At 42.4% G+C, this 236,726-nt stretch overlaps 8 protein-coding genes and 1 long non-coding RNA gene across 16 annotated transcripts in view; 5 read left to right on the top strand and 4 right to left on the bottom strand.

The window, feature by feature from the left end:
• Positions 1-3,000: 3,000 nt before the first annotated feature.
• adcy9 (adenylate cyclase 9) lies at positions 3,001-38,434 on the top strand. Its single transcript, XM_079644015.1, has 9 exons — positions 3,001-6,458; positions 25,981-26,153; positions 29,222-29,329; positions 29,675-29,931; positions 30,068-30,170; positions 30,759-30,967; positions 32,166-32,325; positions 32,617-32,759; positions 34,301-38,434. The coding sequence occupies exons 1-9, from the start codon at positions 4,646-4,648 to the stop codon at positions 35,595-35,597; spliced, it is 4,263 nt and encodes a 1,420-aa protein (XP_079500141.1). The 5' UTR covers positions 3,001-4,645; the 3' UTR covers positions 35,598-38,434.
• On the bottom strand, positions 15,662-19,880 carry LOC307015423. The gene is made up of 2 exons (XR_013801522.1): positions 19,000-19,880; positions 15,662-18,565 (listed from the first exon to the last, which is right to left on the bottom strand). It is a non-coding gene; the product is annotated as an uncharacterized lncRNA (long non-coding RNA).
• A 1,587-nt stretch (positions 38,435-40,021) lies between the features above and the next one.
• crebbpb (CREB binding lysine acetyltransferase b) lies at positions 40,022-92,101 on the top strand. Of its 3 annotated transcripts, XM_079645899.1 has the most exons (32): positions 40,022-40,903; positions 47,569-48,176; positions 61,843-62,010; positions 69,567-69,813; positions 71,951-72,064; positions 73,188-73,433; positions 73,552-73,651; positions 74,163-74,300; positions 74,428-74,545; positions 74,712-74,871; positions 75,036-75,098; positions 75,317-75,438; positions 77,236-77,424; positions 77,730-78,098; positions 78,636-78,809; positions 79,006-79,183; positions 79,351-79,469; positions 79,581-79,820; positions 82,037-82,125; positions 83,192-83,272; positions 83,416-83,472; positions 83,590-83,667; positions 83,843-83,912; positions 84,027-84,187; positions 84,713-84,859; positions 84,962-85,075; positions 85,163-85,328; positions 87,287-87,454; positions 87,556-87,612; positions 87,695-87,856; positions 88,233-88,514; positions 88,621-92,101. In XM_079645899.1, exons 1-32 carry the CDS (start codon positions 40,819-40,821, stop codon positions 91,114-91,116), a joined length of 7,566 nt encoding a protein of 2,521 aa, XP_079502025.1. In that variant the 5' UTR covers positions 40,022-40,818; the 3' UTR covers positions 91,117-92,101. The 3 variants fall into 3 exon arrangements, with proteins under 3 accessions (XP_079502025.1, XP_079502026.1, XP_079502027.1); XM_079645900.1 differs by lacking the exon at positions 87,556-87,612; XM_079645901.1 differs by lacking the exons at positions 40,022-40,903; positions 47,569-48,176 and adding an exon at positions 50,226-50,451.
• A 631-nt stretch (positions 92,102-92,732) lies between these two features.
• trap1 (TNF receptor-associated protein 1) lies at positions 92,733-107,295 on the top strand. The gene is made up of 18 exons (XM_079644541.1): positions 92,733-92,932; positions 95,460-95,714; positions 95,824-95,906; positions 96,184-96,324; positions 97,897-97,968; positions 98,076-98,236; positions 98,466-98,575; positions 98,658-98,731; positions 99,250-99,405; positions 99,583-99,703; positions 99,806-99,875; positions 100,619-100,766; positions 100,868-101,053; positions 105,132-105,270; positions 105,387-105,472; positions 105,593-105,738; positions 105,844-105,916; positions 106,645-107,295. The coding sequence occupies exons 1-18, from the start codon at positions 92,815-92,817 to the stop codon at positions 106,744-106,746; spliced, it is 2,241 nt and encodes a 746-aa protein (XP_079500667.1). The 5' UTR covers positions 92,733-92,814; the 3' UTR covers positions 106,747-107,295.
• Positions 107,296-107,497: 202 nt separating this feature from the next.
• LOC307015742 (MAPK regulated corepressor interacting protein 2-like) lies at positions 107,498-112,511 on the bottom strand. The gene is made up of 5 exons (XM_079644542.1): positions 111,968-112,511; positions 111,811-111,880; positions 111,134-111,273; positions 109,459-109,545; positions 107,498-107,902 (listed from the first exon to the last, which is right to left on the bottom strand). Exons 1-5 carry the CDS (start codon positions 112,017-112,019, stop codon positions 107,832-107,834), a joined length of 420 nt encoding a protein of 139 aa, XP_079500668.1. The 5' UTR covers positions 112,020-112,511; the 3' UTR covers positions 107,498-107,831.
• Positions 112,512-113,338: 827 nt separating this feature from the next.
• On the bottom strand, positions 113,339-117,958 carry LOC307017157 (glycerophosphodiester phosphodiesterase 1-like). Its single transcript, XM_079646701.1, has 6 exons — positions 117,474-117,958; positions 116,293-116,468; positions 115,893-115,998; positions 115,556-115,648; positions 115,042-115,253; positions 113,339-114,479 (listed from the first exon to the last, which is right to left on the bottom strand). Exons 1-6 carry the CDS (start codon positions 117,732-117,734, stop codon positions 114,332-114,334), a joined length of 996 nt encoding a protein of 331 aa, XP_079502827.1. The 5' UTR covers positions 117,735-117,958; the 3' UTR covers positions 113,339-114,331.
• A 191-nt stretch (positions 117,959-118,149) lies between these two features.
• dnaaf5 (dynein axonemal assembly factor 5) lies at positions 118,150-143,182 on the bottom strand. The gene is made up of 13 exons (XM_079642917.1): positions 142,008-143,182; positions 140,799-140,983; positions 140,573-140,697; positions 140,219-140,337; positions 138,371-138,603; positions 136,577-136,801; positions 131,909-132,052; positions 130,195-130,363; positions 127,088-127,235; positions 124,232-124,382; positions 122,495-122,651; positions 121,851-122,051; positions 118,150-118,711 (listed from the first exon to the last, which is right to left on the bottom strand). Exons 1-13 carry the CDS (start codon positions 142,543-142,545, stop codon positions 118,566-118,568), a joined length of 2,541 nt encoding a protein of 846 aa, XP_079499043.1. The 5' UTR covers positions 142,546-143,182; the 3' UTR covers positions 118,150-118,565.
• A 355-nt stretch (positions 143,183-143,537) lies between these two features.
• prkar1b (protein kinase, cAMP-dependent, regulatory, type I, beta) lies at positions 143,538-208,560 on the top strand. 4 transcript variants are annotated; one of them, XM_079642919.1, is made up of 11 exons: positions 143,538-143,680; positions 144,952-145,139; positions 157,056-157,226; positions 160,502-160,593; positions 183,163-183,224; positions 186,572-186,618; positions 191,683-191,841; positions 196,279-196,339; positions 199,711-199,832; positions 206,366-206,447; positions 207,170-208,560. In XM_079642919.1, exons 2-11 carry the CDS (start codon positions 144,966-144,968, stop codon positions 207,340-207,342), a joined length of 1,143 nt encoding a protein of 380 aa, XP_079499045.1. In that variant the 5' UTR covers positions 143,538-143,680; positions 144,952-144,965; the 3' UTR covers positions 207,343-208,560. The 4 variants fall into 4 exon arrangements, with proteins under 4 accessions (XP_079499045.1, XP_079499047.1, XP_079499044.1 ...); XM_079642921.1 differs by lacking the exons at positions 143,538-143,680; positions 144,952-145,139 and adding an exon at positions 152,440-152,544; XM_079642918.1 differs by lacking the exons at positions 143,538-143,680; positions 144,952-145,139 and adding an exon at positions 153,659-154,051.
• An 11,357-nt stretch (positions 208,561-219,917) lies between these two features.
• pdgfab (platelet-derived growth factor alpha polypeptide b) overlaps positions 219,918-236,726 on the top strand; it is an 18,879-nt gene continuing 2,070 nt past the window's right edge. Inside the window, exons 1-5 of one of the 3 annotated variants that reach the window (XR_013801675.1) lie at positions 219,918-220,601; positions 221,829-221,925; positions 226,205-226,339; positions 227,567-227,754; positions 236,185-236,311. Coding sequence is in view for 1 of the 3 variants with exons in the window: in XM_079644843.1 (XP_079500969.1) it covers positions 220,539-220,601; positions 221,829-221,925; positions 226,205-226,339; positions 227,564-227,754; positions 236,185-236,311 (613 nt within the window). In the remaining 2 variants the exon portion in view is untranslated. Of the gene's footprint in view, positions 220,602-221,828; positions 221,926-226,204; positions 226,340-227,563; positions 227,755-236,184; positions 236,312-236,726 lie in introns of all 3 variants that reach the window. The other 2 variants (XR_013801676.1, XM_079644843.1) reach the window with 2 other exon arrangements.

Raw genomic sequence — 236,726 nt, 5'->3', positions numbered from 1 at the left:
CTGTCGAAAGAAGTAAGCTGACAGTAGGCCTACTGACATTTACATCCACAATATTTTACAATGACGCATGTAGTAGATGCAAATTCTTATGTAAGCCTACCTCAAACAACTTTCCATGAGTATGGCATGGTAAATCTGCTAAAAATAGTTTGACATTTTGGGTACAAGTGTTTGGCCAGTCGCAGTAACTTCGAGAAAATGGGTTGCTAGGCAGATAGCAGAGACTCAAGGAACTTACTGCTGCCAGCCCAGAAATAGTTTTGCACATCATTTGAACTCTGCCTAAACTGAATTTAACATAGGCCTAGGCTACTATACATGTCGCCTGCGGGGTTCTGGAGGTACAGGTAGGGGGACTTTGTTTTTCCTAACCTAGCTATATGTTTCCAGACTAAGCTAATCTACGCTAACTGGCTAGCTACACAGACATAAACGTGGAATCATTCTACTAAAACGTCAAAACTATTGCCTTAATTAACCGATTCTCAAATAATCAAAGTATAGGTAAAGAGTAATCGGCCAACCCATTGTAATACATAGATTTCCGAAATGTTAACTCATGGACAATAGCTAGTCCAGTTCCCTCTCCCTCACTAACCCAATTTGTTTACCTTACTAAACACTGAAACATAATGAAAAAGATAAGAAACCAACAAACGTTTTTTAGTTTCCCTTGTTTATTTGATTGTGTGTGCTCCACTGAATGTGTTAGTATGTTTACACTGCAGATACAGAAGATGCCCACCAGAGAGCGCTGTGTAAAAGTGTAAAAAGATACACAGACCTTTGTTACTCATGGCAGTCGTTTAGTGTTAGAGTGATAGTTTGGGATGATCACATGTGTGATAATGCTTTTGCTATATTTCTGCATCAACTTTTTCTAATGTAATCGTGAATAAGATCTGGAACGAATGTGTGCCCCATTAAAGTAGTTATTCATTAACCTTTTATTTTGTTTGGTAAAATAACATCTTCATTAATCTTGGCCCAATTTTGGAAGCTTGGTCATCAAGAATAAAGATTTGTGAAGGAAGTGAAATGTTGTGGTTATTGTGATGAAACTGACTTAAACAACTCGTTTTTTCTGTATCTCTCCTTCTTGCTTACACATAGGTCTTTATCAAAACTATGCCTAGGGTTCATGCTGTTAACAGGATATTTAGTATATGTGTTTTTATTCTGTAGCTGCAATGCACCAGCAGTTTGTCGTGACAGTAAGTGGGGAGGGGTGTGTGTGTGGTGGATACTATGTTTTGGAGTAAGTGTAGTTTTGATAGTTGTGCACCAAGGCTCCCTCATGCACACCTATAAGATTATTTAAACTCTTCCCCAAAAATCACTTTCCATAGATTCAGTATAAATAAAGTCCAGAAATACTCAAATACTAAAGCAGTCTTTTATGCACAAATGAAAGCCCATTACCCTTTTTTTATACAATGACCACACATTCTTATATACTTTTTTCTTCCTTTATTACATAATTTGTATTATAAAGTATATTTATGAATTTTAGGGCACACACAGAACATACTATTTGCATCACCAAACACAAAGATCACAATAAACATGTAGCATAAACATGTGCAATGCTCTACCTCATACAGGCAGACAAACATACTACTGTTTTTTCAGTTTAAATGATCCCTCTTTTAGACTGTTGTGCTTGCAGACAGAGTAAATGTTGCGTTTTGAAAATGTCCAGTTCTATGCAAACAAATTTGATTCCAATGCTGGCTGACCCCAACATTTAGCATTGTAAAAAATGACACTGTAATTTAAATGCAGAGGAAATGTTTTCATTCATTTTATAAGGAACATGTTTCCCCAACATGCTGGTCGATTGCAGGAAGGTGTCCACTTTCCCTTCTCCTCTCAATACGGTTCAGCTATAAAAGCCAAAATGCTGACTAAAGGGCTGCTATTTATTTATTTTGTGTAGGCTACTGGACTGTTGTGTCACTGAGTGATTATATTGTCACGTCCCTTAAAAATCACAACCATTTAATTAAATATCTCCATCACATTTGAGCCTCTAGAGCAGTTTACTGACATTGTATTTTTTTGGTAGGCTACTTTCTCTCCTCTAGCCTCAATACAATATAATGTTATTCAATTTCAATCCAATGACACCTCTTAATTTTCCTCTGATATCATTCCAGGACAGATGTTTACATTGATATACTATTAAAAAAGAGTATATTATAATTGTAAAGTGTGAAGGGGAATACAATAAGGTGGAGGGGCTTCGTCGTTGAACCGAAAAGGGCTCGTGTCGATCATTCGTCCCCACCCTTCTCTAAAGAACGTGCTCGTTACTTCAGTCTTTTTCTTGCTATCAAGCGCGTGCTCGCCAAAGAGAAAGCTGTGTCAAGCCAACGGTAGCTACCAAACCGGAAACATGGCTACACATTTTTCAAAAATAAAGCACCTTCATTTTGTTTTTAATCGCTTTTTTGGGTTGAAATTCATATTTTAGAGCCTTTGAAAGCATGTGCCCTACATGATAGAAGCAACTATTTGAATATATTCTGGCACTATAAAGTCTGGCTTTATATTGAGTTTGGCCTCCAAAGAAGGGAATAGCTGGAGCATTGAGACATTGGAGAGGTGCTCCTGTTTCTGTGTAGCAGTGTGAAGTTGCATTTGTATACAAATAAATGCACTCAACTGTGTAATCATCCAAAAAAGCGTTTGATCGAGTAGAATTTTGTTTTTGTTTCTTATAATGGACATAATTATTCTTTATTTGAGAGGATAATTATAACAATAGCCTACCTTGCTCTTCATGCCAACTAATTTACATTTTAAGTCATGTGAGTTGCTCTATTGGTGAAAACAGGTGACATGTCAATGTCACAAAAGTAGTAGACCACCTATCAATGAATCGTTTTCTTATGCCATTAAATGTAAACGGTTTTATTTTGAAAGAAAAAAGCGGTCATCTCTATTTAGTTTCGGCGTACTTTACACACTGGCACACGTATTCACAGTCACACTCTCAAGCACACACATTACTCGCTGCTGGACGGCTGTCAGCGCACAGAAGATGGTGGCGGCTGCGGTCTCAGCGTTGCCCACCGCGCCTGGATAGAAAGCAACCACTCTGCTGCAGCGCACAGATAATGGTCAGATAACGGGGATAAAACAATCTATTATTGCACTTAACGAGCCTGGGAATGGACAGGCTTGACTCAGCAGCCCTGAGCCTTCAGCCCATATTTCTCCTGGAAAATAAGAGGAATTCGTTCGAGGTATGAAGACATTCTCTTGTGTATCCCTTGCAATTCAATTAAAGTGTCTGGATCAAGGCGGCACTCAGCTCTGACCTGTGGGACTCCTGGTGTGGGGGGTGCATTGGAGCGGAGGTACCTTGTAATTAGCCCCACTCTCTCCGGGCTTTCGTTGTCTGCCTTTTAGGGAGATCGAGCAACGGTGGGCAAAGTTCACTTGAGAGAAAAAGGAGAGACTGGACGATACTTCATGTCTGCTCAAGGCTGATCTCAGGAACCTGCATGGTCACAATATCTGGACATTCCGTGGGGCGCACAGTGACGATGAATTGGCTACATTGATTTTATTGTGGGATCCAAGGCATACTAACGCAGACCCAACACTGTTTCGTGAAAAGCCCTTTACACACGAGTTACTGACAGCTAAGGTCAATTGTAATAAAACAATTTATCGGGATTGTCTGCGCCTCAGGTCTCATGAATGTGTCCTCTGCTCACGATCCCCTTGTTTTTGGAGATGCAGCAGTGACGGAGACTTGCGAGGAGAAAGTCAGGAAAGGACGGGGCTCCGTCCGCGGAAATAGTAGCTATTAGGCCCTGCAGCAAGGAGAGTGTGTATAAATAAAAACGCTGATTGCAGTTATTGCGCTCACGTGCCCTGTACCTGGAGTTTCTCTGCGTCTTTAAATTAAAAGCTATTTTTTCCATCGAGACCACAAATCACAGATGTAGAGTCCAATCAAACATTGCGGAGTGTGTTTTTTTGGATGAAGTTTTGCTCAGACCAATTAACAAAACGGGGTTAATTCCAGGAGGTAGCCTATTAGTGTGTATCCTCAGTGGAGCTGAGCTGAACGGAAAACGGAGTGGAGAACTGGGATTTAATGGGATGCACTGATAATTAAAAAAGGATATTGATTGCATCAGGCTATTCGAAAATGTAACTGGATTTGATTTCACACACTCACGATTTCACAAGAACTATTTAAGCACATTTTCAAGTGGTTGTTTATTTTTTCCTCCTTACGTAGATTATTTTTGTAATTGTCGAGTTTTCCAAAATATTGTTCCAGTAGGTGCAGCTATGTGTGGCAGCTGAGTGAATTTGGAAAAATAACAGAGCAAGCAGCGAGTTAACTGTGCAGACAAGTGCGTCCAACACACGGGAATTTAGAGGAATGCAGGGATTGACGTCATGAGGGGCAATAATGAACAAGCCAAAACTTGTGGAAGGTCTGCTGGTGTTTCTATAGCCATTACACTGCTTACTGAGTGTAGTTTTGTCTGAGAAACAATCATTGCCCTAGTTGTTATACTGCAGCCGCATACTAAGCTTTACTTCTTTATCAACTCGATCTGTGAAATAAGTGTCCCTTCTACATAGTCTCTGATTTTTGGATAGATTAAAAAGCAACATGGCATCCCCCCAACATCAACAACTGCTGCCTCGCAACACAGAAGTGAGCTGTGACTCAAGTGGAGATGGAGGCGTCTCCGTTAGGATTGGCAGTAGTGTCAAACACAAGCATGGAGGCGGGCCGCTGGGTTCAATTGGAGGAGGCTTCATGGGGGGATCCAAGCATTGCAAGTACAGCATTTCATCCAGCTGCAGTTCTGGAGAGTCTGGAGTCAAGAGGACAGTGGTTAAGAACTTTCGCTCACAGAAAAAGATGCCTCAGCTTTTTGAGCGATCTGCTGGTCATTTCTGGGACCCTAAATTTGACTCTTCAATCCTGGAAGAAGCCTGTAGAGAACGATGTTTCCCTCAGACCCGGCGGCGCTTCCGCTATGTGCTGTTTTACCTGGTTGTCGCTGCCCTCCTCTGGGGATTGTATTTTGCTGCAAACCCTTCCCGCTGTGACAGGCTTGCCTTTCTTATTCCCACTGCGTCTTTCCTCCTCTTCTGCCTCATTCTCTTTCTCTTAACTTTTACTAAGCTTTACTCTCGCTGCTACAACCAAGCTTCGCTGCTGCTCATCATTGTAACCTTCACCCTAACCCTGGCCCCCCAGATCCAGACATCAAGTTTCAGGGATACAGAGACTCCAACAGCTGCACTTGATATGGAAGAATTCAGTGGCATGGGGCCCAATTACAACCTGTCCTATGATAAGCCTCTAGGAAGTAGCTCCTGGTCCCCTTGTATTTCTCCTGTAGGCACCTTCTCCCTCTGTATTGAGGTTCTTCTGTTGCTATACAGTGTTCTCCATGTTCGCCTCTATGCTTCTATCATGCTCGGGTTTCTCTACTCTTTCTTTTTTGAGAGTCTGAGCTGGTTGCATCTGACGCAGGCAGGGGATAACTGGAGCCTAGCCTCTCTGTCAGACTGGGATACATTATGTTGGCTTGGCCCAGCCAAAGCTCTGCTCCACCTCTGTGCCCACGCCATCGGCATCCACCTGTTCATTATGTCCGAGGTACGTTCGCGAAGCACCTTCCTTAAGGTGGGACAAGCTATCATGCATGGCAAAGATCTGGAGGTGGAGAAAGCCTTGAAAGAGCGAATGATCCACTCTGTCATGCCCAGAATCGTTGCTGATGAACTCATGAAGCAGGGTGACGAGGAGATAGGTGACAATTCTGTTAAACGATACTCCACGAGCGGTGCAGCAGCTGTCATCTCTAGCCCTAAAAACAATAAACGCAAGAAAACCTCCATCCCTCGTGGCCAGATCATATTCAGACCCTTTAACATGAAACGGATGGAGCCTGTCAGCATCCTCTTTGCAGACATTGTGGGCTTCACCAAGATGTCGGCCAATAAATCTGCTCATGCCCTTGTTGGGCTTCTAAATGACTTATTTGGACGTTTTGACCGACTTTGTGAGCTCACTGGCTGTGAAAAAATCAGTACTTTAGGAGACTGTTACTACTGCGTGGCTGGTTGTCCTGAACCCAGACCAGACCATGCTTATTGCTGCGTAGAGATGGGCCTGGGCATGATTCAGGCTATTGAACAGTTCTGCCAGGAGAAGAGGGAGATGGTCAACATGAGAGTGGGTGTCCACACTGGTACTGTGCTCTGTGGTATCCTGGGCATGAAACGCTTCAAGTTTGATGTTTGGTCAAATGACGTCAACCTGGCCAACCTAATGGAGCAGTTGGGAGTGGCTGGGAAGGTCCACCTATCAGAGGCCACTGCCAACTTCCTGGACGACCGCTACCAGCATCAAGATGGACAAGTCATTGAGAGAATAGGACACAGTGTTGTGGCTGACCAGCTCAAAGGTAGGTGCTCTTGTGAAAAATATTGCATTAAATTACCCTGCATATTAGAGATGTACTAAGTTCAGTACATTTAGCTGTTTTGCTTTTATCTTTTATCTTTATTTTAGCTAACAGTATGAAAAGACCAAACTTTCTTTTTTGAATTCCTATCAAGGATAATACAACTCAAAGGTCAGCAGCAGTTGCTACAAATTGGCTAAAACAGTGAGACTTAAGGCTGCATGTATTCCCCCATCAGCTCACAAACCTTTCCCTGCATTTTAGGGAGCTAACAGTTAATACCCTGTAGTGCCTCTTTAGCACCCCTGGAGATAATGTGTCTACCTATGCCAGCATATCTGCAGTTCACCCCCCAAGTGGATCAGAACAGTGGCAAGGGAGCTTTTGCATGGATAGTCAAGGTCGACACTTGGTAATAGCATCATGTACCCCAGCACAGATGGTCTGGCAAGGATTTGAGTCGAACAAAAGTGCCCTCTGTGGTGTGAGTATTATGTGACTGTATCATCGACAGACTCCATCTTCCTTCCACACCACCCTGTCTCTGTTCTGTTCTCCTGTTCAATTACATTGCCTTCCAGACATCCTCAATGTGTCCTGTTGTCCTAACCTCGCTCTGAACTCCAGGAAATGCTTTACAACTTAATGTAACTGTTGCCTCCTGTAATAGAGATTTTCCTGCAGCTGTATTTTCAGCTCTAACATCTAACCTTTTCCTTGTCTCTAAACTGCTTGACTGCAGCTTTTATTTGATACATTTATGCAAACCGCCCCAAAGTAACTGAATGTTGGCCTAATGGCTCTTTTCATCATGCAATGCTTGCCGATCCATTATCAGCTATAGTAGAAGTAAAAGTGACTGTTTCTGAATATGGACGCGCAAATGGTGTGCATCTGCTGTTTTGAATTAGCATTTCAGTTCATATATCACATTTGTTCCTTGGAGGTTGGAGGCTGCATGTCGTATTTTGCCCAGTGCAAATCAGGCTCAAGTAATTATGAACTGAAATTCACTCAAGATACCAATTTAGATGTACATATTTATACGTTATGCACGTAAACTCGCTTTTTTTATACATGCGGATTCTGTACAGATTTCCTTTATATTTTCCCTGAAAACCTGTGCTATGAACTGTCAAGGAAAAATCTGGAGCGGAGTGGCCTTTTGTTTACTAGCCAGCAGGAGTGATTAATGGGCCTGCATTTCCCCCTCATCTGTTAGATTAATGAGAGACTAGCACTCTTGCTCTTGTCTACTTTTTTTATGCGTGAAGATAAATGTGTTACTCACATTGTTATCACCTCACCTTGCCTCCCCCTTCTTCTACTCTTTCTCCTACACTCTTTTCTTGCTTCAATCATGTATTGAGTTCCCTCCTAAGATTGATCCTTTCCCTCTAGATCTGCTCTACCAGTGAGAGTGTTGGCTGTCAGGAGAGAGCTGTGCTCCAGTGTTGTAAAAATCCCTGTCTGGCGCAGTCTGTGTTAATCACTTGGTACCATTGAAGCCAGGCGTGGACCCTGGCTGGAGCTGGTCCCTGTTGCCTCACTCAAATTGCTTTGACCCAGGCACTGATTGTTGTGCGGCTGTCTTGTATTTTGTATGCTCTTTTAGAGTAATTGTGATAATTTACCTTTTACAGTTCAACTATAACCTCAGATTGAGGCTACAGCATATACTCTTTTTTGTGTAACAAACCCTGTTGGCGCATATGTTTAAAAGTGTATAATTCCTTATTTCTTATTTACAGCCTTCCAGTGTAAATATATGCTATTAGTGGCTGACTGTAGCAGGGGTTTACTTGTGGTTCAGCCACGTCTGGTCAGTAAGATGTTGCAGCTGCATCCTGTTCGCTCCTGAGGACTGATCCGGGGTCTGTGGTCTTAGTAGCAAATGGAGATGTTGTGGCTTGTTTTACATCCAGCTGAGTGATAGCTGGTGTTTTAGGTTAAGTAAATCCCTTTGTCGACATGTCAGATTATTTTGAGGGCTCTAACTAATGTTTATTTTCATCAACAATGAATTTGAATTGGTTATTTCTGTATTCATATATTAATTGCTTAGTCTATATAATGTCAGATAACAGTGGCTAGTAGTTTCTCAAAGACAAAGCTGATGTTGTTAATGGTATAGGAAAACAACAAAACAATGCTTTTTGTAAGCTATAACCAAAGGAATATTTGGCGTTTTTGCTTGATAGATCATTTTAAAGATGGCATACAAAATATACGCAACTGTTTATTTCCTTGACGGTAAATCTGCTGAATAAAATAAATGGTTGGTTGGAGCCCCTCCTAAACTACAACACAGCTGGTTTAAAGGATACACTGGGATTATCTGAATAAACCCTTCTGTGCACAGCTCTTTAAGTGTGTCTATAAGGTGCTGCACATGCTGTTTTTGTAAGTATTTCCTTACTGGAAATGGGAGCTATATTTGGATCCATTTCCCTGGAAAGTTCCTGTTTATGTCCTTCCTTTTGTGCGTAATTCAGAATGATAGCACATTCGGAGGAGACTGTGAGTGTGGCCCTATTATCTGTCTGCTGCTGACAGTATCACCACAGAGCCAGAGATGGTTCAATCTGCATCTGTTTCCAGGGGAAATTAAATTGTTTGTATGCTCATGTTGCCTAAGGGATGTGTGTGTTACAATTACATGAGAGAAAATTGTATTATAAGAGTCATTAGCAATTATTGTTTTAATTTGTTACATTACAGTGGAAGCACAGTCTTACAACAGCTGCTTCGGTATCTCGACTTCCATGCTAATACTGCTTCAGTGACTTAGTGGCACTTTGTATCGGCTTTATTTTATATAATAACAACAGTGTACTGTATTGAATGAAAATATGAAAGAAAATCTTGTAGTGACTGCAGAGAATTTTATCCGCCATCCCCAACATTACTGTTTTGGTTCACTTTCACATCTCTCACGTCTAGTTTTTGGCCGCTACAGGCAGCTGCCTTCAGGGAAAAAACAAAAACAAAAACACTGTACACTACTTACTCACCAGACAGCAGGCCCTGTTAGTTGGTGGCTGGTAAACACAGTGGAACAAAGGGCAGTTTAAAAGTCAGATATTTCCCTCTGGTGTTACAGATCTAAAAGAGAGAGAATATTTAATCCACATCTCCACATGAATGCAAATGCTTCTCCGTCATTGCGGAGGGAAAATATGTCATCGTCACATCACTGCCATGAGTATGCAAACAAAATCAGTTATGCAGGTTTAAAAAAGTATCTTCATGATTTTTAAGTCTTCCTGTTTATGCATCTTCCTCTTCTATCCTGCTGTGAATCTTCCAGGCTGTTGCTGTAAAGGTCCTTACACACCAAGCCGATTTTCGGCGTGGATAGATGTCGGCCCGTCAATGAGCGTCGTGTCGCCCTACTCAGATTGGTGTGTACTGCACCGTTGTGTCTTTTCGACCGTGCCGACACCTTCTCCCGCCGATTAGACATGTTGAATCGGGACGCAGTCGGCCAAAGGCCGTCGGTCAAAGAAATCACTGATTGGCTGTTCAGCTTAGCGAATCAGTGCATGAGAAGCGAAACGGAAGTGAGGGACCCAAACAAACTATTAGGCAAATCTGAGATTTTATTTAACTCCAGCTCTCGACACAGGTTCGGGGAAGCCCCATGAGCTTCTCGTTGTAGAGTGAAAATGGAACGCACACGCTATTTGTTGTTTGTTTATGTCACGCAGTCTGTTCTTCTTCTCTCGGTGTACCTGGTGATGAATATGGCCGTAATATTTCACGGTTTTGGTTAGGAGAGCCATTTGTGATTTTGGGAGACTCGCATGCACACTAAAACATCCCTTCCTTTACCACGGGAATGCTAATTCAACAGTATTGGCCTGAGTATTGGAGTATTGGCCTGATGCATCTATAATAGAGGCTATCTATGACCTTCAAAAACTATAAATTAGGCATTTTGTTGTAACAGTTAAAGATGTAGGGATGAAGAAATTAAACCACGACAGAACTAGACAGAGGAAGTAGATGAACTGCCCTTAACTGTGGTCCTATTCTGTCGTCTGAGACTCGGTTTATGTCCAATGGGTGGTGTCACTAAAAAGTAGCACTGCAGCATCTTTCCTAAACCACCATTACATTAAGTCTCCATGTAACTGGACCTCATCGTTGAGCTCAAGTGTGGACCCCATGCAGAAAAAAGGAGGTGGTGTACATTTAAGCCTCAGGATTTCACACCAAAATTGCTGTGAGTGAGTGTGTGTTGGCATTCTGTCAGTCTACATACTGCTGTACTTGACAAAAGTTAAACGGTTTGGCTTTTTCACCCTAATATATACACAGCTGTCTTCTCACTCTGCCAAAAAAATCCAAAACCTGGCATAATTTTTTGTCCAGACTCTTGAGTCCAAATCAGTATGCACACGCAGCATTTAGCTCTATTGTAGAGAGACAGAGGGAGTCGATGGTGAAGTGGAGTGGCTTACAAGGAGGGGGTAAGGAGGGGCAGACATAGAGCAAGAGTATGCTTAGGCTGTGGAGGCAGCTGTTGGGATGATTTATGAAACCAATGGTAAATAGATCATGGGATTACTATTACACAACATACTGCGTTCTCTAGGTGCCCTTTCAACTGAAGTATGAGAGGGGAACGTTGCTCTTCAGAGGCCACAAGGGGCAAAGACTGCCAGGGGGACTCTAAACTGCTATATTATATTACAGTCACCGGGTCCTGCCTAAAACACCTTGTCTCTGCATGGTAAAGTACAGCTCTGTTGGGAGGCTAATGGCACAATATATCACACTATTGTCCTGTACTGCACATTTTTGTTCAACACAGCAAGGCATTGTAGCCTGCAGTAATGCAGTCTCATCATTTATCATCTTTGGCCTTATCACACTGAGCAAGTCTGCAGAGCTTCAGGATCCCCTGTCATGCTCTGCAAACATGCAGCCATTGTGGCAAGGTTAGTGAAGGTCTACGCTGTTGTGATTAAATGGATTTTATAGCTGCAGTCATTTAAGGTTATCTGCTGTGTCACACTGTTACTCAGCAGGATTGGGCTACCTGCACTTGTTCAGGAAGACTGTGCAGCAACGGCATGCTGCTTTAACCCAGCAGCAAAAATAGCTTTTTACTCAGGTGGTGTAGTTGTCTGGATCAAGAGCAGTAAAAGCAATACAAATATTTATTCTGCAAATAATCTTCCACCTTGCTCAGAGAGCTATTTCTCTGAACAGTTATGTTTGCTGTTGTGCTTCTCTAACTCCTGTCAGGAGACCTTGCACCTCTCAGTACCCCCAGTACACAGCTATCCGATTGCCTCAATGGTAGTGTGTCTTGTCTCTATCTATTCTGACATGCTGAGCCTGCAGAACATACTCACTTCAAAAATGTAAACAACAAATAAATTGCTAACTTGTTTGATAATTACTTAGTTTCAGTCATTTATCAGGCAAAAAACACAAAAACATGTAAGATTTATTTTTTGTTTAACTGGCTTCATTAACATAATTCTAACTCTGACTACTCTGTAAGTCACATACTCTATTATAAATTGTTATCAAGAAAACATGTATTAGTCTGTTGTGTGGAAGTGGTTATGTGGCAGATATTGACTTTTTTGTATATTTAGCTCATATTTCAGACGGATCATAAGTAGCTGATCATGGATGTTGATCCAATACATAATGTTTTAGTTCTGGGTTTCTTTTTATAATCACATTTCAACGTTTTTAGTTAGTTTCACTGTTTTTCTTATTATATAGTATTTGGATTTAAAATGTTTATCCTGCTCCAGAATAGAAGAGGCATACAAACGTAAATACCAATAGAATTGGACTATTTTCATTGCCTTAAAACCCAATTTACAGTATCAGAGATGTCATATCTTGATATGCTTTAATCTGAGTTTGTAAAATAATCTTCTTGCTGCTCTCTCCTAGCACACTGCAAACCAATCTGGAATACATTGTAGTAGTTTTCACATATTCAAATTAGCTGAACATATCTGCTTGTGGATTTTATTCAAACGTAACATACTCTCCTGCAGACAAAAAAAAAGAGAAAAGAAACAAAAATTGTAAGAGAAAAATAAACAGAGTGGGAGAGAAAGATTTATATAGTTGCACCTCATGGTTCATCTTATCACCATTGCGTAGTTCCACCTGGCTCAGAGTCTCAACACTAGCCACAACAAAACACACGGGAAAAAACGTTCCACCTTGGCAGCATCACACACACACACACACACACACACACACACACACACACACACACACACACACACACACACACACACACACACACACACACACACACACACACACACACACACACACACACACACACACACACACACTTACCCCAGCTCTGCACCCTGGGCCTGCTAAGGCTAATTGCCATGGCAACAAGCTTTCGAAAGGGCCGTGGGTCAGCTGGTAACTGGAGGCTTTTTAGATGGAAGGCATGGTGCTATGACTGGAAGAAGAGGGGCTACATTTACTTTATTCAGCTGGAGCTTTCATACTGAGGTAAAAGAAAAGGCTTACTTCTTTGTGAGCCTCGTGAGAATAGGCCCGACACGTAAAAACACTCTGCTGCAGCTCTAAAGGACACCTACACAGCTACACATTGCTCACATTGTGTCTCTCAAAGATGTGTTAACCTTGATCAAGTGAAAGAAACGTTTGTGAAGACATTTCACTGTGTGTTTTTTTTCATGATGTTGCCATCTTTCTGTACTGCACGTGGTGCTAAGATTGCTCTGCTCATGGCCGTGCAGAAGCTGAGGTGATAAATTGCTATCATGAGTCATTGATGCATCCTAAGCTTTTTCTACTTTGATAAAAAGGGTACAGAAAATGCCAGCACTCCTAATAGACACATACTAGCCTTTACTGACATTGAAAGATGAAGCGCAGGCTTACGGTGACACACACACACACACACACACACACACACACACACACACACACACACACACACACACACACACACACACACACACACACACACACACACACACACACACACACACACACACACACACACACAATTACAGCACTTTGCATTCAAGTACACTAAATGCTAACACCTTAACATTCACTCAATTGTCTGTGTGGGTGTGTGTGTGTGTGTGATAAATGGCTGTGTGAAATATGAATGAGGGAAGTTGACAGGTACTGCTACTGCACTCAGTGTGCACGGATTGACTAAGCTTGTTTGTGCGTGTTATTTTGTGCACTGTACAGTAAAAGTGTGGACTCCTCTATTCTTTTAGTGGCCTATATTTGTGTCTTTTAAAGCTGCATGCCTAAGTATTTTATTAATGTGAGTGCAGGCTGGGAACTGTATTTTAGGGTGTCTTAGACCAGCTGTGAGAATGAGGAAGTATTTCAGAATTTCCTGCACACCCTCTCTCTCTTTCTCAGTTTTGTATTCAGTATAGCAAGACACTCTTAAGTTACGTAATTTTATTTGGCTCACTTCTGACTTTTTATTCTCTATATCTCCTATTCACTCTTCTATTATCTTTTCTTAAGCTGTACCTGTACCCGTACAGCTATAGCTTGACTGAAAGCTGATGGCAATATTATATTGGATTAAAACATATATTTATTTTTTGATTAAATCATTTTAAGCTATAAACACAACACAAACAAACATTTATTAAGGATCGTTTACTTTTGGTTGATTACTTTAGGACATTCTTTGAGTTGTAAAATATAATGGGCTGTACTGGTGAAACCATTTCCACATTACTACAAAAATATCTTGCCTAATCTGGCATTTCTCTACTGAAATGTCATGTTACTTATTGGCTGACATCACTACTGATATATCTGCTATGAGGTAATATCAGTAGGTATGGTTGGCTCCTAGTTGTGTGAACCACCTTATCTGCCTTAGGCTAAGCTCCAGCAGCTTCTCCATCCACTTTATAACCCAAGGAATCCCCATGCTGTCACTCCTAAAAGCCACTGCTGACATGCTATGTGTGTGTGCTAAGTGATATATTCCCAGCAGGGGTCATCCCCCATCCTTTTATCACTTTCAATCTCTTTTTGTGTCACTTCTCCTTACTGCCTCCCTGTCCCCTGATGGGCAGTCCTATAAACGAGTGAGTGGATGCACTCAGAGAGGAGAAATTAGCAGTACAATTGTCTGGGAATAGTAGTTGAAGCTGCAGCAGGAAAGTTATCTTGCTCTGTTTTGCGTGACACCAACCTATGAGGCTGTAGGCATTTCATAATTGTCATGGGATGTAACCTAGGTCTGGTCCGTTTAGCAAAGTAACATCATTTACACAATAACATTTAATATAAGTGAATAGAATAGAATCACTTTTGAAAATTGCATGATGACAATCAATTAAAAACATTATTTGTATTAATCAAGTTTAAAATGATAGGAAGTATTTTTATTTTCTGGGTGGATAAAACAAGAGAGAAATCAGGGTGTTTTACTTTTCTATAGAATGATTTCTGAATTATCCAACCAAGTTAATCATAAGCCTTATCGTATTTGCGTTTAAAGCCCTAAAGATCTTATGTCATGGCAGGGCCGGCCCTGACCAATTTGCTGCCCTAGGCAAGATTTTAGCTGGTGGCTATTCTTTGCAGAGAGGAGCCCTTAACGACAATGTGGTGATGAGAACAACAAGTATCGTCGTGGAATCAAAAGAACAGGGATGGCAAGAGAAAATAGACAGTGAGTTACAGTGAGATTGACAAAACGGGGAGAAGATACAGGCTACTGAGCAAAGGGTCGAGGAGGGGGGGTGGGGGTAACAGATTTTGGAGGGGTGTTAACTGTGAGCCTGTCTATTGTTCTTCCAACAGACCATAGCAGCCTGGAACTGTCAGGGATGGAAAGATCGAAGACTCAGAATTCAAAATGAGTGCAGAGTATATGCAAGACAGACGGAGCCAGGCCAGAGTTTAAGACTTTGGAGAGATGTCAAGTGTTTCTATTCTCGTTTGGAGTGAGCCCAAATGGGGCCGGATTGCAGCCAGGAAAAAAAACAGCAGCCAAATATGTAACTTTAGTTTTGGTGCCACCCTTGTTTACAGCCCTGAGGGGAAGGATATTGACAGATTTCGTTGATTGCAACGGAAAGAGAGGCTTGTGTGGCCGGTTGTTCCGGTACAGTGTGCCTTTGTGTAAGTAGAGAAGTGCTCTAATGAAGTTCACAGTCAAGAAAAGTGTTTTTGTCCCAAACTGAGAGAGCCCAGGTGGTGAGCAAGACTTGCAGTTTATTTACAGCTTATGTAACTCTTGCTGAGAGCTCACTGTGAGTTATCTGGGATATTTGTGAAAAAAACTGTATTGGTTTAGCTGCGCTTCAGTGAGTTTGACGTGTTCATAGCCACGACTTCGGTTTGGTCCAGTTTGATACCTTACACAACAGTTTTGTCTTCCATGCAGAGAATAGCTTTACTGCAGTGCTTCCCAACCAACATATTTTAAAACCCCTTGAAAAAGCCCATAGGATAATAATATATATTAAAAAGTATTAACATTTTTACTCATAGCACTTGTTATTGTCTGTAGTAAATGGAGCAAAGTGTAAAATCTTGTCTCAATATTTTTCATGAGACAGTCAGACATCTTTGCTTGACATTGAGAGGAGCCACTGCCCTAATTTAACACTGTGAATATGTCTGCTCATTTTTTTTACATGCTCTTCAATGCCTTACAAGTAACATGGGCTCAGCATAAGGGAGTAGCTGTTGAAAAGTAAAGAAAAGAAAAATAGAAGGTCAACTGCTGCCTCCCCCCCTCCCACCTGTCCACGGCTCAGGAGACACAAAAACTCTGCTTCTCCTTCAGAATCCGAAAGGACAGTGTGAGTCCCTTAGCAGTTCCCTATGAAAAATGTATGTGTCTTTCATGATTTCTGACTGAATGGGTTCACTGTTAGACAGCACAAAGACATTCACCACCTCTACCAAACAACTCACAGACTCATTCTAACCTCCACTTCTCTCGCTCGAATATTTACCGATATCTCTGCAATCCCTACTATCTTTTTGCGAACCATGCCATAATAAAGTCTTCCTAAACAGCCTTTCGTTCAGGACAGGTTTCCTTCTGTTCCTCCTGCCCTCTTCAACCCCCCTGACAGGGACAGGATGTAGAGTGTATCCCAGGAAGGAGACGCAGTGGAGAGAGACGGCGGTGGCTCCTGGCCGGCGGTGCCAGCTGGCATACAGAGATGCCCTGCCTAGCATGCTAGTTTCTCTGCACCATCTGCTCCACTGCCCTCCTGCTCCCATACCTGGCCGTGGAAGGCAAACCTGTCATTATCAGAAGATAAGGCACACGATATGTTTTTGTTTGTTTGTGTGCTGATCCAAGCATATCTGCCAACTTCCCTCTCTGTTGCCCTCTGTGCTTCGCTGCTTGCTGCTTTTAGTAAACCTCCCTGGGACAGCAGCATTATCTGCTAAGTCCCACTTTGGTTGTAAATGGAATTTGAAAGCGAAGGAGAAACTTTGAGATAAATGACCAAACGATTAAATATTTATAGCTACTGTACTTGTTGCATCCATGTGCTTTCTTAAACAGAGTATCTTGCCAATGTATCTTTTTCTGTTGTGTATCTCAAGTTAAAATTAGATTATGGTAATGCCTCCACACTAGCAATAGCTGAGGAGTGGTTATGTTTTCAGGTTGTCCAGTACATCTGTCCTACTCATTTTCGTAAGCGTGATATGAGTTATATAGGACTGCATTGAGGGGATTTCTTTAGAATTTGGTGGTCAAAGGAAAAAGTCACTGTTACCTTCCAGCTAATTGTCTGTCCCTTTTTGAAGGCTGATGAAGGATTATGCTGGCAGTTTTTGAAATGACCACTGCAGTCACAAATTATTACATCCAACATTGGGTATAGCCTCTGCAATGAGCCCCTCTTAGCATCGTTCAGAGAGGTGTTCAGGGACAGCTATTGTCCCACAAGAGAGTGGACATGTTATGGAGTGGAGAGAAAGGGAAACGCAGAGGTGATGGTGTTATTTAGTTGCAAAGTGCTTTTTCTCATGTCACTTTCCTCTGTCCTGAACAAAAGGGCTTGGAGAGGGAGATAATTCGACTGGGCTCTCGTGGGGAAAGGTTACCTATACTGTTCCCCGTCAGCTGATCGCACGAGACAGTATGCTGCAAGTTCCATAATGTCTATAGGCTTCCACTTGTTATGCTACTGAATTAGCCAAGGGTCATCAGCGATGAGAAGAGGCAAACACACAACCTGTATCCAAGATCATCAAGCAGACGTGCACAGACTGAAATGGATAGTCAGAAACACACTCACTCAGCTGAAGATTCCTAACCCACTTGCTTTTAGAGCACATCTGTATTCTGATGATACTGGACATAAGTTGACAGTGGAAACAGCTGCTGGCCCTCACACTTTATCACAGCCACAAATTACTGCGAGACAACATTGCACTTTCATCTGCCACTAGGTTGAATCACGGACACGAGAGATTCTTCCAGAATCATGACGAACAGGCGCAAACATCTGCAGACACTTGAACTCACGTTACCCCTCATACAAACAAACACAGATACATTGCTGTCAACCTTTCCAAACCCTGTGGTCGATTTATTATGCTCTTCTCTGGCTGTCAGGATTCTGTCAGTCTGACCAAAAGAGGTGATCAATCTCTAAAATACTATCTCATTAACCTTTTAAAGGGATCACTATGGATTATTTCTGTACATATTAACCATGTTGCTCTTGTCTGAAATCAACCCAGCACCATTTGTATAGGTCAAAGCCCATAAGAGGATGAAGAGGGGTGAAGCTGATTTCCTGTCACCTTCCTTTTGTGTGTTTTTTTTAAGGTTCCGACCCCTTTCTCATATTTAGTGTTGTGTTCCACCTTTTTTCTAGTTTGTATTTATGTCTGGCAACCTGTTTGTAATTATATTTTATTGTTGTGTTTTTTTGGGTAATTATTGTTTCATCCAATACCAATTGTTATTTGCTCTTACTGCCTTTCAACATTTCTCCCTAGTAATGGCTTGCTGCGCACATTATTTAGCTTGAAATACCTCATTATCTTTTCATTACACGAAAATAAAAGCCGGTTCAGTGATTTTTGTTAAGGTGGATATGGTTCTCTCCCCCGACTATTGCAGATTTGTTATGACTCAGCTGACACTATTGCTTTTATAGAATATATAGGATTTGCATTAAGTAAAACTCTAAATGTAAAAAGTAATACAGTGTGACTCACATACTTTGGTAGTTGTGTGTGTTTCAGCCCTGAAATGGACATGACTTTCGCTGACTCGGATGTAAGAACCCAGTATTGAAAATAGAAAAATATATATATAAAACATGCGGTAAAGGGAAAACACTGTATTGAGGTAAAGGGATCAGAAGAAAAGAGAAAGCAGAAGAGAGAGTTAAAAGCCATTGACCTGCAAGAAGAACGATAGTTACGGCTGCGGTTCTATGAGTCCCGGATGACCGCCAGAGGCGGTGCTTTCAGCACTTGATATGTCCATCGCACGCATGCGCAGTTCGAGTACCAATAACAACAAAGTCACCTGTGACCCACGTGACTACGGCTACACAGGCCGGCGTCATTAGTGGATCGGTTCCCAGAATCTTCTCTCGAGCACACAAGAATTCTGAGTGACCAGAAACTCTGGCGGTCATCCGGGACTCATAGAACCGTAGTTACAGCCGTAACTATCATTCTATTTCGTCCCTACTGACCGCTAGAGGCGGTGCTTTCAGCACTGGATGACTATACCAACCATGTCATGAAGAATCCGAACCCTTGCTTACCTAGCTGGAAGCAGCGGAGCTCGGCAACAGGAGCACGCCCAAAGGATGGGGAGTGGCGACATTGACCCGGTAGTACTTGGAGAATGTGCTAGACGATGCCCACGACGCCGCAGCGCAGATGGTCTCCAGGGACACCCCTCTCAGGGCAGCCCAAGACGTTGAGATGCTCCTTGTAGAGTGACATCTCACCCCTGATGGCGGGGGGCGGCCACTGGCCCCATAGGCATGTGAGATTCTATCCACAACCCAGTGGGACAGCCGCAACTGTCGTATATGGGCCGTAGCACCAATATACGCCTCTAGGGCACGCACAGGGCACAGCAACTTAGGCGTGCCGTTCTCCTGTGGGACATTAAAAAGCGCCAGCTGGATAGGCCGATTGGAGTGGGCTAGTGGAAGCACTTTGGGCAGGAACGCCACGTTCGGCCAGAGGGCAACACCGAGCCATCGGAGTTCCACCTCAGGCATGTATCGCTCACGGAGAGGGCATGTAGCTCTCCAACTCGTTTCCCTGAGGTCATGGCAAGCAGAAATGCTGCCTTCAGGGACAGCCACTTAAGCTCCACCTGGGCTAGAGGCTCGAAGGGAAGAGATGACAGGGCATCCAGCACTAGGGGCAAGTCCCAAGCCGGAGCCCTCGGGGCTGCGCCGTGGCGCCGTCGACCCGAATATTTACGGCAGAAATAGCAGCCACATAAATTCAGAGTGGAGTGAGAACGCCCACTATCTAGAAGGGACTGCTGTCTGGGCAACGGCGTACATGCTGTCCCAAGGAACACGCACATTCTTGCCCCCCAGTTGGGGTAGAAAGTGCGTGAGTGCAAGCTGCACAGCCCAAAGCTCTAGCACGTTGACATGAGAGCACCCTCCTGGGCAGACCACTGACCCTGAACGGTCCTGCCCTGCCGTACTACACCCCACCCTGAGAGACCTGCACCTATGTTGACGGTCTCCTGGCGGGATGGAATGGCGCCCATGGTCAAGCCCATCAGGAGATGGGCCCTGCCCCTCCAGTGTGACAGAGAGTGGAGGCAGCGCTGCGACGCCCTGACTTTCCTGTGCCTGTGCCACTTGGCGTCCAAGTGAAGGCTGTTCAGCCACATCTGCATGGGGCGCAATGACAGCGGGCCTAAGGGCCCAGCGGCCGAGGCAGCCGTCAGTCTGCCCAAGGGCTGGAGGAACTGAATATAAGGCACCATTTTGCCCGGCCCACGTGGAAGTAGGCATCCCTCAAGTCCACGGTTGAGAACCACTCCGCCTGTGCATGTGCTGTGGTCAGCATATAGAATGGCAGCACCTTCAGGAATCTGTTGATTCCTCTGGAGGTCCAAGATCAGGCGAAATCCGCCGACTTTCTTGCTCACGAGAAGGTACGCCGAGTAGAACCCCCTGGGCTAAGCAGAGGGTCTACTGGCTTGATAGCGTCCTTGGACAAAAGGACGGACAACTCTTGGTCCAGAGCTAGGGCCTCTGCCGGATCGCTGACGACTGTCATTTTGGCCCGGCCGAAGGCTAGTGGCCGGAACTGCGGTTCGTACCCCTGGGTTAAGGTGAAAACCACCCAAGGGCCGGAAGTACAGACAGCCCAGTAACTGAGCTGCTGCCGAGAGTCTCGGGGCCTAACCCCCAGCCTCCGGAGCCCCCTGGGGGGCGCCGGCAAGGCTCTAAAAAGGCATGAGGCCGCCTAGAAGGCCGGCGGCACAAAAGCCCCCGGGAGGTGGATGAGTGGGCCGCTGGGACCTGCGCAGACCACCACTGTAAACTGGTGGCTGAGAGCGGCTGCTTGAGGGGCCCCCTGGGCCTGCTGGGAGTGGGCTGCCTAGCTACAGGGCAGCTGCCCCAACAGCTCCCCTGGCTCGACTGGCACACTACGGGGGACATGTCTCCGACAGTGGTGACTGAGCAGGTCTGCACCAATAAGAACATAACTCATCCCCATTCCCTAGGCATTAGGGCAAAGGCTTACAGTGATGCCTCACTGAGGCCCAGCAAAGAAGGCTCGGCCGGAACCTGCTGCAGAGAGGTAGAGACAGCCAGTATCAGCATGGAGCTCCCTCAGGTACTCCTCTAAAGGAGGAACAGTGGGAGTGAAAAGAGGGCAGGGTTATGCCTGAAGAAGGCGCTAGCCTGAGCCGAGTCGGCCTGCGGAACCTGAAGCTGCAAGCGTACCAGGGCCGCACGAATAATGGCCGCCATGGAGGCATCCTCCGTGCCCTGCAGAGAGCTCTGAGCAGAGGAGTGGGAAGCCTCCTCGGCGGTGAGCGGCCCATAGCCATCCCTTCATCAAGTCGCCGGGAACGGCCAGACTGAGCTGGAGGAAGTTGTGACGAGGAGAGGTACCACCTCTGAGACTCTAGCCACTCTGAGCGCCCGAGGCATGAATCTACAGCTCATGCAGGCGCCTTGCGTGAGACCCTCCGTCAAATGCTCGAGGCCAAGGCAGAGGGGAGCAGCGGTCATGGCCGTCCTCGGGTTCAAGAGAAGCCATACAGGCGCTACATGAATGAGCCAGTCTGTAGGTAGGCAGATGCAGCGTAGCCACACATGGCCACACATGCAAAGCACACAGCACACACAGTGAAGATTGTTCTCTGCATATCATCCTAGTGCTAGTCTAGTACTAGGAGCAGTAAATACAACGATATAGCGCTACTGCAATCAAAACCATACGTTACCGGGAGCGGGAGCGAGAGCACTGCCCTCACTGGCTGAGTTAAATAATGAAGCTTAACAGTACATGCAAGGTGTTAGCCAAGCGGCTGCTGCTAACAATCAAGCAACCAAGTCAAAACACAAATGTTAAGACCAGATAATTAGCCTCTATGGAATAGAACAGCCCGCATAAAACCTGTTGAGGCAGAACCTCTGCTCCGCGCGTTCCTCTATGAGTTTGTTTTAAAAGAAGGAAAAATCAAAGCACCAGGATAAGGGTTAAACAATAATCTGCTTTAATGGTAAAAACATACAATACATCACCCAATCACCTAATCACGAAGCACTCTGCAGAGTACTCCGGGCTCAGGTTCTACTACCGCGTGAGACACCTCTCACGAACGGCCAGTCAAAAACAAGAGCGCCAATCTTCAAAATGATCACAACATTTATACACAGGTGGGGAGGAGTTTTGTCGCTTTATCTTCCCTAGCTATTTGTTTATTGGTGAGTTCACTTCGGAGCGAGCTAGCCAGTGAGTTGGCAGTGTTCCATTGGTCGGTTTCACTTCTGGGCGGGACCCCAGGTAGTGAGTCCGCAGTTGTTGATTCCATCTGTTGCTTCACTGTGTGTGTGTGTGTGTGTGTGTGTGTGTGTGTGTGTGTGTGTGTGTGTGTGTGTGTGTGTGTGTGTGTGTGTGTGTGTGTGTGTGTGTGTGTGTGTGTGTGTGTGTGTGTGTGTGTGTGTGTGTGTGTGTGTGTGTGTGTGTGTGTGTGTGTGTGTGTGTGTGTGTGTGTGTGTGTGTGTGTGTGTGTGTGTGTGTGTGTGTTTGTCCCTCTGCCCTTAGGCAGATCCCCCAATCAATGATTTGGAGTCATGACAGAGGACTCTTTGACAGGACACATACTCATTCCCCCTAAACATCTTCAACACACACACACACACACACACACACACACACACACACACACACACACACACACACACACACACACACACACACACACATCCTATCATGTATCTTATCACACAACAGTCACATGTTTTTCTTTATGAAAGCCATATTTGTAAATATCCAAACGTCATCGTCTCATGACATCTTTAGGATTAGGTAAATAACAAAGCTTAACTGTTCTCATGGCCTAAGGCCTTCCCTGAACTCCCCTTCACCCCAAAGTCAGCTTACTTTAGAATCAGAAGGACCATTGTCTCTCTAACTTGTGTGTGACCCAATCATCTCCTGATCTGATAAGAGTCTTGCAGGAAACGCACATTTCAACACCCCAACATCCTTATCGTTTCTTAACTAATGCATGCTGGACATGAATCACTAATTAACAGGACTTTAACTGCATTATATTTGAGGAAAATGTCCTTTGGCTTAATCAATATTAGTTTTAGCACTTAACAGAGGAAGCCAGAGACTCAGGGCCTCTTCAGAGGTCTGGGAACTGCAAAGCAGATGTCAAAGGTCATTTGTATTATGCCTAACCACAGATAGCCAAAAAACCACCCTTTTGATTACACATAAAAGTGGAAGAAAAGACTATTGCGCTATATTTAAAAGAGGAAAAATTTACTTTGTCCCTTCAAATTTAACACACACGAATATATGAGGTGACATTAAAATGAATATACCAGATTGAACTTTCCTGCCATAACACGTTACTTTAATCCTTCAAATAATTCAAATAATACTTCAAACCGTAGGCTATGGTCACAGTAGTAACCATGGCCAGTGCTTACATGGCCTAGGACCGTAGTTACAGTTTCCTTACTCTCTGCATCTAAACAAAAAACGGGCAAAATAATGGCACACTGGGCTTTCCATACTAAATTGAATGAGAGAAGCAGCTAAAGCTGGGACTCAAAGCTAATGATAGCTCGGGCACAACGCCACAAGCAGAACTTTCAAAAAGAGCATAATAAGGGCAACTTTATGGGAGAGGAAGCGGGAACACTGTCATCACCAGAAAGTATAAGCCAAACAATAAATAAGACAGCAATCAGGACAACTTAGCTGGGAGAGGGTGCGGGGACACAGCCATCACCAGCAACAAGTTGAAACAAACCTGTCCGTCGAGGCTCTGCACAGCGCACAGCAGGTGTTATGCCATAGATTGAAGCCGTAGTCACATGGGTCACAGGTGACTTTGTTGTTATTGGTGCTCGAACTGCGTGCGATGGAGATATCCAATGCTGAAAGCACCGCCTCTGGCGGTCAGTAGGGACGAAATAGAACTCAATGTGGGAGAAAGGGAAGGATTTTATTAGCAAACTAATGAAATCAGTCAAAGCCATGTGTGTGCATCCATTGTGTGTCCGTGGATCTGTCTTTGATACACACTCACACATTCTCATCTTTACTGGCAGTCAACCCCCCCCCCCCCCCCACCCCCCACAGTTTCCTGGTGCCTCTTCTCACTGCTGTGTCATTCTGCATCACTGGTGCAGGGAATTAGTTCTTGGTTGCCACCTTAATTTCCCTTCCCCTGAATCCCCATCCACCTGGCTATTGATCCAGCAGCAGCAAAGCCGTCCATCTATACCTCGGCTCACTGTGTGTAGGTTCAGGGGGTGTTTTGGCTTCTGCTTCTTGAGCTACTTATATCATTGTTTGTATATATTTGAGTGCATGTGTATCATTGAAAATAAGATTGTGTGATTGTGTTACTCATGTGTGGTCTCAGAGTGTGTCACAGTGCAGCCCCAGGGTGGTTCAGCAGAGGGGGGGGGGGGGGGGGGGGCAGTGGCAGGCCTGTCTAGAGTACTTAAGACAGACAATGCTCAGAGCCAGAGGCTGAAACTCCACTGACAGTTAGATTATGTGGCTAAGCACTTGATCACAGGTACTTATATACACACACACACACACACACACACACACACACACACACACACACACACACACACACACACACACACACACACACACACACACACACACACCTTGTAGGACTCATAGAAATGATAACATGATGATAGAAGTGGGAGGACGCAGGTGTTCAAATATTTGACCCTGGCCTGTTATGTCTCCAACTGTTACTCTCTCATGGTCATTGGGACCTCACAACATGCAGGAACTCTGCAAATAGATGCATGTGTACATGCAGCTGAAGGAAACATATGTGAAAAAGTCATTATTTAATTTCTTAGAAAGATTAAGAACTTTATATGGGAGACTTCCTAGGAAACTCTTCGTCCGGCTATGGTGTCGTGGTGATTGTCTCTTAAGCACTCCCAGTTCTTTTTTCTTTTTTAACAATATTTGTATTGAAGTTTTCAAATATAATGAACATTACACATACATAAAACGGTCAGTCTAGGTGGCAGATACAGTGTACAATCACATGAATAGGCATGTAAATAAACACAGGTCAGTATACAGATGATACATGGATAACAAAGTACAGAAATCCGAAAGGTTTTATTGATCATTACCAACATTCTTTTTCAAAATCTCCATGAAGCTCCCGGAGATATTTTCAAAAACTGCCAGCTTTCCTTAGTAATGTATATTAGTTTTTCTAAAGCAGCACCTGCTGACAGATCCTTAATATATTATACTTGGTTTGTTCACATTTTTCCATTCTATAGCTATTGCCCTCTTCGCTTGTAAAAGACACAAATCTATAGTGCACGCTCACTCTTCTTAGAGACAAAGTCTTTTGGATAAATACCCAGGATGCACAACTTTGGCTGACAAGGGATTTTCAGTTTCGTTTAAGCACTCCCACTTCTTCTCTGGCTCACCTGTCTAATTCTAGAGAGAGAAAAACATTTGAAACCCTTCACAAATGCATCACACATTTTTTATGTATATGCTTATGTAAGCAAATATGACTCATGTAAGGGTCCTTGGCTTTTTCAACTCGTAGATATGTTCTGCTTCTCCATCTCTTTATTCTACTTTTATGTGAATACTTGTTAATGGTATTCACTGAGGGAATTCATCCTGTATTGAATCTGTGGAATCCTAAAACAACACCATGGGATGACTTATCCAAAAAAAGGCCAGTTTGATCTGAGAGTAAGAACAAATGCAAGTAACATCCTTCTCTTTCTCTCTGTTTCTGTCTTTTCAGGCCTGAAGACCTACCTGATCTCTGCCAGGAAGGTGGAGCCTCACTCTCTCTGTGGCTGTTCTCAGTCAGGGGTGGTGGGGCCTGAGCATGCAGACCCTCAGTGCCCCAACCCCGGGGTACAAACACCTGATGCAGACCCTCCAGCCGGCCCCTTGCCACCAGATAGTGCTAAGGTGAGCGCACAGTATCTCTGAGAAAATGAAACACCATGTTGTTGAGAATACTCTTCTGGGATCCTTTTCCATTGCACATCAATATAGCCTGGGGAAGAACACTGAGCTGTATGTTCTGCTCTAACCTTTTAGATTTTCGCTCTCTCTCTGTACTTTTGTTTGTGTGGGTGTATCAGTGTTTTTATCTTTGCATTCAAGTAACTTCCTTTTGCATTGAGTGGATGAAATGAAAAAGTAAGCGTCTTTAAACCATGTGAAAATAATGCAACTGAATTGTTTAATGTAATTACATGGCATGGTAGCACCTCAGTCCTCATTAAATCCTTATTAATATAAATATGAGAACAAATGAGTAAGATCTTATTAATTATGAAATTCAAAGTGCTGTGCTGCCCTGCAGGTAGTCTGCATAAAGACTGACCCAGTATGATGCTCTGCTCATCAATCCAGAACATTTCCATCCACTGTGTCCTCCTTGGATTTCTCATTTGCCTTCAAATTGTACCACTAGGTCACCGACACCTAAACGTTGTAGCACAATATTCCCTTATAATTACCCTCAAACCCTGCATGTGCCTTCCAAATTACCCTCAATGTTCTGTACACATGCTGGTATTAAACCAGCATGGATCGTTTTAGACCTTTGCAGGCCAGGTATAGGGGGCATGGGCGTAATTTGTCCCCCCCACTTTTAAAATTCCCATTTGTGTCCCCCCCACTTTTTAAATGTGTTTATTTTATTTTTTTACGCAAGCAGTCATCGTCACGGAGGAGCGTCTGTGTGTGTGCGGCACGAGCGCATCTTGTGAGAGAGAGAGAGAGAGAGAGACAGAGAGAGAGAGAGAGAGAGAGAGAGAGAGAGAGAGAGAGAGAGAGAGAGAGAGAGAGATTTACGGGGGTTGTTGTTAGCATTTGGTGCTAGCTCGGAGCTAACGATGATTAGTAGCTGTATCAACAATAAGGAGAGGGAGAGCTCTTTCCTGTCAGACTTTGAGAGACTGAGAGAGAGAGAGAGAGAGAGAGAGAAAGAGAGACAGAGAGAGAGACTGAGAGAGTTACGGGGGTTGTTGTTAGCATCTGGTGCTAGCTCGGAGCTAACGGAGATTAGAAGCTGTTTCAACAATAAGGAGAGGGAGAGTCCTCTCCTGTCGGACTGAGAGAGATAACGTCAGCTCAGGGAGGTAAAGGACTCTGAGTGATTAGATTGTAAACTTTAGTCTAAGTTATCTCAGTGGGTCTCAAACGGTTTGGTCATCTACTGTATGTAAACAAATATTTCCATCTATGTAATATTAGTATATAAAATAAGTGCAGAAATCCTTCCAATGTGGGGTTTGAAAGGGGAGTGATTAGTCAAATATGCATAAATAAAAAGAAAGAATGCAGACTTGGTAAGATAAAGATAGGAGAGAGGAGTATATCAAATATTTGCTATTGGTTGTGAGCATATTCTAATGGTTTTTTGTTTATTGAAATATATACAGTTCTGTTTCATATGAGTGTTGAGAGCTTTATCCATAAATCTCTTAATGTTGCCCTCAAAATGCACCAGATTGATGCATTAAACTTCAATTTTAAGAAAAAAATATTCCTGGGGTGCATGCCCCCGGACCCCCCTAGAGGATGTGAGGTCATCACAAATAAAACAGGTTCACATGGATAGGATACTAGATAAGTGTGCACACTCATTATATACACTACACATTTGTCTTGGATTTGTTAACACTATAGTCCCTAATATATTTGTAGAAAGGCAGGAAATGGAATTAAATTGAGAACATTTTTCATTGCGGAGGACCCCCTGTTTTGTGTCCCCCCCACTTCTCAAACCAAAGTTACACCCTTGATAGGGGGGATGTATAGATGTGAGGGACGAGTAGGAAGAGGATGATGGTAGGCAGGAGAATCAGCAGGGGTCCATCGTATGGTAATACGCTCAGGCAGGGAGGTAGGATGTCCTTCGCCCTTCTTTCTTCTTCAACGAATGACTCACTTAAAGGTTTTCATCATCTAGTGTGGCTTTTGCACAAATACCGCAATGGCTAACGCTGAAGGGCTACAATGGCACACATCTTAAGAAAAGTCTGCTGACATTTCAACATTTGAAAGTAGAAATGAGCCAGGTCTGGTGATAAATATCTGCTCGTTTAATGTTGCATGTAGGTACACAGTGTGCTTTCTTTGTGTGTGTGTGTGTGTGTGTGTGTGTGTGTGTGTGTGTGTGTGTGTGTGTGTGTGTGTGTGTGTGTGTGTGTGTGTGTGTGTGTGTGTGTGTGTGTTTTGGCTTGGCACTGTCAGTGTCATGGTCATTCATAGCACAGCAGAACTTTCATACAAAGCTCATACTGTCACGTTTCTAGTTTTTTATGTTTGGGTTTATTTAGCTGTTCGGTTCTCCCTGTCTCCCTTGTGTATTGTCTGGTCCCTCTCTCTGTGTTTTTCCTCCATGTCGTTAGTTTCCCTGGTGTGTCTAATTGTCTGATTGTGTTCACCTGTGGCCCTTGTGTTTCTCCTCCCCTGCCCGGCTGTTTCTCGTCTTGTGATTACCCCTCCCTGTATTTAGTCTCTTCCTGTGTTCAGTTTTGGTTCGTCTTTTGTTGGTGAATTAAGTTCTCCGGTGAGTGTTCTGTCGAAATTAGTATTATATCCTTGAAATAAAGGTGTTTCCAGTTTAAATCTGCATTTCGGTCCTGCCTGCTTCACACATTGTAACACATACTCTTACACACACACACACACACACACACACACACACACACACACACACACACACACACACACACACACACACACACACACACACACACACACACACACACACTCCATTCAGTTCGAAGAGGATGATGGGATAAAGATAAAAACCTTGTTCTAGTAGTGTGTTTGCCTTCTTTGCCTCTTGTTTACACTCCCTCTCCTTTACTGTTTCTCTTGCAACCTTTGCCATCTTTTTACCCTTTGTTATACCCACCACATGCTAATTGTTCAATGTATTAATCTTTCTTCCTTCTTGCCTCCATATGCTGCAACTCCCTCCATAATGCCCCCCTCCAACCTCTACACCCCTGCAGTCCCCTTGTATATCATGCAGTGTGGTTCTGATACCAGTGGAAGATCCGGTTCTCAAGGAAGGAGCAGCGCACAATGGCTGCCATGACGACCACAAGATCAACACCAAGGTGAGCCTTGGATAGATTTTATATGTATGCTTTTTTTTTTAATGTCCAATCTGTTAGATTTCATTATATGTAGTACATTACCAGCCTGGTTACATTTTCTCATGCCCAGCAGCAAAAAAGATTAATAGAAAATCTTTAAAAAGAAATAGGACTTAATGAGTACCAGATAAAGTGTGCCAAAGACACATTTTAATTGGTGTCACTACAACACACTCTTTAGCTTTATAATTTATATTTAGACTACTTTGTTTAATTGCTGCTCTTTTTCCAAATAAAAGATCCATTATCACAGCTTCTGCTATTTTGTAAAGTCAGATGTTGCCTCCCCCCCTCTTCTCATTTTAGGACATTACAAATCTGAAGTGCTCCCCAGCGGTTTCTGCAGGACGCAGCCCCAAAGTTCTGAACGGCCTGCTCAGTCCTCAGCTGGAGGCCTTGACCAACAGCCAGACGTCGCTGTGTGAGATGCTGCAGGAGAAGGAGAAGAAGACGTGGAGTGGAGGAACCATGGGCATGGACCACTCAGCGCTCATCCCCCTACGCTCAAAGAACTTCAGGGAGAGGAGCGATGCTCACTTTGTGGACGTTATTAAAGAGGACAGGTAAGAATGATCCAATGATGAATACATTAAAAACATTAAACATGATGTAGAGTTGATCAGAATGTCAATCTCAGCTATTGACGTTCATTTTCGCTTTGGGGAATTTTAATTTCGACTTACCTTTTTTCTTTGACAGCCTTATGAAGGACTATTTCTATAGACCCCCAATAAACAAGCTCAGCCTCACCTTCCTTGAGAGCAGCCTGGAGTCTGCCTACCGGATAAGCTACCAGGAAGAGGTGTGTGAGCTGTTTTTGTGCATGACATAACAGTGCCTGTATGCATGCATGTTTAATGAGCCAGCATATTTTACTAGCTGTCTCTACCTGGGTGTGTTACCTGTGTTCCTCTTGAGTTTATCTGTTGTCTGGGAAGCCTATTAGCACTGTGTTACGGCCAGACTGCTCAAGACTGCGACAAATAGAAATCACTGCAGGACCTTAAAAGTCGTTTTGTATTAGTTTGTGATGTCCTCTGCTGGTGTAACCTCAGAAGTGCATCCCTGCTGTCATGGCTGCAACTGTTGCTACAGTCTCTAGAATCTGGGTCATTGACATGGAAATAGATTTCAGTAGAGGCTTACTTAAGTCATTAAATTATTTTTGATTGTTGGATGATGAAATTCCAAGGCATCATGAATTATTGATCATGCATTTATGATGCAGATCCTTGGTTAGGCTACTTTTCAGTAATGCATTACTCTAATTTTGCAACTTAATCCCTATTCTCTTAACTAATTACGTGTTTCTTGCTATTTTCGTATATGTTTTTAGATTTTTTAATTCTGTTTTTTGTCTGTTTTTTCCTCCCTCTATTTCTACCCTCAGGTGGAAACCCAGGCACCGGTGCAGACTTTTGCCAGTCCAACATTCAGCTCTTTTCTGGACATGCTGCTCTGCTGTTTAGTGTTTCTGGCTCTCTCACTGGCCTGTTTCCTCCGACCGCTTGTCACCCAGCAGAGCGTGTCCACACCAGCACTCATTCTGACAGCTGGAGCCAACCTGCTGGAGACTGTGGCCCTTCTGTTTGCTATACGGTGAGATACTCAATATAGACTGTGGGTTTTAAACTGTGGGCCCATTGCTAAATACAGTCTACTGGTCAATGTCACAATCCCCCACCACATATTTAAAATTAATAGTTAAATATAAACCGGCAAATATATTTTCCTGTTTTAATGTGTTAGTATTTTCTTCCCTTAATATAAAGGCATAATCCCAAAATAGCAATTGGCTCTTTACTCCACATTGGAGAGTTTGCTCCTAATTGTGCAACATGCAACATTAACACTAAAACCATGAAGAACTGCACCTTAATGGTGGGGTAGGTAAGTTTGAGAAACTGGCTCGAGATGCTCTTTTTGTTATTATTCCATGGAATGCTCTTAACATCCCGATAGCAATAAATATCTGAAGTGCTTTGACAAAAAATCCATGAAAAAAAATTAATCTGTGGAAGCCATAGTACTGTAAAAAGCAAGACCCCTCATTTTAGCCGGCCCGGCTAAAATAACTGGATGGCCTACCTGCCTGTCAGCCTTCCATCTGTGCACAAACTTATCTCATGCCCTCATTGGTCATGTGCGCGTTCGTGTGTGTTGGAGGAGGGGCTCTGTAAGTAAGTGGCAGATTTTTTTCCAGTTGTGTATTTTCTAATTCTAGCGCACTCGAGGTGGTTTCTCCAAAATTACCTACCCCACCTTTGATGCAGCAAATGTGACAGGAGGCTGCAAACTGTTATTCCTTAGACCCCTGATACAAAGGATAGATGTACTGAATATATCCAGATTGTAATTAATTTGCCAAAAAAAGAGTCAAAATGCAGAATAAACAAGGATTGTGTTTTGCAAAGAAATGTCATATAGAAATTGTGCTGACATCATCAATTATTTTTGCCTAGTTAATTGTGTAGTGAAAATCTGATTTGACTAATGTGACAGCACAGTTTTGACTATTTTGTTTTTGTATGTTACTGTTAATGCTCACAAGTAGCTCATCTGAAATTTGGTATTTTAAATATGTTTTAGAACGAATAGTAATTTATAAAGTGGTAAAGATTGTTTGCTTTCTTTGGAGTTTTTTGCAAGTTTTACTGGAAAAAGTGGAGGGAAGGGCCAGATGACACAGATTTTTTTTTTAGGATTAGTTTCCATGTAAATCAGGTTGCCATATTTTTGTCGGGCATCTGTTTTCTGCTTTATTATGGTAAAATGAGTTATTGTTTTTCTTCTTCAGTATGGCTTTCTACCTGGACAGTGTGCTTCACTGCACTCGGATGCTGATGAGAGTGGTTTCAGGATGGATAGCGCGTCACTTTATAGGAGCCGTCCTGGTGTCCCTGCCCACTGTGGCTGTTTTTTCCCATGTTACCTGTGACATGCATCTCTCAATTCAGGTGGATTTTCAAATTTTATATTTTCTCTTTGTTTACCTTTTCAAAACTACATTAATTTGATTGCTGTCATCATATCAGATGTATTCTCCTCCTCTCAAATCTTATAGTTGAGTTTTGCTTCTGACCAATAAAGAAGCTCCCTGTAAGGCTGCCATAAAAATGTTCATTCGACTTAATTATTATCAGCATATGTCTTTTAATGGTACAATATGGCTATATAGGCTACAGTCAGCAAATTGTATTTTCTAATCTTATGGGACCTTTTGACTAATGACTAATGATTTTCCCCAGTTCACCATGTTCATCTGCTGTGCTGTCATCATAGCCATCATTCAGTACTGTAACTTCTGCCAACTCAGCTATTGGATGCGCTCAGTTCTAGCAACTTTGGTGGGACTAGCAATGCTTGCCTTGATCTTCAGCTCCCCCTGCAGGTATGACATAATGAATAGAGAAAATGAAATGAAATAACATGTTGGAAAAATGTGATCTAATTGAATGATGTGGACAATATCAGTGACATAATGACACTGGGTTACCCATTGTATTTCAAGAAAAGATGGGTTGCTGGATTTCTACATGAACTTTATTTTAAAGCAGGGGTTCCCAAACCTTTTCTGTCAGGGCCCCCCCTTTTGGAGGAAAAAATATGTTGGGGCCCCCCCCAACACATAGTCAGGCTCAGTGGCGTCGCCAGATATTTATTTTGGGGTGGTGCGGGGTAGCTTGACGTTTCATAGAGGTTGCTCAAACATTTAGGGTTTCCCTTTAATGTACCAGGCGCTACAATGGAAATTTCTACTGCAACAATCCCTGCGCAAATACACATTGTGACGGTTACAATGAAGGCTCGAGGCATATAGGTGTAAGCAGGGGTAAAGTGCTATTTTTATAGGTGGTGTGTGGACCTCGCATAGGGGGGTCTGGGGGCAAGCCCCCTGGAAGATTTATTTTTAAATATTGAAGTTAAAAGCATCAATCTGGTGCACTTTGAGAGCAAAAAAAGAGATCTATGGATACATCTCTCAACACCCATATGAAACAGAACTGTAAACAGATTTACTTCTTCTCTATGGATATTTTACAAATCACCCTTTTTAATAGTATTTCATACCTGTTTTTCATTTATTCTCTTATTTTTTTATAACTATAATGATCATATAAACGTGTGCCTCGGAAATAATTGTTTACATTAATGGTGACCAAACGTTTGAGATCCACTGAGATAACTTAGACTCAAGTTAACTATCTAAACACTCGGAGTCCTTTAGTTCACTGAGCCTCTCAGTCTGACAGGAGAGGACTCTCCTCCACTTTGTTGTTGAAAAAACTCTTTATATCCGTTAGCGTAGCTTGCTAGCACCAGAAGCTAACAACTACGATCTCCGGTACCGGTGCTCTCTCGCTCGTGCACGCACACAAAATGGCTCATTCCACACACACAGAGCAGAGCTTTAATGAAACACAGAGACCCAGACGTAATGGTACTGTATCATATTATTTTCGAATCAATAATTTTACAAATTATGATTAATTTTATTTATTTTTTATAATAACCATTTTTCCTCCTGGTCTCTCGCGCACCCCCTGTCATGCCTCTGTGCCCCCCACACTTTGGGAACCACTGTTTTAAAGCATTAGTTAGAGCTTTTTGTTTGTTTTTATCTCTTCAAGCATTGCTAAGAGTCTGTTTTTGTGGTAAGTACACTTATTATTGTTAGCATTGTTGATGTCATAGTCAGTTTTATTGTTTTCTGTAGACACTTGCTGAAAATCAGGCTTGTGTGTGCATGATTAAGTGTTAAAAAGGTAGAAGGGTGCAAGAAGCGTATGCCAAAAGCCTTTGTAGTTATGGACTTGAAATAGATGCTGCAAATAAGACAAAGATTTGTTTTAACCTCAGGATTTTAATTTCCCTGCATTTCCCTCTGTGTTTCTCTCTCTCACTCTCTATTTCACTCTGTCTCTCCACCAGGTTGGATGTTAAAAGCAATACCAGCTTCAGTAACAGCTCCATCTTCATGTCTGAAAGTCCTCCAGACCCAACCCCAAAGGACCTGCTGGGCCCTGAGGCCTGCGTTGCCTTTTTCCTGGTCCTTCTCCTTATCTTGTTCCTTAACCGTGAATTTGAAGTTAGTCACCGCCTGCATTACCATGGCAACGTTGAGGCTGATCAACACCGCATCAAAATCCAGAACATGAGAGACCAGGCCGACTGGCTGCTACGCAACATCATCCCCATCCATGTGGCCGAACAGCTAAAGGTCACCCAGAGCTACTCCAAGAACCACGACAATGTGGGTGTCATATTTGCCAGTATTGTTAACTTCAGTGAGTTTTACGAGGAAAGCTACGAGGGAGGCAAGGAGTGCTATCGTGTCCTCAACGAGCTAATTGGAGACTTTGACGAGCTGCTACGAAAGCCTACGTTCTCGAATATGGAAAAGATCAAGACTATCGGTGCCACGTACATGGCAGCAGCAGGACTCAATGCGCAGCAGTGTGCTGACGCGGCACATCCTCACGCACATCTTCGCGCTCTTTTCGAATTCGCCCTGGAAATGATGCGTGTGGTGGACGACTTCAACAAGAACATGCTGGGTTTTGGCTTCAAGCTTCGCATTGGATTCAATCACGGGCCTCTGACAGCGGGAGTGATTGGCACTACTAAGCTTCTCTACGATATCTGGGGCGACACGGTTAACATCGCCAGTCGCATGGATACAACAGGGGTGGAGTGCCGTGTGCAGGTGAGTGAGGAGAGCTATTGTGTGCTTAGTGCTATGGATTATGAGTTTGATTATCGGGGCACAGTTAACGTCAAAGGCAAAGGTCAGATGAAGACCTTCCTTTACCCGAAGAGCAGTGATAGTGGCCCTGTGCCTCAGTACCAGCTCTCAGTGTCACCAGAGATTCGGGCACAGGTGGATGGTAGCATTGGACGCTCACCCACTGAGGAAATCGCCAGCATGGTTCCAGCAAACAGCCTAACTACGAGCAGCACACATACTACGGTACACAGTGCTGGTTCCTCAACCATCAAAGGGCTAAGCTTCGGGAAAGAGGCCGTCAGGCGTTCCTCTACCGAAACCTCCAATGCTAGAAGACCTTCATCTCACCTAGACGGACCAACTTCTTCAGCAAATAACCAACAGCTTCTCATCTCATCATCGGCCCAGCAAAATACGCCCATAACGTCCCAAAAATACATCAAGAAGGACAAATGCGACGAAGCGCCTGACAGTAATGTTGGAGAATTAACACGACTCTAATAATGTCATATTATGGCGCTTTTATCGTAAACTGTCTACCCTTTAAGCTCTTGTTCCTGCCATTTGGCATTTGTAGAATTACAATATATCTGGTCCTAGAATCAGAGAAAGACCTGCAGGCCTCTTCTCTGCAGAAAGCAGAGAGCAGGTTGTTTTTAGTGTAAATCTGATTGGCTGATATTATCAGTGGAAGGTGCTGCCTGGACCTCAAAGCGACTGTCAGGCAGGAACGCACAGAGGAAGTATGATGGGATGTCTCTCTCAGACCTTCTCTTGCCTGCTATAGATCTCATTTGTCTCCCATTACTTGATTATCTGTATACCTTTAATCTTCATTTATTTTGTGTCTTTTAAGTGCCTAGAATTATGTGTAGACTAAGCCTTTTTGAGTATAGAAGGATATCATAAAAAGGGAAAACTGTAAATAAGCAAACTTTTTGGGAAAACCAGCTTACATTTTGTTACAACTTTGTAAACTATGCTTTGCTATTATGCCTTTTATTAAAGAAGAGCTTACTATACATATGGAAAGTGCTACAACATGAAGATAATCACAATGTGTGTTAATTAAAGGGAATATATGTTATAGTAAAATCTGAACTACAATGCAACAGTCTATTTCCTTGTCCTTCAAGAGTACCAGAAAACTCTTCATGAGAAGCACAGCAGAAATGAATCAATACAGGCTAACTGCAAACAAGGCTGAGCTGTGCGTCGTATTTGCATGCAAACCGTGAGTGTGTTTGTGTGTTCGTTTTTATGGCTCTGTGTAGGAAGAATATCATGCTCAGTTTAATAAAGCGAGTTGCCTATGAGTTAATCAAAGTCTTGTAGGATGAGGACAAACATTTCAGGAACGCAGTCGGGGGCAAAACAGAATCTTATGTCAGCTTTTTCTCTGGCCCCTGTTAAGATCGTTGTCTTACCTCAGTACTGTGTCCTGTCCCAGCCACATTTAATCAGCATGCTTGCAACGATGGCAGCATTGTAGACAAGGTTAGATCTGTAGTTCTGTGCCCTCCCCCATGATTTGGGCTCCTATGGGTACCCAAGCTGTGTTAGATGTTGAGTATTTAGATGGATCCTACAAGGCACTGTTGTACCTGTAGATTACTTTGACCGTAGATCTATTACAGAAAACAACTGCCTAGGTTTTGCTATGGATTACACTGTGTGTTTAGGTGATATGGCTTTTTAGACATGGATAATCAAAGTGGAATGTCACTAATCTAAACTAAATGTGCACTATTGTATTTATTGTTACACAAAACTTGAACTTTCTATGTGAAGCTCCGGTCTTTAATTGTATTTGAAATATACTATTTGATGGAAACAGTTAGATGCATTAGCTGCTTCATACTTTCAATGGCATGAAACTTAATGTAAAAACGGCACTAACTGTAAAAGCAGTGCAACAAATGTATTTCGTTTTGTGTTTTTATTCCTTATAGACTTCTATTATGTCAGATGATGAAGGAAATCAAACTGATTAAACTGTACATCTCGGTTGCTGTTACATGTTCTCTCTTTTATTGTTTTCTTAGCAAAAAGGATTGTGTGCTCAGAGGCAAACGCGTTTTACCATGACGTCCACTTCAGTGTCTTTTGACTTTTGATATTTCAATATCTTTAACAACACTTAAACCAATCAGTATTTTAAAGTAATAATGCATACAACAAAAGGGACACATTTGCCTTTTATCATCAAAGTTAAGTTAATAATTGGTTGTTTTGTTCGTGCCTTTTAACTTTCTACTTTTTTTCACTGTCTGCTCTGTGTTGCTTTCATTTCTTAAGACACTAAATATTTATCTTTGCAGGATAATGTTAACTTTTGTGCTATAAACACCTTTAATTTAAAATATGTTTTGTAAGTTACACTTATGGGCACAAAACCCTTTTACCAGCCTAAAATAAAGGTAGTTTTGGAATAATATTTGTTATTATTTATGTGTTAATCTAGATCAAGATACTTCAGTGTCAAGTAAAGCGTATTAGCAACATTTGTTTTTTTCCTTCCTTGGTTATTTTAACATTTTTTTCTATTAGTATTGAATTTGGGATAAACAAGAATAATTACATAGCTGTGTTTTCTATTTTCTGCCCTTTTCTTTTTCTACCAACATGATCCTAAATGTTGCTTTGGGTTGATTTATCGAGATGTAAGTGACATTCTGACCCAGCAGAATGGCACACTGTGAAAATGTTGATGCCAAAGAGTGTTATTGCCATCACTTAGAGGTTTTTTGTATCTTATTTTCTCCTTAATTTGCAGGTTATCTTGTGCTTGTTCAATAACATTTATATATTCACTGTTAAGGGACATTTGCAAAGGAGCTCACTTTTTATGTATAGTATGGCTTTATATTGTATAGTTTCTGAGCATTTTCTATTATTTATATAGACGCATGTACTAGAGTATTAAATAGTCTAAAGAACTGGGTAATTTGACTATGTTGGAATAACACTTGTGTGTTCAGTTTGCCTGCATGTCCGTACAAAACTGTGTTTGTAAAACTGTGTGGTTGTGTATTTTTGTAAGCAATGCTTCCTTTGTATCATCTCAAAAAGTATGACATGCAAGACAATAAGGCTTCAGTCATACAGACATCCTTTATTTCTTTTTCTAAAAATAAAAAGTGGGCTAATAAAATGGGTGAGACACTGCTAGATGTCTGCACTTAGGCAGTATTACAGTAGCCTGCTACAGCCAAGTTTTAAGGCATTGTTGCTTTATTTAGAAATGTGTGTGTACATAGCACGTTAATGGGTAAATGCAAGTGAAGGTCACAATTGAATAAAATAAAATGATGGTACATTTTGTCTGGTTGAATTTACAGTGTACCCTGTCGCTACTTCTGATTCTGTATTTTGTACTTTACTTTAGTATTTGATGCTGTGTTATACTGTATGTATTTTACACTATACTTTGCATTGCCTTGTTGCTTTTGTAGATTGAGATTTCACAAACAAAACATTAGGCGCTGTTATACAATATTTAACATTGCCATTGATTCAATTACCCAACATAAAATAAAGTAGTTTAAAATTCAGTCTAACTCAAACTAGTGTCAATATTAATTTCAGTAATGGCAATCTTATGCAAAATAGAAGGGTAAGTTATGCTGCATTATAACTACTATTACTTTAAATGATGTAGGTAGGCTTCCATTTAGCTTATATTAGTTAGGTACTATTTAGCTTTTACATTCAACACATTGACTTCAAGTGGAAGTGTTTTATATATGTGAATATGGTAGATCTGAATAGAAAGTGGTTGTAATATAACGCTTTAATGTTATACTTTAATAAGACATTTCAGAAGACTTAATCAAATGGTTTACATAAGGAGACGAACGGTTTAACAAAGTGTGCATTAAAAAATATACTAAAGTTAAGTACAAAAGTATCATTAGGAAAATGTTAAGTAGGTAAAGGTGCTCATTATGCATAACAGCCACTTCACAGAATCTTACATTATTGGATGTTTTAGCAATGACGTATTTTCTTGTACGCAACATTTTAATGGTGTGTATTATTGTACATTTGTACAACAAGGAGACAATGTCAACACATTTGTTTATTTCAAGGTATAATGCGTGGCCGTGATTCTCATTTTACAAGCTTTGCATGAAAGAACATTGTCAAATATAGATAGCTGTCGGATAAACTGGAAGTAAAAGTATACCATTCTCCTCACCATGTTGTTACTTTCCTCCACCACTGATAATACGAGCTGTATTTTATATATTGGAGTATTGACTGCTGTGTGTTTGCAGAGGGGTGAGAAGTACTCAGATCTTGTACTTGAGTAAAACGAGAGTGTAGGAATACTCTCTTACAAGTCAAATGTCTGCATTCAAAGGTAACCCAAGTTAAAGTACAAAAGCATTAGTATCAAATTAGAAGTAAAAGTACTTATTATGCAAATTGTTCCATTTCAGAATCATATATATTATATGTTTGATTATAATTATTGATGCATTATTAAAGTGTTTATCAAAGCTGTTAAACGTGCAGCTAGTTTTAAATACTTTGTATACCGCAGCTCTTTTCTATACTTGTGGATTTACTCCATTTGTTGCTAAGGTCCTATTTAAGTGTTGATTATATTTCACATTATTTATCCAAATCTACAAAGTAACTAAAGATACAAAATAAATGCAGTGGATTAAAAGTACACCATTTACCTGTGAATTGTAGTGGAGTAGAAGTACAAAGTAGCATAAAATGGAAACACTCAAGTAATTTACAGTTAAAGCAAAGTAACAACATAGTACGAGTGTATTTGTTGGTTTATTGCACCCCTAGGGGCAGTTTAGCGTACGTCCACATGACGTACGGTGGGACACAGGTTTACGTCAGGGCGTCATAGCGCGACACCTCTCCCTCCTCCCCCCACAGTCTAGCTGGGAAGAAAAAAAGTTTTTTTTTGTATCGGAGGAATCAACAGCCGCCATCTTGACGCGGCTCAGAATCGGGATTTCGGGGGGAGCATTAATTTTAAAAACCGATCGGAGCTACTCAGACGGGGCTCAAACGGGTTTTTTCGTGCAGAAGATCGAAGTGTTAGTCCTTCCGATGAGAAATAATGCAAACATGTGAGGATTACACGGGTTTTTACCGTCTCGAAAGCCCACTGTATATTTGATTTCCCTTTTGGAGAGCGCCGTTTCTCGCCGTATCTCCGTCCCGAGACGCTGAATTTACCGGGAGACAGCGACCACAAAAATAATCCACTTCATAGAAAATATTTTTTGAATTTTGCTCTTTTTATTTAAGCCCAAAATTGATTTTATGGCTGCTCGTTTCGACTGCGAAAAAGATGATTCTGTACAGACGTGAAACCGGCGATCTGCGGAGAAAGGGATTTGCTTACGCCTTGTGTAATATTTTATGATTGATTTTTATTTATTTTTCTCGAACGGAAATAATTTTTGGACGTTATTATTGAGGATAATTATGTGGGTGTTGGGTGTTGGATTATCATGGGGTGATCTTCGGCGGCGAAGCGTGGCGCTGTTGCCTTTCTTTTGAAACCCTTTTCTCCAGGCAGCATTTAGCCAGTCTGCCAGTCAAGAAAAAAAAAACAGTTACATTGCTCCTTTACGCGAAACGATAGGAAAAGTTACATTTTTTACAAGCCAGAAGTGGACAACGTGGACTCGTCCTGTTGTTGTTTTCCTGCAACATAAGCCATTCACAAAATATCCCGACCAGGATGGCTGACAATCTGCTGGATGTCGGACCCCCCACTGCAAAGAGACCCAAGCTTAATTCACCTCTCCCAGTATCAGATGGCCCAGGTAAGACATGCTTTTAGACATTTAACTGACTGACAAGGAAGGTGTGCTACGGCAACAAGATATACATGTATTAAACCTGCACCCTTTATCGCGTTGATGCTTTCTGGTCAGGATGCATCCTCCTTAGGAAAAGTGCCATAGTAAAGTCAACCAATTCGCCTCTTCAGTTGTGCTGTGCTAATGTCACATGGCAACTACAGTACTAAAGTCCCAACAGGATGGTTTGAATACATTAACAGCAGATTCAGAAAATGCTATTAATTTTAAAAGTGCAAACTCACTACCTCTTCATCACTGAATTCCTCAACAGTAGTAGTGTCCCAACTTTTCACTCTTGTAGGGTTGAATAACACATAATCGTGTTCACCCATCATATCATCTGAGATATAGTTGAATAAAGTGTTGACAGTTCATTTGCATAGGTTGGTTTTCTCTTTACCTTTTGACACATTCTTGGTCTGATGCTGTCTTTATTAGTCTCATTGCACCTTTACATTCTATTAGCCATTAATGATTAAATCAAAAAGTCATGTGATCCTTTTTAGAAAACAATATTTAGCTTTTTGCTCACCATCACAAAGGAAAAGCTGCATCTGTATCCCTGGAGTTGGATTTGACTCCTGCTCATTGCCTCTTCAGCAATGCAGAGACTGAGCAGGCACTTGAACCTGGGTTGTCTGACCGAAAGATAATCTCTCTCCACTAGGTCAGTCTGCCACTGAATGCTCAACCCTTCTTTCATTCAACAAAATGCTTGAATGGCCAGGATTAAAATGTATCCAGAAAAATATACTGGACAACCCCACATTGGATGAAACGTATATCTGGGGAGAATGTGTTTAACACACATATCCCAAAAAGAGTGCTATATGGAAATGCAGAATACATTTGTTAGATTTGATATAATCTTGAACATCACTGGCCCTATACATTATGGGACATTTTCCAATGGTCATTATTTGTTGTAGTTATCATATCAACTATTACTGTCCAGAAGCAAGCTACCCCCCTGGCCATGTAACAGGTGCATTTTTGGAAGAACTGTTCTATAAACCCTTTTAACCCACATACATTTGCTTACTTTTTATATAGTTGCTGTGTTGACAGATGAGTCGGTTTTCATAGTAATATTACGTTTTCATAATAATTAGTAAAAGAGCGTAACATATGCATTCTCTCCAAGACTGTCCAATTCAAACTTCAACGCAACCTTTTGACATCAATTTGACCTACACAGATTTTACATGGACGTCATATGGATAGTGACTTTGAAGAGAGAAACCGGCTGATACTGTTTTTAAAGTTGGCCATGCAGTCACATGAGATATTTTTATATTTAACACGAGGAAGACGATTTAATGTGCCTCTCAGTAGAAAGTAGAATACAAATGAGTTGGACTAGTTGTCAGACCAATGACAGGATAGTGTCTTTAGAGTAGGTAGACCCTCCAGAAAAACGCGGGCAAAATTCCTTGATTATGCGGGCTAAAATCCTTGAATATGCGATTAAACATGCAGAGTTTTTATGGGATCTTATGCGGTGAAATTGCGGGAAGTTGCGAAATATGCGGAAAGTTGCTAAATATGCACACACACACACACTTCTCCGTCTTATTCTGTTTTCATTTACTCGTTCGTTATCTGACCAGCTTCAATCTTGTAGGCTACTCACTTCGTTTCTTGTAGCCCTCGAAAGCGTTTTGGACGTTGAAGCCTCGGTGGACGTGAGTTGTTTGGCTTTCTTGTCCGCAGCAGCAGAAAGCATTTTCGAATGTTTGAATGAATCAAAGTGGGTCGCCACCGTCGATTTTCTCTTATGCTCCAACACACAGTTGCACGGGGTGCAGAATAGTTTCCCCCCCACTTTTTGCCCGGTCTTTAGTAGAAATGTTCGTTGGTAAATGAGATGGATTAGATTTTTTCATCTTGGTGTTTTCTCTATCGTGTGAGCTCCACAAGTTCATTCTGTACAGTGTTGTTTACATTCTGTGATGCGCGAGCTGATGACGTCACGTCAAGACGAGTTAACTTTTTTTTTTCTCAACTTTGTGTGGAAAAATGCGGGGATTATGCGGCCTTTTGATAAATATGCGGCCTTTTAAAAATCTGCGCCATTTTGCTGATTATGCGGTAAATTCTGCGATCGCAGAATCGCGTTTTTCTGGAGGGTCTACTAAGTAGGGCTGCAACTAACTATAAATCAACCTTTTTTAGATGAATCGTGTATAAATGCGTAAATAAGTTGGTAACTTTTTACCCATTTCGTGGGCAAATCTTTAAATGTATGTTTTGTCCAACCGCTGAATTAAGATGAATAATAAAGAAGTAATTAGTCGTAGTTGATTTATATTTTGATCAGCTTATCCCTAATTGCAACTCTACTTAAGAACTAAAAACGTTTCCAATTTTACATGAAGTGCATTGTTTGGCTTAAATATTTTTTTCTTATAACAAAGTTTGGAAACATTGGGTTGACAATTCTTTTCACTTTCATCATGCTTATAATCTAGTAGTATAATACTTGTATCTTTATCGTCCATCCAGTCTTTGGTTGTTTAGCAACTTTACTCATTAACATAGCTTTGTTGGTATCCTTTAGGCAGACGCTACCGCCAAGCCTTGAAATAAACATGGATCCATACATTTCTGTGAAAACAGTCTTGGGTTGCACCACTGCAGCCACCTCTTAACTCTCTTTGACTGGTGCATTTGCTAAAATTAAATTGCAGTGAAGATCAAAAACATCTGTGTGCCATTTACAAACAATTTGAGAATGTGAAGTTTATTTTTTCTCTTGTCTTCTTCGGAAGTCTCCATTATCCAGTCTCATTGACAGTCCTAAGTTTTCCTCCGAGGTAGCTCATCTTCTCTGAGGGGTGACCGAAGATTTCTCTGGGCAATAAAGCAGTCTGACACCGAGACTGACTCCTCCCCCACTGCTGCTGCCAGAAGCTCTTTCTGTCTCAGTTTACACTAATACACACACGCTCACAAACACATGTATTCAGTAAGAAGTTGCACACGTCTCTTGTAGACCTGCTCTCTTTGAAGTTCTGGACGCAGCTCAGGGTCTTAAGTACACTGGGAAGATTTTAGGGGCCACCCCGCAGATGGAATGATAAGTACTTTTTTTTTCTTTAGTTGAAAAAGCCCTGATTCTTAGAAAAAAATGCAGAAAGATATTTGAGAACCTGTATCTTACAGCCTTGTTCCTATTCTCTTGTACTTGTTCAGTTACATTAGCTTAGTTTCTTTGAATTGGATTTTCAGTCAATGGATGCAATGTATCTGTGCATATTCATTTCAGGTACCAGATAGATGTGGTTCATAATAAAACAAAAATGGATCCCTTCTTACTTTGGATGTTGATGCAGGACAAGAAATAATATAAAAATGAACTTAAAAGGATGTGTTTAGTTGCTTTAAAGATTTAATTCATGATGGAAATTATTACTTGTGTTACAAATATACTATTATAACAGGATACCCTATGGATTTGACTTACTGAGTTACGTTGGTAATTGGTTAAGCCTTTCCATTATTGCTGGTCTGACAGATAGCAAAGACATCTCCCTTTGCCACATCCAGCCCACCGCACACTGAGCTGTCACTCACAGCTACAGATTAGCAGTCTGTGTTTGTTGTTTATATTAATGGGTGACAGTTTTTTATGGTTCTCTGGTCTCGTGTCGGTATATGCGTGTGCCCGTGGCCACCGGCAAGTGCCAGGTTTGTTTTCATTCGCATGGCTGAGTGGGCATGTCAGCGCCAGGGGTGAGAAAGGGGCAGCCACTTTCCAACCCTCCTGTTCACCTAGCGGGGTTTCCCCCTCCTTTGTCTGGCTAGTATGAATGGTCACCATCCCCTGGGTCTGCATTATTCAGCTACACAACCATTACCTGTTGCTTAAAACTGTCAAGCGTTAGTTCTGCTTTTCGCCAGCATGTCGTAGTAGTGGCAGACGTTACTCTGGATCTGCTGACTAAAGTGTCAGCAGAGGTGCCACTGATTGAGATGAGAAGAGTGGTGGGTGGCGCTGAAAGCCATCTAATCAGCCCCCTCCATCAGACCTGTCGCCCTCTTCTACCTTTTTCCTCCTTCTGCTTTTAACCTTCGTATCATATCTTTCAGAAAGAAACTGTAGGCTGTGTCATTCATTCAAATCAAGTCTGTCTGCTAGAAAATTGGCTGTGGTCTTCATACACACTGCAAATCACTACTGCATTCCAAGCTTTATAAGTGCCACACTAATTTTGCACATCTTGAAGTCATCAGAGCTCTTCATATAAAACACCTTATAACAAGTTTTACAAATCTACAGCCAATCCGATGTCTGGAAAATAGCCTGGCACGCTGCTTTTATCACTTTTTGAATTAGGCATGACATTTCAATTTTTTCATCTAATTCTTACTGCACAATAAAATCTAATACTTTAACTACGGTGGAAAAAAAATACGATATATCTAAATTATTAACTAAATGAGAATTCCCAACGTCGTCAAGCATTACTTATGGCTACTACTTTTCTGCAATATTCCGAAATTCAATAAAAAACATCCCAGTGCTTTTGGTCGAGGGAGCCCTTGCAATGAAACATTAAGGTTCCCCATGTTTAGCTTTCCACAATATGTCTATTATGTCCCTTTAGCGCTGTAATGATAATGTAACAACCTTGCTGCATCTATACTTTTGAGAGAGGAGGGGCATCTTAGCCGTTCCATCTCAATCTCATATCTCTCCGACTCTGTTGAAGCAGCCATCTGCAAAGTCTGTTATTATCAACCAGATTAGTCAATTGGAAATGTTCATGTGGCTTCTGTAAAGCTCTTGGTCAGATACAACCGGCAACATCAATGTACTCCTCAGGTGAGATAAGTGTGACTCAAGTGTTCGGATTCTTTGGTTAGTCATTGGTTCCGCTGTCACTACTTGGCATGTGATTGCGTGCTGGATATGGATATGAATATGCTCATCTTGTCCTTGTTGTGTAATAAGCAAGTTCAAATTGTACTCGCAGCCTATAGAAAATAGTTACCATGCTGGAGGCACTTTTTACATTTGTGTGGTTTAAATTCTGTTGCTGAATAGGCCTGGGGCAATGAACAGGTGCTTGCTCTCAGTCTCAACTATGCACCATTCATATCTCTTGCTGTACTCTGAGACAAGTTGCTGTGCTACAAGTTTGGGCACTCCATTTAAAGCATCTGGCTGTCATATTCAAGGTTCCCTTGATTAGCACTATATTTCATAAATTAACAGGTTGGATTTCTTTCCAACCTAAGTAATCCAGTGTGCCCAGACGTTGAGCTAGGCGTGTGTGGGGGTGTGGCTGTTAAGGCCTGTAAGATCTCTATTGGCTGACACACAAAGGCACTAACACACCTTGACGTGAAGGACGTTGGCATAAATGTGTGATTTGGGCTGACCCTCATTAATGTTCTATTAATGTTTTATGTTTGTTATATCAGGGTGTCCGCGGGGTCTTAAAAAGTATCAAAAGTTGATAAATCCATTTAGCGAAAAATTAAGGCTATTAAAAAGTATTAAATGGCATTTTCCAAGGTATTACATTTTGTAGCTTGTTTTCAATAAGTATATAAATGATCCAAAGAGGTTGTATTCTACAGTCTGCCTGAATGTAATCATTGCGTAGGTGTGTAGTGTGATTCTGTGTAGTTTATTTACGGCATCCCGTTGGATTTGACGTCATCTGAACAGGACATTGCACGCTCACTGCTTGATAGTGCGCGAAGGTCCGTTTACGCCGGTTGTTAAACAACATCGTTATGGGGAAATCCCTTTTAATGTCTTAAAAGGGATTACATTTGACTTCAGGATTCCTGCATATACCCTGTATATGTTATTGTTCACTTTTTTAACACAGCCACAAGAATGCTGTCAGTTGAAGAGCTAAAACTTTTCCTATATGCACCTTTCTTTCTTACCCGAGGTACTGGGCTCTTGTAGTGTACGCACGTTTGCCCATGTCTGCACAAGAGCATAAGTAATCCTCCAGTGATACAAATGTTGCACACTGCAAAGTTACATTGTGTTCATCTACATAGATTTGATTTTTAAATGTTTTACAGATAAACACCCTAATTTAAGGTGAAGCTTGGTTTCATAAACTATTTGAAGATAAATTGATAATGATCCGATATTTTTGATTTGTTGCCATAAACAACAACAAAGTTTCGGCCTAAACACGCAATCCTGATTTGTTAGCGTTAAATTTACCAGAAAAGATAATTTAATTGTTTACGGCAATTATTTGTAAGATAATGGAAGGACTTGAAAAAGTGGTCTTTAGTATGTGTTTTGTTATTCATGTATGATTTGTATCATGTGAGAAAAACCAACTGTACCAAGACACAGAGGTGCTTTGCTAGTTTATGTGAGTAGAGAGTTGCAAGGCATTACTCAATGCCATTGGCTTTTCCCATTTTTGACATTGTCTCCAAAATATAAACATAAGTAGTCATATTTCAAAGGTCGATTCCATGGAATTTGGTTATGAACGTATTGAACAACATAAAAATAACGTACATAATATCAAAATAACTAAGACGAAAGCAGTGGTGATCAAGTGGAAAGGCAGGGAAGTCGCACTATGTCAAGGTACAAATCAACAGCTAATTCTTATTTCCCTTTCTTTCTTTTTTAGATCTTGTGTCTCTGTTTGACCTGGAAAACGACCTTCCAGATGAGCTCATCCCCAATGGAGACTTGGGAATGTCTTCTAATGGCGGTCCAGGTGGAGGGGGTCCTGGTCTCAACTCCATCGTTCCTGATGCCGCAGCCAAACACAAGCAGCTGTCGGAGCTCCTACGACCGGGAAGCTCCTCCATATTGGGAAGTAGTGTCAACTCTGCCAGCGCCCAACAAGGAAGCATGGTGGGAAGCCAGCTAGGTGCTGTGCTCGGTAAAAGTCCACTGGGGCAGGGCTCTCCCAATCACCAGTCTCCCCAGGCCCAAAAGGGAGGTACAGCTGGACAAGGCAATGGAAGCACGGGCATGAGCTTTAACCAGGCCATGTTGAACAGTGGGCAGGGTCATGGGGTCATGGCAGGACAAGTGATGAATGGGGCTCTGGGACCGGCAGGCCGTGGTAGACCTGGTATGCAATATCAGGGCCAAGGCATGCAGGGGGCACAAGTGGGTGCTGGACCTGGTGTTGGAGGCAGTGTGCTGGCAGAAACACTCACCCAAGGAGGGCCCCAGATGGGTGCACACAACGTGATGAGTGCTCAGCAAGCTGGAAACATGAATAAGGTAAGGCTCAAAATTCGTATTTGACTAATTACCAGTTACTAGTTGTTTGTTCATCAAAGTACAAGTGAGGCATGGAGTATGGGAGTTCATGATAATCCGTTCAGTGTAACAAATTATTCCACCTGTACAACAGATGACAGCAAATTCACGTCACATTTGCAAATATATCAGATGGTCCCACATTTAGATGTATCTGTTTTGTCCAATTTTTACTTTGATTTGAATTCACAATAATAATACAAAAGAATAACCAAGCAGAAGATACACACATAACATTACGTTGTGCTTATTCTGACTTTTTGTTGTTGCGAACATAGAAATGTAAATGTTAATGTTAGCCGTTTTTGCTCCTCGAAAGAGTCATGCAAAGAAAAGTAATTTGCAACCTCTGTTAAAAAGCTAACTCCCGGCTAGGGCGGCACAATATATCAAAAATCTATCGTCATCCCGATATCAACATTTGCGATAGAAAACATTGCATTTACCAATCAGATGAAGCCTTACTGCTCAAGATGTCCCGCCCCCCCCATATAGAGGTCACGCTATTGGCCGAGGTGATAAAGCCAATGTTAGCGGAACATAGTGAGGGCTGAAGGGAGAGAGACGGGTGAGGAAAATATTGGGGTACAACATGCAGGAGAAGAACTCGTATGTAAATAAGACAGCACGTCTGTTATTTTTGAAGTATTTTAGTTTCAAGTAGGGATGTCCCGATCACCTTTTTTTGCTCCCGATCCGATTCCGATCATTTGATTTTGACAATTTGCCGATACCGATTTTTCCCGATCCGATCTTTATGCAATGCATTAAGAGAAAAAAAAGAAAAAAGCATTCAAGTTGTCCCTTAAGGTAATTTTTTTATTTAAATTGGATATTCTATCCAACATGGATATAGCTTCTTTTTTTCACAGCAGCATTGGATCAGTTCAGTTGTGCAGCATTGGATCAAAACAAAATAAAGCTTATCAGTACTCGTTAGCTTACTGCTACAATTAGACACTGCGCCCTGCCCACTCTGTTGCCAGATTTGAGAGAAATAAGCAACCAGGTCTATGAAAACAAGCCCCAAAGAAGCAACACATACATGATGTTGTGCAATTTGAAACCAAAACTAAGGCCTCAGGATGACTTTAAAGGTCCCATGTCATGCTTTTCCGGTTATTACCCATCCCCTTGTGTGTTATGAAAGTTTTTCTGCATGTAAACGGTGTGCAGAGTCAAAACCCTTAAAGTACACCCAGTAGCGAGTAAAACTCTAACACAGAAAATACCTCCCCAAAACGCCTCGTTGGTGAAACGTCATCATCCATTCAGGGGCGGATCTATGAGGGGGAAAAGGGGGGGCAGTTGCCCCCCCCCACTGTAGAGCCTTGCCCCCCCAGCTGCCCCCCTAACTTTTGTTTCCCTAAAACTGTACTAAAACAAACCTACACTATTTCCACAAGCTTCTCAAGCAACGAAACAAGCATTACATTAGTTAAAAGTGAATCATTTTAAATTAGGCCCATTAAAAACGCAGCTACGGCCCTGCATTAAACTGCGGAGCGGCGTTCACACAGACCGCGGCTCACAGAGCTGCAGAGAGGGAAAGAGCTGTCCCAGCTCCTATGGATCAGCTTCCCCTGGGAGCATTTCCCCTTCCACTAGTTTTTTTTTTTACTAAGGACGAGAGCTTGAAACTAAATATTAATAAAACGCTGCCGTTTGAATCGATAGCGTTTAACAGACGGGCGCTGTTTGGGGCTTTACGTTACAAAATGCTACGCAGACAGCGCTAGCTGGGAGATCGATCACTTTGCTAAAACTATGCGGTACTATTAAATCCATGTAAACTACACATCACAGCAAGATCAATGAAACCAGGATACATACTTTACCGTCAAACTGGATCTGAACACAGCTGCCTGTGTGCGTTTGAAAAATACTTTCTGATGTTATATTTATGATATGCTACTTATTAGCTACATGGCCCTAACGTGTAAAGTTATACAAGCATTTGTACCAGTGCTTTTCACAAGTAGACTCTTGCAGGCCAGAATAGCTGGAGTGATTCAACAACAACAAAAAGACATATCTGAGAAGAGATCAGGACGAACAGAAAGAGGAAAAGGAAAAGAGAGATGAAGAGACCAGGAGGGTCAGAGCAGGAGGAAGCCAGGAGGAGATGAAGACATTAGTGAAGAAGAAGACATGTATGAGGAATAAAGATGAAGTGTCAGAAAGAGGGCCAGAGGCAGGGATCAGGAGGCAGATGAAACTCCAGCTGGACCACATGGTATGTTCTTATTCTCCATATTCCATCACAGTAGCACAATCTAGCTCTTAGTATTGACAAATATTGATTGAAATGTATGTATGTATTTACATGTTTGAAAAATGAAACCAAAATGTTTGATCATAACATCTGGTAGTGGACTACTTACTGTACATGCTCCCACCTCAGGCACAACATATAAATAATTACTAGGAATTTCTTTGAAAAAATGTAACAGGGTTGAAGTTTTTGACAAAAAGTAGCCATGAGACCTTGTTTAGCTAAGATATGGCACCACATGGAAGTTAAGGACATTACAAAATTGTAATATTTTGCAAAAATATTGTTTATTTTGTAATAAACAATTATTTACTATTATTAATTCATATAACAGAGTTGAAATGTTGAGCTTGTCAATCTTAATCTGAAAATACAAAAACTGAAATATAGGTAAGAGAAGAAACTGACACTTGCCTTTCTTTGCCATCTTTCCTTCAAAAGACTTCTGTGATGTAATTCCCTCAATGCAGATCACACATGAACTGATCCATTATTTTAATAGGAGGGTAAATGGTATGACGTGACGGGGTTGAAACAAACTGAGGGAAGTGTGTCAATATTGCAATTTCATAGATAATTCAAGTATTTTTTCAGAATTTCTTTTGATCAGTTAAAGTTGACAAGCATATGATTATATTAGCAGCAACATTTTGGGATAATTGGCCATTTTGATTTGTTTAATATTAAATGAATATGTAATAATGCTTAGGGAGGATATGCAAATATGTCTGTCTAATACTAAGACAACCATTTGACAACCAACATTGTGATGCAAAACAACCTGTTCCATTAATTAATTGCTTTAAAATACATTTTGTAGTTTCCTTTCATTTAAAATTATTGAAGTAAGCTTGGGGGACTCAAAGGGCACCTGATTGTTTGTCTGAACACCTTGTTTCTCTTGTGCATTAAGAACACTTGTGTTCAGGAATGGCATGAATTAACAATAAATAGGTTATATACAGTATAAAATACCACGTACTGTCCGCCCTCCCATGCCACCCTGGCATGACCTCTTGCCCCCCCTTTGCCAACCCATATAAAATGTTCTAGAACCGCCACTGCATCCATTTGATTCTTCCGGGTAGGTGCTTACGAAAGCATGTACCCGGAACTAAATGGGCCAATCCGTGGAGCCGTTACGTTACATCCGTGGAGCCGTTACGTTACGTCCGCGGAGCCGTTACGTTAAGCCCCCGCTGATTGGTCCAAATTGACCAATCCACACACACTCAGTGCATGCAGCTCTGCTGATCTCTCCTCCCTGGCTGAAGGCTGATAACAGACAGTTGGGATCGCGGCGAAATTCTCTCTGCAGACCCATTCTCACAGCGTTTATCAACCTATAAACCTTTTTCTTACTCAATATCAAGCCACACTTATTGTTTTTATTTCGGCTGTGACTTTGTGTGTGTTCAGGTTGAGTTTGGCTGTGTTTGGCTGTGTATCGCTAAAGAAGGAAATCACACCTCCACGGAGCTCAGCACGATTCGTACCGACCAATCAGAGCACACTGGGCTCACAGGGAGGGGGGGGAGCTGAAGCGAGCCGTTTAGTGGAGAAAGTGAATACTGCTGAATACACATACTTACAGAGATGCTGTATGCGAAACCAATGTGAGTTTGGAAAATTGCACAGTATTTTTCTATTTTAGTATACCTCAACAATGGAATTATAATCATTGGAAATGGCCATGACATGGGACCTTTAAGACTTGAACATGGACATTTTTGTTTCGTAACATTGAATAAAAAAAATCACGATTCCCGATTTTTTGAAAATCACGTGATCGGCTCCAATCCCCGATCACGTGATCGGATCGGGACATCTCTAGTTTCAAGTCAGTTTCAGTTTTATTAGCGGGTTTTTCACAAGACATGACACACAACAGGAGTCCTTCTGAGATGTGCCACGGCAGCGCAGTTACTTGCGGACGGCTGGCTAGTGTTTACATTCATAATATCTGCTAAAAACGACAGATGCTACTACAGTACACAGGGCTCGACATTAAGGACTGCCCGATGGCCCGGCACCATCTAGTATTTAGCTCGGGCAATGAAGCCTCACCTGCTGGTTGCCCGATCGGGCAATCTATTATGCCAGTATCATGCAGCTCGCGGATCCAGTAATGAGTGACCCGACAGTAAAACTAAACATATCGATAACTAGTTACGGTAGTTTGAGAGGTAATTAAAATAGCTACGTGTGATATTCTAACCTGAAGTGTGTGTTTTGTCCGCTCACCGCTGCATGTGATCATGCAGAGCTGCGTGTCGACTCGTCAGCAGCAGCTGATCTCTCTCTCCCGTCAGATTAGACTTCACTTGCGTTTATGTCCATATCGATCAGATCCAGCTAGTTCTAGCTAATGATATGACTACCTGCTTATTAAAAGAAACCTAAACAATAAGTGTCGCTATGCAACTGGGTGAGGCTAGGCCTGTCACGATAATTAATTTTGTTGGACGATAAATTTTTCTGGAAATTATTGCGATAAACGATAATATTGTCGGCACCGTTTTAAGACATAATGATAATATATAATAATAATTCAAGTACATCCTTTCAAACATAACTTTTTATTGAACATTCAACATTGCAAATGAAATGTGAAATAATATTAAAATATATAAATTATATATAATAAATAAAACAAATTAATTAAATTATAATAGATTAATTAAATCACACAACCAAAACAATAAATTAAATAGTCAGGCTGGAAAACAGAGCTCTCTCTCTCTCATATATAAATAAATAAATATGAGCACACATTATCTCACAAGCAAAGAAAACCTCCTTAAAACAACAGTCAAGTGTACAGTCCACTGTCAAAGACCCAGATGCCTCAACAGGCCATATCCAAATCTGTTTTTCTAAGTTTTCGAGCAAGGAACACCAACATGTTTGCATTGTCGGGCGGGGCCTCTCCATCTCCAGCTGCCGTGTTTGCTCCCAGCTGGAAAAACGGAATGGGGTGGTTGTGTTTTAGGTGGTTTAAAATGCGTGGTATTGCCTGCTTTTGTCGCTACCTTTTTTAAACCAATGCGACACACCGCCCGGCTCATTCAAGTCCGTAGGTTCGCCTCGTTGATTTGGTTTGAATCCAAAATACTGCCACACCGGAGAATCGAGAGTTAGGTTTTGTAACCAATTCCATTTCACTTTAAATTCCCCGCGAGTAAGTCACACGTTGTCTCCCGCTTGTCGCTATATTATGAATGTGGCTGCTACGCTGCTGCACGTGCACGCGGAGTGTCCTGACCTGGCTGTGTGTCAGCCCCGCCCCTCACAGCGCGCCTGGCAGCCACAGCGCTCCAGGCTAAAATGCTGGTCACATCTTTATGTAAACGGCAATTTATCGAGCTCAGAAAAGTTATCGAGTCCATTTTTATTTATCGTACGATAAGTCAATTTATCGATTATCGCGACAGGCCTAGGTGAGGCCACAAAGTATAGCGCAGCATTTGTTTACATGCCCACCGGAACCCCGAGGCATTACCAACAGATCAACGCACAATCAACCCATACAGGACATCTCTTTCTCCACATTAAGTGTTAGACATTAGAATAGACTATTCTTGTCTGTCACATACTCTTCTTGTCTGTCACATACTCTTCTTTTCTGTCACATAAGTGGCGCAACTGAAGCGGTATTGCGCTAAAGGGAAATTATTTTGACCGAAGAGATTTAGATTTGCCGGCTAACGGGAACTCTGACGTTGCCATTTTGTGTGCTTCGCGGATGCGCTCGGCTCCTCTTGACTGCTGCTCGGTTAGCTTCCGGATGAGGAGGCATTCGTTCGACCAACTTACAGTAGATAACATTACAAACATGTTTAACAGGCGCCATAATAGTGTAAATAATGTTTGTTTTGGCAGTTACAACTGAATGTAATGTTTTCTACTTTTTTACATCTGGGAAGGCATTTGCCTTCATCAGATGGAAAGTGTCTTGACCAACAACTTAAGTATTTCTTATAGCTATGCAGGGCATGCAAGCGAGCAAACACAAACAAGAACAAACAAACAAGTGAAATGAAGAATGAAATTGTACAATATAATATTGTAGTGGTTCATCTTATAATTCAGTCGAGAGACCTGCAAAAATCTAAATGTTCTAAGGGGAGGCCCCCCAAACTCCTCGTGCCATTTCGTCCGCGTGCATTTTTCAGGCCAATGTCTATTGGGCTCAGGGCCATCTGTAAATAATCGATTAATATTTTCCAGGGCTGTCCGATTTTCGAATTTGATCATGGTCAGTTTCTGGCATCCCTAATAGAAACCAAGTCGAATTTGTCAAATGTATTGAACTGGTGATCACAGTTTGACAGCTATACAGTAGGCCTACAGCAGGGGTCGGCAACCCTTTTGATATGAAGTGCCATTTAAAAAAAAAAAATTGTTATCAGCGTGCCAACTATAGAGAATTATCAACGGGGGGTGGGGTTGAGGAGCTTGACGCTCATCAACTATCAGCAGGAGGGCGGGGGAGCCTCGCTGCGGGGAAGCAGTGTTGCAACTTACACGATGCCGAATTTAACAAACAAATTTAAATAATTGGTTTTAAACGGCATAATAATAAGGACAATCGTCCGTTCTGTGATTCTCCAGAGCACACATGCTATGATATTAGGCTCATGCAGAGTGAGATGAGATTGCTGTCCCTTTTTAAGAGAGAGAGATAAAGAGAGAGGTGTGTGGCTTGTGCATGTGTTTTTGTGGATGGTAGAGCGACAATACGCGAGCGTGTGTATGTTTCTGGAAGTGAAACGGGAAAGCAGAAAAACAGAAGTCTGTGATGTATTTTGCGAAACAGAAGAACCGCTAAATAAATGCAACGGCCTCCCAAGAAGAGCTCGCCTCTCTCCAGTCATTTAAGCTAAAGTGGGTTATTGAACCTGAACCTTGTTGCTTCTGCCCTCCTCGACTACGGTCTGGGAGCCGACAGGAAAGTTCAACACACAGATGGCCAGTCCTCCCCTTTGTAGCATATTATTTCGATGAGAGATGAGCAGATCGCCACTGGGCTTTCAACTAAATACACAGCCACGCAAAAACTGCGGCATTTGTACAGCTCCTTATGAGTACTGCCATTTGTGAAGTGCTTTCCTCCGTGGTGAAACGATCAGCACTGCACCACGGAGGAAAGCGGCAGAAAGTCACCTGGAGTCAAGGAGAGTGGGGCTGCGTTGCGTGCATGGCTTCCTTCTGCAGGTAACGGGGAGATGCGCTCTGGCGGCGGTCTCGTTCAGGATCCGAAAATACAATTTAAATATTTTGCACACTTATTCCACTTATTCCTAGTGTGCCACTGGTTACGGTGCCGCCTGCCAATGGGGGTTGCCGACCGCTGGCCTACAGCTTTCATGCTTAAAACATCAAAAACCTATAACAGGGCCTATGCACAGAATGCAGCTATTCAATAGGCTACTCATTCTTGTTTAAAAATATGAGCATGTCTACATGCTCAGGGGAGCGGGTGCGGAGGCGATTCACAATCAGGCCAGCTGTAGAGAAGACCCTCTCAGCTGGAACGGAGGTTGCGGGTATAGCAAGGTATAGTATGTATATATAAGTTTAATTTGGCATAGTTTTCACTCTACACCGCACTCACTAACCTGTTCGAAATATTTCCACACATTACTCCTTTTTGACGCTATGTCTGTTGTGTAGGACTCTCCGTTAGAGTGTAAATAATTACCGGACTATGACTGATAAAATATGTTGAATACCGGAAAAAATAAATCTCTCCTGTCAAAATGTCTATGTACTTTTCCGCCACACACGGTTTCCAAGCAGCGCTTATTGTTGTTTAGGCTGGCCACTCATCTGTCGCGACTGTTGACAGGGGGCGCTCATGAACTGTTTGCGCCGGAAACCTCGCAACGGCTGCGGAGCGCATCTGGATATAAGATCAGGTTTGAGTCTGCGTAATCTGCGTGTAGGGAGGGGCAGCAGCCATATCATTAGCTCGAACTAGCTAGATCTGATGGATTTGGACATAAACGCGAGTGAAGTATAACCGGACGTGAGAGAGAGATAGAGATCAGCACCTGCAGCTCTGCCTGCTGTGAGGGACCGGTGAGCGGAGCAAAACACACCTTTAGACCTAACAAATTTAGCTATACATTGAATTATTCAATTTGATAATATGTAATCAACTTCGGCATCTCTCCCAACAAAAAAAATATTCATAAAAATATTCATAACTCATATTCGAATACCTGAATAATTTCTAATATTCGATTAATCGTTCCCATCCCTAGTACGTACCTCGGTTTTTAGGTCACGGTTCGGTACGTTTTCGGTACAGCAGAGCAAATTATCACCAAACATATATATATATATATTTTTATTATTATTATTAAACTGTGAATAAAGTATTCACTCAAATAAATACAAAATATAATAAAAGAAACATTAAGGTGCAGCATTTCGATGAACTGAAATTATCTGTACTTGAACTGTACTAGTACTCACCTAAGCCGCCAGCTTGACTTTAGGCTTGTCATTGTATTTTCATGTTTTTTTAAAGAAAAATGAAGTTGTCCACATTGCTTGCCGAAAGGGCAGATCTGCTGGCACTAACAATGTCTCCTGCTGTGGAGAACACCCTCTCACTAGGGACATAGGTAGGTAGCAGATACAGCCTGGTAGCGCTTTGCTAACATGGCAACATAAAGATATTTGGCAATTGTAATAGCTTTGGCTCGGTCTGAACTTTTTGCGAGCGTTGGAGGCAGCGTTTCCGCCAGGGTGGCATCTTTCCGCCATTTGACGCCCTGAACGCGAGCCGAGGGCGTCCAAAAATATTAATAATTCGAGAGAAGATCGAGAGTTTTTATCGTTTGAAATGACGAAAAAGGACAAGGACATCTGGTGGGATTCTTTTCAGAGTATTGAAGATCGTTTCCCCGAAATCAAAGGTGCCTGATACAGGACAACACAGAACATGCGCGATTTGGATGCGATGAGCGGGGGGATTTTAGTGGCGCGTGAGCTGCGAGCGCCAGAGCCTCGCAGCGGCGAAACTGAGGCTCCGTGGTAAACTGTGGTAACATGAAGAGCCGCTTGGGAGCCGAAACAGCCGGCGCTTTAAGAGAGCCAAGCCAAATGATCCGGCTCACTAACGTAAAAAGACAGTATCTATAAGGGACGGCTCAAGTCAAAATTCAAAACCTCCCCCCCCACTCTCGGGGTGGACGCCCTCTCAGCCCTGGTCTGGCGAAAACACTGGTTTAAGGCTTAAATGCTAGTGGGAGTTGGGTTTGCACTTCAGTCATTTTTCTTTTGGTACCGGTGATATTCACGTTGGGGAGATGCCTTTTCAAATGAATGTGCAAGTTTGATGTATTGCCAGCCGCGTAACCGATTTTAGTTGAACAATGCAGAGAAACAGCTTTGGTTCGGTCCACCTGTCTTTGTCCGTCATCCTTGTACGTAACTGCGAAACCAAAATGTTCCCAAACTGGAGACTTCAATGATGCTGGAGGATTTTCGAGCTCAACTTTATCTGCGTTCGCCATTTCGACAGTTCCTCAAGTTACTGACTACATTTGAACGTTTCCCTGTGACCAGCTCTCATATTATGCTTCTCGTCCAATGAAATGACTTGCTCGCTCTATGACGCGTTGAACCCAATGTGAGCAAATTACTCTGAATGCTGCGACGCAGCACCTGAGACACACGTGTACCAAACCGAAGGGCCCATACCGAATATTTTCGATACGTATACCGTTACATCCTTAGTTTCTGCATACTCTCTGTCTGTGGTTATGTTGGCAGTGTATGTTTAAATATCGCAAGTGATATCGTCATCACAATATTTAAAAGCCTATCGCATATCGCAAGTTTTCTTTATATCGTGAAGCCCTACTCCCTGCTATTCAATACAGGGATATTAACAAAGCCTACACTTTTTTTTTAGGAAATGTTTTCAGCAATGATATGGGCTGTTGTTGTTGAAATATTTATGAGCGACTAAAAGGCCTTAGGCCTATTACAGCCGTATCCTATTGATTGACTGATTGAAGCAATGTACCTTTTTATAGCCAATATTTTGTATGTTTTTTTATCTAGATAAATATCCAAATGACTTCCTCATGAGTCTACTGGAGAAGCAGTTACCCAATTGGGGAGGTTGAATCTGTAGCCAATGCATCATTCTGAGGGTTTGAATCAGCCCATTGGAGAGTTTTATAGCAGTTATGATGTGTTTTATTATTGCATTCCCATGCCTCGCTAGTTTGCACAAACAATGCAAATGCATCAAGAACTGCAGTTGTGTCATGGTACTACTACATAGTGAAGCTTTTTTATTTTCATTTGTGGATGAAAAATGTTAAACATGTTTGGCTGCTGGTTTTTCGTTCCATGTAAATATATTTACTTTGAAGTGCTCAATGTGAGATACAGTTTTCCTGTGTCTACGAGTCCTTGGTCTTTGTGGTTTGAAAGGAAACCAAAGTTAAACCAGAGCCCCCCCTCTAAGATTATTTCAACATTGCCACATAAAAACAAGCCCCTCCTTTCCAATACAGATGTAAACAGTATATGTCTGCCTATATCTCTTTACATTATAGTACAAAATCAAATTGCTTGGTGTGTGACGTAAATCATGTATCTTTATTCCGCAATACTAAAACCAAATACCTAGATTATGTTTTAGAGGATGAAGTTAGCAAAGAGAAGGACACAGATTTGAACCTAGTTGTGAGAAGTGTATGTTCTCATGATAAAACGACACAATCTGGCACATGTCACATTTACCTTGCCAAGCTGCCATCCGAAAGACTTTATGATGAAACGTGAGATAGTGATGTGTTGAAAAGACTCTGAGCCTCGTCAAGTTACTTTGGTTTGTAGCATAGCATAAATATGTGGCATTCCATTGGCAAATAATTAAATACAAACATCCAAAAGTCGATAGTATGCACTTTTAGAGAAACTTCCCCTAAATGTTAGGACTAAGGCTTTTTCGGTAGTTACAGCACACATTCGCTTACTTATCATAGTTTCGCTTTGCTCACATAATTGACAGCAGTATTGTTAGTGTTAGCTAGCTTCTTCCAAATAAATAACAACGGCATTGCAAAAAGATAAAGAAAGCCAGAGCTTACATGCATCATAATTGCAACAAAAAGCTCAATGAATCTTCCAGTTACAGTTGCTGTTAGTTGTTACTTTGCCAAACAGAACTGTGCTGCCCAATTGCAGCTTACAGCTAACGTTACTGGCTCTCCTATTGCTGATTTCAACATGGATTTGTTTTTCAAAATTCACCAATAACACAAGATAAAAGGGCTGCAAAGGGTCAATACTGAGTTTACTGTTCCTCTCGGATTTTACCATGGCAGCTCTTGGTTCAATTTGTCACTTGCTGAGCGATAGTTATCATAGAAATGCCGTCCAAAAAGATCTCACAGCAAAGATCTCTGTTTTTCCCAAACCCATTTGCTTTTGTCCCTATGCAAGTCTAGACTCGTGATCCATATTATTATGGTACCTGCAGGACTGTAGAAAAACAAATACCGTTACAATACAGAATAATGGCATCAACTTTGTATCAAAGCATTGGTTCTCTTGGACATCTCCGATTGGTTGTATAGAAATTAATGGTGGGACAGCAAAACATTCACATGAAGTACAGTAAACCAGAAGGGATCAATGTTTCAAGACGGTTCCAGTGGGTTGCCAATATCGCTACAGACCCCTGACACACTGAGGACAGTCCATCCTGTTTGAAAGTCATGCCGAGAACCTCTTCCCTCCCCTAAACAGAAATACAATTATATTATGGAATGCTTGAGTTAATTAGCAGGCTTTGCGGTTTCAGATGTTTGTTTGTTTTCCACCATTTAGGTATTTGCTAGACTTTTTGCTGCTAACTCCTTTTTCTTCTCTCTCTTTTGGCCTTTGATAATATGGCTGGCTGTAAATCATGTTTAGAGGAGCGGGTTTGTGTGTTGTTGTTGATGGGGTGAGGGATGAATGGAAAAGGACATGCCAAGAAGAAGATAAACACTGCAGGTCTTCCTGTGCAACAGAGCTGTCATTTGGCCTGGTGACATGTAGTAAACTGCGGATCATTAAGTGAGAGAACCTCAGTGTGAGATGAGGATGAGACCGTGCGTGCGCATGTATAATTGGGAGTGAGGAAGCAGGCAAGCATCTGTATGTTTCTGTGCAGCAGAGGGGGGAGGGGCAGGCAGCAGTGCAGTGCTCTACTCAGCTGTTGAGCAAGCTGATCTTTCTCTCTGTGTCTCCTCCCGTTTCGCTCTCTCCTGTGGGCTGGGCTTGCTCTGTCTGAGCACCGCTGGCAGTCGGGAACCTCCGCGAAGCAGAGCAGGCTGCTGCTTTGGCCACCATGGAAGAAAGGCAGACCGATGCATGCTGAGGGCCATCGGAATAAATGACTTCTCAAGGCAATACAAGAAATCTAACTGTCGTTTTCAAGGCTAATTAAAAAATACGATTTCTAGCATATTTCTGTAGAAAATACGAGTTATTTTACTTTGTATTCAATTCAGGTTGAGAAGATTGACTTTCAAGCTCTTCTTTTAAACAGAAGTCCATCATTTGTTGCTTATGGTGTGAAGACAGGTACAACATCATTCGCACAGAGGCATAATGGAGCAGACATTTGGGGTACAACCATAGTTGGTGGATGCTTGGATCATGGTTTTTTATAACCTGCACAAAATTGACCCCTTACGAGAATCAAACTGCCGTTGACCAGCGCAACTGCCAACTTTATTCATGAGAGTACAGTATATTTGTGGTTTGAGCAGATCTGATGAGTTTTGAAATTTGAGGGTGGCGTCATAGGTGCTCCGTCATAAAATGTAATTCACAACTCTGACTGCCGCTCTGAAACTTTTTGCCATGTGGTGTTAGCAACAGGTTATGAAGTTAGCACAACAAGCGTCTTCTCATGTAATTCACACTATGGTGAGCGCACATTAAACACAGCTAAAACAATAAAGGAGAGAGAGTTGTGTATAAGACTAGGACACTATGTTGGTGTTGCCACAATGGCATCAGCAAATGTGCTGTTCTTTGGGACGAGGAAAAATCTAACTGGAGGCAAATTCCTACCTGATGCTTTCAAGCAGCCTTTAAATGCAAAGGCAGAATAAGATAAACGATTTACATGGGTTATTTGCATTTACATAGAGGTGACATAGAGTTTGCAATGTTAACTATATGTTTACTTTTGACTGATGTGTACTGGACCATATGCCTTGTTACAAAGACTCTTCGCTCATGCAAAAGATTGATCTAATGTGATGTTATGCTACAATATGTGCAACATTTCTGACCTCCCTCTGTCCTGATTGTCTATTATAGATGGGTATGTCAGGAGCTCCATTTGGCCAGCAGTATGGTCAGTCTGGGGTGCAGCAGATGGGGGCAGTCGGGGTCAATGCCCAACAACTCCAGAACAAGACGGCGCTTTCCAACAACCTGCCACAATTCCCTGCTGACTTGAAGGGAGCTGGGAGTTTGCCAAACCTGGTAAGTGTCTCTTCAATGTTATTTTATTTTGTGATTTATTAAGGGTAAATCATAGAAACAGAATATGATTAGAACCAACATTGAACTGTTCTGTGGTCATTTGACTAGTTAAAAAGTAAATGTCTATTGTTTTTATTTGTCATGATGACAAGAAAAGTCAGCGGGCCATAAAGTGTGATCGCAGCTTGCCGGGGAGAGAGTGGAGCAAGCTCAGCTAGTTAGCTTGTTCTTATTCAGAGCGTTGGGGGAGGGGCTGTTATCGCCAGACCCAGCTAGCTACTAGCATGCTGTTGGGCTCATTTTCTGTAACCAGTGAATAGGAAGCAATTGCAAAGCTAGCTAGGTCACTAACGGTGTACGTTTAGCTTGTTTGCTCATTTTGCCATGATTTAACACTAATTGTTCTTATTTGTATGAACCTGTGCTTGACTCCATATTGAATGTTAGACTACTCTTTTTATATTTGCCTTTTATCTGCAGTGTTTTGCTGTATATTCCCACGCTGTTGGACAAATAAAGGATTTATAATTTCGGACTTAAAGTGGTTACGAAAAATAAAGCCTGACAACGTTGTCGCTATTCTTGCTATGGCAATGTGTTTGACTAAGCTGTGAAAAGTGTGTTACATGTATTTCATTGTTTCTGGCTCTTTATGATTAGTAACATTACTACACCACTGCTCGTTTAGTCCACTGCAAAAAGGCGTGTCTTGTGGCAATTCAGTTTAGTTAATACGGTAATTAGCCTGCTACGAGAATTACAATAGCAACATTACACATCAAATATAAAAGCTAAACCTGCTGAGGGGGATTCTAAGTGTTAATATATTGCTGCTATACCAAACACACTTACATTGGGCATGTCCTGTTTCAACTAAAAGTGTTAAAGAGCATCTTGCAGGTTTTTATTTTTTCTACATTTATGCTTAAACTTGCTTGAAAATTACAATTAAAAAAAGTGAATGCAGGATTTGATATGTTTTACGAGACATAAGGGCAGGAATTCAGAGGGAAAGGAGCAATTTTGAGTTCTGCTCTTAAAAACGGCTTTTTTTTTAAGGTCATACGTCAAACGCGTCATATTACATCACACAGGGGACACATCTCCGCTCTCTGACCGTGGGTATAGTGGAGTTGCGTTGAGTTGAGCGGTTGTGTTTTAAGGAGCTGTTATTTTTTGGTAGTTTTACATTGTATTTCACCATTTGTAATCATGGTGCAGTATTGTGTTTGTGCAGGTTGCACAAATACCAGCCTGTCAGGACATCGAGTCCACAGTAAAAAGGACCGGAGCTAGCGTTCGTTCCTGGGTGCGTTGTGCATCCACCTCCCTGCAGCACATACTCTCCACAGCTTTATCAGGAAACCGTATTACTTCTCTCTCCCCCCCCCCCCCCCCTTCGCTGCTCTCTCTCTCTCCCTTCCGGTACACGGCACCGTAAGACATAGTGTCGAGTTGCATTAGGTAACGCTGTGGTTGCTGTACTGCTCCAGCCGTCTCCTTTGTGTTTGTTTGTTTCCCCCTGTCTGTGTTGTTTGTGTGGGCGTGGTGGCTGTCACTCCTGGCTCCCGGCTCAACCTCCACTCACCTGCTGCAATCAGCTGTGCACCCTCCCCGACTACACACCTGCTTTCCATCAAGCCATTTACAACGGCATATCAACGGAGGCTCCACAACCTTTCTCCGCCAGATCGTCAAGTATCAGCCGTATCTCGCGTCTCCACTTCGGTACACAGCACCGTAGTGTGAAGTTGCATTAGGTAACGCGAGATACGGCTGATACTTGCGCATTAGTTTCTGTTATGGATCAGTATCAACAGTCCTGCCAGTAACGTTACTATATTATCAATGCTAAGTTAGTTGTAGCCTGATATATGCTAGCTAACTTTACAATGTTGTGATGTGACGTTAGCTAACATTCTGTAGCTAACGCCGTTCACTCACCAAGATAGCTGCCCAGTTGTCCACTGGTTCTCCTCACACCACAGCTCAATTCCTCTCCGATGGCCGTTATATTTTCTAATCCTTGGCTGCTCCTGGTCTCTTGAACGCCTAGCAGGCTCATAATTATAAGGTTGTGGTCCTTCATATGCATTCGAATATTCATGTTCAACCTCTTCTGTGTCGAAACTAGCATTGGGATCCATGTTTATTAATACGTTACACCGGCCACTCTCCCCCTTGTGTCCCCCGTGTTACGTCACACGCGGGAGGTCACGTGCCGAGGCTTTTTTATGCGGAAGTGAACATTTCTTTAAAAAACGACGCCAGATGTCACTGTAGTGTATATTTTTGTATATTTTTTTGAAAATCTAGTGTATTCATAATTTTCCTACTCATTTATTCACAGGTGTCTTTAACCTGGGAGTTGCTCTTTAAATATTTATTAGGAATGGATTTGCTGTTCTTTAGATTAGTGTTGCACGGTGTACCGATACTTGAAAGGTACCGCGATACCCTGCCGTTAAAAACGTTACGATTCCTCCGTTTAATTAGTATCGGTACTTTAAGAATGACGGGGGAAAGTACTCGGGTGAGAAAGCGCTGAGGGACTGCAGCCGTGCCTGCAGTCCCTCCCCTCTCAAGCACGCTCAAGTGCCTCCCCTCTCTCGTGCACGCGCTAGCTGCCAGAGCATGGTTGCGTTCGGATAATCCAAAAATCAGCTCCTAACGTCTAACCCTATCGTCTATTCCTTGACCTCTGAGTGAAACGTCATGGGGTTAAGGGATAGTGGATAGGAGAATTCAAAAGGACTTAGGAGAAGAGACCGCGGTGCTTTAGAGAATCCGACTGCACTTTCACTATCCGTGTTTTTGATGCGCCAGCGGACGTCATAAATGTGCGTCTGCTGCTGTGGAGAAACTATGGAAACTACAGTTTTCTATACAGCGGACTACGTGATGTATAATAAGAACGAGGGACTACTGTAAACTCATCTAGAGACTGCACCGTGCTCTGATGCTGTTGCTTTATGCTTGATGAACGTGGACAACAGAGAAACATATTCTTCATGACCAAAGTTGGAATTGAAATAAAAAAGGAAATTGAAATTTATGCTTGTCACCCTCTCCCTCTGGTCCACATTAATACAAATGATCCCCATACGTATGATTGTATGAAAAGATCTTAAAATCAATACAAATGTATTTATTATAAATGTTAGTCCTTAACATCTATCACCATTCAAACATCTTTTAAAAGTTGAACAAACCCCACACAGCTCAGTGAAATGTTGACTTTATTTGATAATTTCAGTAAAAACTAACGTTCATATTTCTCTTTTTGATTATAATACTGATGAACGTTCAAAAAAAGCACTTTGGCAAGTTACCACATACGTTTTAAAATGCTTAATAAGCACCATAACTTTCATGATATAATTTTTCGGTCATAATCGGTTGTTTCCGTGAACGGCCGACTGTTGTGTGACGGCAAATGCTGCGGCTGCAATGCATTGTGGGGCAGCATTTTCTCCTCCTTTCGGTAAGGGAGGTCCAGTGGTTCCTAAGCTAAAGGAAGTTTGAGACCTCCTTTCCTATCATCTAGAGCAGGGGTGCTCACACTTTTTTGGCTGGTGAGCTACTTTTGAAATGACCAGCTCAACGAGGTCTTCCAACCAAAAATAAAATCCCAAATTGCAAGGGTTGCTGAATAACACGTTTTATTTATACATGGGATAACTACAATAGGGCTGCAACAAACGACTAATTTGATAATCGATTAATGAAACGATTAATCGACTATTCGGACTATTACTGTAGGCTATGCCTTGCACAATTTCTCAAGCGCTCTTATTTAGCCATCAACTTTTAGATTTATCTTGAGGTTGTTTTAGGCATGTGGAAACTAACAATGAAGACAATAAAGATGAATACTTGATTCAAAAATACGTATATTATTAAATTAACTTAACAAATTGTGAACAAAATTAACATTGCTTTTTATTTAAATTAAATAAATAATATTTCACATCAAAAGAAACAACAATGTTTTAACAAATCGTATTAAATCATCTGATGACAGAACTGTAAACAGAATAGCTGAAACTTTAACGAAATAAATAACTCGGTTACCTCTAATCATTAACCCATGTTTGTATAATTAAGTTAACTGCGTGTGTTGCTGCTAGCATACATAACACCTGACGTGGATGGGGCTACAGAGCTGCTAGAAAGACAGTCGAACCCGGTGCATTCCTCCGTCTGAATGTGGTGCACTTTTGCTAAATGTTTAGACAAATTGCTCGTGTTACCGCCCTTACATGCTAAACATTCTTGGCAAGGAGTATTGTCCACCTCAAGACGGGTAACATTTAACCACACCTTGGAGCACTTCTCTCCGCCATCCCCGCCGTGTGTTGCTTTATGTAGCAGCTGTGTATGTGTAAACTGCCCCGCCCCCCTCGCACACGGGGGAGAGAGATCTCGTCTGGATTGGAAAGGTCGAAAATACACAGACCATAGACGCATTTGTTTGTCTTTTTGCATGTTAGAAACGAGTTGGCGACACTAAGACTGCGAGATAAGGTTTTTGCAGCAATAATACATGACCTTTCTCAACTCGCTACTCGGAGGGAAGTCGCTGTCATATGCCTTGTAAACACTCCGATAATGCCTCTCCACGTTACCTTTCTTTGGCAGAGCGACACTTGCTTTACAAATAAGGCAAATAACCTTTGAATGTGACATCACAAAAAAATATTGTTCCTCCCATTCTGGGTGGAAGTGTTATGTCTTTAGCTTTTTGCTCGGTCCCGCACTCATTTTGTTGTTTGTCTCTTTAACTTAAGGTGACCAGATTTTCAAAATTAAAACCGGGGACATTTTGAGTTTTGCGGTCAATGTATGAATAACATATCCAATTTTCTTCACTGTTAAAGAAAAAAGGGGGAAAATTCTGGTTCAATGTAATTCGAACATTTTAACTGTTGGATACAAACAGAAGGACGATAGCCCATATATGAGACTTCAGAGGTCTTTTATTTTGAAACTGTACATCAGATTGTCCAGATTCTCTCTGAGTGACTAGATGGGGTGTCCTGCTATCACCCTGGAGTGAAATAAGTCTTTGATAATTTGACAGTTTTTTTATTTATTCTTGTAACAGAAGGACGATAGCCCATATATTAGATTTCAAAAGTATTTTATTTTGAAACTCTACATCAGATTGTCCTGATTTTCTCTGATTGACTAGATGGGGTCTCCTGCTATCACCCTGAAGTGAAATAAGTATTTGATTGACTTCGAATGACTCTTTGATTATGGACAGTTTCCATTAAATAATAATCAAAATATAGATGGACAATAGATCTAATTTGAGATTTTAAACGGCTTACATTTTAAATTGTGCTTCAGAAAGTAATGTTATTTTAGGAGTGTTGTGAGATGGTGTCAAATTAGTCACCCAGTGGAAATATCAGATATGTCTTCATAACTGTATCCTTACATTTTACATTCACTCAGTTATAATGTGGTAGTTATACGTAGTTTGTTTTAAATGATTATCGATCACATTATATAGTACATATTTCTTAATTTAAGCTCCAGTATATATGAATATGTTTGGTGTGTTTTGTAGGTATATTTGTTATTGACCGAGTAAACGCTTTTATTTTGACGGCAGTTTTTACAGGCCTCTACCGTAATGCATAGGATATTCGCGCACCGCAATACAACGTGCGGGCTTGACTGTGTTTTCCGAAGTGGGGGCTGGCATATGTGTGGATACATGTGACCGCAGTCTGTTTACCCAGTGTTTCCTGTCATTGAAACGTTTTATTTCAGCTTGCTATGTGTTTTTAACGTTTATTAAAAAAACTGGGACATTTCCGGGGACAGTTTCAACCGGGGACAGGCCAATAAAAACGGGGACTGTCGCCGGAAAATGGGGACGTCTGGTCACCCTACTTTAACTTAATTTAAGTTTTCCCGGCACTTGACTGATTTTGTATTGCTTTGCATTCTGGGTTAACAGACTGGAAAGCGATAGGTCGCTTTTTCTGTCAATCAAGTAAACTCCTGAATTAAGTGGCAGGGAGGCCAAGGGAGGAGGGATCAAAACCTGTTTTGTCTATTTTAACAGAGCTGGATTTTTTGTTTTATGAATGACTCGCGATCTACCAGCATTGCCCCCTCGGTCGACCGGTCTATTCGACTGCAGTCCTAGTGAGAAAACGAGAAGCATTGCTGCAAGTGGGAGTGCAACTGCCGCTGCGCCTCGACTTGTTGACAAAAAAGACACCAGAAGCGAAATTTGGATGTATTTTAGCTATATCTCTGACAGTGAGGGCAAGCCTACGGACACCACAAGGCCTGTCTGTAAGAAATGTATTAATTTTATTTAATACAAATTCTTGTCATTTATTTTATTTATTGTTCTCATTGTTTAAAAGTTTGTGTTATGGTTATGGTTCTGGTGTGAAATAAAGCACAATAATTCAATTTAAGACCGTTTCCCTTTTTTTTAAAGAAAAGTATCGAAAAAGAATCGGAATCGCAATTCTTGACTTGGTATCGAAACCAAAATGTTGGTATCGTGACAACACTACTTTAGACTGTCAGTGAGTTCAGACACTATCTCTTCTGTAGACATGAGCAAAAAGACTGCAACCATTGTAGCATGTATGTACAGTACATAAGTTCAAGGAGTATATAAGGAGAGTTGGCATAGATATTTTAAAGAAACCTTGACATGCTGCCATAAATGAGCCTATGTTTTTTTTATCTACAATGTTAAGCATTAGAAAGAAAGCGAACTCATTGGTCACAAAGTAAATACAGACTTCCTTCTAGTTTGGGTTCAGCCTTGATATGAAACATGCTGTTGTAAGAAGCTGAACAACATTCGAGAAGAAAGTATCATATCAATTTTATACTCACAGCCACGATTTTCATAACATTGATGCAAACTTTCGTAGTGGCCAAACAGTGGTACTACAACTCGTGACATCATTAGGCCCAAAAATACTTTTTCCCATTAAATCCCTGTAAATCTGGGGATAATCTTTTTTTTAACTACATCAACTACCCAGTATACACACTTTTTTTCCAACGTTGTATCCAGTTGACTTCAAACATCCATGGTCTGATATAACCGCCATATTTGTTGGTAATGTACCAGACAACGGCCTTCTGCTAAAATTGAAATATTTAATTGAAAATGTAATAAAGACTTATTTCACCAGGCAAATGTATAAAAGGCGGCCTAATTGCTGAAAGCTGTCTTATGTGATATTGATGGAACATTTACGCTGTTAAGTATGGACTCTTACAAGGCACAAAGTAACAAGAGACTGTAGCTGTGAAATTCTGTTGCAGGAACAAATAATTCACCTAACCTAAATGGCAGCCTCAATTTTTTGGCAATATAAAATGTAGGTTTTAATTGTAATCATCCCACATCTCTAAGACCCTGCTTCATGACAATAGATTTGATTCGTATCTGGATTTCTTTTTGGTTTTACTTAAAACCTTAAAATCTAAGATGAGTGGAGTCTGACATTATGATCTGTGCCTAACCGTTGTTTGTTTGTTTTGGTTCTCTTTTTCTGTCCCAGATGCAGCAGCAGGTATCGTCGGTGGGCATGGTTCCCGGGGCCGGTGGGGTGTCAACGGGACCTACGGCCGACCCGGAGAAGCGCAAACTCATTCAGCAGCAGCTGGTCCTGTTGCTTCACGCACACAAGTGCCAGCGGCGGGAACAGGCCAACGGGGAGGTGAGGGCCTGCACTCTGCCCCACTGCCGCACCATGAAGAACGTCCTCAACCACATGACCCACTGCCAGGCCGGCAAGTCCTGCCAGGGTGAGTGAAAATATGAGTGTAATATGATATATTTTACATTTCTAGCTGACCCATTTTTCAATGTGTGGATATATTTTGATCTTACTGAAAATTGCCACTAATTAGCATTTATGTGATTTTTATATTTTGTCATTTATTACTGTAAGATATACCTAATGAGACCTATGCTGGTTAAATAAAGTTAAATAAAATAAACCTAGTTAGAATTCAAAGCTGCTGTGCTCTGATTTAAATTAACAAGCAAGCACGAAAGCAGGCATTTGAGTATTGAAAACATTTCAATTCAGAATTGATGCGTCATCTGAACACCAGTGAAACTATTCAGAATGAAGAAAGGCTGCTACCAATTGCTGGTCGATTGATCTGCTCACAAGCCTGTTATGTGGCAGAATGCCAGTCGCTTTTCATACCACAGGGGCACAAGGTGCTGATGACTTGTTTGAGTTTTTAAGTCCCATAATTTGCCAAAAGTGCCTGTCGCCTTCAGCTCTTTGCATAACCGCTCGCCAATGTTGTCCTTAGCAAAATTGTTTATTGATCTATAGGTGGCTGATGGCTGGTTGAGGAAGTTTTGGGGAAATTTGCATCCGTTTTATACCAAAAAAACTACCAAATTGCATTGTTTTTGTTAGACAGATGGTGCAAGAGAAGATATTATGAATACTCTCGATGAAAGATTTATATTCTTGTCTTTTAATAAGAGCAGTATGACGATGAAGTGCTTTTGGATCGCTTAAAGGGGACCTATCATGCAAAATGCACTTTTTGATGTCTTTTATAAATAAATATGTGCCCCCGGTGTGTCAGGGAACTCATGCGGCGTCAGAAAATAAAACCCTCTCTTTTCCTCCGTACCCAAATCTCTAAAAACGGGGCTACAACGGAGCTGATCCAGATTTGCGGCCGATATGACGTCAAATCGGCGGCGGACCCACAGCACTATCAGAAAAATTGCTATCAGAAACAATGCCCGACTGTTTTGGACGTAATATGGTCGTTGTTCACATTAGCATCGCTAACACTCAGAGCTAACCTGTACTGGAGAGAATATGTGTGTGAAGAAGCAGGAATTAAAAAGGAACTCACCTTGTGGTATAACCGGTAAGAGAGAAAGCCTTTGAGCTCCATACTGTTTCAGAAAGAATCCTTGATCTAATAATCCTTGTTTCATCACCGCAGCATTCTAGACAGTATCTGCCAGGTTCTGGCCGCATGAGCCGGCATAAGCTCCGCCCCCTCTTGTTTTAGTTTTTTTCCGTTAAAAAGAAAAGCTTTATTTATATTTTTTTAATTTAGCCTTTATTTATACAAGTTAAAATCTCATTGAGACACAGGGTCTCATTCTCACGAGAGACCTGTTTATGCCCAGAATCAGCACTTTTGTAACAGGAAGTGAAATAGAGGGATATGAGGCATGGCTAGAATGGGTGATCTGTTTGGTTTTTTGACCAAAACACTTCATAGACATGTTTTTTTTTTTATATATATATATATCTGAGACCTATGCTATTGCCTAAAAATAGCATGATAGGTGACCTTTAAGTTGCATTGTTTTACACAATGTCAAATAGAAAGTATTAAGCTTTTGTGTTGTATTGGCTAAATAGAGCCACTCTTGAGTCACTCAGCCCCAAATGGCCCGGTGACTGACAAGATCAGCAAACTTGAATTTAATCTTTTTTTAAACGGCTGTAATGATGGTTTCACTCCATTTCCTTGAACATGCTGACGACAAGCAGCTTCTCTCTGCCAGCTGTGGTTAGTAAGGGGGTCTGCCAAGATTGATGAACTTTGAACTCTGATATTTATACTGTTTATACTCTTAAAGCAAATGCAACGACACTTTTATGGATTTACGATGCATAATTGCCTTTATAAAGCTATTTGCGCATTGCACTGTAGCAGTTGAAGCTTTTTTACTGCCCTGTATTTTAAGTTGACACGGTGCCTGGTTTAATTACTTTATCCAGCCATTTTAAAAGTGCCTACACTTATTTTACTCGTTGTATGCTTTACGTGTGTTTCCTTTATCAAACGTCTGTTTTTAAATCATTAACTTTTAAATGTCCGATACTGCTGAATTACTGAATATGCAAACCTCACTTAATGTCTCTGTTTCTGTTTCTATTCTCCGCAGTGGCTCACTGTGCATCATCCAGACAGATCATCTCCCACTGGAAGAACTGCACGCGGCACGACTGTCCGGTCTGCCTGCCTCTAAAGAACGCCAGTGACAAGAGGAACCAGCAACGTGAGTATCTCAACCAACTTCAATTTGTTATTATTAATTTACAAATCCATATACAAATGCATGTAGGTAAGTTAAAAGACAATGGAGAACAAATGGCATGCTTGAATAGCACCTTGTAAAAAAAAAAAAAAATAGAAATAAATCTTTGACACCTTGAACACTGCTCTACCAGGCAGTCTCCTCTCGAGGCTCCAGTCAGAGTGCTGTATGAAGTGCTGCCCCCTGCAGGTTGAGTTTTTCTGACAAAGCTCTGTACAGGCTCGCTCAAACATTGTGAGGATTCCTCTAGAAAGGCTGGACCTGTAATCTGACACCCGGGGGAGGGGCTCCGTGGCTCTGTTATCTGTGGGGGCAGGGTCTTGGGACAGCAGGCTCTCTGATTGGCTGAAAGGCCCTATGACAGATTTAAATCCCCCACAGAGGCAGCGTGCTCCCTGTCAGCAATCAACACAGCAGGGAGCGGAGCAGGGATTTTAGATGGAGGTCCGCTCAGAAAGATAATCTTTTCTGAGAGATTTTGTTTCTTTACACAGAAAATAAACTTTTAAAATATTTAATGTTATTTACTTTTACATTTGAGTAAATATATACTCAAATGTATCTTATTTCCATTTCATTTAGTTTTAGTATGCCTATTTTTTGTGTATTTACATATGGAAAAACTAAAAACAATTAGTAAAATTGTGTTATACAGTATGTCAGAATCAGAATACCTTTATTCGTCCCACAGAGGGGACATTTCCATTTGTTACAGCAGAAAAGAGCCAAAGACAGCTTAATGTTAATTAATAAGCATGCATAAAACATTTTTAAAGATAAGAAAATTCTAAATAATTACGCAATTTACAAAATAAACTCCTATTCTCAGTTATTAATGGCAATGTCCGGCTTTATATTTATTTAATAGTTTCATTATTGACAAATCAAATATTTATTTCCTCGTTGAATACATTTGATTATTTGGACTTTCGTTAATTATATTTCTTATATCCGGCTTTATTTTTTTAAACTAATGTTAATTATACGTGTTAAACAGTATGTCCGGCTTTATATTTAATTCCTCTTTTACTATTAGCTCATTATTGACAAACCACATATATATTTCCTCGTCTCCTCCCTCCAGCCATGCTCAGTTCTCCGGGGGCCAGCCTGCAGAGCGCCATCAGCTCCGTGGGCTCGGGCCAGCCCAGCGCCACCGCCATCAACAGCGCTGCCACACACATCGACCCCAGCTCCATGCAGAGGGCCTACGCTGCACTCGGCCTGCCGTACGGGAACCAGTCCCTGGCCCAGGTCCCGGGCCAGGGGCCCGCTCAGCAGAACGCCCAGGGCCCCCAGCACCAGCAGCTGCGAAGTCTTAACGCACTAGGTATGTGATGGATAGGACATCAGTGCCATCTTAGAGGATGACGTGCACATGTGAACAATACTCTAAATCTGTTGCTAAGCCATTTTCTTGCTAACACTAAATGCAATGTGTTTATCAGGCACTAATCAGATGAACCAGATGGCAGGAGGCATGGGGGTCTCCTCTTCAGACCAGGCTGGCATGCACTCCGACTCCTCTCTACCATCATCACTCAACAAGTGGGCATTCTCCTCCTTAATATAAGACAACAAATCTTAATTGATGTAGCTACCATTTAATTATATATACGCAGTAGGGCTTCAACTACCAAGGCCATCACAACTTTAAAGAACCAAGCGCCATCTTTAAATGTCATGTTTAGTTGGAAAAATCTAGAAAATAAAACATCTAAATAGCTTAAAATATTTAGTTTACAATAATGTGTGGCAAACCAAAAAGCCAAAAAGTTCTTCATTTGATCAGTGATGACAGAAAAATAAATAATCTATCATTGAAAGAGATGCTGATTATTTTTCTGTTGATCGAGTATTTCTGATTCTTTGGCTTCTTTTTTGGTTTAATCATCCATGATTTCATCTGTATTACGGCCTTTAGGTTCTTTTTAAATATAACTTGAAAATATACGGTAGGATAAAAGTATTTGACTATTTAGTAATTAGTAATCCATTTGTGGAATTATCAATAATTTGAATTCTCTAAGTCATTTTTTCCTCTGTCTCTGTTTTACAGTCAGCTGATGCCAGATGGGTCAGTAGCGGGAGGCATGGGAAACCTGCCCACTGCCACCCCTCTCTCTTCTTCGGGGGTAAGGAAGTCCTGGCATGAACACGTCACTCAGGACCTGCGCACCCACCTGGTGCACAAACTGTAAGTACAAAAATGATAAATAGATTTGAAAACTCTTTCTGTCATATGAAAACAGGATATCAACTTGGTGCTTTGGGCTTTTGCTGATTTTTTGTTTGCTTTATTTCTCTGTTTTTTTTCTCTCCAGTGTACAAGCCATATTCCCCACCCCAGACCCCGCAGCACTGAAGGACCGGCGGATGGAGAACCTGGTGGCGTACGCACGCAAGGTTGAGGGTGACATGTACGAGTCAGCTAACAGCAGGGTAACTACTATAACACACACTTGTTTTTAATATCACACTGCTACAACCTGAGCGATGGTGGATTTTACCTTAATGTTTTTTGATAACATGGCTTATCCTCTGTCATGAAACACATTTGTTATCGTTTTTTAATTTCTATCTGTTCTTTTTGTTTCTCCCTCACCAGGACGAGTATTACCACTTCCTGGCGGAGAAAATCTACAAAATACAGAAAGAATTGGAGGAAAAGAGGCGCTCGCGGCTGCAGAAACAGCCTGGCATGGTGGGCTCAGCCGGGCCTCAGCAGCCCAACTCCATGGTCCCGGGACAGGCCGTCCGATCTCCTAGTCAGTACCCGAACTCTCTACACTCTTTGTGATAAAAATATTATTAGGGAAAGACACTAAAGGGTTCAGAATTGGCCTCGTCTAACTATTCTGTTGTTCTCAGTTGATACATGTACCGAGCATTTCTGTAACGAAACCCTTCTTTATCCTGCCTTTTTGTTTAGATGGACCTGTGCCTATGCCCAACATGCCAAATCAGTTAATGAACCGTATTCAGGTGCCCCAAGGTATGCTCTTTCTTTTTGGATAATCTGTTTGCTAATATATTAATGTTTAAATGTAATCTAGAAAGCTGGTGAGCTTTCAACAGTAGAGTGCGTTTTTGTTTCCTGTGCACACGATTGGTTCAGTGTCTCTGCCAGCCCAGTAGGATATGAAATAAGAAATGACATACTATACATAGTATGACGAACAATTCTGAATATATATGTATCTGTTCCCACAGGAATCAATCAGTTTAACCCAATGGCAATGCAGAATGCGCAGATGTCTCAGGCAACCATGGGAGCACGAGCCCCCTCCCCCATGAACCATCCACAGCAGATGAACATGAGCTCCGTCCCAACGGTTAGATCTTTATTCCGTCTCTCTTTTCCCCCCCCTCCCTTTTTCTTTTCTTTTATTCATTTGTTACTCTGTCACTTACTATCTTTAACTTGCTTGTTTTGGAACCATTTTCAAGTTTTGTTCCCAATCCATCCATCCATCCATCTTCTCCTGCTTATCCGTGGTCGGGTTCCCAGTCCATTTTTCTAAATGATTCTTTGGCTCTCTACTACTCCTTGTTCCACTTAAACTTCAAACTGTTTGACTGATTGTTCATTTCTTAGTCTGTTGCCACTAAAGCATCAGTATGGAATTTTGCCTAATCCAATTATTAACCGGCTGCCTGGCTTTTAATTAATGATTTGTAATGAAACCAAGGCAGTGCGTGAGCTCAGGCGTACAGCTATTTAATGTTCCTCCCAGGTTTTGTATTGCCATGCTGTGTTTTGATTCAGCACATTGTTTACTTGCAATGACACCACATGTCATTTATAAGACAGTCGTAGCCGTAGCATGCATGATGCATTACATTCACTTTATTTTACTTGGCAGGCAGTGAGTACTACAGGGGTAGACATTAAGGGTAAAATGCCACTGTCCCTCCGGGCCGGTGGAATTGTATTATCACTGGCCCCACCATTGTAACCACTGGCCCGGAGCATTAGTCCAAAAGAAATCGACTTACAATGACAAATATTAACACATTTGTTGCAATAGTAATTTATGCACTAACTACATTACTACTTGCACTACAACATTTGAATCATCAGTTCTTCCTCATTTTCCTCAATTGTTCATATTTGGTTTATTAAAATAATGATATTGTGGTGATTGTTAAAAAATGTCTGCTATTATTATGAGTATTATAATTAGTATAATGCACTTTCTGCCTTCCTGTCATTAGGAGTTAGAAATGTAATGGCTATAGATTAGAGCCTTCATTCTCCTAAACTGCTGGGACATTTCCCTATAGCCAATACCTTTTATATTTTCTACTCTTCACTTACTTGTCAGCATAGGTCGGCATTGATGTACAGAGCCGACAGAAGACCTTGTTTATATTGGCATCATATTGAGAGGTGCAGTGACGCGTCATAAAACCAGGAAGTAAGCCGCTGGTTCCCTCCACAAAAAGCAATGGGATTTCTCCACAGGGTTTTGGAAAATAGCTGGAAATAAAGTCTGTGGAAAACAAACCTGTTTGATAAATGCATGTTTTGTTCAGCCGGATAATCTCCACATGTCTACCCTACTTTTATCATTTTCGAATCATAAATCTAATCGATAGATTATAAAAGGGTTTTAGAACGCGTCACTGCACCTCTTCTTCTCATACTTACTCTCCTTCTCACTCTCCTTTAACTCCTCCGGTGACTTTCTTTTATTTGAAGATTGTTTTTTGCCTGGTGCTTGGCCGGTTACCGCTGGTATTAAAAACATTTAGGTGAATGGTTAGGTGGCGCGATAGTCTGTAGTGAAGGAGCGCGCTCCCGCTCACGGGAGCCTGCTCGCGCTGCGCAGCAAACAGCTGTTTGCTTTTCACCAAACAACGACAACCGCCTCACGAAACGCTATGTTGTAGCGTTAATAAACGAAACAATTTAACTAAATTGCTTGTCAAAATACCAATACCACAGGACCATTTTTTTTTTTTTAAAGCGATATTTTTAGTGGCCCGAGCGGGCAAGTGGAAAATACGTTATGCTGGCCCGGGGTGTCTAAATAGTGCTTCCGGGCCAGCGGGCCATTTATAATGTCGAGCCCTGTACTAGCTGCCATAATGATTGTATCTGTTTCATCTCCCCTTCTCTTTTACAGATGGGTATGTCCCCTTCAAGAATCCCTCAGACTCAAGGAATGATGGGTAGTCATGCTAATAACATAGTTTCTCAGCCGGCCAATCAGGGCCAGTTCCTGCCGCAGGGCCAGTTCACTGCTGCTACAGGAGGAGCAATGAATGTGAATGTTAACCTCGGCCAGCCCATAACACAGTCTGCTGTCAAACAGGTGAGGAGACCAGAGCTGTGCTATATTCTCATTGCATTCTTCTAAGCGGGCCTCATGAGAAACGCCATGTTGGCTGCTGTATGAGTTAGAGCTGCCATTATATTCCACTTAACTATTTGTTGGATGAGAACAAAATGAATACAAAGTTGAATCTGTATTAAAGTTATTGTTCAGCCTTTCAAATATAAAACAGGACATTCAAGCCATCCTTTCTTTTACACTTTTTTTACATTTTACTGATGAAACGATTGATAACACATATTTGTTAATTGGTATTCTAACTTTGAACCTCTTTGATCCAGCAGCCACAGAACCCTAACCTCCCCCTGAACGCACTGGGACCCCTCGGCTCCAAGCTGCCCCGCAGCCCTGCAGCCCCGGCCTCGCTGGGCCCCACCCCCCCACCCAATGCCTCTGCTGGCCTGCAGCCCCATCAGCTGCAGCAGCACCATGCTTCATCACAGGCACAGGCCCCACCGCAGCCCACTACCCCTACATCCACCGGAGGACCCTCCTCCACCCCAACACACATGCCCAGTAGCCTCCCTGGCCCCCCCTCAGCCATGGGCACACCGGACCCCTCCCAGCCACTCACGCCCCTGCAACCACAGACAGACCCCCCCAGTCAGATGCAGCAGCCCACTTCAGTGCAGGCCCAGCACCCCAGCACACCGGTGAGATACTGGCTCTTACTGTTTTACTCTTAAATGATACCTGATATTTTATGGTCTAATATTACATAAACAAATTGCTTAAAGACAGAGCATGCTTACTAGAGTGCAGAACATGTTGTCTCCGGTGTAGGAGCTTTTCAGACGAGGACAACTATCCAGATAAACTTCACTCAAAATAAATATTTCAAGAGTCAGAACTGCTATAACATATTAATAATCCGTCCCTCCTCACTGCATTTTAGCCTTTCTTACCATCAGGTTTACATAATTATTATATAACCAAAATGATTGCTTATCATTTTGGTATTTGCTTTAAGAAGCAGACGATTTTCGGTTTCTTGTAAAAAAAAAAAAACGATTCCACTTCAAATGAACTTGTATCGTTTAAGTTTTTGCCAGTTTCTTTCCGAGCTGGCAGGTCTTTTGACTAATTATTTAATAATATATAATAGAGAAATTGTGTGAGAGGATCAGCTTGACTTGATATGTGAGTTATCAGCTGTGTGATCATAATCTTTCTTCCTCCTCTTCTCCCAGTTGTCCCAGGCAGCAGCGAGTATAGATAACAGGGTGCCTACCCCAGCCTCTGTGGCGGAGCTGAGCTCCCAGCAGGCTCTGCCAGACATGAACAGCACTGAAGCCAAACCTGAAGTCAAAGACGAAGAAGAGGACAGCGGGTCTGGAAAGAAGCAGCAAGATATAAAAATGGAGGTATGATATCGGGGACAATTTAGTACCTCCAAAGAAATAAAATCCCACATATGTCTGCTCTAGATCTCGAAGCACTTTCCTGTTGACCCCTGTTGTTACAAACTAAGTCCAAATAAGTCAATCTTGTGCATTAAATGATTTCTTCCTGGCTCTGAATGCTAGTATAAGGAGGTTAACCATGTTTCTGTTCATAAAGCCGGATGATGAAACCAAACCCTTAGTGAAGAAGGAGGAGCCCGATGCAACAGAGCCAAAGCAGGAACCGATGGAAACTGAGGACAAGAAGCCTGAGATAAAGACAGAACCCAAAGAAGAGGAGGAAGGCGGGGCCAACGGCACATCTGCCTCCTCCAGCCCTCAGAGCCGCAAGAAAAGTAAGAACCCAGATCTCATATATTTAGTTGCAACAATATATTGTGTTTTGATATGTTGTGCATTAAGATAGGGCACAGTTGGTTTGTATATCCCACTAAGGTAGAATCTTGTCTTAGTTTGCACACTCAAATATGTTGTTTGTGTAACATTATTATTGTCTGCGCAGTTTTCAAGCCAGAAGAGCTGAGGCAAGCCCTGATGCCAACACTTGAGGCCCTCTACAGGCAAGACCCAGAGTCACTGCCCTTCAGACAGCCTGTAGACCCCATGCAGCTAGGCATCCCTGTGAGTGGTCACAACTATACACACACACAACAAATATAATAAAAGACCTGCAGAAAACAATGTTAAGCATGGTCCGCTCATTGCTGCAAATATGTCTCCCCCGCTGCACAGGACTACTTTGACATTGTGAAGACTCCCATTGACTTATCCACCATCAAGCGCAAGTTGGACACGGGTCAGTACCAGGAGCCGTGGCAGTATGTGGACGATGTGTGGCTCATGTTCAACAACGCCTGGCTGTACAACCGCAAAACATCCCGTGTCTACAAATACTGCTCTAAACTGTCAGAGGTGTTTGAAGCAGAGATTGATCCCGTCATGCAGGGCCTGGGTTACTGCTGCGGCAGGAAGGTAAGACACAACAATTATTATATACTTATACTGTACTACAGGGTTATATGGTAAAAATCCATTTTTTTAAATGGGAAATCTACTTGAAGGTCACCTATTATGCAAAATCCACTTTTTCATGTCTTTTTATACATAAACATGTGTCCCTTCTGTGTAAAGAGATTCAGAAATGTTCAGGAAGAAAGATTCGCTCACTTTTTGTCTTGATCCATTTATATAAAAACCTGTCTGAAAATGAGCGGATCAGATTTTGGTCACATTATGATGTCATAATGATTTTTCGGCTTGTGTAACCATTAGCCAATCACCAACCAAGGTAACCCCCCCCCCACACGCACCTTATCACCTGAATTCCCTCCTAGAGCACCATTGTGTTCTTTTGAACCAAATATCTCTCAGAGGGCTGAAACAGAGAGGATTATGGGATGCTTCAATTTATGATCTGTTTTGTATTTCGAGCCAAACACTTCAGAGACATGTTTGTATATATCTGAGAACTATAATATATTGATTATAAACTGTATAATAGGGGACCTTTTAAGTTTGACATTTGTACTGGCTACACCTGCTTCGCATATAGGGCATTTGTGACTCACACGTTTTCTCCGAAATGCAATTAAGCCTTTTGTGTAATATGATTTAATTACAGTCTACAGCAATTTAAGGGATACAGATACAAAGAAACTGCCAGCTCGTACTGCCAATAAGTAATAATCTGTAGATTGGTAATGGAGCCCCGCGTCCCCCTCAAATTCAAGGTGTTTAATGATAAAAAAAAATATTATTATTATTTAATTACATTTTTTGGAGCCAAATTGCAACTACCGTAATTTTCGGACTATAAGGCGCACCTGAATATAAGCCGCAGCAGCTAAATTGAATGATGTGTACATATATAAGCTGCACTGGACTATAAGCCGCAGGTGTTTTAATGTTTAATTACCATATGTAAGGGTTCGTGCACAGAGGGGATTGTCGGGAAAGAGAGGGCTGTTTGAGGAAGCTCCCATTTATTAACATTTCAACAATCAAGTTGCATATTTGCATAACGTATTCAAGTGTTACCATTTAGTGCAATAGTAGCTACAGAACATGTACTGTGCTGTGTAAACTGTACTGTATCACATAGCGTTTCAGACACACACACTTTTCAACTTTCAAACTTAAACGGTGCGCTCCCAGCGCACGTACCGGCAGTGATCTACAGCAGTGGTTTTCAACCAGTGGTACGGGGACAAACTGTCTCGCTCTCGTAATGTCTGTCTGTCTTGCTCTCGTTCTGTCTCTCGTACCACTCTCGGTTCCACTTTTACTTTTGCGCGCTACCTGTCTCACTCTTTTCCGGCCTCCAGCTTTTCCTGCTGGAGCCCGCCGCTTAAAGGTGGGGGGCGCGGACCGGCCATAGAGCCCATAGAGTTAAAGACGGTGGACTGTAACCTGTAAAATCCATAGATTTAGGAGGTCCCCTAGTGGCCGTTAGCTGTAAAAATCCATAGATTAGCCGCACTGTTATATAAGCCGCAGCGTCGAAAAATGGGAAAAAAGGCGCGGCTTATAGTCCGAACATCTATATCTACTGTCACTTTTCACATTGAACATGTGCTCTTTTATTAAATAAACTAAACACTTTCATTTTAAGTTGTGAGTTTAGTGTTTTTGACCCTAAGAAGCACTAATCAATAACAATAATCAACAGCTCCTCTCTGCTCCAGAGGATTTAAAAAAAGATATCCCAATGCCCCCCCGCTTAGGCAGCACCCCCCCAAAGCAGTAAACATAGGGGAAACACTGGGTAGTAAATAATAATAATACAAAAAATTACACTTAATGACCCATTTCTGTGTAAACACACTGAATAAAAAAATAGAAATAGAAGCCTGGCCTGATTGTAGAGCGGATCTCTGTGGTGTACACACGCTACCCACACACTGCTCTCACACCTTTCATTGATTATAGTGTGTGGCAGAATCTGCTCCAAATGAAAACATTATAAATCTGAATACCTTAATGATGTCATTCTTCATGTAGCCTTTCTATTTCTTATTTCAATCAATTGCAAAAGTTAATATTTCACCAGATCTTTGGGCATTTGTTCCTGAATGTTTCAGGACACCCCTGGACCACCATTTAACTTCTCCGTTGTCTTCACCTGTATGTGGATGTTGATTTGAGCCAATGCCATGGATGCTAATGTGACTCTCTTCACTTTTCCACAGTATGAGTTCTCACCCCAGACGTTGTGTTGCTATGGCAAACAGTTGTGTACCATTTCCAGGGACGGCACCTACTACAGCTACCAGAACAGGTAAATGATATAGCGACTTTGCTGAGAGGTAGAGAGGTGAAGGGTGGTTTATAAAGAGAAAAAGGGCGGCTATATCCTCAAAGACTAAATATGGCCCAAGACAACACAAACAGCCATACAAGTCAACAAAGTTTTTATGATGTTATTCACATGACCTTTCCTTTTATAGGGGTGTCACCTCACTTAGAGTTGTATATTGTAGCCGAGCAGAATGGGCATTATCTGGCCCCACATTGTCCGTATGTCTGTTTTGTCAAAGAACCAGCACCAAAGCTCCCCCTGCTGGGCAGAAACTGCATCTGCACCTCCATCTCTCCAATTCAACACCATTCGGTTGTTGCAAGTACTCGCTACCAAATGGTGTTACTTTGAACAACTTAAGATTAAAAACATTTGAAAATATATATATTGTTAATGTTTATATTTTCAAAGAAGTGTACTTAGCAAGGTTTTATAATTTGACCAGATTTTGATCTAAATTCTTAAGAAAGAAATACCTGTGATAATATAAACCGTCCCTACAAAAGTTATCTGGCTTATTTGTTTTTGAGTATCACTCACACTGTTTCCCACAGCATGACCATACCTTTCCTTTATCCGCTAATAATGCATGTTGCTTTAGTTATACATGAATGTAGTGGAGAGTTTCTTTAAATGTATATTTCAGCATGCATTTAGATGGTATAGCACTCTCTGTTAATTAGTTTTTGACATAAAAATGTTTCTGTCAAATTACTGTTCCAGTTTGAAGGAAAGTGGCAGGCTCATGACCATTTCACACGTGTGTGTGTGTGTGTGTGTGTGTGTGTGTGTGTGTGTGTGTGTGTGTGTGTGTGTGTGTGTGTGTGTGTGTGTGTGTGTGTGTGTGTGTGTGTGTGTGTGTGTGTGTGTGTGTGTGTGTGTGTGTGTGTGTGTGTGTGTGTGTGTGTGTGTGTGTGTGTGTGTGTGTGTGTGTGTGTGTGTGTGTGTGTGTGTGTGTGTGCCGTTAACTGTAACGCCGGTTTGCCTGTTCTGCTACTGTGTGTGCTGGGTGCAGTTCACCCAAATATGGCCTTATTTCCGACAGGTATCACTTCTGCGAGAAGTGCTTCAACGAGATCCAGGGAAACAGCGTGACCCTGGGGGACGACCCCTCACAGCAACAGACGTAAGTTACCAGGCCGGGTGGCCAGACTCCACCCAATGATCCTATGCCGAGATTATCCGGCTGGTTTCTCTCTACTTTTAAAGAGGGGTTTTAATCACAAGGGCACAATTAACATGGTTGTTTTTTTTTTATCTCTTGTGCAGCATGATATCAAAAGAGCAGTTTGAAAAGAAGAAAAACGACATGTTGGACCCTGAACCGTGAGTACTGTCTGCACAGTTACTACAGTTTGACTCTCATTAATGTTGTGGCAGTGATATTTCTTTATTACGTCACGCAAGGAAAGCACAGAAACATCACTTTTTTGTCCTCATCAGGTTTGTTGAATGTAAAGACTGTGGGCGAAAGATGCATCAGATCTGTGTGCTGCACTACGATGTCATTTGGCCATCAGGGTAAGTCTCGCTACGGCTGTATGACTATCCAACCATTTAAGCATATGAAGTCTACGTTTAACTTTAATAGAATTCTTAACTTGCAGAGTACCAAACCCTTACTTCTTCTTACTAGAATTGTGTAATTGCCTGCGTTAAGTTGACTCTAACTCCAGTTTGATGTTTCGTCTTCTAGCTTTATCTGTGACAACTGTCTGAAGAAGTCGGGCAAAACAAGAAAGGAGAACAAATTTTCTGCCAGAAGTGAGTTTCATTGTACATTGTCCAGTTAAACAGCAGTAACATTGAATTCATATAGTTCTTCTTTGTTTCAAGTTGTCATGATATTAAAGGCGTTTTGTTGTTGTCTTTGCGCGGGTCTCTGTAAAGGACTGCAGACGACCCGGTTGGGGACGTACATTGAGGACAGAGTGAATAAGTACTTGAAAAGGCAGAACCACCCAGAGGCTGGTGAGGTGTTTGTGCGAGTCGTGGCCAGCTCTGACAAAAATGTGGAGATCAAGCCTGGCATGAAGTCTAGGTAAGTTACTCAACTACTGATAAAGTCTTGACTCTCTATTGGTTCAGTGTAGAAAACATGCTCGTTTTTATTTTATTGTTTGAGAAACAAACCAGGATAGAAGTGGAGGGTTTTTAAAAACCTTTTTAAGAAACATTGCTAAATTGATAATTGATGTATTATGTTATTGATAAATGTAAAGTCTTCCAAATCCCGTAAAGTGAATAAAGATGATTAAACTCACCTAGTGACAAATAATTAAATAAATAAGTAGTGAGTAGAGCTTGCCACATCACACCTTCTGTTAAAGCATTGATTTGGGGAATTTCTTCGAGAGAGACAGTTGCCTAGCATTTGTTCTTTTAATGAATTTCAAATACAAACCACATGTCTATCGCTCTCATCTTATACATATTTATATCCAATAAAACAAACAAACATGCATGACAGACCGGACCATGGAGATGATCTTTTCTCCTGTCTTCTTTAAAATGTTCAAGTTAAGTTCTAAAAACTGTAACTTACTTGCCGCCTCTATTTCCCCAGGTTTGTGGACTCGGGCGAGATGGTGGAGACCTTCCCTTACAGAACCAAAGCACTTTTTGCATTCGAGGAAATAGACGGCGTGGACGTTTGTTTCTTCGGCATGCACGTCCAGGAGTACGGCTCGGAGTGCCCCTTTCCAAATACTAGGTATAACTACAGAAACAAGTGGATTTATGCCGTTTTCTCAGTTGTTTTGGGGCATTTTGTGTGTATTTCCTCTTTCATTAATCCTCTATATTTGATTTTCAGACGGGTTTACATATCATACCTCGACAGTATTCACTTCTTCAGACCACGTGCACTAAGGACTGCAGTGTACCATGAGATATTAATAGGCTACCTGGAGTATGTGAAGAAACTGGGGTTCGTTGAACATAGTTTTCACAAAATCTCAGATAATACTTTAGGTATCATTCCTGCAATTGGCTAAACAACTCTTGTTGCCCTCAGGTATGTGATGGGTCACATCTGGGCTTGCCCCCCCAGTGAAGGAGATGACTACATCTTTCACTGCCACCCCTTCGACCAGAAGATCCCCAAACCCAAGAGGCTGCAAGAGTGGTACAGGAAAATGCTGGACAAGGCTTTCGCTGAGAGGATCCTGCACGACTACAAGGTCAGAAAATGAGCAAAAGTGCAATATTCAGTCTGAAGATTCTCATAATTATAGTTTAAAATGTTGCCACCATTTTCAACTGTACAGTGAGTAAGTCTGGGTGTCAGTTGTGATTAGCCGTCAGCCGTCAATGTATGAAGTAAAGAGTCTACTCTAAAGGAGGCTGAAGTACGAGAAGATAATTTAGTATATTTGTTTACTGTTCAAAAAACGATATTGTACCCTATTACGTTCCCTTCTGAGCTAGGGGAATCAAAGGGAAGCAACACAACCAGATTGGTATAATTATAAGTGGTTTCAATGCACAACAGGTGAACAAAATGGCAGGCAAACAGCCTGAAACAAACAAAAGAGCCAAAAACACCGGTTCAAATAACAAACAAATAGAGGCCACAAAGGCGCAAGTTTAAATGAGAAACCAAACTAAGGGAGGACTCTAAAAGGTGAGTCTAAAGACATACAGGGAAAATAAATACTAATATACGAAATAAGAACGAAACAAAACCTCACTTTAAAAGTGGTACAACTAACACAAAGAATCTATACAAGAACACAACTAAACTACAGGCAACCGTCACAGAATCCTAAGCTACTCTAAACACTAACTAAGCTACTCTACTCTACACTCTAACTAAGCTACTCTAGACACTACTAATCACACAAGTTTAACCCCACGGAACAAAGAGCAAGTAGCGAGAGGCATCTGTCCACATACAGAGCCTCCAGAATGATGATTGTCCCCAAGCTTTATAGTCATCTCCAGCAGGTGTGCTCCGGCTGTGCGCTGCGATTGGAGTGCGTCGGGCCCGGTGTGCTCCAATCGCAATCTTCAGGGGCGGACCAGGAGATGGCAGCCAATGCCGGGAGGGCAACCGCACAGCTCATTTACATAGAATACACACAGCTGAGAACACTCAGACGACCAGGAAGGCAGCAGCCGTAACATACCCAGTTTCTTTTATGGAGACATGGTGGTTCACAGCTACTCGTGTATGAATGATAGTTTAGATTTAACCAGATGATCTAATTTAATAATCCGTTTGATCGTATTTTTTTTTTTTTTACAGATAACAGCCTTCCACACCAAGAACAATAACTATATAATTATTAACTATTTAACTAGTTAGTAAATAATTAACTAATAATACAACGTTGGCATCCCCACTGATGGACCATAATGTTTAGTTAACAGTGCTGCTAAGCATGTGCTGCAGATGGATTTGATTGGCCGTCAGCTCTATGAAAGTATGCCACTGTCATTGGTGTGGTGTGTTTATCATCATCCACTTGTGGGATCGATCATTTAAAATAACATATTTATAGTTATTGGCATTTTTATCGGTTGAAATGAAGACAACCCTCTATACTAAAAAAGCATAATGGGATGAATTAGTCAAAGTAGTTAAGTCCCTGCTGACGAGACCAATAGTAGTTATCAGCATGTCACTGTGTCCAGAAGTGTGCAGTATAGAGGGGCTCCCCCTTGTGGCTGGTATTGATTATTTCCAAATAAATAATTGAAGGATTTTTGTACAGTATGCTCCATAGAGTGCCACAAGTGACGAGTCCTAAAACCCGGAAGTAAGTTAGCATTTTACCACTTCCGGTTCCTTCGACAAAAATCATAAATCTAATCAATAGATTTATAATTAGAAAATTATAAAAGTAGGGTAGACATGTGGATATTATCCGGCTGAACAAAACGTAATCTGTCTCTTCAATGTGTCTCAACCACAGACCTTATTTCCAGCTATTTTCCAAAATCCTATGGAAAATTGCATTGGTTTTTGTCGAAGGAACCGGAAGCAGTTTACTTCCGGGTTTTAGGACGCGTCACTGCGGCACTCAATTTGCCAGAAAGAAGCTTTTGAAAGTTTTATATTTGACCTGGTGTTGCTTGCAGGTAACTTGTCTTTTAGAGCTGTGTTGTGATGGACGTATTTTGTTTCTGTGTTCAGGACATATTCAAACAGGCAACTGAAGACCGAATCACCACTGCCAACGAGCTGCCGTACTTTGAGGGTGACTTTTGGCCTAATGTACTGGAGGAGAGCATCAAGGAGCTGGAGCAGGAGGAGGAAGAGAGGAAGAAGGAGGAGAACACGGCCTGCACTGAGACCACAGAGGTGAGTTAGACGGATAGCACGATCGAATGGGTTTTTAAAAAAAAAGAACGCTCTTATTCCGAAATCAACAGCCCCGTGCTTCGTACTCTTTTTCACCCCAGACGTTATCATCCTCAAGTCGTCATTATATGAAAGCTTTCAGCAGTCATTCGGGCATTGTATAACCACTCATCTTAATTTCATAACCTCATCTTGTCTTTTTTGCAATCGCTCTTAACGTTCATGTCTATCTATTTCAAGGGAGCCCCAGCTGACACCAAGAATGCCAAAAAGAAGAACAGTAAGAAAACCAACAAAAACAAGAGCAGCGTCAGCCGAGCCAATAAGAAAAAGCCTGGGATGCCGAATGTAGCCAATGACCTGTCTCAGAAACTCTACGCCTCGATGGAGAAACATAAGGAGGTAAAAAACCCTAAAGTGCTTTTAAATATTTAGGTAAATACCATTAAAGTAAAATTGACACCTTTAAACCAAGCAGTTGACCAAATAATTGCAAAGAACATGTTATTTTTTCCTAACTGTACATCTTATTGGTACTCTGCTCGTATGTACATACAACAGGACCCATTGGCTTTAGAGAGTAGTGCAGATACTTTCTATTAACATCTTTTTAAAGGTTTCCTGATTTTCTTTCAATTCTATAAACGGTGCGTGTTGTGTATCACACCCACAATTTTAACTCTTGCCGACTTATTGATTTCAGAGTTCTTATTTGTAAGAGTACATTTTAACCGTCCTAACAACTTACCTTTACATTTCTCTTCCCTTCTACTACCAGGTGTTTTTTGTTATCCACCTCCATGCCGGCCCGGTCGTTAACACCCTGCCTCCCATCATGGACCCCGATCCTCTGTTGACCTGTGACCTGATGGATGGCCGCGATGCCTTTCTGACTTTAGCCAGGGACAAGCACTGGGAGTTCAGCTCACTGAGGAGGTGCAAATGGAGCACCATGTGTATGTTGGTAGAACTACACAACCAGGGCCAGGACCGCTTTGTATACACCTGCAATGAGTGCAAGCACCATGTAGAGACTCGCTGGCACTGCACCGTCTGTGAGGTAGGGAACAAAAGCAAAAAACGGATAGTTTTGATCATCTATATCCGTTTTGAATGAAATGTAAATCTTAACATAACATTGATGTGTTCTCCTTACCTTCAATCAGGACTACGACCTATGCATCAACTGCTACAACATTAAGGGCCACGAGCACCAGATGGTGAAGTGGGGTCTTGGTCTGGACGATGACAGCAACGGTCCGGGTGGAGAGGCCTCCAAGAGCCCCCAGGAGAGCCGACGCCTCAGCATCCAGCGCTGCATCCAGTCCCTGGTCCACGCCTGCCAGTGCCGCAACGCCAACTGCTCACTCCCGTCATGCCAGAAGATGAAGAGGGTGGTTCAACACACCAAAGGCTGCAAGCGCAAGACCAACGGTGGCTGCCCTGTGTGCAAACAGCTCATTGCTTTATGTTGTTATCATGCCAAGCACTGTCAGGAGAACAAGTGTCCTGTTCCCTTCTGTCTTAACATCAAGCAAAAACTCCGTCAGCAGCAGCTGCAGCACCGGCTCCAGCAGGCTCAAATGATGCGCCGTCGAATGGCCACCATGGCTGGAAGGGGTATGCCAATGCCATCTCCACCTACCTCAGCAGCCCCCGACACCCCCAACTCTGTGCAGCAGCCTAACACGCCCCAGATGCCCCAGCCCATGCCCACACAGCCCCAGCAACAGCAGCCACCAAACCCTGCCAACATCGTCCAAGGCTTTCCCAACAATGGCCGCAGCAGCCAGCCCCCAACACCGGGGCCACAGGGGAAACCAGGACCTCAGTCCTCCCCTCTTCATCAGCAGCAGTCACCTCTGCATAACATGCCCCACCAGCAGCAGCCTCAGCCACCACCACCACAACAACAGCAGCAGCAACAGCAGCAGCAGCAGCAGCAACAGCAGCAGCAGCAGCAGCAGCAGCAGCAGCAACAGCAGCAGCAGCAGCAGCAGCAGCAGCAGCAGCAGCAGCAGCAGCAGCAGCAGCAACAACAGCCGCTCCTTGCAGCCCTGAAGGTGGCCAGACAGATTGAGATGGCAGCCAAAGCAAGGCAGGAGCAGCAGCAGCAGCAGCAGCAGCAAAATTATGCCATGAATGGGATACCCATGAACCACCCACGAATGATGGGGCCCACGCAGGGTCAGATGCAGATGATGCAGGGGCCTCGGGGCCCCCAGGTGATGCAGGCTATGCAGCAGGGCCAGTGGGGTCCGGGGATGCAGAATCCCATGCAGAATCAGCAGGTGCATCAGCCGCAGGTCCCTCCTCAACAGGTCGCAATGGCACCTCAGCAGGCTCAGGGAGCCCCCATGCCCCAGCAGGCCCAGCTCATGCAGAGACCCATGATGCCCCAACAACAGGGTCTCCAAATGCCTGGGGTCATGACTCCCCAGGGGCCCTCACAGCAGGGCATGACACCACAGCAGCTAGGTATGCCACGTGGGATACCTGGAAACATTGCTCCGAGTGCCCTGCAAGAATTACTGCGCACCCTTAAATCTCCCAGCTCCCCGCAGCAGCAACAGCAGGTCCTTAACATCCTCAAGTCCAACCCCCACCTCATGGCTGCCTTCATTAAACAGAGGACAGCGAAGTACCAGGCCACGCAGCCGCAGCAGCAGCAGGTGCAGCAGCAGGCGCAGCAGCAGCAGCAGCAGGCGCAGCAGCAGCAGCAGAATCAGGCCATGCTGGGGTCCCAGGCAGGAATGCAGGCCATGGCAGCCATGGCAAACCAGGTGCAGAGGCCAGTGATGGCACCTCTGCAGCAGCAGCAGCCTCCTCCGCAGGCAGGGCCCCAGGGTATGGCAACCATGGGCCCCCAAGGCCAGATGATGAATGCTGCCCAAAACGGCAATCCCCAAATGTACCGCAGACAGCAGCTGCTCCGGTTGCAGCAGATGCAGCAGCAGCAGGCGCAGCAGCAGCAGCAGCAGGCGCAGCAGCAGGCGCAGCAGGGAGGCATGCCTCAGGGCCACAGTCAGTTCCCCCAGCAGCAGCCGGGGCCAGCAACCTACTCCCAACTCCGTATGCAGCAGCAAATGGCTATGCAAGGAGGCGCGGGGCCCATGGGACAGCTCCCTCCCACGTCTCAAATGGGTCAGCCTGGCATGGGCATGGAGGTCCCGCAGAACATCCTCCAGCAGCGCCTGCTTCAGCAGCAGCAGCAGCAGCAGCAGATGCTAAAGCAGCAGATGGGCTCTCCAACACAGGCAAACTCAATGAGTCCACAATCTCACATGCTCCAAGGCCAGGCCCAGGGAGGAGCTCACTTACCTGGACAGACAATGGCTAACACCCTGGGAAACCAAGTTCGTTCCCCAGCCCCAGTGCAATCGCCCCGTCCGCCTTCGCAGCAGCCCCCGCATTCCAGTCCCTCCCCGCGGATACAGCCCCAGCCCTCACCTCAGCACGGCGCCCTACACTCCAGCTCTCCCCACCCCAGCCTTGGAGGCCCGATGTCGGGGTCCATGGACCAGGGACACATGGGTACACCTGAGCAGAGTGCCATGCTCCCACAACTTAACACGCCAAACAGAGGAGGGTTGAGTAATGACATGGGTATGGTTGGTGACCCGACAGGAGACACGCTGGAAAAATTTGTTGAAGGATTGTAGCATTTTTGGACAGAAGAAAGGCCTTGTTCTGTTTTCAGCGGAGACATTTTTGTACTTGCTGATGTAAAAAGCTAAAAGAAATACAAACAAATGAGTCATACGAGGCCTACAGACTGTGAACTTTCCTTAAACCAAGGGACTGCTTTTTCTTCCAACCCAGAGAGTGATTTAAAAGAAGACGACAAAGAATATATTTTTGGTTCAGACCAGCCATGCAATAATTTGCGATGGTCTTTGTGTTGTTTTCATTTGTTTTTCATTTTTTATGCTCTGGTATTGACTTTTTTTTAACAAAACTTCTCAAAACAAAAAATATTTCATTTTATTATTCAATTTTTTTTTATTTTGTACCTTTGCAAATTAATATCGCATTTGTGTTGAGAAGACTGTACAATTATTTGTCTGGGAATTTTTTGCCAGGTTTCACTTCTTGCTCAGTTCCTCTGTTCCTTCCTGGCTAATTTATTCTAAAATGCCATTTTTCAAAAAGGACTGCCTTTGGGAAAGCCTTAATTTCTTTCCGGTTTGCAGAGTCTATGAAATAAATGTAATTGTATAGATCTAAGAACTATTGCACACACCCAAACACAAAGCAAGTGTAAGACAAATCTGCAATGAAGCTTGTTAATGTTCACAGGTGCCGGAATGTTCTTTTTACTGGCCTGGGCCCAGTATCTGTCTTGCAAATGTTTAAAAAATGCTTTGTCTCTCGCTGAGTCAAAGGACATTCTCATTCGAGTCTCTTTTGCCTGTGGTGGGAAATTAACTTGTTTGACTGCTGATTTGTGTTCAGAGGGTTTTGTGCATCATTTTCTCTCTTGCATTAAACTTGAATTGATGGTGAACTGTTCTCTAATGTAAATCATGCGGCTAGACAGTACTGTAAATATGCAGAAAATAAGAAAGAAATCACTGTACAAACTGGTTCAAATGGCTCATTTCGTACTTATATACCATATTGTTAAATAAACCTGTGTGCCACAGACTCTGCTTTGAATATTTCTGTTTGGAAAGAGTGATGTTGTGTTCAGCATTAGGATCGGAATTATTTCATATTTTTATTAACATACATCCAAATGACTGATCAATCATTTAGTATGTGAAACACTCAAAAAAGTAGAACACCCCAAATCACCAAGATGATTTGCTTCACCTTACAGTTGAAAACGCCAAGCAACTCTATGTGCTTTAATGTAAGCCAAGGAAAAGCTCATTTAATATTGACTGCTTTGAAAAAACGATTCCCAAATAATAACGAAATATAAAAAAGGCAGAAAAATAAGCCAGAGTTCCCAACTTATTAAATAATCGTTTCAGGTCCAATCAGCATTAACTTGAAACATAATTATACATTTTTTCCTCAGATTTTATCAGATGACAACTGTTTGACCTTGAAGGTCAAATTAACTGAAATGTATCAATGATATAATAAAGGAGGGTACTACATTGATACATATAAAGTGCTAGTATGTTTTTTTACAATGCATATAAACTACATTTTAATTTAAACCTATATCCTTTTTTAAATTACATTTTAGTCTGTGTAAAATGTTTAACTTTACATCAGGCAGTGTGATGGACACCCTAATGACGTCATTACATGGCGCCCTCGCGGGTCCTTCTTTGCTAATATCGTCCGGCGTGTGTCCCTCGGTCAGTCGGTCAGTCGACTTGTCTTCTTGTCCCTTGTCTGTCAACATGTCCCGCTGCCTCGCGCTGGCCCGGTTCGCCCTCGGTTCCTCGAGGACCAACTCACGGCTGACGTCATGTGTGCGAGGACTCAGCAGCGGAGTTACCTCGCGCTCGTTCACTGGAGGTAAGCTGTGTTTATGAGCCGAGTTAGCTCCCATGCTAGTTGATGACAGCTGCAAGATCAAAGCATGGATGTATAAAGTGATGTGAACTCTGTCGGATGATGCCTTATTTACGTGCCTGCAGTCCAAGTCCACGAGCTACTTGTGTAGTCCGATTGCTCACTTAGGAGGTACAAAACTACAATATGAATTAAAACTAAGGAAGGGGTTGCTTATAGAATTCTGTTATTACATCATCACATCTGCACCTGCAACAGATTGGTGTTAAGGGATTTTGGCTGTCATAACAATTAAGACAGGCGAGATGCCGGTGCTGTGTCAATTTATGCACCCCCGTCGTGAAATGCACCCCCTGGCCTGCAGTAAAAAGCACCCCCCCAAAAAGATGCTTCTATTAATCCCACCCTCAAGCACTTTGGAGGGTATAGTTGTAAGACTTGTACCAATAAATGGAGCAAGTTTCATGTATGTGACACGTTTATTGTCAGAGATAGCAAGGGGTGCATATCGTGGAAATGCTTCTATTAATCCAACCCTCAAGCACTTGATGTAAAAATAAACAATACATTGTAAAGCACAAGTATACAGACAGGACGTCACAATTAAATAAGTGACGATTGAATGCAAAATCCAGGATTCGACGATCCAACCATCAAACAGACAACTGTGGTGACCACCTATTTATACACTGGGTTCATAATTCAACATAGAATAGCGGACTATACGTTCAAATGCACATTCCCGTGTCAAGGGGTGCATTTCACAACGGGGGTGCATAATTTGACACAACACCTGCATCAATATCCTACACTTTCTATCACCTAAGAGACGCAACATCAAATACAAATCTTAATATACATGGCAACGTTACAGGAAAACTCCTATTTAAGAAGGTAAAGCGAAAGGTTTCCGAAACCTTTGTAATAAGAAAGATGATAACCTGTACCCTAATGTCAATAAAGTAATTGATTGCTGTACTCATCTTTATTTCCTTGATGTGAAAAGATTCTTTGCAAACTGAAATAGCTGGCATCACTAAACAGCTGTCCTAAAAGGTTTCTCATATACTTTGCTGTAAGAAAGAGAGAGTAGTATCGTATCTATTCTTCTACTGGGTCTTAAGATTGTTCTCTAGTGTAGGTTAGGGCTGCACGATATTGAAAAAAACTCACATTGCGATATTATTTTCCCCTGCGATATATATTGCGTTTTTTTTTAACTATATTTAACCGGATGAAGGATTTTAGTCACGGACGTCTGGATCCTAACTGATTGACTCATCCTACCTTAAGTCATGATCTAACATGTCATGATAATGCATGTTTCTTACCCTCAAATAAGGGGGTTCATCTCTGAATGAAGAAGAGTGGTGTCTAGAAGGGATCCAAGAGATTAAACGTATTACATTCAACTATAGGAAGCTTCATTATCCCATTAGGGAATTAACATACTTGACCAAATAGGTAATTTAACTTTTTATTCCACAATTAAAACCTTTTGGTGCAAATAGCAGCAAAGTAGTGGACACCTTTTAAACAACATTATAAAAATAAAATTAAGAACAGCTATACACCAGCTCCTTTATGCCGTTTTGAACCTTTCTCATATGGTGTAACACCGGCAAAGTCATCTGAAATAGTTGTTTGCTGTACATGCAGACTCAGAGCCACTCAAGTACCCCTGACATGAGAGCCGTGCAAGTTTTCCTTTTGTAGCAAGCAGCAAAATAATTGTAACATGACGTGTTTGAGTTAATTTACCTATTTAATATCGAACCCCCCCCCAAAAAAAAAAAAAAAGATTGCACGTCCCTGCGATGTGAATATCGCGCATGCGCATATCGCGGTTATGGCCATGACACGGTATATCATTCAGCCCTAGTGTAGGTATCACATTTATGGTAGTGTTTTGTAAATACATTTAAGGCAGCGGTGTCAAAACTACGGCCCGGGGGCCATTTTGAATCGGCCCTGGCTCAGCAAATTCAAAAAGTATAATGAAATATGGCCCACAAATGAAACTTGTGCTTGTCTTATATTGTACCTCTTAAATATATATGTGAAAATATATGACACAGTAGTATTCATGTGTTAATAAGCCCACTTTTAAAATAAATTCAGTCAATTCATGTTGAAAACATCTTCGAACAAATCTTAGTTGATCAAAAAAAAGCCCAATGACTTATTTACATAACAAGCTTTAAATACACTCTTCATATTTCATCTTATTATACTCACTCTGAGGCTTCTGTTTTAAGGGATGAGTTGCCAACGAGATAAATGAAACCCTATAGAGAGCTGTGATGTAGGCTGTTTTTTCCTTAAAGCATATTCATGTATCAAGCCTAATTTACCTACATTTTGCTAACTTATAACTTAACTTACGAGGCAATATACCTCCTATAAGCGGCCCAGCCCTTCGTATATTTTTCTGTATGTGGCCCTCGGTGAAAAAGGTTTGGACAACCCTGATTTAAGGCATCCAAAAAGTTCAAATGTAAGTGTCAGCTGACTCCCCTCTTGCCATCAGACCTGCAGGCTGGACAGCAGCGGGGGTTGAGCAGTCGGCCCCCCTTGTGGAGCTCCCAGCGGCCCGGCCTGGGCTTCAGCCAGCAGTCCTACTACAGCACCCAGGAGGCGGAGAAGCAGCCTGAGAAGCAGCCTGAGAAAGAGCTGGAGAAGGACATGGAGAAGGAAATGGAGAAGGAGATGGAGAAGGAGATGGAGAAGGAGCCTGAAGAGGAGCCTCTGCACACCATCATCAGCGACACTGAGGCTGTTCAAGGTGCCGAAACAGCTGCAGACATGCATCTCCCTCAAAGACAATGGCAACTTCTGATTTGTTAGAGTTAAGATAATCTGAATGTTTTTTTTCTACCCCATGATTCATGCAGGTGACTTTTCCAAACATGAATTTCAGGCTGAGACGAAAAAACTGCTGGACATTGTTGCCAGGTCCTTGTACTCCGAGAAGGAGGTTAGTGGTATATTTTGTGTGTGTGTGTGTGTGTGTGTGTGTGTGTGTGTGTGTGTGTGTGTGTGTGTGTGTGTGTGTGTGTGTGTGTGTGTGTGTGTGTGTGTGTGTGTGTGTGTGTGTGTGTGTGTGTGTGTGTGTGTGTGTGTGTGTGTGTGTGTGTGTGTGTGTGTGTGTGTGTGTGTGTGTGTGTGTGTGTGTGTGTGTGTGTTAATATAATGCAGCTTGATTGACCTTTCAGATATAACCTATAACTGTTCTCCTCTTTCCGACCCACCAGGTGTTCATCAGGGAGCTGATCTCCAACGGCAGTGACGCTCTGGAGAAGCTGCGCCACAAACTGATGACGGCAGGCGGAGAAACGGCTCAGATGGAGATCCACCTGCAGACTGACAGTGCCAAGGGTACCTTAACCATTCAGGTATAACCATCGCTGTGTTAGATAGGTCTGCATCAATTGTGGTTGATACTTAATGCAAGTCATTTTCAAAGTTTTTATGTGATTGGTTAAGAAGATGTGTTATTACATAATACGCACGCCTTTAACAAATGCAATAATAGCAATCAAGATTTTACTATTGTCTGTTTTCACCAACTACTACGCAAAAAAGGAGAATAGAGAATAATTAAAAAAAAGTCCTAATCAGTATAGATGAGAGGACACGGTACAGAGGGAGCGAGAGGTAGAAGCTAGAAACCAAAGGGTGGCCCAGAAGATGTCTCAGCATCTGGCTGAAATCTTCTTGAAGACGGTTTGGGCTACCGAGTGGTTCCAACCGGTCCCAGCAGTCTCCTGGTTCCATCCCAGTCAATGTGGTAGAAAGATCTCAGTATCATGTTATTTCTTTTCATGAACGAAGCTTTATGAAACAACGTCAGGGACGCCATTTTGGAGGCTTGTAGTGTAATTGTCTCGCTTGTTTTTCGTCATCTTAGCACCACAATCAGCATCGATTCAGTCGATCAATGATTGTCCCACAGCAACTCCCTCTCCTGCACACAGAATATAACAATTACTCAATTCCGTCCTCTTTAAAATGTGGTTCATCCAAATGTTTGCACATTTCAGTGGATACTAAAGTGTGAAACATGTTCCTGCAGTGAAGAAAGGCTCAGGTAGACTGTGGCCATTTCTCAATGTCGAGTAAAGCTGCTCCAGAGCCACTATTTCAAGCATACTACGTCATCGAGTGGCGCCGAATCACTGTTTAAATGCCCAGCATACTTGTGCTACCAAGCAAGCCTCCTCCACATTGACGGCCCGTCCACAAACAGGCATGACAAAAATCTTGAAAAATCTTGATGCTGGGCGTGTCTGAAGCGTGGCAATTTCTTGCGAGCAACGCGACCAACAACCAATCACATGAATCTCCCGCCCCCGACATACAAAGCAATAGAAATGTTAAAACGAAGTAAACTGGATATAAACTCCCCAAACAGGCGAAAACCTACCAGTTTCACCCACTGTCTCTGCCACCTCCCTCCATGCCTGGTTCCTCCAGTTTGTATCCCGGTAAATAGTTTTGGTCGTAAAGAACCGGGTGATTTGCTACCGTAATTTCTCGTTTGGAATATGAGGTAATGAACTGCGGTCTGGCTCTCGCAGCTTGCACACGGTTTGATTGGCTAGCGCTTGTACTGGCGGGATTTGCATAAACGGGATTTGATTGGCTGATGCCAGCTTCGAAAGCATCGGGAGCATCAAAAGTTGAACATTGCTCAACTTTTGATGCTCACGATGCTTGCAAAGCCATGCTCCGCTCCCCACAATGCAGTTCGGCGAAGATTAAAAATCTTCTACGTCACCCCACTCAAGTGAATGGGTGAAGCTTTGAAGCTTTGAAAGATTTTTTTCATGCCTGTGTGTGGACGGGCTGTAAGAAACGGCCTCTGGTTCCTGGGCTGTTTTTGAGATGTATCGCCCCCTGGTGGATGAGTATTGTACAGTTAGCTACAGAGACTGTAAGTGACTGGGGCTCTCTGTGATGTGCAGGACACAGGAGTGGGGATGAACCAAGAGGAGCTGGTGGCCAACCTGGGGACCATCGCCCGCTCCGGGTCAAAGGTCAGTGTGTTATATGCAATGAACGACCCAATGAATGCATTAGTTTATGTCTATGAATGTCACACTTTTGTTATGATGAAGCCATAATAATCATTCCTTCCCTGCAGGCCTTTTTGGATGCCCTGACCAACCAGGCGGAGGCCAGCAGCACCATCATTGGTCAGTTCGGGGTGGGCTTCTACTCCGCCTTCATGGTGGCTGACTCGGTGGAGGTCTACTCCCGGTCCGCTGAGCCCGACGCACCCGGATACAAGTGGTCCTCTGACGGGTGAGAGGGGGGGCGAGGGATGGGGAGGACAACATTTTATATCAAGAGTGGGAATGAGAGTGTTCTTCAGTGTTATTGCTTTCTGCAGCAGAACAAAGAATGTATACATGCATCTGTCCATCAGTGGCCCAAAAAGTGAATCTGAACTAAAGCTAGCTATCTGCCAAACTAATTTGGAAATAAAAACAACATGTGATCCTGAGACATTCTCTGTCATTGTCTTGATCAGCTCTGGAGTTTTTGAGGTCGCTGAAGCCACCGGTGTTCAACAGGGAACAAAGATCGTGCTGCACTTCAAAGACGACTGCAAAGAGTTTTCCGCTGAGGACAGAGTCAAAGGTATAACTGCTGTTACTGCGGTGATAAAACACATACGTGTAGCGTCGCCCCATGAGCTAACTAGCTGTTGTTTCTCTTTCAGAGGTTGTAACAAAGTACAGCAACTTTGTCAGCTTCCCCATCTTCCTGAACGGACGGAGGCTCAACACTCTGCAGGTGAGCCCGTGACTCTGCTGTTCAATGTGACCTTACTCAAAGAAAAATTCAAAAAGGTCGTTGTGTAAATACGGTTGAGCTCGACCAGTGAAGCTGTTTTCTGAGCAAACCCTTCACTTGAACTGTGTAAACATTAGATCTGGGTCAGGTGGGCTTTTGAAGCAGTTACAATTTCTTTCATTTATAAAAAAATGATCTGTGACCCACAAATGTTTTATGTTGCTTCTGCAGACTTATATTAGGCTTTATTTGAGTTCCTTTCTGCACACACTGGCACAGTTTTAAATGAAATAGTCTCAGTATTTACAATATATTCATACCTAGGTGGACGTTCTTATTTAGTATCATTATTTTGATGACTTGACCACAATGTTGTGAATGTTAAATATGGTTTGTTAGTTAGTTTAGTTTAATTTTGCAGTCTGGGCTGAGGAGTACATCTAAAGTTAGAAAGCACTGTAGTAACATGTTATACATGTTTGTAAAATATGTTGGTTTTGTGCTCTGATTCCCCTCAGGCCTTGTGGATGATGGAGCCTAAAGAGATCAGTGACTGGCAGCACGAGGAGTTTTACCGTTACGTGGCCCAGGCCTACGATAAGCCCCGCTACACGCTGCATTACCGCGCCGACGCACCTGTCAACATCCGGAGCATCTTCTATGTTCCTGACGCGGTGAGCAGACACTTCAAAATGAATTTTAACTGTTTTCTGGGCCCCATAATGTGTCGTAAACAACTCCGGAAATTATGTCAACCTGAAATGTAACTCTTCCCCCAAGACATTTTGTTTCATAGGTGGTATTAAGCACAAATGAACTTATTTCATCAATCGTTATTTCTGCCCCAACAGAAGCCGAGCATGTTTGATGTGAGCAGGGAGATGGGCTCCAGCGTGGCTCTGTTCAGCCGGAAGGTTCTGATCCAGACCAAAGCAACCGACATCCTGCCCAAGTGGCTGCGCTTCCTCCGAGGTCTGCATCGTTTATTATACTCTACTGTATTATTTAATGTCGATTTTAGGCGAAACAAACGTTTTTTATGTTCCAGCGCTGAGTTTGACTTTGTGTGTGCAGGTGTGGTGGACAGTGAGGACATCCCACTGAATCTGAGCAGAGAGCTGCTGCAGGAGAGCGCCCTCATCAGGTAAAACGGCAGTTAGTCAAGCCTGTCGCAATAACTACTTCGGTTTGACAATATGTTGTCCCAGGAACAATTGTGATATGTGTGCAATGTTATTTTCGTTTATAGACCACTTTATGCCACTGATAATGATAATATAAGAATCAGGTAGGTTGACACGTACAAGGAATTTTTAACTTGGTGTCTTGGTGCATACATAAAGTAAAACAAAAATTAAAAACACAGAGAGAACTAGAAAAATATAAAAAATAATAAGAAATATAGTCAAATATAACAGTATTTATTTACATATAAATGGAATGGAATAAAAAGGACTAAAATACGGAATAAAAATCGGCAGTAATAAAAAAACAGATATGATTGTACATTGTGTGCATTAATGTAATGCATAGAGTCTATAAGAGCATACATGTGCAAGTACACACTTTCAAATAGTATTTTCAGTTAAATAGGAATGGTACTATTGTATATAACATTATGAAATATCCAAAATAGTCAAATGAAACCACACAACAAAAACAATAAATAAAATGGACTCTGTCAACACATTGTGTGAACCGTAAGTCTTCTAATGGCAACAAACAAGCATATAAACACAACTGGTGTAATCACATCATCTTATCCTCAAAATCTATATCTCTCTACCATTTTTGGGAATATTCACTAACGATGCAATTCTCAGTTACTACCTTGTTTTCCAATATTGATCCCCTGATTTATTTTTTCTCCCTCCCCTCTGTCTCCAGGAAGCTGCGTGACGTTCTGCAACAGCGTGTGATCCGCTTCCTGCTAGACCAGAGCAAGAAGGAGCCGGAGAAATACAAGAAGTTCTTTGAGGAGTACGGCCTCTTCATGAGGGAGGGCATCGTCACCACGCAGGAACAAGACGTCAAGGTAGAGATGCACACAACTTCCTTCAGATGTGGCCAAAGCTAGATATATGTGTTGTCTGGAACATGATAACAGTGTTGGCCCCCCCTGCTGTCTCTCTACAGGAGGACATTGCGAAGCTGTTGAGATACGAGTCCTCTGCTCTGCCTGCCGGCGAGCAGACCAACCTGATGGAGTACTCCTCCCGCATGAAGGCCGGCGACCGCAACATCTACTACCTGTGTGCCCCCAACCGCCATCTGGCAGAGCACTCCCCGTACTACGAGGCCATGAAACAGAAAGACATGGAGGTGAGAGGGCGGAAGCAATGGCATGTGTGCTGAGAAAGAAAGCAATATCAGAAAGTCATAGTTCTGTTACACCTTACAGAGGGCACATTATCACAGTATCCACACAATTATTGAGCTGTTAATACTCACCTAACTTAGTTTGTATGATTTTCATTCATGTTCAGTTCTATTTTGCTTTCCCACTTACTTTTTGTTTTACTTTACTTGGTTATGAATCAAATAAAAAACAATGATAGATTTAACCTGTTAAACCCCAAAGCCCCCCTCGGCGGGGGCTTTTTTTTTTTTTTTTTTTTACGATACTGTGTCTCAGGGCATCTTAATATTTAAAAACCTATTAATGTGTTATACCAGATTAACGGGAAGAAACTCAGCTAACTGACGATACAAACCATTTTTACCAAATCATAAGAAGCATCTAAATCAGGGGTTCCCAACCTTTATTGTGCCAAGGACAGGCAGATACATTAAAAAAAAATTGCGGACCGGTTGTCAATTTTAACTTATTTGAATATTTACTCACCAGCAGGTGGCAACAGAGGCTAATTGTATTAAACAGCCTGAAGAAATACCAATATGCAGCCAAAACATAACAACGTTTAAAACCAGGATACAATTAAAACAAAAAATTAGGACCGCTTTGCAAATATTAATATAATATATAATATAATATAGCCTAATGTAGGTGGCAACGGTGGCTAATTGTATGTAACAGCCTGAACAAATAATAGAATAATGTGCATCCAAAACATATTAACACAGTTTAAAACCAGGATAAAATTGAAACAAATTAGGACCACTGTAAACATATTGATACAACTGAAATGTCAGTGAGACCCCTGGGCTTGTTTGCCAGCAATAATAACGTCATACCGGGACGTTCGTTCCGGTGCACTCCGACAGCATTTAGCACTACATCGAGTTTAAGATTAAACTAACTTCTTTTGGGAACACCCACATACCTATGGAGTTGGCCAGATGTGAGTAAATTACTGTTCATGGTAATTTTAAAACAAATGCCGCACACACAAACACGCCAAACATACACACACACACACACACACACACACACACACACACACACACACACACACACACACACACACACACACACACACACACACACACACACACACACACACACACACACACACACACACACACACACACACACACACACACACACACACACACACACACACACACACACACACACACACACACACACACACACACACACACACACACACACACACACACACACAGCAGAGCTGAGCAGAGCACATACACACACGTGCGGTGACATTCATGGCTGGTGAGGCACTGACTCTTTCAGTCAGATTTACAAATATTATATTTTGACCTTAATCGAAATGTCCGGTTATTTTCAAAAGCTTTTTTAGTCTGAATCTTCGATTCATTTTAAACAGACTGTTCAACAAAAGTATACCCAAAATCTAAATATTGGATTGTTCTTTCTTAGTAAGATGATCCCATGTTCATTACAATTGTGGTCTTACCTTGACTTGAAGATGAAGTCCATGCTATCCTTCTGGACTCCAATCTCCATTACATTTTTGTAAAAGTCCTCCTTATCTCCCTCTAGTTTCAAAACAAAAGTCTAGTTTGTTGTTTGCGTCTACCGTCTCTGCGTAGAATAACAGTAGCAACAAGAACCTGTGGGCTCACTTGCGCCCCCTTCAGTGCGGCAGAGGTTATGGCTTCTCTCCTGGTGCTTTTTTCATTGCCGTTGTATGATGAGACCAGCGAGCCTAAATATCATATATACGTTAAATAAGTTATTTAGAGACTATGGATGGCGAGGATAAATGTAATAAAGGGATCTACAAACATTACATTGGTGACCTACAGTGACATGGTAACAGGCATGCGCTTAGGGCCCGCTTTCCAGTCAGTTTCTGTGGGGTGACGCATTCTGAGGTGAGGCAGAGCTCATCTGTGCCTCACCTCACCCCACAGTAACAGGCTTGAGCGCGCTCCAGCAAGTTACTATGGGCTTACGTGAGGCAGAGCTTGTCCCTGCCTCACTCCCCTTCGCTCCCATGTAGTTGTAGCGGAGCTCGTCCAGTTTGCTGATTTTGACTATAAAAAGCGATTGGAATCATACAGAAATCACACTTACAACACAGATCTGTGGAGACATTTTATTATTATTACTATTTAATTTTTCTTTAGTTGTTTTTCCATTACATTGGACTCGGAGTATGACAGGTGAGGCTCTGCACACACATCATGCGCCTTTGTGACCGGACATTTCCTTCATACAACGAGTAATAGGGGGAATAATCGGGCCGTTCGATGTGTGTGCGTGTAGAGGTGTGTGTGGTTGAAACGTAGCAGCCTGCAGTGGGGAACACAGTAAAGGCGGTGTGTACGCGCTGGTGCTGCACTTCTCAGAGGCTGCCTCCTGATGCTGCAGCCATTTCATGAAGTGAAGGAGGCTTTACAAATAAAAAAAATAGCTCTCGCAATGTCCTTAAAATGAAGTCCGAGTTTGAAATATATCTCAAATAATGTATGCACTGCCATTCCCCCACAAACATAACATTCTGCGATTAAACGGTTCTCTCCTGTGTGCTCCACTTGGCGTACCACCTGTAACTTTATCTGAGACCTTATGCCAACCAATTTTGATTTATTTTGTATGTTTTGGATGAAATAATATGACTGGTATAAAATAAAATAAAATAAATAAATAACATTTTTTTTGATAAAATATTCTTATATATTTCTAATTCTGCAAATATTACGATAAACTCACAGCTATTTCGCGGCCCGGCAGTAACACCTCCGCGGCCCGGTACCAGTCCGCGGACCGGGGGTTGGGGACCCCTGATCTTAATGACCCCTGAGCGAAAATGCTAACGCACTTTGGCACAGAACTCAAGATAAAAGATACCCTTATTACTTATCGTAGCTGCACATACAAGATATCCGATTAAAGCTGAGTTTCCACAGATCATTTAGGTATATATATCATCACTGAGTGATCCGAACTCTTGACAGGGGAAGCAAACACAGACATCACAACACGTACCTTTACGTAGCTTTTACGGGAGATCGTCTCACCGTAGCTGTCAATCTGATCAAAAGACTTGTTCAATGGCATTAAAACAAGTGAGACGCGGCTGAATCGGTTAATCCATAGGTTGATCATGTTTCTGGGTAATAATTTTTTTAATATATAATCCATAATTCAATTTTTATGTAAAAATCGGAGAGTAAAAGTTAGCTGCTAATGGTAGCCACCAGAGTTATCGCAGCTTCCGGTCTTGGCTAAGCGGCAGTCTCACACACACACATGACCAAATAAGGAGTATGTGGGAGCAAAATCGACCAAGGGGGGCCAGAGATAGGTCACATCCACCCAAATGACCCCAGAAGTGTTTGTTTTTTGCTAAATCTCTCTAAAAAGGTACAATTTCACTTTGTTTTGCATCAATCTTGATACAGGGTACTTATTATATGTTGTAGTTTGGATTTCCTAAAGCTTTTAGTCTACCATCCCATCATTCAAGGGTGGTTTTCACTAGAAGTAATTTTTTTTCTTTGGACGGACACAATAATTTACATTTTTTTTACTGTGTTCAATCTGAATTTACTTTAAAATAAAAACACCTATATTGATTCTGACACTTCCACATCCAATTCACAGGTGTAACCTTGCTTTGAGAAAAACGATTATTAATTTAACCCTTTTAGAAGGGAAGATATGGTCATTTGTTCTGGGCATGTCATTTTCGAGCCTGAGACCTGAAAAACAGGCTCGGGGCTTAACAGGTTGATATCATTTATTTAAAATCTTATAAAAACCCTAAATAGCTTTGCTTGCAGTGGACATTTTATCAACTTTTAGGCCTAAACTGAGAACTTGATTTGTATTTACTATATTACTGCCTAGATGTGTTCATCTATGACACTTCAGCTAATTATAAAAGAGTCTGTTGTCGTCAGGTGGGAAGAAACAGACAACATTTGGGCCTGCCACTATAAAACTGATCATAACCTGGTCATCATGAATGTAAACCGCTGCTTGACGCCTCTGTGGTGTGTTCAGGTGCTGTTCTGCTACGAGCAGTTTGACGAGCTGACCCTGCTCCACCTGCGGGATTTCGACAAGAAGAAGGTGATCTCCGTGGAGACGGACATTGTGGTGGATCACTACAAAGAGGAGAAGTTTGAAGACGTGAAGCCAGGTCCGCCCCCCCCTCTCCCCCTCTCCCCCTCTCCCCCTCTCCCCCTCTCGTGTCTCTAGAACAGCTGTCTCACTCACGGCTGCAGTCCTGACTCCTGTTTGTTCTCTCTCCTACAGCCTCTGAGCGCCTGACCCAGGATCAGTCCGAAGACCTCATCTCCTGGATGAAGAACGCTTTGGGCCCCCGAGTCACCAACATAAAGGTGAAGATAAGACTAGAGTCTGTCCAGGCCTCAAATGTGTTGAATTCAAATCATTGGGCCATTGTTTTCTCAAGTCAGATAAGGTCATATTACATGGTACATTTTCTCTTCGGCCCGTAGCTGACCCCCCGGCTGGACACCCACCCAGCGATGATCACGGTGCTGGAGATGGGGGCTGCTCGCCACTTCCTCCGCACCCAGCAGCTGGCTCGCACCCCTGAGGAGAGAGCGCAGATTCTGCAGCCCACACTGGAGATCAATGCAGGGTGAGAGACGGAGGGGAAGTAATGGTGGCATGGATTTGACTGAATGGAATAAAGGGTGTGTTTTGGTCCAGCTCTCACTATCTTGTTCTTCTTACCCTCTGACAGACATGATTTGATCAAGAAGCTGCAGGCACTGAAGGAGAGCAACTCTGAGCTGGCTGGACTGCTCCTGGAACAGGTACTGTGGCTTAAAGATGCATGTGGGAAACATGTCTTAATATATATAATTTGCTGTTTATGCAAACTCAAAACGTCCTCTGTGTTATTATGGTTTTATGTAGAGCACAGGATATTATACAATTCCACAGCACAAATTGTGTCTTACAGTTTGTCTTCTAAAGGACATACTATCAATAAACTCTTCCTGCACAGATGAGGCGCATTTGAAGCGTGACTTTAAAAACATCTGCTGGAAATGTTTAGTTAATGACAATAGCTTAAAAGATATAACATGAAACCACAAGCTGGCAGCAATGCTGGTGAACACGCCATGTTCCCAAGCTGCCTCGCAAAACTCTTGTTTTTGTAATGTTGACTGAGAGGTCCCCAGTGGCAAAAAAATTACCCATAGTGCTTTTACTAGAACAAACCAGTAGAGGTGATTGGAATAAACCATGAATGAGTTTTCTGGTTAAAAGCAGCAACATAGTGAGTTTAATATGACTTGATGGAAATGCACATTATGCTGAATTGACTGTTTAAGGTGTTGGAATACAGGTGTTTGCAGCTATCACTATTGTTTTTTTATTTTGTGACTGTCATTGCTAGCTTGTATTTTGTGGTATTTATGCCCACATGGTTGTTTTCAGAAAATATGATTTATACTAGGAAACATTTTTCACAATTACAAACTATAGCAGAATGCAACACTTTGAAGTCTTACATCTCTTTATCTACATTCTGCAGATCTATGACAATGCTATGATCACAGCCGGCCTGAACGACGACCCCCGACCGATGATTTCTCGCCTTAACGACCTGCTGACTAAAGCTCTGGAGAAGCACTGAGAGACAGACACTACAGTGCAGACTGACTGGGTGTTAAGCCTCTGAAGGGCGTACAAAGCTGGATGACTGCAGAAGAGAACCAACAGGACTGTGTTCGTCTGGAGCCTTAAAACCACATCTCTCTAGACTACTTAATTGAACCCTTATGGAGAGCACACAAAGGCTTTAAAGAGCAGCTGTTCCGAAGATGAACTGAAGGAAGCTTCTGTGTAAATCCCTGTGTGCAGCACTTTTTCATCAGGAGAATGGAGGCAACTCTCATTTCTAGATTATCATTTCAAAATCCTTGTGAAATACCATGTGTAAAAAATAAAGTGTGCATTAAAGCTTTGAAGTGGTAGAAGACTATTCATGGCTTCATTACAAATGCAAGACATTGTTACTGCTAAGTGGAGCAGATCATGTTAAACTTAGCTTTCTTTTTTATAAACCCTCATTGTTTGTCGTCCTTTTTTTGTTAATGTTATGTTCGCTTTGTGGTTTATAAAATGTTAAATACCTGAATGTGGCAATATTTAATGTAATTAAATATTTTTGAACTGGGTCAAACTAGAGTGTTTGTAGATGGTGTGTGAGCTGCAGATGTGACTTGTCAGTGGTCAAACATTGATTCTCAACAGGTTTCATTGATATTAAGGTATCATTAAATCTAATAAAAAAAGATTTACCCTGAGCATTTATGGAGCTGTTGACACTTTCCTCTGTTCGTAACCAATGTGACAAATGCATTCAAAGATTCCAAATACAGGACTACTTGAAAATACAACTTTACTGCATTTCAAACTAACATGACATATGAAAGATGAGAGGAACCTCAACTTCAAGATGTCCTCCTCCAGTCTTCAGTCTGTCGCAGACTGTACATTTGGAGACAGATGGATTATAGGTAAAAGCCAAGAGTTCAAGAGAAGGGATTCTCTGTGGTGTCTTTGCAAGCGTCCCAGCGCTTTCAATCCATTTAAACCACTTCAGGGCATTTTGACCCGTCCCGTCTGCCCAGGCGTCCTCTCTGTGAGTCGTCCTGCTTCAGGTCTCACCTCCTGACTCCTGACCGTCAGTCAAGATCAACAAATCCCAGAAGAGTGTCAGGAGAGCTTGTCTATATTAGCGAGGAAACGCTGGGCCCACCATTCATCCAGATCTAAAGGCACGAAATCTGGAGAACAAAAACATAAAACTGGTTAAAAGTCTGTTGGCAAAAAAGGTCATTACACCCTAAAACATCACTAAAAGGATTGTTGTCATCTCAATTACACATTTAAATCAGTCGAGTACAAATGAATATTATACTTCTGCTCATTTATCTTATTTTCTATACTTATTCTATTATCCTATAGCACAAATAACTTCCACATTTACAAAAAGCTTAATCAGGAGTCATAGTGTAGAAATAAAGGAGACATGACATGAGTTTATTTGACAGTTCTTTTTGAAATGCCATTATAATTTTTCTTCTGACTTGACGCTAGTTAGAGTTGCGCCCTCCAGTGGTTAAAGTGATATATGCATCACTATGTTAAATTCATGACTAACAAACTGGTTATAAATATTTGTTATAATTTTTTTTTTTATCTTAGTCTATTTTATATTACGTTTCTAAAACTCATTAGCTTAAACACCCATTATAACAGTTTTAGTCAAATACATCTTGGTGATAGATCACAGGGTGTTTCTCAATGTCAAGGAAGGATACTCCAGAGCCACTATTTCAAGGATGCTACGTCATCGAGTCCCGCCGAAGGACTGTTCCAATGTCCAGGCTCCTTGGAATTCTACCGAGGCCGGCGTCCCTGGTAGCGAAAAATTCGAGGCTGCACATTTGTATCTTCTGCGGTCTTAAAATCCCCACAATGCTTTGCGCACGGACCAATTTCCCCAAATCTGTGGCTGAAAATGTAAGGCTCTCATATGACGCACACCTGCACACTTGCTCGCCTGTTCCACTCTTCGTTTTCCGAATGCCAGGAAGGATTCTTGCCTAACTTCCGAAGGAAGTGACTCGGAAGACATGTCCTACTAAGGAAGCGTCCTCGATATTGAGAAACACCCGCTGTAACCTACCTGCCATCTTTAAGGGCATTTTCTTATGACATGCCATTTTCTAAAGCATAATATACCATGACTTGTTATGGTAAACTAGAGTTTACATTTTTAACTTTAATGCTTTTTCTAAATATTATAATTACCTTTTTTATATACTTGAGGGATAAACCATTTGTTGTACTTAATAATTGTTTTTTATTTCCATGACATAAAGAGTAAAATAAAGTAAAGTGTAAATAAAGTGTTTTTGATTTCATACAATAAAAGTTAATAATTTCTTATGATATGCTATACTTCAATTCTTCATGACACACCGTGACTTTTTATGGAATACTTTACTTTTTGGTTTTTGTGACAAACTATATAGATCTTGGTGTTTGACCAACAAACAATGACATTCCTGCACAAGAAATACATCCTTGGTTGGCTGGCTCTCCCAAATACTATGTATATGTCCTGTAGGCTGTTATTGTAAAAATATTAAGAAGTCTGATACTTCTTCAAACAAACATCCTCCAAACACCTGTGCTACACATCCCGTAAACGTTGATGCTTATACATGAACATATTTGTTCATGAAAATCGTGCTTAATTCAGATTTAACCAGTCAAATGTAAATGGATTCCCTGAAGGCATGAGCAGGAGAGGATGGCGTAGTTTGGTACTCACTTTTCACGTGTGGACTTGGACTGGTCTCTTTATAGTGGACTGCTGCCTGGGCCTCCTCTGGATCCTGCTGCACCACCTCCTGCCAGGCTGAAAACACAACCACTCAGTAACTCAATAACAAATAAAAGATATGGAATACAATTAAAATAAAAACCTTTATTATCATTGCACAGAATTCAAAGATGGAGCGCTACTCCTGCAATTAAAGTCACAGGAAAATCACAAAAACCAAACAACTGGAGCTCCACTATAGTAAGTACAAACAAAATACATGTAATGTTCACTGTTATAAGAGTCTTTGTTCCACTAGAATAAAGATAAGCATTGCATTCAGATTATTGTAATTATTACACTGGTATGAATGTAATTTCTTCCCTAGAATAAATGTGATTATTGGATAAAATCCATTAGGTATGCAATAAATAAAAAAGCAGTCATTATTGCAACTGATTCAATGCAAAATGTACAACTAATGCAATATGTTGAGGTAACATGCATACCATGTAATCATTAACTAGGTAATTCATTAATCACAAGTCATTTGGTAAAGCAGATTAAAAGATATCTTATCATTATCAAAGCAAAAATAAAAACTATCTTCAGTGTTAACTGTATGAAAACTACAGAGCCTGTACAGCAGCCAGGATTTAACGTAATTCATTCAAAGTTATATGGTACAAAGAATGTAAGTGGTTAAAGTTCAAATCTAAAACAACCCAGGGTCACACCCACAGCGTCAAACAAGTAAAGTCCACAAGGGCAACTGGTTCATAAACCTGCCACTCCTGGCACACGTTTGTTTTTCAAATAATGCAGCATGTGGACTGGTCACATGTTGTGTGTGTGTGTGTGTGTGTGTGTGTGTGTGTGTGTGTGTGTGTGTGTGTGTGTGTGTGTGTGTGTGTGTGTGTGTGTGTGTGTGTGTGTGTGTGTGTGTGTGTGTGTGTGTGTGTGTGTGTGTGTTATTGATTGTGTCTCTGCTAGCTGCCTTTAGGTCATGACTTTCAGAAAACTTAACTGGTTAAGCTTATCATGTAGAGGTAATTTAAGAAAATCATTAATCAACCCTGAACAGGAGGGGGGGGGGGGGCTCCTTTGTGTCCTTGTCCGCTGGAAGACAAGGTTACTGAAGTTGTTTATGAGCTGCTGAGGCTGAGCTTCAACATTAGCTCCCAACAGGACATAAAGTGAGAGGTGCTGAGCCTCATGAAGTCTCCCTGACACTGAATGACTCTGTGAATGAATGTTAAAAAGAAGTGCACACTTTGAAACTGGGTCAGTGTGTAGAGTTTCACCCAGACCAAATAAAACCATTCATCCTGTCTGATGCCTTTGTTTCCTTTCCTGAAAGCAGACAACGAGACTCTTCCCATGAGGGTATGGTGGGTGCTAGTTAGAGCCAAAACATGCTGTTTCTTCAGCACATGCTCCAGCGCGGGTCATAAAGTAGCATATGTGGGTGCGAGAGCATTTCTCTGCTAGGTGCCTATCATGGCTATCAGTGTCGGGCAGCTGTTTGGGTGCGCCTGGGAGGGGGGAGGTTAGCTTTTAATTTAAACACTTGATAGTAAAACAATGTCATTCAAAAAATTAGGTATGGGTGTCTGCATACAGTAAGACAATAACAAGTGTTTTCTCATCTTGTTTTTCCAGTAGCCTACAGGCAGTTCCTTACCATTGTAGACAAATGTAACGTTTTCCTCGTGCGCAGGTGTGAATCTCTCTTCCTGCTGGTTGTCTGCAGGCACAGCCAGAGCAGGCTGATGGTACTTCTTACCATTTGGCCGGTTGAAAACTATCTTTGGGGCAGGAAGGCTGTCAGGTAGGAGAAGAAAGACAATATGTCAGAATGTAGTCTGATACCTTTGCTGTGCAAATGCTGCATCAGCACTAGACAACATTTCTAAAGTGTCAGCCTTTTGGCCTAAAATCAAAAATGGTTGGTTGAGGGAGAGTCAGAGATTGCAACAGCTGAATCAAGGACCATATGCGACCTTGACTTGCCACAAGGTCACACACACACCCACCCCCACACACACACACACACACACACACACACACACACACACACACACAATGGGTAGTTTTAAAGGCATGAAAACAGCATGCGGACTGAGCCTTTGGGAAGCTACAGTGTGAAGGTGTGTGTTATAAATCATTCAGGCTGAAGATGAGACGCTGCTTGTCTCATGTTGATGACGTTTACTGCTGCCACAGGACAGTCATTCAATTATAGTACTTTAACCAAAACAATGAATCTTCTTAATAAACCATATATTTCAGATGTTCAAACGGGACCCATAAAAACAGCACTAGTAGCAGCATTATGGTGCGTTTTCACTATACACTTACTCAGGCATGCCGCAGGACGTTTGTTTGTGCTTGAAGTCGTTTATTTTGGTGTCAACCGGCTGCGTAGGCCCTGGAAATAAAAGTTTACATTTGATTTGAAATGGAAATACAATTGAATACAAGGGAAATGTGTGCAAGTTACAGTCCAGTGTCTTACCTGTCCGTCGCTGCGTGGCCAGTTTGCTGGGACCCCTTGTAATTGTGTACATCCTGCGCAGGAAAAGTCGCCTGTACGCTTTGAGTTTGGCACTTTGGAGAAAGAGTCCAGGAGGAGCAGGCGAGGAAAGACACTTTTCTTTCCACCAGGATCTGTCGATGTATAACAACTATGTTTGGGGGACCAAGTCGCTCCCCTGCTCAGCTGATCCGGGTAAATTCCTCTCACAAGATTTAAAGACAACAAATCCAGGCAGGAGAAATCTGACATGAGACTTCGCAGGAGGTTTTGTAATAACCACGCAGAATACACAACCTTGCGCCGTGCTCCTCTACCAGTATGTCCAGCAGCCGGGGTGCATTTCATCCAGCGACCCTCCCCTTCACACCTGCCTTCCCCCAGGCCGGACAATAAAACGTAACTCACTTTAATGCTGAAGTGTACTGCACTGCCACAATGTCACATAAGCTGAAACGGCGGCTGTCATTCATAAGACATTGACCCATGCCGTAAGAGCGCACCATTTCTCTCTACGTCCTTACACGCCTCCCTCCGCGTTTTAAAGAGACAGCGTCCCCAAAATGGATGAAAGAAATATGTAACAATGACTTGAGACCAGCATGTTCAGCCCTTTGTGACTTATTTTAGCTCGTGGTAATGGTTATTAAAATGAGATCACTTGTATTAATTCCATGATGTTGGAATTTTTGTTATCTCTGATTAGCAAATTGCTTATTTTTTAACTTGTTTAGTTGTGTCTGCTGTTTAGTTTAATTGTGCAAGCAATTACATTCTCAATCTCAAATATGACTTTACTAACTCTTATGTTGTGTTTTTTTGTGTTGTAGTCTTGTATAATGAGGAAGGGGATTATTAGTTATTTCACCTGATCAGAGTAAATTGCTTTGGTTTGCCTAAAAATATAGGGAAATCTAACACCAGGGCAGGGTTCTTTCTGTGATGATGACCATCCTGGCCAAAGTTACAGAGGGGTTGCCAAATCTGGCAGCCATGATTCTAGCTCTGCCAGATTTAGAAAGCCCCCTTTAACTGCTCCTTCATGTAGCCCCCATCTGCCCAACGTCTCTGTGTTTACAGTGCACACAGGTGAAGCCAAATGCAACCACATACAGCCCACTCAACCATGTTTACAATGCAACCAAGCTTTACTATACTGACTGAATTCATGGAAAGCTAAACTATGGGTTAACAAAGACGCACAGCTGGCCATTAACAGAAATTACATAAAAGTCTCACAAAATGACACATTTAAAACATTAAATAATTTAGTATTTAATAAGGCATTATTGATTTACATTGTGAAGCTTTATTCAAGTTTCAAGCCTATGAAGATCTTTTTACAATATGACATTCTTTACACTGCAGGAAATAAAAGGCAGAGGAAAGTTTTTTTTTTTTTTTTAAACCTCTGTGAAATGTATTGTCAAACACAAATATATAATAACATTACATATTTATTGCACCTAGGTCAGTTTCGGGCACAACTGTTATTCATAGTAAACATTTCTGAATGAATAGCAAAAAGTGTTCCTTCTCTGATGATTCATAATGAGTCTTAAAGACGTAACATCACACAAATAATGTTGGAGTTCATGTTAAATAATCTTTGCCTTGACATCTATACTCACAGCATATCAGGATTCAGTTTCTAAACAATCAAGTATCATCATTCCTTAATATTAACAATATATTCTAGGGTTCATGATTAAATAAATATCATGATAGCAAGCAATGATATGATACATTACCAATATGTCTACAACTATGTACACTGGTCTCTTTAAAGGCGCTGAAAGATCAGCCCAGAATGGAACAAATATCTTTAAGGTTGTCTAATCCAAATCCCTGGTCCAGGAGAGCTAGTGGTATTGCTGCTGGTAGTAGGATATAGACAAGGTAGCATACAGCTGAGTTTGATTGTTTTGATGTGTCTGTAGATTTAAAAAGGGAAACTACCTGTATACCAGCTACAGTTAATAACATTTTCTTACCTCTACAGTAAATCTTATTTTTGGGTGGTTTGATTGCCACCATAAAGTTAGGTAGCACCAATTTTCTAGCTTGTAATTATCTTCACTTAGAGTATTTAAGTATGTTTTGTTCTTACAAAGGAGAAGGAAATGGTAAATGTAATTCTTTTGGCAATCATTAAGTTATTTGGGTCACTACGGCATTTCCAACTTCTTAGTTCATTAAGAAGATGTGGAAAGTGGAAAACACTTAATCATCCCTGTGTGTGTGTGTGTGTGTGTGTGTGTGTGTGTGTGTGTGTGTGTGTGTGTGTGTGTGTGTGTGTGTGTGTGTGTGTGTGTGTGCGTGTGCGTGTGTGTGTGTGTGTGTTTATCAGTATTGAGGATCAAAGTCTTCCAGCAGACTGTCGGTCAGGTATCCAATCTTCAGCATGTTTTGGTAGAAGTCTTTCTCCACAGCGGTGTTGACCGTCCAGCCCACCACCTCCACACCTCGCTCTGCCCAGTACTGAACGTAGTCCCTAAGAGAAAGAAGAAAGAGGAAACAAAAATACAGATCAGTAAATACAAGGAACATTCCATAACCAGTAAAACAAAGTTGCATGTACTATTAAGTGATCCTTTAAACAAGGCAGTTTCCTCTCATGACTTGGGATGACTTGATCATATCAACACCCAGTTTTTAATCAAACTCTTATCACATCAGCAAAATCTTGAATCTCTATTTGAATCTTTTTATGTTGCCATTTTATTATTTGCAAGTGACTAAAGGCTACAAGATGTTAATCACCTTTTGTTGGCAGAGAAGACTTTAATCATCTTGTGACCCATCAGATTGATGTTGGGAGCCCTTGCTGTGGTGGCTATTATAGTTTTAGCAGTGTTTTATATGTTGCTGTTTTGATTTATAATTTCCTATATGCCTAGGCGGACACCCAGCCATTGATTATGTCTGATTTTATAACAAAGCATTAGAGACATATTATAAAAAGATTCTTCTTAACATCCTGTACTATCTTAAACCCCATGACTTGCTTCGTGACTGTGCCTTGTAACTATATAATTAAATAACATTTGACCTACAGTGAGATGTAGTCCTTCTGCATGAGGATGGCAGAGACACCGCAGAGTTTCCACAGTATGTGGTGGTGGGCCCAGTCCAACAAGATGTCCAGAACCCCCGTCCACACCTGACCCGAGATGGACAGGGACCGGGGGGCGCCGTCGGTAAAGCGGCTCAGTCTCCAAGGACGGTGGATGAGAGCTGTGACCACGTTGGGGTCCGTCTGACGCATCTATGGGTAAAACAAGTGTAAAAGTCAACACAATACAGTCAAAATGAGGAGGAGGGTGTGGCTCTTTTGGTACTTTTATTCAAATATGTGTGATGGTTCAGTTTAAAGCAGCAACAAACCAGAAAGCCATCTTTAGTGCCATTAATAGAAAATAAAATACGAGTAATAATGTAAAGAAATAAAGTCAGTAAAAGAAAACGACAAAAAAGGACAATAATTATTCAAATACCTCAGGCAAATCAATAATCATGAAAACAGCTTTCTAAAGTCAATTTTAATTATTTGTGTTGATTATGTGTTACCTTGTAGATTACTTTTGGTTCAAAGGAAGAAACAATGCTGCTATTGTAAAGGGCAGGAAACTTCTTATACATCTCATGAAGCACTGACGCAGCCTGGAAAACAGGAAAACATATCACATTTCTACAAGCAGGAAAAAAGGCATAAGTTGGTTCAGTTAAAGATAACTGAAAGGAGGGCCTCTTAAAAGGATCAGCACGAAGGTAAATTAAAAGCAATCTGATTGGCCCTCTTTGCTGATTTAGGTTTAGTCAGCTATCGAGTAGGTATAAGCTATTATGAGCCGCTCTATTGGTATAAATATATCCATATACTCAAGTCTTATATAATATTCACTACCTTATCAGGTTGACCTTTGACATTGAAGAAGATGGTGAGCTGTTGTCTGATGGATTCCTCCACTGCCTCCTGCAGAGTTGGGACCTTCTCTCCACTGTATTTGTCTCTGGAGAGGAAAAAAATCATGACGGGTTCTTAATTCAAAAGTGAGGTAAAGTTTCAGTGTATTACGCTTTCATGTTTTAAGTCTGTTTATTTTGCCCCTTTTTTTAGTCTTTACATTTTATGAGGAAAGACACTTTCTGAGAGGAAATAGATCACTCATAAAAACTATATTTCTGCAACTCAAACTTTATAGTATGAATGTAATACATAAAGTATGTAATCCCTGTTTGACATGTAGCCCTTCTTTATCTAAGATTTAAATCACACCATTAACAAATGATATAATGCAGCATACCTCAGCCTGTGACGAACAGCAGCATCTAGTCTCTTAAGCTGGGCCAGCTGCAGTTTGCTAACTGGTCCAGAGCCGTTGGTGGTGCGGTCCACCGTCTCATCGTGCATCAGGACGGGCACCCCCTCTGCCGTGAAGCTCAGGTCCAGCTCCACTCCAGTGGCCCCGTTCCTACTGGCCTAAAGCAGGACAATACCAGGTGGAAAATTACACAAAAAGACAGCTTTGATAGTGTAAATTATTGTAGTTTAAGTGCTTATTTTTTAAATTCATATTTTTGTGAAAATTCAGCAGTTTTTAATTCAGTGAAGACTTAATTATTTTTGAAAGCTTTCATCTTATGTGACCGCATGACTCCAAATCAATGCTCTGAATCGTAGCTTTTGTAAAGATTTGAGACTCTTCGATAAAGCAGTAGGCTACAATACATACAGTATTCAAAGAAAAATATAACTAAACACTAAAATCATATCAAAAGAAAGACCTCATACTTGTCCATTGTGGTAATATAAATATGCATTTAATTGGTCTTGTTTGGTCACAAGACATGAAAGCTATATATATTTAGCCATGCCTGTCACTAATATTCAGGAGTCAGCAGGTATTGGAAATAACATTGGTTTTGTGTAATTCAAAAGGTGATTTACTGAGTATCTCTAAGTGATGCCCTGTAATTAAGAGTGAAGGCTCGGATATGAGGTAACCATCCTCTGCCTGTATAGACAATATCACATATCAAACTTCACTGCGGTGCATGCAGGACAGTAAAGAGCACAACAAGCAAGCCGACTCAGCAACTTCAGTATGTAACAAACATGGAGAAATAATTGTGTGTAGAAATAAAAAGAGTATGAGTGAATGGCATTAACAAATGTTCAAGGGTAAGCTACTGATCTGATAGAAACTGAACCAGCAGCAGATGTGGTGCTCTGCTTACAATGCTTCAAGGCAACTCACGACATTCAAAGCCTGAGCAGTCCATACATAAATCCTTCAAATGGAATTGACTATATTATTTCGGGGACTGCAATACTATATTGCTACATCTAATTGGACTAGCTATTATGCAATTATGTGTTATTATATATTTGTAGCCATCATTTATCTAGCCTAGTATGCTACTTTTTCTCTGTTAAACATGCATAGATCTGTTTCCAGCTAAACACATGACAGATGCATGAGACCTCTCTGATCGCTGCCAAGGTGTTCTCCGGAGCATCATGGCTGCCCCCGCGGTGCGCCACCACCAAGACCCCGCCTGATGGAGCCCCGGGCCGGAGGACACGGCCGGCCTGGTCCGCCGGCACCGGAGGAAACCGGAACATCACCATGAAGACGTAGAGGAAAACGGTGATGAGAGAGGCCCCCGTGGCGCTCCGCGTGCCCAACACCACGAGCAGAAACAACGCCGAGAAATACACCACCTCATCCCCGATCTGCAGCATCTTAAACGGTATTATGTCACGAACCGTACGTTGGAAGACCCGTCGTTTCAAGCCGTTGTTCTGCCGGTAGCACTCACATGGTGCAGGCAAGCAGATCACACAGGCACGCACACACACGCACGCGCACAGACACACACATTTCACTTATTGATGGTGCAGAGGATGTATGGTACATGGGAGGAAGGAGGAGAGGGTGGCAAGTCTATCTGAAGTTTGAAAAATAAACTATAGATACAAACATATTTAGGTCAGAGCATTCCAAATAAAAATGGAACTAGCCCATTGCCATGTGATGCAACTAATAAAAGGTGAAGTGACTTTTCGAGAACTATGTAAAAATACTGGTTTTCACAATGTCTACAGGACCTAAAACCATTATTATTTTGATATAGTTTTAAAAGATATTGACATACTATTTAAGAATATCATTTCATTTATTTATTTGAAAGACAACAATCACAACTTGCTGAGAGTTTGGGTTCAGGAAGGCACAAAGAAGACTCATCAGTACATAAAGAACACATTTAAACACACTGGGTTTGTCTTCCTTAAAACTGTACATAGGAACAGACTCAAGAAGAAGAAGAATGAAAGCAAAACAACTCTTCTTTAACAAATTGAGAAGGAGACATTCTGAATTAAAAGAGGAACCAGAGATCACCTACTCACCCCATGAGGAATGATACATTTAAGGCCAATACACATCAGATAATGTTAAGGGTATCAAGTCCTTAAGAAAAAAATGCACCATCATATTATTTCCAGCATGTTGCTATAGGTTCATAAATGGTTCAAAATGTGAGGAGAGCATTTTTTTTTAAGTAAGGCACATTAATCTGCTCCTGCCCCTGCTGGCAGAGAGCTGATGTGCTGGAGCAGCTGGTCGCAGTAGAGAGGACTCCGCTGTTTGTCTCTCACCGCCTCCACCTCCCTTTGCAGAAGTGACGGATGGACTGAGCTACCTTTCTTCAGGATCTCTGGACAAACAAACAGAAACAAAACCAAACACAAAAAGGACAGGAGTTAAAACATTTTTACACAAACAAAGGAATACTCATTATTCTGTAACATGATCTTCAATTGAAAATCCTTTAAGCCTAATTCTTCATGGGAGAGTTAGTTTACAACCAACGATGGGGATCTCCGGTGAATGAAAGGGTTTGATGGTCATATCCTGACTCCATGTCCTGTTTTTACTTCTTCCATGTTGGTATTGACCATCAATGAGGTACATGTATCTCCTTAAAACAGGGGCGGAAGAGTTTATATAACATTTTAATGCACTTATTCAAATTCAGGCACAATAAAATCATGTTTACTTTGAATGTTAAATTAAGTTTTTTCGTTTTAACCTGGTACAAGTAAATGTCTTAACTTGATATTATTAGTAAAAAAGTTTTTAAAAAAAGGTGTCAGTGCACCAGCAGATGGCAGTAATGAACTACAGTACACAAGTCACACAATGCAGATGCACTTTCCTTCCACTTGAAGGCAATAATCATCTGTTCAAAAATGTTCCTCCGGCTGTTCCCACACCTTCTGCTGATTTTCTCGAGTATATTGAATTACGTGAACGCTGTCAAGGGGTAAATGCTTCCGAAACCACAATGCAGAAGTGCTGTCCCAGTGGTGACATGCCGCCACTCAGGATGACTTAGCTCATGTAAACTCATCATCTGATACCCGCCTCTGTTCTTCAAGGCGATGGAGGGGATTTTAGCTTTTGTGTATACTGTACTCCGAGGAAATAGAGGTGGGGTGGCGGGACTTTGAATACGAGGAGAACAATGAGGACTTGTGAGAAGTGAGTTATACCCGTGCCAACTGTGTCTGTGTGACTGAGCAGGTAGCAGCCGGGCTGCCAGGATGGTGGGATTATCAGGGTGGAGAGTGAGAGAAGGAGGGAGGAGATGTCAGGACATGCTGCACACATCAAGCCACTTTACAGATATGCGTTTGAAATTCAAGAAGCGTTAGAATAGGATCAACTATTAAGTGGAAAAAAGAGACAGAGAGGGGGGGAGGAACAAAAAAAATCTTCAAACAGAGCCATGCATGAGAGTGAGGAATGCTTCCATATTTGCGGCACAGGCGGTTAAGGGTGCTGTCAGATGCACACGATCACTCAGCAAGATGTGAGGTCATCTTATTTCACAAAGAGACTCTGAGCTGTCAGCAGCCGGTACAATGGCTCAGATATCTTTTCACTGTTAGGGCCTGATGTGCTGCAACACTTCCAGAGGCTGCTGAAGTATTCTGCCCCGAGTGTTTTTTTTAAAAGAAAATCCTGAAAAAGCACCTGAACATTATGGAAAATCACTCGGTACAAGAAATACACAGCCTTTGTCTGTGGGCGAAGGCGTCTCAGAAAGTTGATCTACTATGTGTTATTCTACCAACAGTAGTCAAAGTAACCGTCATTTTGATAACCAATGGCTATAAAAAAGGTTCCTTAAAAATGCTTTCAAAGCGGTTTTGCGGGACCAGAGTCCGTAGCTGCAGCTGGTAAATGTGTGTGAATGATTTCTCCTCACTTTTTTTTTTTCTTTCCCTCTATCACTAGTCATATGAAGATGAGAGACCCTGTAGAGAGGCCTCTTTGGACTGGCTAAGGCATCAGTGTCACCTGCACTGTGTCAGAAGTAATGACAGCTAACATCCATGAGAGAGAGGGAGAGAGTGGAAGTCCAGAGGAGCTGAGCACCGGTTACACACTTCCAAAAAAGCCAATAAGACTTTCCATTGATTCCTCAATAAAAACACAGCTACGGGTCTGTCTGAAAACACTGGGAATGAGATCAACAAGTTCGAAGTATGGATAAAAGACAAAGGGATTGAGCAGGATGGGCGTGAGGAAAGATTTGGAAAGGCGGCGAGGGGAAGGGGGATCCCCATGTGGTTTCCATTAGGCGGGACTGTTCCGTGTTTAAAGGAGACTCTGGTAGGGGAGGCAGAGGTTTGCCACACACACATCTGAGTCTACACCAGGTGAACTGGCAAAGGAGTTCATAATATATCAGAGCTCACATATTAACCTGTGAAGTGTCTCCCTTATATACTTTATACAAGAAGTCGACATGATGTCACCTATAGGTTTGTATACTACTGTTTTGAAGTATTAAGTTTGGCCTTCTTGACTTGAAACTGGATATTGAGACCATAAACCTACAGAAAATATTTTCACGGAGGTAATAAATCAGCTGAGAAGTAGGGCCATTTTCTCAAACCTCTATGCAACTGGACTTCTTCATACGGGAGCTGCCATGTTAGCTATTTGAAAAAAAATGCAGATTGAAGGCACTTGTTTTTTCTCTTTTCCGACCTGTAGGTGATGTCCAATCCGTGTATACACTCTATGGTGTCTCTGAGGTGGGTGCTAATCCTAATCTGGATCTTGTGTTTCACGTTTGAGGCCAACCTCCTGCTTGTAAGGGCTTGCTTTGGAAAGAAGAATTGCCGAAGCTGCTTTGGTGATAAATGGTGTAGAAAGCAAGGATAACAGTGCTCTCTTGAAATAAAGTACAGGGGGGGGGGGGATCTGCTGGCAGCGAGCCAGGCAATCATCTAGTGTTTGATAGAGGATACCCCTTATTCCTCTCATCATCTGTGAGCCTCTTGGAAACAGCAGGCTGGTCTGCGGATCATCATGGCTAAGCTCTGCTTTCATGGTGACCTCACCTTCACAATTATGACTGTCTGTACTTCCTGCAACGCTTATCAGATGATCACGGTCATGAGGTCCGTATCACATAATCGTTTCAAGTCATTTACAGTATATTCACATGAGTTTGTTATCTTGACGATCTCTCCTTATTCTTATCAGCATTGGTATCAAGGATTGTCAACAGCGCATTAAAGGACAAAAGAAAAAGAGTTGGCTTTCTTTGTCATGAGTAATGGTTGTCATCAACATGTTGGAAATCATAAAGAGTAGAAGGAGAATCTGTGGTACTCCCACAGAGAGAAAATATGGAAAAAGGAACGTTTGTGTCCCCTTTTAAAAAGACCCACACTCTTATCTCTCATGTGTATAATCTTCTGTTAGGCTACCACCATGCTCAACACTCCACCCTCATATCTGAGGCTGCAGGATTAAAACACCCCTTCCAGTCTCACCGAGCACTTGGCCCTGCACCGAGTCGTCGGGGTCGTCGGGGTCGTCGAGGTACAGGAGGAGCTGCTGGAAGAGGAGCTGCAGATGAGCAGCATAGAGCTCGGGGGGGTAGTCTTTGGTCAGGCTGGAGAGCCACAGCCCGAGGGCCTGCAGGGCCACGCTGCGCACCTCCTCACTGCTGTCGTCCAGACGCTTCAGCAGCACTGTGGGAAAACACCACCACACAACAAAACGTCTCAAAAACTTTCGTCTATTAAAGATTCCCTATCATCCTGTTTTTCATCAATATATTATAGTTCTCTGTTATATAAAAAACATGTCTCTGAAGTGTTTGGATCCAAAAACAGATTATTGCAGCATCCCATAGACCCCTCTGTTTCAGCCCTGTTTCAAAAGTGCTGATTCTGGGTCTGTTACTTGAAATAAGGAGCCCCTCCCCACACAGCGGGGACACATGTTTATGTATAAAAGACATGAAAAAGTGGATTTTGCATAATAGGCGACCTTTAAGTGAGTAAATTGATTTAGTTCTAACGTCATTATAATCATTGTTATAATATTATACATATGTAGATTTAATTGTGATGTAATCTACAGCATTTTTTGCAAAGTGTAAATGTCAGTGTTAAGTGTGTTCTGCACCCACCGGGGTAGATCTTGTTGAGGGCCTCAGGGTGCAGACTGGCTCCTATAAGTCGGAGTATGGTGGAAAGGGAGCGACAGGCCAGCAGCCGGGCCATCTGAGAGTCCTCCTCCAGGGCCGACAACACCTGGGGACTCACCTTCTCCTCCAGACACAGCAGCTGCACACAGGAAAGGCCCAGACCAGCATACAGATCAATAATGGCAAGCTCAAAGTACAAATAATACAATTATATTATATGAATGCAATTAATTCAACAGTTAAAAAGGTGTTTTTGTGCAAAGTTTGTTATTGTGAAGATTTCCCTAATGGTAAATGGAAACTGACTGGAGTGATTGCTTTGAGACATTTTGGTCCAGACTACTTCCTTTGAGTTCCAAAACCCTCTCAAATGTTTCTTCTTTCCAGTTCTTTGCACCCCTCAGTTGTCAACAATGAGAAGTAGCAAAGCCAAGGCTAGTTAGTGAAAGCAAAAAACCATCCTTCGGAAAGATGAACAGTTTCCACACACTTATTTTATTATTCCTTTTTGGATTTATGGGAATTTTGGTTCCAAAGTGAAATATCACTCAAAGATGACAGATTCCCATCAGCTCTGGATCAGTTTATAAAGACACACGGGCATGGAGCCCATCATCAGATGTCGAGTGCAGACCGATGTTTTCATCACACCAACAGATGCGAAGCAGAGGAAATGGACAAACAAGGTGAAATGACTGCTAGCTAATGGCAAAACCCTCTGTCATCCTGGCTGTTTGCTATCGAAACCACGCAAAACAGTAAAAAAGGGATTGAGGGGAGAGGGAAAGAATGAGACAGAAACAGGAGGAACATTTGGCAGAGGAGTTATCCGGCATTACATCAGTGATGAAGGTGCCAAGTGTAACTGGAGCTACTAATTGTTATCACAGGGAGTAGTGAGCAAACACTGTCCTTCTAAATGAAAAAGCTGTTTGACTTCCTTTGGAAATACACACATGCTGATGGTTATGTCACCTCTGCTTTAACCACATTGTGAACCCCAACTCGGAGAGGAACACAGCCCTGTCACCCCTTTTGCAGATGTTCTATTCTTATGAAGACGTTCGGGTGCCATTAGATGGTACAAATGTGATGGCACACCCAAACACCTGCTCATGCTGTCCCCCAGCTATTTGCTTAACCTTGTAGTTAAAGACGTGTGAAAAGAAGCGGAGTGTGAGCCGGTGATAACTGGTCATTCAGCCAGATGTGCGTGTGCTAGCTCACATACTGGAACTGGGCACATGCTCCGGCAGGCAGGTGCAAGAGCATATCTCGGTGATAGTTTCTACGAACAACCGGAGCCCAGAACAGTGGAAGCATTGTTCCTGGGGGACAAAGGTATGTGAACCTGCTAGCCCCCGCGTACACCTGCTACCTGCCGCGGCCAACTCCTTCAGCCAAGGGGAGAAAGATGGCTGACGATATACTTTCCCGAATGGCCAAGTGGGACCATCCATTTTCATGTGAAATGGACAAAACAGAGAATTTGAAGTAAATGTCAAGTCCCTGTGGGTTAAAAGAATGCCTTTACAGCTGGGTCAATGAAAGTGTTTCTGCAGATTGGAGATCAGTAGTGCGGTTTTTTTTCTGGAGACCTTTCGTATACTGTGTTAGCTTTCAATGCTCATGGGTCCCTTTGCATTGCACAGGTGGAAACAAATGTAACCCCTGTGTGTGCGTCATGTTTAGATTTGCACACGTCCTCTGTGTGTGTACCTGTCCAGGTGCGATGGCCCCTCCATGCAGCAGGGCCAGCAGACAGCTGAGGGCAGAGGTGCGGACGGCAGCTGCAGAACGGCCTGCCCGCCACACCAGGTTAGGAAGCAAGACGTCACACAGGAACTTCTCTGCCTCGTCACGGAAATGCCTGCGAAGAGGGCAGAGAGTAAAGTATGGAGACAGAACATCGGAGAGGAAGACGTTTACATTCCCGTGTGTATTTCATATGGAGGTACATTATATTAGCATTTCTATATTTTTTAACAGCTAGCAAACAATGCTGCCCATTTTGAGGACACGCTAACGATAATAGCTGTTGGGAATGCTACTACAACAAAAAGGGCTATACCAAGCTCATGTTCCCACACTTGATGTACAGCAGAAGGATGAGCGGGGGGGGGGGGGGCAGGAGGAGAAGCAGGAGGCGAGGAGTGCAACATCTGGGTGTCTGCCTTTCCCTTCTCTCTGTTTTCCATGCTGGCTTAGGCACTCTGACATTCTCTCACACACTAGCAGACTGGCCTTTTGCTCCAAACCAACTCTTGTAGATGCCTCTCGCCTCTGGCTGTTCAGCTGGTGTCACGACTAACTTCTCATGACATTGAGTCAAATGTGCTGTATTGCTTCAGTGCCAGTAGGGGGAGACTGCGTGCCACTAACACATCCAGGACCAAGGACCATGCACTGCTAGCTCAGTTTTTTCATTTTGACAGGTGATGAAAGCTCATCATGAAGGAGGCCAGGAGATGGAAAGACATTTTTTCCACAAAGCAGGGATGATGTGCAAAGGAAAAAAAGACACTTGTATGTCTATGCATACACGCAGTTTAATACGTTTATGTTTGACACAGTATTTCATTTAGTAACATTTGTTAGGCAACACTGGAATGCAGTTCATTACTCTGAACATCAGCTTGATTATTTCATTGATGATTATCCACACATTAGCATTATACTTATTTTACAGGGTCTAGCTTTTAAGGCCTTATAAAAGAATAGTGTTAATCTCATTTGATTTAAGTTATAAATAATTCACAGAACTAGCAGTTTTCTTGTTTTATGTCTTGAAAGCTGAAATTAAGACTAAAGACGGGTGCTTGATGCAGTTCACACGTGCATGAAAGCACACGCTCTATTATTTTTGCCCACCACATCTTAGGGAAAGAGGATGAACTGTCATTTCGTACACCTTCTACTTACATTTCACATCCAGCTTTTTGATCACAGCACACAAATCCACATAAAACAAAGACATTATGTGTGTGTGTGTGTGTGTGTGTGTGTGTGTGTGTGTGTGTGTGTGTGTGTGTGTGTGGGGATGAAAGGCACACACTTTCCCTTTCTGCTTGTTATATATTGGAGCTGTCATTATGACATGTTGGTTGTAGAACAAAGAGAAGAGGTTTTCTCTATAACTATCATTGTCGTCTTGATGACATATAGCGTGTGTGTGTGTGTGTGTGTGTGTGTGTGTGTGTATGTGTGTGTGTGTATGTGTGTGTGTGTATGTGTGTGTGTGTGTGTGTGTGTGTGTGTGTGTGTGTGTGTGTGTGTGTGTGTGTGTGTGTGTGTGTGTGTGTGTGTGTGTGTGTGTGTGTGTGTGTGTGTGTGTGTGTGTGTGGGATATAATCTGCCGAGCAAGGATCGGGCCATAAATCATGAATGGAGGCATAAGAGGAGTATGAATGGAAATATTATGGCAGACCGCACAGCCCCACATACTGTCAGTTAAGCATTTGTTTGAAACCTTTTGAAGGTGTAACATGATTTCTGTCTGCTGATGGTCCTGTGAGCACCGGAGATATATCTGAGGAACGAGAGAAGCAGTTAGCAGCACAGGTGGGCGCACTGAGAGTGAGGAAGAGACAGAGGCTCCTTTTGTCTAACGTGCACATTTATGGATAAAGTAACCTGATGAAAGCTGAACAAAGTTCCAATTTCCACGTTTTTGGCAAAGGTGGCTAAATGTTCTGTTTATGCAACATTTTTCGCTGACAGGTTATTATTTTGTCTTATATTCTTTACACTGCCGCCAGACTCATGCCAACATCTATCCCTTACATTCACCGTTGGAAACACCTACGAGTCCTTACAGACCCCTTGGCTGAAGGCTAAGCGTTAGTTACAAACTGCACAGATGTCTCCATGGAAACAAAATGGACAAGGTTTGTCTTTCTGATGGACAGCAGCAGCTGGAAAGGGCCTCAGGCTTAATGCATTCCCTCAGATTAGAGCTTTGAGTCCAGCCTGAAAGCTGCACAGCTGAGGGATCGAAGGACCCTGAACGGTGAGGGGGGGGGGGCGCAGTCAGAAAGACCCCAAAGACGGGAGCTCCTCTCTGGGTGTCAGACTTCACGCCTATCCTTCGTCATTAATTAGCCAATAAACATTTAAAGGTGTTACTAAATCACCAAGGAACAATTCAGACATAAATTGCCTTTGGTATAATTCAAGTATGCTGGAAAGAAAAAAAACATATTTTGAGTTACTGTAACCAACACTCCCAGATGAACCATGTTAACTCAAATGGGACTTCATACATTTAGTGAGTTCATCTATCTTATGACCCTGAATCAACCACCAGTCCTAAAGAAGGTGAGAGTAACAATGACCTCAGGCAAATGACACATTCCTGATTATGGTTACTTGTGGCTGAGGTGCTAACTTGCAGGTTAATGTGAGGTCAGTTCTAAAAATATGACTTATAACGATGACTTGGAAAACTGGAGACTAGTAAAACCCAAACAAATTAAGCCCAATGTGACCTCAAGTGATGACTAACTAGGACAAGTCAGCTGCTGTGTGTGTGAGACTTTGTTTAAGATCATTTGCTCTGTGTGTATGACCACTCACCCCTGAGAATCCAGTGTGTTTGTTGCATCTAGTAGCAACTTAGCAAGCATTGTGAAGATGGTCATCCTCATCTCTATGTCTCTGTCTGGTTGAAGGCAGCAGCACAGCAGAGGCATCAACTGGCTCACAAACTCCCCAATCACTGGACCTGTAACAGACACACAGTTGTATGTTACTACTATGGCAAAAGATTGGTTTGGCATTGTTTGCCATTATTGTAAAGTTTACAGTATGGAAACAGAATTAAAATATGGAACCATTGAGTCACTGAAACGCCAACTCTAGCAGTGTTTGGACCTTCTTTGTTTAGACAGAATTCATACAGTAACTCCTTCTTATTACACACTAAATACATTCCTTTCCTGAGCAAAGACTCTATATTGTATGCCTTTCCTTAATTCTTCGTCATCCAGACCAACTATATTGCTAAACAATAAAGAGCTTGTAGGGACAAAAAACTGTTTTTATGTTCATCACTGACCAGAGGGCTTCAGTTATTAAGAGATGGATGAGGAGACAGTGACACAGCGCTCGGAGGAAATGACACATAAAAAGGCCTTTGTGTGACAAAGTGTTTTCTATACAAGTGTATTTTACAGGAAAAACCTGAAACTCACTATGAAAGTATTCTCACACACACACACACACACACACACACACACACACACACACACACACACACACACACACACACACACACACACACACACACACACACACACACACACACACACACACACACACACACACACACACACACACACACACACACACACACACACACACACACACACACACACACACACACACACACACACACACACACACACACACACACACACACACACACACACACACACACACACACAGCATGTTTACAGAGCTATATATAGTAATCTGTGGTTGTGAAAAGACTGATTATAGCCAATGCTCTTTTCAGACTATCAATTGTTCAGATGTGAGAGGAGACAGAGGAAATCCTGAGACTGGGTGGAGACCAATGGCATGAACAGATATTGGAAAAAGAGAGAGAATGTGGGAATCAAAGGGTGTGTCATTCAACCATGGGTGATAAAGGTGGCGTCTGATAGTCACCACACTAAGGATATGACAAGCCAGTGATAGGAAATAGCACTGAAGTCATAGAGACACACATACAATCACTCCTAATTATGCCTTACCCGGAACATCAACATATGTCCTGTCCTTGAGCAAGGCACTCAAATCTACAGAGACAATGAATCAATCATTCTCACACCAGCTGAAGGACTGTGAGGAGGATATGAGAGAGCGATAATAATGATTGTCTCCAACAAGCGCAGATGGAGTCCGTAAGGAGCTGATGAGCAAGCAAAATGAACCATTCTCAGTTATCACATTGACTACCGTCAATTGTTCAGCAGGGGTTTGATTTCCCTGAGTCATGTGCACATAAAACAAAAGGAGCCAAACACTTTCTGTTCAGCTGCCGACATAAAGTGCTAGGGTCCTGTTAAGGGAGCAAAGATCATATCTGTAGGAATGAAACCTAAGGAAGCTTACACACACACACACACACACACACACACACACAACTTCAAAGTAGCCTTGATCTAGGGGAAGGTCAAGAGCAGGCGGCTGTGGTGCCGTTTGATGTGGTGACCTGCATAGGGATCACTGAGTGGACTTAGAATGGACTGGTCAGTTAGCCATGGGAGTGTGTGTGTTAGAGGGGTAACCAGCTGAGCAGAGTCATTTAGAAATAGAGGGGAGGGAGAGAGAAGGAGATGAAAGTGTGGCACAGAGAGGTGCTGATGATGGAGGATTATGTTGTATAGACAGAGGTAACGGGAAGTCTCAGCACCAAAGAAAGGGTCACAGCTTTTTAACACACACACACACACACACACACACACACACACACACACACACACACACACACACACACACACACACACACACACACACACACACACACACACACACACACACACACACACACACACACACACACACACACACACACACACACACACACACACACACACACACACACACACACACACACACACACACACACACACACACACACACACACACACACACACACACACACACTAGGGGGGGGGGAGTGGTCACTGGTGCTAATGACAGCCCTGTGTGGGTTTGTTTGACCATGAGCCTCTCTGCTTGGGTAACAGACATCCATCTCAGACAACAAGAAGGAGAAACAATCATTGGGCGTGTTATGGAAAAAATCATAAGTAATTTAACCTTAAATTCTGCGTCATTTGACAGCCTTAATATCCATCCAAGTGGTACTAAAAATTGCTCCAAGCACCATTAACCCTTTCTTTTGAAGCTTACATACTAAAAACGAAGCAGTAAGGGACTTCCTGATGGTGCAGGTATAAAAAATTAAGCATCGGGAAACATTAACGTAAACAATATCCTGCTTTATAGTGTGTCTAAAGCCTTTCAATCGTGTTTTATTGTCAAAGTTTATAGATCTGTTTTATCTTCACGATCTAATGTATATTTTCTACTTTTTAAATGCTGTTTTAATTCTATTTTAAGATGTTTTAATTCTAGAATTGTTTATTTCCACTGTTTAATTTCTACTTGGGTGCAATGCCTTGTTTTGTTTTGTTGTTTTTTATACTGCTGCACACATTTCCCAATTTGGGATCAAAAAAGTACCTCTTATCTTATCTTATTACAAATAACTTCTATAAACAATCTGGATCATACAAGAGAGAACCTGTGCTGCTGGTTTTGATCTGGATGATGGATCAGGTGTGAACAGGACAAACAATTTGAGGCTTAAAATATGGCTTAATATGAGTCTGAGCAAGTTGAGGAAAGATTGGCTTGACAACTACAACATGAAGCAAGGTTTAAAACAAGATGGAGATTATACAGTCTCAACCAACGTGAGGTTAAATGGATCCAATGATCATGTGCAGAATGATGACTGATGATGTAGTGCGTTTCCATCATTAACAGGTGATTTGGGAGCCAAACCTTACTGTACATTTCTGACTTTATTGTGTCTCCATGCGTGCAGATTTCAGCACCTTCTGTATAATTTGGCAATGTCTTGTGCACATTCAGGCTTCACTTCTCACCTGATTGTATGACTATGATATGCAGTTGGAGTCTCTGCGGGGAGTAACTGGACCAGGTGTTGACAGAGGCCGACAGCCAGCCCAGCAGCTGGCCCATATGTTGTCTATAGAGATCCTTCACTGAGTCCAGACCCTGCACCTTACACAAACACTGCACGCTCTCCAACGCCTGTGGGAGAGAGGGATAGGTGAAATGAAATTAAACATTGTTTAACCTGCAACATTACATTTTGGAGAAGTTAATCAAATAAAAGACGAAGAGACAGAGATGAAGAGTTGATGAGAAAAAGTGACAAGAGCAGAGGGTGTTGTGTTAAAGTTGAACAATTACAGCAGTTTGCTTGTAACTTCAGGAATTCTCACACGGGAGGCAGACCCATCATGTGAACCCATGGGAAGAACAACACTGCAGACATGACAAGGACACACACACACACACACACACACACACACACACACACACACACACACACACACACACACACACACACACACACACACACACACACACACACACACACACACACACACACACACACACACACACACACACACACACACACACACACACACACACACACACACACACACACACACACACACACACACACACACACACACACACACACACACACACACACACACACACACACACACACACACACACACTAGGGGGGGAAGGAAAGAAAGAGAGAAAGCAGAGTAAATAATTGTCTGACTCTTTAGGGCAGGGGAACTGACCCTGTAGGGCTCTCCATAGTTCCCCTCATAGTCCCTCAGGGATGGACAGGGACTGAGACAATGTCTGAGTCACAGATCGGCCCCTTCTGAAGGAAGCTAGACAACCCCGAGCTGTCCAGTGATGGGAAATTCTTGCCCTCTTTCTGGGAAAACAAGTTCCGCTTTTCCTCTGAGTCCGGGAATGCCAAAGGCCATTCTCACCCTCCCTCTCTTTTCCTTAATCCATTCCTTCTCATCTCTTGTCTAACACGGCTCCACACAGTGATGCAGAGTGCAGACAGACGTAAACACACACACGCACTGGTGTGTGGTGTCTGGCAAGCATCGCTGCCAATCCCTTCCCGCTCCTATCCCTGTCATTAGTCTCCTACGGCGACAAGCAGTTAGGCGACATGCTGGCCTCAGATACCGCTGGCTTCGCTTATCACTGTTCCTGTCCGTCCCTTTGCATTTAGAGGCTGGCCACAACATGAGAGCTTGTTACTTGGAAATCACTTTGCTGTTGTGGCCTGAGAAGGCATCATGGAGCCACACATGGAACTGTGTGGATGACACACACCTGTTAAAGAGCAACTCACCTTTCCCCGCCTGTACTTTTCCTTTACTTCATTCTTTCTTTTCCCCTTACCTTGCACCCGCCTCCTTTCACCCAGAACTGAATTTAAAGTTCCACTCCAAAGGTGCAATTTCAGCTCCCCTGGCTAAGTGGGTAATCATACAGTTAGCCATGCCCACTTTGAACCTGTCCAAATGCTGACATTCCTAAAATAGCTCTCTTACTTCATAAAACCTCCTTACCATTCTAATAAAAAAAGGATGGGAAACTTAAATTGAAGGGGAAAGAAGGTACAAAGAAAAATCAAGGTAGAACATTTGTGTTGTTGTTTACCCACTTGGAACTAATTGACGGCTAGGCTGCATAGGGGATGCATCTGCGATTGCATCTTTTGAATGTTGAGCTGTGTTTTCTCACCTTTTCGCTGAGATGTGGCTCTGGACAGAGGCTCTGGACAGTGACCAGCACCTGCAGCAGCTGCAGGCTCACTTCACTGCAGTCTGACTCGCTCTGACACAGCAGTGCATCCACACAGCCCAACAACTGCTCTAAGTACACAACCTGAGAAGGAGAAAGACATATTAATTATAATCTGGTTGTACACACAAGTAAGTGCTCCAAGTGTTTGCCTTGAACGTCTGCCATGTCTATCAATAAACCCGATTGCACTTCAGACCTCACAAACTTATTTTATTGCTCTACTTTGTCTTCCACAGAACACCATCACAAGAAGTTAAACGGGCTTTTTTTTGTTTGTTTACACAAAGAATAACCGAGTGATCGACAAAATACAATAACTCAGAGTGAGAACTTTCCAGACATGAGTGTGTGTGAGATTGCTGTCACTTGTCAGCCAGTGTTGTGGTGAGCTCATGTTTAGACAAAGACGCGGGGCGGCGGCTAATTTCTATGCCATTACTGGGATCATGGCCTTGCTTCCTGTTTTCTCACTGCCTGTCATTAGAGCTGGATGCCAGGGGGTGGGCTGGAGGATTGAGGGGGGACATGGAAGGTAAGGTAAGTGTGTGTGAGTTAGAGAGGGTGTGTGTTTTTGTATGTGGAGAGTTAAGAGCCATTAAAGATTCATCCAGGTGTTTACTTTGGTCTTGTGAGGGGGACACAAGTGTGTGAGCAACCTCCTCACATGCTCCCTCATTCAAAACACACCACTCACTGAGCTCGACAGATAAATACCAGTGCTCCATCACTGGGGGGCGCACTCTCTTTTCACACATTTGAGTAGCTATTGTACCACACAGCTTGGCGTTCATTTTGAAGGAAAACAGTTGTCAAGCCAGGTAAAGATGCTCAGAGGTTTTTAAAATAAAAAAGAGAGATAATGGACTTTCAGTCTGCAAGCCAAATATACAAATGTTTTCATTTAGCAACAGAAAGTTGAGCACACACGGGAAAAAATCTTGCTAGTGTATCTTGAGTCCAGGGTGTAAGCCAAGTGTGTAAACATGTTTTTCCTGAAGCAGTTTGAGTCTAAACTAAATGTTCACGCAGCCCTGAACAACCAAGACTCTCCCAGCTCGCCCACTGCACTGTGCTTTCTTGTTTGAATGTGTTCACACAGTCATTGATGAGCCAAGCCATTCACTGGCACATAAACATAGTCTGAGTTTCAGGGAGGCAGTAGTGGAAATAACGTGACAAACAGTGGCAGACATAGCCATTAGCGTATACATACGCGGACATGCATATTATACACAGACAACAACCATTAGGGCTGGCTAAGAGAGAGAGAGAGAGAGAGAGAGAGAGAGAGAGAGAGAGAGAGAGAGAGAGAGAGAGAGAGAGAGGGAGAGCGGAAAAAGTAGTGCAGTGTAATGACTAGGTGGACACCTGGAGCCGGCCGAGATACACCTGGTTTCATTGGCCTGGGCACGCTCCAGGGGCCTCGTTGCGCAGAGTGTGTGCATCTGTCCACCACTGGATAAATCCATTACACACACACAAGCACGACTCCACTTTAAGAAGCCATAACAGCTGATGGATTCCTATCCAGTGGGGAGCCCACTCCTCACAACTACTGATGTTGCTATGGCAACAGGAAAAACAAACACTGGCGGTGCATGGGATGCCGACCCCTCGCAGTAAGGTAAAGTTTGCTATGCTGCCTTTCTTCTCCTCTCTTCATCTGTCGTTCAGTGGAGCAGGGAGCAGTCCGCAGCTGTCACTCATGACAAAGGGCAGGCATGCAGTAGACACGCTGATGTATGGCCGTATGTACTGTGTGTTTATTCAGCACAATAGTGGTCGCTGTGACACAAGTGCAAATGTTTCTCCATACACAGACGGGATGAAAAGACACAGAGCCTTCTTTTCTCCCCACTCTCCTGCCGTTCTGTCCCTCTAGGCTACTGAAGGCACTTCTTACAGTTTCACCAAGACAGCATATTAACTGTTGACAAGCAAGGTTGTAAATGTGCCCGCTGCTAGGTCCCATCTTTATGCCTTTCTTCCTCTCTCTTGGTACCATCTTTACTAGTTGACTTCAGCCCTGCAGATATTGTGATGCCCCGGTCACCATGGCTAAACACAACACAGCAACACTCAGGTGTGTGTTTAATGGTGGGGATTTGTTCATTCTCTGTGGAACACCACTTTAAAAAGAAAACCTGTTTGCGAATCAGAAGCAAACACGGCCATTTATAACCTACAGAGGGTACCTCAGAGCACAGTGGCTTTTCTGACCACTGGCTCTCCTTTCATTTTCCCTCAAACCCTTGACATCATCTTCAATTTATGACCAATAATATTATTCATCGAGAATCTGTCATTTATTGGTATAGGCAATTTTTCCCCCCACTGAAAAAAAGAAAAGAAAACAGGGACTTGAAAGAGTCAGCGTGGTTAAGAACTGCATAAGTATCAGTTTGCAAATCTTCATCTTGTTCGCCAAACTCCCCATGGAGCCCCGCCGCTCCTTCTGCCTCTGTTCACTTTGAAGAATATTTATATTTCATTTCCTAACAGGCCTAATTTGGTCCAAGACAAACATTTTTTCTTCCTTTTCAAGGGTCAAGTGGCAAATAACTCTTTTCCAGTTGGATCCAAACACACATATCTTGCAAGTTTTATAGAACCCTTATTTAAACAAAAAAAGTCAGATGAAATTAAACATGGCAACTAGGTCCACTATTCCAATGTCTATGTTTGGAAGTTTGCAGGAAATTAAAACCACAAATAAATAAGTAAACAAGTTCCAAAAAAAATATTTCAGGGCTAAGCAACACTTTGTTTTGAGACACTGAGGGAAGAGAACTATTCAGTGTCAGTATTTGATCCCAGAGAGAACGAGGGATGCAGGTGTTCCTGTCTCAGTGGTGTCATTAGCAGCTACACAGTGACCTGGCCCTGCGCCCTGCTACGTATGAACCCTGCCTGTTGTCGAAGAAAGTTGCAGGTGCTTTGTCTGGGTGAGCTATTGAAACACAACATGCCTTTTCCGTCAAAAACAGAGACAGAGAGAATGGCCGACGGAAATAGATGGAGAAACAGACAGAGAGGAAGCAGAGGTCTGTCTCCATCTGTGTGACAAACTGTCCCGTCCTGTTAGTTCTCCCTCTCTGGGTGACCTCGCTGGATCGCACCGAGGGAGGACACAGGGGGTCAGATTCCCTGCCATTTATCACCAGCCTTGACCAGGAAGGCTTTGAGATTTCAGGGATTCTTTTAATGCCGTGGTTGAAGCAGAGTCCGGTGCAGACCTAACACATGGTTATAACAAACTAAACAAAGGCTATGCGCTGACGGTTGCTCTGAGGGGTCAGAGTAACCATGCGAGGGTCAATAGAAATTGGTGGATTTTTGTTATTATTATCCCAGGGAGGACATTCTTGCAGGCCTCACTGGGAGGGGGGGTTGGGGTCATGGTTATAGGTGGGTCAGTAGTGCAGCTGTATCAGAAAATAGCTCAGTTATTTTGATTCTGAAAGGGAAACATATTTTGAGCGAGAGAAAGGGAAGCAGTGCTGCTCCGAACCCCATGAAACTTTTCCACTGGTAGACTATTTGCAGAGAAGCTCACATGGAATTTGTAATCATTGCTGCTATGCAAGTTACAAAAATAAAATAAAAGTTATGTGTGGGAGCACATTTCATATATGCATGTGAAGGAAGTCACTTTGACCAGAGACTTGTAATGTTAGATTTGAAAACCACCATGTGGCCGCACTGTCACTTGATCAAAATCGGCATTTTAGAAAATGACTCAAAAGTGAACCCACTAAACCAACCATGTGTACAGTAGTGCTGTTGAAAAGACTTGTAGGCTCTTTGACTCAAACCCTTTCAAGAGATGAGGCATCTTATCATGAAACTTATTTCCATAAGGGACAAATGTCAACATATACTGTATAAAGTATGACTATTGCACAGCCCTGCCAAATGTAAGAGTTTTATGGTCCACAGAGAGAGTGTATACAATGACTAGGGCTGCTCGATTATGACAAAAATCATAATCTCGATTATTTGGGTCAATAATTGATATAACGATCATTAAAAACGATTATCCATTTACTTTGAAAACATCAATTTATTGGAGAAAAACTGTATGTTTTTAACAGTTCATTACCCTGAACTTTAAGTATAATTCAACTGAAAAACCAATACAAAAAAAAATGTATTTAAAAAAAAAAAAAAAAAGTAATAATAAAAAAAAAAAAAATTGTTTTATTTCGATTACGTTGTTTTCGTAATTGTTGCAAGCCATAATCGTAATTGCGATTAAAATACGATTAATTGAGCAGCCCTAACAATGAACATCTATGACATTGTTAAGATCACCTAACAAGACTGGGAAAGAAAACAGCTGAGGTGGTGAATCAAGACGAAAAACTTGGCAAATCTGCCATCAAAACAAGTCTATGTATTTCAACAAATGTACCAGCCAACTGTTTACCCTCCCGCAGTGAAATGCTGACCTGCTGCAACCTCATTCAATTTAACAACAGTAGAGAGATGTGGTTTTACTGCGTAGGAATGCAGCAGATGGCTTTACTGGCCAAGAGCAGTCATCCTCAGGTAAATAAGGTAAAAACAGATCAGCACAATCTAACCCAACGTCTCCCTGCTGACCTGTTGATATTCCTGGCAGACGTCAGGATGGGCCAGTTTGTTGGCAATCTCTTGAAGATGTGGTTTAAGGAGGGGTTTGGAGCAGCCTCCCAGCACCGCAGCCAGCACCATGAGGGGGGCCCAGGGGTGAGAGGAAGAGGAGAGGTTTGTCACATGATCCAACAGCAGCTTGAGGAAGACGGCAGGAGGGACAAAGGTCCCCAACAGTTTAGCAGCTGCCAGGCTCTAGATGTTGGTACAGAGAGAGAGAGAGGAGAAGAGAAGCAGAGGCATGAACGAGTGGAAAGGAGGACAGGATCCACTTTTTTAACCTCCAACACATCACTACAGAATCCTCCTATGTAAACAGGTGCATCCCAAGTCCTTGAGCTGGGCTGAAGTTCAACAGATGTGTTCTGAAATGAATCTGCCTGCAGGGCTCGACATTAAGGGCTGCCCGATGGCCCGATGGCCACCTAGTATTTAGCTCGGGCAATGAAGCCTCACCTGCTGGTTGCCCGATCGGGCAATCTATTATGCCAGTATCATGCAACTCGCGGATCCAGTAATGAGTGACCCGACAGTAAAACTAAACGGTAGTTACGGTAGTTTGAGAGGTAATTTAAAATAGCTACGTGTGATATTCTAACCTGATGTGTGTGTTTTGTTCCGCTCACCGCTGCATGTGATTATGCAGAGCTGCGTGTGGACTCGTCAGCAGCAGCTGATCTCTCTCTCCCGTCAGATTAGACTTCACTCGCGTTTATGTCCATATCGATCAGATCCAGCTAGTTCTAGCTAATGATATGACTACCTGCTTATCAAAAGACAGCTAAACAATAAGTGTCGCTATGCAACCGGGTGAGGCCACAAAGTATAGCGCAGCATTATGCATTTGTTTACATGCCCACCGGAACCCTGAGGCATTACCAACAGATCAACGCACAATCAACCCATACAGGACATCTCTTTCTCCACATTAAGTGTTAGACATTAGAATTGACTATTCTTGTCTGTCACATACTCTTCTTGTCTGTCACATACTCTTCTTGTCTGTCACATAAGTGGCGCAACTGAAGCGGTATTGCGCTAAGGGAAAATTATTTTGAAGGAAGAGATTTAGATTTGCCGGCTAACGGGAACTCTGACGTTGCCATTTTGTGTGCTTCACGGATGCGCTCGGCTTTTCTCGACTGCTGCTCGGTCAGCTTCCGGATGAGGAAGCATTCATTCGACCAACTTACAGTAGATAACATTACAAATGTTTTTAACAGGCGCCATAATAGTGTAAATAATGTTTGTTTTGGCAGTTACAACTGAATGTAATGTTTTCTACTTTTTTACATCTGGGAAGGCATTTGCCTTCATCAGATGGAAAGTGTCTTGGCCAACAACTTAAGTATTTCTTATAGCTATGCAGGGTATGCAAGCGAGCAAACACAAACAAGTTAAATGAAGAATACAATTGAAATTGTACAATATAATATTGTGGTGGTTCATCTTATAATTCAGTCTAGAGAATGCACCAGACAGCATCTAAGACCTGCAAAAATCTAAATTTTCTAGGGGGAGGCCCCCCAAACCCTTCGTGCATCATTTTGTCCGCGTGCATTTTTCAGGGCAATCTCTATTGGGCTCAGGGCCATCTGTGAATTAGCTTAGATGGCCCACAGGGCCATCTCCCAAAGTCCTTAATGTCATGCACTGGCCTGTTTATAAACGAAATTGTTTTATTGGGTCTTGAGCTTTACTAAACCAAACCTGATCCAAAACAGGAAATACAGTATGATGAGTGACTAGATATCTGGGACTCACATTGCTGACCACGTCCCTCTCCGCGTCGGTGCTGGCGCGGTAGAGGATGGCCAGGAGGGGCTGCAGATGCTGGACGCTGTGGTCCTCGGCGTGGAGCAGCAGCAGGGAGAGCAGCTGAGAGGTCCTGACCCGCGTGGGCACCAGCCAGTCCGTTATGTCGTTGCTAATGGCCGGCACCAGCCGACCCAGGTTTCTCACCACCAGCTCTCTGCAGCCAAGCCCTGGACGCTCCACTGGAAGAGAAAAAGTTCATGTTTTCAAACACATGTATACTCTTCTGTTACAGATCAACTTTTGAAGAAAGTCTCTCACTCCAACTACATTCTTCTCAATTAGTGAATGTCTTTGTTTTCCTGAATGACCTTGATTAATCTCCCCGAGATGGGTAAGATGTTGATTATCATAAAAGGTATCTGAATGCCTTTTTGATTAAGTCAGCAAACACCTTGTTTTTGACAGTCCTTGCAACACATGTTTTGGTTCCATTAGATCGTTCTTCCTTGGTCACTATATCAAACTTTTCTGAGAGTTTGTATAGATAACTACAATATAAACTACAAACAAGCTCTAGGAACATCATTTACAGAACAATACGTATGACTTATTTCCAGGATTTCAAATATCTGCTGGTTTCTAACTTTTCACTTTGTCTACCAATCTTCTTCTTTCTTTTTTTTACGGTTATGGTTTCCTCGCAAGGCACTTGTCATTGCAAGTGAAACACTTTCTTAAACAGTCATTTACATTTGAAATCCAGCAACCCTTGCTCCCCCCTCCTCTTTCTCGGTCCCACCTTGTTCTTCTCTCCTTTAGGCACACTAATGAGAGGAAGAAGGGACTAAAAGGAAGACAGATATAAATCAGAGAACCACACTAGGACAAGACTAAACAAGCCCCTTTCAGGTCGTCTCTCACTGTCTGACAGTGACCCCTTCACACTGGGAGGCCCGGCAGATTTATGATGGCAAGTAAGAGAAAGACAAAGAGAAAGAGAGAGCCTTTTCCTTCCCTTCCCTTCCCTTTCCTTTCCTTTCCTTTCCTGTGCCCAGGCAGAGCCCATATCCATCCACCTTGTCAGATGTGTAGCTGTGGAACACATACAGTTCATATAGGGTCTTCAACCAGAATGCAAAGCGTAGGAAATCAACCCATTACATGCAAGCACATGCATGCACACACTCATCAATGCATGCACGTGTGATGACTGATGCTGGAGCCACGGAGATCATGTTCAGGTTCACAATCATGCCTGGCCCCAAGGCAGACGCTCTCAGAGACAGAGCAAAGAGAGATATTTGATTCAGCAAAGAGGTAGAGATAACAATTATATTCCAAATATACCTTTATAATTATTTAAATATACGTTTATAATTATATTTAAATATGCATGGTGCGAAGACAATGCACCAGCAAGAACCTCTCCTCTATTAAACTACCAGACTTCAGAAACCTTTCCTTAAACTTCACCTTTATAATTATTTTAATAAGATAATCTTACAGAGTGTAAGAAAGTCTGAGTCGGTAGCCTAGGCTTAAACTGGATCCCAGGGATTTTCTGCCAAGTTCCCCCCAGGAAACATCAGGTCTGTCTTGAGTACAGTGAAGTCCTTGAACTAAGTTAATCATACATTGATTTGAGTATGTTGCTCAGGTTAGAACATTTACATTTAAAATGACTCTGCTTCAAACATGACATTTAAATGCTATAAAAAAAACGGAGCAGAAAATGTATAGGTGCTAGAAAACACTAAATATTATATTTTAATAATATACAATAATATAATATGATATAAAATAATAAGGCTTATTACGGATTAAATAGAGAGAGCAAACCATGCTGTGACTGACCTCCTTGTGGGTAGAATGGAGGTTGGGAGAGAAGAAAGTCTAACTTGTCCTTGATATCGTCTTCATTCTCCTTCTCCCACTGGGCGCCTACCTGCTTCCATAAATCAGCAGCTAGACAGCTGCAGGAGAGAAGTGGAAACACAGATCATTGTCCCGACCATCTGCCAGTGCAATACATTGTATTTTAGATATACTGTAGATGGTAGATCTTTATTGGATGTTTCCATTTCACTTTTAAATCCTCTGTAAGATATTAATTGAATATTTGTCTACAAACCAGAAGAAATTGCAGTATATAAACAGATGGCGTTTCCTTTTATAATGATCAAGGATAAGAACAATGTCCATTTGTACCTTATTTCTGGGATCTCATCACTAATACAGGTCAGCAAGAGTGGGACGAGTTTGTGGAAATAAGAGTATCTGTCTTTCATTTGAAGTAGCCAATCACCAACGACCACAGTCACAGCTCTTCTCACCTGGAACAAAATAGAAAAATCAGATATGAGCAACTTAATAAACAGTACATTAATTGGCACACAGTGGGTCTTCTAGCATTGCATAGTTGCTTTAAACAAACCTGTGGCGAGTCATCAAACAGTCTCTGAGCCAGGTGAGAGAGCACGTCATCCACGTTTTTCCCGTTGCTGTGCTGAATGACAGCCCCGGTGGCTTCGATGACTGAGACTCGAACCCGTGAGTGTTGATGAGCAATCGTCTGCATGAGAGGCTTCATGAGGCTCTCAGCCTGCATGTGAAAGTGCTCTGAAGAAAAGGAGATCAAATTAATTTCAGTCCATTAAATGTTTGCGGTTGAGATGGGTAATGCATTGATATATTATCAACACTGAATATATCCTTGAATTATGTTTTCAAAAAACAAATAATGATAACTGGGCATTTAAATAAGGGCCCTTTGGCTTGTAAACTTCCTGCCAGAGAATATTAGGCAGCCTAAATTAATACAAAATTACTTGGATTAAGGTACTACTTTTCAACAAAAAGTCCCACTGGTAAAATATTCACATAAAATAAAATGTTGACTTGAATCCAATGAAAAGGGTAGTGATCTACTCGTCCAGTGTAGCAATACAATGCTGCACTGTAGGTTTTTCTTTGCTTAGGTACTGAAAGACTTCATAAAATGAAGTTAGATATATATTGTTTACTTCTCTTGAACTATTTTATTTTATTTCTATTTTGTTTCTTTTTGCACTATTTGTTATTGTTGTATGTTGTATGTCTATATATTTATGTTGCATTGTTGAAGGATCCTGGGACTTAAACTTGTATTGCCATAACTACTGTGCATATGACAACAACACCTTTGAATCATTGAAATAAAAAACAGTAGCATTTTCATTAAAAGTATTCATATAAAACAGAAGAAGCACTACATTCAAATTAAAATGTTTTTTTTTATTTGTTCTAAGAAGTTACAATAATTAGTTAAGATTTGGAGTCACAGGGTCACATGACCCTGTTGAATCTATTGAAAAAACAATATGGACCTGCGTGCGCATACGCGGAAGACCATTTAGATTGAAGGTCCCGTATGTGAGCGTCCTATGGCTGCTTACAGTCTGTAAAATGACATCAGAGGCAAAGACTGTGGTAAAAAAAACGCCGCTAGATCCGGAGTTAAAGTTTGTCAAATATTCAACATACACTAGCCTCACTGCAGTAAGAAAGCGAGTTTTTCTGTCGTACTCAACAGACGTGTCGGAGTCCGTGCTTCGGAACCATGGCAACTACATACTTTTTCGACAACAAAAAAAGTGTTACCAACCTGGCAGAGACTTTGCCACGTTTATGGTGCATTTGCAACTTTCTCTCCTGACATCTGGGAACGGATCGACGATGGTTCTCTGCAGTATGTTGATCATGTCTGTGAGATATGGGGCTAAATGCTTCCCGCACACCTCCACCGTCAGAGTCAACATCTCCACAGCCAACAGCCGGAGTTCTTCCGCCGTCTCCAGGGTCTCCTTCTCCCCGAGCCTCTGAGCCAGACAGGGCATTAGATAAGGCAGCGACTCCTCCGGTTTAGGGACACAACGAATAAACTCTGTTGTAATTGTTAGTGCAGTTTCTCTGCATCTTTCCATCGGGTCTGACAGGCATTTAAGGAGAGGCTTGAGTAGGGCAGAGAAAAGCTCCTGTAAAACGCTGCTGGAAAGTCCTTTATCTACTGTCTCCCTCTTTATCAGCTCCAGAGCCCTCTTCCTTGTCGACTTATTGTCTTCGTTTAGACAATTTAAATGTCTGGCGAGTCCTCTCAATATTTCAGAGGAAGCATGCTCATCTCCAGCCGCCATCGCTGCCATCTTGACTGTTATCGTTATGGCAACCTACAGCTGCACGACAAACAAACGGCTGCTTTACGACAGCTTCCGATTCAAAAGCTCAAACTTTATTTGCACTCAAAAACGTTCCTGTTGCTACTGCTCGCAGCTCTCTAGTCCTTTGAATCTAAATATAGGATACATCTATGTTTTAAAATATTTTCAGGAGAGACTGATGTAAATTGAAGTTCATATTTTAGAGGTCCAAAATCTGTGCTTCGATTTTGGCATTGTAGCCCAATTTCAGGAAAACCTGTGGTTTAATAACTTTGAATTATTGCTGTGTTTTGTGTTGCCTTGCTGGTCTGCTGGTCATGTTAGCTGGGTTAATTATGTTTGCCAAATTCCCTATCCATCAATATAAATGTAGCCTATGTAAAAAACTAAGATTTTCTCTAAAACAATAAAACACACAAACTCGTAAACTAATGTAGGCTACAGTTTATATTTTCTTTATAAAGTGTTACGTTTCTACATGTTATATAGGAGTAGGCTACATAAATTAAATTAAATGCCTGGACAAAGTTGGCGTCACAAAACTTTACAGATGTGTGGTTGAGATAATGAAGGCATGAGTTTCTAAATCGTGTGTGGTCCAAAGAAGGGCATTGGTATAGGTATTAGGAATTATTTGTACATAATGCAAGAACAGTAGCGAAGAAATACATAGACATAGAGCTTAAGCTACAGGGGAATAAATCATTATAACAATCATAAATATACCATTATTGACATACTGTAGGTCTACATAATGTCACTAAGAGAGGATGGGGTGTGTGTAGCTGGTAATTTTCAGAGTCTCTAAATTGCGTAGTCTGTTTTTACATTTATGGATCAGTTTGTGTCATAATGATGTTACAGAATTACACCCTACTAATTTTTTTAGGGTGGATGTTTCCTTTAAAGATCTTTTACCTGCAAAAGGGTTGACGCGTGCTCGCTGCCGCTGGCCTCGTGAGAGCGCCGCTGCGGTCGAGAGGCTGACAGATTGACGTCATCGGGACTGACGCAGAGCGAGCAGAGAGGCAGAGCGCAGCAGCATCCCTGCTTACCAGCGGCACCTCACCAATCTCCAGCAGCGAGGTGTTTTCTCACTGAGCATCCTACAGAAATAACGGTAGGGACACCAGCGAGGGCTCCGAATAGGCAGTGTTTTTATAAACACATAATAGCGGTTAAGAAGAGGCCCCTCATGGTGTTTACGCCGCAGTATTTCCCCTTCGTTGTGGTTTGGTTGTCATTGTAAGGTTAGCAAAGCTAGCTGGGCTAGGCGTCTATTGAATGCATCTGAACAGGTGCTTATCATCACAAGCTCAACCGTGTGCATGGCAAATGTGTTATTTGTGGCCACTGTTTTGCCATTTGCTTTGAACAACATGTGATAACTGCCATGCCCTGAACTCATACCTGCTTTAGATTTATTATGCATAGAAAAACATCGCAGATGTGATTTCCATTTGAGGAAGTGATACAAGGTATAGCTAAGCTACACCTGCTCAGCTTCCTGGCTTGCTGCTACGTTATTTGGCATTACTGTCTGACATAATCATTGCTGTTGTGAGTTGTCATACACTATTTTTTATTTAGCTCTAAATCCACCTGGAGAATTTTTACTTGACTTGCTTAAATAAGATACCTTAAAGCACAAGTTTCCAAAACGTTCATGTTCATTCAACTTCATCGATAAAAAGTCATTCAAAGGGCATTAATGATCATGCAGTAGTCATACATTAATTGTGCATGACCTGAGTATACCCAAATTAGGGTTTGTCAACAAGGATGATATTGTCTATTCCTGGGTACTTTAATCATGTTATGTATATCTAAAAATCACAATATTGCTATTAACTAAAGACATACCTGTTGAAATATTTAAAGATAAAATAACTAGACAGCAGGATCTTTTATTGGCTGTTTAAATACCTCACAAATCAAGGTACTTTATTACATTGACACAAATAATATTATTTATTATATTTATTTGCAGCATTTCCTACAATAATCGAGTATACCTACATATATCACAAAGTTAGCTACCTCTTAGTCGACAGTTGACCTATTTATATTGTCTTAAGGTGTATATCGTCATATTTTCCAACCCTACAGCTTAAGTAGTAACTTTTTATTGGTATTTACAAAATGAAAGATCTTTCTTAACTACCAAAGGTAACATCCACCTGCAACAACTACCTTCATCAAACACTTCCATGTGTGAAATGTCCATTTACATCATTCCCATGTTCCATTGCTCCCCCATTCTCATGTTCCTCTTATCACACTGTATGTGCTGCATTTTGCCCTTCATTTTGCCCATTTACTACCCCTTCTCTATTCTGCCTTCCCTCCCCCTCCTCTCATGGTCCACCCTGTTTTCTCCCTCATCCACAGAGATAAAAGATAAGATGGCCACCTCCTCCTCCACTCTGGAAGAAGACGAGAGTTTGAAGGGCTGTGAAATTTTTGTGCAGAAGCACAACATCCAGCAGATCCTCAAAGAGTGCATTGTGAACCTCTGCATTGCAAAGCCTGAGCGTCCTATGAAGTTCCTGCGGGAACATTTTGAAAAGCTGGAGAAGGTTGGTGATAACAAAGTTTTGTATAATTTAGGTTTCTCTTGAAGTTATTATGTGTAGTTTAACCTTAATATTACAAATATATGACATACATGTTGATTGCAGTGTGTGCCAGATTCAAAGTAGTGATTCCAAGTCTGAATTTCTCTGATATTAATGTACAAAAAAGCCTATATAAATGACATTTTCCATATATTTTATGATAAAATAAGATAGGATTGGCCTTTATTAATCCCTGTGGGGAAATCCAGGAATAAATAAGTGGTTATTATTAGAGGCTGGGTTACAATGAAGTAAGCTTTTTTAATATTATGGACAATTTCATATATAAAAAACATACATTTCAAGTGTGTTGGTATGTCATATTCACCTGGCACATATACAAACTGGTTTTATTTCTTTGTTACCTTTCCTCATCTTGTTCCAATTAATAACATTATCACATACTTGTATTCAAACTGTTATAATAGAGATTTCATTTTTCATCCTACAAGGGGAGAATTCCTTTAGAGGTTTGAGAACCAGACTGTTTGTCTGTCCGTCACAGCAGAGAGTAGAGAAGGCTTTTTTTAATGAAGATGCAAAAAAAGATCATAGAATGGGGTTAACACTGGCAACCTTCATAGCACAGTCTCTTTGGCAGACCATGTGAATGCTCTGTGTGTTCTGTGTCCGTCTCATAAGCATATGAGTTGGTAGAGTACTGTGTGGCATATCTACAGAGGCAACGTTATTTTGCATTGAAGTTGCTTCACTGACTTCTGCTGTTGTTGGTCATATTTTGCCCAATATGCTTTTCACTATAATATGGTGGCCCACATTTTAGGCCTGATGGATGTTCCTTCCAAACATTTGGCTTTGATCCAGTGGAGTTGCAGATGGGTATTTGGCTCATGAGTTGATCATTTGATATCTTCGTTTCAACAATGGGTTCTTCTCTTTAACTGTTGCACATGGGTCATAAAGGTGTATGAGACGGAGCTGTGGGCTGTGAATATTGGCCTGAGGAAAGTTAAGTCCTTGGAAAGAAGTTTTCAACAAAAGAAGTGATTGTGAGGCGACATCAGATATAGCCGTGCTTAAGTTCACCATGCTGATGCCTGGAGGAGGGTCTCTATCGTTGCTTGCTGTGAAGTGTGTGCGTTGATGATCATGTGGGAGTCATCTGATTTCATATTTTTCTGACATGAGAAGGACTATTTTGGTTTTTATGGCTTGTGTTCATCTAGGTTTTCAGGGCATCAGGACACAAAGTACAAGGTCAGGGCCAGAATGTTCCAGTTCCAGTCCCAGTTATGTGTTTGCATCTGTCCACTACATCTGGAGGTACTGTCCTCACAGAGATGAGTGTGAGCACAACATTGGTAGTAGAGCTTCTGCTGCATAGACAGAGAGGCAGCACGAATACTAATGGTTAGAATAGAGCTCAGAATATTAGTAGCAAATGGTGTAAAATGACTTGAGGCACATCTGCACTGCATACTGTAATCATTATGGCTCAGTAGCAAATGAGCATCAAAGCTTTTGTGTTGTGATAAAAAAACCTCTATGTTTTAAAGTAGTGAAAAAGTATATGTATTACATTTAATATCTATTTATTGGATGTTATATCAAATCTTTTGACAAAAATAGCATATTAAAAAATTCTGCCACATACGATTTAGATTCTATTCAATTATAATTATAAGACAATATCAACACCGAAAGTTAACATTCAAATTAGCTCACAAAAGGCAACTAACATTTGGTTTGACAACTTCATTAATGGGCTCTTTCAGACATTTAAACGAAAAACAATCCATTATTTTTATATAAAATGAGTGAAAATAGAACTCCTGTAATTGACTATAAATTGCCACATACAATGGGAATTTCAAAATTAAGGCATATCTCAAAGACAATGATATGTATCAACGTTTTAACTTTTCACCAATGATATTGCATGGTTGATCATTGAATAAATGCATCATAACTACACTGTAGCTATGTGCAAATGACAATAAAAGCTTTGAATCTTGAATCTTGAATGTCATATTAATGGATCATTACAAGTACCCTAATATCTAACGAAGAAATAAGCTAGTCTACATGGGTCTTTAGCTTCCTGAAAGTGGGCTCTGCTACAGTCTTTATGTGTGACTGGTGAAGGATTAATACATTGGCGTAACAAGGTTGTGATTGGCCCCGGGGCAAATATTGTTTTTGGTCACAATCAATGCAATGATTATTAGCAGTAGTTATTAGTGCAAAAAATAAAACGTAGTGGCAGTTACGTAATTGCACGTTATCATAGCATTATTAATAATACTAATAATAATAATATAATATAATATTGCACATAGTTATATATAGCAGCGAGTGTATTGTAGTGATGGTCCTTATATGTATATTGCACATAGTGTTGGTGTGGGAGTTCTTTACTTAGGGGTGAAGAGTTAAATAGTTTGATTGCCACTGGGAGGAAAGACCTCTTGTGGCGCTGTGTGGTGGTTATCGGTGATCGGTGATCTCAGTCTATGGCTGAAAGTGCTCCGGTAGGAAAGGTTGATTAAACGGTTCGCTCGTCACACAAGGGTATCCACATTACATGAAAGGGAGCAAGGCCATTGGACAGACAAATTACAAATTAATTTAGGTTGCTTGCGGTTGCTTGGTTACTTTGAAGACTGAGTGAACCGGTCAATGCCATTGGGGCCCCAAAATATATATATAAAAAAAAGAAATATATATAAAAAAAATATTATTATTATTTATTTATTTTTTTGCATGGGCCCCTGGCCGGCTCTGGGCCCCGGTGCGTTGCACCGGCTGCAACGTCGATAGTTACGCCACTGGATTAATACATTTGATTGGTGGAATACAGCACCTCACTCTCTGCATCACATACCCATCACACCTTGTGCAATAAGTTAATGTATGTTAAGCTGCTGAGCTCTGCTCCATCCTGCTTGAGCTGCTGCAGCTTTACTTTTCACTACACTATCCTCATTGTTTTGGTATTATGCTTCATCGCTTCAGCGAGGTCAAGTCAGGTCTGATTTCTGGCAGCCTGTACAATTATGAAACTATTGTTTTAAACAAACTAACATTTTTCATAATATAATTGTTTTCATCTCCTGTGCTTAACCTTCAGAGTTTGTCTGTTCTCTTTTTATTTTCCCTCAGCTGTTTTCGTCAGCACTCGTAGCCCAATAGAGGTGGTAACCTAGGCAACAGTCGAGGATAGATAGACTGTATTCTATCCTGTGTTAAATGAGCCCCTTTATTTTCAAAGTTTATTTCATCCCTCCTCTTTTGTGTTCAGGGTTTTCTTGTGTGCCAATTAGATCACTGGGTATTTTCCCCTCCCATTGCCTGACCTAACTAACCTCATTTCATATCTGCACAGGATCCATTTCATGCAGCTTTCACAGTCTTATCTGGAAAATCTCTTTTCCCTGTCTCAGTTTCTCCATCGTTTGCCTTCAGTTTCTTTCTTTTTTCCCCCTTTATTTTCTTTCTTTCATTGTTTCTTCTTTTGTGCTTCTATTTTGTTTCCCTCATCTATTCTCAACACACACACATGCAAACTTGAGAGAACCAAATTAAACTTCTAAATATTTCGTTTTTTAACTCTTGTTTCAATATATCAACAGCTGAGTCTTTGGTACTCTTTGCTGATATTGTGAATGGGAAAATAACAGGCGTCTGCTCCCTTTCATCCTGCCTATTTATGCGTGATAATGATGCCTATGATCTCTACAGCAGTGGTATATTGCTGTTCTCATCTCCCAACTCTATCAGCTCGGCTCAGTTTGTATGTTTTGGCACACCAACATTTAAAAAGACAGCATTTACTGAATTAACTTAGCTGAGTTTTTATAGTATTCTGACACAACTGTCCCTTAATCAATGTTTTTTATTAGCTATTGTGTTCTTCGGAATTATTTACTGTAAGTATGTGGCATAGCTGTTTAGTTTACATTTAAATATTTGTTATTGGGCAGTACGTTTGTTCTTATCAATGCAAAAGCTTTGTATCAGTCTGCATCATTACTGATCGGTCTAATAGAGCAGTGCCAGGACTGAATGTGTGAATGTGGATGTCACTGAATACATCAAGTCAGCAGCTGCCACCGCAGATGTTTTATTGAATTGGGCATATTGGATCTTCACAAGGCTTAACAGTATTTTCTGGCATTCGGGACCACTGTGGCTGGCTTTGTGTGTAAAATGAAGCTGCAAAAAAGAAATACTTTCTACTCTGCTCTTCCTGTTTCGTTTTGTGAGAAAATATTTGATGACTCAAGATGCGTCTCACTACTAATGCACAACACTTTGATCATGTCCATACCACCTGCACTGGCAAACAAATGTTCAGCGCATGAGAGCCATAACTATTCATCTCCATCTGTAAGGGTGTTGTGCTTGGAGTCTAAATTATATATTTGGATAACTACATTACTTGGCGCTGTTTTGTGATCTCAAATTGAAACTTAGCACCAAATGCAAATGTGTCTTTTTTGTCTTCTGGGGTTCGGCATTAATGAACTGAACAGGTGTATTTTCTAACAGTAAATCCCTTTATATGTTGTTTTAAAAGACCCTAGCCATAGAGAAGTTGTTAAACACCTTTTGCGTCCTCTGTGTATGTGTATATCTGTTTGTCGTCGTGTTCATGTGTTAGTATGTGTTACGGTTTGTACAATGCTCCCTGTGTGCTTCACACTCACAAGACGATCATAAGTTTGTGTCTCATGCTTCCCTCCTGCCTTTTTACAATTCCTCCCTTATCCCTCTCATCACTCATCATTTTATTCCACTCTGAATTCAGCAGCCATGTCCATTGGCATTTTGTCTCATCTACTAGCATCCAGTCATATTTTAATATTCTCTTTTCTTCTTCTGTACTCTATTCCTCCGTCACCTCACACAAACCCTCCGTTGAATTGTCGCACTTAGACTTGCTCTTTTACTCAATAAGTTGCAACTGAAGAAAACACTTGGCAATCCAGCATCCATTCATTGCCCTACGAATACATTTACATAGAATTGTATTGTATAAAGCTTTATATTTATTTGCTATAAACTAAGAGTTCTTTCCCATTTATGTTTATTTTGCCTGATTTTCTTGTTCTGTCTGACTTAAAATATGTAGTTTACCATAACTTAAGACAAAGGAAAATATACTTTAACAGTTTTCTGTTAGTTAATTAAATATGTTTTTTATTGTATTTTTTTAGTATCTTCATTTACCCTAATAAATCTTATTTTTATTTATTACATTTTTTAAATTACTATCCATAGTATTATGTGATGTAACTGCCAAAGCACTTTAACATCACATCATCTCTAATGTTTGTAGACCAGTGTGGCAATGATTATACGTTGATGCCACGCATTCTTCCACATTATAAAGCATGTCAAGTAAAACAAATGTCAACAATGCTGCCTCAGCTCTGCTTGTGAACGATCCCATCGCATTGCATTATGGGAGAGCTCCTCACTTTCTGTCTGTCAGTCTATCAGTCAATCAGCCACTCTCCCGCCATCCCCTGTAAGCTGAGAAGCCTTTCTGTGCTGCCAGCCATTCAGCTGTCACCAGGACCCATCATAACAAATCCTCCAGTCCCTCCAAGGGCCTCTGATTGACAATTTGTCAGGAGGGTTTGGTTGTGTTTTGGGTTGGCTGGCAGTTGGAGGTGAATTAGGTTTGGATTAACCCCCCTATGTTCTACTTTTCTCTTATGTTGTCCCAGTCTTTTTAGTGCTTTGCTTTCTGATTATTACAGTTATTTTACAGATGTGTGTGCCAGTGATGTGTATGCAAACAACATATTAGTGAAGTAATGAATGTCTCCAGCCTGTGTGTTCGCTCATCACCACCATGTTGAGAGCAGGGTATTCTGTCAAATCAACCCTGGGTGCACGCAGTGACCCGGGCCTAAACCTCCTCCCCAGCCCACCCTGGGGCCCCTACAGGTACATTGGATCCCCAGCCCCTGTTTCCCTGGTGGTCCTTTCTTTGTCCTCTTTCATCTGCCTATCAGATCTCTCCCCCCACCCCCCCCCCCCCCCCCCCTCCCAGCTAATCTGTGGTTGGAGTGAGAGAAAAAGAGAAAAGGTGTAAGGTGTACATCTGTAAGATGGAAAGCACTTATACAGAGGCGGCAAAAGAGATTAGTAAAACTTGAATAACTAAGAGTTGGGCTGCTACTATTTAATTCAATGATTCATTCCATTTTCAAAAAAGCTTTTGATGTTCCTTTACTTGTAAACTACTAACAGATGAGTCTATCTGCACAGCTCTAAATAAATAGATCATTATTTTTTGATAGGTTAGTTTCAATTTTGCCTTTTTTAAAGTAGATTTATTCATATTGTCCAATCAACAATGCAGAATCCAAAGATGTTATGTTTAATACAAATTAAACTAAATTACTCTTATGATTACTTGATTAGCAATATTATCGCAAATAATTGTTCCTGTCAATTGACAATAAACTAACTAAGAGTGTTAGGTCTTGAGAGATCTAATTTAAATCCTGACAAAAGGCTGCATGGTGTAGATGGATGTGAAACTAATCTTGTACATTAACTGAACATATTTAAAGAACTGAACAGCAGTGATGCTTCATTAAACTACAACTAACATCCTGCTAGCATAAATGAAAATGTTTGCGTGATGCAAGAGGATGGGGTTTTTCTTCAAGTAATGTCAATGGTTGTCATATAGCAACAGTTTAATCACGACTACTTACAGAAAACTAAAGTAGGAAATGTGGGGTAACCATTAAACCATTAGGATTACAACACAAATGTGTGTATGCGTGTGTGTTGCACAGCAGTTTATTGTCAGGAGGTCAGCAAAACACACACACACACACACACACACACACACACACACACACACACACACACACACACACACACACACACACACACACACAGTCCTAATACATCAGAGAACTTTTTGTCCATTGTGGTGCTGTAATGGTGTGGAACAGAGTGATGAGTAGACTGTTAGCTCTGCTGGTGGATCAGCTCTCCATGCTTCATTACGTGTGTGTGTGTGTGTGTGTGTGTGTGTGTGTGTGTGTGTGTGTGTGTGTGTGTGTGTGTGTGTGTGTGTGTGTGTGTGTGTGTGTGTGTGTGTGTGTGTGTGTGTGTGTGTGTGTGTGTGTGTGTGTGTGTGTGTGTGTGTGTGTGTGTGTGTGTGTGTGTGTGTGTGTGTGTGTGTGTGTGTGTGTGTGTGTGTGTGTGTGTGTGTGTGTGTGTGTGTGTGTGTGTGTGTGTGTGTGTGTGTGTGTGTGTGTGTGTGTGTGTGTGTGTGTGTGTGGCACATTGTTGTTTTTGGTTCATTCGCTTGCTTTCAGCTCTGGCAGTGGAGAGTAAAATTGTCTCAGTCACCGGATTAGGGCTACGTAAGGTAACCGCTTATGGATGCTTCCTTTTTTTCAAACTAATATCTGAATCTGACTTCATGTAAGAGAAGTTATATTTATTTATTTGTGCTCAGAGTCCTTCAGTGCTTTTGTGCGGAGCGTAATTTGCGACTGGATGGATGGAGATTGGTTAGTCATGGCTTTTAGGATGATAGTTATTTATAACTTTTGTTCATATTTGCTTGGTCCAAATTGGACTCATCATCCATAAATGAGCAATTTCAACTGATAATCATTTATAACGGCGACTTTTGTTTGTGTAGGGGATTGCATGTGGGTCATCTTTTATGTGTTTCTCTTCTTGGTGGTTTTGTCCCTGACCAAAAGTCACTGTGTCTCTAAAGGAAAGTGTACTTTTTATATGGCTTCAATGTCCTGCATACATCTGTGTCCTCTGTTTTCTCTCCTCTCCCTGCTCTCCTGTCCTCTGTCTCCCTGGCATCCAGCCGCCAATGATGACGCAGGGAGAGCAGAGGAGAGAAGCAGGAAAGGGGGGGGGGGGGGGTTATCTGACATAGGCTTAACGCACTAATACAATAATAGAGCAGAACATATTTTTGTAGACAAATAGAAAAGAAGGCAACGTTTTAAAGAAAATCCCTGTTTCATTGGAAAGATTTATATATCTTACATTGGATATCATAAAGGGAAAATGGATGAGACTGCCTAGCCTTTGTGTTGTTACAGAAGAGCTAAAGCAAGAACAATCTTTCCTCTGCTGCCGATAAAGACATTGCAGCTGTTCTTAGCTCACCTTGCACTAATGAAGTCTCCTCTGTAGACCTCAAAGATCATGCTGCAAGGGATTTCTGTGCCCCCATGTTAGAGTATTGTGGAGAGAACAGTATAATGACTTGTCAGAGCCAGACACAAAGTCCTCACTTGATGCCTGACCCTCTGACCTAATAGGAAAGCGTGCGGGTGGGGCTGGAGGTCAGCAGTGAGTGAGGAAGACACTGCATGGTACAAAACAGCATCTGGCAAATACTGGGAATGTATTGGACGATGTTGTATTCCTAAAGGAATGTTTTCAGCCATTTGCTGTTGCAAAACACGCTATTTGGTCAGAACAGAAGTCCATATTGAGGGGAGTGACGTTTTTCCTTCTGTGAAATGAATCACTTAAGATGTGTGAGCGAGAGAGAGACAATCTGTCAACAGGCGTCAGAAGTGTGTGTGTGTGTGTGTGTGTGTGTGTGTGTGTGTGTGTGTGTGTGTGTGTGTGTGTGTGTGTGTGTGTGTGTGTGTGTGTGTGTGTGTGTGTGTGTGTGTGTGTGTGTGTGTGTGTGTGTGTGTGTGTGTGTGTGTGTGTGTGTGTGTGTGTGTGTGTGTGTGTGTGTGTGTGTGTGTGTGTGTGAGAATGTAGGTGTGCGTGCCACCATCGCTTCCTGCTCAGACTTATCGCCCAACTGTTCAGGATGCTCAGAGAACCCAGTTGTCATAGTGACGGGGGGGAAAGCAAGAGGAGCCCGCTCATTGCGCCACCTGATTGTAAGTGTGCGTGCGCGTGAGAGAGAGAGGGAGAGGGAGAGGGAGAGAGAGAGAGAGAGAGACAGAGAGCGAAAGGGCTGGAAAGCAGAGACAGAGAGTTGCGCAGAAGCGATGGAGAGAAAACCTTTTTGCTGTGATCAGTGTTTCCATCAGTAGTCTTGTTCTTCAGCGGCTGTGTCGCGGGGATTACAGACAATTTGCCACTCGCGCTCTCTCACTCTCTCGGAACACAAACTTGGATTCTCTGATTCCTTACCCACACACACACCTAAACTCAGTGGTCGCTGAAGATGCTGCTGCTGCTGTGGTGTGACATGTGTGTCAGGTGTGTATGAGATGGGGGTCTAGGTGTGTTGACTCCCATGCACACTTTGACACACTCCCACTTTGACTTGAGGGACATACAGCACGCCTGGCCAGGGGCCCTCTATCCCATGGTAAATACCTCTGCTAACAAACTTAGCATGTAGTATAGTCTCATTAAGGCAGGAGCAAGTAGGATACAACACTATTTGTTTTGTTGGAAGGTAGAGATGGTTTGAGTTAGTGTGTGTGTGTGTGTGTTGTCAATAATTCTGACTTATAGTTTTTTACTAAATCAAGGAGATAGAGATGCATGTATTGTTGCTGCTTCAAAGGAAGGGAAGTGTTTGTTTTGGCTTTGCCCTTGCTGTCTTTAGATAGTGGTGGTGTGTTACCAGACCTTTCCACCTTGAATACGCTGGAGTGTGTAAGCTTGCCTCTCCCCGTGCAGTCTGCACGGGGAGATTGTGTGTGTGTGTGTGTGTGTGTGTGTGTGTGTGTGTTTTGCTCTCTGGCTCTATCTTCTCTCTTCTCTCCTGCTGGCTGTGTCCCCTCAGGCAGTGACTCTGCGTAAGCAAGAAGTGTGCGTATGTATGTGTGTGTGTGATGTGCATTTTCACACTGTTATACACGGACAGGGAAAAAAGCATCACAGTAACCTTAGGGTGTAATTAGCAGGAGAGAATCAAAGTCAAACAGAGAACAGAGAGAAATGGAGAGAGAGACTGTCTGTGACAAAATGATAATTAGACGAAAGGAAAACGACAAGAAATAAGTAAGAAATAGTAACATTATAAGCTGGAGCCGTTTTATCTGACTGCTGTTTTTTTTTTATCATTATAGCATTGCTGTATGTGTGCTCACATTTTGCTGCTGAGATGATTGAAATAGATGGAGAGAACTTGAGGAGAAGTGCTGATTTGTTAGGTCTGGATATGACAGTTTTGTTCTTCTAGAGACCTCTCTGTCACAGGTTATCTCTCTCTTCCCCTGTCTCTGTCTCCCTCCCTGTCAGAGTACATGTATGAGCAGCAACAATTTCTCCTCCCTGCTCAAGGCACTCAGAAATCACTCTGCTCCAAAATACTCCCAAGTCTTATTTTCCCTTCTCCCCTCTACCCTTTTTGCAGATAAAAAGTGTTCTTACTATGTGTCATAGAAAATGGTTGTACTTGAGTTATAAAATGCACTCTAATACAAACTCGATGGTAGCGACAGACTCGATATGTTTCTTCTTTGCATTATTTTGTGTGCATTTGCTCTTGAGGGTGTGAACAATCAATGACCTCAATTAATTGCTGCCCTTTTTAATGATCAATAATGGATTACATATTAAAGTTGATAGAATACAAATAGCTTTTTGATATTAACATTGAGTATTGTCTTAGCACATGCAAAATAAATGAATATAATTCACGTTAAGTGTTTTTTTTCATAGATTTTAAATATCCTAAATGTCATTGTCAAATGCACTTAACTATGGATGCAAAGTGGTGATGTTGTGTTATCGAGCAATCAGCTGATTATTTTAGTGTAAAGTAAAGTAAGGAAAAAATCACAATTTGTGTAGGTTGATATCTTGAAAATCCTTTTTTTGTTTGTCCAACATTCTAAAAATCAGAGACAATTAACCATGATGAAATGTACTTGTTATAAGCCCATCTTTCTCATAGAGCAGGAGAGACCACCTGAGCCCCCAACAAGACAAATCACCCAGCAGCCTGCTTTCCTCCATCTCACCATCTCTCCATCACTAAACGTTCTGTTTCTGTACTGCAGTTTGAGAGTGCCACCTCTTGCTGCTTGTCTGTCTGGAGCTCTGTCCCTGAGACACCTTTGTTTGTCTTTGACTACACAGCAGCAATGCAGTGAACCAGCTCGTCACAGATGAAATTGTTACAGTACCAAATAAGTGGTTTGTGAATAATGCTGCTGCCAACTCAATCCCCGATGTGCTATTAGCCACACTAATGCACTCAAATAAAAGAATAAACACACACGCACACTGGCCGTGGATGTTGTTTACATTTGCTATCCTGTTGCACTGGTCCCTCAGCGCTCTTACACATTAACAAGCTTACAGTGGGTTTATTGTATACTTATGCTAATGTATAATCAAGTGTGAAATCAATAATTCATTACCTGCAGATTGCTCAGCAGTTGGAACAGCAGCCAGACGGAGGCACCCTGTTCTCTTTGATGTCTTCCTTCCTTGTTGTTTATTATGTGAGAGGAAGAGAGTACCTGGCTGAGCCTGTAGATATGAATATTTGATGCCTTTCATTTCATACCATAGCAGCCAGATGTCCAGACAGCATGCACTCAGGACTAGGACATGTCCACTGTACTTTCTCTGAGTTATACAGACCTGTAGTGTTGTCTGACCTGGTTAAGAGTCCACATGATGCTTGATGTTAAAAAGGGTGTCAAGAGAGGATTATCATCCCAACTTCATGTGATTATTCGTGGTGTAAAAGAAAAGCAGAAGCTCTCAGATGATCTTGTTTTTCTTGCCTGAAGCTACAAAAGCAGTCACATCTATTTTCCTTCACATGCACTTTGAACGCATTTAAAGACTTTGTCAAAAGACTCACTGTTTTGACCATTTGCTCATTTATTTGAGCTTTACTGTTGAAATATGTTATACTCTCCCTCTCTAAATGCTTGTCCCTCCAACAGTCATGTCTTCTTGTTTCCACAGGAAGAATGCAAGCAGATCATGGCACGCCAGAAATCTAACAGCCAGTCGGACTCACACGATGATGAGGTTTCTCCCCCACCGCCCAATCCTGTCGTGAAGGCCCGGCGCCGCAGGGGAGGGGTCAGCGCCGAGGTCTACACTGAAGAGGATGCTGTCAGCTACGTACGCAAGGTCAGTGTGGGAAGATGGATGCATACACAAACATCCACACAAACGCTTGTTGATTAAAACTCAGCACACACAGATACATGCATTCAATGGTTTCATATACAAGAACTCAAGCAACAAACAAACTATAACATCTGAAATAACATGTACATAAGTGAAAAGGGGCTTATTCATTCAAAATACGGTCTTATATCAATAAAAACATCAAGCAGTCATCGAGGTTGATTGTTGTTTATTTGCTCGACGCGGAACTGTCACTGTTGACACCCACTCAAGAGCACGAATGTAAACAGATTCATTGAAACATCGTGACAGTGGGAAAGGAGATAAGCTGTGGAAATGTATGACAGCAATTAGTGAACAGACTTGGACACGTGATTTTATTTGGAGAAAAACACTCTGACTGTGAGTCAGCGGCTGAACTGATGATGAGTGTTGACTGTCTGATATTAGATGGACAGCCGTAGACTCCCACTCCGGTTTTGCAGATAACTGACTTCTTGAAATTGTAATATGTAATGAAAAAAGTGTTTTCAATCATACCAGTTTAATTTATTTTGCTCTAGCCAAAATAAAAACCAATACATGAGATTGAAACCTTCATTTGAAGATACCCTCAGTACTTTCAAATGCACACAAGGAAGCAAGAAAAAAACGGTAATGAAGAATTCATCTTTAGAAACTGACTTTTTTAAACTTCCTAGAGGCTACTTTTGTCATTTTAAGTCTCTGAATAATTTTTTTTTACAATGGGGATACATCATTACATGTAATCGGTTATCCTCCTGAAGTACTTTTACATTCTTTATTCTACAGTATGTCAGGCACATGTATACATTCAAAAAGTTCACATTGATTAGAAACATATTTACAAGTATACGTACATGGCCTAAAAATCAACTTTCTCCCGGTGACCTTGAGTAAGAAATTAATAGGTTCTCTTGATCTTAAAACCTGGGTTGCTCTTGCTGTTCAAGATATCAGGTTATTGCAGAAAGCTGTGCTTATAAATAAACAGCTTGACACAAAATCTGAGAATAAAAAAAAAAAAAATGTTCAGTAATGCAAGTATAACTCTAGTTTAAAAGACAGTATAGTTGAGAGGTGAGAAGGTGAAGATATGCTAAAGTCATTTCTCTGTAAAGCGACTTCACGTTTTTTCATTCTGGACAGCAAGGCGGCTGGTAAAGAGATCGGTTATCTTGCAAAATGTCATGTGTCCATTCCACAAGTTATTGGAAATGGTACTCTTTTGCCAGAAACTATAACTCAACGTTACACAGTCCAGCACACACATACAGCACACCCACAAGTTCATATAGTGTGCATACATCCGAACAGTGTAGTCATTGGATCATTGCCATGCTTGTTCATTTGTAATTAACTTGACGTGCCATTAATTGCTGGGTCATGACAAAACCGCATGAACTTCCTTCACCACGCTGTAATAGCATGGCCGCTGGAGCATGCAGTGTGTGTGTGTGTGTGTGTGTGTCAGGTGTGTGCACACACCCACATGCATAAGTGTTTATGGCTCTGAGTTTTCTAACAGCAACCACATTTATGTTTCGTGGCAAAAAGCCTTACCCCATCTGCAGCCTCATTCTCTTCACTGTCCATCACTATCTCACTGACTGACACACACACACACACACACACACACACACACACACACACACACACACACACACACACACACACACACACACACACACACACACACACACACACACACACACACACACACACACACACACACACACACACACACACACACACACACACACACACACACACACACACTTTCTGTGCCAACAACATCAGACATCATCAATTCCATTAAGAATGGCCAGTGAAAATCAGCAGCTGTTAAACAGAACACTAACAATTAGTTAACTCCACTCATCGGATGAAAAAGAGCTTTTCTGTGAAGCGCCACGAGTCTTAATAAATTGTAAATCCCGTCGACCCGGAGATCACATTAGCAGAATGAGGGCTGGCTTCAGATTGATGGGAACACGTGTGGACACTCTCTTGACAAGGTGCGAACAAAATGGGCAGTCAGACAGTTCTTCCAATTTGGGTTTTTGGCATCTATGAAGAACTTTGGCTCTTCCAAGCATTTATCCGACTAACATCATACTGTTTGTTACTCTTCTAAAGGAAAATATGCATCTCTCAGAGGGAGGCTGTAACTTATCTCAACGTCACACGGCCACATAATGTCTTGGCTGCTTGTAAGCGTAGCTGGTAAATCATCAGAAATTCACCCTTTCCGCCCACCCCCAATTGGCTGGAACATAATATCGAGACATCGCACTGACAAGTAACTGTAAAGAACAGTGCCCTGACATATAATGATCTCTGGGTGACAGTAATGGAACTCTTATGAACGATGATTTAGTGGATGAGCCTTAAATCTGAATCTAAGAATGACTTCTGGGTTACAGAGACCAGCCTCTTTCTCTTTCTGTCCACTGAGTGGCCAGGCTCCATAATCCATACTGCAGATAGATACATGTGTTGTTCTTCCTATGTGATGTGGTAGTGTGCATGTTGTGCACAGTGCTGCGTGGTCGTCTTCATGTGGAGACATCTGTTGCTTTAACATAATTACAGCCTACCCCCTCTTCTCCCTCACCACTAGAGACAACACACATGCATCACTCACTCTTTTTATGCTGTAGTAACAAGAGTTTAGTTTAGTCTTTTAACTTTTCCTCCTTCTCTCTTTATTTTACTTTAGCCTCTCTCATCCCATGGCATAAGGATCTTACGTTAGGATGCCTAAGTTAGGTTTATAAATACAGACATCTGTGGCTTTGTTGTGGCTTCAGACTGTGCCATTCCCTTTACACACACACACACACACACACACACACACACACACACACACACACACACACACACACACACACACACACACACACACACACACACACACACACACACACACACACACACACACACACACACGGTACTAGGACATGAAAATGCATGTTTTATGAATGAGTTCAAGCCTCTTGTGAATTTTTAAGAGCTCTGTGACATTTTGAGTGTAATCCCTGAACAGATGGGCTTTCCCAAAAATACACGGACACATGTGTGGGATATTCCTTTTAGAGTTTGCCAATAAACTGCTCTTTAATTACTCAATTTAGTCTGCTTTTGAAGTCGGACTATTATGTTTTAGTGCTGTTTTTTTTCCATCTGTCCACCTGCATTGTGTTGATGCAGTCTCCCTTAATGTAATGGATACTATCGCGTTGTCCACACAGGTGATCCCAAAGGACTACAAGACCATGACCGCCTTAGCCAAGGCCATCTCCAAGAATGTGCTGTTTGCTCACCTGGACGACAATGAGAGAAGGTACAACTGACAAATACACATTTAATAGATGGTAGATGTTTGCACAACACCCAGTGTAATGCCAGCAATCAAAATGGGACGTTTGTAAGCAGATAACATCATGTACAGGCCATTGTTCCAGTTGAATGTATTGCCCGCATGGCCACTGTGTGCCAGTGTTGCCTGCTTTGGGAGCATCTCCAGTGAGCAGAGGGATTGAAGTTTGAACATGGACAGCTGTAGCAGAAGAGGAGGGGTATGCAGCAAAGGGTGGGGAAGGGAGCAGCTGGATATGTCTGTGTGTTTGTAATGGGTTGTTTGGTTGGTTGTTATGGTACGCTGTCTATATGTCAGTATCGAGTTGTGAATTCAGATGTGGGCGGTGGTGCTGACATACACACTCAGAAATCAACGATTCTCCATACTCGTCTCGGAGAGAAAGGGATGCCAATTTCCCTTTATCCCTCTCTTTTCCCTCCCATCTTGTTCGTTCACATTCTTCATCTCTTCAAACACCCTCGAGCCATCCTTCCATCTGTCCCAGATCTCCAGTGATGGCGATCCAGCCTGGCAGCGGGAATAGGGTTTCATTGGCGGGGAGAATCCATTATGCCCCATGGAGAGGAAAACACCGGAGCTTTCCTGTTGGCTAAATCCTCCACAGACGAAACCCAAAACACACTCTTTTTCGGTCTTTTGTCAGTTGAAAATTCACCGTGCTTCCTTGGCATAGGCACGCAGGCCTCTGATTGCATGTCAGAGTTTCAGAAGCAGGCCCGAGCAGGGTGCAACATGTGATAGAGCCGGACAGTCTGAAAAACCATGTTCTTGGGTGGCTGATGCAGCAGATTAGAGTTACACCACAAAAATATGTGGCAGTAGACCGTAAACCATGAGGTTCTAATATACTTAAGGCCTCTTGGCATGCCACGCTATGTAAAGACTTTGTCATCGGCCCATGAAACCATGCATGATGTAAACATTTTTCGGCTTGCTGTCATGTTTGCTGTCTCGCTACACACAGCTAGCATCAACCATTAATGCTGTGCAGGAACTCGTTATTATGTCATTTGTGGGTGAACATGCAGCCCGCAGTGCTGAAGTCTCGAAGCTAGGGAAAAGCTTGTCTGATTTGCTGGATTGTATTGTGACATGGCAGTTAGTTGGCTATGCTGTCATCTAACTCTCTCTCCGTCGCTCTGACAGCCTCCCTCACGCTTCCTGTTTTTCCTCACTCTTCACTTTCTGCTGACGATGCTGGACGGCTGACTGGGTGCTTGGTCACATTGCGGTTGTGGTGCGGTTGTTGCTCCTGTTGCTCCTGAAGACAGAAGTGTATTGATGTATGGCCAATGTGGTACTCAAGAATGACTGAAAAAATGGCACACAGCAAGCAGCAGGCCTCTGCATATTGCTTAAATGCTGTAGAGAACACATGTTCTCATAAGGTTTGGGACAAACATTTGCCTGAGAAGGTGCGACTCTAGCTTATCCTACTTGATGTACAATACTGGTAATCTCCTATAGCAGCATATAAATATCTACAAGCTTGAGAGCGATCATTTTTGCACATTGATGCCTTCTGCTTTGGCATTGATGAAGTCCCAGCATGAAGTACATTGGCTTCTTTAGATGTGCCAGAACTGTCAAGGAATGACGCACATTAGCAGATGGAGTCTCACTGCACAGTCTTCTCTCTCTCTCTCTCTCGTTCGGTTTGCACCCCCTCCCTTCTCCTACCTCGTTCTGCAAACAGCTGGCCATTTGGGTCATCAGGTAGTCTTGCACATGTGGTCTCATTGGGTGAGAAGGTAGTGACAGTTGACCACTGCTCCTGTTAGTATAGGCCTCTGCAAGACAGAAAGGTGATGGTTCAGGGCATGCATCGCTGGATAAGAGCAAAACAAATATTTTATATTTTGTTCAGTAAATTCCCTAAAACATTTACCAAATGGCTATTTCTGTTTGAGTGCTAAAAGGAGATGCCATAAAACTGCCTGTGTGTCAAGAACACATTTTGTGTGATTAGTTACTCAGCAGTTATGTAAGCTGAACACCACACGATTTGTTCCCCCATTAGCACTATATTATGCTATTGCCTCCTTCAGTAATGACTAGGATCCAACACAATAAACCCTTCTTTGTTTCCCTGCCCTCTCCAATGCTCTCTTTTTCCTTTCATCACTTTTTTCCCTTTGTATCTCTCTGTTTCCATGTTGTCTTATGCTCTCTTAACCTTTCTTAAGTTACTTATCTGCCTCTCTAGGAATTCAGGAAGTCTGTGCTTGTTCTGTAAGCATTGCATTTTTGTTACCGAGATGAATAAGAGACAATGCTGTCTTTTCTTCTTTCAAATGTGCTTTTTTCTTGTCAAATTGTTTGCTTCTGCAGCAGGAGTACACTGTGCTGTATTCTCACATCAGTATGCAGTTTAAGTCTATAGCACAATCCATCTCGTTCTTGGAAACCAATCAAAATATGTCGTTTTCTACATGGATCAAGATTAATATCTGCATGTCTTGAACACAATGACCACCACCAAGTAAACTGACAAATTTAATCATCGAAACTTTAATAACTTTGTTGTTAAACCATTCCTTGACTTGCTCTAACATGCTACATACTGTAATGCTGAACTGCAGGAGTGTGTGTTAGCTTCCTTGTCCTTACAAATGGCTGAAAGTTGGGTCACAATAATGTCAAGGGTTTTTTAAGTGTATTGCTCGGACGTGCTTAAATCAATGTCATTAGATTGTATTGCAATAATTCCAGTGTTGAAGCCACTCCTCCAAACACCAAGAGTCACACATGTGTATACATGCACTTCATATATTTCAGCTGTGAAGCTTTCCACCACTCTTGCGTTGGGGCTGAGATGCTATACTGTGGTGTATATCTCAAGTGTGGGCCATTCTGGAGAAAAACTATATCCAGTAGGGAATCTTAGGTCGGCAGGATGTTATTTACACTAAGACAGCACTAGGGTCCGGCTTTGATCGTATGCCGTTTTGTAAATGTTTTCTTCCCCAGCTTTTATTGCCAGCAATGTACGGATTTCAGCATTTAGTTTGTTTGTGTTTGAGATAATCTGGATGGAGAATGAAAACAGAATGTAGAAAGGCATTAAGAGTAAAGTGAAAAGCTTTTTTTCCCCAAAAAAAACGAAACACTCTGCTTAAGTGAATCATAATCAGAAATACTTTATTGATCCTTGGAGGAAATGTTACTTTATCGTTGTTCCATTCTAGAATACATATATATTCAAGCAAAGATGCATTTTGAATATATATGGTGTACTAAATTACCTTTTGTATGACTAAAATAGTATTGATATCAAATGATTTTGCTTTTTAAGTAGACATTTCCGAGGTTAACTTTCCTTGGACATTTTCCAGCTCTTTGCAAGTCTATGTGCTCCTGCCTCTCTTTCTCCTTTTTAAATCCATACTCTTTGCTCTCTTCATCCCTCTCAATAGTCAGCTTTCTCAGAGGAGATCATGCAAATCCTTGCTGTAAACTATATAAACAATAGTTGAATGGAGATTGAAAGAGTTAAGTCATGGATAGGTTTAGGAGGACAAACGTATAGAACACTTGCAACCACACTCTATACACACAAGTGCAAAACCAAGCCCACAAATACCACCCCTCACTACAAAAGATGACAGGGATTACAATACATTATCATGAGAAACACACACACAGGCAGGACATTCTCAAGTATGCATGTCAGACTGTGTTCCCAGTGAGGCTGCTCCAGCTGGAAGCGCTAAGTCTTTGATTAACACACCATTCCATATGTCAAACTTTATGGCCCAAACGTTTCTGAGCTCCACCAGCCGCGCGTGTGTGTGTACTCCATCTTTTCTCAGCTGCCTGGAAGTCAAACCTCAACTCACTTTTTTGCCTTCCAGATTTCAAATTCTACACGTTTTATGTAATCAAAAGGCAAACTGAGGGGGTTATAGGTATGAAGAGATAATTACGCAAACTTTTTTGTATATAGACTATTTGAAATGTAAGTTATTCAGATTCCCTTAAAGAACACAAATACATTACTAGGCATTGTGGTAGTGTTAATGAAATGAAAAGTAAGGAATATTTTAGTTTTGCTGAACAAAAATACAATGGATTCTAAGAAATACTGTAGCTGTAAGCAAAATGAATTTATAATCCACCATTAGGGGCAGGGACGTGCAGACATTTGGAGGGGCTATTGCTCTAAACTGGAAAAAGGGCCTCCCCCTGTAAAAAAACATAAGACCTTTTCAAAATGGTAACTTGTTTTTAATGTAAAAGAAACCAAACAATTATTACATCAACTAAATTCAACAGTAATTCACATCTCATAACAAAATAAGCTAAGGCGACTACTTGCATTCGGTGACTTGATTTTAAAAATGAAAACCAGGGACATTTTTATTTTTGCGGTCCATATCTCACCAAAAATATCTAATGTTAGTAACTATTAGGCGTATATGGCGCAGTGGATAGAGCGTTGGTGTTGGGATCAGGGGGTCACAGGTTCAAACCCCACTGCAGTCAGCATGTCGTTGTGTCCCTGGGCAAGACACTTCACCCCAAATTGCTCCTGTGGGGATTGTCCACAGTATTGAGTATGTAAGTCGCTTTGGATAACAGCGTCTAACAAGTAACATGTAATTTAATATAATATTAAAGACAAAATGGGGACAATTCTGTTCTAATGTACTTTGACCATTGGAACTGCTGTGCAGTCCAGACATACTGATAAAATAGGGCCTCTAACTAATTACCTTAAATAAACTCACTATTTAATGAAACCAGTTCAATACACATTATTTGTATTCTTATCATTCTTTATGAGCGCAGTAGAGGTAAGGTATCTAATTACTTATTTATTTAGTATTCCATAACTTAGTAACAGAGATGGTCAAACTAAAGTGGTAGAGACATGGCCGAAATCCTACAATGAAGCAGGACAGTGAACTGTTCACCCGTGAGAGGGCGATCAAGAAAAGAGAGCGAGCGGCCCCATTGAGGGAGTTTACAGATGAAAAGATAATAACAACAAGTAGGCTATATTTAGGTGTTTTTTTGTAAATAACTGACGGTATCAAGAGGAAGTAAAGTCCCTTGGTTTGTCCCATATACACTAACTGCCATGAGACAACACAAAATCAAGTTTCCAAAATCCGACACTGAGGTGGTCTTAACGCACCGGCAGATGACAGCGCTGACAACGTGTGTTTCCCGCAGCGAGACGCTACAATACTAATTGTGGGCTTATCATGTTGATTCGGCCACAACAGACAAAAGAAAAACAAACTTTCGCTCTCTCCAGAGGGGCAGGTCAGCCAAAAAGGCCAAACAGGCCGTTGCCCGGGCAACATTAGCCCGTACCTGTGCACGTCCCTGATTAGGGGACAGTCTCTCCGTCTGTTTATCTGTTTGACCTTGGCTGGTCCCTGAACTGATGTCTGAATTACTGGGTGGACCCCTCTATTTGCTTCCCATTAGCTGCTATAATGACCCCATTATGATATGCCCACACGAACAGACATACACGCACACACGATAAGCTGGGAACAGGTGTTTTATTTCACATTGTGCCAAGCCTGCTTTACTAACACTCAAACCAGCATGCAACCACCTGTCTCAACACTGTAACTATACTGGAGTTGTTATCACATCAACTCAAACTGTTATCGTATCTAACCATCTGCATGTGTGATTATTCTGTTTTGGTTTCAGCCAACAAACAGCGCTTAGATGATAGTTTTCAGATTAGAGGTTTTGACAAGAAAATGCCAGGCTGATAACTGAGGGTTTTGCATTTGGATATGGATGTCAAGTTTATGTATGTGTGTGTGTGTGTGTGTGTGTGTGTGTGTGTGTGTGTGTGTGTGTGTGTGTGTGTGTGTGTGTGTGTGTGTGTGTGTGTGTGTGTGTGTGTGTGTGTGTGTGTGTGTGTGTGTGTGTGTGTGTGTGTGTGTGTGTGTGTGTGTGTGTGTGTGTGTGTGTGTGTGTGTGTGTGTGTGTGTGTGTGTGTGTGTGTGTGTGTGTGTGTGTGTGTGTGTGTGTGTGTGTGTGTGTGTGTGTGTGTGTGTGTGTGTGTGTGTGTGTGTGTGTGTGTGTGTGTGTGTGTGTGTGTGTGTGTGTGTGTGTGCGTGCGTGCGTGCGTGCGTGCGTGCGTGCGTGCGTGCGCGCTTATTTGCACCTATGCATGCGCAGAGCCTGTTTGTCCAGGTGCACCCTTGATGAGATTTGCCTGCCTATCACCCCACCACTTCCACTGGTTGAATGCCCATTGTAAATCAGTCTTTCAATATGGTCAGTAGCGCTATCGCCTGTTTAAACACTCATTCTTTTAGTTCCTACCGTATTAGTGTTCCTTATCTAACTTTCTATTGAAGTGATACTATATGAAATGAGATGTATGATAGCAGTAGAGCGTGTACTGTATGAGTTATTGTCCGTCTGTTTTTTCAGCTTTTCTGCACACTCGGAAAAAATGACCTTGATGATCTCCAACTTAATGCGTGAGTGCAACCATGAAGGCAAGGCAGGCTGGGACGGACACAGAAGCAATCATTTGAGGTCACATTTAGAGAGGGATTAATACAAGAGGAAGAGGCTCCTCTGGGTAATCTGTCAGCAACACATTTAGTTTTCCCTTGACACAAACAAAACAAATAGACACGTAGATCTCCTCTCTACATGTGCATTAGTCTAATTCCCTCATACAGTACCAGAAATCACTCCCCTGGGGACAGCAAAGACACAAGAAGCTCTGCTGTCAGTGCAACCACATCAATATTCTGGCAGGCAGGAGGAGGCCCTGTGAATCCCATTCCTCGAGCCGCCTTGGCAGACTTTGCAATATTCTAAAATAATACTGCCATCTGGTAACAGGAGTTGTAACATATTTTCAGGCCAGGACCCAACTGTTATATATATATATATATATATATATATATATATATATATATATATATATATGAGAGAAGCAGAACTTTAAAATGGTGTAGTTAAGATGTTACAGCTATGGGTACAATAGGGGGAAGGGTTGGAAAGAGGTGATGCTTACCTCATCCTGCCTGCTTTAATCCTCTAATTAACAAGCAGAGTAATGAGTTGATGAAGTGACCGATTAGATGATCTTTGACCCCTAAACCCTGACCTCTGCACCTTTCCCACTAGCCCCTGCCGATGGACAGGGAACATCTTTAGTGTACTGGCACTCTTTGTCTTTGTGTGTGTGTGTGTGTGTGTGTGTGTGTGTGTGTGTGTGTGTGTGTGTGTGTGTGTGTGTGTGTGTGTGTGTGTGTGTGTGTGTGTGTGTGTGTGTGTGTGTGTGTGTGTGTGTGTGTGTGTGTGTGTGTGTGTGTGTGTGTGTGTGTGTGTGTGTGTGTGTGTGTGTGTGTGTGTGTGTGTGTGTGTGTGTGTGTGTGTGTGTGTGTGTGTGTGTGTGTGTGTGTGTGTGTGTGTGTGTGTGTGTGTGTGTGTGTGTGTGTGTGTGTGTGTGTGTGTGTGTGTGTGTGTGTGTGTGTGTGTGTGTGGAGGTGTAAAAACAATAATAAATAAATCAACGAGAGATAGAAAACCCAAACAAACAATAGCAAAGTGAAAGACACTAAAAAGTGCCCAAGAGAGATCCGCCTCATCTCGAGTTCCAGCTGCAGTTTATTTAAGGATTGTGCGAAGGGACAAAACAACAAAGAGGATGCAATGTGAGATAGTGTGCTGCGTAGGCTTATCACATTATAACCACTCTCATCCTCATATCTGATAGCTCTCTCATTAGAATCAATAGATGTGTAACTTTAGGTCTGTGCTTTGGGGAATTGGTTTATATTCGAAACACAGGCTTGCAATTTCTAAAAGAATAAAACAAATGTTTTGGTAAACTACGACTAAATGCATAGTTACAGCCACATACTACATACTGTACATGTCCATCTACATGGAAACTAGAGCTGCTGCTATTATTACTTAAAGAAACAATAAATTGTTATCTATTTTGATTATTAATTATTATTATTAAGTAATCTTTCATGCATTTTAGTCCCTCAAATATGAACATTTCCTGCCTTTTCTGTTTTATATCATATTTAACTGAATATCTTTGGGTTTTGGACTGAAGAGACAAGACTGAAGGGGAACATCTTTCTGAAATATTATTGACAAAAAAAAGTTTTAAAATCAATTGTTAGGTTAAGCCCTAATACACATTGACACTCAAAATGTGCAGTTACCATAAAGCAGCCCCTAGGGGGTGTTTTTGCCACACAGATAATACAGAAATGAACTCTCTTGAGTCTTTCCTTAGCTTTTCCTAGTCAGACAGTTGCACTGGAAACAAGAACACAGTCATTGTCTGCCTACATGCTTGGACACTAACTTACTCTTATATGACACCCTGAATGCTTCCTGGCAGCTTGAGGTGCAGGGGAAACAGGATGTAGTGGCACTGAATGGATGTCTGTTTGTCTTCTCCCGTTAGAATCGTGATTTTGTAGACACTATTGAGGAAGTCCCTTGCGTGACTGTATTGTAGCTATTTGTGTTACTTTTCCCGCCATTGAGAGAACCTGTTTCTCTGTGTGTGTTCAGGTGTGAGACTAATGTGACTGGGACTGAGATTTGTATTTTATGGCAGGCTACGCAATAACAGCACTAACAAATGAGCAGGTTTCTGTTGTGTGCTGTTAAGTGTATTTGTTTGCATGTATGTTTGTGTTTCCTGTCTGGTACTCCCCTCATTGACTCTCTGTGTGCTCTCATCCCCGGTCTTCCTGAGAGCCCGGTGGTCCTCTTTTTCCCCTTTTCAGAATCCACCACTTTCTCTCCCTTTTTCTCTTCCTGTCTTTCTCACTCTCTCAGTCATGCAGACTCATTCACATATACATCCACACTTACATCCAGTCCCTCCCCCACAGTCTTCTCTCTCCATCCCCTGCATGGCTTTGTGCTGCTGCCACAATGCCAGGGGCCAGGCGATGAGGTCACTCTCCACAGGAGAGCTGCAGGCCTGACTGAACCTCGACCATCCCCACCATCATCCAGCACAGAAACTAACAGGCCAGCAGCCTCACCTCCCCCAGCACACTGCATCTGTCCCTCAGCTCAGACTACTTAACCTTTACGCCCATGAACACAACAAGGCACACACACAAACATATCATTTGCAGGAAGCTCATATTGCATATGTACATGCATGCTTACAAGATAGTACAGATATACAGACATGGACATTAACAAGTGCAAACACACACACACACACACACACACACACACACACACACACACACACACACACACACACACACACACACACACACACACACACACACACACACACACACACACACACACACACACACACACACACACACACACACACTGTGCAGATTGTTGGAAACTTTTGTCCTCTCTTATACCCTCTGCTGTGTTTTTAACTAGTCCCCTGTTACCTCTTCCGCCCCCTGTCATCTTTCTCTATCCTTCACTCCATCCACTTCTCCATCCAACTCTTTACAAAGTAGTGAGTCATGTAGTAGTGTCTGGAGAGCTTTTAGAAAGTTGCATCCCCTCCAAAAATGTACCCCAGAGTCTGTGCAGGACAGTTTTCCAGCCTACCATGATTCATCCTTGCCTTTTCAGCTGCTTACACCATCAATGTGAATGTGTGTGTAACTGTGTGTGTAGGTGTGTAGGTGTGTATATGAGTGTGTGAGTGTGTGAGCATGAGTGAGAGAATGTTTGTGCTACAAAACTATTTTGACAAGTCTTGACATAAAAAGTAGTGGGAGCACCAGTAACGCAGGATGTATGGTTATTTCACTCACTTAATGTTATGTTTGAATGCTGCACACTGCTGAAAAACTGCTGAACAGGTTTGAATCAAGCACAATGACACAACGTTCATGTATGTGTGAGCAGGTCTCACTGACGCACATGAGTGCAATAAAATAGAAAGGAGAAAAAAAGAAAGTGGCCTACGCTTTAGATCTGCGTTGCAATTGGATCAAATGTCAACAGTGGGAGACGTTGTGAACCAGCTCAATCTCACCCCAATCTGTGTGCGTGTTAAGTACATTGCTAAGATGTCACTCAGGGCGTTTGTGATCGTGCACAGTGCCACGTTTCATTGCATGATAATGAACATGTAGGGTAAATGTGGGAGTGTGCATGACAGTGACTTCCTACCCAGAATTTGCCCCTGCTGTGGGGACGTGATGTTCCTTCTACCCTTCAGTGCTTTTTTAGCTCAGTTTGGCCCAGAGCTCGTCCCACACACTGACCACCTCACATTCACGGAGAGAGAGCAGCCCAGCACCCTACAGAATAGCCCTAGTTGGCCCATGGCCTCCTATTGTATACATCCCGTCTGCTTTGTCTATGCTACTGTGATAGCTTCCAGTGTACAGGCACAGACAACAGTCTTGTTATAGCGCGTTAATTCTCCCATGACCTCGTCGTTGGTTTGTGGGTGTCACTGTGGTCAAGTTTTATTTAGATCAGAGGTGCTCAGCCCATTTCCATGCTGGTTTAAATGTCTAATGGAGCTTGAGTTTTAGCAATTAGGCCATTATGGAGCAGGTGATTTGACCAAAGCTGTTTTGTGAAGATGAATTTCAAACAAGATCGTAAGTCACTGCCTGTCTTGATAATGTCCAGTGTTTATTTTAATTGATTTGAATATTTATTTATTTTTCATTTTCGGTTTACAAAAAAGTCTTTCTACACTTTCATTGCTTAGTTCAAGAGCTTTTATATTTGTTTGAGGTGGTTTACATCTTGATAGACGCGTTTAAATTAAATAAGGAGTGTTTTGATTACAAACAATAATCATGAAACCTAGCTGTTTAAAATTAGAAAAAATAAGGTACTCATTGCATCCAGCAAGTTTCCATGCTTTGTTGTAACAGCAAAATGAAGTTTCCAGTTAGCATGATGCTAACATTAGCGCATTCCAGGGTGTTATCACATTAAACATGAGGTGCTAGTGGGTTGCTCAACACTGTCCAGGTCTGAACGCTGTGTGTCTGATGAGACCGTCTGTTTACAGCAGGGAATGCCTTACGTCAGTCAGATGTCAGCTATTGAATGTCAACTATTCCTCTCTCCTCGATGCACCCGGTGCACCTATTACCTCACTGCCCGCTACACAACTTGATGGGGTTCATACACATTTACACATACACATGAGTACTGCACAGTTTTAGCCTTAAGCATCTCTACAGTTGATGCCTCATTCTTTTCTCCATCTAGTCATCTTCTCACCCTCCCCTCCCTCGTCTTCCGGGCCCGGGGCATGCTCTCCGTCTCAAATTCAGTGTATATACCTATGTGTTTGAGCGTGCATGCATAATGTGCCGTGTTGTGTAAACACCTCTCAGGTTTAAACCCCAACAAAAGACAATTTGTGTCCCGATCTGCTTCTCAAATGCTTATCTTGTTCTAGGGCTTGTCTTCTGTGAGATGGGAATGAGGGAGGGAGGGAGGGAAGGGCGTGGGAGAGAAAAAGACATGCCCGCGGGACAGCGGCATCTTTCTGATGTTTAGCGACGTGTCAGGATATGTGTGTGAGTGTGTGTGTGTGTGTGTGTGTGTGTGTGTGTGTGTGTGTGTGTGTGTGTGTGTGTGTGTGTGTGTGTGTGTGTGTGTGTGTGTGTGTGTGTGTGTGTGTGTGTGTGTGTGTGTGTGTGTGTGTGTGTGTGTGTGTGTGTGTGTGTGTGTGTGTGTGTGTGTGTGTGTGTGTGTGTGTGTGTGTGTGTGTGTGTGTGTGTGTGTGTGTGTGTGTGTGTGTGTGTGTGTGTGTGTGTGTGTGTGTGTGTGTGTTTGAGAGAGAGAGAGAGTTAAAGAGGCAAGGTGGGAAGATCAGAACTCTTGGCACCTGTACACAAAGTAAAGGTTTTTTTAATCTGCGTATGATATATATTTTGTGCATTCAGTGGAATTACTGTTTTATCTATCTGTGGGAAAGAGGATACCTTTCTCTTAGAGTCTCTCTCTTTCTCTGTGTCTCTTTCCCTCATTCCAGTGACACTTCCTCTGTAGACACTTCAGAGAGGTAGAGGCTTAGTCCTGTCAGCGCCTGATTCAGCCTGACCACTTTTTTCTCTAAGTGGAGGAAGAGCTCGCTTTTTCCTGTCCTGGGGCAACAAACATCGGAGACAGAGGGCATTAGGAAATGTGTGAAAATGTTTGGGACTGAAGTTTACTCTAAACAGACAAGACAAGGAAATAAGTTAAGAGTAAACAGAGGAAAAACACATTTTAGTGTTAACAGAATAGCATATCAGCTTAATCTTTAAACTGACCGAATGCAATAAAGGGAATGGAAAAGGAAGGAAAGGGAGAGGAAAGAATGGTAGTGACTGCAGGGTTGGACATGTTTGTGATGTTTCAAGGCTGACATCATGGCTGCTTCAGCAGGTGGTGTGTGTCGGATCATCAGGTAGGCCTGTAAAACAGCCATGTCACACTAAACAGCAGTCTGGAAGGTGGAAAGCAGGGAATCTCTATACATTGCACCATAATGCCAGCAATGTAGTTTGGGACTAAGCCGAACGTTTTAGTAAGTAGTATGTAATCCTCTTTCTTAATACAGCTCAATTGTTTATAGACATGAGTATGCGAGAAGCAGAAAAATACATGTGATATTTGCCCACAAGTAACCTTAGATAACCTTACTGTATTATCGTTACTTTGCTCGGAAAATGATTCAGCTGTTCTCTGAAGTGGCATACAATAATCCTATGATTTTAGACATCAAAGATCCTGATGAGGCATATATTTACAGTCAAGATCCCGTCAAAGTATTGGTGGTTGTTCTCCGCCCTGTAACACATCCTCATTTCTCCTCACATCCTCCTATCAACCACTCCTTCTCTTCTCACTGTTTTACTCCTCAGACTGGTCCTTTCTTCCACTGCCATGAACTCTGTCTGTCTGTCTGTCTGTCTGTCTGTCTGTCTGTCTGTCTGTCTGTCTGTCTGTCTGTCTGTCTGTCTGTCTGTCTGTCTGTCTGTCTGTCTGTCTGTCTGTCTGTCTGTCTGTCTGTGTGTGTGTGTGTGTGTGTGTGTGTGTGTGTGTGTGTGTGTGTGTGTGTGTGTGTGTGTGTTTGTTCTATTTCTATTTCTATTCCAAACCCTCCCATTGCCATGCCATCAACACAACAGTGTGAGGAAAGCTCTGATGCTCTAGGTAGGTACTAGTTATGGTAAGGAGGTGATAAGGCCGGATTGCCCTCTCATGAAGTTGGCATTGGCAGGCTAGTGGAGTCCAAGGTGCCAGAGCCAGTTCAGTGGTAGTTCATTCTGATATTTTATCTGACGACTGCTGCTTCAATTAGGCTCAAAGGTTTCAGGAAAGCTACTGTGTCAGTCGGTATTTCCATTCTTCTCTGTTATGCAAGTAATTGCTTATGTTTGTTTGAATCACCGTGACCATTAACACATTAGCCTTTACCACAGCAACACAGGCTCATGGATTTATGTGTCGAATTCTTCTGAATCAGTCCTCCAGTATGTTCGAGTAAAGAAAGGGACATCTCAACAGTGTACTATAGGTCAATAATATAGATTAGACAGTATAGATTATAGATTTGGACATAGTCAATGCAAGGCAAGGCAGGTTTATTTATATAGCACTTTTCAACACAAGGCTATTCAAAGTGCCTTACAAAAATGAAAGACATTAAGAACATAAAACACATTACAAACATTAAAAAGCAAAGATAATACAACATGAATAAGACAGGTACATGAATAAAAGTTACAGTGCAGTGTAAGATGTGAATAGTTCAATTAAAAGTAGCGGCAGAAAGAAAGTCTTCTCTCAACACAAAATGTAGGAAAGATACGCACCTCAACACTGCATTTGAATATGAATGTAGAGATTAGACATCAGCAGTGTTCACACAGATCACCAGATTGGCCCATGTGCTCCTCTACTGCGCCGCACACATATTGAGACATATATCTACACTTTGAAGCAACAGAAGTTTACACCAAGTTTACACCCCTTATAAACCCACCAGGGCCAGGTGTGTGGTTTTAACACAGCATGCTGCCTGCCCTCTGTTGGTTTTAAATATAAGTTTCACCATTTAATCACACTGCCTTTTCTAACTAGAACTCTTTAGATCTCCACTATGCCTACATTATCTCACTATTAGACCTTAGATTCAAGAAAGAAATATCAGTCTGACACACACTTCCAATATATTCTCAAAAAACGTTTTACAGTGTGCAATGATCCATTGTAACTTAAAAGACCGCTTTGTTTTTCTTTAAGCTTTTGTATGTGATCAGAGCCCCATAGACCAAAGCCAAGGGCGGACAGGGAAAAGGCCAGTTGAGTGTTGGAGAAATGAGGCGTCTCTTTCTCCTCTTCCCTCCAACATTGTTGACCATCTGTAAGTGGTCTTTGCCACCAGCCGTAAACTGTTATGTCCACCTGTAAACCTCCAGGACCACCCCTGTGTTCGGCATAGGCAAGTTCACACCAGCCCAGACAAAGACTAGGACCCTGTAAAATCATTTTAAAAGAAGCTCAACCAAGAGCAGTGGGGAAATGTAGAGTTTTTATATCTACGGTAAAAGTCAAAAGGAAACTATGATAAGGTTTAAAATGTGTCTTCTCGATGTGAAACATGTGTCATTGTGTCTGTCAGTAACACGTGCTATAATAATTGTTAAGTTTAACAAGAAAAAGCGCATACGTCTGTTAACCACAAGACATTTAAACGCAGGTTAATAGGAATTTAAATCTCAGAATAACAAAAGATTAAAACAAAAGGGTGTTCTTTCCATTTGGCACCAGCTTAAACCAATATAGCTGTTGTTTTATGAAGTGTGTTGCCGATTCTATTGTTTAACCTCGGCTACATAGTTTTTAAAGTGGACCCCTGATGTTTGTTCTTCGTCAAAGGGGACCTTTGTGGTGTGTCTTCATAAAATTGGACACAACACGCATTGTTTCTAAAGTTTGGAGGCTGATGTGAAGAAATGGGCAGCAGCTGGCATGACCTGGTCCCTCCGTTCTTTGCTATGCCTCTGGGGAAACACAGGGCACGTGCCAAGAGCTTTGATGTCATAAATATCCTCCCTGAAAGCTTCAGCACTGTATAATTATACCTCCTTCCCCTCTCCTCCTTCTCTCTCTTACTCACTGTCATACTACTGCCCATTGTCAGCATTGTATGTGTGTCTGCATGTGAGTGTGTATGTGCTTATGTGTTTATGTAATTAGATGGTTTAAAAAAAGAGCTGTCATTGTGTCCACAGCAACACAGCTCAGTGGGGTGGGTTGGTTGTTCTCTGTGAGTAACTTTGGCTGATTGTGCTCAACTTTAAACTCTGGACATTAAACTGTAATCCACTTAGTCAGCCTCGTAAAGCTGTTTTCCATCTTACTGTGATATACACATAATGAGTCACACAACAGGCTAGTAAACAATTCAGTTACATCATCAGTGAAAACGTAATGTATGTTTTGATCCTTTTCTGTGAGTTCACTTGTGATTTAAACATTATGCTGACTAATCACAACTCTTCACCTGGCAGCCTTACAAAAACCAATACATGTTTTTCATAGCAACGTGCCACTTAAGGAAAATGTGATGATAGTATACACAATGCAGTCCTCCCAGAGCTTTAAACTCTATGTAGGCTTCAGTTAGTATGCAGAATAGTTTCTGTCAAACATTACAAAGTCAATCAGCCGGCAGGACTCCTGGAAACATAATATCATCTGCATATCTATCTCATAGCTTACTCATTATTACATTGGAGTCCTAAGGGTTGTAAAATGTCTCTAAGAGCAGATCATGATTAATAAGGAATGAAGCGTTTTTAACCTTTTTTATATTTGTATATAATTTGGCCCTTTGATGGATCTTTTCACCCTTGTATAATGTTATAATGTTGATTGGTTTTTCCCTCTACTGCATCTACAGGGAGATCAGAGTCAGGCAGCCCTTGTTGTTAATTTATTTGATTAAACTTCTGAAATCTACTAAAGAATCACCATGTCACCCTGCTGCCTTTGACAAGCCTTCAAAATGTACATTTATAACACAAATCAAGTGTAGATTTGTTGTCCCTAAGCCAGTTCTTATACAATATTGTGGAGAGTTTTAAAACAAAGACTATTGTTCTGATTTGCCAGAATCAGTAATCCGAATTACTATCAACTGTGGTTGTGTATATAATCCTTCAAGCTCTTACGGTATGAACGCTGTGCCAGCCAAACCAGTGGCGAATCACTGCCAAGAACAAACTTGGAGGGCGGGGAAGTTCCAATACGTGGTGCAGTTGTTGATTGTTTGGGTTATTGCAAAACGTCTTCAATCCAGACGAGTGAGCATTCTGGATGGGTGCACCATTAAGGGCTTGTGTAACTCAACATTCTGCGGCCCATTAAGTTAAACAAAGACATGGCGGCATGCTGCACTGTTTAAGAGACCCTTGGTGTTAATGGCATAATGGCGCTGCTGTGTGTTGAGGTAGTAATGTAAGCGATAAGTCGTCTGCTGCTGAACAAATAAACAGCTGTGTTGTAGGAGAGATTAACAGCAAGAAGGGGAGAGGTGATGGGGAAAGGCAGTCTTCGCCAACTAAGAACAACAAGCAATCCAGCTACAACAAGCAGGCCTGAGTTTATTTAATTAATGACTGAAATCCCCCAAGCTAACCACAGTTTTATGGCTGTTTGAGAACAATAATAGGCTGTTGCTGCATATTTGCGTGCTTGTATGTAAAAGAGAGTGAAGGCGCACATAAGCTTTTCCATTCCTTCCTGCAAAAACACACACAAACATGTCTGTATGCACTCGATGTGTTGTCAAATCTGACCTGCAACCTGACCTGGCAGCTATACATTTCCCCTGTTCCTTGGTTAATCTCATTGCAAAAAAGCACAGTTTATTTGCATAAAGGTGTCTTTTTTGTCTCGTTGTATTCATTTTGATTTTAATCATATTTTTTGCTTCACCAGTCTCTGCTGCTTCCCTAGCATTATTCAAAACGGTATCATTTTCTCTAGATCCAAACAGACCCATCCAAGCAACGCACTACACATCACACATGTACGTATATGGACTGTGTGTGTGCACGGGATAATAACCACTTAGATTAGAATAGCATTATATGTATGTGTTATATTTTTCGGTGTACGTTCTTACATGCATGTGTACATTTGTCGCAGGGAAGTATTTCCACATATCTGAACCATGACACAAGCCTATTCTCCCTCCTGAGGGTTGAGGTGAACTTCCCTTAGTCTGCAGGGTCCCTCTCTCTCTCTCTCTCTCTCTCTCTCTCTCTCTCTCTGTCTCTATCAGAACAACACATCCATTGTTGAGGGGGGGGGCTCTACCTTTAAATAAGGTCAGAGGGTCTACAGGTAGCGGAAAGGACAAGATTAATCACTTCATCTGGGACAGGGAGGGAGGGGGTGATAGACCAAGAGATGAGAGAAATAGGTGGGCCTGTGAGAGAATTAGAGGGAAGAAAGGGGTAATTGAGAGGGGAGAGGAAGAGAAAAAGTGATAGAGAGTAGACAGGGAGGAAGTTGGGGATGAAGAAAGGGAAAGAGAGACAGGTAGAGACGAGGGGAAGTAATTACCTGCATAAGTGTCATTGTTGAGCTCATCGATGCATTCAGCGAGAGGCAGGGCTTGGAGAGAGGGAGGTGGTCAAGGGTAATTACCTTACCACGGGTTAGCTCGTCTTTGATCCCCTCGCTATGACTGTGGCCCAATTGCAATCCGGCCACTACGCCATCTCCCTATCCCCATCAACTCCGTTTTAGTGTAGAGGAACTGGATCATTCCAAATAAATAAGCGGGGATTGGGTGTGGGCTGTAAAACCCTACAACAGCAAGTCTGCACTGATACTGACTGAACCAGCTGCCAACGGTACTGACCACGTACAATGCCATTCTGTGCCAGTCATGCAAACATTTACTAGGTGACATTTAACATTGTCTTAAAAACAACTTGGTTACATTTTATCCAAGATCAGTTAAACCCTTTTCTACCTTAGAAAGCAGTAAACTCTACAGCTTGTACGGGTGGTGAATTTATATACTATTCATACTAACAGCTGCGCCACTCTGGCCCGCCTCATAGTCATCCAACATTGCCCATATTTTGGAAAGCTGGGAGTTAGAGGGTGGCATTACTGCCAAGATGGCGATGACCAAAGCCGCTCACTTTGATCTTCATAACGGCTCTTCAAAGTCCTTTGGGTGACATCTTGGAGACCATGTTCATGTTTTATTTAGTCCAAGCTACACCATAAGAGAAGGGAGCTTCGTTTAGCTGTGATTCTGAATACAAACAGTATTCACTCTGTCAGAGGGAGGGTGAGCATACTTGGTGTGTGATGATCATCATCAACAGTATCATCAACAATAGCTCATGCCTAATAACAAGCTGTCTTGAGTTAGATAGCATTGAAACATTGCATGAAAGTGACTCGTATATGCTGATTTTCTACACATTATTAGTTACAGTACGTGAGCATGTCCCTGACTAAACAGACTCCATGCAGAGAGCAGGTGGTCACAGATGTGAGGAGAGTTGAGAGACTCTTGCAGATGTTGCCCTGACTAATCCTCATCAAAGCCAATGTGTTTGTTTGTCATATGAGAGTGCCAGTTTGCGTGTTTTCCTCATGAATGCATGTGCTCAAATATGTTGTTGTGTTACCAAGTGTGTGTGTGTTTTGACATGCAGTGTACTAGCTGCAACCATAGTACCACGTGCATATATTGGAAGTTGTGTTGAGAGTAACTCATTTGTGCATGTGCATCTTTGAGCCTGTGCTTTACACTTCAAAGAGAAATTGTGTTTTTTGTGTGTGTGTCAGTGGCCAGCTGCATCGCACTGGGCCTACCTGTGGTTGTTGTTGGCTCAAATCCACCTTCTTCAGTCTGCTTTTTATTCCTTGTCACATAAAAAAATACCAACAGGGTCCGTTCACTTCCAAACCACTCAATAACATCCTCAGATCTTCTCCAACATCTGTTGACCTGCCGTTTCTTTACCGGGTGATCATGAAAAGCAACACTTTTATGTCTGTTGTGTGCAGCAAGGTGTCTTGCTGTCTAGTGTTCTGCCATGAGCCAAGAAATATTCAAAACCCGCACATTATTTGTTACAAACCTGTGTGTTTTCAGAAGTAATATATACTGAGACACAATCTGTGCAAACACACACATTCAGTGGCACACACAAACATCGTTTGGGAACGGGCTCAAACTTGCTCCACATTCACTCAGCAGGTCTTGTATGTCTTTGATATGCCTGACCCTCTTATTGTTTTTTCTATATTTCTCTATAAGACGGGTGGTATGCAACTGATTAGATAGATAAATATACCCTGAAGGTGAAAGACGGGCAGAAAGGCGGAGAGGAAGGAAACAGACTTTTCTCTTGTCTCAACACATCGCAGCAGTGGAACTTTAATCTGCAGAGGCTTCATGCATTTAAACGGCCTGATTAGGAACAGTCTAACAGGCGCTTTCCCTGCCTGGCTGAAACAGAAATTAAGTGCTTAGCCATCATTTTGTTTGTTTTCTCAGCGCCTTTTTCAAAAGATACACTCAGAGATACGGGCTTTGATTATGTGTGTCCGCGGGGTTCTTAAAAAGTATTAAAAGTTGATAAATCAATTTAGCGAAAATTAAGGCTATTAAAAGCATTAAACGGCATTTTCCAAGGTATTAAGAAGTCCCACAGCAACGACAACATGAAACACCCTTTAATTTACTGAAACGACATGTCGGTAAACCCCCTCAAGGCGGCCCCATGCATAGCGCGCCTATGAGCGCGCCGTAAAATGCTGCTTCTTATTTTAAGTTTCGTTGCCTTGCTCCGCTCTGTGGGGGAGGGGGGGGTCCAAGGTGGGTAGATCGGCATACGCAACGCTCTGGGGGTCCAACGGCTCCGTGTGTAAGCCCTATATGATCATTTTCTGATAAAGAGGAAATAGCCCGCCTCCCTCTCCCCACGTCTCCTGCTGCTGCTGCTGGGCTGTCAGAAGAGGGGGAGGAAAAGAGAGGCAGGCACCGTTTATTAAATATTATTATACAGAGAACAGAGTCGTTATCAATTTTAAAGCTCAATAAATAACAAAGAAGACCTCTGATCGGCACTTTTCTAATTTTGTACGGAAGATTTAAACTTTAACGGACATGTTGACCGGCGGAACATTTTTTTAACGAAAACTCTGCCACACGGTTCCCTCGTTCCTTGGAAGAGGCGGAGAGGTGGGTGTTTTTCATCTGCAGGTGGACTACCTGATAGATATACAGCAGGAGAATACGCCGTCCACCGCGGAGAATAAACAGAAGGGCAACCATGCTCCGGGGTCTTCTTCGCTGCTTTTGGTGTATTTTGTGGCGGCAGCAGCGCCACTTACAGGCCTGGCATATGTACTACAGCGTTTCCAGCATTTCCAGCGGTCTAGTGTGAACGGACACATTAATGAATCGAATGCGTGTGAACGGAAGACGCGTTTGCGTTTGCGTATGCGTTTTACCGTATGCGTCCCCGTGGGGCCGGAGTCTAAGCCAAACTATATCCGGTCACAGAGATCTGCTATTTTAAAGTCAAGTCAACACATATCAATCCTAATATAGTCTATATTAAGAACGAGAAAATTCTTAAAGGTGGGGTAGGTAAGTTTCAGAAACCGGCTCGAGTGCACTAAAAAGTGAAAGTACACAGCCAAAAAGAATCCGCCCCTTCCTTCAGACTTCCTTACAGAGCACCTCCTCCGCGAGAGCAGGCTGCCGGAACGTTACATATCAGGCAAAGCTAAACACATCTAGGTTAGCAATACTACACAGCCAAAGCAACTCCGATATTGACTCTGGTTTGATTTCTCCTAGTTTCCACTTTATTTTTGTTCTTAATTTGCTCCATTACATTACATGTCAATTGTTCGACGCTTTTATCCAAAGCGACTTACATACATTCAGTACTGTGGACAATCCCCACAGGAGCAATTTGGGGTGAAGTGTCTTGCCCAGGGACACAACAACATGCTGACTGCAGTGGGGCTTGAACCTGCAACCCCCTTGTTCAAACTGCAGCACACTATCCACTGAGCCACAGCCTCCCTTACATTTTTTCTTTGCGACCAGTAGACGATGTTGAACCTAACTCTGCCATGATGAAAGTGGCCGCCTGTTGCTGGCGAGTCATTGAAGTACTGCTGCAATGCACGCCCAATGAGGGCACGGGATACATTTGTGCGTGCACGAGATGGAAGGCTGACAGAAAGGGTGGCTTCCACAGATGACATTTTTTTATGGATTTTTTGTCAAAGCACTTTAGATATTCATTGCTATCGGGATGTTAAGAGCATTCCATGGAATATAACAAAAAGTGTATCTCGAGCCGGTTTCTCAAACTTACATACCCCACCTTTAACATATATATCGTTTTTTGTAAACATATGACAAATTTGTGAGGGTGATGACATCAGAGCATCGTCCTATGTGCCAGGGCTTAGCCCCGGACAGCCCCAGCCCAATTTAACCCCTGGGTATTTGTGAGGGAGCTCCCTATATGGCATTACCCCGCTGAAGCTCACCAAAGTTTAATATATTTCATAGTTCAAAGTTTTGTCAATTGTTTTGTTTATTGGTCAAATACAGGTTTCTAATGGTTTCTGAGGAGTTTTACTGGAATGAGAGAGCACAGAGTACAGAAGCAACAAAGCAGCATACTGCATTAAACCTGACCTTCACAGAGAGGTGGAAGTTCATGTGGAGAGGAGGCTTCAGTAGTCTGTCTGCACTCTGTTTAGTTGTGCTATCTTACAATCAATATAGTAAATGTGAGGTAAAGTGTGTCGCCAATGTAACCGGTTAGAACTCAAAGTTACGATGAGGTCTTAAAATGTATGGAAAGGGTCTTAAAAAAGGTCTTAAAAGGTATTAAATTTGACCTCAGGATTCCTGCATATAAGTGTTCAAGCCCCCGTGCTGTAGCCTACTAATACGATGTGCAGAAACAGAACGAGCCTGCAGCTTTGCAATGTTTATCTGATGGTATTAATCTCTTGATTGAAACAAAAGTTTATTTTTACACCACTACATATATATATATGTATAATATAATATCTTTGCCAAAAACTACAGAACTTATGGTTTTGAGCTTGATGATTTGTTAGTTTAAACCCTGTCCTTATTGGCAAACATTTGTTCCTTATGATTGTTTTAACAAATAGTTGTGGGTGTTTATTTGGATGTGGATGATGATGATGATGAAGAAATCAGTTGTGTACACATGCAGGTGGATGCGTTTAGTGCAAGTTTATGCGTTGGGGTCATCCAGAGTTCTCAGGCCTGTCTCTTCAGCTATGCTAGCAGCTGATAGAGTATATACAGGGACGATGGCTTCTCTGCCTTTCCCATCATGCCGCTCTTCTTCCACACATACTGTTGTGTGTGAGTGAGTAAGTTAACAATGCTCAGGGACTGTGGTGTAATCTCCATAATAGCAGCTATGTTGGTATTAACTGTGTTCTCCCTCCCTTTTTCTCTTTTCTTCCTCCAAACTCTGTCTGTCTCTCCTTCAGTGACATATTTGATGCCATGTTCCCAGTCACCCACATCGCAGGGGAAACAGTCATCCAGCAAGGTATGTGGAACTGGTCCATTTACTGTACTCCAAAATTGCTTTTGTTCTTCCTTGATTTTGCTAAACCCTTCTAATAACTCGGACTAGTAGTATAATTTTAAATCTGCTGATTAACAGAAAAACAAACTAACAAACAATTAAAGTAGAACACACATATTTAAACTAAATACAAAAAATGTGCTTCACGCTTCGTCATTTGAAAGAATATCCTGCCTGATTGCGCCTCTTCTCCCTCTTCTTCGCCTTACCATGCAGATTGGCAAAGTGAATTCCAATGTCAAGAAACACCAAATGATCAGATCGTTGACTGCTCTTGTTGTTATATTGCCTTGAAAATAGGGCCCTTTTCTTGAACAATTCATGTATTACCCTGCCACTCAAGTGTATTTGTCCCATCACTCCCTTGTTCCCTCCCCTTTCCTCTCTTTGCCACACTAATACATTCCCTTAGTCTGCACCAGATGTCATGTCCCTCTTCTGCCTAACCACAGTCGTCAAAGCCTTCGCTCTAGACATCCCAGGACTTTGAAGGAACACAGAGCTGAACACAGGGCCAGACTGTATTTTTCCTGTACCCCCCACTCAAACTGCTATCAACCACAGACACAGACCTAATCACATATTTAAAACACTGAAAACACACATTCTCACAGACAACCGCAGACAATTTCCGATAATACTGTTTTCACACCTGCTCAGAAAGCACATAGGTTAGACTTGTCGAACATGCCCCGCTTACGCATTCTCTTTAGACATTAAGTGAAGGCAAACTATAGGCTTTTGAACACACACCCGCTCTGTCACTCCCACCTACTCTTAAGACAGCATCCAGGGGTAGGTCAGTCCTAATTTGGTGATAATAAGTCTAGCTAACTTTGCTGGGCCCCCAGTCCCAGACAGCCCATTGTTATATACACCATAGAGTGTGGTATACAATATATATGGCGCTGCCGCTGATGTCATTGCTGATGTCTGGACTACTGTAAAGCTTTAAAAAAGAAGCTCCCCTGCTATTCGCCTATCACACAGTATTTAGAAACAGCTACGAGTTGCCGACTCTGTGGCTCAAGTGGTATTTAAACAGAGCGAAAATGTACATTCAAAATGGAGTATGGAGGTATTTTCATTGACATTTATTGTCTATCAAGTACATTTAATCTGATGTTTCTGAAACATAGTATATCCAGTTTTGCAGTTGTAAGCAATTGGTCCATTGATGATATTTGTTAATAGTAAGATTTGATGTATATATCAATATTTGAGTTATCAGATTACAAAATAAGAGTTTTGAAACATGGAAGTTTCTAGCTTTATGGTGCACCATGCAGCACTGTGGCTACAATACACACCTTACAGGCCACGGATGTAACGCATGTATTCCTTTTGACCAAACTCAAAGAACCTTAACTGTTAACGGCAATTAGCTTGTGTTGACACGGTTCAACACTAAGTACACATTCCTGTGTGTGTGTGTGTGTGTGTGTGTGTGTGTGTGTGTGTGTGTGTGTGTGTGTGTGTGTGTGTGTGTGTGTGTGTGTGTGTGTGTGTGTGTGTGTGTGTGTGTGTGTGTGTGTGTGTGTGTGTGTGTGTGTGTGTGTGTGTGTGTGTGTGTGTGTGTGTGTGTGTGTGTGTGTGTGTGTGTGTGTGTGTGTGTGTGTGTGTGTGTGTGTGTGTGTGTGTGTGTGTGTGTGTGTGTGTGTGTACATTCTGATCAAATATTTGCCTGCACTCTCAGGCACAGGGGGATTGGAAGGTGCAAAACAAAGACTTGAGCACCAAAGTGATAAAAGACAGGAAGAGTAGAAGAAAAGAAAGACAGAGCGAGAAGGAATTGAAAGAGAGATAGATCAGATGAAAGAGAGAGGAAGATAAAAGAGGGCCAGGTTGCAGCAGGGTGTGTGTGTGTGTGTGTGTGTGTGTGTGTGTGTGTGTGTGTGTAGACCATCAGACAGACAAGGAGCGTTTTGTGTGACATGTAGAGCTTTATGATTAACGAGCACTCTCTAGCCAGTATTAATTAGCCGTGTGAACTATTGTGAACTTTACACACGGGGCGCTCTCAGCTTTTCAGCTCTTCAGGTGAAAATACACAAAAGATAACAAATGCACACAGTCATACACACCTTCACAAAATGCATACACGCGCATACTTGTGTCATGTATACTCATGCATCATCACCCTCTTGTACCTCTGAATGGGGTTTGCATGTGTGTCTTATTGTAGGAGGAAGCTGCTGGGAGAGCTTCACATTGCTTTCGTATGTCCTTCTTCATCATTTCCTGAGCCCCATGTAACAGATACCATAATTAAAGGAACACTTCACCATTTTTCAGCCTTATCTCCAGACTAGATGCTTTTAGTGGACAAGATCCCATGGCTCACTTCAAGGGTTTGGGGTTCGCTTTGAGAGCACAGCATGCCACTGTCAATGACACAACAGGGAGCCAGTCAGACAACCAGACAACATTTTGAGTTGTCAGCCATGCACATTTGATAGCTACTCAAAAATTAGTAGCAAAAGACCAAGCTCTTGGAAAATGGAGGAAACACAGCAAACAATGGACACACCTGCTAGTGGAAAGGCTCTAAAAACATCAAGTTTTAGGTTTTAATGAATCTTTAAAAAATCCTCTTCTGTTTTGAAAAGGAAACATCTCAAAAGGATTATAACAATATAATTATTTTATTCATATTCTATGTACATTAGCAATGTCTCAAACCAGCTGACGTCTGTTGCATATATAACTCTGAATCATTCTCTTGAATTCGTGCTCAGGTGGTTTTGCCCTGCATGCTCAAGCACTTCTGTTTCAGAGTTTCAACTATTAAGCTACTCAAGCAGCGGTTGTAAGCGCTGCTGTTTGCTGGCGAGAGCCCTTTTTCACCGAAATATTGGCAGGCCCGGTGAAATATGCATTCTGGAGGAGAAAGCTGCATCTTTGACGCTGGGTCTGCCCTGATGCTTTCAGGGGTAATGAATAACCACCAAAAGAAAAATAATAGCAAGACCATAAATCCAGAACTCTTATTAAGGAGAAGGGATGTTGACACAAAGGATGATGAGAGTATGGGAAAATGTACGTATGTGTGGGTTTATGTAGAAGTTTCAGGATTATTTTTGTTCTTAAATTCACATAAACTGGTATTCCAAGTGTTTAACAAATTATTTTAATCTTTGTAAGCCCAAGAGGTTTAAAAAAAAAAACCTTAAAGAAAGTCTTAAAGATCTTAAGCAGCAGGTGGAAGTAATAGGAAGTGCAGCTTTCCTGCTGGCTTCAGGTCATTTGCATGCTTTTCCCCGGCTCTCTCATAAACTCTTGTGTTTCTCCTTGTCTCTCCCTTCCAGGCGATGAAGGAGACAACTTCTATGTGATTGACCAAGGTGAAGTGGACGTAAGTGGCCAATGTGGAGACAAACACACATAAAACAAACACTTATTTCTCTTAGGAATATTTTATATTAGCTTAAAAGTCCATCATTACAAATTGATATTCCAGTATGCATCGTGCCAATATGAGCTTTTATTCACCTGTGGAAGGTGTAACCTGAGAAGGATTTTGACTCTGGGGATACCAAGCCTTCTCCCCACATGTTGAGACAATGTTTCCTTCTAACAACGGGCAAGCTGTATTGGATTGCCCTCATGTTTTGTTCTCTTGAAAGTGTGGTTCCACTCCGATGGCAATCTGAACATGGCGCTAGAGAGTCCAGCGCACTGAGAAGTCAGCCAAACTGAGGACGCCTTTTGTCTTAGCGAGCCTGACGCAGAGCGATAGAGTTAAGTGGAGAGATTAAACAGGAGCTGATGGAAAGTTAAACAGGAAGTGACCTTATCAGCTTACAGCGGTGAGCACAGACAAGGTGGGTAAGAGGAGAGAAGCACGTTGGCAAACTGAGGGTGCTGATACAGTCGTCCCACCTGAGAGACAGAGAGAAGGACGTTTACAGATACTGAGATAGTGCCGCGATTATAAGACTTCATAACATCTAACTCTTACCAAACAGTTTTGCATTGACCTCCATTGTTTTGAGATTATGTTTTGTGATTAGAAAAAATGAATGCTTGTTATGTTAAGATTCAAATAAAACACTAATGGGTTATAATGGTTTGTCTGTGTGCATATCCATTGCTATATTTAGGCAAGACACAAATAGGAGATTTAGTAAAGGAAAATGCTGATCATTTCCACACTCTGGATGATATCTCCTCAGCTCCATTAGACTGAACACGTTTTTATTGAAATGACCTTTTATTTAGGCCTGATGAAGTGTTGTCTGTTTAGTCTGAAGTTTTTTCCTCCAAATTGTTATCGCGATATTCTCCTCTTTTTCCTCCATGAATGTTTTTCTTTCTTTCTTAGTTATCAGTGAGTGTGTGATAATCTTACTCCCACGGAGACCTTTTTTCTTGGAAACATTGTTTTTGTTTTCACCACTAATCTCACAGTCTGTGGCTTGTCTTTTTCCAACCAGGCAGTGTGCTGCAACCGCCTGGTCTAGTTGGGTGTAACAGTTTTTACTTTTACCATAAGTTTGTCCTTTCTACTTAGACTGTACGGTTGGAAAATTCTGTAGCTAGCTGTAGCGACATATTGGCTGACATTGAATATTAATGCTTTTTTACATAATACTGTCTTTTATATTATTCATGATCAAATCACAGTTATTCTGGAGCTCAGTCAAGCAGCTGCAGAATTGCTTGGCGTCTTCATCGTGTGGCCAGCTGGGACTTCAACCTCTTTCTGTTGCCAACACTACATTTTAAGCAACTCCTCCCACAGACAGGGTCCTATTATTCTGCCCCCAAGTTGAGGAAGACCCCTATTCTTAAACTCGCCCCAGTTTTATTCTGTGTGTCTGTCCCCTCTCCCGACATGCCACCCCTCTCTCGCTGCAGTCAGCTGCTGCCTCCCAGCCACAGCTCAGGCACTAAACTACTTCAAGCTCAGTGCCGAGGTTATTAAAGTGTCGAGATGTCTCTCATTAGACAGGGGTGTAAATCTGCTAGCATCCAATAAACTGCCTGAAAGCTCACAACCACTGCCACTGCGTTAAACACCCCTCCATGTCTGCACACAAATATATTCACTTACAGACATTGGCCTGTATTTATACGGGTGCACCACAAAGGAAATTAAAGCTTTCATTCCAAAATGTGAGATGATCTTGTTGGAAAAAAATGCTATTTGTAATAAACTGTAATTAACTGAGTATCTGTTGACATTTCAGGTTCCCCTATTATTATATGTAAGTAGTATACAAACAGTGAATAACCCACTTAATCATTTATGACTTACACTTATTGTATTTTGAGGCGATAAAATTGTCGAGATAATTAATAGCAGTACAATTGTTTATATAAATGTAATTATATAAAATAATAAAAATTATAGACACACTTTAAAACATCCTTATATCTGCCTAGAACTACATTTTAATGTCATCAACTATGTATAAATGTTTATGTAGTGCTACTTAATGCTTAATAAGATAGTTTAAGTGTTACAAATTATCTCTAAATCACAGATGATTATATTTGACATTTTGCAAGCACAGGTCTTAAGAAAATGTACTAAAGTGCCTTCACATTTATATAAGCAGTTATGCTCTTATTGTCATTCAATCAATCAATCAATGTTTATTTATACAGCCCAATATCACAAATGTTACATTTGTCTCAGTGGACTTCACAGTTTGTACAGAATATCAGTATGACAATACGACACCCTCTGTCCTTAGACCCTCACATCGTACAAGGAAAAACTTCCAGAGAAACCCCACAGTTTAAAGGGGAACATGGGAGAAACCTCAGGGAGAGCAACAGAGGAGGGATCCCTCTCCCAGGACGGACAGACGTGTAGTAGATGCCGTGTGTAAATCGAAGAGATAATACATTTTACAGCGTAGGTAGACCAAATGTTTGGAAAGACCAAATGTTAGGAAATGCATATGTCTATAATAAGAAGATGAATCCACGAGGATGTCAACAATCCTGTGGGAGCAATCAGGGAAGTAGTATGATGAGAGTCAGACAGGACCGCAGAGACAGGTTCAGCCACGACTCGAAGTCCAGGACTCAGATCCAGAACTCAGGATAGAGGATCCAGGACACACGACCACAGCAACAGGATTAGCCTCGACTCAGGATCCCGGCGTAGATATAGACACAAAAAAGAGATTTGGGGGAAACTGGGTTGATCGGGATATGAGAGTACACAGGTACAGACAGACAGAAGGAAGAAGTAAGATCCCCCCCCTAACAGTCCAACTCTATAGCAGCTAGACTAACGTGTACATGCACTCCCTTAGGATAGGTTGAGGGAAAAGGGTAGCAAGTAAGAAGTAAGAAACGGAGGTGGAGAGGCACACACAGGGAGAAAGGTCCCCACTGGAACCTTAATTGGAATTGGTTAGAGGTAAGGAGTAGGTCTGTGAACACGTTCCACACTCCCCGGCCGGGCTAGGCCTTCTCTGCAACCTGTTACCCTCTAATAGAACCTCGAGAGGTCAAAGAGGGGAAAGGTTTTGGATAAAGTTTTAAATATAAGATCTACGTTTTTAGGATTTAAGTGAAAGAGTAAGAACTAAAATGTATAGGTGAAGAGGCACAACGTATCTACGTCAATGCACTCTTATTAGATTATTTTATTTTATCATTATAAGCTTTATCAAAAAGGAAGTTCTTAAGCGTACTCTTAAAAACAGATAGGGTGTCTGCCGCCCAAACACAAACTGGGAGCTGATTCCACAAATGTGGAGCTTGATAAGAAAAGGCTCTGGCTCCCATTGTACTTTATTATACAATACTTTACTTATTAGGGCCTTCAGTCGATTTCAATATGAATCATGATGAATTGCATGATTTACCAAAGGTACAGAATATATGCTTGCTTTATGCAAATATATATGCATTTGTTGTTGGAAATCACAAACAACACAAAACAATGACAAATATTCTCCAGATTGATATCACGATACCAGAAAGTAAGGAGTCCAATTTTATTTAAAATTCCACAATTAACTAATACCCAATACGATAGCTATTCATTTATTGTATTTTATTTATATATTTACTTTGCTTTAAACAAAATCCAAGTATTATTACTTTTGATTATGTATTTTTAATTGTTATTGCTATTAAAGTAAATGTGGCATTTTGAAATCAAATTAAACATCTGCTGCCAAAAAGACAACAAATGGAGACCCTCACTCACACATTGAAACAGGGGATGCACAGAGCTGCCTAACTACGAACAGAAATGCACCACTGACTGCTAATCCGCCTTCCAGGACTTTTGATTTGTTGCTACCTAATTACCAGCAGGCGCACACAGCTTACTGAAGATATTTCCATGTTGAAAATCCAGTGACAGCTGTGCAACAGCATACACGGTTTAGGACTTGAATTGTTTTATGATGAACTCCATTTTACCTCATGCACAGTGCTGACTTGATACACTACAAGTGTTTCCAATTTAAGTCTGAACATACTATCAGTTTTTACTCAAGTGTTACTAGTGCATACTTGATCCAGTTAGGACTTCTTGCTGATTGTTTAAGCATTTGATACAGCTCTACCTGACCAGGAAATACATGAAAGTGTCTGTGGAACCTTGGAGAATCAGTTGTACAACAATGAAGACCAAACAAACAGATCAAGACTTTTTAAGGAGTGTAACAGGAAACTGTGGAATGACAACATATTACCTGTACTGTACGCTATGATGTAACACTTATATGATTGTTCTTCTAAGCCTGACGTAACCGTAGCCAGAGCTCTGCATCCCTTTGAAGCACACCACAGGTTATAGTAAAAAGATAAGTCCCTTGTGGTCTTCTCTGAGCCTTTGAATAATGGCTTGCAACAGTTTTGGCAATTCACAGCTACCGAAGGGACAAACCCTCCCTCGCTCTCTCCTTTCTCTCTGTGTTTTTAAGTCAACAAGATGGTGGATAGTGTGTCGACAGGTGAAACCGTAACGGCCCTAGAGACAGCCTGAGCGAGGCTCAATGAGGTTGCATTGTCTGTAGTGCTATAGTGGCTGGCCTAGATGGAGACGTGCATGTTTGTGCATGTAGATGGACAACCCTCTGAATGCCATACTGAGTAGACCCACAAGGTCCACCACTGCTTTCTGTCCTCCATCACTTCTAAATCAAAGGGTAGGTTGTAAAAAGACAGGTAAAAGGAAATAAAGGGATGAACGGAGAGATGGGAAGGATAGAGGGCCATTTTAGAGTGTCTCATTTGAGGGCTTAGTGGGGATCAAATGCTCAGGGACAGGCCCAGTGAGCATGTCAAACAGCCCGGATACTAAGGAGAGGTAGAGGGGAAGGTTGGAAATCTATCGCAAGATGGTTTAAATGTTCACAGTCTACAAAGCAATGATTGCCATCATTCAGGCATAAAATAAATGACTCTCTCCCCATCATTCTGTTTCTTGTTCCGTCTGCAGGTGTACGTGAACGGGGAGTGGGTGACCAGTATTGGAGAAGGAGGTAGTTTTGGAGAGCTGGCCCTGATCTATGGGACTCCAAGAGCTGCTACCGTGAAGGCCAAGACGGATCTGAAACTGTGGGGCATCGACCGAGACAGCTACCGGCGCATCCTCATGGTACGAACATCTACACACTCTGAGAAAACACTTTGAGTAACTTTAGCGTCACTTGTTCGACCCTACGCTTTCTTCCAAATATCTACAGGTTGGTCTTTTATATATCAAAGTATATATTATTCAAATAGTTCGGCAGACTTTACACTCTTATCATTTGTGGTCCTTTACATGCAATATATTCTCCCACTCAACCACTTAAGACTCCTTAAAACACTCAAAAGTGTTGATTTATTATTCAAATGCTAAATATACGTAATCAAAAACAAAATCACCTTCACCTCCAGGTCTGTTCTACCTTTTTTAATGTCTCTCTGGATATGTTGGGAGACGAAGAAAGGGGAAAAGAGAGAGGCTATGTGAAGGAGAGTCAACCCGAATGCCTCGACACACACTTCCAGCTCCAGGAGCTTATCTAGCAGGAATGTCTAAATGTTTAAACTGGAAACACACACACACACACACACACACACACACACACACACACACACACACACACACACACACACACACACACACACACACACACACACACACACACACACACACACACACACACACACACACACACACACACACACACACACACACACACACACACACACACACACACACACACACACACACACACACTTTTTCGTTACTGTTAGAATAAGTAATTACGGTACTGTCTCCATGCCCAACTAAATACTTCCTTAAAATGTTTCCAACACCTCACTCCTAATAAATTAGATTTGCTCCAATTAAGCTTCCAAACATCCTGTGCATCTGAGCGTTGAAGTGTGAAGCAGCAGTGACCATCCGGCTTTGTGCCATGCAGTTTGAGCCCACAGAGATGGAAGACAGTCTGTGTTTGGACCTTTCAGCTCAATGTAAAGTTGGCACTGGCCTGCCCAGCACTCATGTCACCTCTTAAGCACATAGTTTAACCGAGGGCACAGTCTGCCCTGGTAACCTTTCTTTGAGAGGATTCTCCCTCCCTCGCTCTCTTTCTCTCCGGCTGTCATTCCTTCTTTCCTTCCAGCAGCAGCAGGAGGAAAGACGGGGTGAAGCAGAATTCAATTATGTGAACCTGTAGTTAATTATTGCTGTCAACGGTTTGTAAAGCTGTTTTTATAAAGCGAGGTATTCTGGCAATGTCTCAGGCCAACACAATGAGCATTCTCTGTGTGTCTAAGTATGTGTGTGTGTTTCCCAGTGAAATTATGCTGAGTGCTTGTGTCTGCAGCTAGTTAGTCAGGAGCTCTGGAAGGTGAGCTGCAGCTACCATCAGATTCATTAACTGCACATCTGCTTCTCTCTTGTCCTGCTCCGCTGCTGGATCGTAATTAATAACTTGACAGGGAAGATTTACGTGTTTGTATTTATAGTGAACTACACAAGTTGACATATTCTGATTAATTGTACCATCTTGAGCAACTACGTCCCTCAAAGGTTATCAACGTTCGCTGTTTGCATTAAAGTTTTGCAACCACCAAACCTTTTGCCAGTTGCAACTCTTGCTATTTTTTAATGCTTGTCAATGATGCTACATTTCGATTTTTGTCGATCCAATTGGAGTTCACAAACCATGATGCAAATGATCTTGGGTGCAGTCCATTGTAATATAAAGCTCCCAAATGTTTTGGGATGTTTCTCAAATAGAGCTGAATATATTTGTATTTGAATCAATAGGTCCTTGCCTCTGTCCCATTCTCGTGAAAGCAATTTCATAACATATGGCACCAATGTCCTCTTGGACTTAAAGGTGAATTGATTAACTGTCAAATATCTAATAAGATGTAATGACATTTTAGACAGAAATCAAACTAAATTGGAATTTGACTGGTTGGTGGATGCATACAACTGTGAGGCAGTTCTATTTAACATTTAAAATATATCTCATTAAAGGTGGGGTAGGTAATTTTGGAGAAACCAGCTCGAGTGTGCTAGAATTTGAAAATACACAGCTGGAACAAATCTGCCACTTCCTTATAGAGCCCCTCCTCCAACACACACAAACACGCACATGACCAATGAGGGCATGAGATAGGTTTGTGCACAGATGGAAAGCTGACAGGCAGGTAGGCCATCCAGTTACTTTAGCCGGGCCGGCTAAAATGATTGGTCGTGCTTTTTACAGCGCTACGGCTTTCACAGATGACATTTTTTAATGGATTTTTTGTCAAAGCACTTAAGATATTCATTGCTATCGGGATGTTAAGAGTATTCCATGGAATATAACAAAAAGTGAAATACATATTACTAATACATATTTGTATTCCAGACCTATTTTAGTGCATGTACATGTTCATCTGTAGATTATTTTACCCTGGACCTTTTACCATCACCCAATGAAAAAAATATACACACCGATGTCAGCATTATCAGAACTGGTCTTGAAGCTGCTTCCACGAGAGAACATGTCAGTTATCTTGTAACACAAAACCCCCAACATCCTCCTCTCCTCCTTACCCAGGAGTGCATTTAGTCAAATATGCAATACCATTCCATGGGATTAACACACTCTCTCCATTGTGTTGATGCCAGTCATACAATACCCGCCTCTTTGTGTCATCTTTGTTCTTAAACAGGCACAGCTACAGACAAAGCTTTACAAACTGACAGACCACCGTCAACAAACAGAAAACAGACCGAAAGGAGAAATGATACCAAGAAATGCGGAGAGATGTGGGGGGTGTATGGGATTTTATATTGGACATAGATGAAGGTAATGGTGATGAGGCGTAAGGTATGGTGGGTTTAAACTGGCTTCGCTCCACACCTCAAGCCTTTGATCATTCCACCTCAAAGACAGGCAGCAGACACAGAGGCTGGTTCATCTTTAACCACAGGAGGAGCATTATGGCCAGCAGAAGTAAGGGAGTTTTGTATGTGAGGCATGTGCTCAGGCCCTCCCAAGAAGAAAGAAAGGAGAAGGACAGTTTAAAAGACAAAAAAGATGCACACCAACAAAATAAGTTATGACATCAGAATCAGAATTTCTGAAAAGTATAATTTTCATTCCTTCCACCCTCATGTTGGCCCACCCAGCCCTTCCTACACCAGTAGCATAAATCAGACCTGCTGTGTAATGTAATGTAATGTTATGTATGCATGGTAAGCCTTTAAGCTCAGCAAGCCTGTCTGAGGAGCTCTATGGGGAGGCTATGAAACCAAGAGACCAACTCAACATTTTTTTGGAAGGTGCATGTGAGTGTGTGTTTGTGGGTGTGTGTGAGATTGTGTTAGAGGCACAGTATACATGTGTGAGTGTTTGTATTTGCTTGCTTAATGAGCATGTAGTGTCTTCTCTGCAAATACAGCGAAGCGAAAATGACAGAACCTAAAACAAACTCCACGCTTTGCACACACACACACACACACACACACACACACACACACACACACACACACACACACACACACACACACACACACACACACACACACACACACACACACACACACACACACACACACACACTCATAATCATTTATCCAGGAGGGAGGCGATGCAGGCTAGAATTCCTTTAATCAAGTTGTTTACGGCTTTGAGCTTGACATTGGCTCACTTGGGAATATTTTCTCCCCTTTTAAGACAAAATGTGAAATTATATGAAATTAGAGGCAGCAGCGGGAATCAGGCACTTATGCACTAAAGACACCCCAAGCCTCAATATATCATTTCCATATGCAGAAGCAGACACAGGGCGGACTAGATCGTCTCTCCTCCCTCTCTCTGTTCCTCTGTATGCCCCCGATCTCTCCGGATGGTTCTGTGCATCTAAGGTGGGGGAAAAAAGGAGAAATGCATTTGGGGAAGGGGTCCTCTGGGTCTAGACTTGTCAGGAAGCACCTGATGCTCACGGCAGAGGCAGAGAGGGGAAAGTCCCCATGCCTGGTGGGTGGGGTGGGCCACACACACGGCACACACATGCAATGAACATTACCACACAAGTCATACACACCTCTGTGTGACCCCATGAACTGCATTCAAAATATCATTTACAACATATTCAAGTGTTTATGTCAAAATGAGCTTTCAAGACAAATTGGTTAGTTGCCTTACAAAATAAATGTTACAGTAGAATAACATATTTTAGTGATAAATGTATTAAAGAGAGAAATATTACCATATATTAACAGAATGAAAGTGTAACAAAGGTAAAAAACAATGTTTTAGTTCCAAAAAAACTGTTTGTGAACTATTTGATTTGTTCACCAAACATGTACAGTTTCAAAACTTAGTAGTTTCTTAGCAGCATTTCCCAACTAATAGTTATTTGTATTTTAACAAATTAGAACTATTGAAAAGCAGTTTCAGGGAAAATCTTAAATGTATTATGATCACAATAGTTTGCAGAGTAACAACATATGTCATTTGTATGCTCTTTTTGTCGTGCTCCCAGAATTTCAGAGTGTGTGATGGTGGATGTCTCTCCTGTTGTTGTCTTACAGGGAAGCACACTGAGGAAGAGAAAGATGTACGAAGAGTTCCTCAGCAAGGTCTCCATCCTTGGTAAGTCTAGCAAAAACTGTAAAAACTTGATAATTAGGTCAGCTTCTGTTTATTTCTGCATTAATTGAGTGTAGTGCAGGGGATGTTTGCCCCTTCATGCCATGGTTTGTATTCATTTTAAACACCGGGTCAGAGGGTCCAGAGTGCAGGCAGTTAAATCTGCCGTCTGCAACATATACTGTAGATTAGCCCGCATAAACACAGGCGCACGTTGTCACACAAGGCCCATGGCTGAGTAAGGTCTGTATACAGTCCTAATCTTCTTGCACTGTTTATAATAAAGCCAGTCACATTCTGCATTGTCGCTGTGTTGACAATTAAAAAATTGCGAATTAAGATAAGCCTCGCTTTTACCACTGGAATTTACACTGAACAAAAATATAAACGCAACACTTTTGTTTTTGCTTCCATTTTTCATGAGATGAACTCACAGATCTAAAACATTTTCTACATACACAAAATAACCATTTCTCTCAAATATTGTTCACAAATCTGAAAAAATCTGTGATAGTGAGCACTTCTCCTTTGCCGAGATAATCCATCCCACCTCACAGGTGTGGCATATCAAGATGCTGATTAGACAGCATGATTATTGCACAGGTGTGCCTTAGGCTGGCCACAATAAAAGGCCACTCTGAAACATGCATTTTTGCTTTATTGGGGGGGTCTGTGGGGGTCCGAAAACCAGTCAGTATCTGGTGTGAGGATTAGGGTTAGGGTTAGGGTTAGGGTAATGTTGTGAATCGAGTGGCCTGTGTTCATCGTCCATAACATACGCCTGCCCATACCATAACCCCACCACCATGGGCCACTCGATTCACAACATTACCCTAACCCTAACCCTAACCCTCACACCAGATACTGACTGGTTTTCGGACCCCCCCAGACCCCCCCAATAAAGCAAAACTGCACGTTCCAGAGTGGCCAGCCTAAGGCACACCTGTGCAATAATCATGCTGTCTAATCAGCATCTTGATATGCCACACCTGTGAGGTGTGATGGATTATCTCGGCAAAGGAGAAGTGCTCACTATCACAGATTTTTTCTGATTTTTGAACAATATTTGAGAGAAATGGTTATTTTGCGTATGTAGAAAATGTTTTGGATCTTTGAGTTCATCTCATGAAAAATGGGAGCAAAAACAAAAGTGTTGCGTTTATATTTTTGTTCAGTGGTAGATAACACCAGCCGACTCAGGCCGCAATGGAGAATGAGATTTATTCAGACTTTCAAACGAGTTGCCATTGGAACTGACATCCCATCCCATTCCACTTGATCGTGTGTGTGTGGTGTGTAGAGTAAGGCCGTGCCCCCTGTACAGAGTTATTAGCTGGCTGAGTAAACACATACACTCAATTCAGGTCTTATGAGAACATCTCTGCGAGATCCCCTCTCTTTTCATTCACCTCCTTTCTTCTGAGTCTCTCTTTTTGACAGCCTTGTCAAGGCCGGTATTCAAATGCCCGCCTCCCTTCTTCGAAGTGCTTTTCCTCTCTTCATTCCTTTTTCTGTCGCCCCGCTTCTCCACTCCACCTCTTTGAATTGGAGGAGGGGAAGGAGGCGGGAGTGTTTTTGTTTGTCTTTGATTTTTAAGATAGCCACGAAATTGGGTACAAGCCCTTGATGTCGAGGAGTGATGTGGGGGTGGGGGGGGGGGTGAAACAACATGTTCTTTGTCACACATCCCAATGGGCAATTCCCTGTGTGCGTACTATGTTCGTTGGGAGCAAGGGGATCCAAGGGGATCCAAGTGGGTGCAGGCTCTGTGAAGCGTGAAATGTAGGTTCTTAAGTCAGCACATTTGTGTATAAAGTTACATCCCGAGTTGTTAGGGATCACTTCTATAGGACCTGATGCCTTTAGCTTGCAGCCAGACAGAGGACATCCATCTGGGGCCGGCAGACACCACGGCCCCATCAGAGGGGACACTGGACACCTCCAACTGATCAGACTTCACCTTAGTTAATCCTAAGAACATACACATTTACACCCACACACAAACAGACAGACACTGGGATCAGTAACTGAGCTCATCGGGAGACAACAGTCTCAGTCAAAGAGATTCTTCTGAAGTTTTACGCCCCGAACTCATGTCTTAGTCAAATCAAACACTGAATCATGCTTTTATGTAGACAAAACTAAAGGGAGGAGTGTTTTCACTGCAGATGCACAGATAGTGTAGACTTTTAAGATCAGTAAAGAATGATCTACCAAATTGTGAAAGTAGGATAGGCTTATTTGATTCATCTTTGTGGAGGTATTCGGTTATTTGTGGGTCCTCTTTCTATAAATATCAATATGTTAAAGAGTTGCTCAAAACTTCTCTGGTTGGAAATATTTTTCCCAGTGAATACAGTATGTGTGACCGTCTGTGTTTTTGGTTTCTGTGTGAATACCAACGGCTTCTAGAAATATCCCGGGCTTAACCACGTCACTGTATGTGGTTGGACAGTCGGAAAGACAGCTGTCGCCACTGGCTCTGAGGATCAACAAAACTGAAAAAGTCATGTCCTATCACGGGTTTCGGCAGGACTCATTCACAAAATGGTCAATTCACTTTTTGTGCATTCAAGGGAATTCTAAATTTACAAGAGCCTTGGGGTAAAAAAATATAATTTTGAAGGTTTCGCTAATCTAAATAGTAATAATCTGATGTATTGTATGACATTTAAATTCATGTAATATTTCTTTATAGTACACTCTCTCTGGTGTGTAACTGAATGGTATTTTACAATCACAGAGGGGATATATTCAGTTGAAATCCAGTAGCATTAGATCACCCATCTTACCCTAGATGTATCACAGCCACTGATGACATATTCACTATAATAAACCTCAAGCAGATGGGTTAATCTACGCCGGTTAACCCTTAGCATGCGTCTCTTTCAAGGAAGCTGGACTGGTTCGGGGATTAAACTTTAGATATTTCTGTGATTTGATGGTCACACACAGGAAAGCTCTGTGGCACCACACCCCAGAATCAGTGGAGCTTAGGCCTCACAGCTTTAGGAGTTAGTGTCATTTTGTTTTGGCTCCATGAGATGAGGGAGGAGGCAGGGGCATCTGAGATGTAATGGTCCCTGATGAATGACTGGATTAGCACGGGGTAGGAATTACTGTTCCCACCGGCTTACTGGACTTCCAGCAATGGCCATCCTCTTAGATCATGGAGAACACACACACACGCACACGCACACACACACACACACACACACACACACACACACACACACACACACACACACACGCACACGCACACGCACACGCGCACGCGCACACGCGCACACGCGCACATTTTAATCATGTACATTTGTTTATTAACTGTTGCAACCATTTTGGTGAATAACACATTATCCTTATTGATACGACAGAGTCTTTGGACAAGTGGGAACGTCTGACTGTGGCCGACGCTCTGGAGCCCGTTCAGTTTGAAGATGGAGAGAAGATAGTGGTGCAAGGAGATCCTGGTGACGACTTCTTCATTATAACAGAGGTAAGGTGTGTGTGTGTGTGTGTGTGTGTGTGTGTGTGTGTGTGTGTGTGTGTGTGTGTGTGTGTGTGTGTGTGTGTGTGTGTGTGTGTGTGTGTGTGTGTGTGTGTGTGTGTGTGTGTGTGTGTGTGTGTGTGTGTGTGTGTGTGTGTGTGTGTGTGTGTGTGTGTGTGTGTGTGTGTGTGTGTGTGTGTGTGTGTGTGTGTGTGTGTGTGTGTGTGTGTGGTCATCATGCAGAGACGTTGGTGGGCTCTCTGAACTGATTTCAGTTTATTGCCACCAGTGGACAGACTACCTGGTGTTGTTCCCCTTCCCCTTTCTGTGTGAATAGCACCCCCTCCCCACACTGCAGGCTTTGTATAGCTGGGGCCCCTGGTGCAGCTCCATGAAGGGCCCCCCTGCCTGTCATCCTCACACACTTTTGATTAACTCCATACTTACACGGCTTTCACCAGGATCAAGTCAAGAGGGCCCTTTCTATAGGGGCCGGGCACCCAATCTGCGGTCGTTTGGCCCCCTCGCTCATTATTCTAACGGGACAGTGATTCTCTCTGTCAGTTGCTCTATCTATATAATGTCCAACAATATTTAGTGTGAGCTGTGGATTGGTTACAGGCAATGCATGGGAGCTTTCGTCTTTATCCCTCTTTTAGGCTGCTCTGTTTTCACCTGTTTCCTCGCAGAACCACATTTCTCCTCTTCAACAATTTGTTCACTCTCCAAGTTATAACTCACTTGAAATATATATTTTGCAGTCTGTTAGTATTTGGACGGTCATGTTTTCTGTAGTTTTTGGGCTCTCATTCAATGCATTGCATTTGAAATTCAAATTATAATAATGTTGAAGTTCAACATAAACCCAGGAAAATCCAACTTAGCATGTGTTTTGCTTGATGAAAACCAGACAGTAATAAGTATTCAAAGGTAAATGTCCTTTGAAATAAGCATAAACTGAAGACTGAAGCTGTGCAGCCCTCAAAGAGCATATAGGGATCATGTGTTGGCAGGAAGATTGCCAAAAATAAAGATCAAAATGTCATAACATCCTACGTTATACTTCAGATGTGAGGGCGGTTTTGACAAATTCTACATATGATGAATAGCATTCAAAGTGGCCGGTTTAATTTATGGGAAATTGCTAGTTAGTAATACAGTAGTACAAGACAAAAATAGTCATACATCCGATGACATGACTCAGTAGAATCAGTTGATTAGAAACATCTGGCAGCAGTTTTGCTTACATTAGCCAACATAAGCTACTGTACTGGTTCCGGGTCAATTAAGTCGGGTTAAGTACGGTTAGAATGTCTAAATGATATTAATTCAACTTGTGTGTATATTAGAAGAAGAGGGTTTTTCATTCTTAATGACTTTATAAACAGCACTGTAAATATCTTGTGTTTACTTCACATTATATGACCACTCCAATTGGAGCTAAATACATCTTCTAGAACCCAGTTTAACTGTACAGAAAATGAACCCAATATAAGTATGGCAGTTATTGTAAAAATGCATGAACCATCAGTGTAAGGGGTTATGTGAATGTGTGTGCAAAGAGACACACCCAATGCTAACCAACCCAGCTGTATTTTAATGTTAACCTTAACCTTTCTAACAACTTATTAAAAAAGTTAGGTGTGGAAATTGACAGAATTGTGTCTGCAGAGGTCTTTATGAGTCTAATCGTGAACTCTGGATTGATTCTATTCAGGAATTGGGCTCTGTGTTTTCCTGATTGTCAGTAAACTCTTCTTGTCTACGACAGTAGTTAATCGATCGTGGACGGCGTCGTTCTGATGGGCGAACATACAAATAGAAATGCATAATGCTCAAATGGGTTGCTTATACACTTTCATTTTACCAATTATACATAATATACCTGTGAATCCCTCCTAAATCTGTGTGGAAAACATCGCTCATCAAACTGAGACTTCTAATTCCCAGAGAGGAAAGAGGAACTATATGCAGGGGAACTTGGGGATTAAAGGATGGAGGGACAAAGCAGGAAGTGAGGAAGAAGGAGAGACAGGGATGGAGCCCAGTGTGTGAGTGTCCCAGCAGACACTGTGAGCCTCACCCTACACAAGTTTGTGTCTCTTTGTTTAATCCCTTTTCCCCTTCTCCTGCCTATCCACATTTTCCTCTAAGCTCTCCCTCCCTTCAGCACTCTCTCTTTCTCGTTCTCTCTCCGTCTCTCATGCAGCATGGTCTGACTTTCCCAGAGAAGGGTGGACTGTGGTGGAATGTGTGTCGCTGACTTTCACACGGGGTCAGGAGACCCAGCCTCCCGGGAGGGAGACGAGAGAGAGAGAGAGAGAGAAATAGAGAGAGGAAGGATGAGTCAAAGAGGGCAGGGAGGGACATATAGGGAAAGAGAGGTTGATCTGAAAGGGACCACAAGTAAGGCGGGAGACGAGGATTTTGTCAGTCTCGCAACAACTTTCCTCACTCGTCATCCTCTTCTCTTTTTGACGTGCACACCTTTCTTCTGAGATGAAAATATCAGTGTGTTGTTCAGTCAGAACTGGTTATTTATTTTATTTTTCTCTCCCGCCTCCCACTAATTCGGTTTCTTCTCACTCTTGTTGTTTCTGCGGTTTTGGAGCTTTGGCCAAAGACAAACCCCTCAATCACTAATTACATGCTGCTGATGGGGAGGATTAACAAAATGGAAGTATAGAGACATCACTTTCGTTGGGAATGGGGCCCTAATGAAAAGTGACATGTTTACATTTTTTTCTCACATTGTACAAACAAGCCTTTAAAGAACGCCAGGGCCGCGAAGACTTGGCCGCACCTTTCCTCGTGTCCTCTCCTTCCTCTCTTCCCTCTATTTCCTCCCTTCTTCATGGCTTAACATCTTAACTCACGCAACATGAACGCTCTTTCTTCCTTGTGCTTGTACACCAACCACCCAGCACTCTGTCATCCATGCTGTCACCACTGCCACCTAAAATCCTGCATCTAATATAAGAGTGAGACGAAGGGATTAGGAAACTTGATGAATATCAGAGACTTCAGTGAGAGTGGTGAAAAGAAAAAAAGCAACGCTGCTTCCTTTCTGTTTTTTTATTTAGTTGTAACTTTTTTACAGTGATGTGTCAAAGTCACTTTTTTGCAGGTCACAAGTCAACCCTTTCAAACCTCTCTGTACGACAATGTGACGGCAATTTGGCTCAATCATTATGGTCCTATTTTTAATCTTCAGTTCACTGGTGAAACATAAATGTCACAGTGTACTAAAAAGTCAAATAAAGTGAGTCATTTCGACTCATGACTTGAGTCCTACTCAAGTCCAAGTCATATGACTAGTGTGCTACGCCTGTTAGCCTCTGGATGAATTTGAGTCAAATCAGAGCTGTTGTTCCCCAGCTTGTGCGTTCACTTTCATCTCCTCCAGTCATCAATCTAAATTTCAACTCAATGTGTTTTTCATATTTGTCCTTTGACCCAACACAAAAGTAATCACACTGAGGGGATGTAAATTGTCCCCCCGGGTCACACAGAAGAGAAATCCTCTGTGGGTTGTCTACATATACTGCCACTGTAACCTATGAAATGCAATTAAGCTAATGGAGCTCCACACCACTTTCATAGACTGAAGATCAATGCAGTTAATGAATGAAGACATTTGTGGGTGTGAGCATGCAGTCACAAGAACAAAGCTAAAGGTTAACAGGTCCTATTTGTTAGAAATCATTTTTTGTCTCGTTATTTCTTTTTTTTAAATCAGCCTTTAGGCCGTGCAAGAGTGGGAACTTTGTGTGCACGTTGACGTCTCAGTGAGAAGGTGCAGACACGGTGCTGGGTGGCCTCGTGAACAGGCTACTCAAGATATCACCTTTCCTCTTCCATCTCTGCTGGTGCCTCTCTCTCCCTCTCTCTCCCTCTCTCTCTCCCTCTCCCTCTCTCTCTCCCTCTCCCTCTCTCTCTCTGTGCCTGTTGTATATCTAACGGTTGTAACTTCCTGCATGCAGGATGCTACATTTTGACATGTCACCACGAGCCGACTTGCTATGCTCTGCGTGTGGTATGTGTATGTGGGTATGCGTACGAGTGGGTGTGAATGCGCATTTTGGTTATGCAATTTAAGATTTGTATCCGACCTGTTATACCACGTATAAGTGATCATTTAGAACCGCTGCCCTTTATGTGGACTCAAACCGTTTCCCACTATCTTTATTTGCAACTTTACTTATTCATACTTTTTGTTTGTCTTCCCTGTTTGTCTTTTTTCATTTAGTGTTGTTTCCTTTTTTTTGTTGGCACTCTGCGTTGGGAAGCATGGTGACGAGGATCTTGGATGTTTATAAAAGAAATGTCTGTGGAGCAGAGCGCTGGTACAGTACATGATGGTTATCTGGACCACACTGGGAGAGGCCTGCTCACCAATGAACTACTGTACATGACGGTGCTGCACTGTCTCACTCTCTTTGTTTGGACATGAATGGAAAGGAAAGGAATCAACTGGTTGTAAACAGTCGTTCTCTCCTCCATTCACATCCTCTCTCTGTTTTAAAACACTTTTACACTCAGGTGTACAGGGTGAAGTGAAATCACTGATTGTTTCTAGTGTTTGCACATTAATTTATTCATGGGTGATTCTCAAATGAAGTGGGATAACTTTATGGGATTTTCTTTCTTTGGTCCTTATGAAAATGTAATTCAATAACGTTCATTCAACCACCACAGTGAAGTATCTGTATTGAGTTCACATCTGCAATGAGGCATAAACGCTTGAATACACAAAAAATACTAACAGACATAGTCAATACATTATTATAGACATGAGTCATGTGACTTATTCTTCAGTCCAGCTATTGCTCGATCAACTCATCAAAAAGCAAAATTGTTTTGGAGGAATTGAATATCAATGTTACTGCATCGTGCGTGTTTTGCAGTGTCAAAGTCAACATAAAGGACTGTTTTTAAACTAAATATGATGTAACTTGTCCACAACACTTAACCTTACCTCCAGCCAGGCTCAGCCACACCATGACTGCCCTCGTTCCCCGCCCCACCGTTTTTTTCACCCTGCTGTATCGTGTGTGTGTGTGTGTGTGGTCATGGCATCACGGGACAGTTGGTCACCTCTCACGCACACACTATGCCCTGCTTACCTGAACATTATCCCCCACTTCGCCACAGTTCATTACAAACTCACACACATATCCCTTTCACTAAAATACAGTCTCACCTTTGTGTGCCTTAAGTGAAGAGCTGGCTGTTTTGGGGTTCTCATTAAAGCTCATTATATTCATATTAAGCATTATAAGCCTGGTCAGCAGAAGGAGCAGAGAGGGCAGAAAAAAGGATTAGAGCGCTGGAACGGTCAAGTCTGTTTTACAACACGGTCCAAGACAAGCTGGGAATTTCCCCTGCTGATTTCTTACCTGCTACCAATTTACAGTTGAACTTGAGTACGGTACATGTAAATGTCTAGACATCATCGTTAAAAAAACATATTTTACCTCAGTCAAACCATACGCATGCCAAACGTATGCTCCATCACAGAAGCACAGCAATACTTTAGAGAAAAACGTTGTCAAGCTCACTGTCTGCATCGAACACTCCAAGATTTTAGCTCATAGCACTGATAAACAATCAAACATGTTCTCATTCACACACACACACTGAGTAAACCAACAGCTGCAAGATACGGCTGCTTGAACTGTCATCATCTGTTGGGCAGAGTAAACGGAAATCAAATTTCCTGCATTATACTTTTTAGATGACTCACACATTCAGTCACACAACAGCAACCAGCGGGTGACGGTAATAAGCGTATCCAAGCCGCTCAGAGCCCAGTCAGTCTGTCCAGCAGACATCAGCTGTTGATTTTCTCACTGTATGTGTGTATGGGTAATTGCATGCTCGTTTGTGTTTCAATCTGTGTCCATCTGGGTCTATGTTTCTTGTTATTAATGCCTGACTGTGCGTGTTTGCATATGCAGAGTAGACTGTGGTTTTGAGACATTCAAACCCACAGTCTAGTGGAGCGTACGAAAGTGTGTACATGAAGTGTGTGTTGTTTTAGGGTTTTTTAGGGACACTGTATTGGAGCTCAGTCTTGGACAATATCATTATTTCCACTTTGTGGGTCAATACTGATCAAGTGGATTAAGTGATGGAGACACTGAGGAGTCAGTCAGTCTCTCATAAGGCTTAGATGTTTGTATGTATTACACTCTGGAGGAAGCAGAACCAATCTGAATTTCTATAACCCATCCAGTTGGAATATGTGAGTGCGTGGCTTTTAGTTTTGTTGTTCATAAGCATCCCGCAGAACAGGTGTCAGTCCCACTGGAAATTGGGCTAAATCCTGTGCACCTGCGTTCCTATGAAGCAAAGGAATTTCTCCTTGGCTTAATCCTCCTGCCGATTTTCAACCCATTTGTTAAATAACTCCTCCTTTTCTCTCCCACCCCCTCCTTTCCTCCATCTCTCCCTTCTACACCCACACCCCCTCTCATCCTGTTCTTTCTCTTGTCTCTTCCTTTTCTCCCTTTCCTCCACCTCTCCTTTTCTGTCTCCAGGGAATAGCCTCTGTTCTGCAGCGTAGGTCCGATAACGAGGAGTATGTGGAGGTTGGACGCCTCGGACCCTCTGACTACTTTGGTGAGTTTCGCACCACATACAATCGGCTGTTGTAACTGGTTCAAGTTATACCTTAAAGTTAGCATATAAAGTAGATAAATAAATTGTGCATGCAACCCTGGCTTGTCGCATAGCTGAGAAAGGTCAAAGGTTGGTTAAATTGCACTGATGTGTGGCATTTGTAATTGGTCTTAATATTGCAGTTTTGCAATTTGCATTTAAATTGCACTTGGTTGAACTAATGCTAAAATGAATGCTAAGACATACATTGCACTCCTACACAAAGCATACACGTTAAGACATTTGTATTCATTAGGGCTGTCATTGTTAACTTGTGATTAATCCGGAAAATCTGAATTTGTTAAAAAAAACATTCCATTGCCAAATTCAGCCCTAACTTCGTAATGTAATTCTAGTCTGGATACAGTATATGCAATATGATAGTGGCAGGGAGAATACTACCATATGAAAATATGTATAGCGTAAAGTATACAGAGGGAAATCAAAGCAGCTTTTTGTGACGGCGGCTTTGTGGATGCTTTTGCTTAGAGTCGGAAAATCATGCTAGAAATTCTGAAATCACTAAAATAACAAAGTTGAAAAAAGCTTTCTCTTTCTCATGCATTCGTTATTAAAACATCCCCACTATTGATTAATCACAGGTTATTACTGCGATAAACAAAATGTAATGTTTTCATTGACTCAAAACTGTTGTTTGTCCTGTGTACCTCTTCCTCCTCCAGGTGAGATCGCCCTCCTGTTGAACCGTCCCAGGGCAGCCACCGTAGTCGCTCGTGGTCCGCTGAAGTGTGTGAAGCTGGACCGGCCTCGCTTTGAGCGTGTGCTGGGTCCGTGCTCAGAGATCCTCAAGAGGAACATCCAGAGATACAACAGCTTCATCTCCCTCACAGTGTGACACCTCAGCCCCTCTGGGCTCCACCAGCAGGGGTGGGCAGCATCAGCATCAGGGTTTGGGTCTGTGGGTAGGGTGAGGTTAGGAGAAGGGGTAAAGGACATGGGTTTTACATCCACAACTACAGGGCGCTCATTTCCTGCCTTTTTCCCATGTTGCTCGTTTATTTTCTTTTGATCTTGTGCACTTTGACTTGACCTGTGCTGTCACGTAGCTTTATGTCAAAACCAACATGCAGGAGTGTAAAAATCAGATAATACAGGTAAACATTTGTACAGTGTGGCAACTGTATATATGATGCATGCTTCTAAACTGACAGAGAAGGGTGTTTGCACTTTCATGAATTTATGAAGGGTACAGTCGAATTCAGGAAAAACGAAGGAAGTGAAGTCATGTTTACGTCCAGCTGGCTGTTGTTTGCCTATTTTTTTCACAGTGTGAAAGAAAAAAAAATGTGGCTGTTTCATTTTTAGTGCTTCTTATGTGTGCTTTTACTGCTATTATCAGTTGGGGGATTTATTAAAGGCAGTGATATGTTGAGTTAAGATTTTAATATTATTAAAATATCATTTTAATTTAATATTAACCGCTTTTTCTCAAAAAAATCCTTTCTGTTCTCAGTCTGATCTATGAGCTGTGGGATTCCAAAAGAGCAGTAAATGTTATCAGTCCGGTCCACAAAAACACAAACAACCTGACATGAAACACACAACTGTTCTCTATATGCTTGCACTGTCTCAGGACTAGGTCAATCCTCAAAACACACACACACACACACACACACACACACACACACACACACACACACACACACACACACACACACACACACACACACACACACACACACACACACACACACACACACGTCTTTCCTGTTGCTTTCTTATGCTGTTTTAGTTTTATGTTACAGTAAATTGCTAGATGACAGCTTTTGCACCACTTAAGAGTTTGTAATGTTGGTTCAATACTGATGTTTGATTTAGCACTTTTTAAGACATTACTTATATGATATAATTATATAAAAGAAATATGTAAAAAAATATGTATTTGTGTTGCTTTCCTTTGATCTAATGTTATCTGTCAAAGATGCACAACTGACCCAGTGACCAATGTTGTATACAATGGGACCTTATGAAAAGAATATTTCTATATTCTCTCTCTTTATGTCTTTCTTTCAACTATCAACCATCTTGGGCAAATAAAGATTAGCTTCTGAAATCCTCTCGATTTGAGTCGTTATTATCCCTTAATCGGCCCCTCCTTGACCCTGTGTAAATGTGACTCTTCACTTGTTTCCGCTTCCTCATCCCAACTCCTGGCAACCTCACCTCCTCTCCTGACTAGACTTACTTCGCTTTCATTTAACTCATCTAACACCCTACGTCTCTCAAGTGTCATATCTCAATTAGCCTCCATTGTCTTTCTCCAAAGTACTAACTGTCCTCTTCCTCCAGGTACCTCCTCTCCATCCCGGCTTCCCTCCACTATTTGCTCTTCAGCGTCCTCACATTAAGTCAAGTGTCAATCATCCGTCAGTCTGAGCCGTCAGAGCTCCTCCCAGCCAGTTTACCCCACAGTGGACTAAAGCCTCTACAGCTTTGACACATTCCTCTTCATCTTAATGCCCACTAAATCAACTTAGGAATGTGCCCCTTATTGCCGACATTGAGTTTAGTACCTCCCCTCCCCACAAATACAAATACACACAAGCTCACACAATCCATTTGACAATAAACAAACAAACACACACAAAAAAATCCAAAATACACTAATGTGGGGTTTGTAGATCTTGAGGGAAAAACATAATGCTTTACGATCTGCAAGGATTTCAGTTTTGGTGTCCAGGAAGAATAACACATTTCTAGTCATGGCAGTTTAATATGATTAACATATCAGAACATTTTATGAATTAATGCCGAACATTACTACTCTTTCTCTCTTCTTATTGACATGCTTACTAGAGAGAGAAATAGCAGTTGCATGCATGCCATGTATATGAAAACATAATCTACAAGTTCCAGATAATATCGATTAAGTGGACCTTGAGTTAGCATTGGTTATTCAAATTGTTGTTTCATATCAAGGCTGCAATTTGAGTCCAACAAAGAGTTCCTGAAAGTGCTTTGGATGCAATCATAACAGGTACTGAGCTCCCAATTTCATCAGATGCATCTCCATGACAACAGTGTGTCGTCAATGGATGGATTTTGTATGGATGGATGAACTCTGTTCACTAAAAAGATAGTAAGAAGACCTTGAGTTGCGTTTGCTTTGTAAAAAAACAATGAAGAAAGCCTCTTTTTATAACGCTCGTAATATCAGAAAGAAAACCAGAGCTGGCCTGTTTTGTTTTATGTGTGTGTGTACTGTGTGTGTGCGTGTGTGCGTCCACAGCACCTGATTAGGCAGGGCCATTACTGGGCCATCCTGGGTGGGCAAGCCGAGGACAAAACTTGGCACTGTCGCATGAGCAGTAAGATGAAGCCTTGATAACGTGGCACTCTGCCAATGTTCAAATACAAGAGCACGACCAAACACACACGTTCACACACTCTTTTACCAACTTTTAATTTAGGTCACTCAGTTCTGTGTTTGGGCCCTTTATGCTCTCATAGTCCCATAATCTGTGCTACAGCTCCTGCAGTCCCACTGTGCCTGTAACGCTGAAGCCAAAAACCTTTCGCCAGCCGAGCAATCATCGGTTCAGGTAACCACACTTTCACATTGAAAGAAACATGATCACCATGTTAGGATAAACTCAGCCATCAGCACTCGGACGGTCAACAACAGCCAATTTAAAAGGATGTTTTTTTTTCAATTTATAATTCTACCTGAGTGTCTTAAAAGGACTCGGTTGTATTTACGTTCACTTGATGCGCCGCAAAAGAAAAGCTTGGAGAGCATCCAGTTTTTCGGGTGATGGTGAGGAACGTCCACTGCAGAACTTAAAACTCAGAACAAGGATATATCAAAAAAATAAACATTGCTATTGTTCTTACAGTATGTGGCGTTATTTGCTTAATTGCTTTGTGGCTACACATTGTGCTTTATTTTTGTTATCACGAATGCAAACATGTTTTTTTCCATGTTTGTTTTTTTCGCAGCCAGCTTGTTTTTGCTCTCCCCTCATTCTCATTCAGTGCCAAACAGGAGAGGAGGAGAGCTATAGTAGCAGGGTGTTGGGTGGATGAATGACCTCCACCCTTTTTTGCTGCTGCCTCTTGGCTCTTGTACAACTTGCAGCTACTCCCACAGCTAAGTATGTTCGATGCAAGGCTCCTGTGTATGTTGTTGTCTAAACAAATAAGAGCCAGTGGGAAGGAGTTGAAGGAGGAGACAGAAAGGAAGCAGACGGAGGTGGAGGAGGCAATGAACATGGAGGAGGAGGAGTATGACCTCTGATAGGCTCTCCTTTTTTTGTGCACTCCTGAGTGGTGTGAAATGTACGGAGCACCACTGAGATACATTTTAAAGAATGTATCCCAGCATGGGAACTTTTGCCTCCTCATTTACAGGACGGCTTTTTAAGTACATTCCTCCAAATTCCAAGTTTTATATAGAGATCGCCAAAAATTTACAAGATAGGATGGCTGGGAGCGATTTGGTTTGTGTGTGTTTGTTGCATCCCCTAACCAGTCACAGCCACCCATGATCTCATGAGAGGATGTTTTATTTGGTGCTGCATATTTAGATCTGGCACAGTTAGAGTAGCCCCTGGGCGTGCGACCCTCACCCCCACTTTATCCCTCTCTCTTTCTCCGTGATTCTCTCTCTTTTGTTTCCTGTCCTCCTCTCTTGTGCTCTGTGTTCCCATAGTCGCCATCTCTGCCTGCTGCCTCCTATCCCTTGTCTGGCGAGATCAAGCTAATTAAAATGCCTGCCAACATTTTTTGCTGCCTTCTCCCACCTCCATGATCCCTACACCCTGGTGGAAATAAAAATCCCCCCTAAACCTCCTGCGCTAATGACCAGAGCCTTTGATACGCAGCTCTTCTCTTTTCTAGATGTATTGGGTGTGGCGACCTGACTCTTCCAGAGTTCAGCCTCGCTGGGTCGAAGCTCTCGGTCCAGGGCCATCTCCTCTCTGCCTGGTCCCCAATTCTGCTGCTCTGATTCTCAGCTCTAATCGTGACCTTCTCGGGTCAAAGGTCACCCACCCAGGCCTGGTCACAGGTGATTGAGCAATGGTGGGGCTGATGGGATTGAAAGGTTAGGGATGAGAGGGGGTGTCGGGCCGAGGTCAGGGGGAGACGGAGAGTCCGAAATTGGGTCAGGAGATCATCACAAGGTCCGGCTCAGGTAGTGACGACACAGTAACCTGGTGGTCAGATCTGGTTTCACTTAATGGAAACAAAATAAAAAATACCAATTTAGTATTGCTCTTTAATACCATTCTAGGACTCGCAATGGACAGTCAACAAAATGTGAGGCAGAAACAGAAAAACAGGATGTCTTATTCTACACATTGTTCTTTCTTGTTAAAACGTGGCGCTCAACAGTTTGACCGGAGTTTCAGTAGTCTATGTAGTTTATTCGTAGTCTTTGGCCCGGCTGGTGGGTTTATTGTAGCCTACACTTTTCTTCACATATGCAACACCTGTAGGCAGACTTTGATGAGTACAATTGACACACTTCCCCTTTAATTTGTTCACCATCTTTTAGATTAACAGTCATTAACTAACATAATGATTGTTCCACTTCCTGCCGCTGTTTCAGGGACAGGTTCTCTGTCGTTGGTCTGAGGTCGGACACGGCCGACTGCCTCAGATTAAAGAGAGGAGAAAGAAAGAAATGAACGAGGGGTTGAGATAGCATCTGTTTGTTTTTCTGCTTTTCTTTCCCAAGCTTGTTATCGTTCCTCATTTCCTGCTGGACGACAAGTAAATAATTCACATGTATACATGTACCAACACTGAGACTAGGCCTCCCTGACTCGCCTCGATTTTTGGCCTCAGTTTCAAAGCTATTCCCAGCAAACGGAGCCTTTGGCGACTCGCCTCCAAACGACGTGTAGAACAAATAAACAAAAGACTGAAATGTTCTCCAAATATTCTGCATGCTCAAGAGGGAAAGAATGGGTCGGTAGCATTTTCCATCTGAGATATTCCATCATGCACATGACTCTGCAGTTTCTGCCTACGTTGATCTCGACCCAGCACAATCCATCTCTTCACTTCGACTTCACTCCCCGGGGAGGCAGCTTGGCAATCTTCTCAATTGTTTCTTTTTTCAGTTCCTCCTACTCTCTGAGGAATCGTTAGGGCTTTGAGTGCAGATCATAAAAATAGTCAAACTCTTTTCTAATCAAATTAGGAAGATGGAGGAATGCAGTCAGGGAAAGGTCCCTGTTGAACTGTTAAGGAAGTCGTCTCAGATCATGTTTAGCTTTGAGACATTTAATGGCTGATTTGCTCAAGGGTCTACAAGCATCTATTGTTTCTAAATAAATTGTCAGTTTTTTAGAAGGTCAATGCTCCAATTTGGTTTGGGTGTATAGACATTCTTAAAATATCTTGATAAACCGTGGCATATTCCCAAGTAATGAACAAGTTGTCGGGGTCTGTGAGATGTGAGTGCTTCACTAAGTCTTCTCTCACATCTCAGAAAACTCACCTCATCCCCAAAGAGACAGCCATTCACTGCAGGTGTGCAAAGTCACAAGACAAAGGCTGTCAAGTGCCTTCTGATTTCCAGGCCACCCCAGACACCCACACCCTTCCTTAAGGACCCCCAAAGCCCTTCAATGTCCCAGCTGTACCCCGAGCAATGCCCTCGGGCTGAGGCAGTGGCTGGGGAGAAGAGTCCACAGGGGTGACCTGGCTCTCCTTAAACCCTGCAGGAATGTGTGGATTTGAGTGAGCGCAGTAACCAGAGAGCACTCTCTCCTATCTTTAAGCCCATAATGGAGCCACTTCCTGTTGATAATCAGTTTGTTGTGATCTCCCTCTGCCTTGGGATTTTGACACTTCATCTTGAGTCCTAAGAGAGGAGGAGGAGGAGGAGGAGGAGGAGGAGGAGGAGGAGGAGGAGGAGGAGAGGTGTTATTATAGTTCTGGTCTGTGTACCATAATGACAGTATGGGCTGGCATGAAAGACTTAGGGACCAAAAAAAGTAATTTTTCCAATTTAGGTCCTAGAGCTTACAGAAACCGCTGTGTATTCACATATGCACACACACGTTCATGCATGCAAACATTGCCCAATTTCTCATTCTTTGAATCAGGGCATATATTGCATGAAATTAAACAAGTATGTGGCTACCTGGGCCTCCTTTAGGGCCGGCAGACTGCAATGTTCAATTCTGGCAGGGACTTTTTCTTGTTACTTGCTTCTCGAGATTTTTCTAACTAAGCTAATATTTTGTTCAAATGTTTCTTTAATCTCTTTCTCTCTCCCCCTTGCTGAAAAACATCCATCACTACTGAACAATAAAAGAGCAAAAATAATGTTGTAATTATTTTTTTTAAGCATCTGTCGTGTTTCTTTCAGAGGAGCTACCTGCAGAGGGCTCACATAAACCAGCGTTAATCGTTACCATGATTCGTGCAAAATAGCCTCACGGTTCTGCCAATAAACAATGTGAGGCTTCTCTCCTGGAGGTTAAATGCTTTGCTCAGTTAATAGTGGTTGCTATAGGAATGGCGCTGTTTTGAGGAAAATGTAAAACACAATTCAGAGCCCTGCTCCATGTCGCAGCACACCTCAAGCCGCGTCGGGCCCTGGGGCTGATACCGCATGTAAACCGCTGAATTACCAGGTGCACCAAAGTGGATTCTCTAACTGGTCGTAATCACCCTTTAATCCAGGGGTTTTCTTTGAGTGGTCTCTTTCCTTCAAACCCTTGCAACCCTTCCTTGTCTCCTTACTCCCTTTCTCCTCCTCCTTCCAATCCAAGCATTTCGTCTTTCATCTCTGTCATGGATATCTAAAGTCACTCAAGTCAAGAAGAAAAATCTCCCCATAATCCCCCTGATACAGAACCCTGCCCCCACCCCTTGCCTAATCACCACCAGCATCTCAAGGCCGCCACTAGTTCCCCCATCTCATGGTCCCTACACCGTGAGTGGGGCGGCCCAGGGCTAGTGAAAGACAAGTGGAGAAGGAAGGGTAAATAACGAAGTGAAAGCCCCATCTGACATGCCAATTGGTGTAATTATGGGCTTATAGTCTCCTAATACATTTCTGAGGACAGCTTTGTGTGCCCCCTCTGAGAGCTGAGCTTGTCTGTCATGTCATAAAGGCAACTTGTCATTGGACCCATGAGTGATCCATTTTGCTTATGATGTTTGATAATTAGTTTTCATATAAGGCTCTAAGATGGACCCCACATCTTCTACTTCACTCTTGATATTAGTTTCTCGTTATTTGTTTTTTTGCTGCTAGTCAAAGCCATTTCTTTCCGCTTACCATTGATGATTAATCCTATAAACTCTCAAATGTTTATTATGAGTCGGTCCCTGTATATGTTTAGTTCTTTAATGTCCTTATTTCATGGCCAGATTCACATAAGGCAATTTCAGTAAGCTCTTTTCCCATTGGCACCAACAGAAAGCGTACATTTGTGCCGCTATAATGTCTGGGCTCTACACATGGACCTTGAATTTTCCTCCTTCCCTAGGGGCTGCAGTGAGACAGGGCAGCTCTGTCTCCCCCTGTCCTTTCCATGTCGTCCTGTTTCGACTTTGATGTCCCCCTGCCAAGAGTCTGATTTGTGGGTTGGCCGTGTCCTCCCCTCCTAGCCTCCGAATCCACAGAACATGGGGACGCAGTGGGAGTTCCCAATGTTTTGAGGAGTTGGAGTAGAGAAAAGAAGGGGGAGGTTGGGTCAGACCACCACAGAGCTGGGGAGACCCCTGTCTTCCTCCTCGCCGGTTCCCACCGCTCCCAACACGGCACACACATGTTGAAAAGGTCAGGTCTTGATAGACAACAGAGCACCGGCAATTACGCTGCTATTTCTCAGTGGCTGGAAGTCCCCCGTTTTTTTCTGTGAGTGTGTGTGTGTGTAGAAAGAGAGAGTGTTTTTTTTGTTCATAGAGAATAAAGAGGCAGTGTTTTAAGGGGAAACGGAGCTGGGACAGGGGGAACTGCATGTAAGGACTTGTGCCCGTATTGCTTCATGTCTGTCTGTCTGTTCATTTGTGGAAATTGAAGAATGCGCATGAGAGAGTGCAGGTGTGTAGGTGTTGGTTCTTAAGTTGGTCTGTGCTTTTTAGTTTCCCACCCAAACTGTTTTTGTGTGAGTGTATGTGGAGGTGTGTTCTGACCTGAACTGCAAGTCTGATTTTGTGTTTTCTAAATCTGATTTCTTCTCAAAATCTGGAGCTTTAGCTGGCTGTTTTCTATACTGACCGTACTGTTGTGGTGGGAGGCTGCGGTCAGGAGTCCATCTCTGACCTAAATGACGGGGTCAGACTTTGGAGACTGCAGGAACTCTATGTTGAGGTTGCAAAAACACACACATGCAGACACACTCGGATTTCTTCCAGTGTGCTCCTAGTATTTTCTCTCTTTGGTGTCATTTCTCCTTCACACCGAACACCTATTTCTAGCTCTCTAAGGATGGCTTTCATGGAGGAGTGCAGAGTGAAAAAGTCAAGGCAGAGTTATGACAAGAGCCGACCGCAGTTTGACAGATCTGGAGATCACACGGAGAGGATGCCGCGGTCCCTTAACAACTGAAGTGTGCTGTTGTAATGTATAATGTGTTGCAGCTGGAAGTTTGCCTTGCATGCCTTGTACCACCAGCTTTGTGCATTTATGTGTGCCTGGGGCGTTCATTTTGATCCCAGAGGTGGATTCGACTACACAGTTGTGACTAATGAAAGAGCAATTTGGGCATTGTGCCCCTGGAATGCCTGCACACCTATAGTGCCTGAAATAAAAAGGGGTCCAGAGGGGTGCTGGGAGGCCCCACAGAGCACTTCATTCAGGTTGCTATGCATGTTAGAGAGATGAAGGCCTGTAAATGGCTGCCAGTAATCGTCTCTATAAAAGAGCAGCTGCGTCCAGTTGTAAGTACGGCTGCTGTATTTGGCCTCCCTCCCTGCTTAATATTCAGGTGAACAAGCAGCAAGGGCAAGTCTTTCTCAGCGTTAATGTGTCTATGAGCGGGTGCTTGTTTATGTGTGGAGGTTGCCCTGGATATGCACTCTGCTCTGGATCATTTCCAGGTCCAATCTATATCGCTACTAGCCTCTGGAACGCACCTTTGCTCCTGGGAAATTTCACCTGAATTACCTACCCATGTGTGTTTTTGTGAGTCTGCGTACGTGAGTAACCCAACCATAAATGTTACCCCTGTTTGTAATGGGCCTATTACAAGGCAGAAGCTTGTGTCAAATAACACACAGTTCCTCACTTAAAACATCAGCACACAACCCACTAATGGAATCAACTTTGTCATCATAGACACTGATGAGTTAGTTAGGGCTTTAGTTAGGGGGGCCTAATTCTACCCTGAGGAGGAGGGAGGAGCTCACTGTGAAGTCGGCAAAGGACTTGCTCCTTGTGTCCGTGACTCATGCGTGCTCATGATATGACTGGGTGGTGCTGGGGAAGACACCAGGTTAGACCTGTGTTTTGTTTTCTCTGTTGCAAGGCAATCCAATCCATTTTTGACATTATGAGGTGTCATAGAACGGGGATGCCCAGTGTAAACTATGTAATGGCTGTCATTGTAAAAAGGAAATATAACAGTTGTAAGTACTGTAACCTTTGTGAGTATGAAGCTATCAGCATGGTGAGTTTCTATTGTCAGCACTGCTATCTTTTTATGGTTCGCCAGTTCACTGAAGTTTGAGATTCTTTGCTTTCGTTGCAGGGTCAGAGTTCAGCAACACTGGGATTAAGTTGAGATGGAGTTCTTGATGATATTACATGTGGTTTATTACACTTACTGTAAAGTGATACCAAATTGTTTAGCTTTGATCCAATAGGTGGCAGGACTGTGTTATACTATTTATATTACATGTATAGCAAAGAAAAAAGCACATTTTCAGGCCCATTCAGGTACAGCAAGGTGAAGGGTATATTCAAGGACAATATAGAGCATTTCAATTTTTTTATTGTATTATATTTATTGAATATATTATTTTTCCCTGGACAGTGTTTGTTGCATTGTACTATGTGGTCAATAAGCCAAACCAAACCAAATGATAAAGTGATATGGTTGGGAGTATGCGAAAAATCACATGTTATATAATATGGGACAAATGATCATGCTTAACATCTTTTCTTTCTAACATCATAACTAAAAAGTAATCTTTATAAAGACCATGAAGCTGATCTGAAACTTAAAATGTGTTTTAGAAAAATAAAACTGTCCCAGCATGAAGATATTTTTGCTCACAAGGTCAAGACTCCTCAAATGACCACTACCTTCCTATCATGGACAGACGGACTAAGAGGCCCACTCAAATTCTCCAAAGACAACTCAACTCATATCCATTCTTAAAAATGTTCTCCTTTTTCCTACTGTATGCTTCTCTCATCGGGAACTATGTGCGGCCTTGGGGGGAAACGGGAGTCATCGCCTCACTCGGAGAAGTCCTCTCCGCAGAATCTTTTATGGCTGGATTTACTGTGCACCAGCATTTAACGGAGTTAATGTTGTTAGGTACAAAGACCTCAGTTGCCAGTAACCATTTTGCTAATAGCTTGTGCAGAAATGCAGGAGGGAGAGAGAGAGAATGATTTTAAAGTCTTGTTGTTTTTGTATTTCTTCTTCTTCCCCCTAAAATGTCAGTCCAATGAGAATTATCCCCTTTGCGTAGTGTTCAGTTTTCTCTCGCTTGTTTTCCCCAAATCTAACATTCTCACCCTCTTACAGTATATTATTCACATGATTCTCATGTGTTTCAAGCTCAAGTTTAAGATGATTTTCTTCTGAATAATCAGTTTGAAAGGACCATTTATAAGCATTATCACCAAATACACAATGAAATGAAAGAAAGGGAAAGACGCAGCATCATCCTCCCTCGCTAGTTTTCCCCTCTTACTCATCTCTTACATAAAAAGGAAATCAATCTCTCCCACTGTGTGGCCTGCTCTCTCATCTCTTCTTCTGACCCCCAGTTTCCCACCATGATGCAAAGTGCACACCTACAAGACGCATGATTCCTTTATTCAGACAGTAGGGATGCTCGTCCAGGCAAGGCGGCTGACCTGTGATGTGACCACACTGTGGGATGTGATGCATCTGCCTGTCAGTGGTGTGTGTTAGTCATTTTGCCATAGCATCATATACCTTAATGCACACAGTTACTCATACAGGGGAGGAATGAGCGATTAGTGCAGGAAAGTTAAAGATAGGAACAATGTTTAACATAAAGGGCTTTAGTAGGAACATTTCTTATTACAATATAATTCATTTTAAAGGACTCGTACCATCCTAAAATTAACTTCACAGGCGCATTCAAATAGTTATATGAATTACTCATCCAGCTGGTGGTGTGTTTTCTGCATGCAGTGTTTCCATCCCAAGCGGACTCAGGCGGGCCTCGTGCTATGTGATCCAGTTGAACGGACAAGGTGCAGGGCAGACCACCTGGTCCCTGACCTGGCTCCCTGCTGATTGTCACCTCTTGCTGATAATGTGCGTGCGCGCTGTCTCTGTCTGAGTCTCCTGCTCCTGTTGGTATGTCTTGTTTATCAGGCCCTCAGGCTCCCCTCCCAGACCTCCCAGCACAGCACAGCCTCCAGCTTCTTCACAACAAGTTAAGACCAGAGTGTTGTTAACCTGCTGTTAACTAGTCATTTCCTGTGTCCCAATATCATGCCCACACACATGGCCTTTAAATGGTTATCATCCATGTCATAATTCAGTTTCAGACGTGTATACATATTTCTTTGTACTTGTAAATGTTCCGACATGATACATAAATGGGTTATTCTGCCTTAAGGCACACAGAGAGCTTGTGTTACTATCTAATCATGAGTCATCCCATCATCACTTCCATGATAAAGATTATCATAATTGTTTCCAAATGTGATTACTTCCTGAAAATAACCATGATTTACACTAATACAAATGTATTAGCTGCCCCTCATTTTTTATTCAATCAGAGCTCATTGTTAGCAACAACTATGAGAACAGTGACACATCCTCATCCTCACTTTTTTGTCTCATTTTGCCCATAATCATTGGCCACTTTTTCATCCTCTCCAAAAAGTGGTAATCAATATATGTAACTTGCAAAAGGACACACACACACACACACACACACACACACACACACACACACACACACACACACACACACACACACACACACACACACACACACACACACACACACACACACACACACACACACACACACACACACACACACACACACACACACACACACACACACACACACACACACACACACACACACACACACACACACACACACACACACACACACACACACACACACACACACACACACACACACACACACACACACACACACACACTGGCTGAGGGGGGGATGGGGACATGCTCTCGAGTCTTAAGTCATCCACCCAGCCAACCAGCTCCCCTCGCTGAATAGACGCAGGATCGCAGAAACGCGAGGGGAGGCGCAACGGGCACGGAGCTGCTGGCTCTCTATATCCAGCGGCTCAGAGGCGCTCTGTCTCCATTCACTTCAGAGTCCCACACACTCAAGGACCTGTGCAGACTGCTGCAAGACACGCTCTGAATAGCAGCACTACCCGGACCACTTTCTCCCTTGTGGTTTTCTAAGAGGATCTGCTCGTTTGGATTATATTCTTCTAGGACTATTAAACGCTATTTTAGAAACAGTCGTTGGTTTAATTATAACAGCTGCGCGTCTTTTTTGATATTTCAGTGAATCGGACTTAAGTTTTAAACCTGTTTTGTAGATGGTGAAGGACAAGTGCAATGCGCTTCAGACTTGTCTCTTGGGATTGTCCCACTTTCGCCTAAGGAGCTATGTCGATCTGCCGCACTGATCTTGTTCAAGAGGACGCAGTCCAATGTGAATAACAAGAGTCAACTTCCAGCCTCTTCAGATTTTCACAGCTTCAAGCAAGTGCAGCACGGAGTCTGACTGAGCCCGCTGACACCCTGATTTCTGCCCCCGAGGGGATGGTTGTGGATCCTGTGGGGCCAGGAGCGATTCTGCGGCTCCTACAGAACAGCACATTTTTCTTGTTCGTGGTTAGATCTAAATTACAGGGAGATGAGACCCGCACTTTGTTACTTCCTGCTGTGGACGACGTACCTGCTGCTGGCCAGCTCTGAGGTAAAGTTAGCAGAGTCAGAGAGGTGCGGGGCCGGGTATTTCTGATCCCTGGTCACATACAGTGGTGCGAGGTTTTATTCCCGGGAGGGTCTAAAGTTCCCACAGAGCGTGCATTTTAACAACAGCTACACACACAACTAGGTGTGAAGAGAAGGAAACTCCTGAGCAATAGGTTTGGTCGAAATCCTGTGTATTAATGATAGGATTATGAGCCTGAACGCAGCATTTCTTTATTTGAATGAACCTGTAACCGTTTCAAGCGGTCTTTTCTAATATAATGAAAGGGTAGTTTAGACTAAGAGGCTATTATAAGAACAGTGTAAGATATTGATTTTTTTCTAGAGAACATGAGGGTCAGTGAAAACGCGCTTTTGAGAACCAAATCGCTCCTGCACTTGGAAGCATATCGCAGTTATTTTTGTCTTTTCAGCCAAATCTGTTTGTAGCCTGAGCCAACTGGGCAAACGTTTTGGTTGGGCTAAGCGCCTTCATGGGAACCGCTCCGGGCGATATAAATAGCCACTGTTCCTGTAAGGCAGAGCGCTTTGCTAAACTTGAGGTGCTTGCAAGACCGCAACAAGTGCAAAAGTGTCAAGCTACTGTTCACACGGGTTGACGTCAACCCGATCCGTTTAAAATTCACAATTGCTTAGAAATCAGGCGGATTAATGTAGCTTCACTTATCTGCATGGAACAGCATTGGTATAACAATAGCCTAAGTCATGTCGTCTTGGGGATCGATCCCTTTAGCGTACACTTTTTAATACAGCATCCAATTAATGATCAAGGCAGGAGATTTATTAAACACGTTTAATTTACATGACCATTGCTCTGCAAGTCATGTTTTGAATGGATACATTACAGGGAAATATAGCTTATACTAGGCTGATCTGGGTGCCAAAGTAAATCCTAATTAAAAAATAGATGATATATATCCCCCAGCCATACAGCTTTTCTCATTTCAAAAGTATAGCATAATTAATCAAAGGTAGGCGCCACCTTCTCTCCATGTGTGAGGAAATTGTTTGATAGTGGGTTAGATCTGCTCGTTGTAGTTGGCACATAGTTGCAATGTTGTTCTACAGTGATCTTTCTGGTAGTTGTTTAAACTCAGCACGTTTACTTATACAGGCAAACAATTCCACAAACGTTTTGCCACTGACCCGACACATCTCTAACCTTCATCTCTTGTTTATTTTTTCTGCCCCCCCGTCCCCCGTCCCATAGGAAGTGGAGTTTCCCCAGGAGCTGATAGACAGACTGTCCCACAGTGAAATCCACAGCATCAGCGACCTCCAGCGGCTACTGGACATTGAATCCGTAGGTAAATTCTGCCTCTTGATACTTTGATCAAAAGAACCACGTTATTTTTTTTAAATCCTGATGCCTTAGATGCTATTGTTGATGTGACAACACGCACCAAAGGGCGGTACTAAAAACAGCTGCACCATGATCAAATAAGCGGTAGGCTATGCCTGTAGAATCATAATCTGTTGTTGAATAACTTTTTAAAGATAGCCTTCTTTGTAGTACACTTTAATACTCCCTGGTATGGGGACTTTCCATATATATTTGCCCTTGTCAGGCAACATAAGATGAATGCCAAATGACTATTACATACATGTAAATGTATACAAAGGTCGAATCTAAAATAATAATGACTGGAAAGTATTGAACCTTTGTGGCTTTTTTATGTGCTGGCTGGATAGGTGAATAATGAGTAATAATTCATCATAGAATCAACCGATATGCTGCTAACATTAATGAATCCACTCGTGCCTTACAGCTGAAATAGAGTATGTAGGAGCAAGTCTTTGAGTGACATTTGATTAACAACTAGAGAATTCCAATCCTGGAGGTTTAGTGGATTAAAAAAACAAACAGGAATACTTGTTGTTTTGGACTTTCTGCTATGTACATTCATTAAAATGTAATCAGTAAAGTTTTAACTCCAAAGCACTGCCCAGGTGAGATCTGTGCCAAGTGCAGCCCTGGCGTGCGTGACAAAGCAATAACTGCAATAGGTGCGTCTACTGTACACATGTGACAAAGATGGACTTTCACTGGCAAGCATTTTTTATGCATATTCTTCAGCTGCCGCAATAAACTGGCTTTAAAGCAGCGAGACTGCCACATATGTTGCCCTGTAAACAGAGACAGCGGCTTGCAGGTCAGGCGGGTTTCTCCAGCTTCAGGTTCTTGGAGGTGCTGCTTCATCTGTGGTGGGGGTCCGGTCTGTCTCAGGCTGTCTTAGATTAAGTTACAGGGTGCGCTGGAAGAAGCTGTTTGCGTTCACATGAGACTCTATTTACACAGGCTCTGGCCATATATCAAATTCAGGGCTCTCCCTAAAGATTTGATGATGGAAATAGGTAATTACTAAATGTGCTTTAACCGTCCCAAATGATGTAAGCTACGTTACTGGTCATAGCTCATTAGTAGCCTCAACACTTAAATCCAGCAAAGGACCAGTCTTTCACTCAAGTATTCTCCTGTTTAACCACCCTGTTGCTTTTTTGATGGACGATTCAATTAGGACAAGTAATAGCTTGTGTGTTTTAATGTATTTAATTCACAATCAAACCAACCTGTACTCCACAACAGGGTTCACAGCACTTTATGCTGAGACCAGAATAGATCTCCACAGGGCCTCTAGCATGAGAAGAGGTGTTTATAATTGAATTAACATGTCTTTCTTCAAACAGAGGAATGTTTTGCAGGGTAACAGTAGTAGGCTGATTATTATTACGAGGACATAAATCTGTCTGACGGCCAGCTTGGCGGCCCAGGCCAGCCCATTAAAAGACCTTTGACGCCAGCCTAAGGGGTATTTTCAGAGCTTTTGTTGCAGATGGCCAGGACAGTAAAGCTACCAGTATAGGCTGACCTGTACATGGTAGCATTTCAACTAGGGAAGCGGAAAGGAAAGGCTTACATGAGGTGTTGGTTTAAACCTTTGAACATTTGCACCTGGAGGAACTAACACAGGAAATCCTCAATTATTTTTGTTTTAGTTACTATCATATTATTTTCTCATTATTTTATATTGCTGTCCCTGGAAGGATGACTTTATAATTCAGTTAGGAAGTATACGTGTTGGGATCATTGTTAGGCCTGCAGGGCTTATCTCGCGGCTGTGTGTTTCATTTAGTGCTGCTTTGCTCAGTCATGTCTATATACACACGTCCGGCGAGGATGGTGTCTGCAGCTTGACTGACAGATGAGATGACCCCACTGAAGTCTGCAGATGGCTGTCTGGCCCCTGAGGTGCTCCACTCCTCACTTTTTCTCCTCTCTATCCCAGTCTAACTCCCTCAGTGTCCCCCCGGCCTGCCTGCCTGCCCTTATCTCTCTCAGTGAAGGACTTTGACAGAAAGGGAACCTGACTCTTGGCAGGGGGCAGAGATTGAGGAGGGGGGGGGGGGGATTCTGGAGGTAGTGTTCCTGCTATACTTCACTCAGAAAGCCCGCACGTTGTTGTGCATCCTCCTTTGTTTTTTGTGGCAAGCTGGCACAAGGTGTTTACCTCCATTACAGTTGGCAGCATGTAACTGTTGACAATTCAGAAACAAGGAGGGGAGACAGAGTAAGAGAACTATGGAGGCACTTATCACAAGACGTAAACAACATGTTGGCTTATTGTACAAGTCGAGAATGAAAGAAAGAAGGAAGAGAGAAAGAGAGGAAGAGGAGCGAAGCAAGGGAGCCGAAGTCCTCAGTAAATGGATAGAGTCATTTAAAGTCATAAAAGCCTGATTCATGGCAAGAGACTGTCTCCTCTCTTTCTAGTCTCAGTTTGAAAAGTTATAACTGCTAAGTCATCTGGAACCAACAGTGGAGCAATCCCCTCAGACTTTCTATTGATACCTCTCATTATTTGTCTTTTCTTGCCTAATCACTCTGATTGTCTTTTCCCCCATGTTCCTCCTTTGAACGTTAAGAACACACTCAAAGAATGCTTCTTTTATTGTGCTGAGAAAGGACTCTGCAGTCTATAAAGGACTTCTTTATACCCTCCCTCTCTTTCTCCTGTCCGCTCTGACACAACCTATCTCTGGGTGGTCACTGGTGTGACACCCTCCCTCACTCCCATCCTCTTCTGACAGGGGGAGATGAAAAGAGGGATAGGTGTGGTGGAGAGAGGGACAGTGGGAGTTTTGTCTGTGACCCGTAGTGTTAAAAGGTCGTCAGGTAGGAACATCATCCAGCTGTAACAATGAGTCTATGTGACTGTGCAGACAGTGTGGGCGTGTTTGCACATTCATACAGTAAGGGTATGTGTCTACTGGCCTGACTGATGGATAGCTCTGCCCTTTAACACAAGGCCTCAGATGGAGTCAACACTTCCTTTCTGTGGACCTTTGGTTCTGGGTCGCTGGCTGTCTGACTGACGGCACCACAGGGTAGAAGGACAATTCCATCCACTCTCACTGAGGGTCAGACCTGGAACAAGAAGGCAACCTAAAGTAAATAAACAACCAGTCCCAGAGGTGGATCATGTATAGGTAGAGGAAATCCCTTCAGATGACTGGTCAGAGCACAAAGGAGCTGGATGAGGGAAAGTGTTTGCCTGTGGCTAAGCTTTGTTTTACTGGTGTACATTGGGTTTTGAAGGATAATCAGAGGAGTTGTGAGTGTGTCTTTATTTTTATTGTACAGGTGTATGATTGTGTCAGCCAGGTGGGTTGGTATGCTGTACCTACAGACAAGCAGACCCACCCACTTAGCAAACAGTCTGCTCTTAGGGAAAGGGCAGTGTGCTGCGAACATGCTTTATCGCTTTATAGCTCCTCTGGCACTCTTCTGTAATTCACCTCATATTCTGGGTGGGGACCAAAACAAGCAAGCTTTATCAGATGACCATGACTGTGAATAAGCTGAGCTGGCTATATTAGACTGGAGTTAGGGAGCCTTAAGGAGCTACCACTGTAGCATAACAAAACATGTACTTTTCCAAGCTGCTGAAAGATTGAAAAAGCAAACATTTTTAGGTAAATGAGAGACACAAAACCACTAATTAGGTGCAGGGATAATGGCAGCTGAGTACCACCTGTCAAATGGCCACTTTAGTCCACCGTGTGTCTGTGAAAGCTGGTTGTTTTTGAGGGAGCATGCTGACTCACCTGCGTCTACATACTTTATTCCTGCTGGGAAAGTTCAGCTAAATGAGTCAGTGAGGCTGACACACAAAGCTTGCAATTACATCCAGGTCTGTGTAATATGTGTCTCCTAACCGTACCGTGCATACTCTGTACTGTTTACCTCCATTTTTGACATCATCATGAACCGCAATGTTAGCCAGCAAGCACATTGAAAGGAAACCTATCCTTTCAGGGAATCAAAGCATGTGTTACATAAAACAAGCAGCCAGCAGGAAGTTACCGTCTCATTATGGTCTTGTGACTAACCATCACATTTTAAGCTGTGTATGGGGTATATAAAACATCAATACTGGATTACATCCAGTCTGTCCGGTGAGGCCTAGCAAGCCACCCACCACATAACACTGTTAAAGCTGCAGGGGTGGTCAACAGGCTCATGGTGTTGTGTTTGCTTCCTTCTTGTGTGTCATCATTAACGTGGCTGCCTTCTGTTTTGATGAGGTGCGGGAAACAATGTTATCGAGGAGCCCAAGCACCACAAGCACCACAACCCCCACAAGAACTACTCCCGTCAACATGGTTACTACAATGACCTGAAGAGCTCCCAGCTTCACAGCCGACGCAAGAGGAGCATTGGTAAGTCTGAATGAATACTATATGCTTAACTGTGCCACTTTAGAGTTTGCATGATGATTACATTTGGAACTGTATACATCACAACTTATTGCAGTGTCATACTGCCTAAAAATAACCTCTATCTCCCAACTGACGTTTGAGTTCCCAGGAGATGAAACAGATCACTTTACACTTAGATCAAACAAAGCTAATGGTTAGTGGCTTTTATATGGCCTTTTTGTGGATAAAAGAAACCCTAATGAAGATGTCTACCCAGTAGTTATGGCAATAAAGAAATCATGAGAAACCAGCCTGATGTGTGAGGTTGAAGAGGACGTCTGACACGAAGCCTTTTAATTGGCCACAGGGTTGCAGATCTAAGACACACGCGTCAGGAGAGAAATATATCCTTGAGCGTGGAAATTCCAGGCATTCAGGGCTCGAGTTGCAGCTCGCCTCGGCTCTCAGTCAGATTTCTTCATAAAACGCCACGCGGTACGATATGTGATCGAGGCGTGGAGAGAACCATGTCGTTTGCATTGTATGTGTTAGGACTGGCTGCGTGTGTTTCACATCCCTCCCAGCAGTTCAGCATTTAAAGCAACGCAGGGTAACGTGGCTGCTCGTATTTCATGTGTGCACACCATATCATAAGTGTATGACACCGTATACCGTTTTGGCAGCTGTCCACAAAATCCCTCACGTTCTGTGCATGCACATATCATCTTTACGATATAATGGTATCTTACTGTACGCTCTCTGTCACATCTTTAGGTTTGAGTGCCTGTCAGAGCATTACATCTGAAATGAATGCTTACTGCCTTCCTCTTTTCACAACGACCAACAGGGTCAAAGGTCATTCATAGATTTCCCAGTGGCGGACATAAAGGTTTTCTGGCCTAGTCACGCTGCATTAACCCCAGTGAGGGATCTGAACAAAGGAGCAGTTTCTTTCCGTCTCACAGACTTGATCCCAAAGCTCCTTAGTTGATATGAGATCAGCTTTTGGATAGCTTGTCTTCTTAACAGCCTTGAACGAGGTTGGGTGTGATCTGAAGTAAGACAAACAGCTCCCACATCAAGTGAGTCATCACATAATGATCAGTGAAGGAATGCATAAAGCAGCTGGGAGTAAAAAAGAGATTAAAACGATACATCAGCACAAGCATGCGTTCGGAAAAATGTGTCACCGAACAGTCATGCAGACCACGCACTAACTCCTCCTCCTGCCTGCTTTTCTTCCAGCAGAGGAGGCGGTCCCGGCGGTGTGTAAGACGCGGACGGTGATCTACGAGATCCCCAGGAGTCAGGTGGATTCCACTTCTGCCAACTTCCTGATATGGCCGCCCTGTGTGGAGGTGAAGCGCTGCACAGGCTGCTGCAACACAAGCAACATGCGCTGTCACCCTTCCCGTAAGCACCACCGCACCGTTAAGGTAAGACACACACACACACACACACACACACACACACACACACACACACACACACACACACACACACACACACACACACACACACACACACACACACACACACACACACACACACACACACACACACACACACACACACACACACACACACTCCAACAGGCGAGTTCATGCAAGCTTGTCGTGCCTATATCCTTACATTCTCTCCACATACTGCATTGCAAAGTTAAACACACAGTATCACAGTCACCTCATTAATTTCACAAATCTTTTACTCAAAAATCTCCATTGCTTTCCCTCTCACCAGGTAAGTAAACCATTTGAGAGGTAAGGTTGGGTTAACCTGCCTTTCTGTCACGCTCTTTTCCTCCACTGACTCCCTTTAGTTCAATCTACCCCTCTCCTCTGAGCCTCCTTGGCGAATACCCAAATGGTGTCCCCCTTACCTCCGCTGCCCCCTCCCTTCTCTCCTTCCATTACAGCCGATCACCACCCTCTCTCCTCATCACTCTATCCCATGTTTGGCGAGAAGCCAAAGCGGCTATGCCAGGAGGGAGAAGGAGAAGAAAAGACAGGGGACAGGAAGGGAGGGTTGTTAGCACCTTCAGCGAGGACATCTGTTGGAAGGGTTGACCAGATAGGGATGCTCCTTCCAGATAGGAGAGAGACTTCCTATTCCTTGAGAATACCTGAGTGTCATCGTCTATTTCTCAAGCATTCCTCTGCCCACCGTTTTATTCGGCCCTCTGTCTTTTCTGTAAGCAGAGAGCCTGGAGGAGACAAGGTGACAAAGAGAAGGAGAGAGGGATTGAAGGGGGTAGCACTGTTCTCAGAGGCTCTTTGGCATCGCTAGCTCGAAAACATGTCCTTCTGTTCAGGATCAGAAGAGACACCGTGGCTGGAGCTGCAGTATTTACACTACAGACTGTTAGCCAGTGCGCAGCTCTGTTTGGAGGTATGGGAGTTATGTGCTCTGTTTTGTAAGAGTAAGAGACAACCGGTGGATAAACAGGATAGCCTGGAACACTCTGGTTGTGTTTGTGTTTCTCTTTGAGTCTATCTCTGGACATTTTGTCTCTTTAATCATCGTGATCCATGGGCACTGGGACATCATGTCTTGAAGATGCCGCCTCAATATATACAGGCAGAGTAATAAAACAAATACCAACCCCGCCTGCCGTCTTCCTATCAGCACACGGACACAAGTCACGGAGATGTCAATATGGGAGGAATCTATTTTCTTTCAATCTTTTAGTTTTAGAGAAACAGTAAGAAGGCTATTGTAGGGCACAGGCACTGCATCCAGGGCAGAGGGTTTATGGTCAGAGATGCTGACTCACAGTGCAAGAGCTCTGTTATACAGCACAACCTTGTGTGTCTGTCTGTCTGCATGCAAGCGTGTCTTTTTCTCCATCTGCCAGACAGTCAATAGGAGCTCTGTCTGCTATTACAGTGACTCGGATGGATGGAGAGACAGTGATGACGCCGAGCAAGACACTATAAGGCTACTTTCAGCTATTGATGGAATGTTGTGTTCCATGCGACTTTGTCCGTGTCCCCCTCATGACACTGAGGACAAAATGAGCTCACAGACTTGAGAGGGTCCTTCAGGCGTGTTGGGCAGAGATTCATGAGGGGCGATTTCCATGTGGTTCCAGCCGCGGGCAAAGGGTGGGGGCCGAGAGGCGTCCCTGGAAAGGTCATTGGTCAGGGCTCTCCCCGGTCAGGAGACATTCACCACATTGTGTGAGAGAAACATTGTCTGAGGCCAAGTTTTTTTCCTGTCTGTCCTCTCAGTGGTCTGAATAGGGGTTCAGTTTGGGCTTCTCCCTCCATTTATTAGAAAGCTAAAAATGTTGCCCGTGTACCCTCGGCCTGACTTGTTTTCCTTCTGCTAGCCAAGGATGGGAAAAGAACACATTCACTGTGTGTTTCTTTCCATCTCATGCCACTATGCATTTGTCCAAATTCACCTTTATTTATTTATTCCCCCTCTTCTGTTTCTCTCACTCTTTCCTTTTTTATGGACCCAAAAGAAGAGAACGGGTCTGTGCAGGCCCTGTACTGTACAAGCCTGTCCTGTTCAGTGGCTGGGTAATAAAAAAAAAGCCTACTTTAAATAGGACTAGCCTGAGGGAGGAGAAGGGGCAGATCTTAAAGACACTCTCGGTCTCCATATCCCTCTCTTTTCATTCTTTTGCATTTCTATTAAACCTATTTTGGTCCAACACTGTCATAGGTCTGTATATAAATCTTGATTTGCATGTGTGGGTGGCATTTACATTGTTGCTTTTGTTTATTCCACATGTCTTACCATGGGAAGGTCACAGTAACTGAGAATGGTGTAGTGATAAAAGCCATTTATAGCAGGTTTGGTATTCATCAAGATTAAGTGGAGAGTTAACGATGGAAGGAGAGACAGAACGTTGGGGAAACAGAGGGGAGAGGCAGCCAGAATTCTTAATGAGTTTTTGTGAGTTCAGACTCTATCATCCCAGCATTCCTTTAACTCCTCCTTCAACCTTATCCCACCTCCTTTTGCACTTTTACTCCCCAAAGCGCAGCATCTTGGCGCTCCCCTTTTTTCTTCCATCGAAGTAATTTCTTCTCATTTCTGTTTTGTCTTTGAAAGCTTGCAGAACATTTTGGCCATTTTGCCAGTGTTTCTATAAATTATTCTTCTTAGTCAAATCTAGAATCTATGAAAATAAACTTCAAAATTGGCATATTATTGGTGTTTTGCTGGCATAAGACAACCTCTCTGAACTCCCTTTTTCTCTGTTGGTTGTTAAACTTTCATCTCCCTTCTCTCATACTCTCTCTTGTCTTTTTATCAATCCCTTCTCTTGTATTCCTTGTTCTTCCTCCTCACATCTTCCTGTCTGTCTGCTGACAGCTACAGCTGTGTCTAGTACTTCTAAAAGTTTTTTCAGGCACTTTTTGCCCAGAGTCTTGCTAAACGAACAAACTCCTAAAACAACATGTGGTTTTGGAAAGTCAGGACTTAAGAGACTAGTATACAAGGTGTTTCTGTGATAACATGAGAGTGAGGCAGCAACATTTGACGTGTCTGCGCATTCTTTTGCACACTATTCCTTGTGCGTATGAATGTGTGTGAGTGTCTGTGTGTGAATCTTAATGCCTCTCTGTTTGTTCTTGCTATGGGGCTGATTAAACAGCCCATGACACAGGCAAAGAATGGAGCTGTCACTCATCCTCTCACTCATTAACTCTTAAAGCTTCTGCAGTACATGTGGTCTCTCTGTTCATGATATTCATTCACAAACCCTCATGAGCAGACACAGAAACTATCCCATTTTATATTTGAGATTACGTTTTCTAGGACATCCTAAGGTTTTCTTGCACAAAATGTACAGGAGGTCATATTTTAGAGTTCTTGACAATATGGAAAATGAAAAGAAAGAGAGAAGAGAAGTTGATAAAGCACTATTAAAGTGTTTTTGTTGTAAATGGCATTTAGATGTTCTAATTTAACATGTACCATTAAAAAAAGCCAGACATGAGAACCAACCCTTTTAATTGGCTTTATGTGGCAGCCTAAATCTAATCAGTATGGCATCATTTGCCAACAATAATGTGCAGTTGATTTCATTTGGTTTGGTTTAGCTACTGGAAAGTTTTGATGGCCATTGAAGCAAATGTACAAGTATTTTCAGGGGTCAGAGAAGGTCATGAGTGCACATCTGTGTAAACCAAAGTAGGAGATTGTGTGTGTGTGTGTGTGTGTGTGTGTGTGTGTGTGTGTGTGTGTGTGTGTGTGTGTGTGTGTGTTAGAGAGAGTTCTCTATGTTATGGTACATAAACTGGCCCACCGCAGTGCGGGGACAAGGCCATTTGTGTGAAGCGGCAGCAAGAGGAAGACGGGCCACAGAGTAATGAAGTGTTGATGGCCGCTGGATCAAAGTGGAGGCTGACAGAGGCCAGGCGGATATAGCCACAGTGCTGAGTGTGGGGGTCCACACATCTCCCTGCACTGGCCCTGGCCCCGACCCCATCACACACACACACACACACACACACACACATACACACACACACACACACACACACACACACACACACACACACACACACACACACACACACACACACACACACACACACACACACACACACACACACACACACACACACACACACACACACACACACACACACACACACACACACACACTGACAGCTACCTCAGCGACAGTGGGTCAGGTCCGGGTGTTGGGGGAAGCAGTAGCTGTAGCCCTGCGGTTATGTGGGACCCTGACTTACGGGGTGTTTCATAAATAAAAGACAGTGTGACGGTGATACAGTGAGCATGATTTATGATCATCTGAGGGGTCCTGTGGATTACGTGAGTGGGGGTTATATGGGAATGAAGGGGGCCCCCTGTTTGAAGTCCTTTGCAGCTGTGAATTATTTTTCCCTTTGATTCACTCAGCTCTTCTACTAGATGAAGCATAAGGTGAGTGAGTTTGTATGTGTGTGTATAAATGTGTGTGTGGTGTGCACGGCGGGGGTTGCCGGGCGGGTCAGAGACCATGGGAGCGTCCTGAATACGCCGGAATTTGGAGAGTTTGGTTTCTGCCACAGCGGCTGGAGTGTATCAGCTTTAGCAGGAAAAGTAGCAGCCTTATTTTAATCATATTTTAGTTCATTTCTGTATTTTCTTTCACTCCTCCTCTCCTGTCCTCCCTTTCGCTCTTCCCCTCTGACTTCATCCTCCCTCTCCACCTCTCTTCTCCGCTCAGTCTCGGAGTCTGATTGTCTGTTATGTGAAATAGTTGTTCACTCCCTCCTCCACAGAGCCATCTCCCACTCTCTAATTTGTAACGTCTTTCTCATATTGTTCTATAAACTCATCCTGAAAAGTAATGGGGAAGATTATACACCTTTGAGCTCTTTGATATTTGATATTTAATGATGGTTATTTTGGTCTCTGAGGGGAAGGGAAGCACAACACACGATTTGGTCAGAGCAAGATAGACGCTCACATCCAGAGAGGTGGGGGGAGAGTGGTTCCATGAAATGTCTTTATGGCATTGCAGGCCAGTGCCTGATGTGATAAATGCCCTCCTTGCTTCCTCTCTTCTCCACACACGGCCTGTGATAACCCCGTCCACGGCAGTGTGTTTGTATTGTGGGGGTGGGGGGTTGAATCAGAGGGCAGCAGCAGGTTTTCTCCGCTGTCTGATGTTCAGTCTGGGGTTTGCCCTTCTCCCTCTGCCGATCATCCTGCCTTTGTCCAAGTGTCATTTTGACTGTTCTTGATTTCAGACAGACATACCGAACGTTTCTTTACGTTCCTCAAACTTGCTCAGAGTTGTAACATCTCAACAAGAGCTCTTTGTTTGCAGGGCATAGTCTCTTGGGGCTCCTTGCTCCTGATAAATGAAATGCCACCCTACTCTGCCTCATTTCACCCCTCCATTCTCCATTAACACACATACATTCCTATTTATTGTTGCCTGTTCCAGTTCATGAAGGCTTGCGGTGCACATCCCCAACCCTGATGTGTTTTCCTTGGAAAGCCAGAGGAAAACTTTCCCCTCCATCATGCTCTCATCAGTGCTCGGTGCTAAGGGAATTCTCAATTAGCCCGACCGGGACAATCGGCTCCACGCGGAGCGCTGCGTAGACACTGAGGACAAACCAAAGGGAGTGCACCTTCCAGAGCCCCCTGCCTCACCCCAATCCTGTGGATCGGATATCATTCGGGGGGGGCTCTTTCTCAGGGCCCCAGATTTCTAGGGAGTTAAGTTTGGTTTGATTTATGCAAAGAGAATGTGGGGCCCCTTGTCGTCGCATGGGGTCTCTTTCTGATGTATTTTTGAAGTCATTGACTCTGCAGAGGATAGGAAGCCAGTGTTCTGCCTGTGTGGCGGAAAAGTGGCTCTAAATGGAGGAAGGGAGAGTTAAATATGGATGTAAAGTGGAAAGACAACCTTTCATGTAGCGTCAACATTTTCTCCTAGCACAGGAAACAGGATAGAAAGAGAAAGAGAGAGTGTTGACAAAGTGGGCAGTGCAGTATTAGAGCACAGTTATACAGGAGAGTGTGTGTGTTTTTTGTGTGTGTCCTGCAGGGAGTGTTTCTAACCCTGCTGTGTGAGGGGCAAGGAGACAAGCCTACCGCTGGGCCTCTCATCAAGGGGGCCCATCGCTTTATCCGTCTGTCAATAGCTGTTTGTTTGGCCAGAAGAGTTTGGGTATGCATGTGTGTGTTAGTCATTAGGATCAGCCTCAGTAGTAAGTGTCAGACATTGCTGAGTCTTTTAGCTTCTCGCTGGCTGCTACTGAACCCCCCCCCCCCTAGCTCACAGATTCCCGAAACCAGTGACAGCAGAGTCGTCCCAAGAGACAGCTGCATGTTCCATCTCTGAGTCAAAGCATTTGACTCAATATTAGATAAGTGGTTTCCTGGGACTTTCTTGGGAATTATTGTCATTCCGTGATACTGTCTGCACATTTGGTAGATAACATCAAACATTTGATAACTTTTCTATCTGTCCTGTCAGCTTTAGTGTAATAAAGTTCCTCAGTTAGTAGGCCAGAAACTAAATGTTAATAGGTAACACTTGAATGTCATCTAATGATGGTCATGATCATGGTCAGTCCTCCCCCTTCCTTAAATAGCACCCTCTGTTTGCGCACGCACGCACGCATGCACACACACACACACACACACACACACACACACACACACACACACACACACACACACACACACACACACACACACACACACACACACACACACACACACACACACACACACACACACACACACACACACACACACACACACACACACACACACACACACATACACACACACACACACACACACACACAGATACACACACAGACGCACACTTTTTTCCTAATGAGAGTGATGGTCCACCTTCCTGCGCAGAGTTCCTGCATGCTCTCCCTCCCTCTCTCTCTTTCTCTCTCTGTCAGGGCCCGATAACAGCAACCCAGACACCATTGTCCTCTGTTTGCTCGCTGCATACCTTCTCTGCTTGCTTACCCTCTTTTATATTCCCTCTCTTCTTTCTCTTTCTCTTCTGCCCATGGAAAGAAACTGTTGCAACGGAGCGGCTGGTAAACCCCCCCCCCCCCGGTCCCTGATTTCAGTTTTAGACTCCCCAGATGACCCTCAAGCCTTAGTTACAGTGCTGACATGAGGCAGCTCAAGCTGTGCGAATGTGAACAATATACTTTGTTTTATCAGACAGAGATTGGTATGTTCGTTTGTCTGCATGACTAATTCACCACCGAGAGCCAGCCTTGGCGGTGTGCCATCACAGGATGGAGGAAGAAAGCCTCTCATCAGTTTTGGCCTTCGTCTGTTCATGTGTGAGCCTCATGCTGTCTGCAAAATCGTGTTGTTCATAACACCAGAGAGCGCTGGGAGATTGTCGGCCAATATCCTCTCTCGTGCAGCGACCAGGAAGATGGGTGAAGCAGGGGATATTGTTTCCATGTGGCCCCCAGGCCCTCAGTGGTGGATGAGAAGGTTACCTGCCCTTGGCACTCACATCAGAGAGGGAAAAGCATGTAGCCACCTCCCCTGAGTTACACAACAAGATCATCATAACCTCCACGCAACCTTCCCTATTCAGCTTTCATCTAAGCTTTAATCAACATAGCCTATTCAAACCCCCTCCGAGGATTGGTCCTTTTCATTTCTAGATATTTGGTGGGAAGTGGGGGTCAGCCCTGTTGTGTTAAACTGAGAGGGTGTTAGCTGGACTGAAGGATAGGAATTCCTGCATTGCTTTAGTGTTTGTTAGATTCAAAGGGCTGCTTTATGGGGTTCTACTGCTTAGATGAAACTATGTAAGCTGTATTTCTTGCGTTGACATGTTGAGCAACACTTTCCCTAGCCCATGAGATGCATTAATGTGGTTTATAAGCAGCCTACATGTCGGAACAGGGCGAGGGCGTTTAGGTGTGTGTCTGTCTGGATGTGGATGCTCCAGGCCTGGAGCAGGGGGGGATCTCCCAGCCTCTCTTCTCCTGCCAGGGTAAACCTTCCCTGGGCCTTAGGGCGTATACCGCTCCCCCCTATCCTCCATCTCTCCTCTCCCATTGTTTGAACTTGCTTGGACAGGGTCATACTCTCCATTCAGTATTTACACACCTGATCAACAGCACATACAGCACAGCGAGCGGAACCCAATGCATCAGCCCCTGAGGAATGCTGCCGTCACACTTCAAACACGACAAGGCGAAGCGATGGCTGGTGTTTTTTTATGAATCGGTTAATGAAAGACTCATCAGTCACAGTGCTACGCCTCCCGCTGTTAGCGAATGGGCAAAGAGTGTGTGCATTCATTGAGGACACACAGCGAAGAGTAATGATGGCGCTGGAGATGGCTCTGTAGCTAACCGTATCTCTCTTCCTCCCTTCAGGTAGCAAAGGTGGAGTACGTGAGGAGGAAACCCAAGCTGAAAGAGGTCTTTGTGCGGTTAGAAGACCATCTGGAATGTGTGTGCACGTCGCAACATCACGTTGTGGAGCACTCAGATGCAGAAACAGGTAAATATGACCCTTAAAGTTATGAATATCTCCTTTTTACGTAATTACAAATAGTCTCCAGAAAAAAACTGAGGCTGAGTTTGGTGCCTGAGAACCCCCGTCACCCCTATATCATCATGCATCATCCTGCTTACCTGCCTTCCTCTTGTCTGTCTGACGGTCTTTCTCTCTCTGTCTGGCTCTTTGGCTTTGCACTGGATGACCTTTTTCTATGATAGCTTCCAAACAGGCAGACACACCTGTGAACTGGCCTGCTATTGCAAAACTGTAAAGCTAGTGCGTTTGTGCCTTGTGCCTTGTGCCTTGTGTGTGTGTGTGTGTGTGTGTGTGTGTGTGTGTGTGTGTGTGTGTGTGTGTGTGTGTGTGTGTGTGTGTGTGTGTGTGTGTGTGTGTGTGTGTGTGTGTGTGTGTGTCT

This window comes from Notothenia rossii (genome assembly GCF_949606895.1).
Source record: "Notothenia rossii genome assembly, chromosome: 8".
Classification (NCBI taxonomy): domain Eukaryota; kingdom Metazoa; phylum Chordata; class Actinopteri; order Perciformes; family Nototheniidae; genus Notothenia; species Notothenia rossii.
This window is presented reverse-complemented; position numbering and strand designations above follow the sequence as displayed.

Coding starts and splice junctions, on each gene's coding strand:
- prkar1b (XM_079642918.1), top strand. CDS start 153,674: ATGAATCACTTAAGATGTGTGAGCGAGAGAGAGACAATCTGTCAACAG. Junction 196,340..199,710: donor CAGCAAGGTCTCCATCCTTG/GTAAGTCTAGCA, acceptor TTGATACGACAG/AGTCTTTGGACAAGTGGGAA. Junction 199,833..206,365: donor ACTTCTTCATTATAACAGAG/GTAAGGTGTGTG, acceptor TTCTGTCTCCAG/GGAATAGCCTCTGTTCTGCA.
- crebbpb (XM_079645899.1), top strand. CDS start 40,819: ATGGCTGACAATCTGCTGGATGTCGGACCCCCCACTGCAAAGAGACCC. Junction 73,434..73,551: donor GCGAAGTCTTAACGCACTAG/GTATGTGATGGA, acceptor TGTGTTTATCAG/GCACTAATCAGATGAACCAG. Junction 87,613..87,694: donor TCAGCAGTCATTCGGGCATT/GTATAACCACTC, acceptor ATCTATTTCAAG/GGAGCCCCAGCTGACACCAA.
- adcy9 (XM_079644015.1), top strand. CDS start 4,646: ATGGCATCCCCCCAACATCAACAACTGCTGCCTCGCAACACAGAAGTG. Junction 29,932..30,067: donor GACGTTATTAAAGAGGACAG/GTAAGAATGATC, acceptor TTTCTTTGACAG/CCTTATGAAGGACTATTTCT. Junction 32,326..32,616: donor ACATGCATCTCTCAATTCAG/GTGGATTTTCAA, acceptor GATTTTCCCCAG/TTCACCATGTTCATCTGCTG.
- LOC307015742 (XM_079644542.1), bottom strand. CDS start 112,019: ATGTACACAATTACAAGGGGTCCCAGCAAACTGGCCACGCAGCGACGG. Junction 111,881..111,967: donor GGCCACGCAGCGACGGACAG/GTAAGACACTGG, acceptor TTTTATTTCCAG/GGCCTACGCAGCCGGTTGAC. Junction 107,903..109,458: donor TCCAAGTCCACACGTGAAAA/GTGAGTACCAAA, acceptor TTTGTTCTCCAG/ATTTCGTGCCTTTAGATCTG.
- LOC307017157 (XM_079646701.1), bottom strand. CDS start 117,734: ATGCTGCAGATCGGGGATGAGGTGGTGTATTTCTCGGCGTTGTTTCTG. Junction 116,469..117,473: donor CCTTGGCAGCGATCAGAGAG/GTCTCATGCATC, acceptor GTCCTGCTTTAG/GCCAGTAGGAACGGGGCCAC. Junction 114,480..115,041: donor CAGAAGGACTACATCTCACT/GTAGGTCAAATG, acceptor TCTTTCTCTTAG/GGACTACGTTCAGTACTGGG.
- trap1 (XM_079644541.1), top strand. CDS start 92,815: ATGTCCCGCTGCCTCGCGCTGGCCCGGTTCGCCCTCGGTTCCTCGAGG. Junction 92,933..95,459: donor CTCGCGCTCGTTCACTGGAG/GTAAGCTGTGTT, acceptor TCTTGCCATCAG/ACCTGCAGGCTGGACAGCAG. Junction 96,325..97,896: donor AGGGTACCTTAACCATTCAG/GTATAACCATCG, acceptor TGTGATGTGCAG/GACACAGGAGTGGGGATGAA.
- dnaaf5 (XM_079642917.1), bottom strand. CDS start 142,545: ATGGCAGCGATGGCGGCTGGAGATGAGCATGCTTCCTCTGAAATATTG. Junction 140,698..140,798: donor TGTTTGATGACTCGCCACAG/GTTTGTTTAAAG, acceptor ATTTTGTTCCAG/GTGAGAAGAGCTGTGACTGT. Junction 136,802..138,370: donor AGAGGGACGTGGTCAGCAAT/GTGAGTCCCAGA, acceptor ACCAACATCTAG/AGCCTGGCAGCTGCTAAACT.